At 39.8% G+C, this 288,358-nt stretch overlaps 12 protein-coding genes, 1 long non-coding RNA gene and 1 other non-coding gene across 22 annotated transcripts; 9 read left to right on the plus strand and 5 right to left on the minus strand.

Annotated features, from left to right (window-relative positions):
• Window positions 1-717: 717 nt before the first annotated feature.
• On the plus strand, window positions 718-789 carry trnaa-ugc (transfer RNA alanine (anticodon UGC)). Its single transcript has one exon. It is a non-coding gene; the product is annotated as a tRNA-Ala (tRNA).
• A 443-nt stretch (window positions 790-1,232) lies between these two features.
• On the plus strand, window positions 1,233-46,639 carry ift172 (intraflagellar transport 172). Its single transcript, XM_078274792.1, has 48 exons — window positions 1,233-1,427; window positions 1,960-2,103; window positions 3,405-3,517; window positions 3,621-3,660; window positions 4,538-4,603; window positions 4,902-4,981; window positions 5,094-5,181; window positions 5,281-5,495; window positions 5,618-5,741; window positions 6,000-6,095; window positions 7,341-7,502; window positions 7,882-7,935; window positions 8,918-9,021; window positions 9,740-9,825; window positions 10,995-11,107; window positions 15,299-15,466; window positions 16,975-17,111; window positions 18,725-18,832; window positions 20,051-20,135; window positions 20,715-20,807; window positions 21,181-21,258; window positions 21,915-22,163; window positions 22,816-22,894; window positions 23,704-23,824; window positions 24,328-24,472; window positions 26,644-26,733; window positions 26,978-27,075; window positions 27,366-27,501; window positions 28,226-28,342; window positions 29,909-30,051; window positions 30,476-30,569; window positions 31,836-31,900; window positions 33,005-33,185; window positions 33,419-33,528; window positions 35,734-35,863; window positions 37,826-37,924; window positions 38,988-39,097; window positions 39,243-39,306; window positions 39,839-39,925; window positions 40,717-40,833; window positions 41,996-42,106; window positions 42,270-42,389; window positions 43,149-43,244; window positions 43,650-43,709; window positions 43,871-43,969; window positions 44,465-44,618; window positions 45,242-45,333; window positions 45,646-46,639. The coding sequence occupies exons 1-48, from the start codon at window positions 1,389-1,391 to the stop codon at window positions 45,733-45,735; spliced, it is 5,250 nt and encodes a 1,749-aa protein (XP_078130918.1). The 5' UTR covers window positions 1,233-1,388; the 3' UTR covers window positions 45,736-46,639.
• Window positions 46,640-58,461: 11,822 nt separating this feature from the next.
• On the plus strand, window positions 58,462-103,070 carry msraa (methionine sulfoxide reductase Aa). Of its 2 annotated transcripts, XM_078274978.1 has the most exons (6): window positions 58,463-58,691; window positions 76,864-76,932; window positions 79,598-79,717; window positions 84,954-85,058; window positions 85,563-85,669; window positions 102,232-103,070. In XM_078274978.1, exons 1-6 carry the CDS (start codon window positions 58,556-58,558, stop codon window positions 102,400-102,402), a joined length of 708 nt encoding a protein of 235 aa, XP_078131104.1. In that variant the 5' UTR covers window positions 58,463-58,555; the 3' UTR covers window positions 102,403-103,070. The 2 variants fall into 2 exon arrangements, with proteins under 2 accessions (XP_078131105.1, XP_078131104.1); XM_078274979.1 differs by lacking the exon at window positions 79,598-79,717 and having other exon boundaries at window positions 58,462-58,691.
• A 2,886-nt stretch (window positions 103,071-105,956) lies between these two features.
• LOC144533075 (uncharacterized) lies at window positions 105,957-126,419 on the plus strand. Of its 2 annotated transcripts, XM_078274189.1 has the most exons (5): window positions 105,957-106,002; window positions 107,378-107,739; window positions 109,362-109,458; window positions 113,513-113,594; window positions 126,298-126,419. In XM_078274189.1, the coding sequence occupies exons 2-4, from the start codon at window positions 107,452-107,454 to the stop codon at window positions 113,563-113,565; spliced, it is 438 nt and encodes a 145-aa protein (XP_078130315.1). In that variant the 5' UTR covers window positions 105,957-106,002; window positions 107,378-107,451; the 3' UTR covers window positions 113,566-113,594; window positions 126,298-126,419. The 2 variants fall into 2 exon arrangements, with proteins under 2 accessions (XP_078130315.1, XP_078130314.1); XM_078274188.1 differs by lacking the exon at window positions 126,298-126,419 and having other exon boundaries at window positions 113,513-114,035.
• Window positions 114,788-121,649, minus strand: gpr31 (G protein-coupled receptor 31). Its single transcript, XM_078274187.1, has 2 exons — window positions 120,692-121,649; window positions 114,788-118,263 (listed from the first exon to the last, which is right to left on the minus strand). Exons 1-2 carry the CDS (start codon window positions 121,223-121,225, stop codon window positions 117,811-117,813), a joined length of 987 nt encoding a protein of 328 aa, XP_078130313.1. The 5' UTR covers window positions 121,226-121,649; the 3' UTR covers window positions 114,788-117,810.
• Window positions 126,420-127,458: 1,039 nt separating the features above from the next.
• On the plus strand, window positions 127,459-134,649 carry LOC144533758 (uncharacterized). 2 transcript variants are annotated; one of them, XR_013503466.1, is made up of 4 exons: window positions 127,459-127,527; window positions 129,149-130,611; window positions 132,210-132,342; window positions 134,025-134,649. It is a non-coding gene; the product is annotated as an uncharacterized LOC144533758 (long non-coding RNA). The 2 variants fall into 2 exon arrangements; XR_013503465.1 differs by having other exon boundaries at window positions 132,210-134,649.
• A 45-nt stretch (window positions 134,650-134,694) lies between these two features.
• LOC144533474 (centrosomal P4.1-associated protein) lies at window positions 134,695-142,249 on the plus strand. Of its 2 annotated transcripts, XM_078274848.1 has the most exons (4): window positions 134,695-137,228; window positions 138,075-138,215; window positions 138,338-138,422; window positions 140,797-142,249. In XM_078274848.1, the coding sequence occupies exons 2-4, from the start codon at window positions 138,075-138,077 to the stop codon at window positions 140,919-140,921; spliced, it is 351 nt and encodes a 116-aa protein (XP_078130974.1). In that variant the 5' UTR covers window positions 134,695-137,228; the 3' UTR covers window positions 140,922-142,249. The 2 variants fall into 2 exon arrangements, with proteins under 2 accessions (XP_078130974.1, XP_078130973.1); XM_078274847.1 differs by having other exon boundaries at window positions 134,695-138,215.
• Window positions 140,656-148,353, minus strand: ttll2 (tubulin tyrosine ligase-like family, member 2). Of its 2 annotated transcripts, none has more exons than XM_078274846.1 (4): window positions 148,244-148,353; window positions 146,404-146,638; window positions 144,383-145,743; window positions 140,656-142,414 (listed from the first exon to the last, which is right to left on the minus strand). In XM_078274846.1, the coding sequence occupies exons 2-4, from the start codon at window positions 146,623-146,625 to the stop codon at window positions 142,339-142,341; spliced, it is 1,659 nt and encodes a 552-aa protein (XP_078130972.1). In that variant the 5' UTR covers window positions 146,626-146,638; window positions 148,244-148,353; the 3' UTR covers window positions 140,656-142,338. The 2 variants fall into 2 exon arrangements, with proteins under 2 accessions (XP_078130972.1, XP_078130971.1); XM_078274845.1 differs by having other exon boundaries at window positions 140,656-143,407.
• Window positions 148,354-149,410: 1,057 nt separating this feature from the next.
• LOC144533499 (zinc metalloproteinase nas-14-like) lies at window positions 149,411-151,546 on the minus strand. Of its 3 annotated transcripts, none has more exons than XM_078274877.1 (5): window positions 151,192-151,546; window positions 150,697-150,869; window positions 149,917-149,998; window positions 149,603-149,724; window positions 149,411-149,473 (listed from the first exon to the last, which is right to left on the minus strand). In XM_078274877.1, the coding sequence occupies exons 1-5, from the start codon at window positions 151,362-151,364 to the stop codon at window positions 149,454-149,456; spliced, it is 570 nt and encodes a 189-aa protein (XP_078131003.1). In that variant the 5' UTR covers window positions 151,365-151,546; the 3' UTR covers window positions 149,411-149,453. The 3 variants fall into 3 exon arrangements, with proteins under 3 accessions (XP_078131003.1, XP_078131004.1, XP_078131002.1); XM_078274878.1 differs by lacking the exon at window positions 149,411-149,473 and having other exon boundaries at window positions 149,496-149,724; window positions 151,192-151,306; window positions 151,394-151,546; XM_078274876.1 differs by lacking the exon at window positions 149,411-149,473 and having other exon boundaries at window positions 149,496-149,724.
• Window positions 151,547-155,642: 4,096 nt separating this feature from the next.
• Window positions 155,643-206,861, plus strand: igf2r (insulin-like growth factor 2 receptor). Its single transcript, XM_078275198.1, has 50 exons — window positions 155,643-155,874; window positions 157,282-157,418; window positions 162,692-162,810; window positions 167,077-167,175; window positions 168,419-168,551; window positions 169,724-169,835; window positions 170,117-170,216; window positions 170,358-170,517; window positions 172,545-172,734; window positions 173,230-173,333; window positions 173,564-173,728; window positions 173,845-173,988; window positions 174,174-174,329; window positions 174,948-175,085; window positions 176,062-176,212; window positions 177,543-177,711; window positions 177,833-177,948; window positions 178,159-178,318; window positions 179,128-179,304; window positions 179,403-179,498; window positions 179,664-179,771; window positions 181,288-181,450; window positions 181,586-181,762; window positions 181,882-182,028; window positions 182,840-183,018; window positions 183,750-183,837; window positions 184,088-184,297; window positions 184,386-184,516; window positions 185,476-185,579; window positions 186,311-186,444; window positions 186,612-186,808; window positions 187,033-187,159; window positions 187,405-187,536; window positions 189,590-189,749; window positions 190,116-190,224; window positions 192,324-192,405; window positions 192,556-192,689; window positions 193,955-194,104; window positions 194,228-194,392; window positions 194,921-195,131; window positions 195,996-196,230; window positions 197,779-197,915; window positions 198,333-198,450; window positions 199,139-199,285; window positions 199,453-199,637; window positions 200,556-200,742; window positions 200,839-200,988; window positions 201,103-201,172; window positions 202,238-202,531; window positions 203,432-206,861. The coding sequence occupies exons 1-50, from the start codon at window positions 155,741-155,743 to the stop codon at window positions 203,594-203,596; spliced, it is 7,356 nt and encodes a 2,451-aa protein (XP_078131324.1). The 5' UTR covers window positions 155,643-155,740; the 3' UTR covers window positions 203,597-206,861.
• A 989-nt stretch (window positions 206,862-207,850) lies between these two features.
• LOC144533270 (solute carrier family 22 member 2-like) lies at window positions 207,851-215,523 on the plus strand. Its single transcript, XM_078274523.1, has 11 exons — window positions 207,851-208,267; window positions 209,599-209,702; window positions 209,867-210,021; window positions 210,140-210,308; window positions 210,451-210,565; window positions 211,927-212,027; window positions 212,904-213,118; window positions 213,199-213,307; window positions 214,195-214,307; window positions 214,549-214,648; window positions 215,221-215,523. The coding sequence occupies exons 1-11, from the start codon at window positions 207,866-207,868 to the stop codon at window positions 215,312-215,314; spliced, it is 1,677 nt and encodes a 558-aa protein (XP_078130649.1). The 5' UTR covers window positions 207,851-207,865; the 3' UTR covers window positions 215,315-215,523.
• A 1,527-nt stretch (window positions 215,524-217,050) lies between these two features.
• On the plus strand, window positions 217,051-225,604 carry LOC144533744 (solute carrier family 22 member 2-like). Its single transcript, XM_078275293.1, has 12 exons — window positions 217,051-217,404; window positions 218,414-218,461; window positions 218,668-218,771; window positions 219,074-219,228; window positions 220,273-220,441; window positions 221,023-221,134; window positions 221,285-221,385; window positions 221,473-221,687; window positions 222,205-222,313; window positions 222,427-222,539; window positions 222,760-222,859; window positions 224,039-225,604. The coding sequence occupies exons 1-12, from the start codon at window positions 217,051-217,053 to the stop codon at window positions 224,124-224,126; spliced, it is 1,668 nt and encodes a 555-aa protein (XP_078131419.1). The 3' UTR covers window positions 224,127-225,604.
• On the minus strand, window positions 224,486-234,518 carry plg (plasminogen). Of its 2 annotated transcripts, none has more exons than XM_078275292.1 (19): window positions 234,470-234,518; window positions 233,786-233,921; window positions 233,575-233,681; window positions 232,294-232,408; window positions 232,063-232,202; window positions 230,897-231,017; window positions 230,630-230,748; window positions 229,867-230,029; window positions 229,622-229,746; window positions 229,077-229,236; window positions 228,761-228,954; window positions 228,523-228,671; window positions 228,276-228,369; window positions 227,476-227,590; window positions 226,633-226,707; window positions 226,386-226,526; window positions 225,895-226,001; window positions 225,401-225,546; window positions 224,486-224,647 (listed from the first exon to the last, which is right to left on the minus strand). In XM_078275292.1, the coding sequence occupies exons 1-19, from the start codon at window positions 234,516-234,518 to the stop codon at window positions 224,486-224,488; spliced, it is 2,418 nt and encodes an 805-aa protein (XP_078131418.1). The 2 variants fall into 2 exon arrangements, with proteins under 2 accessions (XP_078131418.1, XP_078131417.1); XM_078275291.1 differs by having other exon boundaries at window positions 233,563-233,681.
• Window positions 234,519-256,681: 22,163 nt separating this feature from the next.
• vgll2a (vestigial-like family member 2a) lies at window positions 256,682-263,301 on the minus strand. Its single transcript, XM_078273957.1, has 4 exons — window positions 263,197-263,301; window positions 261,083-261,329; window positions 258,563-259,060; window positions 256,682-256,731 (listed from the first exon to the last, which is right to left on the minus strand). The coding sequence occupies exons 1-4, from the start codon at window positions 263,272-263,274 to the stop codon at window positions 256,682-256,684; spliced, it is 873 nt and encodes a 290-aa protein (XP_078130083.1). The 5' UTR covers window positions 263,275-263,301.
• Between the last annotated feature and the right edge of the window lie 25,057 nt (window positions 263,302-288,358).

Here is a 288,358-nt window from a genome sequence, read left to right on the forward strand (position 1 = left end):
AAGGACTACTCAGTGTTGGAAATAACAAATTCAAATATATTTTTCTTTTAATGTAGCGCATTCATTTAGAACGGTAAACAGTCATTTTCACCAGAACTCCTTTAGTAGGTGGTCTATATCACTTATTTGTGGACACCCTGCAGCCAATCAAAATTGAGTATTCACCCAGACCATGGTAAAATCTATAATAATACATCAAAATGTATTAGTTGATATTTTGAATTAATAATCTAAAGCTGCAAAGTAACTAGTAACTAATGTTGTCAAATAAATGTAGAACAATAGGCCTTTTGATACTGTTAGTACTTGATGACGTTGATGTACCTTCAATCCCTATGCAATTATTGGTTGAAATATATTACGCATCTATTTTGACACAGTTTGAATAAATGGTACTTTTTTTTCATCACACGTATTGTACTTTGCTACATTTCAAGTCGCATCCGTTACAGAGTAGAAACAAAAGTCCCATGCTATGGTTAGCAGTATTGTACCTCGGCATAGTTAACATAAGGGGTCACTCATATTGTTCCACTGGTGTGTACCTGCCGCAACTAAGTGTCATAATTGTTGTCATAACTATTTTCTTTAGTTGACGAGTGCGCCTATTCATTATTATTATTACGGTAGTCCATTATTGCATCCTTTATTCTAATACATGTGGACAAAAAATAATTCAGCTATTTATTCTTCCCCTTCGGAACTTTAAGCATGGAAGGGGATGTAGCTCAGTGGTAGAGCGCATGCTTTGCATGTATGAGGCCCCGGGTTCAATCCCCGGCATCTCCAGAGAACCTTTTGAGCACTAAGACAAGTTCTGTCCATACGGACGTCTAAAAGAATAACCTACTCACTGACTGTGAAGAAGTCATTACTATAACACACATACATAACATTGCACTGTTGTGTCTGTTATTATATAGCTAGCTTTATAATTTTGACCGAGATCATAGCTTTGGAAACACGGAGCCTATGAAACGCTTGACTGTATTTCAGATTTTGCTCATACACAGATGTTAGTCTTGAATCTACATGCATATTTTGATGTACTCTCTATGATAGCTAATAACAATAACGCATTAATTAAAACTAACTAACAATTACAAACTATTTTTCTGACTAAAATAAATGTGTCGAACCAAAACCATGCAATAGACTAATTTGTAACAGCATCTGACATTTCCCATAGCTTTAAATGCACCATAAGTCCCCGCCCCAGCGGTAACTAAGGAGATCAGGAGGTAACTAAAGAGATCACAGTTATGTTTACTACCAAGATGCGCTCCCTGCTAGCTGCTATCTCGGAAATTGCCATAATCTAAAGATTGCACTCTATCTCAGCACTAATAACGTTCTTCCCCGTACGAGCTTCCTAAAGGCTTCCGAAAATGCAACTGAAGCATCTTAAAACGCTATTAACACCCCAGGTAAGTACAGTGACAAGTTAGCTAATGCTAACGTTAGCTGATGCTGGAGAGCAACATTAATTAAAAAGTGTGACTATGTAACGTTATTTTATAACACGACTCGAAAGCTGTAGCTAACAACATTATTTCCTCTTGTCAATTCGGCATTTGAGTGACTTGACTGATCCATGTTTAAGTTGCTGTTAAATAACGTTAAAGATTTTTACCATTACGTTAACGTTAAGTTACCTTACAGTGTTCGTTAGCAACCGCGGAGCGTTACTTGGTTGAAAAAAGTACTGCTAATACGCACCGAATTAGCTGAAGACTGCGTCTTCATGATAACAACGTTATGTTTTAGCAGTCGACTAATTATATCAGCTTTGACAGTTAAAACAGGTAAATCTTCTATGGCGTTTGGCGCGAGCCCATGTCGTTACAGAACATAATGTGATGTATGGGGTTAGCTAAAACTAGCTAACTAGGGATGCTCGGCTAAGGCATGGGCTCGTTATCACTTCTGACTGTTTGTTTTCTCTGCCTTCCTTCGCAGGAGGGTGCTGCCAAGGTGACATGCATGGCCTGGGCACCGAATAACACCAAGTTCGCTGTTTGCACTGTTGACAGAGTGGTGCTTCTCTATGATGAGCAGGGAGAGAGGAGGGACAAATTCTCCACCAAACCCCTAGACTCCAAGGTGAGACAGGAGTCCAGTTATAGCCTAATGATGTCTAATACATGACGTCAAATGGGTTATATCAATAAACCCCACTGAGATGTATCATCTCAATCTCACTTTCAAGGCGATTCAGTGATAGCATTACGGAAAACACGTCATTTGTTTAAAAAAAAAGAGAATATATTTTTTAAAATAAGCTAAATGAAGCCAGAGAGTCCAATTGTAAGGAGCCCTGAACATAAAAGCCAAAGGGGACCATAAAGAGGAGCGTTTTAGTTGAGTTATTTGAAGTATAGGGGACAAAGAATTGTCATCTTGTATCAAAAGGACATCGGAGTGTATCAAGCATGTGGCATTGCTGCGTAAAACGGGAACAATATGAACCTTGCAGAGCCCATTATATATACATATATATATATACACAGAAGAAGAAGATGGACATAAACCATCTACAGAATCTTATTATGGATAACAATGAAGTAGTATAATGTATTAACATGACACGTGGCGTTTAAATTGGCCTTCTGTTAAAATAAAGTATGCTACAGACACTGTTGTCACATCTAATATGATGGATATAATTTACCATAACATTGATAACTCTTCCACAGGTGGCCGGGTAGATCTTAACCTGAACTGATTATTTCAACACAATTGTGTATTCCACATACGTATGCTTGAATAATCATGTTATAGAACTGATCGATACTGCACTAATTATCAGTAGGAAGTGTTTCATACGAAGTGATTCTAATGAGGCATTTCAGAGTTTGTTGCAGAGACTAAGACAGACTGCAACACTCTTTACAAAACGTATTGCTATTGGAAACATTTGAATCAATGTTACACAGCCACAATATATATATATATCGTACAAAACCATGTTTTCCTTTTCTTTTTACTAATACACTCGATACAGCAGGACCATATCATACATACAACATATCAACAACATCTTAATGTTGGGAGAAACCCTGATTTGGATCATGCAATCTTTTTCTGAACATCCTGCTATCAGTGATGAACTTAAGTGCCGCTTGCTTTGGTGCAACTTTTATTTTGCAAGTGCAACATGGGTGTGTTTTTGGCATTACATTTTCAAATTTAAAGATGAGGACACTTGGCAGATAATATCTCTAATGTAGAATTCAAAAGTGTGGATATTGGCCTTTGAAATTAATAGACCATCAGTGCCCATTTTTTTAATGCCTTTAAGTCCTGTCCCATGGCATCTCCGAGTATACTGTATGTTGTTGAAATGCCTTCCTCTAACAGGAGGTTGTGTGTTAATAATAATCCAATCTGTAATCTTTTGTCAGTATGGAAAACAGAGCTATGTTGTCAATGACATGGCATTTTCACCGGACTCCACCAAAATCGCCATCGGCCAGTCCGACAACATCATCTTTGTCTACAAAATTGGAGAGGATTGGTAATGTCCTGTGGCTGATTTCATCTCCCATATTAATCTGGATTTTGTTATCTATGTTAATGCATGCAAACCGTTTTTTTATCGGTGTTATCATCTCTCCTAGGGGGGACAAGAAAGCCATTTGCAACAAATTTGTGCAGACGGTAAGTAAACGGGAGTAGACGCTTTTGACAGTGAACCGCATGCTTAAAGAGGCAGTTTCTGTGGTGTAAAAAATAAATGGTAGTGACAAGCACTGTATGTATTCCTGATGTTTCTGGACAATAATTTCGCTAATGCAACAGTTAATAGGGGTGTGCAAAAAAATCGATTCACATTCGTATCACGATTCAAGCTCTACTGATTCAAAATCGATTCATAGAATTCCAAAAATCTCATTTTCATATTATTATTTTTTTTTTTGTGTTATGTCTACTGCAATCACATGGGAAAAGCAACTACATTTACATACTGTGAATCGGGTTTTTTTAAGATTATGTTTTGGGGCATTTTCAGCCTTTATTTTGACAGGACAGCTGACGACATGAAAGGGGAGAGAGGGGGGGGGGAATGACATGCAGCAAAGGGCCGCAGGTCGGAGTCGAACCCTGGCCCGCTGCGTCGAGGAGTAAACCTCTATAAATGGGCGCTGCTCTACCAGCTGAGCTATCCGGGCGCCCGTGAATCGTTTTTTTTTTTTTTTAATCGAGAATCGGTTTTTAATCGAATCTTGAGCCTAAAAATCAATTTCGAACAGATGTTTTAGTAGATTGGAGCCATGTAAGGCTGAAGGGGGATCACAAATGTTTCATTACGATTATGTTAAACATGTATAGTTATCGTATAGTTCTAGCTGCTGTTTTAGTGTTCATTGTATGTAATGTAACATCTACGCTTTGGAAGTCATTGGGTTGGGTTTCTTACTTAGAAATTTGACTTAAATGGCTTTTGCATGTCGGAGAGCTTTTTTCCTGGTAGGAAGTTTGAATTTCCAACTTTCTGACATCTTTGTAATGCAGCATTTTATTCACTGTCTTGCAGAACGCTGTGACTTGCTTGCTGTGGCCTGCAGAGCATGCAGTCGTTTATGGATTAGTGGATGGCAAGGTAAGTCAGCAACATGTTTAAATAAATGTTGTTCAGTGTATTATAATTGATAGGAGTATTACAGAAGTACCAGTAGGAAAGCAGACAGCAGTAGTGCTTGAAGTAGTAGTTGAGTTAAAATAATTTGTTGCCATTCTGTTATACAGAAACTTACCTTAACTTAAAATGTTACCGAACAGTTGTTATAACTGCTGTCTGCCTTGTAGCAAAAAATATCAGCATTCAAAAGCTGTTTTAGGTCAAATAATAAATGAAATGTCGTAAATAGGTTTAATTTTCGGACTTTTTTTTTACATAGGTTCGCCTTGCCAACACTCAGACAAACAAGTCATCAACCATCTATGGCACAGAGTCCTGTGTTGTCTCTCTGGCAACCAAGTAAATGCATTATACATATTACATATTTAATCAAAATGCCAACAAATGATATACTTATTTATGTTTCTTCCGTGGTACTCTCATTAAGTGCTATTTGTCTGTTCTGTGTCAGTGTTTCTGGTAAAGGAATCCTGTCTGGACACGCTGATGGGACAGTCGTGCGTTATTTTTTTGATGATGAAGGTTCAGGAGAGTCTCAGGTACTCACATTTACCAGTGGTCGCTGCAACATTTCGGGTATGTATTTTGTTTTCAATGCTTCTATCAGACTAACGAAACACGCTCCCACTTTGACACAGGGTAAGCTGTTTATGCACCCGTGCCCACCTTACGCTCTGGCCTGGGGTGCAAACAGCATCATGGTGGGCGGCTGTGACAAGAAGGTGGTGGCCTACAGCAGGGAAGGTCACATTCTGCAGACCTTTGAGTACAGCCGCGACCGGACAGAGAGGGAGTTCACCGTGGCCACCACCAGCCCCAGCGGGCAGTCGGTTGTGTTTGGCAGTTATGACCGGTCAGTGTATGGTCCCTTCGTCAATATACAGACAGTACTATGATGCCTTTCAGCTGAGTAAAGAATGCCATATACGTTGTATAGTGTCAGCAAGTTGTTTCTATCCCTGATGTTTCTCCTAGGTTGCGGGTGTTTAACTGGGCTCCCAGGAGAGGCGTGTGGGATGAAGCCAAGCCTAAAGAGATTCTAAACCTCTACACCATCACCAGCTTGGCCTGGAAGAAAGATGGATCACGCCTCTGTGCTGTAAATACTTATTTATCACAATATTTTAATCCGGAGTGTGACTTTAACGCCAACTTCTGTTAGTGTGCCTTTTGCTCGTTACTTCTTCAGTGGAGATTTGCAGCAGTGCTCGCATGTACATGCATGCAGAGTTCAATTAAACAGCTTACTATGGCATGGAAATCATGTATCTTTATTCCTCTGTTAAAACACAAACCTAAAACAAATCTGTAATAGGTGTTTAATGTGTTTATTTATTGTGTGTTTGTGTCTTGACAGGGAACACTGTGTGGGGGAGTGGAGCTGTTTGATTGCTGCCTACGGAGAACCATCTATAAGAACAAGTTTGAGATGACCTATGTTGGCCTGAGCCAGGTAGAGACAACCACACAACTGAAGTATCTTTTTTTTAAGATTTTGTGTGTGGCATTTTAGACCTTTATTTGATAGAACAGCTTAGCCAATGACATGCAGCAAAGGGCTGCAGGTCGGAATCGAACCCGCGGCGTCGCACTGAGCCTCTGTATATGGGCGCATGCTCTACCAGGTGAGCTACCCAGGCGCCCAAATATCTTTTAATTGCACGAACAATAGCAAAAACAATGAGTAGGCATCATCAGGACAATATAAGCTTTTCCAGCCCTCACTTTGGTCTCTGCCACTTGCCAATTAATGTGATGTGGATTTGAAAACAGCCAGTTGATTGTGCAATACCAATAATTCAGATTTAATGAATTGAAGTGCAAACCCCCAAGTATCTTTATTGACTAATTAAGAAAGGAACATGAAGGGGTTGGAAACAATCACAGTATCTTTGGATATTCTATTTAATTGATGCATTACATGGACCAGTAATTGACCAAACAACCGAACAAAAATATAAATCTTACAAACATATTAATTAAGGAGGTTTCAAACAACATTTTATGGGATGGTCGTCTGATCACACCAAGTGACAAGTATCTCTTCTGCTGGAAATGCATATCATTTCTTTTTTTTGCATTATTTTAAGCTAGTTATTTGAACAAAATGTAAATATAGGCTTACAGTTATTCCAGAAAACACATGCTGTATTATATTATTTGTGCTATAAACTTTGGAAACTGGGAAAAGAATAACCTGATCTGTGACAATCACTAGTTTGTGACACAGAATAATAACGCTGTAAACCCAACTGATATAAATGTGTAGAAATAGTTTTTAATAAACAAAACAATATCCCAAGTTATTTAATGCATGGATTGATTTTGGTGCTTGTTTGAAAAAACGAGATACAACATTGAAATTGACGAGATTAGGATTGAGAAATTCTTGAGACAAGCTGATGTGTAATTACATTTTCCAGTCAATAGTTCATAAGCAACATTTTCTTTCTTTCCCGTTGTGAGTGTGTCTGCCTCCTGTTACAGCTGGTCGGATTATTATACTCTATCAGAGTGCAGATGGATTTATGTGTGTCATATCTAAATAAACTGATACGTAGACCTTGGTCAGTCCAGTTTTATTAAGCTTATGCATCAAGTCATTGAATATCACCCCTGTTATTTAAAAAAACAAAAACAAATGAAATGTGTTATTTCTTTCTTTATTTGCATTTTTGTCTCTTCCACTTTCTTCTAGGTGATAGTGAGGAACCTCTCTACAGGAACCCGGGTGGTCCTGAAGTCCTATTATGGTTATGAGATAGAAGAAGTCAAAATCATGGGCAAAGATCGCTACCTGGTGGCTCACACCTCCGACACTCTTCTTCTGGGAGACCTGCTGACAAATAAACTGAGCGAGGTAGGACTTAAAGGGTCACTTCACCTAAATCGCACAAATTCAACACATTTATGTACTTCAGCTGATATCTAGCCATGCCTTTGTTTGAGTTTATCTGCTGAGGTTTTAAAATGTCAGCCTCTAAAACTTCTGCCTGCATGCCAATATAATAGAGATGAATTTGAAATGAAATTACATTTGGAAAAATGCTGAAGACACACATGTTGTTGTTGTTGTTGGGACTTTTTCTTCCACTGAAGGCTGTCATTCTTCACTGCTTTTAAACAGCGTGAATGAAATCCATTCACCTCCTCAAGTTTGTGTCATATCATACGTACATATCTTCTCACAATAAATGAAGGTGGACATTTGAGCCTTGACTCTGCTGCTTCTCTTTCAGGTGCCATGGCCTGGTTCTGGGGGAAACGAAAAGTTCTTTTTTGAAAATGAAACGGTGAGTACACACGTGTGTTTTTGGCAGCTTGAAGATTATTATTAAAGGTCCTATGACATGGTGCTTTTTGGATGCTTTTATATAGGCCTTAGTGGTCCCCTAATACTGTATCTGAAGTCTCTTTATATAGACCTTAGTGGTCCCCTAATACTGTATCTGAAGTCTCTTTATATAGACCTTAGTGGTCCCCTAATACTGTATCTGAAGTCTCTTTATATAGACCTTAGTGGTCCCCTAATACTGTATCTGAAGTCTCTTTATATAGACCTTAGTGGTCCCCTAATACTGTATCTGAAGTCTCTTTATATAGGCCTTAGTGGTCCCCTAATACTGTATCTGAAGTCTCTTTTATATAGGCCTTAGTGGTCCCCTCATACTGTATCTGAAGTCTCTTTTATATAGACCTTAGTGGTCCCCTAATACTGTATCTGAAGTCTCTTTTATAGAGGCCTTAGTGGTCCTCTAATACTGTATCTGAAGTCTCTTTTATATAGACCTTAGTGGTCCTCTAATACTGTATCTGAAGTCTCTTTTATATAGGCCTTAGTGGTCCCCTAATACTGTATCTGAAGTCTCTTTTATATAGACCTTAGTGGTCCCCTAATACTGTATCTGAAGTCTCTTTTATATAGACCTTAGTGGTCCCTAATACTGTATCTGAAGTCTCTTTTATAGAGGCCTTAGTGGTCCCCTAATACTGTATCTGAAGTCTCTTTTATATAGACCTTAGTGGTCCTCTAATACTGTATCTGAAGTCTCTTTTATATAGGCCTTAGTGGTCCCCTAATACTGTAATACTGTGTCTCTTTCCCGAAATTCAGCCTTGGTGCAGAATTACAGCCACTAGAGCCAGTCCCACAATGAGCAATACATTGTAAACTATAATTGCAGTACCATTGTGTCATGTGTTGTACCTGTGTGGCTGCCAGGTCCCCTACTACTGCTCCCATTATACCACATGCTACTGTGTTTTATCTTCCAGGTGTGTATGATTTTTAACGCTGGGGAGCTGAGCCTGGTAGAATACAGTAACAATGAGATCCTGGGATCAGTCAGAACAGAATTTATGAACCCTCACCTGATCAGGTAGGTCCAGTTACACAAAACAAACGCACCATGTCAAGTCAACCTCAACAGGTTTGTCCGCTTCCACAGAACAAACACAGATAAGTCAGACAGATATAAATGATTGTAACTGGTTAACTGATAACTGTTAACTGGTATCACGTGTAACTCGGAACTCATTGTTTTGTTGAATATCAGAATCATTTTTTGAGAGTTTCGACTCTAGAATGATTGGGGGGAAAAATTGTTAGATGTATGAAAATGTAAAAGCCCCTTTACCTCTCCATCTGTACAGTAAGCCCCTTTTAACACTAATGTCCATTAATCAGCCCCTGATCATTCCTAATATGCATCTCCAGCTCTGTCCATTAGATGGGTGTATTGAGCTGTGCAGAAATTCCAGGTATCACGCCAGTGAGGCTTCATAAGAGTCAGCGAGCCACAGCCTGCTCGTCAGCACACACCCATGTTAAAATATTCAGCCCTGTCAAAAGTGTCAGGACTGACGTCCCCCGGGTGACTGACTAATGGCCGACGGCGGTTGAGGCAGCAGGTCTCAGGATGCTCTGACTGCTCCTCGCCTCTGGCTGCACACTGTCGCATGACAACATCACGATCAGGGATGTCCTGGGGGTTTGAACGGCAGCTGAAGCCAAGCCAGCAGATGCTGGATTTAACACTCGCATGTCGAATCAGTGTAAATTCAGTCAGGTCACATCGACCAATGTTTGTTTTGCAGTGTCCGACTAAATGAGAGGAAGCAGAGAGGAGTTGAAGACAACAAGAAGCTTGCATATCTGATTGATATAAAGACCATTTGTATTGGTAAGAATGGGTTTGTCACTCTGATGTTGGTATGATCATTTACAGTGGTGGAAAGTAACTAAGTACATTTACTCAAGTATGGTACTAAGATTACCACTTTCTGCTACTTTATACTTGTCCTCAACTAGATTTATTTTATAACTTTAGTTACTTTGCAAATTCAGATTGATAATACAAAATATGATCAACAAATAAATTACAGTATCATGTATTATCATCGGTTAAGATACGACTTTATTGATCTGTGGGGTTCAATCAGGGTTCAATTCACAAGCTACCCAGCAATATATAAAGTAAAAGAATATATATTTTATTATATAAATAAAATTAGCCCCACCTGCAACATTAAAGTGAGGAACACATTAATGCATCAATAATGAGAATTGCATTATATGCATTATTCTGAAATGGGCCACTCTTCAAAATGAGCACCTTTGGGTACTTTAACAATAAGTACCATTTTGAATGCAAGTTTTTACTTGTAACAGAGTATTTCTACACTGTGGTATTGCTAAGTAAAAGATCTGAATATTTCCATGACTGATCATTCATAATTTTTAAATACAATATGCTTTAGCTTTTATTAGCCACGAGCCGACCCAGCTCAGGTCTTCTTCAGGCACGAAAAGCAAACCAACAAAAAACGATGTAGAGAAGCTATTTTTTGGTTATCCAAAGTACTGTATAAGTTTACTATAAGTAATAGTGACTCATCAATTTTCAACACTGTGGGTTTTTAACACTGTTGGATGCTGATGATGCTGCAATTATGATATTTTTCTCCCCATAAATCTTTTAGTATATCTTGGTTTACACATTGAGCCAGAGCTAGTATCAACACATGATTACTCACCATAATATTAAACTGCTGAACTGCTGCAACTACAAAGAACTGCAGTACATCATTAGTTGGAACTGTATAATTTCCATTGAGTGGACCACACTGACTGGAGCATATTGGATTTTAATTAAAAATGTGATGTATCAGCAGACTAATACTGTCAAGGTGATACCAGAGCAGGTACGTTTTTAAAGTAGAGACACGGCTCACTCTGCCTGATAGAATTATAGATACTTATCATCAAATGAGTCCAATTTTAGCCAGACATATTGTCACACTGGCAGTCTGACTGCTGCTCAGTTAACCTGTCCTTTTTCTCTCCCCTCAGTGGACTTAGCCGGGGGCTGCAATCTGGGAACCATCAGCCAACAATCCAAGATTGATTGGCTGGAACTCAATGAAACCGGACGCAAACTGCTGTTCAGGGACAAGAAGCTGCGGGTGAGAATGAAAACCTCAGCAGCCTGAGTGGAAACAATGGGAGGGAGGTCTAAAGGCAGAGAAGGGCAGATTATACATAAGATGATGATAAGTAAAGTAGTGAGTCCAGCCTTGGTTAGGGCATGTCTAAAGTTAGAGCCACGTCCGTCACCCAAATAATGTCTTGTGGCTTTTTGTGGAGCCATTTTGGTCATCCAGGTGATGTGATAGTGTTTCAGAATAAATGTGTCTGCATTTGCCACAGGGGACACCATTAGTCTCATGAGAACTTTACTGTTAAAGGTGCAGTAGGTAAGACTTATAAAACTAACTTTCTGTCATATTTGCTGAAATTGACCCTATGTTCCAGTAGAACTACATGAAGCGGGGAATTTAAAAATCCAGCTCCTCTGGCTCCACCTACAGCCTGTAGTGAGATTTGCAAAAATTCACAGCTCCCTGTTCAGATGCACCAATCAGGGCCAGGGAGGGTGTCTAACTGCGTGTCAATCACTGCTCATGCACACGCATTAATTCTCCCTTGTGGGGGGAGGGGCTTAGGAGACCGTTTTGGGCTTTAGCGGAAAGGGGGGGAGGGACTGAGAAGTTGTCGACGTTCCAATTTTTTGGCTAAGTCCTGGATCTTCGCAATCCTACCTACAGCACCTTTAACCCATCTATGTACAAGTAACCAGTAGTGATGAAATTCCTGTTGAGCCAATGGTGCTGCATTTAACATTGAAGTAGTTCAAACAAGGCAGACAACAAAAGGTGCAAAAAGACAACAAACCAAGAAGTTATGTATGAAGTGTTGTTTACGTATGCCCTGTAGTTCAGGGATTCCCAACCTTTTTGGCTTGTTACCTTTTTAAACAAAGCAGTGTCTACTTTACATCAGAGCTGCAACGATTAGTCAACTAATCGATTAGTCAACAGAAAATGAATCGGCAACTGTTTTGATAATCGATTAATCATTTAAAGTAATTTTTCATGGTTTCTGTTTTCAACTTTTCAAATATGGAGATTTCCTGCTTTTCTCTGTTTTATATCATATTGAATATCTTTGGGTTTTGGACTGAGGAAGCAAGACATTTGAGTGGAGAAACATACATGTTCCTCTTTTCTCGCCTCTATACCAAGAACAAACAACATTTAGAAAAGGTCTCGGGTTTTGTCAGGGCTGAGATTCACAGGATGTGCAGGATGAGAGTGGCAGAGAGCTGCTGTCAGTTGTTGCCCCGGGGTAATGGAGCAGTTTGATGTGTAAGCCCTGGGGCAAAGACATGGACAACTCTGGTAATTGGGAATCCCTCAGTGGCTTCAAACTTTTTGCTCCTCTCTTATTTTTTTCAGGTAAAAATGTACAAATTATTCAGTAAACGAACTTTAGTGGGACAGATTGTGAAATATACATAAGAACTCCGAAGAACGAGAAGTTGAAGGGTAATTAGAACCAGAAAAATCTTTGTAATCTCTCTCTCCCTGTTTTAGACACTGTAAAGGTATGTGGTTGTTATGCAGACAGAAATCTTTAACTTGAACAGTTTCTAGCCAGAATGTTGACGTGAATACTTCGGATTTTAGTGTGTTGTTTCTTTTGCACAGGTTTTTTTTTTTTTTTTTAAACCTTCAATTCAGTACTGATGCTGCATAAAGATTAGATGTGCATGCCATCGGCCTATTAAGTGGATACAAAACCAACTGCCTTTGCTTACCAGATTGAAAAGAATGTATGCTCTTTCACATTTCTTTGGATATTCACATTCACAGCACATATTCAGAGTACTCACCACAAGTAAAAGAAAAAAATGTCAAGATGCATAACAAATGTTTCTTTAATTGGAACCTACTTTCATGTGAACTTATCAACAGGCTGCTGCTCCTCATTGCATTAAAACTTGGCAGGCTGAGCTCCAGGGTGAAACTATAGACGCAGCATTATTAAAAATGGTGGGGGGGAAGATATTAAAGTAGCTGATTACAACAGCGGGGCTGCCTCTCATACCCACACATACATATTAAGTGCTGTGGGAGCCACTGTAGCTTATAGAATCTACATGACCTGCAATCATCAAGAGTATAGCAGAATAAATTTGCAGTGTGAGTACTCAGATGGTGCTGCTGAAAGGTAATCAACTTTGTGTTTATGAGTTAAACTGTTGTTTCATCCAGAAACCTATGGAAACCGGCTCTTACATCTGACTATAGCAAACTAGTTGCCAGGTCTGTCATTGACCTCCAAAGGCTCTTTATTATCTGATGGACATTTTGCAATCGTTAAAGCTACATTGTGTAATAATTTCTCCATCTAGCGGTGAAATTGTATATGACAACCAACTGAATATTACTTTCTAACCCCTCCCATTCCGATCGCGTTTTAACTGCTATGGTGGCCGAACCCGAAATTAGCTCTTAGTATCGCCATCGTTTACACGCAGCTGTTCTAGCCACTCCAATATTAACTTTGGTCTTGCGTCGCGTTGTCGTTTTAATTCTCTTTTTTCGCTTCCCTGGCGAGTAATCTCCCCCTGGCATTCGTCACGGTGTGGGGTGCCACTGAGTGTAAAAGGGCAAAAGGCAGAGGTATGTCCCTCTTTGGCTAATGTATTTTAAAGATGGAGACGCAACATGGCGGCCGTCATTTGAGCGACTCGCTGGTATGTATTTTGAATGATTCTGAATGGCAGATTCTACGTTTACGAGAATACTTTGATTAGTTGGTGGAAGTAATTACACATGAATGAGCACATATTTGTGAAAGAACAAAGGGGTTTTTGCTAAGAATTAACTCAAAAAAATTACACAATGTAGGTTTAAAAGACTAGTTTGACATTTTTGTAAATACCATAGAAATATATTTTTTTTTAAATATATATTTCTATGGTATATCCACTTATTTGCTTTCTTGCCATGAGTTAGAGGAGGAGGTCAATCATATCTGTTAATTCAACACGGAGCTGGCAGAAATGCTAGTTTTTAAGTGTTTTTGTATGTGATTGAGAGCTGTCAGTAGACGTTACACATATAAATGAAAAGTGGGATTGTTTTGTCAGTGGATTGTGCTGCAGGAGGCCTGCAACAAATACTGTCACTACTGCAGCTCCAGTAGCTCGGAAGCATCGATGCAATTAATTGTACCTTTGGGAATTATAGTTATATACTTTAAAAAGTGATATAATACTGACCTACTACCCTACTGACTCTCTCACTGATAATATTTAGCCTGGTATGTATGTGAAAGAGGTATTAAATTGCATTCTGTGTGGTATTATAAAGGTCTTTTTAAAAAAAGTCTTAAATTTAACTCGGTGAAGCCTGCAGAAACTCGACAACATCAGAGTTTTTTTGTACGGATAAAACACACAACGTATAAACATGTTAATTAGTGAACTTAAAGGCCCTGACACACCAACCCGATTATCGGCCATCGGACAGTCTGGCGAGGTCGGTGACTCGAGTCTGTTCGGTGTGTTCCGTTCATTTTGGCCGATTTGACTCGTTGAATGGGCCAGTGGGCAGTCGGACTCAGTGACCAGTTACCGGAAATGACAAGTGGGATGAGCGTGACTAGAGTCTCTCAAAATCTGAAAATCTTTTAAACTGACCTTTGTCGATCTGAAATGAAGACAGATTCAGCAACTGCACGGCCTATTTCTCGCTTAAAATGTGTTCAGAAACACGTTTCGGTGAACTATTTTAGTACCATATGAGATTGTATTCTGAATGATCCGCCATTATGGTCTGGCTTTGAAATTCGGGAGAAGCCAGACCCACGTGACACGTTTGTCCAATCAGCTGCTGGGTTTAATTTTTTGGGTGACAATACAGATTAGCGCCGCCTGCTGTTATGAAGACGTATTACGTCTCGCGCACGCGCAGATCATACACTCAAGTCAGCGTCTCTTCGGTGTGTTCCGAGGCACTTTTTTGACCAACTCAGGGAGACTGATCAGTCCGACTGCATTTTCTGCCGACGGTCGGTCGTTGGGTTGGTGTGTCAGAGCCTTTAGAGGTGCTGATGGGAGGATTTTGTTGAAAAAGTCAGGTTAGCTGTTTCCCTCGGTTTTCAGTCCGTATGCTAAACCAAGCTGTCTACTGGCTTCATATCGAATTGACATATACTGAGAGTGGTATCAACCTTCTCATCTAACTCTCAGCAAGAAATCTATTTCCTCTGATGAATTTCTGTATCTCCCTCTCCTTCCTCTTTAGCTCCATCTGTATGACATAGAGAGCGGCGTTAAGACGACCCTGCTGAGTTTCTGCTCCTACGTCCAGTGGGTGCCTGGCAGTGACGTGGTGGTCGGCCAAAACAGGGGAAACCTCTGCATCTGGTACAGCATCGACAGCCCTGAGAGCGTCACCATGTTCCCGATCAAGGTGAGGCTTTGTTCACTTTGTATGTGTGAGTGCGTATTTGTCTGTTCTCCATCAGGTTACATCTTACATGACTGAAAAGGTTATTAAGTATAGTATAAAACAGCCCTCATCTTGGCCTTTTTCATCTTTTCATTTGACCCTCTCTTCCTGCTAATTTCCCATGTCTTTCAAACTCCACACCGCCAGTTTGTAGTCTCCAAGCCCACGTTGAAATAACCCCAATGACATTACCCTGCCATCATCAGGGTTATTTTGTCAGGCATGATAAAGCGCCTCCTCCAGAACCACAGAAGGCATTACACGATTGTTTTTTTAGGCTGAGTAGTTCTCCTTATGATGAGTAAACCGAGTTCCCCTTTTAAAGAGAGTTTCCACCTCTGACCCATCCGTTGTAGTTGTGCTACTAAGTTTGCAGTTGATAGTTTTATATATTTTCCTGTTTTTATACCAAAACAACTTTATTTGCTTTTGCTTTCCCTCACTGATGTTCTCATTAATTATAAAAACCAGGCAGAGGAAGTGCTTACATGGGTGCAGTTGGACAATTTATTTCATATTTTGCTAAGTGCATCAATTATTACAGCTAGTTAATGGACAAATAATTGCTGTGGTCCATCAAAAAATAAATAAATAAAAAAGTTTTAATATTTGCAGGGACTTCTTTGTAATTACAAAATCGCAATGGTGAAAGAAGTATTCAGATCCTTAAGTTAAAAGTACTAATACCACACTGTGAAGATACTTCATAACATAAGTTAAAGTCCTGCATTCAAACTGTTACTTAAGTAAAAGTGTGTATGTAACATTAGCAAAAATGTGCTTAAAGTATCAAAAGTGAAAGTACTCAATGCAGAAAACAGCTCCTGTGAGTGCTATATATTACTATACATTTGATTATTATTACTGATGCATTAATGTGTAAGTAGCATTTTACTGTGTAGTTAAGCTAGTTGTAACTACTTTATATACTGTTGATTAGTTTAATCTACAAAGGTGCATCAAATTCTGTAAGCTGATCATATGGGGCAGTGGTGACCTAAAGGGTTAAAGAAGCGAGCTTGTGACCTGGAGGTTGCCGGTTCAATCCCCAGACGGACAGGATAAAATTACCAACACTGAGGTGCCCTTTACCCCAACCGCTCCAGTGGAGCTGCTCAGTGGCCAGCAGATCAGACTGTGGTTGTACTGGGCAGCTTCCAGGTATGAATGTGGAACTGTGTGAATGTGACAGGTCGTCGTTGCAAATGAGAATTTGTTCTCAATCGACTTACCTGGATAAATAAAAAAATAAAAAATAAAAAAAATAATTAATACTTTTGTATGTAAAATCTTTATCTGTAAAGTAATTATAGCAGTCAAATAAATGGAGCAGAGTTAAAAAGTACAATATGTCCCTCTGAGTTGTAGAACTATAAAGTAACATGACATGGACATTTTACCTCAAATTTGTAGTTACAGACCACAACTCTCTAATTGAGGTTTAAATTGCTTTCACTTCTCTTTGTCAGGGAGACATTGTGGATCTAGAAAGAGTCGATGGGAAGACAGACGTGATTGTGACGGAGGGCGTCAACACTGTGACGTACACGCTGGACGAAGGCCTCATTGAGTTTGGTACTGCAATTGATGACGGCGATTATGACAGGTAAGTTTAGACTACTTAGATAGATATTAGACTTACATTAAAAAATCAACCCATCGCTGTCATTATTTTTATTTTTTATTGTTATTATTGAGAATCACATGGTATCAGCAGTTTTCACAATCATTTTTGGATTGAAAACCTTTACAGAGTGATCCAAATTTTTCAGATTTTTTAAACAGAATAATATCCGTGCAAACAAAACACGGGGTGTAACTCCACTTGGAGTGTATCGCAGTCGGCCTGTATATAAATAGAAGGGAAAAGAAGGATAAAGAATCGAAATAAAATGGATTAAAAGGAAGATTACTAAGTTACATGAAACCCAGATTTAAACAAAATAAGGGCAGGAAAATGTATGTAGTCCACTTCTCCCAGATTTTTTCAAATTGACTGACTTGGAGTCTTATGTAGAAGGTTTCTTTCTGTCTTTCCATTACAAAGATTTCCTAAACTATGTGATACCATCACTGTTATTATTGTTGTGTTGAACATCCATCCAGCTTCAAACGACTTGTTGCTTTTTTTTGGGTCTGAGTCACAGTAACAGCAGGGCGAGCAGAAGAGGCCAGATGTCCTTTTTATCCAGCAGCTTCCTCAAGCTCTTCTTGAGGGTTTCCTCCGAGCTCCCAGGCCAGCTTGGCGGCATAGTCTCCTTAGTATGTCGTGATTTAAACACCTCCAAAGTGATGCTCTCAGATCGTTGTAACTGACCTTTCTCAGTTTGGAGGAGCAGCAGCTGAACTCTTCACTGTAGCTCTGAACTCAGTCACACAAAGTGAGGACACCAACGTTTAGGATTTTTCTTATTCTTGTGTTTGTCCATCTGGTGAGAAACTGACCACAGATAAAACAGGGTATCTTGAAAGTGTATGCATTGAATTCAGTTTCCTCAAACAAAAAAGGGCCTTAGAACTTAAAAAGTCTTAAATTAAAACCAAAAATTATCCAATATTTCCTCCTGCCTGCTGTAGGCACTGATGTTGATTATAAAATTATTTTTGTATGTGATGGCTGGCTGTAGAGACCGTTTCACACCTATAAACTAAAAGTGGGATTGTTTTGTCAGTGGATTGTGCTGCAGGAGACTGCAGCAAACACAATCACTACTGCGTGCTACAAAAGCTAGGAAGCTCATCAGCTAAGAATGAACAAGTGTCCGTTTTTTGTGAAAACTCCAATAATTTAATCCATTCATCAATTTTCTGCTGCTTCTTTGCTCTTATATATACTACTGGGAAGTCTCATCTCTACTTGTTTTCCATCATACTTTCTATACTTTGGCATGTATGATCGTGAAACGGTTTGCACATTGCATTCTCTGAGGTCCTAAATGTACCTTTCCGCAGAAACCCTGTAAGAGAACGAAGGCTGACAATGCAGGAGCTTTCTCTGTGACTTCACCGCTAGTGTAGTAAAATAGATCATCTCCAATTTTAATAGGGCGCTATTCTTAAGAATTCTTACCGGACAAGGCCAATGCCACAAAAGCAATTCACAGTGACCTACAGGACATGCTGCTGTATGTTTGTGTGGTCGGAGTACAACTGTTCTCATTCTGCATGTCACACTGTGTGTGTGTGTGTGTGTGTGTGTTTGTGTGTGTATATGTGCAGAGCTACAGCGTTCCTTGAGACTCTGGAGATGTCACCAGAGACTGAAGCCATGTGGAAGACTCTCAGCAAGCTGGCTCTGGAGGCTCACCAGCTGCACATCGCAGAAAGGTCAGCAAGACACACACACAACCTTGCAAGCTAATGTCCGTATCTCTGAGCCAATTACATTCTTTATCAGTCTTCATTGTAAGTTAAACTTATCTTAGTAACAGAAGAGAAAGGAGACAACAAGGGCACCCTGGAATAAAAAACACACTTTTGGACATATATATAAGTGTACACACACACACACACACACACACACACACACACACACACACACACACACAGGTTTGTGGCAATATCTTTGTGGGGACCCTTTGACATAATGCATTCCCTAGCACCTTACCCTAACCTTAACCATCACAACTAAATGCCTAACCTTAACCCTTACCCTCACCCTAACCATAACCTAATAAATAAATATCTAAAATAGTCTAAATAGTCTAATATCTAAAAATCTAACCCTAATCCTAAAACCAAGTCTTAACCCTCAAACAGCCCTTTAAACTTGTGGGGTCCAGCATTTTGGCCCCACGAAGCTGTCGGGACCTCACAAGTATACTGGACTCCTGGTTTTTGGACCCCACGAATATAGTTAAACAAGCACACACACACACACACACACACACACACACACACACACCGCAGAATACTGTGTCCCTGTCTGACCTCCCTCTCTAACTTCATTATTAGACATTTTTTAATCATAAGCATTCTCTCTCTCGCTCTCTCTCTCTCTCTCTCTCTCCCTCTCCCTCCCTCCCTCCATCTTTATTTCTCTCTGTTTAGAGAAACTTTCCAATTTGAATTCTCTTTCATAAATAATGCATATGCTGTTCGTTAGGCATCGGCTTGATTTGCATAAATCATGAAATCTGTGGAAGAAACATTTTCGTCTGGAATGGATAATGTTAATGAGGGAGGGAGGAAAGCAAGAGAGTCAGACAGAAGGACTTTTTACTTTTTAAACTTTTTTTTTTTTTTTCTTTCATGACTTGTTCATTAATCTGATGCAACTGTTCAGAGAGAGTTGGTAATAAAGGGGCCAAATGCTTAGATGTGCCTTTTTATTTCTCAGCCCCTTTAGACTGCAGAGTATCTGAAGGCTAATTAGACAAAAGCCCTCATTTATCTCAGTTCATTAAGTGAACAGTTTTTCAAAGCGTTGACCAGCTGATATTCCCCTCTACATTCTCTTCACTGAATGTTTCTTTCTGTGTTTTGTCTTTCTTCCTCTATTACTTACATGCTTGTCCTCTTTTCGTTTTTCTTTATCATTTCTAGGTGTTTTGCTGCGTTGGGAGACGTCTCAACAGTGCGTTTCCTCCACAAAACAAACCAGATCGCTGACAAAGTTTCACAGGAAATGGTAGAGATTACACAGAGAGCACAGATAAAAGACACAATACATCTCCACACTGACCCATTTATACAACAGATACAGAGTTTTGAGGGTAGTATATACATATTTTTGGATCAAGTGATTAAATACCAGTAGAAGAATATATATATTATACCACTGGATTATAAATATTGATGCATTAATCATTGTCACTTTAATCTTGCAGCCGGTAAAGATGGAGCTTATTTCACTTACTTCTGCCCGGTAGCTTCATTTATTAATATTACATTTCTTTTTATTTTGTATTAATAATCTGAATCTGCAATAATCTGAATCTGCAAAGTAACTGTGATTTTTTTTAATTTCTTTTTTCTTTTCTGTTATCTTAAAATAAAAAAATGCACCATTACAAATCTTGAAATTGTCATAAAACTGATTACATTTTGTCAACACAGTACAAACTGAGTGATCACAGGATTGTGTGTGTGTGTGTGTGTGTGTGTGTGTGTGTGTGTGTGTGTGTGTGTGTGTGTGTGTGTGTGTGTGTGTGTGTGTGTGTGTGTGTGTGTGTGTGTGTGTGTGTGTGTGTGTGTGTCTTTTGAGCAGGGAGGAGATGGAACAGAGTTTTTCCAAGTCCAAGCCCACGTGGCCATGCTGGATAAGAACTTTAAACTGGCTGAGATGCACTACGTGGAGCAGGTTGGTGACACGCCCTGTTGTGCCTCATACAACCAAACCTTGTGTACACACTTGCTTACAATATGCATATTTATATATAATATGTAGAATGAATTACTGATGCATTTTACAGTAAACCAAACACTCACACAATAAAAAAAAAAAAAAAAGTAGTATACCATTTATCTTCTGTCTACCGAGTGATTAGTCAGGTAGTTTACCTATTAAGTAGGAGCCCACGCTTGAATTCTCCAGATCAGGAACTCTCAACACACTGTATTAATATCACATATGTTTACGCTTTATTACTTGCAGAAGCCAAAATTGTAATGATGTTGATTATATATTTGCGCAGCACTGAGTCAAATGTCCTAATTGTTTTCTGTGTCTGCAGAATTCCATCGATGAAGCGATAGAAATGTACCAGGAGCTCCACATGTGGGACGACTGCATCGCTGTGGCTGAAGCCAAGGTAATAACCGACAGACTAAATTTATACTTTGCGTTTTACCTGAGGGAGATTTGGTTCTTGCTCTCTGTTGCTGTTGTAACCTCTTCTGTGGTGCAGTAATTTAGCCAGTTCTCTGGGTTTTCATCAGATAAGTCTTGAATACCGTTCTATAGACGTTCTCCTCAGTGCAGACTTGATGCCTGAAAAACTAAAGGACCAAAAGCAAAGCTAAGTGAGCTTGGATCTGTGCACAGTTTGTGATCTGACCCGATAGGTCCCCAACTATAATACTAGATGTCTAAAACTCCACAGGGAACCTTTTAACTGTGACTTACTGTATATAAATATGGCTACAACTAACAATGAATTTGTTGATTACTGGTATATCAGATAATGGCCTATTATATCTTCTCAGAGCCCAAGCTAACATCTTTTTATTGCTTATTTCCAATTAACAGACCAAAATCCAAAGATAATAAATGTACAATCATATTTTTAACAGTGAAAAGCAGCAAACTGCAGTGAACATTTTTGCTAAATAAATGGCTTTGAGATTAAAAGACTTTTAAAGTTTTTGTCAATGTATTTTCTCTCAGTCGACTAATTGTTTCAGCACTAGATTTAAACCTATGTCTAACCTAGAACCAACCCCACTCAACCCAAAATGACTCTCTTAGGGCCACCCGGAGCTGGACAGTCTGCGTGCGAACTATTACCAGTGGTTAACGGAGACGGGTCAGGACGAGAAGGCCGGTGAGGTGAAGGAGAGCGAGGGAGACTTCCAGGGGGCCATCAACCTCTATCTGAAGGCCGGACTGCCGGCTAAAGCCGCCCGACTGGCCATCAGCCATCCGGAGATCACCAACAATAGCGACACTGTCAGCCGCATCGCCGCCAGTCTCATCAAGGGAGAGTTTTATGAGAGAGTGAGTGGACTCTGTCTCCATCTAACTATCTCTGTCTGTCTTGTTTATTGTAGAATTGATCACAGCTGTCTATACTGGGATCCTATTCTTTCACCTCATCTTCCTCTCCTCTCCTAACAAGTGCCAGGAGAGGAGAGGTATCAACAGAGGAACATTTTTTTCTTAGTTTTTTTTCAGCATTGCACTCTATCTCCCTCCATCTGTCTGTTATTTCTGTGTGTCTCTTTTTGTAGCCATTTGTCTGAGAACTCAATTCTCCTCCTCCAGCCATCTGTGTATATGTAACAGGTGGGGAAGAGAGAAGGAAACTTCACAACAAAACGTGTTGCTGTATCCTGATGGTGTAGGGTTTCATTAATTTAATAGTTTGAAGGTCGATTTGGATGCTGGTAATGTGTGATTTAATTTGCAGTAGCCAATATGTCCTGCTGACATTTTGTATATTTCTTGTATCTTGCAAGGTTAGAAAAGTCTCTGAATTAACATTTAAACTTTTGGACAAGAAAACACTCAACTGAAACTAATGAAGCTTGGGTGTCCACATACATTTGTCATATAGTTAACATTCCTAACAATCCCGAATAACCCGGACTCAACCTTACATATCACTTTGTCTTAATAAATTGATGTTCTCTATGTCTCCCCTGACCAGGCAGGAGATCTGTATGAGAAGATCAGAAACAACCAGAGAGCTTTGGAGTGCTACTGCAAAGGTGGTGCATTCAGGAAAGGTAAATCAATGACATATATATATATATATATATATATATATATATATATATATATATATATATATGCATATATAGTTCTATCGACTGCAAGTGTCTTTGCTAGTTTAAGAGCGAGAAATGCACTGCACCCATGCGTTTCATCTGTGCACGCCCCCATGAGCATGCTGGTCTTACAGGGAGGTGTGTTCAAGTGCATTTTTGGCGTATTGCTATCTTGAGGCAGCGGGAAGTGATTGCACCATCGACCAACAAAAATCAGGTCTAAAGTCAATAACGCAGCATTTCATTGTTATTTTAACAGCACATTAGTAAAATGAGCCTAGGCTCATGCACAGCGCGCGCACACACTATGCTTGTTACACACACAGGGACGCGCAGCAGCACACAAACATGCAAAAGATTACAAATAAAAAATATTACGGTGCAAATCCGCCATCATAACAGCAATGCGCCAAGGTACAAACGCGCCTGGCTTTTAAAGGGAATGAGAGATGAAACTCTGATTGGTTTATTGCATGTTACGCCCAAAACACACCTATGAATTAATGAAGACACTAAGTACAACCCTTTTGAACCGTGCGCCCGGCACACTGACCCTTTTTTCCGCCGTCAAACTAGCAAAAGTGGATTTGGACACGCCCTAAACGCACCTGCGCCTGGCGCTTCACGCCGTACGCTTAGATCGTTAAAATAGGGCCCTTAGTCTTGTTTTTACATTTGATATAAGCACAAAAGGTACAGGTAATAGAAGTAAATGTAGGTATATAGTAGATGTAGAGTATATTAAATAAAGTTTCTGCTTCCTGTAGCGGTGGAGCTGGCTCGCCTTGCCTTCCCTGCTGAGGTGGTGAAACTGGAGGAGGCCTGGGGAGATTACCTCGTCCAGCAGAAACAGATGGACGCCGCCATCAACCACTTCATTGAAGCAGGGTATGTAGTGTAGAGTAGTGAAGAGACAAAGATTTGGGCAGATGGAGAGAAGTAGAGATGACACATAAAAAAAACAATCCAACAGAGATGGCCAATAGTGCTTTAAATCATCACCAGGATCATAATAGATATCTTTAAACATGATTATATTCCCCCAAAATACCAAATAAGGACAGGTAATCAGTGCCCAGATCTTTATTCTTTCCAGGTTGAAAAAGCATCTGAAACCAAATTTGAACTGCAGGAAGCTAACGCTCTCCACAGAAACAAAGGATCCTGCCAGTAAAGTTTTAATCTGTGCCTCAGAATGAATACATTTTTTTGGTTTAACTTAAATCCTAACCAAAGTTAATTTACTTTGAATTTGGCTGTGTTAACGGAGCAACAGAATTAGTGTCTACACACATAATCTACATTTCAGAGTTGATGCTTATTTCATAAAACTATATGGATACACCGTACACTAAGAGTCTGTCTGTTGTCTTTCTCCGGTCCGCTCTTAGCTGCTCACTTAAAGCCATCGAGGCGGCCATCGCCGCTCGTCAGTGGAAGAAAGCCGTCCACATCCTGGAGTTACAGGAGGACCCCTCAGCAGGGAAATACTACGTGAAGATAGCTCAGTACTACGCCTCCATGCAGGACTATGAGGTGAGAGAGGAGGGATGAGGTATGAGATATACGGTTGGGTGGGCGGGGGGGGGGGGTGTAAAGTTTTTCTGCTCACCAAGAGGGCAGATGTCTAGGATGAAACTAAATGTTCTCAGCGAGTTGTAAAATGGCCAAAGGGACCAGATATTTGTTGAATTGGAGTTGTTAGGTGGACTCCAAATGAATGCTAATGTTCTGTGTCTGCTGGATGTGTGAGCAGGTCACTGTTTGCAAGGCAAGTACAGTATATAAGATGCTGTATGTACAAGCCTACATGCGGGTACATTTGGCTCTGTGGTTAGGGGAGCACCTGAGCTTAGTTTTGCCCCCTGAACACAACACCGGACAATGAGATGGAAGCAGCCAGAGGGATAAAGTAGACAGTGACATTTTGCCACCGGCAATTTATTTCTGCATCTCTCAGGGTATATATATATATATATATATATATATATATATATATATATATATATATATATATATATATAGTATATATATATATATATATATATATATACACTGTGTATATATACACACACACACACACTACACACAACCTTGTACACATTTCAACCAGAAAGTCAGAGGCCAGGATCCACTTTAGTTCAGTCTCCATGGAGCAGTGTGGGCTGTGTGTGCTCAAGGATGCATTGGCAATAATGACAAGTTAGATGGTTGTTACAATAGTTGTATTAGTTGCCTAAATACCAGACATACTGTTGAAAAGGAGAAGAGAAAGAGAAGTATGTTATAGATGCAAAGAACAGATAAAAGGAAGAGAGATGATGATGATGATGACGATGATGATGGTGATGATGGTGGTGGTGGTGGTGAGGCGCAGTGTGCTCTGCTTGTTCTGATGAGCTCAGCTGAGCCAAACAGCCTCCACAGACTGCCAGCCTCTGAAAATAGCAGGCCATTTCTGTCTGTTTGCTCTATGGGCACATTCACAGAAAGTAATTAAGATAACAAGCTCTTTGCTTTCCAACTTGTGAAAGTTGCAGGAAAGTATAACTCAGTGCAAACTAAAACAATGAAGGAAGCTCACACCTGGGATTTCAATACTTAAAAAAACAATTGACTCAACGGTTTTTAATGAGAACAAACCACCACATACGTACAATTGTCAGTGTTAGAACAGGTACAATAGAAAATACCATTTGCCTTTTATGTAGCAAAAATCTTTTCACATTGAAGTGATGGATGTTTCCATTTTCCTTCTCCCCAATATTTCCTAAATTCTTACATTAACAGTTACACACTATTGCAACACATTACACTATTCTTTATGTTACTGTTGTTGTTTATCAGTACAGGTAGCCGTTCCTATTTGTGTTTTATAAGTGTTCTTCCTGTTTTCCCTGCAGGAATGCCATTTTAGTATAATATGTGGATATGCCAGAAGGTTAAGAGGATTTTTAGCACCCAATAATGTAATGAAATGTGTACTTAACCTGATCGAAGATGTAATAAAAAAACCCAAAACTGATTATGTAATAATTTTAACAGATAATGTAAAAAAAAAAAAGTATGTATTTTTACTTGGAAATGTAACGTGTGCAAGTATTCAAAGTGTAGAATAATAGTACTGAAAACACAAACATTTGACACTGATTTCATGTTTGGAAAGCTTTCAGCTTCATGTTTTTTTATAATTAATTTTATAACAAATGGCATGTGGTACGTTGTTATCAGGCAAAGATGCATTCAACTAAAATCCCTATCAATGGGTATTGAACCTGCCCATACCCTTGCTGTTTGGTTGTTGTGTAAGCATCGTCCATTAGACCGGAGTGGATCTTAGATTAGACACCATCAGAAGACGGCTAACGTTACACAAGCGAGCAATGAAGGCAAAACAGTCGATTCAGTCTCCATAAAATGTACTTTCTTTCACCTGAGTCAACGGTGATTCCTATTGAATTTTTTTTTAGCACAATATCATTCAGGGCATTTTATTACATCATTGGGTTTTATTACATTTTCGATCAGGTAAAGTGCAAATATTATTACATTTTCAGGAAATGATTACATTATTAGAGTGCTACAGGGTTTTTATTTTCAAGTGTGCACCCCAGAATAATGTATATGAGTTTCTATATAAAGATCTTATGATATTTAGATTGTATTTTATATTTTTGGTGTGTATTTTGTGTATTAATGGCCTGTAGGTGGCAGAGCAACTGTTTGTGAAAGGAGGTCAAATCAAAGCTGCTATAGACATGCACACTACAGCAGGACGCTGGGAGGAAGCTCATAAGGTCAGTATGCGCACAAACTACACAAGCAAGTATGTTAAATAAATATGAACAATATGCATGATTGTTGCAAATTTAAAACATTTAAATGAAACGTTCCACTAATAAAGAACTTGTGACTAGGCTAAAATGTATACAGTAGGCGTTTCATTTCATTTGGTGAACAACACTGATTAGATTATCTTTTTATGAAATTGGTCTAGCTATGAAACGGAGAAATTAAATAAAGGCATTTTTGTTCTTTCAGTTGGCAGTGGAGTGTATGACAGAGGAGGAGGTCATGGCTCTGTATCTCAGCAGAGCTCAGGAGCTGGAGAGAGATGGGAAATTCAAGGAGGCTGAGAGGTAAATGGAGATTTATTTATAGTAATTTGTCACATCATTGGCTGCTGGAAGCATGAAAAGGGAGTGAGGCTAAGTAACACGACTATGTTTGAAGTAATTGCAGCAAGAAATAAAATAATGAAAAGAGTGTTTGGCTGTTGGCAGGTGAAAATTTCAGACCCTGTTTTTTTACTGTCCGACCTAATTATGTCTTTACTTAAGTCTTTTGTCACTGACACATTAGAAAAAAAAGAAACAGTTCAGTTACTAATTTGTGTGTGTGTGTGTGTGTGTGTGTGTGCACACGCCAGGCTGTTTGCCACAGTAAAGCAGCCCGACCTCGCCATAACCATGTACAAGAAGAACCGGATGTTTGATGATGTTATTCGCCTGGTGGCCAAACATCACCCTGACTTGCTGACAGAGACCCACCTGCACCTGGCCAAGGTAAATCACTGTAATGTGATGGAGTTCCAAGACCAATCTTGATAGCAACAATTGAAAATTAAAAATATGAGAGAGTTTGTTCTGGCCAGTGTGCGGTGCTTGGTGTTTGCTCAACTTACTCACGACCTTTCTTTATTTTTTTATTTTTTTCCAGCTAAACGGCACACTAAAATATGTTTCTGAAATCATTTGAAGGGAGAAATAGGCAATGCAGTTACAGGATCTTAATTCCTATTTGATCAGTGCTGCCTAGTTTTACAGTTTGACTGCAGTTCACAAGCAGTGATTGACACTGCATGAGAGACTCCTCAGCTGTGATGTTTTTTTACCCTTATATATATATATATATATATATATATATATATATATATATATATATATATATATATATATATATATATATATATATATATAGTTTATGTTTGAGCAAATATGACAAAGTTACCTACCCTCAGTTATATTCCACCACTGACCTTTTAGTTCTGTCTAGATACAATCGCTCTTAAACTTTATATAGTTACAGCAAAGAAGATTCCAAAGAAATCCAATAAAGTTTCATCATTCAGTGGTTTTACTTTGCTTTTGTCGTGGCGGTTTTCCTTATTGCTGTCACAAACTGAAAAAAAGTACAGCTGAAGGGGCATAAATTAGTGTTATTATCATATTCTAACTCTGATTAGTTGTAATGTTATGTTGATATGTGCGCTGTACATGTTTCTTGTAGGAGTTGGAGGCTGAATCCAGGTTCTCAGAGGCAGAGTACCACTTCATGGAGGCTGAAGAGTGGAAAGCTGCTGTCCACATGTACCGAGTCAACGATATGTGGGAGGATGCTTACAGGGTAGATACGGTCACATTTGTTTTGTTGGCTTGCTAGCTGTTAATCGCATGGCATTTGCATATATGTGTAGAGTTTTGTTGACCTGTAATTGTGTGTTTTAAAGCCTAAAACCTCATCCCACACAACAAATGTAGCAGTAGCCATATCACATGCTTTACAGTACTTCTATATCCAGCTTTGACTTGCTGGTGAAAATGAAATAACACCATCGCTCAGGTGCTGGAGTTGCCCCTGAGACTAGTTAAAGTAAGTAAATAAAATGCATATAGATGAAATTGAGATTACACACACAGTTACATGTCAAGGAGTTTATGAAAGATTAAAGACACTAAGTATATAATCATCCGAAGAACATCCAACTTTGATGCCCCCCTTGAGTGGTAGCTTAAAAACAACAATGAGGCATACTGCACATATATTCCGTTATCTTTATTGTGACTATTATTGGCATTGTTCATCACACCCCCAACCGGCACCGTCAGACACCGCCTACCAAGAGCCTGGGTCTGTCCCAGGTTTCTCCCTAAAAGGAGTTTTCCTCACCACTGTCGCACTAAATGCTTGTTCTTGGGGGAATTACTAGAATTGTTGGGTCTTTATAAATTATAGAGTGTGGTCTAGACCGACTCTATCTGTAAAGTGTCTTGAGATAACTCTTGTTATGATTTGATACTATAAATAAAATTGAATTGAATTGAAATTGAATTGAAAACTTAGTAACTTAAATAAAGAACTTAAGACATGAATACAAATGAAAGATATGACATTTTTGATATTGCTATACTATATCTTTTTTTGTAGTCTGTCATTTCACCTGCCAAATTATAAGTCTAAATTTGATTTAACTTGTGTTATAAATATTTAACCTTTGTGGCGCTCCATTTTAATATAGTTTACTGGGTAACATTTTACTTTGACCTGTTATTAAGCATTTATAAACATATAAACATGTAATAAATAGTTTATAAAACACTATAACGTAGGTTTATTATTAATGTATGTAACCCCAACATATAACTTGTGGGCACCTCTAATAGGAGGCTGCTGTGGGCGCACGTACTGAGAGGTTTATGCCTTGACGCAGAGGTCTAGGGTTCAAATCCGACCTGTGACGATTTCCTGCATGTCTTCCCCCTCTTTCTCCCCTTTCTCACCTAGCTGTCCTATCAAAAATTAAAAGAAGAAAAGCCCAAAAAAAGTTGTCTTCTTAGGAGAAGAGACAAATACTGTTAATTAATAAACACTTAAATGTTCTTATAGCTGCATATAATACATTATAGTGTGTTATAAACCATTTATTGATATACGGCTTATGAATGCTAAACAGGAACAAGAGGTCTTAAAGTAACTTGAGATTAGGCTTCATGGACACAGTCATTATTACAAGTGGGTGCGCTTCCCTTTTGACAGTGTTTATTGCCAATGCTGTTTGGGAGCACAGAGCAACTTTATAGCTTCTATCGAATGTTTTCTCTGGGATTATCTGTGTGGTGAGAGAGGTAGGGAGCCACAGGACCCCTATAGTGATTTATGTATATATTCACACGTGTTTTGTACATGTTTCAGGTGGCTAAGAGCCATGGAGGTGCCGGTGCCCAGAAGCAGGTGGCCTACCTGTGGGCCCGGAGCCTGGGAGGCGACGCGGCCGTCAAGCTGCTCAACAAGTTTGGCCTCCTGGAATACGCCATTGAGTTTGCTTCAAATAACTTGTGAGCTGCACCACAACCCATAGACACATATAAACCTACACTGTGAATCATTTTCATTTACTCACAGTCAAATGTGACCAGTTTTAAATCTTTTTAAAAAGATTTTATTAGTTTTACTGTGTGGCAGGGCGATCCCACATATTTAACCCCCACAAATGATTTGGATCTTAAAAATGTCTGAGTCATGATAGTCAGCGTGTCCCTAAATAGAAGTGTGAACTGCTGTGAAAGTTTCTGAGTTAAATACAGTATATCTAGATGGCATTGTAGCCAATATCTGAAGCAGAATGTGCTCCTTCAGGATGTCCACCTGCTGGCTTTAATAAGCTCATACTAGTTACTTTTCAATATGAATATTTAGCCTACAGTCACTGATAGTATTGTGAAACCTGATTTGATTTCTTGCCCTTTATTTACTCCCCAGCTCATTTGACTTTGCCTTTGATTTGGCTCGTCTCGCCTGTAAGGAAAAGATTCCTGAGATCCACCTCAAACATGCCATTTACTTGGAAGATGAGGTAAATCTGTCACCGTCCTGCTGTCTGTACCTTTATATGATGGCATAGTTCTGTCCTTCATTCGTTAAGAAATTGCGGTCAGTATTTCAAAATAAGACCAAGCTCGTAAAAATGTGAATTTTCCTTTAGTGTGCATACATTCTTAGATGTGATGGTCTTCTTTCCACTAAATTCAACATGACCGTTTCATAACAATTTAACAAACAGTCCAACATAATTCTCTTATCAGTCTTGTAAATTTGATCATTCACTAATAATCATTGTACATTGCTCATACTCCCTGTCACTGAGAATGTTCTAGACTACGGGCCCTATCTTGCACCCGGCACAGCGCGGCGCAAAGCAGCACAAAGCCTGACGCAAGTGTCTTTGCTAGTTAAAGTTTAAGACTGACGCAGTTGTCAATTTCCCGTCCAGCACCCACGCCGTTTAAATAGCAAATGCACCTGCGCCCATTTGTGCGTGACCAACAAAACCTGGTCTAAAGTCAATAGTGCAGCATTTCATTGTTATTTTAACAGCAAAGTAGTAAAATGCGCCTAGGCTTATGCACAGCGCACGCACACACTATGCTTGTTACACACACACACACACACACACATAGGGGTGCGCAGCAGCACACAAACATGCAAAAGATTACAAATAAAAATATTACGGTGCAAATCCGCCATCATAACAGCAATGCGCCAAGGTCCAAACGCGCCTGGCTTTTAAAGGGAATGAGAGATGAAACTCTGATTGGTTTATTGCATGTTACGCCCAAAACACACCTATGATTAATCAAGACACTAAGTACAACCCTTTTGAACCATGCGCCCGGCATACAGACCCTTTTTTCCACCGCCAAACTAGCAAAAGTGGATTTGGACACGCCCTGGGCGCACCTGCGCCATGTGCTTCACGCCGTGCAATTAGATCGTTAAAATAGGGCCTTACATGTCAATCAGAATCAGAAAAGGATTTTTTGCCAAGACACCTACAAGGAATTTGCCTTGGTTGTTGGTGCATACATAATTAATATGAAATAAACAAACTACAAAATAAATACAGAAACAAATATGTACATATAACTGTTTAACATTAAAAAAAGAGGCTGTATCGATTAATGCAGGATGTGCAAAAATGTTGAGGGATGCGCAAATGTGATGTATAGAATGTGCAGAGGACAGGTATGTAGTCCAAAATGTAGGATTAAGAGTCAACAGTACAACATCAATACAGTAAATAGTGCTGATCCTGATATTCTGACTCTGTATTTCCTTCCAGGGTAAGTTTCCTGAGGCCGAGATTGAGTTCATCAAAGCAGGAAAACCCAAAGAAGCCGTGTTCATGTGAGTACAGTTAGCTCACTGGAGCTGATTAGGAATTGTCAGAATTAGGGGTACATTTATATCTACCTGCAGAAAGTGTTGGCATGTAACTAAGTACATTTACTTAAAGTGTAACTCTCGCCAAAATGCAACCTAGGGTCTTTTTGTGAAAGCCTTTTGAATGGGAGCGCTAGGGGCACTTTTATGCTAGCCTCAAAATAGCTATTTTTAAAACACTAAGAAGGCTCGACACAACATGAAACTTTGCTTGAAGTATCGCCAGGGGCTCTACACATGAACGCAAGCATTGAGAACATTGTTTGTGTACACAGAGTTTACTAAAAAAAGGTTTTGAGCAACTCACGTTAGCAGTTGTTGTTTACGCTATCCGCCATTTTCCCAGTCCAAAATAGGCGATCTCCGAATGCGAATGAACGGACTCCATAGGAGGAAATGTCATTCCTATATGAGGCTCCTTTTTCAACTACAAGGTCAATATTGTGTTTCACTAACGACAAAACAACGAATAATCCGTGCATTTACATGGAACTAAGCTTTAGGAGCTTTCCATCTTTACTCTCCTCCCTCGACTATTTTTGACTGGCTCAATAGACGGCGACCTGAAGAACAACAGCTACAGTGAGTTGCTCAAAACCTTTCTTTTTAGTAAACTCTGGGTACACAAACAATGTTGTCAATGCTTGCGTTCATGTGTAGAGCCCCTGGCGATACTTTGAGCAAAGTTTCTAGTTGTGTCGAGCCTTCTTAGTGTTTTAAAAATAGCTATTTTGATGCTAGCATAAAAGTGCCCCTAGCACTCCCATTCAAAAGGCCATTTGACCGAAAAACGAGAATATGGTAAATCTTAAAAGTGAAGCTTCCGTCCTAAATATGCTTTTAAACGAAAGTTTGACTCGGGTACATTCCCAAAAAGACCCTAGGTTGCATTTTGGCGAGAGTTACGCTTTAAGTACTGTACTTAGACACAAATTAGGGTTCTTGTTTTTCCATTTTATGTAACTTCACACTACATTTTCTGTGGGGAAATACTGTCACTTTGCATGTTCCATTCCTGCACAGGATTTTAACTCCAGTGTGTGTGTGTGTCTGTGTGAACTGTTCCAGGTATGTCCACAACAAGGACTGGGCCAGTGCGCAGCGGGTGGCTGAGGGCCACGATCCAGAGAGTGTGTCTGAGGTCCTGGTCGGCCAAGCCAAGTTCTGCTTTGAACAGAAAGATTTCCAGAAGGCTGAAGCCTTCCTGCTACGAGCCCAGAGACCCGAACTTGCTGTTAAATATTACAAGGTAACTATAAGAGCCAAACTGACTTCAGAAAAGAAAAACAAGAAAAAGAGTTGCGAAATGTTCAAATAAAATATGATTTCTTTATTTTACTGAAATTTGAAAGATGTTGTTTAAACTACTGTTTAAAACTACTGATCAACAATGCACATTTTCGATTTTTAAATTCAAATCATAGACCTTAAACATCCCCCTTTGAGTTTTTCTTTAATGTATTCAATATTTGTGTTTGTCAGGATGCAGACATGTGGAGTGATGCCATGCGTATCTGTAAGGAGTATCTCCCCAACAAGCTCTCCATGCTCCAAGAGGAGTACGAGAAGGAGACCTCCAAGAAGGGAACCCAGTAAGATTAAAACCACAAAATATAAGAAAAAATCCATTTCTTATAACTTCTTGTAATGGTCATTTAAGGGCCGCCCACACCAACAACGATGACTATAACCATAACTATAACGATGTGAGCATCCACACTGCTGGGCGATAACGTTCTGCAAACCGTGACGTCAAGCTCGCGCTGCACGCTGCAGCTAATAATAATACATAATACAGCAGACGTTGCGTCGTACGATTACAGGAACGTCTGTAGTAATAGCCTACATATTTGTGAATTCAGGTACATTTTATGAACCAAAAAAGTCTACCGGCGGTCCCTGCAGGCGCCGACACCGCTGCCTTCTCCAGGCAACAGCGGGCACACAGAGCTTCAGAGAGCCGGGGATCAGAGCAGGTCTGTGCAGAGCACCGGAAACAAAAACACAGACAGTATGATAATAACATCTAAAACACAAGATTCACTCTCAGTGGTTTCTGTGACATGAGTAATACTTTCAAAGTTCTAATATATATAAAAAATACACAGAGCTGAAGGATCGTAGCCCCACCAAGTGTTAAAGTCACGTCACGCCATTGACCACCTGTGTGCAACAAATCTCTCCGCAGTGTCCAACCCGTTCTCACTCATCCGCATAGGGAGGTTGTTTGGGGTGGTGGATGGGTCAAAAAACACAGGACTTTCACCCAGGAGACCGGGGATCGTGTCCCGTTTGTCACGTTTCCTAAACCCAACTGTCGCTTTCTTCTTTTCCTGAACCCAACTGTCCCACGTGTCATGGAAACGTACCTTTTTATAAGCCCACCCACGACCTTTTCCTTAACCTAACTGCGTCAAAAGTGACGCCAATAGTCCCGACCAAGCGCGTTTAGATATGACGCTAAAGGAGACTTTTAGCGTCAATAACAACGCCAAAGGGTGCGCCTAACCAAGCGTCCGTATTTGACGCGATGGGAGTGAGAATGTGTTGCAGTGTCTCTCTTCGCCGTGTCATGTTGTAAACTCAGATGGATTTTGATTGGCTGTCAGTGTTTCTATCGTTAATCAAATCGCTCTGAAAGTGACCCCGACGATATCGTTCTCCACTGTCGTCATCGTTATAGCTGTGGTGTGGACTCCACCGTCAACTTGAGTTAGGACAATCTTTAAAACTATATATTTACAGTTACCGTTATAGTTATCGTTCTTGGTGTGGACGACCTTTTGTTCATTGCAGTCCAGAGAGCCTTAAAATGGTGATTTAATTTATCTTTATCTGTTTTTTTTGTGCCCACATAACGCAGTAACCTTGTTATAGTTACAACAGTGGCAACAGCAGATGCCAAAAGCCTCGTTAACGTGACTCAGAATTACAGATCAGAGGTTTGGTATTTGTGGGACATTGTTTTAAGACCCGTTATGTGATTAAGAAACCCCTTAAAAGCCAGAGGGAGACCACAGAGCACTATGAACATTTCACAGGCTCTCCCCATTCACCCACAAGTATAATCTATGCGCAAAGAGTCAGTTTGATGCTTTATTAAAACACAGCTCATGTATTATCCCAAATTGAAACTACCAACAAGGAATTGCTCATTAGCCGGCAGACCAGCAGCACACTCTCTCTCTCTCTCTCTCATCCTCCTCCCATCGCTTCTTCCTCTTTAATGAATTGTGGGAGAAAAACATCAATAGTAACCAATGGAAACAAGCGAGGAAGTGAGGGTTAAAGTGAGAAAACACTGAATTATTCCTGCAGCGTTTACAGCCCAGGCTTCAGATAAGTACAAGGCTTCCTATTTATTTTTTCTCCATTTTGCAAATGATCGAATTTTAGTTTGCTACCTTTTCATGAAATATAATTAAAAGTAGAGATCAAGAACAAGAAAGTGATTAAAAGGGTGAACTGTGGACATGATTTCCGTGCTATGATTATTTGAAAAATTGTGGTGTGACCCAGAGAAAGCCATGTATTCGTTTCCCATTCATTGCAGCCCAACAAAAAAATCACATTAACCCCTTTTGAAAGACAGTGTTATGTTAAAACTGGAGTGTGGAACTTTTACATATAAATGAACGTCCGTTACATTCAAACCCTTGCAAAATGAGTTCACACAATGCTGATTAAGCCTATCACCAACAGGGAAAGCACCTTGTATTTCACTCTGTATTATACCAAAATTGTGTGACTCTGATTGTTATGTGACTCTGTGTGTGTGTGTTTGTTTGGTGTTTCAGGGGTGTGGGGGGTCTGCTGGAACAGGCCAAGGAGTGGGAGCAGTCAGGTGAACACTCCCGGGCCGTGGAGTGTTACCTGAAGGTGAAGGACGACTCCAACCTGGCCCTGATGGAGAAGTGCTGGATGAAGGTAAACGATAGCCTCCCTTCTTTATTGCCACACAGGGCTGAGGATTAATCACTGAGTACCTTGATTATCAATTCATCGTTTAAAGGTGCTCTAAGCAATGTTGGGTGACGTCACTTCTTCTTGACGTTCGAAGTATTGTCAAACAAAACAGAGGCTAGCTCGCCCCTCCCTCCTCCTCCTCATCCCGTCCCCTCCCTTCCGCGCACTAACCTCCCAACCCCCACCCCCAAATCCTTCTTGTCGGTAATTGGCTGGAACACTGTTTGTTATGTTTGGTGGTGCACGTTGGCGCAGTTTGTTTTTGTTGCTGTTTGTGGAGCCTGGGCTGTCTACAGAGACTGCATTTTTTTACAGTGTGTTCAGGGGACAGGCAGCTAGCAGATAGTGAGGAGATGTTTGCTGTATGTGACAAAAAATGTTCTAGCCTCACAATGCGTGATCTGAGGGATCGTCAAATAATTTACAGGAGAAAAAAAAAAGACAATTGTATTCGTTTTTTCAGACTGTCGAGTTACTTGATCATTTTCTCTCCTCAGGCCATTAAAGATTATTAATAAAAAAAAAAAGAATCAAGTCATTTTTCAATGTAAAAATGCCAAACTTTTCATAGAAAATCCATAGAAAAGAGGAAAACTCATACATCTTACAGTAATTCTAGAAAACAATACAGTAACATGGTAACATGGCTTTTTGTAATGCCATGTTAAACACGTGCTGTACAAAACTCTTTCTAAGGCCGGCTTCACACTGGCTGCGTGGCGTGAGCGTGGCGTGTCAGTTGCGTTTCAGTTGCGTGGCGGCTGCGTGGCATTTTCTATGTCTTTGCACACCAGAAACGTGTCTGATGTGGTGCTGCTGCTGCTAGCCTTGTCTGTACACACGTATGTTTCCCATTTCCCCTGCACTCAAGCAGTAGTATACTTCATGTTAAACATACATATATACTGATTTGATTACAGCAAAGACAACGTCGGCAGTATTGACGACAAAATAGGCTACAGAATATTTTGTTCTGTATTGACAGGTGCAATATTTGAAAATCGATAATAATTTAGTATTATTTTTTTAAATTACATTTATATCTGCATCTATGTCAAAACCTAGAGACTTTCAAAATGTCATTTATTAATATTGTGAATGTGTGTCAAAATGACATACAAACATCTTTTCCTGTTCTATTTTGCCTGGAAACGCTTCCAGCACGCTTGCGTGTCGCGTGAAAAATAGGCGTCGGTCCTATTTCTAGCATGCACGCGTTTTTCGGGCGGGTCACGCAGGCAGTGTGCAAGCTCTAACCTGTTAACACGGGAGCCGAAATAAAACGAACACGCCACGCAGCTGACACGCTCACACAGCCAGTGTGAAGCTGGCCTAATGCTTGCGGTTAACTTATTTATGTGTTAATTTATTATGATGACATGGCTGTTGCTACATCTAATCTGAAATATACCTAGTATGATTAGGTTTAAATAGTAAACAAAAAATAAAACAAGAAGAACACAGACTGGGCACTAAAACCAAAATGAAAGTGTCCGCAACAGAAACAAAAAAATTCACCAATTAGCGTCTTTCACAGTCAATATTGTAGTGGATGGATGATAGATGTATAGTGGTAGCCAACACAAGGGTGGAGGAAGAGGAAAGGTCACAGTATCACCAACATCAATAGATTTCCCTCCAGGGGTTCACAGTAATTATTGTGTGTTAATGATCGAAGTGCTATGGAGACCAGATCAGTTGGAATTTGAATGATTTGGTCTTGTGGTGTTGCTGAAAAGAAAGGTCTCAGATCAATAGTTGGGAGTTTGATTAGCCACTGTGAGAAAAAGACAGACGGATAGTGTGAGAATTGAACGTTATCCTGGTTGGGTTAAAGGTAAGGGTCGGAGGGTCGACACAATCAATATGTGGCTTCCTGTAAAAAGCCTGAAAGTGTGTTTTTATTTGTTGGTGTGTCTCCAGGCAGCAGAGTTGTCCATTAAGTTCCTCAGTGGTGATCGAGCGGTGGAGGTGGTCCAGGTGGTCGGACCACGACTCACACAGCTGAGGAAGTACAACGCTGTGGGTGAACACACACACACACACACACACACACACACACACACACACACACACACACACACGCCAAGGTTTTCCCTACCATTATAAAGCTTAGGTGAAGCACCCAAGCCGTTTTTTGGTACCACCTAACGGTACAGGTACAATGCTACAATGCGACTTCAACGTGCACGCAAAGCATCCCGGGAAGGCGGCGTTGCATTTGAAAGAATGCTGCGCGTCCAAAAGCTGGCCGATGCCCATCTTTTTGCAAATTAATCCATTGAACGCAACGCAACTATCCAGTAGAAGTAGACGAAAATCTTTCAAACTGACCTTTGTCGATCTGAAATAAAGACAGATTCAGCAACCGTATGGCCTATTTCTCGCTTAAAATGTTTTCAGAAACACGTTTAGGTGAACTATTTTCGTAAAATACTAGATCGTATTCTCAACGAGCCACCATGACACTCTGTTGAAATTCTCGAGAAGCCAAACGCACGACACGCATTCGTCCAATCAGCTGCCGGTCAGGGGCGTGGAGCATCAACCATGGATGTATGACGTCGCGACGCCACGCTTCAGTCATGTCGGACAAATGGATGCGTACCGTAAGCCTAATGTATGTAAAATCAATGTGAGCTTCAAAACTAACTAAATTATTTTTTTTGTAGTTGGTCCCCACTGGACTTATTTAGCAAGTTTTGTCTTTTTTAGTTTTATTTATTTATTTATTTATTGATTTATTTATTTATTTATTTATTATCTGCTCTAGGTTTTCCAATGTTTAAGACAAAGATATGGTAATATTAATGTTCCAAAATGATATGAAATCACACTCTTTTCTTTTTAAATAGAAAAACACACACACACACACACACACACACACACACACACACACACACACACACATGATATCTTGGCACAAAGGAAATCTACACCTTGTTTAAACCTGTTAAATAAAAAGAACCAACTGAGTATTTAATACATTGCCCCAAACATGCTTGTATGAGTCCGTTTCAGCATTTAGGGTTTTTAAGTTTCCCCTCTTTTCTCCTGTTGTGTTGTTTGTCTTCTCATGTTTAAGGCGGCTGAGCTCTACCTAAACATGAATCTCATCAAAGAGGCAATCGATGTCTTTATTGAGGGCGAAGAGTGGAACAAAGCCAAGAGAGTCGCCAAGGAGCTGGAGCCGAGGTTTAAAGACACATTCACAATCAGTGTGATACTACCTCACTTAAACATACTTATAACCTCTTAAAAGTATATGAAAATTCAGAATAGCTGGAGTTACTTTGCCATTTCTTTGCCCTGTATCTCATTACCCCGATCTCTTTGGCAGGTACGAGGACTACGTGGACCAGAAATACAAAGAGCACCTTAAGAACCAAGGCAAAGTTGACTCTGTACGTACAATTACACACTAATACACACTGGATCTAACACATATGATCTTGATCTAATGCACTTGAGCCTGATTAGGACGAAGTCCACTATCGGCAGAATAGGAGGCCTCCTTTACTCACCCATCATATTGCACAGGAAATATACCAATCTGAAATATGTATAAAAGAAACAGAGAAATGTATCTTTCACCCATTTCATCCCTGTAGTAAAATCCCATTTACCACATAGCAAGAAGTGTGTTGTGTACATTTTACTGAGATTACTTTACATCATTTCTGGTTGTTCAAGTCCTCGCAAAGCAAATCATTCTGTTCATTTGGAGCTGCCAGTGTGTGAAAGTTGTAAAGTTTACTTTGCACTTTAAACAAAGCAAGATAGAAAAAGATAAGAAAAATAACTTGAATACTTGAAATGGTCTAATTTCAACTATCATGTTGTCGTTTATGAAACTGAGAAGCTTTTTTTGTTGTGTGTGTGTGTGTGTGTGTGTGTGTGTGTGTGTGTGTGTGTGTGTGTGTGTGTGTGTTATAGCTGGTGGGTGTGGATGTCATGGCAGCTCTGGACATGTACGCAGAGAGAGGCCAGTGGGAGAAATGTCTGGAGACAGCATCTAAACAGGTACTGAACACACAATCAACCTTACTCTAAAAGGTGTGACGTCAAGTTTAGATTACGGACAAAGAATTCAGTTTACAAAAATCTCTACAGCAGAGCAGTTGGGAACTAACCTGACTCCGCCAGATGGATTGCTTCGCATTTGCTCGGCATATCCATCTGGGATCTTTCCGTTGGAGAACTTTTGGGAAGGGGCGAAAATACCGGTTAGCTGATTGGATAAACCATCTGTCTATCACCACCTATGTTGGTGATAGACGGGCCAAATCAAACAATCAGATCAACGATATATCAAACCCTTGCCGAAACCAGTTGGGAGAAGAGCAAAAACATCTTTTCCTCCGAGAAAAGCCTCCAGTGCCGTTTTTTGCTCTTCTTTCAACGAAGGAATACTTTCTAATTTGGATAAAATTTGCGCGATAGCTACGCTCATCTCATCCGTGGAAGCCGCCATGTTGTTTAGACTGAACAGTCACTTCTCGTTGCGTCACACCTAAACCCGCCTCAAAACCAATGCTGATTGGTCGGTCGTTTGGCGAACGCTCCAAATTTTCTCTGTCTCAAGATGCCAGACTGATCTGCGAGTGGAAAACTGGAGCTCGTGAGATCAGGACGGTCTCACGAGGCTAGTTGGGAACATGTGTTTGGGGCAAATTAACAAGTAATGTTCACTGTAACCTAAACTTCCATTAGTAGCTCAGTAAAACTGCATCTATGTGAAGTTTTCCTTGAGTAAAAAAAAAGTAAATGTCATGTTGTCAGTGCTCCTTATCATCCCTGTTGTGTTTTTTAAGAACTTTAAGATCCTCCAGAAGTACATCGCTCTGTACGCTACACACCTCATCAAGGAGGAAGACGCTCCAAAGGCTCTGCAGCTCTACATACAGCACGGAGCACCACCTAACCCTCAGGTACTGTACGCACACACACACACCTTTAACTCCTTATTCACGGGAAACCGCTTCCATTAATTGATTATCATTCACACTCAGTAGATGCCCTGTTAGCAGACCCAAACGGCACAGAATCTGCAGATTTTTTTTTACAGTTTTCAGCGGTGATCCAGAATGAAAATCTGTTTTTCTGCTTGGGGTGGATATGTGTTGACATTCTAAGTTGTATTTAAAAAAAAAAAAAAGAAAGTCTTTCTAATACGTCCTGTTTTGCTGCTAGATCAACCTGAACGCTGTTATGTTCTGGAAACAGAACCTTTAGGGTTTCTCATGAACATATGCTTGAGTACATGTCAGCCTACCTTCATGAAGACCACTAAAGTCATTCAATTTTAAATAGTATGGATAATCTTGTCTTACAGATATCCACAAAAATCCACATCATCATACATAGTGTGTGACGTTAGAATAAAACAAACAAAATATTCTCTCTTTGACAAAATATGGCTAAAAAATACCCAGTTTACTCTGTTTTTGGAAGCAAATCTGCCTTTTCAGGCTTTCACTTGTTAGTTAAAGGTGCTCTAAGCGATGTTGGGTGACGTCATTTCTTGTTGACGTTCGAAGTATTGTCAAACAAAACGGAGGCTAGCTCGCCCCTCCCTCCTCCCTCCTCCTCATCCCGTCCCCTCCCACTCCCTTCCATGCTTCCGCGCACTAACCCCCCAAACCCCCCACCCCCAACTCCTTCTTGTCGGTTATTGGCTGGAACACTGTTTGTTATGTTTGATGGTTCAGGTTGGCGCAGTTTGTTTTTGTTGCTGTTTGTGGAGCCTGGGCTGTCTACAGAGACCATGTTTTTTTTTTTTTACAGTGTGTTCAGGGGACAGGCAGCTAGCAGATAGTGAGGAGATGTTTGCTGTATGTGACAAAAAAATGTTCTAGCCTCAAAACGCGTGACAATCACAGTACCTTTTAATGCTACAACCACACCATAGAATGTCATACATCTCTTGTTTACTGGACTGTTTACTGTCGATTTATTTTATGATACACAAAGCATCTATGGAAGGAGTAGTATTCCTATATTGTGATATTGTTACTTTTACTTAATTACAGGATCTGAGAACTTCTTCCACCACTGGATCCAACTGATAACTTTCACCTTTTTTACTCTCAGAACTTTAACATCTACAAGCGCCTGTTCCTGGACCTGATTAACCTTCCCGCCACTGATGGACCAGAGTCTTACCGGATGTGGGCCGACCTCCGTAATTTCCTGCTGCAGCTGGTAAATCACAACAGCATCTAGTTTAGACCATCTAAGCTGGAAAGAGCTATTTAATGCAAAATTGGTTCACTCCTGTAATTCTCTGATATATGATGCGAATTTCCTGATATTCCCTTAACTTTAATTCCTCTTTTTGTAATGCCTGTGTCGTGTGTGATTTCAGTGTGAGAACATGTCCAGGTCGGCCGAGGCCAACTCTCCCGCTCATGAAGACTTTGAGCAGTTACTGCTGATCGCTCACTACTACGCCACGCGATCCGCAACAAGAGGAGTCCCACAGCTGGTACACAAAACACAGAAACACTCAGGGAGGATCACAGAAGGCTTCACTTTTTGCATTTTACCTGCTTAGTAGGGCTGGGCAATATATCGATATTATATCCATATCGTGATATGAGACTAGATATCGTAATATCGTGATATGACATAAGTGTTGTCTTTTACTGGTTTTAAAGGCTGCATGACAGTAAAGTGATGTACTTTTCTGTTACCAGACTGTTCTAGCTGTTTTATTATTTGCCTTTTCCCCCACTTAGACATTATGTCCACATTACTGATAATTATTTATCTAAAATCTAAGTGTGAAGATATTTTGTTAAAGCACCAATTGTCAACCCTAGAATATCGCCGCAATATCGAGGTATTTGGTCAAGAATATCGTGATATCTGATTTTCTCCCTATTGCCCAGCCCTACTGCCTAGATATTATAAGATAATAGATTTCAGATCGGTTTTTATTCAAATTTGGGGCTAAATTCACATGTGCACGATTACATTTGAAATTAACATTAGAAAGAAAATAAGCTTTCCTTCTTGAATGTGATTTTTTTTTTTGATTTGTTTCCTGTGTACAGCGGCTCACGCATGTTAATGAACCTGCAGGGAACGATGCATGACAAACTTAAACCTTCTGATAGATCTTTTTTTTTTTTTTATACTAGAGGGTAACTCGCTACTTTTTCCTCCACAGTCGGCGGTGGCAGTTTGACAGTTGACTCATTTTAAAATCAAAAGCTTCTTTGCTTCTCCTCTGTATTTTCAGGTCAGTCTCTCAGCCAAGCTGGCGGTGTCTCTGCTGCGTCACACCGAGCTCGTTCCTGCAGACAAGGCTTTCTACGAGGCCGGCCTGGCCTGCAGGGTGAGTCCACCAATGAGAGAGGAAGAAACATTAGTTCTTCCACCTAAGATAGAGTCTCAACATTTTTTTGAAGTGCATCTTAAAAGGTCACGATTCACGTGTATATTCTAGGACTTCCATGACAAAAAGCAAACCTAGAAATCAGTTTTTACGTCGACCCATTGGTTTTGAAAAGCCAAGAATAATATCAAATATATTCTGCATTTCTCTGTGGTCCATTAGTTTGCTTCTCTCTGGAAAGTTGTGTTATGTTTTTAATGGCTTTTAAGGTGGGAATTGGACAGCGTAGGCCTTTTGGGGAGCAACTTCAAAGTATATATGAAACATTTGTTCTAGAAACCATCCCAATTCCTCTGACTGATACATGAAACTGTGTACCTTTTTTTTTTTTTTATAACCTGGCAGGCTGTTGGCTGGGAGAACATGGCCTTCATCTTCCTTAATCACTTTCTGGATCTGTGTGATGTGAGTAATCCTGCACAACTCAACTGTAGGATAAAAACTGCCTACAAAATCTAGCTACCTTTTATCATATGTCCCATGAAGTAAAAGATCCAGTATTTTTATGAATATCAAAACTCCTTTCCAACACCATTAGACTGTATGACCATGATTTCTGTCTCCAGGCGATTGACGAGGGGACGCTGGACGCCCTGGACCACTCCGACTTCCTGGACACCGACATTCCCTTTGAGGTTCCAGTTCCCACCAAACTCTGTGTCACCGTAAGACATCCTTCTACCAAACACACGGCAAAACATCCCACTGGACACGCTGTGGTCAGACTGATAAATGGGGACAATATTGGTGCTGTGTTATAAGTCAGATCTGGGGGAAATTATACTAAATAGAGCTTCAACCATAATATCTAATATAGAAAATAATAATATAGAACAGTGGTAGGTAAGCAGCGGGCCGTGGACCAAATCCATCCCTCTACCAAAAGTGTGTGTGTGTGTGTGTGTGTGTGTGTGTGTGTGTGTGTGTGTGTGTGTGTGTGTGTGTGTGTGTGTGTGTGTGTGTGTGTGTGTGTGTGTGTGTGTGTGTGTGTGTGTGTGTGTGTGTAGACTCTCCAATATCCCCTAGCCAGACATTAGCTACAGGGTTTCATTTATTTCAATTATTCTGTTCATTCAGAGCTGCCAGTATGTAAAAGTTTACTTTGTACTTCAAACAAAGCAAGATAGAAAAAGATAAGTGTGTGTGTGTGTGTTTTACAGGACGCCCAGCGGGAGGAGATCCGTGACTGGGTGCTGATGGTGTCCATGGACAACCGGTTGGAGCAGGTTTTGCCGCGTGACGAGAGGAACTCATATGAAGCCTCGCTGGTGGCCGCCAACACCGGCCTCCGCTCTCTGCCCTGTGTCCTTACTGGTAAGACACACACACACACACACACACACACACACACTCATCAAATCTGGTGAATTCAAAACTGAAAAGAGTTAGGTTTTTTTTGAGAAAAATAACAAAACAAATCTAAGAATAAAACATTCAATCTTTGTGAAAAGAATATGAATCAACGTACAAAAATGTAATCTCTTTGAGAAAATACATGTCCTTCGTTATCTAGAGTTTTCATTGTTTAGCTGTTGATGAATAAAAAGCACTCTCTAATCAGTCTCAGTTGACTTTAAATGAGCAGTAGCGGCATAGTTATTTGCTTGACAAAAACTTCCATTAGGCTAGATATAGTACCCCCCCCCCAACAAGAATGTCTCAAGAAATTGTCTTTTATGGACGTGCTTTGACTTTAAAAATCTTAATCTATGTCTATGTTCACGATTCTTCATTCTTCATCTCATTTTGAATTTGAAATAAATATAAAATGATTTGATATAAAGTATTCCGTCACCAGCAACAACAGATCCCATCACTTGGCTGCTAATGTTGAATTCCCAGTTTTCTGCTTGAATGTAGACACACACACACACACACACACACACACACACACACACAAAGTATACCCGCTCACTCTATGGTGCTCCTGCGTCCAGGCTACCCCGTACTGAGGGATAAGATTGAGTTCTCGCCTGTGGGGAAAGCAGCCAACAAGAAAGACTGGAACCAATTCCTCGTGGCCACAAAGGTGAGACACACAAAAAAAATATCCAGCGGTGGAATATAATTAAGTACATTGACTCAATACTTATGTACAAATTTGAGGTGCTTACTTAAATTACTTTTTATGCCACTCTTGAGTTTCATCATCTCTCTCAACATCAACAGTGATGTTATGTTAAATCAGCAGAGATGACTTATCGCAGCATCACTATCTGCACGTCTACGAGACACACACACACACACACACACACATTTATTTCTTCAGTGTGCAGCAGTGACTGCGTATGTTGAATCTGTTTTGTGATTGGTCGATGTTTGTGTCCATCTTCCCCTGCAGACCACTCACAGTTCAGAGTGTCAGGACGTCCTCAAGTTCATCAGCCAGTGGTGTGGCAGCCTGCCGGCATCTGGGTTCTCCTTCCACTGACACACACACACACACTCTGCTATCTCTCGTTTTGTTACACTCTTCATTTTTGCTGCAAGATTTAAAATACTTCATCTGTCTGTGCTCTTTCACCTCTCTTCTTCTTCTTTCTCTTCTCTGTTGCTCTGTCGTTCATGTATCCAAAAACCCAAAACAGATTGACTAGCCACCAACTGTATATTTATTTATGAAATCCTGTAGAAGATCCCTTTTCTTTTTTTTTCATTGTTTTTTGCTACAAACAAGTCACATTTAAAGCAATTTAAATTGGAAAAACAGCCACAGTCAGCCACATATTTAAATATGAGGAATATTTGTGTAACTGGACAATGTAAACTCCTGCTTAGGACAATACAAACCCACACAAATTTAACAAAGTCATTTCCTAAAACAGCTGGTCACTGGGCTCCAAACAGGAGTAACATGTAAATGTCAGCCAGAGCTCTTTGCTCTATGGCGATGACGGGACACACAAACCTCCCACTGATTCCCTGTGCTCGCACTTTATTTTTGTCCTCTGACTGGTCACTTTATCCTGAGCCATCACCATGGAAACACATTCCTCCACAGTCCCCTGTATCATCTATCTTTTCCTCTCCTCTTTTTTTCTCTCATTAGAAAGACTTTCTCTCAGGATGGCATCGCTGAATAAAAGCCAAAGGTTTCCGTCAGATCTTAAAAAAATGAATAGTTTTTACTCCAGCAGATATTATGACACTGTAAATATGTTCGACTGGACTCTACTGACAGTTTAGGGACTTTTTAATGTGTGCAGTCTGAAACGAGCTGTGTACTCAGAGTATGTTTCAAAAGCTGGAATCTCTGGCAATGCCTTTTATTGTGTGTTTGATATGGAATGTATTTTGTTTAAAAAAGTTCAAATAAAAGCTAGTTTTCAAGCATTCTTTTAATCCATTTTGATTGCTTTGCTTTTGATCATTTTTTTTAATGTTTGTTCACACGGTAACACAGTTGTTCGTATGTTAGGAATAGGGATTGCAGCGGTATACCGGTTTCATACCGTGGTAAGAAAATTGACGGTTATCATACCGTGTACATTTGCTTATCTACGGTATAGAAGAAAATATGTTATTTTTAAAAGAGAGACTTTTTATACATAGTTCCATTATTTAAAAAAAAAATGGTTTCCAGTTTCAATTTTCAAAGTGTATGTTTGACCAAAAAACCCTTTTCATTCCTTTAAAGGTCCAATGTGTAGGAATTTCTCCCATCTAGCGTTGAGATCATATATCGCAATCAACTCTCTCGCGCCACACAGTTCAAAGTTACGTATTACAGCTACGGTAGCCGTTCGGCATCTCTTTCGATCCCCTTTTCCTTCATCAGGTCTTTCCATCTTTGGAAGGCGGCTCCAATGTTCACTCTTTTTTTCTGATGACGCCAGCCTCTTGCTCTTTTCAATATCCTTTTTCTTTTTCTGGGCGAAGAAGAAGACTCCTCTTCCTGAAATTTGGATTTTGAATACGTGTGGTCCTCCATGTTTCCTTCTTCAAACTTCAAAAAGGCCGGGAAGCTACGATACCCGTTAGCAGCATTAGCAGCACCTGTGAGTTTATCATGTGACAGCGAAAACGCGAAAGGCGGAGCAGTATGTCCTGTATGTCCCTTGCCGGCTAACGTATTTCAAGATGACGCATGAATATGGGGCGTCTACCCCAGTTCATGCAAACGCAAATGTAAAATTTCAAGCCAAAAGGAATACTTGGAATTGATGGTGGTGGTAAATATTCAAGAAAAAGGACAAGTTTGTGAACGGGCAACACAGATGTGATAATGACGTTACACACTGGACCTTTAAAGGGTAACTACCATTTTTTTCACTTCACTATTTTCCTATATTTTTGTGTCCAAGTGACTGATGGGAACAACAATCTTTGACATTGGTCCAGTATTAAGCAAGATTACTGCAGCGGCGAAACAAGCTGCAATGTAAGTTAATTGCAATTGTGCAGCTTGTATTTACCTTCACAAAAGTGCTCGTTTTGCCACTGACAGGCTCAGATTAATATTCTAAGTGTCTGACAACATATAGAAAGGATCCCTACATAGACCTTTTAAACCTCTTTAAGACCTTTCTGTTTAACCAGAAACAGCTCTGAAGTTGCTAGCGCTAAACCCACCAGACTCTATTTAAAAAAGCAATAATTTTAGCGTGTATAGAGCCATTAACATATTTTCACATGTAAATCGGTAAACTATGTGTTTATTTCAAACAACACTAGAGTTGTGATGGTTGGAAAAGTGGAAAGACGACCCAAAACGGCTTTTCATAGTTTTATTTTGTTTATCTCGACTTTTTTTACTTTAAATTACTGTTCATTTACATGGTGTCTGGTGGGTTTAGCGAATGCAATTTCGAAAAAGGATCTTACACTTTGAACAGAAATGTCGACCTCCTTAGAAATCCTTTCCATAATGTTGTCAGACACCAGAATATTAATCTGAGGCTGTCAGTGTCAAAAGTTTATCTGTGTTTTTTTTGCCCCCAACGACTCCTTCCAGGCAGCGATACGTGGAAGACACTAGGATTAGGCACTGGTTATGGTTAGGGTCAGGGTTAAGGTTAGGATTAGGTGCCTGAGAGGCAGCGCTGCCTGGAAGGAGCCGTTGGGGGCAAAAAACACCATCGAGCGTGGCAAAACAAGCACTTTTGTGAAGGTAAATACAAGCTGAACAAGCGCCCTATTAACTTACATGCTGACGGCAACGATCTTGCTTAATACTGGATCAATGTCAAAGATTGTTGTTCCCATCAGTCACTTAAGACACAAAACAGGAAAATAGGGTCCAGTATGAAAAAAAACGGTAGTTACCCTTCAAGGGTCAATGTAACTAATAATAATAATTGTGTAATACCATACTGTGATACCATGAAACTGTTGTATTTTGTACCGTAAAACTCTCATGCTGTTGCAACCCTCAGTGAGTGATATTTTAAGTCTAATTCCTTTATATTGAACCCAGTAAGAAAAATATTGATAAATCGTTCCCTCAAATTCCAAATTGTTTCCTGAAATTACTAATCAGTTCACTCAGGAACCTCATTTAATTCCCTCAATCTAGTAACCTATACCGTTGAAGTAAAAATTGTATTTCAAGTTAGGACGCACACAAAAATCCCACAGTAATTATTTTGAGATATTTTTATTAACAAACAACATTGCAGGATATATACAACATGTACAACAAATAAATATATATATATTTATTTATTTTTTGCTTCCCTTATCCCACAAGGACATCACATTCAGTCATGCTAGCAGCTCTGTTAGGCTAAATGCTAACATGCTGATGTTTAGCAGGTCTAATAATACTGTTCACCATCGTAGTTTAGCGTGTTAGCATGCTAACATTTGCTAATTCGCACCAAACACAAAGTACAGAATGTCGTTAGTTTTGCAAACCAAATGTCTAACATGAAGTTCTGCCTCTCAAAATGTGGTTGTACTGTTTCTACTGTACATACATTATAGTATACAGTGTATATATATATATATATATTGCCTCCTTCCCCAGCAGAGGTTACTTGTACATCAGCAAACAATATAAAAGTCTGTGTGTTTGTGGAAAATATATTAGAAGGTGATAATGCTGCTGGCTCCATGTCTCATACTCACCTGCACTGCTCAGCCTCAAATAGACCTTTTACTGAAGTCAGCCCACATGTTTAATATTCACATTAACATTCCTGCAGACATGTTGAGACGTTTGTCACAAGAGAACATACTAAAATACAGGGGGGCTTTTTTAGCAAGAAAGTGATTCCAGGGAATCCTGAGAGGTCAATGTTTTATTCTGTATTCCAAAATATGTGCATTGTACTTGAGACAAGTTCAGGGCAAAAATATGTTTTTAATTCATAAGTATTCATAAGTTTTTATTCTCCGTTAGGAGTATTTGTTGTCTCTCTCTGCATATCAAACCCATAATAATTCATGTGAATTAACAGTTTGGTAAATCATCATCGTCTTGTTTCCCGACCGGGGGAAAAAAAAAGAATACAGAAACAATCGCTGACAATTTATCCTTACTTAAAGCTATAGTGCGTAGTTTCTGTCGCCCCCCCCCCATGAGGAATTCTAAGTAATGACAACAAAACTGTCAGCGCGTCCACATGATACAAGCCTTCCGTGATCACGCTTCACCCCCACCCCTCCTCCACGCAGTTGCTAGTAGCCAAGGAGGACATGGAGGATTAAAAAAACATGATGGACTCTTCAGAAGAGGTCATTATCTTTACTTGAGTTTCTGCACTTGAAAGTCGCTGGGCGACCCAATCTTCTGAACATAGTCATACTGAGACATACAGAGAGAGTTGTGTGGAGCTGATAGTCTTAATTAGCTTTGTAGCAACTCATTTGGCAATGGCTTGAATGGAACAGACGCTCATTAATATCAAAAAGTTAGGCACTAAAGCCTTAATCCTCCTGTTTTTCTAAATAAATGTCGGCTCCTTAGAACAGTCTTCATAATGCATTCTCTTTAATATTTTCCACATTGCCTTTACTCAGCTGTCATTTTGAACATTGTATTTATCTGATTGAATTATTGGTGAGTGTTTTTGAAAGGTCTAGCCATGCTCATACCCTTCTTCTTTTTTTGCTGTACTCAATCATTACTTCTAACTTAACTTTCAATCTAAAAGTTCCGATTAATCAGATGTATCAGAGAGGACGTTCACTCGGCCTGCATGTCAGACAGTCCTGAGAGTCTCGCCTCTTCTGGAGGACTACAAATAAGAGAGGATTTCTTGTGATTTAGGCGAGGAGGGTTGATGCAAGCGAGCAGAAACAAACAACAATGGTGGTGATGGAGAAGAGTGGTGACGGCCGTGAGAATGAAGCAACATTTGATGTTGTTGAGTAGGAGAGATACTTTTATTGCAGTTCCTTGGTGGTAAGAATAGCCTTTGTGTTACTATATGGAGGACCAGAATGATGTTGACTTGATTGCTAAATGGTAACAGCCAGCTACACTGACTTAATGAAACACTTTAGGGATTACAGTAGAAGAGCTTCACATCGCAAATTAAAACAATATTACATAATGTTTTTGTAGGGTTAGTATTAGATATTACTGTCTGAAACTATGTGGAATTGTTTATTTATCTGTCTATCAGCCAACCAGTAATGTTTCTGCAATGTCTTCTGCAATTTCCCTTTGGGATTAAACTCTTGAAAGTAGCAAGTATTAGCAACAAAAAGTACTTAATTCTCAAGTAAAAAATCTCATAGTAATGCTACCGTATTATATAGGCCTACTATCATCCAGTTATTATTACTACAACATTAGGCTACTATTCATTTGAGGAGCTGGTCGAGGTGAAGCTAATTTGCCATGATGTTTTTATGTTACTATTTGGTAGTTCAACCAGTAACAATGTCATTTTAGAAACAAATTATAGGTTCTCTGTAAAACATTTTATAGTATAAAGTACATCAAAATTGTACTTAAAGTACTACAAAAAAATGTCTCTTTAAGACTTCATATCGTCTTAATTGTATTCTCAAAATCTCCAAGACAAGTTAAAAGAAGATCAATTTACTGCCAAGACCCACATTTCGTATATGTGTATTTATGTATTATGTATTTATGTATATGTGTATTTTAAGAGAGAAATTGGGACTTTTTAAAAGGAATGGACACTAGTGATATCATTTTCTGGAGCACCATCTAGTGGTCATTAGTGGTACTGCATCACGCTCCTCCCAGATACTAAACAGCCCAGAAATCTGCCATTTTTTATTAAAGAAAGCCATGTTGGGGATATAGAAATGCACTTATGTCTTTAGTCATTTTAAGCTGAGAGTTGTGTGTCTTCAATGTGTCCACTAGAGGCTGTCTTACAGGGTTCAGTGTTGATTTCCAGGCCACTCTCTTGGCATTCACCGCGTGCCTTAATTGTATGGACATTTAAATCAAGGTCCGCTGTGAACACGAGGAGAGACGACCCATGATCCTCTGCTTTTTATTCCCCCAATTATATGTTTTACAATATCAGTCTCATCTACTTTGTCCAGTTCGGTTCAGTTTTCGTACATTTTGTTCTGCTCCTGTTTGTCTCATTTTTTTTGCCTTCAGCTGATTCCACTCAATCCCATTTCTTCCAGCACTGCTCAATCCCACTTTATCCCTTTATATCCCTCTATGTTCTGCTTCACTTGACTTTGTTCAATTTATCCCACTGTATCCTTCACAATAGTTTTCTCAACCTTCAAGATGTTGTCATGTATTGCATTTTTTTTTGTATTTAACATCAAAAGCATTGAGGGACATTGATTATATATAAAAAGATGAAATGTTTCAAACCTTGTAAATACATTTTTATAAAGAACATAACATATGTTTCACTATATTGAACATCTCTTATGGGCCAATACAGCCTGCATTTACTGACTTTAATAAGTATGCATTTATAATATTGTCACTGTTTGGGCAAAATATATTGACTACTGTTTATACTAATGCTTGCATGGTGTCTATACTGACTACACAGGTTATTCATCATGACTATACTCATAAAATGCACACCAACTATTATAATTAAACAAACATCACGTATACTGAATAAACCAAGGGTTTATTACACTGGCCACTAGCATTTATAATGTCCATCTGTGTTTTTCCAAAAGTCCAAGATGAGCTCAAATTTCTTTTGTCCACAACTTAAATATGTTCAGTTTACTGTCACAGAGGAGAGAAGAAACTAGAACAATATTCACATTTAAGAAGCTGGAATCCCAGAAATTAGACTCAAACCGATTAATCGATTACCAAGATAGGTGCTGATTAATTTTAGTTGAAAACTAATCGATTAATTTTTGCAGCTCTGCAGATGCTCTGGCTCCCCTCTGTGTTTTTTTCTGCAGTGCTCTGTCTCCTCCTGCAGTCCAAAGAGAGTTTAAGATGCTTTAATGGTAACCCTACCCCATATATATATATATATGAGTGTGTGTCCCTGAGATAAACTGTAAAGGATGTCCTGCTGACATCCAGACAGCAGGCTACATGCTGGGACAGCTGCTATTTATCTACTGGTTATGTTGACTATTTTAAGATTAAACTATGACTGCTAACTACAGTGACTTAAAAGGCCCATTTAAAAGGCATTTTGCATGTTTAAATAGCCATGAATGTATTTTTGCATCATCCAGGCAGCCTCTGGTCTCCATTAACTTCTGACTTGCTTAGGAAATTTGCAGGGACTTGAGGCCATGGCTCTCATTTATTTTTTTCATTTTTTTTTTTTTTTTTGGGGGGGGGTTTAAACCCTCAAAAGAGAATAACATCTACTTACAATGCATGTCACAGATTCGAGTCAGGTTGAAGTTGATTTGTGAGTGATTCAACATAACTGTGATTTCACTGTCTTCTCAGGTTGCTGCAGTCATTTCACAAGAACAAAAAGCTTATGTTATTTTGTGTCAAAAAAAATCTATTGTTTTTTTATATCGTCCCTTTAACCGTGTGAGCCCTGTCAGATTTATTCTCGCTCGAGATCGCATTCCCAACACTTCTAACTGCGAGTCATCAAGGATAATGCAATTTCAACTCCAGTAAAAGCAGACATGATGTTTCATTGGAGATGGATTGCCTGATTGCCTCTGCATAGGCGTAATTTACAATAATCAACACTGGCCAGTGCAACCCACCCCAAAAAACCTATTAAAATTTCCATGACATAAATAAAGACATGTGCACCATAAATTGATGCAGAAAAGGCACAAATGGTTGCAGAAAGATTCACCAGAATTCAGAAAATGAAGTGTTTGACTTTGAAATTTGAAATTTTGAGCCCAAAGTTGCGCCCTGGAGTCTCTGTAAAGTGATTTTCATAGTGAAATGCAATAATGGCTTCCTGGAGGAAGAAGAAGAAGAAGAAAACAGAAATAATGCAGCATGCAGAGGATTCAAAGTCATGTAAGAATATACTGTGTTTAAGAATGAAAAAAAAAAAACACCGGCATGGTGCTTTAAGCAGCACTGCGGACCATTAAAGCATACCTTCCATTATCCAGCAGCAGCAGCAGCAGCAGCAGCAGCCATAATGCACGTTCTTATACACCACTGCATTAATGACAGGGGAGGAAGCTGATGCTGCTGCCCATTTTACTCCTCATCCCACATGAGTAGGCTATACACAACCCTGTCAGCTCCAAAAACATCCTCACATGTTTCATTTTTATTTTTTATTTTATTTTGTCGTTTGGTTGCTGCAGATGGAGCAAGCAGTTAGCCTATCGGTGCTGCTCAACGGCTCTCCGGCAGAGGAAGAGAATCCATCTGCAGCCTCATTAACCGCTGAAATGCTAATGACCCAGATAGCTCATGTAGGCTAAAACGCAGAGGGGATGGGGAGGGGAGGAGGGGACATGGCTGCCTTTGTGGGGGTCGGTCGAGCCTGTGTTAAAAATGTCTACTCGAGTAGCCTACACAGAATATCTTCATCTTATTACTCAAACTATAACATCGTTCCCACCGCATGACGCCGTACTGAATTATAATCAATAATCAATTAAAGCTTGTAGTGTTTTAGAGGCTAATTAGAACACCATGACTACCGCGGCAGCTGCACAATAAGTCAAATCCGAGTAAAATGTTGATTATTGATGCATTTTTATGTAGTATATGGGTGTGCATGCTAAGTGTGTGCAGCCTTTCCTTCATATTTCAGGGGGGGAAAGAAGACAGAAATAAGAAGTTCCGCAGAGCTCGACAGCACTGCGGCTGCTGCAGGAGCAGATTGAGCGCAGATGAAAGGAGCTGATGGAGGTTTAAAAAAAACCCACAAGGCCTAAAAACAAATGATTGGGTTGAAATAAATAGGCTACACAATGTAGGCTACATAGCCTATATGTGTGGAAAAACCGAACAACAATACCTTTCAGCGGCAGGATGCAGGATAAATGGCGCAGCTTTTTTTTTGTTTTTAGTTTTTACCATCGGCGGACATTTACTGAAGTCCTACATAAAACACACCGATGCAGGAGGTTCTGTTCGTCCGGGGATGGAACGCTTTAAACCGGCTTGATTTGCGTGCGCCGCCCAGTCCGCGGTGCGCTCCTCTTGAGCTCCGTGCAGGGATGCTGAGGATGCTGAGGATGCGGAGGGATGTTGCGGGGGATGCGGAGATCGGACCGTCCTTCTTCTGCAGCTGAATTGAAAAAAAAAAAAACACACACACACACAACGATTGTTTTTTTCTTTTCTTTTCTCTGCAGAACTCTTCAAGCACAAATAGTCCAAACCCAGAAGAGTGCCGGAGCCAAGCAATATCCTAAGCCCTCAAAAATCTGGTTTTGTTTGTGCTGGGTGCAGTCAGGAGGTGGATACAGTAGCTGAATGGAAGGATGGAGGGAGAGAAGTTGGGTGCAGTCAAAACGGGAGAGAGGAGAAGGGGAGGGGGTGGTCCTCTGAAAGAGAGGGAGTCAGATGAAGCCAGGCTTTTACATCCTCGGCTCCAGCTCTGCTTTCATCCTCTTCTCTGAAGATGGAGGGAGGAAAGAAAGAGTGAGAGCATCTGCCTCACTGAACAAACAGAGTAAAACATCCATCTGACTCTGAACTAAACTGCCATTTATTATGTGATTAAATCTAAATGGCTCCAGGAAACAGCATGTTTTCCGAAGACACCGATAGATCTGAATAAAAACACGCCACATTGCCAAAAGTATGTGGATCCATGAGATGTCATTGTTGAACACCTAATTCCAAAACCATGGGACTTCATCTGCTGCTCTAACAGCCCCTTACCAAAAGTACAAGAAGGTACATAAGAGTGTGCACATATTTTGGCATTGGCAATATGGTTTGGGTCTATGAGATTTGTTAAAATTTCATTGTGTCAAAATGTCAAATAAATGTAGTGGAGTAGAAGTATAAAGTGCATAGACTGGAAATACTCAAGTAAAGTACATGTAGGCCAAAATTCTACTCAATAGCATTACACTACTTGAGTAAATGTACTTAGTTACATTCCACCAAAAATGTCAGACATTAAACTGCATGCAGGCCTACTTCATCTACTCGTGTGCTCTTTGCTGGAATGTGAAATTGTGCACAAACCCTCTGAATTATAGATGATTCTCACCTTCATACAGCAACAATCAGATACTGAAATTCATATTTTTCCAACATGAACAGCGTTTCCTCCTGGGTTCTTCCATATGGCTCGTCATCTGTCCCCTTAAGGAGCCTCATTTTCTTCAGCCAACCACGTACAAGCTTTACGAGATAGAGTCTGAAAGGTGTAACGAAACCCCCAACTCAACATTCAATACGATTCACGATTTTAAGTTCACAATACGATAAGTCAGGGTAAACAGAATGAGCTGCAGACAAATGACTGATTAAAATATTCCTTTATTTAAATAGACTGTGCAAAACAACAGATGTGTCCTTTTATCAAACGCGCAACAGAAATTGTATTTTATCTTAAAGCTTTAGTGCGTACATTTTATTTTAATGAGCGTCCGTAACATTCAAGCCGTTGCCAAATGAGTTGCTACAAAGCTAATTAAGACTATCAGCTCCACACAACTCTCTCTGTATCTTTCGGTATATGATGGTGAAAATTTCACCACCTATACAGTATTTATATCAATTTCATAATTCTACTCTTTCTGTTTTACTGATGTTGTGCTATATTTGATTTACTGTTATGCTCTTATTTGCATTGGTTCTTTTTTTCTACATTATATTACTGTATTTATATTTTACTGCTACACATTTTACCATAAGATGATTTGGTTTCATCTTATTTAATATTAAGTGATGTTTTGTTTTAATATCTGTAAGACAGTTTGAAATGGAAACATCTATGCATATGAATTCCCTGGTTAAAGCCCACATACAAACATACTGCTACATTTAAATCTACATTAATAATTGAAATACTGTGAATAAGCACATTAAGATAATGGAAATGGAACGGATACATGGATTCCCCAGTAACCCGAGTTTTGTTTGATAATCATGGTTAATATCTAGAAGGATGTGTAGTTGCTAAAAGGATGGATGTGGATTGTTGATTTTGAAGAAGGCCTTGAGGGTCGAAACGTCATCAAAAATAAATAGAGAAATGCATATGGAGCCAGAGTGTGCAACAATTTTTCCTTACTTTCAAGTCAAGTTCCAGTGATCGGCAACTCACGACAGCCCTTGGTGTGCGTTACTTTTCTATATATTATAGTTGCTAAAAAGGAAACATCACCATAAAAAGGAAGAAGGAAACAGGAGGAACTTGGTGTTGATTGCGTCAAACATGTTGACAAAATCACAAGTCAGGACATGACCGTACAAAGATTATTTCCCCCATCCACGTTGCTATTTGTGTGTACAGTTCACACCACTTTGCACCACTGTGCACAGTGTGTTTTGGTGTGTTATTATACAACAAGTAGATCCAACCAGGCAATCTGATCTGACCGCATTACTGTCAGGCCAATAATGACGTTATAATATTGTTTAATATTGCTTAAATAAAGTCATACTTGCTTATGAGCCTGATTAAGTTAAAACAACTTAGACTAAAGTCATTTACATAGGTCAGAGCATAGTGTCTCAAATTGATTATTATGAAATCGTTGTGATAGATTGTAGGTCTCTGAGCTATGGGGGGCGGGGTGGGGGGGTACATGTATGTATACAATTGAATAACTTAACCCAGTGTTTCTCAAATGGGGGTACGTGTACCCCTAGGTGTACTTTGGAGGACTGCAGGGGGTACGTGAGCTATTTAACAAAATGTTTAATAGTTACAAGGCTGTTGTTGTCCAGAACATTGTTCCTCTTTATGTAGACTTTTTTTTTTTCCTACCAAAAATGTGACATTTGTGTAGCCTTCTTTGGATCTATTCTTGCCTTCCTCCCTTCTACTGTCCTTCTACTTTTTACAAGTTTCTCGCTTTTTTCGAAGTTATGTCACTGTTTTTGAAGTTTTTAATACTATTTTCTACCTATTTTTCCCTTACTTTAGCGCTGGTCAGGGGGTACTTGGATTAAAGAAACAATTCAAAAGGGGTACATTATTGAAAAAAAGTTTGAAAACCACTGACTTAACCAATATTCCACATGATTACAGGTGAATGGGTAACTGGGTAGTTTACAACAACTGTTTGTTTTTTTTTCTCAAGGAAATAAAAAGAATTTGGATGCATGTCCCAGGTACCAGACTTTCTCCAAGGTTGTAATGTAGGCTAATTGACATTTTGGATAAGGGTTAGCAAAGGACCTGTCTCAATTTAACGGGCAGTCCAATTAAAAAGAGTCACAGGTAGCACTAATGTGACAACAGTGACAGAAACTAAGCTCACGTGTCTATGTTTTCTGTAATACAGTTGGAATAAATGTGTATGAAATTACTTTGAAGCACAGCTGTTGGAATGGTTTACAACGATACCAAACTCCGTTCATAAATCTAACAAATTATGTTTAAACTGTACGTATCAATTAACTGAAGAAATAACGAGTTCGTCCGGTAAATTCGGCGCAGGTGATGTCAATTAAATAATTGGAATAGGTAACAGAGTAAGAAGATAAGAATTTATCTAAATAAACCTACTGCTTGGAGTCAATATTTGTGCAGAAATACAGACTTGTTCTTGAGTGACAAACGCTTTACATCATGTTTTAAGTGTATTTAGGCATGCCGTTTTGTTTATGGTCAGTGTTGAGTAACGTGGACACCTTGGCATTACACAAGCCTTGTTAGATAAGATCGTTGTTATGTAGCTTCGCTAACTGAGCTAACGCTAGCCCTCGGTGTGCAGCAGGAGTGTGTCGGTGCTGCTGTGGATCAATGGTCTCATCCTCCAGGCTCCGTCTGGTTTGGCGTCATTTTATCAACAGTAGGATGGGAGAGATGACCTCTAAAGCCCAGATGACGACTCCAGAGGCAGCACTGCCCGGCCGGACAGACGGCATCAAAGTATCCGGTAAGTTAGCGTTAGCATTTTAGCTTCTTTAGCATAACTTTAGTTTATCACACGCTAACGTCATATAGCGCACCAAAACGATTCTTTTGCTGGTTTCGTTTATGTTCTGGTTATCTCGGGGTAACGTTTGCGGCGTTGCCTTCCGTACACGATGGGGAAAAAATCGGTTATAAAGACGTAATTAAGTGAAGTAGGGTTAACTGTAAATGTAGCCATTAGCACCTGCTGTTACTACTGCGCATGCGCAAGCAGTTTTGACCACTGTATGAATACATTGACACAGATACGCCACATGTGTGTAAATATATGAGAATTATAACCCTGATATTGTGGTGCATACTTGTAAGAACACAACTTGTCGGTGCATATTACCTGTTTTTGAGGTAAATAGGTACTACATTTAAGGCCCTTAATGTTAAGTAAGATACTTTGGTCAGACGTCAACAAGCATATTGATATTTTATTATTGTATAGATTTCATCAGAGTTTTACATTACTTGCAGTACAAATGGTCTAAAGGCTGTTAAAGTGGGGTTTCTGTCCTGATAAGAATCAGACATAATGAGGCAACATAGAAGTTTTGAATTATATTGCTTAAAATATTTGCATTTGTTGTTAGTAGGATATTGGTAAAAATGTCAAAAATCTCAGTGTTGATTATTGCTGTAATTACAAACTTCTGACATGTGAACCGTGCTCAAGTCAACGTTTCAAGTCTTAATAACGACTTTAAAACTAGGATTTTTCTGAGAGCTCCGATAGATCTGAGTTAATAACATGGAAATGCCTGAAAACGATGAAAATACTGATGCCTGATGTCAGCCAATGTCCATTGTTTAATGTAATTAAACCCAAATGAAATAGCGGTCATAGTGTATATTGTCAACGCACAATATCTTTAAAAACATTATGACAGACTCTGCAAACATACAGCCGCCTTGAGTAGTCTGATGTAAATGCTCACAAGGCATAAATATGGACATTTTTCTTCAAACAACTATGGCATGAATGGAAAATATGTGCAAAAACAAGTCAAAGGCAATATTCAAAGCAGTGATGAAATACATAACTGTGTTACACTATTCTGCATTGTATCAGAAAAGTATTTACGCACGCAAAACAAAAATGTTCACTAACTTGTTTTATTATTTTTTATTTTCAATAAAAGATAGATCGTGATATGTGAAGACATTGAATGAGGATATTGGTAATAAATATCAGATATTAGCAACTTCAATTCATGAAAAGCAGTATTGGCTTTTAATAATCCAGACATCCATACATGATTTATTTATTTATTCTAAAACATAATTGTCACTATAACATGAATATGGCTTAAACAAAAGTGTTTGTATGTGTGTGTTGTGTGAGATAGGGAGTTTTTCGTGTGTACAAACCGACCGACAGCAGCACCAAGTTGGCAGTTGGGGCATTTGGCTCCAAGCTGCCCCCTCTTCACTACAAGTGAGGGCGCTCAGTCTTGGCACATGATGAATAGATCTGCACTGGCACTGAACAAAAGACCACTAGACACACACACACACACACACACACACACACACACACACACACACACACACACACACACACACACACACTAACATTAAAAAGAGAAAGATGACAGTAATAATAAGTAGGAAGTGTAAAGGTTGTGTGGAGAAGATATTGATTCAGTGATATTTGGGTTCAGTGTTAAAGAGATGGAGAGAAATGGGAAGATAACAAAGTCAAATGTTTGAGTCTGAGTTTAAATTTGGTTTGGATTGATTTACCCAAAGTGTGTTCAGTATTTTTCAGACTGGAGAGGGTCAGACGGGGGAAGGAGAATGTGGGTTAGGAGGGCGGGGGTCCACCGCGAAAAGGACGATTGGGATGGATGGATGGATGGAAAGGTTCAGACGGAGTGGCAGACATGCTGGAGCGTCGCCAAAGCTTCTCGGGAACACTGCCATAATCGAGAGAGACCAAAAAAGAGCGAGAGAGCAGAGAGGATAGAGAGACTTGGCAGGGCTTCCCCTCCTTTGTCTGTCTGGCTCAGGGCTGCAGCGCCAGAGGAAATCAAGAAATGTCCAGGCGTGGTGGAGGTGGTGGTGAATGGGGACAAGCTCTGCCTCTGCTCCGAAAAAGACGAGAGAAAAACTACTTTCAATCGACTGAAAACTCCTTCTGAAAGGGCTATGGAAACCAAAAACAAAAACAAAAACAAACAATTTTCTTTTTTTTGAACGATATTCGGCGTTGGAGCCATCGGACCCGACCAAGTTTCGGACGCAAAGTGTAGTGTGACCACAATATCCGATAATACGACCTGTCATTTTAGAACAGCAAAGTATTTGTATGTTTTTGAAGAACCAGACGTCTATGAGCCAGACTTGAATGGATGTTTGACCTCGAAGAGTGCACTCGCAGCCAGAGGAAGGCCAACCCCGCGCCAAGAAAGAGGTCTGTGTACGAATGCTTGTTGAATGTCTTTGACCAAATCAACTGGATTACAGTTGGATTAAAGTGTGTTGGGAGAATGGTTTAATGTCAATTTAAGCGTGAAATCTTAATATACGTGTTAAAACGCAGTTGACCCAGAGGATATGAAGCAGGCCAAGCTGGGCCAAAAGCCTTCAGCGAAAGACCAAAGCAGGTGTTTCCATGTTGTTTGACCTCTAGAATATCTTTACACAGTGGATATTAAATCGGAGCGTTTTTTTGGGATTCAGAACTGTGCAAACTGGAAGATAGATGGGACTGAACGTTCATTCTGGATCTTTGAACAGTAGATAAATAGTTTTGGTCAGAAATGAGCTCTGCTGCCCCTGCAACCACGCCCAACAGTGATGTCACAGGCTCCTAGAGTACACCTGTACGTCACTGCAGCCAGGTGAGAAGTGAAACCGCTGGAGGTCAGCAAAAAACAAGATTTTCAGTGAGAGTTAAGTTTCTCTTTGATGAGTTCTCTTCCATTTTGGCTAAAAAGTTGAGATTGAAAGTTCATTTTTGATCTTGGAAACAGCCGTTGACAATATCATCTCACCACAATGTCCGTTTAGTAGCTGTTCCGAAGCTTTTGATTGTAGATCATAGATTGTAGATGGATGATAGATAATAGAGCATAAACAACGGGTTCAAAGTATCAATCTTTATTTGATATTCTTTGCTACTTTAAAATGCTTCATGCAACTTTGTCAACAGTCTGCATATTGTACACAAGTGGTGATAAAAGTCATGCACATGAAATAATTACATATTTTCAAACAGGGCTGCATTTAACAATTATTTGAAGAATATTTTCTCAATCATTAATCATTTGGTCTATAAAATGTCAGGAAATAGTGAAACATGTCCATCACATGTTCCCTTACTCCAATGTGCTTCCTTCAAATTCTTTGTTTTATCCGACCAACAGTCCACAACCCAAACATATTCTGTTTTCTATCATATTTGTATGTGACAAAGAAAAGGCAATCAAACCTCACATTTGAGAAGCTGGAACCTGCAAATGTTTGGCATTTTTTGCTTGAAAAATGTCTGTAACAAGCTATTATCAGAATGGGTTCCATGTAATTTTCTTCCTACCGAATAATTTATTGGAATTGTTTCCGTTCTACTTTTAACCACCTTAATATTCCCAAACTGTCTAAACCTCAACACCAATGAACTGCAAATAAGTGGCTGTTGGTGCTGTTTCTTATATAAGATTGTTAAAGTTTAAATACAAAGTAAGTTATGTCTGAATTAATGCAAATAAAGAGTAGATGTGTATTTACAAGCCTTAGTTGTCTCTAAACAAAAATATTGTAATTACTATGTGTTTTTTCTGCTAAAAAAAAGCCTATCGGTATCAAAAGTAGTATCAAGTCTGATTTATGGAATTTACCCCCTTTTATTGGTTAATTAGTGGTTTACAATCCATTTGAAAATCTAATTCTTTTGTTACTTGCATTCTGATGTTACGTAGACATTACGACCCCTAGTTGACATTTTACCCCTCCCCCTCCACACCGACACACACCGACACACACACACACACACACACACACACGCACAGATGGAAAAAGTGAAAACAAAAGCCTAATGAAGAAGTTAATGTCATCCTCATTACAGCTTAATGCAGATGTGTTCAGACATCGAGCAGCTGGTCTTTTAATTAGCGGGTGTACTTGTGGGTGTAAATCATTATAATCGCTTGCTGTTGTGGAACATGTCATTTTTTACAGGGAGTATTTGACAAATACCAGGAGTGATATTATGCTAATAAGACTCTGATTTCAAGATATCAAGTGTATTTAAAAAACAAAAGTTGTTTCTTCACACTGTGAGCTAAACGCAGTTGAAGCCAAGAAAAACCCCTTTGGCCAGCTGTTTTGATTCTCTCCATATGAACAGCTCACGCTGCAGCCCAAACTAACAGTGTGTTCACCTAGCTTTATCTGGTAAAGATTAATTATTGATGTTACTAATGGAAGTGGACATACCAGGGGTTGATGCATAGACTGTATAAGTGAAGCCAAAACATCTGGATCGCCCCCTGGTGGCTGGCTGCAGTATAGGTCATAAATCCCGCCCCATCCATGTTAGCGGAAAGGACCAAACTAAAAAAATCAAATTACACGTCAAATGTTTATTTTCCCAAGATGGTTTCTGTCAGGTTAGGTAGTTCTGATCACACTGATGTCTGTTCAAGTGTTCAGTTTTATGATAATTTAGTTTTTATGAGTTATTTCATGCTATAAAAACGGGGTGAAACGTCATGATTGACAGCTGGGATTGACTCGCGATTGGTCGGGCGGGTGTAGGGGCGGGACTTTGATACCTCGGCTCCACCATCTGCTCAGTACTGCGCAGACTCTGGCTCCAAAATTACAAGATGGCGGCTAGAGGTCGACCGATATGGGTTTTCTCTGGCCGATGCCGATCTTTAGAAATCAGGGTCAGCCGATGGCCGATAAATGCTGCCGATTTTATTTTGGCCGATATGTGCTTGTTTTTAAACCTCTATTTGAAAGATAAAATGTAACACTAATATACACAGAATTTCTCAACAAAACCATTTGTTGAAGTGTTTTAGCTGTGTTTTGGGGATCCTACTGTTACATGTCCTGTAGCACTCATTAGGATCTTATCTGAGCAGATTTCTGTCATTTAAACAACTCTTAGTTGTAATTTAAAACTCGTCCAGACAATTTAATAAAATTAAGGGTTTTATTCGTGCTCGAGTCCATAGATGCAGTTAATGGATACAGGCACGGAGAACTGAAGGCTCTGTTAGCAACGATTAGCTCCGTTAGTGGTTAGCTCCGTTAGCGGTTAGCTCCAGTTAGCTCCGTCATAAGAGTGGATGAGACTGCCACGGACAGGGGTAACAACCAGACTCTGATAAATGACATTCGGGGAGCTTCCACAGTGTGGCCACACCACGGTGTGGCCGCTGTGTTTTGTACGGTTTTATTAGTACAGTTAATCCCAAGGCAAGAACACCAGCAGCATGCTACTGCTAACGGTAGCGTCTGAGCCTGAAGTGACTGTGCGAGACACACGGCGCAAGAATTCACGAGGGGAGGGGCTGGAGGCAGCTGGTCTGGGTGCGCTGTAAAAAATGTCGCCTATTCATGTTTTTAACACTAGGCTGCCCGTAGATGTGCCTGCCTATTAATCAGCTTGATATACTGGGATATTGGCCGATGCCGATTATGTAAAAAAATGCCAAAAATCGGTCGACCTCTAATGGCGGCGCCCGTATCCGGGATATTTTGGCTTCACCTTTGTACAGTGGGAGGAAGTGGCGACGCGCCGTCCATCTTTATATACACTCTATGGCAGTGGTTCCCACCTGGGATCTGGGCACCCCTCAGGGAGGCAGCAAAGATCACAAGGGGTGCGCAAGTCTTTATCTGGTTTGAGGTTGAGGTGGTAAAAAAACATATTTTCACACATTTAACAAATTATGATAATACACTAGAATATATAATGTAGCTTTTCTTAGACATGAGTAGGGGGGGCGCCAAGGAAAAAAGGTTTGGAACCACTGCTCTATGGGATTGATACTCATTTCAAGTCCTACTCAAGTCCTGGTGTCCACATACTTGTGGCCATGTAGGTTATCAGATACACAGAAGATTAGGGAAATCCAGGCAAAGCCGGTGTTGTAGACCCGTATCGGGCCATCCACCACGCCTCTTGTGTTAAATGTTAAGCGACTGTGCGGCGTTATCAGGTTCAGGTGCTCCTCAATCCATCTTACCCTTGTCGCAGCCGTTACCACGACAACACAGAGGGATACCAGCGAATGAAAGTGTGTTTGTGATTCTATCAGCAGAGCTCTTTGTCGATTACATGGTGGCCTTATAACCTTGACGGGCAAAATGGCGGGCGTTTAAGGGGGAGAATGTGAGAGACATAACAGATGAGGGAGACCTGTAGATCGACATAGAAAGAGGAAGAGAGGTAGAGAAGAAAAGATGGAGGGGAAGAGAAACGAGACAGAGACTGAGCCTGGCAGATTATAACTGTGTTGACACTCAGATATTCAACGACGTTGAATCGTCGGGTGGTTCATGACCTAGCCAAGGTGACATCTAGTACTAGGTTGAAGTCATCTCCCAATATAAGTAACCCACTGTCCAATTTGGGTACTGCCAAAAATAATTTTTCAAAGTCATCAGTCATCGCAGTTAGGGGCATACAAATTCACCAAAATTACAAGGTTGGCGAAGAGCCCTCCAACAACAATAATATATCGCCCATTAGGGTCACTAATCACCTCCTGGGATTGCTTTGTTTATTAATATGGCCGTCCCTCTAGCTTTGGCATTCAATTTGGACCGATAGACCTGGCCGACCCAGTTTCGCCTGAGGCTGGTGATGTTAGCAGTACAAAGGTGGGTTTCTTGTAGGAACGCCACGTCCACCTTAAGTTGTTGCAAATGAGATAACACCCTTTGTCTTTTGACTGTATTGTTAACCCCTTTGACATTCCACGATATAAATTTAGTAGGATTATCAATCACCCCACTGAGCTGCCATGATAGTCTAGGAAAAGAGTGTAAGGAAGATACGGAAAGCAAATTTGGTAGCCAGGAGCCTGTGTTCCATTTCCATACAACACAATAGAGAACGGGCGTGTTGAGTGAATGAAATCCCTTGTTTCTTTCGGCTGTAATTATTTTTGAGTGGGGGTAAGAACATATTATTCTCATGCAACATTAAATATATTATATCTGCACTAATTGGCCAATATCTGATATTTAATCAAAGTCTGTGCTGTGTTTGCAGAAGATAGGAAGTCTGACTTTTAGGAGTCTCTATTTGATTGCAGCTGAGAGTGAAGAATAATTGCTTTAGATCTAATGCAGATCCCTCACACTTTACTTTGAGCCCAACTCCATGTAAACACTGCAGCCTTTTATCACTAAACAGTAAACCCAGCGACGCTAAAGTGCCTTTACTCCACATAGTGTGGCTGTAGTTTTTAGTATTGAACACAGAAGCCAAGAGATGATAATGTACACAGCATGATGAACATATCATAAATGTATTAATGATAATTAAAGCGTGCATGCATGTTGCAGTAAGCAACCTCTCCCTTCATCCATTAAATATAACCAAGCTTGTGTGCCAAATTCCAAATATCTCATGAGCAGACCCAAATGGAATCTGCAGTATTTTTTTTTACCGTTTAATATATAGGTGACGTACAGAGCAATTTTACAGTTTCTGTCTGAAAGGGTCCAATCAGTCCACCATCTTTTAAGTGCAAAGTGCATTAGGTACTATTTTCTGCACCCCACCATCCTACAACACACACACTCTGTCTCAGTACTAATGGTGCTGAGTGATCGATCGAGACACACATGCACACACGAACACACACACACACACACACACACACACACACACACACACACACACACACACACACACACACACACACACACACACACACACACTTATTAACCCCGACCACCACTCTAACATACAGTATATGCCAATTAAGTGTTTCAAAGGTTTAGAGAAGATGGAAAAAAGGAGAACAAAACAGGAAACACATCTTTTTACATTTATAAGGTGAATAAGGTGTTGTTATATTATTACAGCATGTGTACTTTGTGACAAGAAAACGCATGCATCTTCGAGCAGCTGCTTTACATTCGTAAATCTTCAGGGGAAAGAGGAGCTGTGGTAAAACCTTTATTCAATACGTCCTAGGGCTGGGTATCAGTTCTGAAATAACCCAGAAAAATAGTAATCGGAACTTCTCCCGTCAAATAGCACCTTCATTCGATCGTCTTTGTACCCTGATCCAGAAAACATTTACCATTTGTATGGGTTTTGCTTGCAGCCAATCTCCGCAAGTGTTCTTTGATTTACTGCGACGTGTGAAAAGTTTCGACAGTGGGACTTGAGTTTTGACAAATGCATGTTAGCAATCGGGAAAAAAACTAATGTGACATGTGCTTGGCACACTACTGCAGCAGCTACAACCCATACAGTCTGTGGTGGGGTGAAGTCGAGCTCAGTGTATTTGCAGGAGTTGGCAGTTCAGTGTGCCGATGCTTCCATTCACATGATGGGTATCGAATGAAGTAGAAAAAAAGGAATCAAATGAAGTACTCTTTTCGGAATTGGTATCACTTTAAGGGTACTAGTATCGTCATTTTTTAAACGATACCCAGCCCTAAAACTTTCCCAAGATTCTTGTGAAGAACTGTGTAATTTGGTACAAATTAAAGAGAAAAATATAGACAATGTTTAATTGGTACATTTCTGAGTAATTGAATCCAATTCATTTCCCACATAACGTACAGAGTCTTAGTTCACAGTAACAAAAATATCAAATTTTTCTACAAGCGAGCATACAATTTACCATGTACGGACAATAATGATAACGTTTCCGATGATGAATGAATATTGAATAAATTAAGGGTTCAGTTGCAAAAACAGATAAAAGCAATTCTTAAAATGAATGAACCAACACCAGTTTGATATTCCCTGGATTGCACGCACACACACACACACACACACACACACACACACACACACACACAAAATGATTAAGGAAAATAAATAAAAATGGAGATACCTGTTACCCCTGTAGATATTCATTGGGTTTTTAGTGACTTTTAAATACATTAATATTTTTTTCTTTCCAGAAAACCTATTATAAATGATTTATTTTGAAAAAAATATGGATTTGTAAAGTAATGCTTACCAGGTAGGGGTATTTCTGACAGCAAATGCCTTGTCTTTAATGGATGGGGCTGTTTCGGCAGATTTCTACTTCAGGATCTGGCTCAAAAGATGCTTTGTCTGTATTAAAGAAGCATATTGCAACGGCAGGGGATAAAAACAGAGAACATTCATAATTTATTTCTTTAACAATCAGGATGTAAAAGTAAAAACTCAAGGCAAAAGCAGCACTGCCGGTCAAGCATGGTTATTTGGTTAGTTTGAGGTAGAGGTCTTTAGGGACCAAGATTTAAGATCTGATCTAGAATGAAGCCGTGGAAATCTACCCAAACACGATGTCATTGTTTTTCGAAAAAGAGCCCCAAGGGTGCTCAGACCCGGTCCAAACACACCCAGATAGAAAAAAAAACAATGTGTACATGTGTTGTACATACAAGTTAAAGATAAAGTTTTGGATAGATAAACTTGTATTTTAATGTCTGCTTAATGCTTCTGCTAAAAAACTTTCTGGGGAGAACTCTGCCCTCTACAATAGAAATCCATCATGTACAACCTTCATCATTGTTAAGTGTTTCTACCACATTTGTATACAAAGGGAAGCATCTCCTTAACAAAAACCTTGGCTATTGTGTCTAAAGCCCATTGAAGTTTGTTTTTATCAACATAAAACCTTTTAAAATATCCAAGCACGTCTTCCTTGAGATGCGCTGCGTGTTGTGAGACCGGCACAGAAGGTTGTCAGAAGCGGAACAATAAGGATAACACTGATGGTTGTAATGATGGGCAGTAATAAAAACGATGACGGCAATCGGAGTAGCTGATTGGGAGGCTCAGATAGAGGGAGAAGGAAACACTGTAGCGGGGAGGAATAAAGAGAGAGAGAGAGAAAGATGGGTGTAGGAGGGAGTGTAAAGGGAAGCTGATAAGAAAATGGGGGAGCAGGAGGAAGATGAAGAAACCAGGCAATCAGAGAGAGAGACACAGGAGGAGGAGAGGGTGGGGGTAGGTTACTTTGTAGATTTAATTGCAGTGCAGTTGTGTGTGTGTGTGTGTGTGTGTGTGTGTGCGTGTGTGCGTGCATGTGTGTGTGCGTGTGTGTGTGCGTGTGTGTGTGTGTGTGTAGACTCTCCAATATCCCCTAGCCAGACATTAGCTACAGGGTTTCATTTATCACTGTCAGGTCTGGAGCTCCAGGGGGAGGAGACGGGAGAGCCCTGGACGTTTAGGCCAGGTTGTAGCTCCTCTCCAGGCTCAGGGCAGCGTTTTTGAGAAAATCCCTGTGCTGATGTTCACTTATGGTATTGATTGTGAAGATACAGTTAAGACTTATAGCAGGATCTCTTAACACGTCACAGCTGCACCGTATGTCCACTACTTTGGTTTATGACCAAATACCTGCAAAACTAACTGTCATTGTTATTTTGAGAATATTAGCATGCTAATGTTAACATTTATCAGAGGCCCACGGAGCTGCGTATATATATATATATATATATACATACATACATTTTCAGATTAGCACTAAACTCAACTGACTCACATCATATCATTGGGTTTATGATAACATGTCTATGTAGATAATCAGTCAAACACGTCAGCAGATTTTGAAAAAATAATTTGAACTCGAGAGTACACAACGTCAGCCGAATTATAGCCGGACCAAGCAGACGTACCTCAATAGAAGTAAACGGCTCCATTTCTAGTTAATTGCTCACATTATTAGTCAAATAATCAATTAGTTGATCAAATAGATTTGAAAAAAGTGGATACGGTTTGAGCAATCAATTTAAAGATGTCCCTTTGGGAAATTTTAGATGAGACTTTTTGCACATTTTATGATAATTTACAGACTAAATAGTTAATTGATCTGCCAACAGATAACTGAAAATGATCCTTATGGGCATCCTGGTGGCTTAAAGTGTAACTCTCGCCAAAATGCAACCTAGGGTCTTTTTGTGAATGTACCCGAGTCAAACTTTCGTTTAAAAGCATATTTAGGACGGAATCGCCACTTTTAAGATTTACCATATTTTCGTTTTTCGGTCAAATGGCCTTTTGAATGGGAATGCTAGGGGCACTTTTATGCTAGCATCAAAATAGCTATTTTTAAAACACTAAGAAGGCTCGACACAACATGAAACTTTGCTCGAAGTATCGCCAGGGGCTCTACACATGAACGCAAGCATTGAGAACATTGTTTGTGTACACAGAGTTTACTCACGTTACTCACGCAGTTGTTGTTTACGCTATCCGCCATTTTCCCAGTCCAAAATAGGCGATCTCCGAATGCGAATGAACGGACTCCATAGGAGGAAATGTCATTCCTATATGAGGCTCCTTTTTCAACTACAAGGTCAATATTGTGTTTCACTAACGACAAAACAACGAATTATCAGTACATTTACATGGAACTAAGCTTTAGGAGCTTTCCATCTTTACTCTCCTCCCTCGACTCTTTTTGACTGGCTCGATAGACGGCGACCTGAAGAACAACAGCTACAGTGAGTTGCTCAAAACCTTTCTTTTTAGTAAACTCTGTGTACACAAACAATGTTGTCAATGCTTTCGTTAAGGTATAGAGCCCCTGGTCATACTTGGAGCAAAGTTTCATGTTGTGTGGAGCCTTCTTAGTGTTTTAAAAATATTTTTTTTATATTTTTTTTTATTTTGATGCTAGCATAAAAGTGCCCCTAGCACTCCCATTCCGTCCCTAATATGCTTTTAAACGAAAGTTTGACTCGGGTACATTAACAAAAAGACCCATAGGTTGCATTTTGGCGAGAGTTACGCTTTAAGGGACTAACGGTGTGTTTCAGTTGTCCATCTCGAATGCGTCTGATATACAGTTTCACTTTTTTTTTACGCTTTAATTCTATTTTCTTCCATTTTTGCGTAGCTGCAGTGGTTGTGTATTGGTCTCTGAGCGTGGGAGACCTACTCTCAATACTGTGCCTGAACGCCTCCTGCAGATACAGTGTAAGATGCTGATCATGTAATTCCTTGTGTCAAGTCTAGCAAGAGACCTTTGCAGCATCCCTACTCTCTCTCCTCCCATGTTTTAATATTTAATGTTCTCTTAAATCTTTATATGCAAACTCAGTTTGTTCTTACTGCAGCCATAACTCTCAGTCATTATGCTTCTGATGAACGATGGAAGGAAAACACGTTAAGAAAGAAGTTAAAAGACTGACGCAGGAGCCTGACTCAGCATCTCAGTCAGCTCTATGTGCATGATGATGTAATGTGTACTTTGTCTTCTGGTGTATCTTGAATTGGCAAAATGTAGAGAAACTTTCTCCACAGAATAATTTATCCACCGTTCGTAAGTCTTTTGGATGCTCGTAATGATACAGTATATTATATACTGTAGTCATTATACAAAAATAGATTAAATGCTGACCTTTTTATCTTTATCTATTTTTATCGTCTATCTCGTATATTATATCGTTATCTGTGGTTTCAAAAGAGAAAATTAAAAAGTGATGAAGGAGAGATGGAAAGACATGCTGAGCTCTGCCTGCCTTCACACGCATGTAGGCCTGAGCTGAAATAGAGCAGCACTAATTGTGTGTGTGTGTGTGTGTGTGTGTGTGTGTGTGTGTGTGTGTGTCACAGATGTCACCATGGATAAAGGCCTGTTCCGTGATCAGGCTTATTTTTGTGACAGGATTTTGGGAGCGGTAGAAGAGAATGGGAGGCAGGCTGCACACACACACACACACACACACACACACACACACACACACACACACACACACACACACACACACACACACACACACACACACACACACACACACACATTTGTCCCTAAAATGAAGTGGCTAGCTGTTTGATGTGAATTGTCCTGAAGTGCTTTCTAACCTTGTTCACTGCTCTTTACCGCCAAATAAAAGAAAAATGAGTTGCCAGTACAAACCAGTCAGAAACTAGCTTTTATATAGTTGAAAGAAACATCATTCTGGAAACAAAATGTCTATTTTTACATTCACATCCTCAATATTTTTTGTGCTAATGCAAGGTTTGGCAATGCTGTGACAATACAAGAAACTCATAGTCTTGAGTCTCTCACACACACACACACACACACACACACATACTGTTTGCATTTGACCTCACACAAGAATATGAATTCAGTTAATCAACAAGAAGCGTTGTTATCATTCCCAGTGAGATAAAGGCGACCACGAGAACAGGCATTTCAAAGGTGTGCTGCATGGAATAATTACTTTCCAGAAAAATGCTTCCGTATATACAGAGTGAGTGAGTATGAAGATAACTGTAGAATATTAATGGATGTTTTTGAAAAAGGTATTTATTTTCTAACTCTTTCTTTCTTGTCTTTGGGAAATTATTTATCCCCCGTCCCATTTTAATTCTATAGTATGTTTACTTTATTTGACTTTATTTTGTAGCTGCTGCTTTGGTCAATGTAAGACAGGGAGAGCACAGAGATGAATGTTACACCTGTTTGTGTACAGATCAAAACAAACAAGATACAACGTGTTAATCAGTAAACCTCGGATGGGTTGATAAGGTTGATTTTGAACTTTTTACAGAGCCGGGCTAGCTTTTTCCTTCTGCTTCCAGTCTTAATGCTAAGCTAAGCTAATCACCTTCTGGTTCTAGCTCCATCCCTAATACACAGACGTGAGAGAGGTATCGGTCTTCTCATTTATCTCTCGGAAAGAAAGCGAATAATTGTGTTGGACAATTCCGATATCGTCATACATTTATGTTGGGGCTTCATTTGAATTAAATAGTGGAATATTTTAACACCCGCAATGTACATTTTCTGACTTTGTATTATTATCCTGACTGCGTTTTTGCCAATTACCTTTGATCATATCATAAGGTGAAAACTTAACTTTTCCTCCATTTCTCTTTGTGCTCAAATGTGGCACAAAATTCCACAGTGCTGAATGTCATTAGAGGCGCCTTGTCCTGCATGTTAATGTGCTTGCATGCTTGATTTAAAAGCCCAGTGAGATTTATATACCAGCCACGAATAAGATAAGTTCTTTTCCCCTAGCAGCGCCAGGCCAGTAGTTTTCGCACAAATCAAACCCACAAACGAATTGTAAAAATGCTCGCCGTCAAATGGTAGCGTATGCAGAACAAATCCAAACAAAAATGGAACGTTCTTGCTGCATCGGTTCTGTGGGAACGCGTACACAATTTAGTCTTTTTGCAGAACCAAAACCAAACATCAATGTCATGTGCAGGAAAGCCAGAGAGCCAGTTTAACCTAAACAACAGAAACATGTTCTTAATTATCTGTGATTAAATAAGTGCTGCCCACTTAATAACAGTAAATATATATATATAAAAAACATTGTGGTTTCATCGGATCTCATTCTGATCTTTCCAAAAATAACTGTACACTGTGTGCGCGTACACACACACACACACACACACACACACACACACACACACACACACACACACACACACACACACAGAGCTGGTACACTCATTAGTATTATATCTGGACTTATTGTGTTTCTCCACTGACATTTACATTTAAATATTTTATCTGTGTGTGTGTGTGTTTGTGTTTGTTTGTTTGTGTCACCGTGTGTGCGTGTGTCTGTAGACCGTAATGAACATGCCTTCAACGGTCCCAGAAGGCAGCCATTATTAACGCACACAGAAGATAATGTGAGAGGAGGAGGAGGAGGAGGAATATCTGTTCCAGTGTTACTGTTAGTAACAGGATCTTACATTTTCATTTTGAAATCGGGGAGCTATACAAGTTCTTGAAGGGTTCTTACAGTAATTAGCACATGGGTAACATGTCAAAGACCAATGTGCTGTATATAAAGACATACTACTGATGTTATGGTCAACCAATCAAGGAAAACAATTGTAGATAAAAAATTTTAATCAGACACATTATATATGACCAAGAACCAAATACTTTCTCACACATTTATTATTAAAATTGCACAAAGTGATACATGAAAATTATTTAAACATATGCTGTATTTAAAAAATATCTACAACATAATGAATTTGGATTTTATGTGATTTATTATTATCATATGTATTTTTTTAATTAAACATACAACTTATAATAATAGTTTTGTCTTAATGTATCTACTTTTTGCACCTTGTTTCTATTTTATATGAAACGTGCTATAAAAAAATGTTTTGTTAAGTTTCAGTGTAGATTGAGGCTAATTTAATATTTATTTTTAAGCAAATTAATGGTAAGTAGGATTTTGTGTGTGGATCCAAAGCAAATTATGTGTACAACCTGACGGTACTAACAACAGGAGTACTGCATGATGGGAAGCCAAATTACCAGCAGGGACTGTAAAGGCTGGAGGTGAGGAGCTGCTGCACCCAAACAATCAAGATGGGAAAATGGTTGCAGCACTCCAAAACCTTCCTCCCCCAGAATACGGAGGAAGATGAGAATGTGTCTCTGAAGATGTCTGTCAGACAGTCAGACAGTCGCACTGACTGACACTTGCTGTCTTTCAGCTGAATGAAAGGCTGCTCAAGTAATCAGACAAACAAGGACGACTTCAGTTTGTGTGTGTGTGTGTGTGTGTGTGTTTGGAAGGAGGGCTGCTGATTGGTTGGCAGTATCCATCTGGCTGCTTTTGTCTATAGGCATGCTGCCCCACAACAATTATGCTTCCATCCATAAAGTGTGATTGTGTGTGTGTGTGTGTGTGTGTGTGTGTGTGTGTATAGAAAAGGGGGAGGGCGTAAGGAGGGGGGATCCAGATGTTGGGTTTATTGTCATTCTACCCCATCCCATTTATTTTAATCCATCACCCTCCCCCACAGCATTATGCAGCAAGCCATCTGTACACACACACACACGCGCACACACGCACACACGCACCCGCACCCACACACACACACACACAAACACACAGCCTCCGGCATGCTACCGCTAATGCGTGTTAGCTCAGCCAGGTGGCTGCATGGCCTCAAATGGGTCCTCGTGCACCTCTAGCTCTGTGTTAATTGGAGTGAATGCAGCTGGTATGAAGTTATGCAGAGCTGCTCACCACTGTTAAACTGGGTCAGTGTGTGTGTGTGTTGTGTATTTTTTTTAATATTTTTGGGGTTGGAGACACACTTTTTATTTAAAATATGAATTGTGTATATGGCGAGCTGTTTTGAAATCATTTCATGGTGATGTGGGAGAGTAGAGAGAGAAATTAGATCCTGATCAGCTTTACTGCTGTTTCAGAAGCTTCTCCGACCCAGAAAAGAATAATTCTGGTAGGAACGTTTATGCAATTTAAACAATATGAATAGATACTGACACAAACGATTGCAAACGATAGCCTAAGTTAGTATCAGTGAAGCGTGACAACAATCTTGGCTTGTTGCCTTTCTGTCTACTTTCAGTTGTGGGAGGGGTATATTTATTTGAGTGCTATAATTGTAAAAGTACAATTTTAACATACTTGTACTTTTACTGAAGATTTTCCATTTTATGCTACTTTATACTTCTAGTCCACTACATTTCAGGAAGAAATATACTTTTTTATTTATATCTGGTTTCTTGGGTTTTCTCCAGCCAAATTTTTGGCGGTCCAGTCAGCAAACAGAGGGAGTGGCTGAGAACGATGACGTTGAGGCTGTGTGCTAGAGTTGTAGTTCCGTAATGGCGGCGGAGAAAGATGCGAGCGAAGCCATTCGGTCCGTTGCGGCAACACTGCCGAATATCCAGAAGTTAAATCCCGAGCAAGAACAATCTTTGCTGAGTTTTGTTGGTGGCCATGATGTTGTGGCCCCCCTCCCCACGGGGTTCGGGAAAAGTTTGATTTTCCAGCTCGCTCCGTTAGTGGTGAAGGAGTTGGCTAATGCTAGCGATGCTAATGCTAAATATAAGCAGTGTTGCCAACTCTTTTCCAGTGAAAGTAGCTAGCACCAGCTTCAAAAGTCGCTAAATTACGTCATACTCCCATTTGCATATGTATGACGTCATTATGCACTCATTTGCATAAAGCTTAGTGGTTGTGTCAGCAAGGTAGATAGAAAGAAAATAGAAATCTTTAGCCAAATAATCACAAATTCAATACAGCAATTTATTTGACCTTATAATTATTACTTAGGTAGCCTGTCTTTGAAGTAAATAAAAGAAATTCTACAAAGGGAGGGAAAAAGATCGATAAAGAATTCTCAAAGAAGGCTGGCTTGCCCAAGGCCAGGCCAGCTCAGCGGCGTCTTTCTCCCGTCGCGTCTCGCTGTCTCTACACCGGCCCCCGCACCCTGTCTCCCCTCTCCTGCCTGTGCACTGTGCGCAGTGCTGCTGCACATGAAGAGAGAGGGGAGGAGGGGAAATTAGCTCATGTTACTGTATTGTGTGAACAGTTAACTTCATTTAATATTCCATGTGTCGTTTTATTTTGCAGGGTGCAAATGTTCCACCAAAACAAGTTCCTTCCTGACTATTTTGCAGAGCCACCGTCCCTGTGTCCGGAGCTAAGCGCGGCCCAAGACAATTATGATTGGTTTTTAAAAAAGCACTCCACAACACTGTGGCGATAGGTCTGGCAATGCGAGACTATGTAAAAACTAGCTGTAAGTGTGAAGCAAATGGAGTGAAAAGTTAGCCTGGTCCTACCAGACTCTGGTCCATTTCATTTGTACAGAGAGTCTGGCCACTCTCCATTGACAAGTGTTAACTGCCTTGAAGGCGGGTACTCTGTTGAAGTTTAAAACTATTGGATCTGCCCAGAGCCACTCTGGATCTGCCATAACCAATCGCTAACGTTTGGTTGTGACGTATGTCATGCACATGTGCAACAAGAGGGGAAACCGACAAGGCTTATATTCAGTGTTGCCAACTTAGCGACTTTGTCGCTAGATTTGGCATTAATCAAAAAGAAATTACTCTCTCATTCTCCATCCTTCAGTCAGTTTGGACCCATTACTGAAGCTCAGTTGATAATATTTGCCATGTTGATCTAGCCTGTTATTTTACTGTTCATAACATCTTATTCTGTCTCTCCTTCTGTTGCAGCCAAACATGATGTAAACGGCAACAGGACTGTGCCACCTTTTCCAGAGGGGACAGAGATGGCCATATTTGGTGAGTGTTCATTTCACGGTTTGTTTTGCTCAGTGGTATATAGTAGTGGTAGTTTATATTAGCTACTATCGTGCTAGTTTAAGCTCATTTTGATCAAGTCATTATGTATGAATCCAACATGTAGTGTTGCTTCAGGGCCTAATCCAAGTCACAATGCACCTCTTTTTTGTCTACCACTGGCCCCTATAGCCGCTTTCCGACCGAAGGGATTTTTGCAGTTCCTAGAACATAACGTTCCTAGAACCCTTTTTTTCTCATGTTCCGACTGGACCAATTTGGGGATTTTTAAGTCCCTCTGGCCGCAGTTCCTGTAACTCTTTCAGCTCTTACTTCAGGGCAGGTTCCCTTTAGCATATGAACTTAGGTCAACGAGGGTCAGGTTTCCGGTACAGACAGACCAACAACGGGACAATTTTCGCCATCTTATTCATCACTAATTTCACTTCTGACAATGTTTTAGGCAAGAAATTAACTGTTTAGATTTTGAATATAGGCAGTCTTGCGAAAATTTATGCCGAATTGACAATTTGCTTCAAAGTTTTCGGAGTTGAGAAGCTCCATAAAGTGAGGCGACAGCCAGCAGGCGACAGCCAGAGACTGGCTGGAGGTCTCTCAGACCGCTCTCGTAAATAAGTTGCTTTTATTTCGCCGTTGACGGTTCGTTTGTTTAAATATCACATAACACATGTCCGTCATAAGATTAACAGGAACCTGTGGTTAACTGTCTTCTCGGAGTTAAACTCCACAAGCGTGTCCTGCGGCTCGCCAGCCGTCACACACACACAGTCACACACGTCTACAGCGCAGCAGGCAGAGGCGGGGGAGAGAGAGAGATACCCGTTTCTATTCGGGAGACTTGTTTAAATTATGACAAATATGCTATATACATTAGATTTAGTATTTAGTTCATACTTTTCTTGGTGTATTTGTTTTCTGATTTCAACGCTATAAAGACCGTTGCGGTGCTTGCATCACTCCCTTACCCCTCCTACCAGTGAGTCCCTATGGCCACTTGGCCAGTGCGAATGCAATTGGAAAAAACGGTTTTGGGAGAGAGTAGTTAGTAGAACTGTTTAGAAGTGGACTTTTCCTAGAACTACGTTCCTGTAACTACTTGGTCGGAAAGCGGCTAATGTAAATACTCAACCTTCAAATTTGACAATATCTGAACCTTTGTGTGTGTTTGTTTTTCAACAGAGATGCAAGTGATTATTTTCATTATCGATGTATCTGTACATTTTTTTCTTGATTAATTGATTAATCATTTAATTTATGATATAATGAAAAACAATCTCGAGAGGCCAGGGCAATGACTTCAATTTGCCAGTTTATTCTGACTGACAGGCTCAAACTTTAAGATATTAAATTTGCTGACATATATGACAAAAAAAAAGGGCAAATCTTATTTTAGAAGCTGGAACCTGATAAGGTTTCCTTAAAAGGTGACTGAAACAGTTAACCGATTGTTAAAATAGTCGTTCTGTTGCTCCACTAATCGGTTAATTGACTAATGGTTGCAGTCCATTCTCAAGTGAACAAATATAATGTCCGGAACACTGCTTTAAGCTCCCATATTTAATACAAAGGCAACGTTTCAACCCAGTATTTCTCATTTGTCCTGCACCTGTCAGAAGGTGGGATGTGCACACAATTACTTTTATAAATGCAGTCAATACTCACACACGGCAGGGGCAATTGCAGGATTTTTTAAGTGGGGTGGCACAGGGCGGACCAATAATCAATCAGAGGGGGCCCGGGGGATTTTATCAGAATACAGCATAGAAAATCTTGTTTGGAAATATTGGACAAGATACAACATAATGTAATTTTGCTAAATAAAACACATCACATTCATTATTAATTTCACTTGTTTTTATTTTCAACTAATGTGTATCCAGATACAATACACATTTTCTATGGGAGGCAAAAATGTGGATAGTCATCATGGAAACATTAATTGTTCATGTGACCAGGGCTGGGAAGATTTTTCTTCCTCACAGAACCGTATAAAAATAAAGTGCAATACACTTGCAATAAACTTGCCTCAAACTTCAACAAAGAAAACCTTGCTGTACACAGTTTTCAGATGATTGGAAACAGAACAGAAATAAAGTGCAATACCCAATTTCTTTTCTTCTTACAGCAACAAGTGCTCTACAGTAAGTTCAATATGTTTCTATTTCTAAACTGGTATAACAATTTCAACAAAGTACACAGTTGCCATTCAATGTGTGTTTAAAGTATGTATCCATTTACCAAATGGAAAGGCAGCAATTAGCAGAACAGGCAGCAAAGTGATAGTACTCTGATCCAATGGAAATCAAATTTGTCAGATTGACAGCACTCTAGCAATCATATTTCGGGGGTAACACTGCTCACTCAGAGTAACATTAATAAAACTGGTTGTGCTTTTGTATAGGGGTGCGCCAGTCAGATACTCAGGATTGGTATCAATCCAAACTTTAAAATTTAACAAAAAAGGGAAACCTTTTTGCCACAAAATTAACATTTTATAAATAATAAATAAATAAACAAATGACATTGTGTACAGGCTAATATCGAACTAACTAAAATGCAAAGGAATGTAAAGAACAAAGACTTTGCGGGAAATCCTGGATGGGATGTTGAAGGCTGTTCATCAAAGTTTTGGTTTCTTTTCTTGAAGGTATGGGCTGTTTCTGGGGGGCAGAGAAGAAGTTTTGGAGACAAAAAGGGGTTTATTCCACCCAAGTGGGCTACGCGGGAGGATACACACCTAACCCCACCTACAACGAAGTCTGCACAGGTAGCTTCAGCACACCGATACACACTCACACATAGCGTGCTGGACAGTGGGTTGTCAACTGAGAGTCAATAGACGGTGGAAAACAAGACACACATAAACAGAACAGTGAATCGTTTCCCACTGGCCCTATTATACAGGGGCATGGATACGGCTGCTATTGAAGCCTGACCACGCTGAGCAGACTGTGTTTCAGTGTGATGCATGCCCAGACCTCCCAGTGATTCCTCCAGCCAGCCAGTGCAGAGTGAATCCATCATTAGACCTGCATCACCACCTGTCTCTCTTTCTTTCACATAAGCAAATAACTGTCAGACAGTCATATCAATGTAAGGGCTGAATAAATGAGTTGATTAACTGATATTTCCTCTCCTCATAATGCATGTCGGTGCACATATATACAGCAAGGTAACACATTTCCAAAAAAGGTTGAAGATGGGAAAGCAACAGGATGTTTAACTGAAATCAACTGCTGGAAGAAACGAAGGCTGTGTCCGATATCACTCCCTAATTACTATGTAGTGCACTGCATTTACTGTCCGCCGTTTTATTTGAGTGTGTAAATGTATCATTTAAATAATATAGTGACCTCAAAAATGCCATAAGGCAAATCATATTTTATAGATGCAAAAATTGGAGTCAACAGCTGTCAGTGACGACACAAATTGATAATAAGTAAGTGTCAGAAATCAGTTGGGTAAACTAGTGTCTGTGTAGGGCTACCGTAGTGGCTAACTTACCTATAGTAAGTTTATCTTCAATGTTTTTTCACAAATAGGCCAATTTATCTTTGCTATTAAACTTTTGCATTCATATTAAAGTGGCCATATTATGCTCATTTTCAGGTTCATAATTGTATTTTGAGGTTGTACCAGAATAGGTTTACATGGTTTAATTTTCAAAAAACACCATATTTTTGTTGTACTGCACATTGCTGCAGCTCCTCTTTTCACCCTGTGTTCAGGTCTCTGTTTTAGCTACAGAGTGAGACCTCTCACTGCTGTAACATCTTTGTTGGCAGTCGCACATGCGCATTAGCTAGGTAAGATCATATCGTCTAGCTAGCTAGATTCATAATATGGGCACTTTAATGTATATTTTCAGACTTATTAGGGGTCCAAGCCCGAGTCTGGAAGAACCGGCGGTAGCTAAGCTACGCCATTCGCACAGCAGGGCTGTGGAACCCTATTGCTTTCCTAAGGATTATTATTATTTTTCCGTTGATAAAACTGATGCTACAGCCTAAACCGTACATGATGGGGGGGGTGCCGTTTTCAGGACTGGTCCAGATCCCTGCAAGGACCTCGGACAAAAAAATGTGCACCACTAGATGGCGCTATAGCAGAGATACGCGTTTGGCCCTATAACTCCCAAACCGTACATCGCACATAAAAATTACACATATCCATGCATTCCCTGAATTCAGCTGAATCTCCTGACATAGGCCACGGCCATTTCCGCCTAGACTTTTATGTGCGAAAAATCGTGATTTATCGTAAACCTACTTTTTCTAACTACTCCTAGACCGTGCAACCGATCTGCACGAAACTTGGTACGTAGCATCTCCAGACCGACCTGACAAAAAGTTATCAAAAGAATTTTTATTGGATAAAAATTGCGCAAATTACGCATGACCAATTTGTGTAGCTAGCTATGAAAACACAAACTTTGCCATATCTCGGCCAAAATTAAGGCTATCAACCTGAAACTTTAGATTCCTGTTTGCCATGACCCTCTGGGGCTCCCCACCATTATATACGTAAATTGGCCACTAGGGGGGCGCTATTAGTCCCGAAAGTTTATATCTCATTAAAGGCTCATCCAATTTTTACGAAATTTTGAGGGTACCATCTATGGCCACTCCTGAGGCCACGCCTACAGTGGGGTACTGATTTGTCAAAGTGGGCGAGGCCTATGGGACCCAGGTTTGGATTCACCGCTTACACTAATGTAAGCAACTTCAAATTTACAGTGTAGATGTAGAATGGTTCATGGACCTCACATACCAAATATTACACACATGGATCACTAGGTGGCACTATAATGATGTCAAATGTATTTTTGCCTATAACTCCCACATTACACATTGCACATTCGAAAACCTTACATCCACGTGTTCCTTGAATCACGCTGAATCAATGGATATAGGCCACGGCCATTTCCGCTAAGAAGTTATTTCGCAATTTCGTGCAATGTGCAAAACCAACTTTTTCGAACTCCTCCTAGGCCGTGTGACCGATCTCCACGAAACTTTGTACATAACATCTCCAGATGGACCTGATGAAAAGTTAGAAAAAAGATTTTTGCTACGTTAAAGTATGCGCAATTTACAACCAAACAAATTTTTGTAGCTAGTCACAAAACACAAACTTTAGCATATCATGGCCAAATGAATAGGTATCAGATCAAAACTTGGTATCATTGTTTGACATCCCACTCCGAGCCTCTGTACCAAATCTTGTGAAGATGGGCCATTAGGGGGTGCTATAATGAACGTAGACGCGTTTTGGCATATATGTCAATACATTTAAATGGGAAATTTGCAATAGCAATATCTCTGCCGAAGTAAATGCTATCATCACAAAACTTGAGATTATTGTTCTACATGCCACTTCTGCGGCTCTAGACCAGATTTGGTGATGATCTGCCTTTAGGAGGCACTATAATTTAGGTAGAAGCGTTTTGGCCTTTTACTCAATGAATGGGAAATTTGCTATTGCATTTCACTACAGACTTTGGAGCTCGCACTTAGTTAAATTTCCTGACTTTTATCTCGCCGCTGTCGTGCTTTGGGTTCTCCTTTCGCGGGCTCCGCTTTCGTGGGCTCTTAGCGTCGTCAGGGGCGACTTGCACCAGGGGCGACTTGCACCAGGGGGGGACTGGCGCCGGAGAGGCTTGGACCCCATCATAACTGCTTGCAGTTCTAGTTTTAATTTTTTAAATAAGAAACTTTCAAAAAAATATATTTTTTTTAATATAATTTGGCAGCCCACCTGCACTAACTCTGAGGACCCCTAGGGGTCCCGGACCCCCTGTTGAAGATCTCTGAATTATATTAAGCGCTTGGTTGTCAACTATTAAATTGATTGTCAACTATTTTGATAATTGATTAATCGGTTTGAGTCGTTAAAGATTATCTGATTCCACTTGACAAAATGTGAATATTTTCTAGTTTCTTCTCTCCTCTGTGACAGTAAACTGAATATCTTTGAGCTGTGGACAAAACAAGACATTTGAGGACGTCATCTTGGGCTTTGGGACACACTGATCCACATTTTTCACTAATTTATGACATTGTACTGTATAGACCAAACAACTAATCGATTAATCGAGAAAATTATCGTCAGATTAATTGACAAGTAAAATAATTGTGAGTTGCAGCTTCAATGGTTGACTATCAAACACACAGTCAGTTGTTCACATTGAAATAGTCGCATAATGAGAATGTTAGGTAATGTAACAGTAAAATGTCTGTGATCAGGTTCCAGCCACTACTTCATTTTCCCGTCTTGTCCGAGATGATTTTATTCCTGCGAGATTGTCCTGCCGAAGCATTAATTTAATATCGACCGCTGCTTTGTCTCTGTTCCCCTATAGCTACCGTAGGAATCCATAACTCCTGATATTAAAAAAGTAATAAAACAGAGAGAGAGCTGGGAGTGGAGGTAGAATGAGAGACAGGAGGCAGATAAGGTGCAGCATAATAGGTCACACTCATTACTAACACCAGCTGCTGTCTGTCCATCCGTCTGCAGGAGTGATCGTTTGTTATGGTTGAACATTATATAATCAGCTTTGCACTAATATGAGCGTGGATATTACTTGTATTTTGTCTTCATCAGTTGTCAGCTTCATCAGTTCTTGAAACTTTCCATTATTCTTAGCACTTTTAGGACTATTTGATCATTTACGCCTAAAAGTTTAAAATGCCTTACAGTTTAAAATGCCTGACAGTTTATTTTAGACCTTGGAAGCAGCAGTGGACAGAACAGTCTCAATTAAAAGTCGACTTATTCATTTCTTCTGGAGCTTTCAGAGACTTTTTCACTCTCTTTTCAACCAGGAAGTCCCTAGTTGAGAGTCCTAAAAATGAAAAGGTACAACATTTACAGTTTCATCACAATTTACCAAACTCTGCAAATAATGAAGTGTGCATAATAGCTCAGAGGTCTGGAAGAAGCAAGTAAGTTGATCATGAGTTGAGAAGGTTTTGTCAACTGCGAGATGATTCTCCACAAGTTCTCAAAGAGATAGACATACGTTCCTTTATATTCAACCCACAGAATGCTTTAATAGTCATTTTCATACAATGGGGCAGTAAAAATAGTACATATTGCACCTTAATTCAAATGATTACTTCATTAAAACCCACAATAAAAAAAGACAATAGATAGATAGATAGATAGATAGATAGATAGATAGATAGATAGATGGACTTTATTAATCCCAAAATGGATGAATGGATGGATAGATAGATAGATAGATGGATAGATAGATCGATAGATAGATGGACTTTATTAATCCAAAAATAGATAGATAGATAGATAGATAGATAGATAGATAGATAGATGGACTTTATTATTCCCAAGATAGATAGATAGATAGATGGACTTTATTAATCCCAAAATGGATGAATGGATAGATAGATCGATGGATAGATGAATAGATAGATAGATAGATAGATAGATAGATAGATGGACTTTATTAATCCCAGGATAGATAGATAGATAGATAGATAGATAGATAGATAGATAGATAGATGGACTTTATTAATCCCAGGATAGATAGATAGATAGATAGATAGATAGATAGATAGATAGATAGATGGACTTTATTAATCCCAGGATAGATAGATAGATAGATTGACTGACTGACTGACTGACTGACTTTATTAATCCCAGGATGGATGGATGGATGGATGGACTTTATTTATCCCAAACTGGGAAATTACTGTGTTACAGCACTAAGTTACAAGGACATACACACATACTCACTCACACAAATACAAGAAATATGCTAGAAATAATAAATAAGATAACAAAAGATCAAAATACCAGAACACCTACTGAAAAAAATATACTTGGGAATAGGAACTTGAGGAATGAAAATAATGTACAAGTATATACCAATAGAAACATGTTTGTAAGCTGTGAATTGGAAGGGAGCCCAAACATTTGTGGTAAACCCTATGTGAAACCTTGGTTGTCTCTCATGAACTCACAGATGTTGAATTTTGCAGGTAGGACAGGCCACGCCGAGGTGGTGAGAGTTGTCTACCATCCAGAGAAGACCAGCTTCGCCAACTTGCTCACGGTTTTCTGGGAAAGCCACGACCCGACTCAAGGTACAACCTCTCAGCCACAGACTCATTATTCAGATTATTCGGACACTACTCGAATGCAGCGTATCGCGGTAGTATCCTGTCATGAACTGAAATGTGAAATTTTGACCTGTAGGTGGCACGAGATCAAAAGTCATGAGGTCACCAAAGTCATTAGGATTTATACTCTGTAACACAAATATTGCACGTTTGACCAAAGTGTGTGATTGACAGACTGACAGACACACGTTGCTATCTCTAGAGCCGTGTCACTCCAGTGGCTGAAATCTTTGAGCTAATGAGACATTGTGGTTGACAAGCTGACATTGAAATGATGAATGGAATACGTGATGAAATGATCGAAACAAACAGCATTCAGTTGTGCCAAGACAGACAAGTTATATTTTTTGGAAAATGCGGTCAGCTGTTGTTTTCAGATGATCTGATGTTGCCTCAGCCAAGAACTGAGGAGGACGAATGCAGGTCAAGTCAGCTGAAATCTTGATATTCACTTTTTTGTGTGTTTAGGGATGCGACAGGGGAACGATATTGGGACAGCATACCGTTCTGCCATCTACACCGACACAAAGCAGCAGCACGAGGAAGCGTTGGCCTCCAAAGATCAATACCAGAAGGTACACGCATCTATTCACCAATCAGCCTTTTAATAACTCTATCATCGCCACTTCTCCTCTCCTCTCTCTACATTTACAGTTTTCTTCAATTGCTTAAGCACTATTTTGAAAGCAGGGACCGTTTTTTCGATTAGAGTACTGTAAATGAAGTACACAGAGAAAGCGCAAATATACAATAAGTTCACCAAACACTACACAAGACCAATGCTGCAGACTGAGGAAAATATAATTTATTTCTCTCCATATACCCAAATCAGTCAACATGTCAACATGGAGAATCAACAACCAAACATGTCCCAGTTTTCATGCTACTACAGTAGTGTGCATAACACTGTTAGTTCAGCAAACAACAGACAAACATTAAATACGGTATCCAGTACAGGTTACAATTACAGTAAAAAACAACAACAACAAAAAAATCTGAAGATCTGAAGAAGTACAGAAAATACTAGACATTATCTCTTCGCCTAGCTGGATCTGGCCAGAGAATTTCATCAACATCACAGGCGATATCCTCATTGGCAAGACCTGGGGCCTGGGGCCGGAGATCGTAAACCCTCCACCGCCATGCAGAGAAAAACTCTTCGATTGGGTTTAGAAACGGAGAGTATGGTGGATGGAATAGTACTGTAAACTGTGAATGGTGTTGAAACCAGTTCTGGACAAGAGCAGAGCGGTGGAATGACACATTGTCCCAGATGACAATGTATTGCATTTGGTGCATTTGGTTAACTGCTGTGACGATGTTGTGCAGTCGGTCCAAAAATGCGAGAATGTGAGGTGTGCTGTAAGGGCCCATATTGGCATGACGGAGGAGGACCCCATCCTGTGTAATGGCAGCACAAAGCGTGATGTTACCCCCACGTTGCCCTGGGACATTGATTATAGCCCTGTGGCCAATGATATTTCTGCCTCTCCTTCTTGCTTTTGTGAGGTTGAACCCTGCCTCATCTATGTCATCTATGTATTCATGCAGGATTTCTTCAGCATCCATTTGTAAAACTCTCTGAAATACAGTGAAAGAAAAGATTGTGTAATTGTGTAAAGGTCATGTGTGCAGTATGCAACATCACAGTGCTAAAGTGAACAATACATACCTCCACATACTCATGCCGCAGCCGTTTGACACTCTCTGAATTCCGCTGAAAAGGCACTCGATACATTTGTTTCATTTGAACCTGATGTCTTTTCAGGATGCGTGCCAGTGTTGACAGAGACACCTGATGGACATTATTGAAAATGGCATGGTCACCGATAATGTTGGCTTGGATTTCTCTGAGCCTGATAGCATTATTGGCCAAAACCATGTTTATGATCTCTCTCTCTTGTTCTTGCGTAAATATGGGCCCCCTTCCTCCTTGTCGTTCTCGAGCCTCAATCCTATGTAGAAAATAATACATGTAACCTACTGTAAAATGCCACAGGAAGGGGTTTGAAAAGTGCTGATATGGTGCATACAATAAGCAGCTGATTACTGTAACTGTAGACAGATTTTCTTTTACCTGTTTCCTTGTGGAAATGTCCTTATGACAGATGCCACTGTATATCTGCTAAGATTTGGCTGAACTCTTAGTCCAGCCTCCCTCAGCGTCAATCCGTGGTTCACAACATGGTCCACTAGTGTTGCGCGAATTTCGTTTGATAAATTTGGTCCTCTTCTTCTTTGAGCACATTCTCCGGCTCCAGGTCTTCCTCTCCCTCTTCGTCTACCTCCACCTTGGCCTCTACCTCTGGCTTGGACTCCGCCTCTACCTCCTCCTCCTCCTCTGTGGATTCCCCCCTCACTCTCATTCTCCTTCTTCTGACTCCTTCCATTTTGGTTGAAGGCAGGTGAATTTACCTGCTGCATTTTATATAGTGCTTAAACCTGATTGGTGTGTCTACAATTAAGCAATCATGTGTTTGCGCATCTGGTGGATGTGTTTAACCAATTGGTTCATTTGAAAGCCTTTTCTTTGAAATTGCAATGATGAGTGTAAGGTTCAGCCAATTGTGGGAAAGTTTTAATTTTAGTGTGTAAGCAGTTGAAAAAAACTGTAATCTGTCTCTTTTCTACTGTCCTCATTTTCTTCCCTGTCTCTCCTTTCTTTTTTCACCGACTCCATTTCCCAGCATCCCCCTCTGCTGCCCATCCCTCTTTCTTTTCACTATATCTGAGAAACTGTCACAGAGATGCTTTTGGCGTCAGCAGATGAATACTGAAATATAAAGGATGTGTGTGTGTGTGTGTGTGTGTGTGTGTGTGTGTGTGTGTGTAACATCTACACACACACACACACACACACACACACACACACCCTCTGTTGAACTCTCTCCTGCTGAGACTTCTGCATCACTATCCCACCAACAGGGCTTGTTGCCATGGAAACTGATGAGGAGGAGGTTACTCTATTCTTTTCTATTCTAGTGTAGTCTTGTGTCTAGTGTGGTCTTCATTAAAGTCCCTTTTCTCTCTCTTATTCCTCCCCTTGTTCATGTGTCCTTTTCAGTCTTAAAACCCTGCTTCCTTCAGAAGGATTTGTCTCTGACAGTCGGTCTTTGTTTGACTCTTTCTGCCTCCATCGCTGCTGAAGTCCAGCCTCTGAACACATCAGACACTGTATTTATGATCTAATGGAAACATGAGCTGATGTGTTGAGCAAAAACAACCTGGTTCCTGGGTTTAAGCACTTGAATAGTTTTCAACTCGAAAGCATCATTGCAGTTAGTGGGGTCATATGGAGATTTTAATTGCTTTAATCATGCCCCCACTTTTAATTAATAGCTGCCAATAAGTAGAAAAAAATCCATTTGTCATACAGGAATGATGGAGAAACTGAGATGCAAAGACTTTGGATACTTTATTCTAATAAAGTGCTGTTAGAATACTAATATTATACTTGAGTAAAGCCTTTTTCAGACATAGAATACGAAACATTGCTGGCTTCATAAATCTGTGGGACACAGGAGTATTTCTTTACGTTAATGTTCCTTAAAGGGATAGTTCGGATGTTTTAAAGTGTGGTTATATTAGGTAATTATCCCTAGTCGGTGTATTATCTACGGTAGATGGCGGTCGGCACACCCCCAGTTTGGAGAAGCCATATGGTTTGTTACCATATGAAACACACACGTTTCATTTGACTTAGTTCTGTTTGAACCAGTTACACACTGCTGTTGCTAACCTAAAACACTTTTAGCAATTCTACTTCTCAGTGATTAGAGTACTGTAAATGAAGTACACAGAGAAAGCGCAAATATACAATAAGTTCACCAAACACTACACAAGACCAATGCTGCAGACTGAGGAAAATATAATTTATTTCTCTCCATATACCCAAATCAGTCAACATGTCAACATGGAGAATCAACAACCAAACATGTCCCAGTTTTCATGCTACTACAGTAGTGTGCATAACACTGTTAGTTCAGCAAACAACAGACAAACATTAAATACTGTTTCTAGTACAGGTTACAATCACAGAAAAAACAGCCAAACAAAAACAAAGATCTGAAAAAGTACAGAAAATACTAGACATTATCTCTTCGCCTAGCTGGATCTGGCCAGAGAATTTCATCAACATCACAGGTGATACCCTCACTGGCAAGACAACGTGGGAAAAACCATCTTGAATGTCGAATCCATCCTTGCACAGCTGCGGCGTGGACTACATCACAGGCGTCCTCCATGGCCTGAATGAGGGGTACCTGAGCCTGGGGCCGGAGATCGTAAACCCTCCACCGCCATGCAGAGAAAAACTCTTCGAATTGGGTTTAGAAACAGAGAGTATGGTGGAAGGTATAGTGCTGTAAACTGTGGATGGTGTTGAAACCAGTTCTGGACAAGAGCAGAGCAGTGGAATGACACATTGTCCCAGATGACTATGTATTGCATCTGGTGCATTTGGTTAACTGCTGTGACGATGTTGTGCAATCAGTCCAAAAATGCGAGAATGTGAGCTGTGTTGTAAGGGCCCATATTGGCATGATGGAGGAGGACCCCATCCTGTGTAATGGCAGCACAAAGGTTGATGTTACCCCCACGTTGCCCTGGGACATTGATTATAGCCCTGTGGCCAATGATATGTCTGCCTCTCCTTCTTGCTTTTGTGAGGTTGAACCCTGCCTCATCTATGTCATCTATGTATTCATGCAGGATTTCTTCAGCATCCATCTGTAAAACTCTCTGAAATACAGTGAAAGAAAAGATTGTGTAATTGTGTAAAGGTCATGTGTGCAGTATGCAACATCACAGTGCTAAAGTGAACAATACATAGCTCCACATACCCATGCCGCAGCCTTTGACACTCTCTGAATTCCGCTGAAAAGGCACTCGATACATTTAGTTTCATTTGAACCTGATGTCTTTTCAGGATGCGTGCCAGTGTTGACAGAGAGACCTGATGGACATTATTGAAAATGGCATGGTCACCGATAAGCAGGCAGGAGTACCGACACAGAAGCTAAGCAGAGTACCGCTGTGGACGGGAGCAGCAGCTAAACACATTTTAGCTCCCTAAAAAAATCAATAATAATTTAAGTTTTTGCTATATTTAGAATATTTTCACCACTTTACCTTGCAGTCAGACTGGGGACGGGGAACTGAAGCCGTTCTATGCTCTCTGTAAGTCGAAACTACCTGTGAGCTTCTCCTGTACTGTATGGTAATTTGTCTACTATGCGACAGAAAGTCAATTGTTAGCCTATTTTTTACAAAAACGGCTGCTATAGAGCCATAACGTGAGATAGAAGGTAATGGAGCCTTTTATACATTGTCGTGTTTCTTTAGAAATCAACAATGGACAAATAGAGTCTTTAAACGCTTCAGATGTAAAGTTATTCACTGTCAAAGTGGCGCCAAAATGAATGGCAGTCAATGGAATGCTAAGGGGAGGTGATGGCTTGTTAGCATCAAAATGGCTCCATGGGAGGTACGCTTTGTGGAGGCTCGCTTACCCCCTTGGTCTTAAACAGAAGCTACTCTTCATTAAAGGAACACGCCGACTTATTGGGACTTTAGCATATTTACCGTATCCCTCAGAGTTAGATAAGTCCATACATACCCTTCTCATCTCCATGCTCAACATTTTCCTATTTACATGTTGTGATTTGTATAGTCACAGCGTGTACAAATAACAAGGTCACATGAGACACAGCCATCTTCCAACCGTATACATACCGGGAACTATTCTCCACAGAAGGGGAAGCACTGCTACTTGGGCGGAGTGATTAGCGCAACACCTGAAAAGCACCGTTGTTCCTCTCTGCTCCTCACCACGGGGCTTCTCAGGTGCTGCGAGCAAATCACTCCGCCCAAGTAGCAGAAGTAGCAGTGCTTCGTCTTCTGAGAATATAGTTCCCAGTATGTATACAGTTAGAAGACGGCTGTGTCTCATGTGACCTTGTTATTTGTACACGCTGTGACTATACAAATCACAACATGTAAATAGGAACATGTTGGCGTTATTTTGTCACTTATTGGGAGCAGTAGGCTAGATGGAGCCGGTTACCTCCAGGATCTGTGCTAAACTAGGCTAACGGCGGGTGCGTCAGACAGAGTTATGACGCACGGAGACGAGAAGGGTATGTATGGACTTATCTAACTCTGGGGGTTACGGTGAATAAGACAGTCCCAATAAGTCGGCATGTTACTTTTTAAGTTATAAAACGTCATGATAGCATGGAAGAAGAACAGTTTTTTGTCCTTTCACAGACTACTTCACTGATGGATTAAAAAACCTAATTTGTCATCTGTCTTAATTTATGACTTTCGTGAATCCACTAATACATTTCCAAATCAATTAACATTTAATCCAGCTGTCTGTTTTATTATGTCCAACATGCACAATCATTGAAATAACAGGACGTTAAGTTGGGACCCTCGTTTTAATTCTTAATATGCTCACAGGTCTGATTATTACTGTGGTTATAAGATAGTTTCAATCACCTCAACAACTTCAAATTTGTCTCTTTCACACAGTTGTGTAGTTTGCTGATTTGTGCGTAATAGATGGTGATTGGGATATTGAATGTATAACAGTGATTTAACCTTGTGTTTAACCTTGTGCTGCTGGGATCTTTATGTTAATCTGGCAGCCTTAAATTCAGACTTGTTCCATGTTGACGGTGATACTGAAATGTTCCAGGTCCGACCGAGTAAGATTGCCATCGTGACTTTTATGAAAAAGTAGTCTCGCTTGATATAGACTAATAAAAAAGTGACCAGGGTGCTTATTCAGATATGAGGCAGACATGTTAAACCGCCATCAGATTAATGTAAAGGTGTGCATTGCCAAAAGGGGCTTAGAATTCTCATACAATTGCGTAAAACCCAGTCAATCTCATAGCCTATATATCAGAGTATCTTTTCACTGATTTCCCAAGGCTCTAAAGACCAGCAGCTTGTTTTCCCAAAAGTATCTTAATGTTGAGATAATTGTCAAATTAATTTCATGCAGCTTGTTATAAGTGCAGGTTGTTTTAGGTCCCAGTAAACCCATTTAGTGGTAATAAACTGGAGAAGTAGCTGACGTGTGCAAGTGTGCTTTTGTTCCCTCTTGCGTTGAGTTGAACTATGATGCACTGTGTTATGTCACGTTAGCTGTGCGCTGTCTTAAGAGGATGTCATGGGGAAACAAAAATGCAATGCAACAAATCACAATGCTGAAGGAAAGTAATTAATCAAAATGAGCTTGAGCACTAAGACAAAAGGTATCTGGGAAATACTCTGTACACAAGAAATGTCAAGATCCAAACAGCATTTTGCCAAGAAATTCACTGAGCGCATTCATGCTGCGAAGAGAATTGACATTTACTAGATTACAAACAAGATATCACAGATTTAAATCTTGTTTTTCCTTCATGCTGTGGATTTCTTTGGTCTACAGAGGTGAATCCCAGTCGTTTCGTTGACCTTCTAGCACCAACATCAGGATCCACATCAAAATCTATCAGGCAGATTACTGTGAAATTGACAGATTTGGGCTATTTTTACTTTAACTGTGTTCAGACAGAACAAGGTCAATGTAAAGACGCAATAAAACATGAATTTGCCTAGAGCTGCACGAATTGACGCAAAGCTGTGCCCACACGAGTTGAAGATGTTTCAACTTGAGCCAAAAAATGTGCAGGCATCCTGGTGTTTTATGAATCTGGTGAGTTCAGTCAGAGGCTGAACGGAACACAAACACACTGATTTTCACTGTTCATTCCTTGCCAGCTATCATATAGGCATAGCTAACGTACATTTGGTACAACCAGGGCTTGATGCATAGACTGTATTGCCCCCCTGGTGGCTGGCTGCAGTATAGGTCATAAATCCCACCCCTCCTTGTTAGCGTATGAGACAAGGGCCAAACTAAAAAGAACAAAAGTACAATTCAAATACATTTTTCCCGAAGTTGGTTTGCGGCAGTTAAGGTATATTACGCTGATCATGCTGTTTGTTCGTGTTCTGATTAGTTTGGTTTCAATTAGTTATTTTAAGAAGAAACAAAACGGGTTGAAACATTATGATTGACAGCTATGATTGACTCGCAATTAATACGATACCGCAGCTCCACCGCCCGATCAGACTCTGGCTATTATTAATATTATTAGTAGTATTTTGGCTTCACTTTTGTACAGTGGGCGAAAGTAGAGACGCGGCGTCCATCTTTATATACACTCTATGGGAACAACTGCATTGGCTGTTTGCAGCAAAAGAAAACATGAACGGTTCAGCAGTGAATTGTGCGCAAATGATGCACGGTGAAAAATAGGCTTCGCTGTCTGTCTCAACACACATTTACACCAACATTTCCACTTTCACACAAGATATATAATAATGTAACATTTACTGAACACTGCTCCTCAGAGGATTAACCCTTTTAAATGCGTGGACACATTGTGTCATTGTTACATAGTGTCATCCTTTGGTCAATATTTTCATTTTTAGCTGGCAGAAAGAGAGAATAGCACTTTTTGCGTTCAATTTTAGGAGGTGTAGTGAACGAAGCTTTGATCTATAATGGCCATAGATGGATGGATGGATAGAAGATTGATAGATTGATTGATTGATTGATTGATTGATTCCTGGCTTCATCTAACCACTACACCTCTTTATCCATTTTTCTGGGTTTTGTTTCCTCATTCTTTTCTCACCAGATTGCCTCCCCCACCTTTTTCCATCTGTGTGTGTGTGTGTGTGTGTGTGTGTGTGTGTGTGTTTGTTTGTTTGTGAGCAGTTGGCCTACAGCAAACACACTTCATGCCAAACCATCTGGGCCTTAAATCTGTCCAACACAAAAAACGCTTTAGTTGCAAAACACACACACACACACACACACACACACACACACACACACACACACACACACACACACATATGCATACACTGATGGTTGGAGTTAATTCCGATTATGTTTTGACTCCTTTTTTATTTTATTAATAGTCTGTAACTATATATGTCATCTTAAGTCTTCTGTATCTGATGTTTTGCACAAAGCTTCCACACATTTGTGCCAAAAAAGATGAGGACATTTCAATAATTGAGGGTTTTTTTTCTCTGTTGAGAGTAGATGCAGCATTCACTTCCGTACATTGACTTTGCATGCATTCTCACAGCGCCATCTTTAAAATATTAATGAATCTGTGCTCCCAAAAACATCTCGGGTGGAGTCCTCCTCCTTCCTGTTGATGAAGTCTTTGTAGGTGGCTTTCTTTCTCTTTGTCCCTACCACACTTCTTTTCTCCTCATTCCAAACAAAATGAACATGTAAAATGCATCACAGCACAGAGGATTTTCCCAGGACACGCCTCACAGACACTCACTGAATTTTTATTAATATCCACTCCGATTCCCAGAGTCAAATAATGTCTTCTTCTTTTCCAGCTGCATTTTCACACATGCAAACATAGATGATGGAAGTGTGAAAAAGGCATGTACAGTTGGAAGAAGAGAGAAGGTTTAGGCCATGAGTGGTGATAAAGAGAGAGAATAGTCTGGTTAATTTGGTGTCAGGGTATTGACTATATTCTCTGTGCCGCCTGGCTTGGTTGTATTGTTCACACAGAGTGATTGGGGAATTGTATGTGTGTGTATGTTTCTGTGTGTGTGAAGTACAACAGCACTGCAGAAAATTACCTTGCAGGCTCCTGGCGGTTTTCTGCAGCATGAAAGGAGCCTCCCTTTTCTTGTCTTGCCTCCTACCCGTCATTAGGGTGTGCACTGCGTCTAAAATGGCAGGTGTAAGTGGTAACTGTGTGTGTGTACTTGCATGCTTGCTTTATGTAATAATGTGTGCTTGCTCGCTGGGTGCTAAAGCAGTGTGTACTCATTGTTCTGGCATCGCGTTCCCTCTTGATACACCTCTCCGGCAACATTTTCTTTTCATAAACACTCATATAGCTTCTTCTAAACACAAAACAGCTGCTCTTTTCCCCTCTTTTCTTTTCTTTCTATTTCCTCTTTGTCTATGAAATCCCTCTCTAGCGCATTTAACATGCCAGCTTCACCTTTTTTTAATTCCTCTCTCTGTCTCGTGGGTGCTTATCAGTATCGTTCACGTTTTCCCTGCTTTACCAGAGCAGTCAAGGTATTTGCATTTCAAATGAGAAATGTACTTGTCTGACATGCAAATTAATGGATGTGAATCATGCATATATAGCAGGCTGCTAACATAGCAGCAAGACCTGCCCGCACTGAAACACTGAAAAGGCAGGGAGGATGTTTGAGGATTCCACTAGACCATTATCATGGTAAATGCAGCCATTTTGGGTATCACAGGTAGTGTTGGATGATGTCAGTACCCATTTTATTTTATTTTAGCTTTAAGCTGCCATTTGCCAATATTTTGTGCTTATTCATTATCTTAACTGAATAGTCCACCAAAGTCCCCCCCCCCATTGGCTCTGAAAAGGTTGCTTTTATAAAGAAAAGGCATCTGCTGTCAAATTTTCAGTGGCGACCCAGAAAAAGAACGTGTCACAACACATCAAAATAAGAATACATTTGTCAAATCACTCCTGCCGCATAAATTAGCCTACTTGTCATTCATCTTGTCTTCAAGTTCCAAACAATTGTTTTTGCTAGAAAATGACTGTACAGCGTACGCTACTGAGGTTGTCCTGCAGACAAGATTTTTAAAATCTGACAAATCTGACAAAAGTCTCAGGGTTGGAACACGCTCCCCCTGACGCACGTAACTGAACAGGCACGCGGCCATTCGGAGATGTTCGTGTGGCTTTCTTTAAACTTTTTTATTGGCTTCTGCTACTCTGTAGATCCTGTGCGACTAAAGCATGATTTATGCTTCTGCGGAGGCTCCACACAGAGCTTTTGCTGTAGCCTACGTAAGTTTATACTTTATGCGTTGGTGTGTGCGTTGATGTCTTTAAGAGAATAGCAGGGCCGGCATGTGTGTGTGTGGGGAGTGTGTGATAGAGCTAGTGAGAGAGTGAAGCAAGTAGTGACTCTAGAGGCCTAGTGAGAGAAACAAAGTGTCCCCTGCAGAGGCCTTAAAGTGTATCTTCAGAGAACCTTAATTCAAGACTAATCAGACATACAGAAATGTGTGGCTTAAACTTATTTTAGACTTAGCCCAAATCATCATTGACTCCCATTTAAAAAAAGAAAAAAAAAAAAAAAGTATAGTATAATGTACTAGTATAATGGAAAGTATAATTGTGTCCTTTTTTCACAATTGGCAAATCACGGCTAAACAAAATGGCATGTTGATTTTAAATTTCAAGTGAAATTTAGTCACTGCTGAATAGAGCTGTCAGTCTTCCTCTATAATACCATTCACATTTCATTTGTTATTTTTTTGCTCAAATGCAGGCTGTTATTAATATGTACTACACTACTCAGGCTTATGTATTGTCAATGCCACTATAAGCATGTGGTTGTTGTTACACGTTCTGTCCACTAGATAGACTTCCAACATTAGCCTGGCCTTAAGAGTAACAGAGAACTCTGCAATCAAACATTATCTAACATGTCTAGTGAAGCGGCTCTGTTGTAAAGACTAACAGTGCTCGGTTAGCCCAATGACATCATGTTAGACAGCACAGCCGAAACGATTTGTCATAAAGTAAAGTAACAATAGTGTTAGCTACGATGCTAACGGCATTAATAACTAAGCCAAACGGTGCTGTCACTACTATATTGGTGATTTATAAGCAACCTTTTTCTTGCAGATTGTCACGTTACTGAGAATCCAGCTGTTAGAAGGTAATATATGAAGCCAAAGCTAACTCTGACAGCTGTAGGGCAGCTAACATAAACTTCAGCTGTCTCCATGAAGCTCCCAGCTAAGCTCCTATAAATCACGACGCAGTTAGGAAACAAGAATGAGCTAACTAATGTTAGCATAAGCACTTTGGCTTGGTGGATGTCGATTTTAAAGTCATGTTAAAACTATTTCCCGTCCTTCTTCCGATTTCCAGCAGCAGCCTGTCACTCCCCCTGTACTAACGTTACTTGATACGTAACGTTAGCTCCGTGATGTTGTACTAACGTTACTCGGTACGTAACGTTAGCTTAGACTCCAATGCTTAGACCTCACAATGCCTTGTGTTTCTCACTCCCGCTTACTTATTGTTCATAAGACGTGACATGTGTGACACATGTGAGTAGGCTAAGGCGAGAAGAGGGAGATTAGCTAACGTTAGCCAACATATTTATAAAAAAAAAAGTCACATTCGAATAATGATTTCAGCATTTGTATAGTATTGATTTTTTTACTGTTAAAATTATATTCGACTCTCAGTATTCGTTCCAGTAGCCCTACTGCTGAATGCTTTAAAGCTTTAGTGCGCAACTTTTTATATGAATGAATGTCCGTTACGTTCAAGCCATTGCCAAATGAGTTGCTACAAAGCTAATTGAGGCTATCAACTCCAACCAACTCTCTCTGTATTTCTCAGTATGGCTATGTTCAGAAGATTGTGTCGTCTGGTGACTTTCGTGCGCAGGAAATCCAGCGACGATTATTACCTCGTCTGAAGTGTCCATCATGTTTTTTTAATTCTCCGTGTCCTCCTTGGCTACTAGCAACTGTATGGAGGAGGGGTGGGGGTGGTACACGATCACAGAAGGCTTGTATCATGTGGATATGCCGACAGTTTTGTTGTTATTGCTTATAATTCTTCATGGGGGCGACAGAGACTACGCACTATAGCTTTAACTTGCAGTTTGCAGTGCGTTCTGGCTGCAAATGTCTGCACAAAAAAAATCTAACTTGATTTTAAAGCACTAAATGATTTGGAGACAAAATACAGCTCTGATCTGCTTCTGTGTTACAAACTCTCCAGACCTCTTAGGCCATCAGGCCCTAGCTTGATTTCTGTTCAGAGGGTTAATAGTGAATCAAACTTTAGTTTCTGCAATTTACATATCTGAAATAAACTTACAGAACAGATGAGGTCTCAAGGCTACCTTAGTATAACTTTATTTTAGGGCTGTCAGCATTAATGCGTTAATCGCGATGCGATTAAGGGCCGAGCATAACGCGTTCATTTTTTGTTAATCGCATTAATTGCATGCCGCCATTTATTAATTTATTTTACACTTCACTCGGCTTTGCGTCGTGCCTAACAGGCTACTATTTTTACCCTTTGCCGCACCTTTACTTATCATCAAGCTGCCATACTTCCTCGTAACACATCCTACTGCTGCAGGCATGATGGAGAAAGACAGCAGCAATGAAATCCTGAATGGCGCTTTTTATTTTCCAAAACTCCTGGACAGCTCATTAAACAAGTCGAAAGCCATATGCACATTGTGTAAAGCCAAATTCAGATATCACCGAAGCACGTCAAGCTTGAGCTACCACCTACGAGCTACAGTTAACGTGACTCAGGTTGATGCTAGCGGGCTCAGGCAAAGCACTATTTTGGAGAGTGCTACTCGCCGACCTGTTGATGAAACCAAATCCCAAAAAATTACGACCGCTCTTGCGAAACGGGTGGCAACTAACTGCAGACCTGTCAGCATCGTAGAAGACTCTGGTCTTAAAGACGTACTACGGTTGGCATGTTCTGACCCGTCTTATACATTGCTGTCGAGGGGGACAGTAGTTTCACGCATACACAAGAATTGCTTTCCACTGTTAATATGTACTTAAAAACAGCGAGTAATCGCGATTAAAAAAATAATCGTTTGACAGCCCTACTTTATTTATTTGCCTACCATTATTTTTTTTTTAAATTTGATTTAGGTCTATTTTCATTTTCCTGTTAAATGTTTTTTTTCCTCTTTCCAGTCTCAATCATAAAGTGTAGCTGCAACAGAGAAGAGAGTCCCATTCGGATTAACTGCCCCCACCCTACTTACCCAAATTAAATTGTGGTGTCAGTACAGGAAGTGATGAATCAAACACTCTGTCCATTAAAAAGCTAAACTCGCCAACGTTGGATCTTTTATCTCTTTGGTATTTTCTGTTCTAGCAACATCACAGACCCTCTGGGTTTGTTTGCTGACATCTTCTTTAACAACTTCTGAGCGCTGACGTCAATGAAGTTAAAATGGTTGTCAAACAATTACCTCTCAATAACTATTAGAGGCACCAATGTGTGAAATTACCCAGCACCACTTTAAGTCTGATTGTTTCTTTCTACTAAAAATAAACAGAGAACTTTTTAGTATTTCCCCCGGGGGTTTATTCCTCTCAGCCTGAAGATGCATTCAAAACAAGGATTTGTACCAATTAACATTAAGCTTGTCTTCAAAATGATGCCATCACACTTTTTGCCACGTTTACATTCTGCTTTTATACTGCTGTTCTTTGCTCGGTCTGTCTGTGTTGCACTGAATGGATACATTTGTAAAGTAATTGACAGTCATACAGTCGAAGTCCGTTTTTAAGATGAATATACAATAAACACACTTTCAGTAATGGTTGAAGGTTGAAAACAGGAGTTGGACTTTGAGGTTTGTCCTGGAAGCAATTGTCAAACTCTAAAAAGAGAACTGGATAAAACACAACAAATTCAATCATAGTGATTAGAAAAAGATGAGTTAGACCAAATGTTGAAGTCTGACCTAAATGCTAATGTCAACATGCTAACATGTTGATGTTTAGCAGGTACAATGCTCAACCTTAGTTTAGTGCAGGAGTCTTCAACGTTTTTTAAGCCACGGACACGTTAACTAAGAGATAGAGGGAGCAGGGATCCCCTACTACATATTTTCTGTGAAATCAAGTTGCATTTTAATCTGGGCCTACAATAAAGTGTGGGCAGCCTTAACCTAAATACATATATTTGTAATGCATGGAATACCTAGCTATTAAAATAATAATTGTTGGCATGATTTTATAAATTATCATTTTAATGTTAAACATACATGTGGCGCAGTGAATCCTTAGGATTACCTGTATCTGTGGATGGCTGTCTTAGGGCTCCTTCACACTGCCTGCGTGGCGTGAGCGTGTCAGCTGCGTGGCGTGTCCGTTTTTTTATTTTGGTTCCCATGTTAACAGGTTAGAGCTTGCACACTGCCTGCGTGCTACGCACATCTCAAGCCGCGGCGAAAACGCGTGTATGCTAGAAATAGGACCAACGCCTATTTTTGGCGCGACACGTGAAATACATTTAATAAATTACATTTTGATGTTTGAAAGTCTCTAGGTTTTGACATAAATGTAATTAAAAAAAATAATAATAATAATTGTACATTTTCAAATATTGCACCTGCCAATACAGAACGAAATATCAAAATATGTGCAAGCAAATGTACAAACACAAAAATATTGACAAAATAAAGTTGAAGAACACGCTATTATTTCATTTTATCAATGGGAAACGTGTACAGACAAGGGCTAGCAGCAGCAGCGCCATGTCAGACACGTTTCTGGTAGGCAAAGACATGGAAAACGCCACGCAGCCGCCGCGCAACTGACACGCAACAGAAACGCCACGCTCACGCCACGCAGCCAGTGTGCAGGAGCCCTTAGTGACGACCTTACCTTTTTGCTAATAATGTGTGGGATTCATGTTAAGACAAAAAAACCTTTGAAAAATAACTTGCTGGCCCCCTGCAGTAACACTGAGGACCCCCTGTTGAAGATCTCTGGTTTAGTGCGTAAGCATACTAACATTTGCTACGTAGCACTAAACTCAAAGTGCAGCTGAGGATGATGGGAATAGTTTTGCAGGTATTTGCTTATAAACACGATGACATAATTTCACATAACAGTAGCTCACATTTATTTTTTAACAACTGGCAATCACCTTTAAGCCACATGGATCCCTGCATTAGTATCAAGATAATGTTGCTTCAGTTGTGAATCGGTTTTAAGATTGTTGCAGTATATTAACCATTTCTGTTAATTAGCGAGTCGACACTGCTCCATAATCACAAGAAATGGAACATATAATTAGGCAGTGAATTATTGTGATTGTGATTATGTGATTGTAATGCAGCTGAATACACAAAATTAAATGAAGTGCCCAGTTATTAAATATGTCTCCTGAATATTCAGCCAGCAAATGAAGCATTCACATAAAACTTTAATCAAAGAAACATGGAACAACTCTTTGACTGAGTCTTCATCATCATGCTTGGATCCTAATTTGAGCTACAAAAAGTTCCTGTTAGGTACACTCATCATAATGTTTAAACGCCTGGAGAATAGTTCTGTTTTATTATTATGATTCAGGGACGTCCAACAGGATAATTACCATAAACCTGGTGCAGTCGCTTCATGGGGTTTTGGGGCGGAAGAACAGCAGCTTTTTTAGAGAAAAGGCTAAACATGTAAATGTCGAAACAAATTAAGCTCTTCCATCACTCATAGTATGATCAAGCTGTGTTGTAAACGTGCCTGAACACTTTCTAAAAACATAGCATACACCCCTCCAAAAGGAATTAATTGTGTGTGTGTGTGTGTGTGTGTGTGTGTGTGTGTGTGTGTGTGTGTGTGTGTGTGTATATATGTGTCTTTTCATGCTTGCAGTTCATCTCTTTGTCTTTTAATTTACCCACATGCCATCTGGTTGAGTTATTTATATCACAAGGAGGAGAAGGTGTCATTACCAACTGATTCTACTGTGAATATCTGTGTGTGTGTGTGTGTGTGTGTGGGTGTGTGTGTGTGTCGTAGGTTTTTCCTAAACACATTAGACACATTTCTTGATAAGATTTGTTCAGATGAAAAGTCAAGTGATTCTTGTGGAGAAATGTGTTCAATGTAGACAAACAACAGAAAAATATGATACAATAAGTTACAAGTGCATAAAAAATGTTGGTTACTGAAACAAAAAGTAGGATTTCTGCATTAGTTTTTACACACAATCCATAATGTCAGGGCCTTTCAAATGGAAACACACTACTTTTTAGGTTTCCAATTCCAACATTGTAGAGATTAAATAGAACTTAATTTTCCATCATACACTATACTCTTTCTGTATTGTCCTTGGCACATTCCTGCTATGTTCTCCGTTGTTGCTGTAAAAACTGATTCCCACAGAGATCACTGAAGTTTTAACGTTATCGTCTCGCTATTCTTCCATTGTTTCTATTCCAATGACTTCATTTGTTTAAGTCAGTTTATGTCCTTGTAAATCTATAAATGTTCTGTCTTTGTTGCTGCTTCTTTCAGGTATTAACTGAGGAAGGATTTGGTGCGATTACAACAGAAATAGCCGAAGCCAAGCCATTTTACTACGCCGAGGATTACCACCAGCAGTACCTGAGTAAAAACCCTGATGGATACTGTGGTCTGGGAGGGACTGGAGTCTCCTGTCCAATAGGAATCAAGACCAAGGCCTAGAGAGCCAATGACAGCCAAGAACCATCACCTTCACTAAGTATGCAACAGTGCTTTAAAAATGCTTACAGAATCAAAAAGCTTTGCATTTTAAATATATAAACATCAGGTTTTTGAATGCATGAAGGAACAGGAAGTCTATTATTTATACTGTCTTACACCTGTGAACCTAATGATGTCGGCATTTCTCAGATTTAAGACCAGAGCTCTCTGAAAATAAACTGTGATTGTCAAAGCATAATAACACTGCTGGATGTAACCCAGTGACTCAGCTCTTTGCTTTTAGTAAAAATACCAGTGCCTCAAAATGTATGAAAATGACATGTATTGTAAAAGTGATATAGCATGTTACTTTTGCGAAAGGCTTAACACAAAATATACTCCTTGACATATGCAGTACTATTGCATATGTTAGATATATGAAAGTTTATATAATCAAATGAAATCTAGTGAACAAAGTGGTAAATTCCAACAAAGTCTCAGTACAAAATGTATTCATAAAGGCATCAAATGTAGTGTATTTGAGTCCACATTTCACTGTTGTTCATACATGAAAGATTAGATGTTGCGCTTGTGACTGTTTTTAAATACAACTGCAGATAAACTGCAGATTTTTATGCTCAGGGTACTTTAAGAAGTCTGTAGAGGAATTAAAGTTTCTGAAATCCAAAGTCTAAATTGTCTTTTCTGTTTCCTGAGCGCTGTTTAAATCCGTACACATTTGATAATAGATTAAGAAAAAGCACAGTCAATGACTTCCAGGAATATGTTATCGACTCACAGATCACTTAATGCAGTATGTTAGACCTCTGACGGCATTTTCACCACCTCTCACACCATACGAGAGGTGGAGAAAATGGCAACACGGCAGCTTATTGTCATGGGTTTGCTAAGATGCAGATCAAAAGATTCTCTCTTTGCTACCTTACCAACATGTATGCTTTAAACTATATATTATTTTTTCATTTTTTCTGACTGAATTTGCAGCAAACTAGGTGAACAGAAGATTTGTTGTATCGTTAAAAATGAATTCATATATTCGGGTTTGCCCTTTTGTGGTGTGTGTGTGTGTGTGTGTGTGTGTGTGTGTGTGTGTGTGTGTGTGTTGTGTGTTTTGGGGCACGATTTTGGATGACCTCCTTCCTCTGATCTTTGCCTGAAGTAATGTTCCAGCCCGTGACTCTGTCATCGCTGTTAATCTGCATGCATGTTTTGTGTTTTTGTGCAGTATTTGTGTGTTTTGATGGTACAGCACACACACACACACACACACACACACACACACACACACACACACACACACAGCAGGAGGAGGAGAGTGTGTTTGGTGCCAGGCCCTCCAAAGCTTGGCATCAGCATCACAGAGCCGGAAAACAGGCAAGAGAAGGAAAAGATCGGTCTCTTTCGAAATGGCAGAGTGCCATGTTGGCTCTCTGCTGTGTTGGATCGCCTCCATGATGCACACTGGAGGAACAGGACCCGACCAGCTATACAAAGCCAAATCTGACCACCAATTTTGGAATTGAGCTGATGAAAGCTGAGAATTTGTGCAAATATTCAATATATTTCAATCTCTGCCTTTTTGTTTCAAGTGAAATATAAAACAACATTTTACATGTGCTCCTTTAATCCTTTGTCAAGTTAAGAAAGCCTCAGAATATTCAGCGGATGACACCAGCTGGACTGGATCCCATTTTTATTAAAGGGAAATATTGGCTCAATATACATCAGTGTGACCCCACACGCCCTTCCTTTCAGTGTTTGTGGTTTTAAACAGAACAATAGAAATTCAGAGAGCCCTATGATTGGTTAGAATAAAAGTTGGTAAACATTTTAAAAAACTCAAAGTGGATCTATAACACTTTTCCTTTAACACGTGCCAGCCTTCTCTTCTGAAAGTGTATCACATTTGCTTGAACAAAACAAACAAACTGTTACTTCAGCAACTATCGACTTCTATAATTTATCATAATTCTGAGAAATGACTCAATACTTTAGATATACTTTGTACATGTTTTGACAACATTAACATAATGATCTGTAAGATGTGGTGAGTGATAATAAATCTGATGATATAATGATGATTTTTTTTTATAGGTTTTACACAATTATTTAACCTATATTGGTCTTGGTTTGAGATCATGAGGCTGTGTCCTCCTTGAAGTAATATTTGTTGACTATTTTGAGGCAAATATAGTAGTCTCCACATATTTCCACTATACTAAAATCAGTCATTTTTTGGTACCATCAAACATTTGTCCGTTGCAAAGTACTGAAACCTGACATCAATATCTTGTTCATTCATTCTTTATCAAAATGTTCGTGTTTAATGAACATTTATCATTGGAGAAGTTTAGCTTCTTTTATTAAAAGATAAGAATGTTTTTTGTAGAAACAATTGTTTGTATTCCTCAAAGTGTGATATCAAAGTATTGTTATCTGTGCCAACACTCAGGTATTAAAGGACGCTTTGTGTTCGCAAGAAATGAAGCTGCTACCAGAATTTAACTAGGCAAGTGAAGAAAACTGCTCTATGTTCTTATAGGGCCAGAGGAATCTGGCAAATGTTGGTACATCTTTGGTCAACTACTGACTGATTGTGATCGTCAATCCAATGGACTAAAATGTGTTCCTGAAAAAACCGAATTGTACAGGAAATAGTTGTTTATTTTGAGAAAGAAAGGCTCTAAATATCATACTATACACATAGAACGTATGGCCAACATCATTGCTGTCTGTCTTTCACTTTATTGAAACATCATTTGTTCAATTTGCCCCCGTTTTCACACTAGGTCTGTCCCTGAATGATTATGCTGCCATCATGTGGTAGCCTACGTTTAAGGTATGAGCACATGGCTCAATGAGGTAACATAAACCAAGGTTTCCTTGGATCCAGAAAGGTATCAGTTCATACAAAAACAGTTAGATGTCATAAGAATGATGTAATGTACTACCTACATACATTGGTCTGTGTTGCCATAATAACATCACCTTAAGTCCACGTAGATCTAAAGTCATTACATTTAACAAAATGCAATCAAACTAAAGTTTTTCCTGGTATACGTGCAGTTTAGTGTCCCAAATTATATTCCAAAAACTGAGTGTCCCAAATGATGAGGGTCTTATTTGAGACAGGTTGCCCTAACCCTCACCCTAACCCTAACCCAAACACCTGTTAAACAGGTGGTTTAGCAGGTTCATAATTAAGGACATTGTATGGGGAATTTGGGACACTAAACGGCACGTATACCGTTTTTCCTAATTAAAACAAGTTTAAAACCATAGATAGACTGTTAAAATAAAACGCGTTATAATGGTTTATTTTGAAGGATCATACCGGAAGTTAGTTGTATCGCCACCTGTACGTTCTCTTAATACATCCATGCACATGTACACCTACTGTGCGTTAAAACTAAATGTTTGTGCTCTAGTTAGTATAAACTACATTGTTGTTTTTCGGGAGAGTTGTCTGCATTTAGCGTTAGTTGAGTTGTTTCATTGTGACGCAAAACACGTGTTGTGACGGAAGTGATGATGTTGATAATGCTCAGTAACTGCAGCAACAGTAAACTTCCCTCAACTCAGCTTGACCCAAGACGGCAGGTAACGTTAACTAGCTGTCTACATGTATGCTACTGTAGCTTAAAAGACAAACGCCCATCTGTCACTTAACATACCCGAGGGGAGACATTACGAGTTTGTGTGTTTGTTCGTTATTCATTTGAAACAGTCAGTTGAAAGTTGCAGGGTTCATTCATTTTGAGCAAGTTCACAGTACGCTACATTTCTGTAGGCTACTGTAACGTTAATTAAATGTAGTTTTGTGTTCAATTGAACTTTCAGTGGTAGGGCAGGAAAAAAAATGGCGGTCGGTCACTTTCCAGATTCCTCAAAGCCTTCTGTATTATATTCATTTAATATATAATTAAATTGTGTGGGTTCATAATACAACTTTTTCAACACGTTACTAAGGCTTTCTGTTCATATTCTAGCTATAAAGATACAATTATTTTTTTGTTAGCATTTAACAAAATAATTCACATTGGCACTTTGTTTAACCTCGTGGGAGTTGTAGGGGAAAACACTATAACACTAAAACATGCCAATTTGATAGCAGCTGAACTTGTATATTGGATGTTGACTGAAAGACTAAAGAAAGAAAGAACCCTATATGAGATAAGACTAAATCAGAGATCTTCAACAGGGGTCTGGGGCCCCTAGAGTTACTGCAGGGGGGCCACAAAATTGTTAATTATTATTTTTTTTTTTAAGATTATTTTTTGGGCATTTTTAGGCCTTTATTGACAGGACAGCTGAAAAAAATGAAAGGGGAGAGAGAGGGGGAATGACATGCAGCAAAGGGCTGCAGGTCGGAGTCGAACCCATCCTAAGGATTCACTGTGCCACATGTATTTTTAACATTAAAACATGATATATATAAAATCATGCCAACAAATATTTTAATAGCTTATAATTCTGCACTAAAAAGGTATGTATAAAGGCTCTAGGTCGCCCTACACTTTATTATAGGCCCAGTTAAATATGCAACTTCATTTTATACAATATGTAGTAGGGGTCCCTGATCCGTCTCTCTCAGTTAAGGGGTCCTTGGCTTAAAAAATGTTGAAGACCCCTGGACTAAATCATTGAGTTAAAGAAAAGGCTAGCGAGGAAGAGGTTTGACTGTAGTTCTCAAATGTATAGCTTAATTTCAAGTATACACAAAAGACAGTTTAGCTTATGAATGTCAGACACATTAAGTTATCAATTACAGAAAGTGTCTGTAATGACTTTCAGTCTATTTATTCCCAGTTCCAATTGCTTTGTCCCACTTTTGAGAGTGATAGTGCAGATAGAAATGCAGATACACATTATTTCAGGGCAGGGGAAAGTCATTTTTCCTAGTAAAGTTAAAGTATTTTAGTTAATTATCATTGCATTGTGGTCTTTTGATGTTTTTCTTTTAAATATTTTGCAGCTGTTGAGGTTCAGATGAAGACAAGCTTGGTATAATGCGGTTGTCAAAACAAACCGAGTGAGTATCGTGCAACGATGTCTGCTGAAATACCCATGGAGAGAACGTACCAGAGGACATGCACAGACTCAAATCAGTCAGTTCAGACTCCTGCACCTATCCCAGCCACTCCTGGAGTCAGTGGGGTGGAGCACCAAGGGGACAGCCTGGGCCCGCTGGCCTTTCAGTGTGAACCAATGGTGGGCAAGACTCACTCTGACCTCTCCTCTCTCCTGAGCCCTGATGATTCTATCCCCATTGGACCATACCAGCCAACTGCTGCCAACCTGGATGCCTTTCAGACTGTAAATCAGACTAGGCAACAAGTAAGTATTACTATTCTGAATTACACAAAAGCTTACCGATTAAAGGAAACATCCACCACAAAATACTTCCATATTGTTCAACAATAAGGGTTGCCCGATGGCCTGGGGCAAATAAAACTGCACGTTAAGCAGGTATACAACAACCGACTTGCCTGAATGGGTTAAAAAAAAAAAGTGTCAGTCATTTTTTCCGATCGTTATCGTATAATATAAATTATGTTATCATTCTCTTGCCGCCCTCCCCTTGCCCATGTCAGAGAATGCTTGTTGAATGATTTGATTTGAATGTGTTGTTGTCCAATCAAGAATTAGGTTGGCGCTATTCACGCGTGGCCGTCTTGTTAGAAGAAGAAGATGGCTGCGTATGAGCTAAAGCTGAAGAGTGTTTCAAGCGTCCTGGAAGAAGGAGATTTTTGGGTGGCAGTAGAGGATGTTGATGAAACAACTACCACTAATAAAATAACAATTTGTTTAGGGACAGTAAAAATTGACTTTGGCAACTAGATTTTTTTTTTCACTTGCCCTACCAGGTGCTGATGATGTACCTTGCAAGCTTTATATATATATATATATATATTTATTATTTATATAGCATGTTCTTATTTCTTTATATATTTACAGTATACTTACAATGCAGTTTGGCTGTTAGTTTCTCAGTAGAAAAAAAGTATTTGCAGAAGAAGCAACATCAGCCTCAGTAAACTACATTAATCCTGCCAAAATGTGTTTTAATTAAGGATACTTAAAAGTATAGGACAAATAAAATGCCGCACAAATTCCCATGTTTATTTTGCTGTCGGCATGCGTGGATTCACATATTATCACAGCGGCTTCTTTTGTGCAGATTGTGGTTACTGTGTGTAAACAGGCTCATGCTTTCTCTTTGTACATGTGCATCATTTGCAAATCTGCAGGAGTCCATTGAACGTCATACCTTTAGGACCTTTTTATATATATTTTTATAATAATGATATTTGTAGAGATAGAAGATCTCAGGGTGGAATTTTGATGTCCCCGGGAACCTATAAAATACTGTAACTTTTTACAAAATGTTATGCAATGTTGCTCTGTTTCTCTCTCAGTAAAGGGGTCCTTGGCCTAAAAAAAGAAGACCCCTTGAAGACCCCTGCTGTAAGGATTCATTTATACAATACTGTAGGGATGCAACTAACGATTATTTTAATTATCGATTAATATGTTGATTATTTTCTAGATTAATTGATTAGTTGTTTGGTCTATAAGATTTCAGAGGAGTGAAGAAAGAAAATGTTCAGATTGAAGAAGCTGGAATCATATAATTACTTTTACTTAATTACTAATTATACTTTTTTTCATAAAGAATTACTCAATCCGATTAATCGATTATCAAAATATTTGGCGAAATAATATTTAATAGTTGACAACTTATCGATTGAATTGATTCATCGTTGCTGCTCCACAATACTGTTCCATGTAATCGGGCACGTCCACTTTTAGTTCAGTTCTTCTGCTTGCCACTAGAAAGCAGTAGAACATCAGATTATTGTTTGTCCTGTGAAGCCTCTGAAACTGCCTACCACAGTCTCTGGATCATGTTCTAATCCCTTCTATTAATTATGTCCCTAATGTTTGTCTGTTGGCAGGTTCCAGATCATCCATATGAGGTGCTTCAGCAACAAATTGAGCAGATCCACAAGGTTCTACAGGAGCAGAGTAGACTGCTGACTCTACTAGGAACAGGTCAGTGTTGAACAGCACCGCGGTTACTTTTTGTACGTGGTATCAAGACCTACTCCTGTCACTACATCCAGTGCAAAAATCTGTTTTTCAGTGTTGTAATTAAGCATGTTTAACAACAAGACAACACAGAGCATAATCAGTTTAGGAGATAATGAAGATGGCAACATTTGATTTAAAAATTACAACGTGTGTAGGCCCTTTTTACAGCAGCCATTTTGACATTTGCCTGCTATGACATGTCTAAATGGCTGGTGTGAAAAGGGCCCGTTTGTCTCCAACTCAACCCATCACACGTCACTTATCTTAATGAGCTAAATTCCTTAAAACAGCATTCAGTCAATGGCTGAGACATTAAGCCATTGAAGGCTTTAAAAAAGCAGACAGGGCGTGGAGCCAGTCTGCAAAAAAGGTGGCAACAATACAGTTAACACTGATGTTCAGCGTTTGTCTCGGTTTAGGGTTTGTTTGTCTTCATTTTCATACTTTCTTTCTCTGTTGTTGCTGCTGCTGCTGTTGTTGCTGTAATATTTCTGGTCTGAGGCTGCTAGCCTCAACTTGCACCAGCTCTCCTGTTGCAACACCCGTACAACCTGCCCAGAGTAAAGTGTACATACCTCAAAATTGGGAGAACATGAAAATGAGGGGCTAATGCATCTGTACACAGGATCTCAGTGAGACACAAGTAAGCTAGAAAATGGATAGACAACAATACGTGGGGGGTGTGCTGTTTTTGACCACATACACAATCTGAAAAACCTGTAGCACGTTCCTGCAAAGGGCTGGAAAATGGAGCCTGAAGAGGCTGATCAGCAACATCAACATTTGGACATTGCTGAGATGTAGGAGGGTACAACAGGGATATGGAAGTTTTGCTTTTGTACTTGTTTGGGATAACGTTACACCTTTTTAGAAAAAGAGGAAGGTGGTGTCACAGTAATAGCTTTGCATTGCAAAGAGCTGTATTCTGTTTATTTACAGCAGCAGTATACAAAGATCTTCAGTTTTACAGTGTGAATGAGGACATTTTAAATTAGCCTTGCAGGGTTCTGCAGTCCACTCAGGTTTGACATTTCTTCACATAATTTAGAAACTTAGACAGGCCAGTTTACTCTGATTATAAAAAAGGCAACAACATGAATCATTTTTTTACACATTCGTTATAAATGTGATGTGTAAATGCAACCACAGAAATAAATTAATTCCAAAAGGAGCAATTGTGAGATATTGAAATGTCTACGTACATACTTGACATTTTGGGTTTCTTCTAGAACATGTTTACGTACTTCATTGTTCAAAAACACATTTTTTTCATACTGTCTGTCTGACTATACCTGTATTCACTCTGAAATGCTCCGTTTAGCCCTCTTTAAACCCTCCTGAGCATATCTGGGACTTTTGCCTCTGCACTTTTGGCATCTCTGCACCGTCATTGCAGCCGGGGAATGTCTGTAACGGCACTGTAGCGACACTTATTACCTTTTTATATAGTATAGTTGTGATATCACAACCGCATGGAAATCCTGACGGCTCTTTTTTTTTTTTTTTTTTTTACAATATAGGATCTTTAACAAGTTTCTTTACAGCATGTTTGGTCTATACTACTATACTGCTGAGTACTTTGTAGTTATTGCATATGCCGTAAAATGCAATCACAAGGGAAATGCTGTACCATCCTAGCTCCTTAACACCTGGTCTGAAATCCTAATAAATTAAAATCCTTACTATATTAAAGGTGCAGTAGGTAAGCCTTATAAAACTAACTTTCTGTCATATTGCTGAAACTGACCCTATGTTCCAGTAGAACTACATGAAGCAGGTCATTTAAAAAAAAAAAACATTTCTGGCACCACCTGCAACAGCCTATATTTGCAAAAATCCACCACTCCCTGTTCAGATGCACCAATCAGGGCCAGGGGGGGGTGTCTAACTGTGTGTCAATCACTGCTCATGCACACACATTCATTCTCCCTTAGGAGATCGTTTTGGGCTTTAGCGGAAAGGGGGGAGGGACTGAGAAGTTGATGAGATGAGTGGACAAGTCAGACAGTATCTCAATGCTATACACAAGCCTGTTAATTCTCCCTGTACACCCACACCAGTGTTTACAGTTTCACTGGACTGTATGTACAGACTGTGCTTGACTGACACCTCCCTGACTACTTCTTCGCTAAATACTCTATTCCGTTACACCTATTCTTTGGTGATTTATTTACAGTGAACAATTAAAAGCAGTAAACATTAACTAATACGTTTCTTATGACACATTATTGGGCATATATATCAGTATAGAATTTACAGTGAAAAAGTGCAGATTAAAGTAAAAACTATATCCCTCCTTATATTTCTAACAAGGCTATTGATTTTCTTATGGTATTACACTGTATGGTTAAACCAAAGATTTAACCAATAATGAAACTTTAGCCACAAGCTCTTTTGAGACGTATTTAAACAAATATGGTATTATACTGTAGGGTTAGGGGTTTATGTATTTGTCTTACACATATAAACAAGTTTAATTTATTGCTTTGAACATCAGTTTAATTATTTTGTGAGTTATTCTTTTTTTTTTTTTTTTCATACTATACATTCTTTCGTATTGTCATATAAATCGATGTTGTGAATTTCCCATGATCATATTTGAACCATTTTGACATTTTAACAATGTTGCCCAGCCTTACTGATGGAAAAACTCCAGTTTTCTGTTTTTTGTCTTGCTTTACAACAGCATTATGTAAGTTAAACGGACAGCCAACAACCGTCAGTAACACTAAATGATCACATATAGAACTGTACACCAGTCCACTGATGACGTAAAAGCAGGCTTCTCTATTTGGTTGTCATTTCTAATGCGACCCATGTTGCTAAGTCTGCTTACTTTGCTTTCACACTAAAGTCTGACGATAGCCGCTTTCCGACCAAGTAGTTACAGGAACGTAGTTCTAGGAAAAGTCCACTTCTAAACAGATCTACTAACTACTCTCCTCCAAAACCGTTTTTTCCAATTGCATTCGCACTGGTGAAGTGGCCATAGGGACTCACTGGTAGGAGGGGTAAAGGGAGTGATGCAAGCACCGCAACGGTCTTTCTAGTGTTAAAATCAGAAAACAAATACACCAAAAAAAGTATGAACTAAATACTATCTAATGTATGTAGCATATTTGTCATAATTAAGTCTCCCGAAGAGAAACGGGTATCCCTCTCTCCCCCGCCTCTGCGTGTGTGTGTGTGTGTGTGTGTGTGTGATGGCCGGCGAGCCGCAGGACACGCTTGTGGAGTTTAACTCCGAAAAGATTTTATGATGAACATGTGTTGTGATATTTAAACAAATGGACCGTCAACGGCGAAATAAAAGCCTCTTATTTACGAGAGCGGTCTGAGAGACCTCCAGCTCACAGCGGGGTCTCTGAGCATGACTGGCCCAGCGACGAGCTAGCGGCCGGGGCAGGCGCCTGCTGGCTGACGCCTCACTTCTCAACTCCGAAAACTTTGAAGCAAAATGTCAATTCGGCATCAATTATTCGCAAGACTGCCTCTGTTTGAAATCTAAACAGTTAATTTCTCGCCTAAAACGTTGTCAGAAGTGAAATTAGTGATGAATAAGATGGCAAATTTTGCCATCTTATTCATCACTAATTTCACTCCAGAACAAACTGGAGATATTAGGGAAAACACTTAATAAACTTGGATAATGGAAAACATATGTTATGCATGCTGGATCAGCTAACATGCATTTTTTTGTGTATTTGTCATCTGATCTAGTTTTGAAAATGCATCATGGTTTATACTGCAGTAGAAGGTCATACTTTATCCATTTATATGTGGAATACCTTTGAGGTGATTCAGAGAGCTCCTCCTGACATGATGGGATTTATGTTGAAAAACCTGCCATTTATACTTTAAAGAGGGTTAGGGTTAAGAGTTGTGCAAAGTTCCTAAATATTGGCCTAAAACAGTGCTTATCAACAGCGTCTTCATTATCTCTTCTTTTTCCCCTCACATGCTTCCTCTCATTCTCATCCCTTTCCATGTCTTGGGTTTGTGTGCGGCCCCACAGCTCCCAGTTTTCAACGTGTCATCTCCTCCTCCATCAGATGGAAGGAGGCCTGAGGATCCTGTCTTCACATGTCTTAGCCAGGGTAAGAACTAGCTACTGCCTCCCGAAATCATATGCATCCTAGTTACACAGACGAAACGACTGATCTTATCTGACTCAGATTTCATATTAACATGTAGAGTCCTGTTATGTGTAGCAGTGGAAAAGTTCTAACTTTGGTGCCTTGAAAAAGACTCAAACTGGCAAACTGAGATGAACGGGCAGAAAGCAAATAGATTTAACCAACAAAAATAATTAACATTTAAACACGCTTATAACCATGCGCAATTCTACACGTTGGTGCTTTAAAGTCCCAGAGACAGTTTCAAGACAAATGTAAATTCTGATAAGCTTCATGACCAGAAGTGGTTTTACTTTGAGCCACTTTAAAAGTTTTTTTTTTTTGCATTTTGCCATAAAGATCCAGTGTGAATTTGTATGTGTATGTATGCGTTGAATTATGAAATAAAAATCATCAAAGCTGGCATTTTTCAACTGAAATCACTACACTGCATTACAATTTTACATCCAGTGTGTTGTTTAAGTTCAATAATTAAATATATATTTTTCACACCAACTACATGTATGACTGTAGTTTGGTCTTTTATTCCAGATCAATTTGTACAAGCAGAAAGAAACACACTACAGTGACATAACAACAGGTAGTTGTAAAGATTAGGCTAATAATTATGCGTAAATGCACTAATGTTAGATCTTTCTTTATCCTCTGTTATCCTTTGCGTTTGATCATCTGGCCAACCTGCTGTCATTTGCAGTTTACTGAAGTCACCTTACTGATTGTATGGCCACTAAAATGCATGTGTTTCAAACATGTACCTCTTTCTCATCATTTGGAGTGACACATGTACGAGAGCTTTGTAGCTTTTAAGATTTAAGATTTAGCTACTTGTTTCTGGTACTGTTTTTTTTTTTTTTCTTTACTGCTTAGTTTTTTTTCAGATACAATAGAGCCAGTAATCAAAACCACTCCCACTCTTTTCCCTGGACAAAAGTTTCAAGATGGCTTAAATGCATGTTAACTCATACCTGAAATTCACGTATATGTGTGTGTGTGTGTGTTTGACAGCCGCACTATAATCAGCTGAGGTGTGTCCCTGGATATCAAGCTTCAAATACATTCATCAAGAGATCGAACCGTTCAGTTAATTTAAGATATTTAGAGTTTTATATCAATGTTATTTGAAGGAAAGAATATGGAGGATCAGTCAGCAGAAATGTTCTCAAAGATAAAAAATATATATTTATACATTCACACAATACAGCAGTAGGAAAAAACACATACAATACAAGACAAGTATTTGCACAATACCACCTGTAAATGAGTTATAAAAGGTGTCAGTCTCTGAATGTGATCCCTGCTCTGTTAAACATTTCTGTTACAAAAATGAAACATTTCCACAAACATTTCCACTGACAGCTTCACTCAACTGAGTGATGGTTAAGGGCAATATATTTAAAGCATTTATTGGGACACTTATAATAAATATCAACTGTTGGGACAAATATTAGGACCATAGTTATAGGAACACATTCTGTAAATGTCTTATATATCTACAACTCATAACAATTCAGAAGATGTTTGCATCCATAATCCCTTCTATTTAACTGTTTTATGGGGTCATAAACCCTGAAATTATTATAACTCCTTTTTAGTAGCATATAGTAGCCATATAATAACAAACGTTACCTATTTCTATTTGAAACAAAACACCATTTAGCATTTAAAGGGACCATATCATGCTCATTTTGTTTGTTTACATGTTCAAAAAAACATTATTTTTCTCATACTGTCTGTCTGAATATACCTGTATACAGGGGGACTCTGTTTGAAAAACGCTCCATTTTAGCCTGTCTCTTTAAGCCCCCCTCCCAAAAAAGTCCAGTCTGCTCTGATTGGTCAGCGTTTCTGGGTCTTGTGCATCTGTGCTCTCTGCACCGTCATTGCAGCCGGGGAATGACTGTAACGGCACTGTAGCGGCTTTCTATGTATGTATATGTATATATATATATATATATATATATATATATTACGGTTGTGATATCTGAACTGTACGGAAGTCCTGACGGCTCGTTTAAAGGCACAGTTTCTGAATACAGGTTGTGTGGATTTCTCTGTGGATTGAGCATTTTGATACTTTCACAGTATTTATATAGCACCTTGACCTGCTTTTTAAATTAAAAAACACATCTCACATTTTAGAATATGGGACCTTTTAAGGTGGATACAAAAGTAAAAACAAGAATGAAGCATATGTGTTGAATGAACAGTGAAGTCACAGACAAACAAATAAAATACACTGTGAACATACAGCTCTGCTCAGGTCAAATCTCTACAACTGAATGACAAAGTAGTATGTCATACTATATGTGACCTTAAGACACGTGTTGCTGTCTTTACTTTGTCTTTGTATTTGCAGTGTTTTCATACTTGTAGACACACATTGTCTGTTGTACAGATGTGACATTTGCAGAGCCAGATTGGTTGTGTATACAGTATATCAGTATGCATCAGTCTTGATAATCTATAATACCCGACGAGGGTTTTCCTCAGATGTGTTCCCAATTTGATTCATGATAGATACAACTCGACAAGGAAGTTGCATAATATTCCACAGAACAAATTCAAAGTAAATTCATTGTATTGTTGTTGTGACTCACCATTTACCATTCAAACAATGCTGTGACAAATACAAGGCAGTGACTTATTTTATGAATCAGCACACAATGTTGCATCTTTAACACACAGATGAGTCAAATTTACACAAAATTAAACCTACAATCACCAGACCCCAGCTAGTTGATTACTTAAAATTAGTAAGCCCTGTATTTATAGCCAGACAGTGACCAAGAGACATACTCACTGCATCATTACCTCGATTGATATCATCAAGGTGAGTGAGAGCATGCAGGTAAGTTATTCATGCACAGTGGAATTTCTGTGATTAAGTCTGAGTAAAGTATCGTTTAGTCTGGTTAAAAAAATGATTCATTCAACATGATTCATTTTCAATTTTACATTAGAGAGAGAGAGAGAGAGAGAGAGAGAGAGAGACCTATGTGTATTAATGAGTTCAACTTGACCTATTTTCATTTATATATTTGATTACAATGTTACACAGCTCTTACACTTGATGCTAGTAGATCATTTAAAAAAAAATATTTCACAATTGCTTTGGCAATGCAAATGTCTGTTTCCCATGCCAATAGAGCCCATTTAAATTGATTTGACCTTTTGAGAGAGAGAGAGAGAGAGAGATGCGCAACAATCAGCTGTTTTTAAGGGATAGTCAACGATACAGTAAGATTCGTCTGAAAAATAGGAAGCCGGCTCCTTAGATCAAATTGTGTTCACCACTATGTATTTTCTTGCGTTTTGTTGTTTTTGGTGTGGTTTCATCGTCTGCTTTACATTTACCCGGGAGTCCTTTCACAAACTTGTCCATGCTTTCCTAGCAGTGTATTAGAACCATGCATTATTTATTGATATTTTGCGTCACCCCGCCTCCCCTCATAACTCTGTGCCCCCCGAAGTTTGGGAACCACTGCTCCACATACAGTATAAACAGTTATACAATTCAATAATCAATCAACATTAAGGATCAGCTTCATGGGCTTTTAGGATTGAGTTTTGACTGACCATAGCCTAATATGTGTCTGTTTTGGAGTCAGTTACATGCACATATTTGATACCTCTTCCTTTTTAGTTCCCTTAGTTTGAAATGTATTACCGTTTACGGCTTCATGACAACTGTATTTGACAAGATTTAAACACTTTCGGGGGTGACATGGTTATAGTTTCTGATGGCATTAAACACTAATGCTTGTTTAACCGTGGAAGTTGAGATAAAGGTTGTGTGAGAGTTGTAGGATTTGACAAATAAGATTCCTGTTCTTTTATCGCTTTAAAGGAATTTTTCATGGTCATAAATACTTGCTGTCCAAGACAAACAGAAAAACAGATGTGCATACTTTGGCTGAGGGGCATTCCCCTTAAAAAAACAAAACATTAATAGTATAGACTATTAGGAGTCGATACTACTGTACAGTATATATACACAATGCTGATGAACACACAAACCAGATCTTCCTATTTACATATGTGCCTCTAAATAATTTCTATTGAAGAATCAATTGAAACTGAAATAATTGCTAGACGTCTTGTCTTCAAGGCACACTTGACCCTTTCATTAAGTAAATCATTTTTTAGGACACACTGTCAGCCTCTTTTTCCATTCATTTCAAATAACATCGTTGCGCGGACGTTGTATTGTGCTTACCCTTAAGCTTTGCAATGGCGCTTTTTTTAAAAGGAATGGGAAATAAGTATCGAGATAAAGACCTTTAAACTTGGTGCTAGAGAAGCAGTAGACCGGCGGATCCAGCAAACAGTTTATGTAGGAGAGGACCATGAGGCCGTCAAAGGCCACAGCAGCTTTGTCCTCTTGGGGTCTGGACCAATTGTTGACCTGGGCAATCAGCATAACCATCCTGGCTATGGTGCAAGGGAGGAAGCTGAAGGAGAAGACCACCATGACGCATGTTACCAGAAAGACTGCTCTCTTCAGCTTGGTTGTATCCCCGATTGTTTGTTTCCTCAGCTTGTTGACGATACGCACTGTGCAGTACGCCAGGATGACAAAGGGGATGACAATCTTGGTAAAGAAGATGAATTCTCGTATAATGTTGACTTCCTTAAATCAGAAGAAAGGATCAACTTAATTGTCACATACAGTATATCAACAACAAATTTCTTGATTGTTTGGCCATTCTATTCCTACAAATTGTATATTGGGAAAGCTCCAGACAGCTGTTTAAACCACTTTTCAAAATATATTTCGTTATTTTGTTCATGTAAAATCTTAAACTGTAAAGTAACTAATAATCACAACTGAAATCCATACTGGAGAAAAAAAGTTCAATAATTCCACCTGAAAGGTTTTGGAGTAGAAATGTAGTAAAATAAAATGGGAATATGCTTGTATGCTCCAAATAGTATTCAAATACAGTACTAAGGGACTGTTCGTTATTTATTTAAGGGGCCACCGGAAGAGTTTTGGGACCTTTTAGCCAAAAAAGACATGACCCTCCCCTCGCCAGTAAAAAAAAAATTCTATGACCCTCCAAAACGATTTGGAAGAAAGGCCTGACCCTCCCCCAACAATTTATCAATACGTTCTGTACTGGTTTGCGTTTGGCAAATGTATACAGATTTCCATTGTTTGTTTGTTTGTTTTGTTTTTTTTGTTTTTTTTTTACAGCTATGACATATGAGACTAAACCTCTGCATTCTGATCTTACACATCCCACTCCTCTGTTATGGTGTGGTGGCCATTTCAGTAGATTTACTCCCTAACATTGTTGTGGAAAGACAATAAGCATGGAAACTAAATGCACAATTCCTGCATTACTTCAAATACTAAGTTACTCCTCTAGTAAACTAGTATTCACATGAAATAAAACAATAAAATATTGAGACCATTCAGCAAGGCACTCTGGGTAATATTCAACACACAAACTGGTTGCTCTGGACTCGTCACTAGGCTTTCTCCACTTCGCCGTTTAAACAAAGTGGAATAAACATATAAAAGTCTACACAAAACCCGCAATCAATTAGTAAGCTGACATCAAATGTGACATTTAGGAAACCTTTATTGCAACAGTCATTTTCGTTTTTTGCGTCCTGCTGCTCCCATCGTCAGCCAGGTAATATTTTTTTTTACTAAAGCAGTATATGAAATCTGATGTATTACCTTCCACCACTTAGTTGTTTTGTGTTATTTAAGATATTTATAAAATATCTGATCATGCCAGAATTATTCCACTCATTTTTTAAACAATGCAATTATCTGTTTCAGCCACCAGGGGGGCAGCTCCCCTTGCCCCATATGTCTATGCCCTGCCCCACAGCAAACTCATGGGTCAGACCCATCTGGTAGCGAAGGAGGGCAGAGACTGAGAGAGCTACATGGAGCTACATGGAAAAATATGCACCAAACAAGCCACTTAGAAATTTTGCTGTTTCATGAATACAAAAGTTGGGTGACCCCCCCCCCGGACTGAAAAATGTTGGATGACCCTCCCTTCACCAAAGAATAAAAAGACACGACCCTACCCTATTTTCCTCCGGTGGTCCATTCCATACATACCGAACGGTCCCTAAGTAAATCTGCTTACTTTTCAACTGTAGCCAACACAGTATTAGCAGAATTGCATATCCTCGTTTTTTTGACAATACGTTTATTTCAGCATGCACACATCATTTTCTATATGTGGCTCTGTCATTTGTGATGCAGTTTGATACATCTCAAGTTTAGCAATGCTGTGTGCTGTGTCGAAACCAGCTCTATCTAAGTGGAGCTTTTGAATGAGATAAACCCCCAGTGCTCTGTCCTCTCTGGAAGGACGCCATAGAGATACATCCTTTATGATCAGGCCTCTCATCCCCTTGATCACATAAATTATAGTATCCTCTTGGTTACTTGCTGACTTACTTGGCTGATGCTACGTTTACACATGGCCGGCTATATTCATAAACGGACATTTCAATCTCTCCGTTTTCAAAAATAACATCGTGCACAGCTGTCAGTTTTCAGAAAGGTGTTGGTTTACACGTACCCGTGTATATATGCCGTCAAGAGCATGCCAAACCTGTAGATGGCAGTGTAACGAGAACCTCAAGCCCACGTTAGCCAATCAGAATCCCGAAAATAGCAACAACAGCAACGAATCACTTCCTCTCTCTTCTCTTTCCTCACTTCCACGGCTGCCTGAACCTCCGTTTGTCTCAGTTTACATGCAGACAAAGTTTTCCAAAATCTCCACTCTGGCCGGAGTTTTTACAAAGAATCGTTTTCAGAGGTGAATTCTCCGTTTGCGTGTAAACCAAGGGAAATGTCTCCGTTTTTCAAAATAACCATGTACGTGTGAACGGGGCCTGAGTACCTGTTTTCACAAAATAAATCTCCATTCTGTGTGAACTGTGTATTACATTAATGGTGCAGCTTTGCAATAAAGTGTATCGTATTAGACCAGCTTTTTGGGACTCGCTGAAAACCTGTCAATAACAAATGTTAGGGTTAGGGGGTGGGGCAAATTGCATATTCAGCATGGAAACATTACCTTAATTGTCTTGTCTTCATTTGGGATGTGGCAGCAATCAAAATTCCTGAGCATGGTGGGGATGGTGAGAGGCACAAGAAACAGCCAGATGAGGATCGAGATCAGAGCCGATTTCTTGAGAACTTTTAGGAGATTCCTTCGGCCAACGTGTACCACGTGACGATATCGATCAATGGAAATCACGGTCAGAAAGGCAATGCTTCCCCCTCGGTTTAAAAACAACATGAAGTGCATGGCTTTGCAAACAGCATCATTCTCAATCCTCCTCTCTCCTTGGATGTAGTTGTATGCCTTTATGGGCAAACAGAAGATCAGGAGAATGTCAGCCAACACCAGGTTGAAAAGGAAGACATTATTGGAGTTGGATTTCCAGAATTTCAGCTTGAATATGAAGAGGTGGAGGACAGATGCATTCAGAGGCAACGCCAGGATGAAAATCACAATCGTAACAGCTGCATAGAATTTATACAGTGTCGTGTTTGAGGCCACGCAGTCGTCAATAAGTTGGTAGTTAGATTCATTAGCGTTTTCCATTTGAACAGTCAAATACACTTGCCAGGTAAATAGCAAATAAGTACTGTATTTCTAAACAGACAAGGAAATCACTTCACACATAAAGTCTCACCCAATAAAAACAGAAGAAAAAAAAACCCTTTTCAATGTCTTCAGTTTAAATCCTCATGTGTGTTTCTTTTTTCCAAAGTCATTCAGGTTGGAATTTCCTGTTTTGAGAGAGTCTGTATCAGGTGTGGCAGTGATTCTCTCAGTGTGCAGAGTAAATGGTTCACGGCTTCTTTGAGTTTGTCAGGTCAGCCCACTGCTCTTAGCTCCACCTTTTATAGACTGAGGAAATGATTCTCCTTGGAGTACGCAGATATGGATCCCTATGGAATTAATGGCAGATGTACGTGTAGGCGTACAAGGAGATGGACGTAGTGTTGCTGTCAATGTTTTCTACTATGAAGGAAAAGTGAAATGTGGTTGCATTGAATGTTGCATTCTAAGGGAGGAGACAAGGGCTTAACCTTAGGCCTCACACTCAACTCTGCATGCTTCAAACTGCTTCTCTGCTCCAGCTGCAAGTCCAGACAACTCCTAAGAGTCAGACATGTTTTAGAGACATGGAGAGGACATGACCCTTTTTCAGATCTGATTCATGATCTGATTTTAAAAGCTGCCTTTTAAACAAGAAGAGAACGAAACATCAAAGTCATGTGTCTATGCTGTTGGCTAAACATTTCTCTCATATCATTGAATGATTTTACCTCTTTATTGCTTGAAATGATTCATGCATTAGTTATCTTTGATCTGGTGGTTTTACTGAGTTACGATAACGCTTGATTCATTCTTTACCTTGTCAGAGAAGTACCATTTTCCGTTTTTTTTTTTTTTTCTTTTCAAACCAATAAAAAAAAAGAACAGAGACGGATAAGAAAAAAAAACAGCTGGAGGGCTGCCAGAGCATCAGAGTGCAAGATCAAAGTTTGCTTAGATTAAGGGCATAGCAACAAACACACAAATCAGACATTTAAGTCTCATCATACAATATAAAAAGTGGTTTCCACACCTTCCAGAAATATTTTTGAGAATTCCATTTGTTAAAACAAATCTGTTCCATCTTAGCCATAAAACACATTTCATCCGTGGTTCTTTTTTTAAACTGATCCTCTCCCTCCTGTGCTCCCTCCTCACACAATGCTTTAATTTATATCGCTTTTTAAATTTATAATTATAACTTTATTTATACAGGTAATCTCATTGAGACAAAGGGTCTCATTCTCAAGAGAGACCTGTTTGGGACAATACACAACATCAGTTACAGACAGACAAACAGATTACAATAGTATACACAAGATTTACTATATACAATATTTGAACGAAAGTGCCAGGTAGACTTAAAGGTCCAGTGTGTAACGTGTTCAGTTATTTATTATCAAATCTGTGTTGCCCTGTGTTGCCCAGAAAAAGAAAAAGGATATTGGAAAAAAGCAAAAGACCGGCTTTTTGAAGCATGAAGGCTACCGTAGCAATACGTAATACGTAACTTTGAACTGCGTGGTGCGAGAGAGTTGATTGCGATATATGATCTCAACGCTAGATGGCAGAAATTCCTACACATTGGACCTTTTAAAACAGTAAAGTACCAAAAAAAAAGAACAAGATTCCATACATGTTTTCTCCAGTGCCCTTAAAAGGAGTTTAAAAAACCCAAGTGGGATCAAGCTGGACAGTTTTAGGTCCTGCTGCAGTGTATTCCAGGTTGAGGGGGCAGAAAAAGAGAGAGCCATTTAGCCATGCTCTGTACGAACTAATGGAACGTTAAAGGTTACGAAGGCCTGGGAGCGTAGGCTGTGACTGCAGTGCTTGCGTGACATGTAAATGGATAAATATGTAGGCAGCAACCCAACGATGGATCATCTATGGTGGCCGACAAACGCACTGCAACTTCTGAAAACACGTGCAAATTGACAAAACACAAGGAGATTAAGAAAACATCTTCATCAATTTGACAACCCATGTGTTGAAGTCATTTCTATGGAAGTAATAATATTTTGAGTTTATTTTGTAAGACCTGAGAAAACCTGTGTTGCAAAATGGAACGTAGCAATTGGAATGTAAACAGTTGACCAGTGATCTAGAATAATGTAATTTGATTGGCTGTTAGATTAAGTTTGAAAGAAATTGAACCCTGCGAAACAGCCAGAAGCCACTGGACTTTGGAGCAACACAGTCTTTTGACCTACACGGAACCACAGTTACTTTGTAAGAAAAGTAAAGATCCTAAGTTTTAATATTTTATGTTTTGAAGTAAACAGTCAAACGAAGAACTTTTGATTCAAGACTTTTATTTACGGACGTTTTGTGTTGAGTACAAAAGAACTTTGAGGTCCGAGGCTAGTGAGTCAGCTTCCTGCACTCACACCATGCGCAGCATTTAGCAAACGCGCTGCACGTACACAAACGATGCAAAATGAAACGCACACAAACTCCGAAAACAAATGCAACAGAAAAACGCTGCATCCAGTTCACACAACGGAAGGCAAGGTTATGTCAGAGAGAGTGGCTTTTAGTTATTTTTTTTTAAATTTGATTTCTAATAAGTGTTCTTGTAGACGTCTGTAACACGGTAGCTACGTAAACCTGTTTCTCTCCTGTAATACTGTAAAAGACTAGGGCCAAACGTAAACATGAATATGCACCTTTTTATGTCGCCTCTTTACTACACTTTTCTTCCCGCTTACAAAACAAACCTCATCTGCTCTCGCTCTTTCTCTCTCCGTGGGGTCGAAAATCAAGCTGCTCAACTTAGAGCTCCCCCTAGAGGCCTGTAGAACTTCGGTTGTGTAAACTGGTCGTGGCGTTTTTCTGCTGCATTTGTTTTTCGGGCTTTGTGTGTTTTTGCATTTTGCATCGTTTCAGTGCGTTTGCCCCCGTCGGCCACCGTATGTACTAGGGTTGCACGATATTGACATGTGATATTGCGATCTGGATTATGAATATTGCGATATCGATATTCATTTCAATATTTTGAAACGTATGTAAAATTACAAAAGTTACGGAAAAATGTATCAAAATAGATTCATAACAAATTAAACAAGTTTTCTAACAATACAAGGTTTATTTCAACTGACTGTCATATTGAACTGGTCCAACATGAATAAATACATAAGGACCATGTCTACAGAACAGGACATGTTTTACTGGTTGGACAGTATAAAATATATAAATAAAGAGAACAGGACACAACTTTTCTTTCGCTTCTCTGATTCGTTCTGTTTTGTTGTCTCTATCTATTTCGTCACTTACACTGTCACTCTGTTGCTATATGGACACACGTGGTACGCTACATAGTTTGTCACGTAGTGGACCCGTGCGCTGACGTGTACTAACGTGGAAGTGGCACGGTAACTGGCCAATGAAACGTGATCATTACAGCGTTTCGAGCGAGCTCTAAATCAAACACAACTAAGCCACACAGCCAACTGACGGGACGCAGCGCTCCACAAAATAAGCAAAATATGACATACTTATTGCGACACTTTCGATATAATATTGCGCGACGTGATATTGCGATAACGATATGGAGTCGATATATCTTGCACCCCTAGTATGTACCAGTGCAAAAGTCTACGTATTGATAATGATGGCCAATTGAGCAGAGAGTACAGAGTGCAATGATGGGTGAGGGGTTTACAACCAGTAATGAATCTTAGTGCTCCGTGATAGACAGCACTTATATTTGGTTACTCAGTCAGCAAGACTTTAGTTACCTGGAGGATTAGTTTTATGATTGGATTGATAGGGCAATTTCATATCGTATTCTACCACTCTCACCCCCCACACATTTAGTAGCGATTCATTTTACAGTTACCTCTCTTATTATGTGAAGCATGGATATTTTTCTATGGATAATATGATTATTTTATTGTGTCAACAAAGTGTATCCACGTTACAGCACAGCAATAATTTAAATTCTAGGTTGCAAGTTTAGCAAAACACGGCTCATTCTCATTTATATTTAATAAAACTTGTGGTTTCTGTCTTTGTTTTACTGCCCCTCTGTTTTTTTGTGCTTTTAGAATTCAATTGGCAAAGTTGGCATGTAACACGTAAAGTACCAAGATGATTACTTTCATGTTGCTGCATGAATTGGTGTCTGCAGACGCCGTTCCAAATTCTTCAATCTGTTAATAAACAGCACACAGATAAGATGTTGGGTTTTTTTAAGAAGAAAACAAAAACAGATTATTTATGTTCTATTAAAATGATAAACATTGCATTTTGTCCAACTAGGGCTGCAACTAACGATTACTTTCATTTGTCGATTAATCTGTTGATTATTTTCTCGATTAATCGAATAGTTGTTTGGTCTATAAAATGTCAGAAAATGGTGAAAAATCAGTGTTTCCCAAACGCCCAAGATGACGTCCTCAAATGTCTTGTTTTGTCCACAACTCAAAGATATTCAGTTTACTGTCAAAGAGTGGTGAAGAAACTAGAAAATATTCACATTTAACAAGCTGGAATCAAAGAATTTTTACTTTTGTCTTAAAAAAAATTACTCAAACCGACTAATCGATTATCAAAATAGTTGGCGATTAATTTAAAAGTTGACAAGTAATCGATTAATCGTTGCAGCTCTATGTCCAACTAGCTTAACTAAAATGTAATATTTCATAGGTTAGTTTTTTTAGATAAACAAACCGTGATTATTAAACTAAAGGAACATGATCATGGCTTCTTTAGTGTGAGTGTTTGAATCCAGCAGGACTCTGAGACGTGTAGCTTTGCAGCATCAGAGGGAATTGTGTCCGACAGATTAAGAATCAGACTACTGTTCTCAGACTGTCAAGCCAACCAGCGACTCCAGTAACACTTACTGTAAAGTTGTACCTGCTGCTATAACTCACAGTGGTGCTGAGTTTTCTCACTGTCATTCATACTATCTTATAGGAGGCTGAGATGTTTGGCACTCATCCAGTCACATGCTTTTGGCTTCCAGCGTGCACACAGTGAAGCTCCCTTTACCTCCTATCCTGCAGAGTCACTTCTTTCTGATCCATCGCCATTAATATACTGTTTGTAAAACTTTTTCTTCCATTCAGGTGCATTTAGATCCAAAAAAGAGACCGCAGAGCAGAGAGACTTACCACCACAGGGACTGACCACCACAGAGATGTGCCAGACCAGGACCTAGTCAGCCCCTCTGGAGTGAGAAACATCCCGCCTGCCAACTCTGAAGACAGGTACTCAAGACAGCTGGCTTCTAACTCTACCTATATGGCAGAACATGTGTGCCACTTCTTTGTTAGCTTAAGGCGATAGTTCGGATTTTTGAAGAGGGGTTGTATGAGGTAATTATCCACAGACAGTGTATTAGCTACAGTAGATGGCAGTCGGCACACCCCCAGTTTGGAGAAGCAGGCAGGAGTACCGACACTGAAGTACTGCGTGTGGACGGGGGCAGCAGCTAAATGTTTTTTTAGACACCTAAAAAAATCAATATCACTTTAAATGTACACTATATTTAGAATATTGCTGACAGGGAACTGAAGCCGTTATCTATGCTCTCTTCAAAGCCACCAGACTCCTTGGAAAAAAAACTTTACCTCGCAGAACACGGGAGTTGCTGGTCTACCGCTGCCTCGATCGGTTAGTTAGTTTGTCTTATTGTGTAACCTTGTTGATTCTGAACTAACCCTTAAAACCAAACCGATCGCAGCAGCGGTAGACCAGCAACTCCCATGTTCTGCGAGGAAAAATGTTTTTGTTAAAGGAGTCTGGAGGCTTTAAAGAGAGCATATATGGGCGCCCAGATAGCTCAGTTGGTAAAGAGCGCACCCATATTTAGAGATTTACTCCTCAACTCAGCGGGCCCGGGTCAACTCCGACCTGCGGCCCTTTGCTGCATGTCATACCCCCCTTTCTCTCCCCTTTCATGTGTTCTGTTGTCCTTTCAAAATAAAGGCTGAAAATGCCCACAAAATTATCTTAAAAAAAAAGAGAGCATAGATTACGGCTTCTCCAAACTGGGGGCCTGTCGACCTATATCTACTGTAGGTAATACACTGACTATGGATAAGTACCTCACCCACTTAAAAAAAATCTGGAATACTCCTTTAACTGTACTGTCCATGCCTTGCTTACAGGAATATTTAACAACTTTTAACTAATCTTCTTTGCTATTATTTGCTATTTTATTTTCCTTCCTTTTCCAAATATAATGTGTGGCACCAATGCTGATCAGATCTGCTGTGAGGGAGGAAGAGACCTTCGGGGAGTGTGTAGAGGAGCAGCTGAAAGTGCATGAAATCTCTGAGCCAAAACAGCTGCAGGTATACCACATAATAGTATAGTATATATACTGTGGCATTGTGTCTCTTAGTACCGTAGGACATTTGGCGCCTCTATCCACGACTTTCCACTTCCGGGATTGCTCCGTTGCCGCCGGAAATTCCGCCGGATGTCCTTCTTTTCCGCCGGATGTCCGTTTCCTGACGCTTTCTTTGTGTTGGAATTTTAAACTCCGGTTGATTCATAAGGGCTATGGTTGACTGCTCCTCAGATCTCTGCAGGGTAAATCCAGGCAGCTAGCTAGACTATCTGTCCAATCTGAGTTTTCTGTTGCACGACCAAAACAAGTTCCTTCCTGAGGTTATTTTGCAGCGGCACTGGGGCTCCGTGCGGCGCCCAAGACGATTGTGATTGATTTAAAGAAATGCCAATAAACCAGAGAATGTTTTTCTCCCATCCCAGAATGCTGTGTGGACTAGCCAGACCCTCCTCTGCGGCGCTGTGGAGGAAGGTCTGGCAATGTGAGACTAGTCTGCACCTAGATTACCTTAAGGTACATAAAGAAATAATAACAAAAAAACTAGGGCTGTCAGCATTAACACGTTAATCGCGATGCGATTAAGGGCCGAGCATAACGCATACATCGCATTAATCGCATGCCGCCAGGCATGATGGAGAAAGACAGCAGCAACACAGTTCTGAATGGCGCTTTTTATTTTCCAAAACTCCTGGACAGCTCATTAAACAAGTCAAAAGCCAAATGCACATTGTGTAAAGCCAAATTCAAATATCACCGAAGCACGTCAAGCTTGAGCTACCACCTACGAGCTACAGTTAACGTGACTCAGGTTGATGCTAGCAGGCTCAGGCAAAGCACTATTTTGGAGAGTGCTACTCGCCGACCTGTTAATGAAACCAAATCCCAAAAAATTACTAGGTTACAACTCTTGCAAAATGGGTGGCAACTAACTGCAGACCTGTCAGCATCGTAGAAGACTCTGGTCTTAAAGACGTACTACGGTTGGCATGTTCTGAGTTGTGCAATAATGACAGATTCACACATTTTTCTTTTGTTTACAGTAAATAAATAATAAACAAATACAAATCTTAAAGTCAAGTTCATGAAGCAACTTTCTTTGCATTCATTTGAGTCCCAATCAAGATACACTGGTAAGAATTGCTTTCCATTGTTAATATGTACTTAAAAACTGTTCTGAAATGCAAAATAATAGAATTTTAATAATGTGATAAAACATGCGATTAATCGCGATTAAGAAAAAATTAATCATTTGACAGCCCTACAAAAAACATATCAAATCACCAAACCTCAATAAACACAAAGAATGACGTGTATCACAGGATACATGCACATTTGCATCGCTGTTCTTTTAATGAGTGGGATACAATTCTTTTGGGTAACATTATATAAAACATAAAAAAGTTTTCCATCAGGTTTCAGATTTTACAGGGCTTTCATCACAGAGCTACTGTAGCTGTAGCTTAATTTTGCATCGGCAAAACAACACCCAAATTATCACAAGTTTCCCAAAACCATTTTTCCCGTCCAATCAAATAAAATCGCTGGAGGAATGCATCCTATTAAATGTCAATATGAACATCTACATGTGACTCAATTCATTTTCGTCAATCTTTATTTTTCAGACCCTCAGTGGGAAGACGAGGTTGACAGAGAGACATTACTTCTTGCGGGAGGGAGAGGGCATTTCCAGGGTAGACAGAAATTCAAGTTCACTGATCAGCAGGATGTCCAAAGAAGGGCTTCCCTCAGCCCGCAGCAGCCCAGCAGGAAGTTAACCCCTGGAATTCAGAGGCGCTCCTCTGCCCCATCTTCAGTCTTTAAAGACGAAGAAACACAGCTTGAAAACTTCCTTGAGACATTTAAGCCTGAGCATAGCCTTGAGTTCGGGACTTTACAAGACTTTTGCTCAGCTTCATATACTCCTCAGACACCTGAGGACAGCCAGAGGAAGACCCAAACAGAGATCCAGGCTCAGGCTCACGTCCGCGGCCTAGAACAAAGTTATTTCAACACTCCTCTCGTGTCCCAACCTGAAACTCTGCCTCACCAAGTAAAACGGATCACTAATATTCCCGCAACAACAGACAGAGAGGAGAAAGTTGGCCAATTCCAAGAAAGAAACTCCAAAGATTCGGGAAAAAAAGACTCATTTCTTTCTGTTTCTCTCATTCAAGAGAAACAGAATGCAGAATTAATGAATTACGCTCTGAGCCGGCACCCTCAGATAGTAAGTCCTTTAGAGAGAAAAGGGTGAGGCACCATGATGTAGAAAAGATGGGTGAAACTGGCGACAAAATAGATGACGAGGTGGAAGGTCAGTTTGGAGTCACAGCACCTCGTAGAAAAATGACGGTGAGCTCATCTGTTGCCACCTCAGAGGACCTATGGGAACAACCCCTGCAGCAGAACAACACACCTGTCCGGACACCCAAACATCCCCTAGTTGGGTATGAATCAAACTTAGTGCAACATTTGAACATTTCCCTCCCTTTGAGGGACAACAGAGTTTCCCCCGGGCCTGGGGAAATCAGGAAGTTATTGTTAGTGTTAAGACCATTCGCGACCACATGGAGAGAGTCCCAAGCTTTAACATTGAAACTCTATCCACCGGCTGTGATGAAACAAAAACACATTTTCATCTCCGCCAGTGGAGCACGTCAAGACCAGGAAGCAGCAAAGGCTCAAACGGGGACAAGGGTCAAAAACAAACTACAACAACCGCAGCAGCAGCGTTTTGTCTTTGTGCGCCAAACTACACAAGTGAAGTCCCAACACCTCTGAAACGCACTACATTTCCCACACATTCCACTTCAGAAAGCGCGACTGGCGGTGGTAGTGGCCGTGACGATGAATATTACCCACTCTCCCAGTGTCACCAGTTTCCCAAGCCCCCATCCCCTCCTCCCTGCCTCGGCCTCCACGATTCCCACTTTCGGAGGATGATAATGCCAGCGAGGCTGAGGAGAGATGGATGTTCCCAGGGTTCCAGAAACGGGAACAGAGTCTTGGATCTGGACCAAGGCCTCAGCACCTCCCTCTTCCTCCGGCTCCAACAGAGACAATAAAGCTTGGGCTGATTCCAATGGTAATTCTGACATATATTTTACATATATTCAGGTCTGGTTTTCATATTTGCGATTGATTTTGAATCTTTCATAATTGTAATGTTTTTAGTGTTCCCTCCAGGATTCAGTTCTTTTTACCAAATACTGTTTCATGCAGATTATTGACGTTTGTGTGCACCATGCCCCATGTTTCGGGGTCAGGCTAAGCGCATTTTCGGTCATTTTGTGACCTGATGCACTTGGATAAAGGGTGGGACCAGAAAGAATACTTTGTCATACAGTACATTATAGGTGGGTGTGATAGATGCTCATTTTCTGCAAAGAAAACTTGTGGTTTGGGAAATGCAGAGTTTTGATAACGAATATGAATGTTTGCCCTTTTGATGTGGATGATGGCAGGAGACTTAACTCCACAGTCCTCGTATTGTGCAAAAACGTATTCAAAAGTTTATCTTAAGCTAAAAGAGACATAAAATAGCGTGGGGTTTCAAATATATATACATATGTATAGAAGCATAAAGACAAATGTGCATAGGTAGATAATAAAACATGATTAAAAATAGCCGGCACAGCCAACATGGCCTGGTGGGCAAATCTGAGGGGTCTGGTGGTGCTGTAAGGAGTGAGAAGTTCTGATATACAGTATATGTTGCGGCGAGATCATGGAGAAGAATTTGAAGTTTATCCTGAAATGAGCGGGGAGCCAGTGTAAGGATGCAAGGACAGGGGTGATGTGGTCTTGTGCGGTGTAGTTGTAAGTGGGAAATTGTAGCCTGAGAAACAGTGTCAGAAACAGGGAGTTACAGTAATCCAGCCTGGATGGTAGGCAGTGGTGGCCCAAAGGTTAGAGACGCGAGCTTGTGACCGGGAGGTCGTCGGTTCAATCCCCAGACCGACAGGATAAAATCTGGGTAGTGTGTCAGACTGTGGATGTACTGGGCAGCTTCCAGGTATGAATGTGTGCAGCTGTGTGAATATGATCAGGGCGTTCCTGCAAAAGAGAAGGCTCCCTCTCCGTGAACCTTCCCTGAATACTTCCCTGTTAGTGCATGAATGATTCTTTGATGATCAGATGCCTAATATGGAGATGGTTTAACAGAATTAACACTTAGATTGCCTTCAAATATAACACCCCGGTTCTTGGCATATGGTCTGATGTAGGTGAAATGTGAATGTGGTGGTACAGTGTGGGGGGTTTTCCCAATTAGCTTAATTCAGAGTCATAGTATCAACCAAACAGTTTTACTAGATTGTTATGACAGCAATAATGGGGGATAAAGTTATCTTGAGACTGTAGTCCTTGAAAGACCCTGTTTAACTATTAAATGATATTTGGTACAGACATTCATGTTGCCTCATGATGAATTGTTGATCCCCTGACCTTTTTATTTAATGCCATCGTCAGCTCAAATGTTTAATTTGTCCAATACTTTATGACCTATCTTCAAATCTAATATTGTTCCCATCAGCCTCGGATATACTTTGGGTTCAGGGCAAGTAAGCTAATGTTGTCATGCTAAATTAAGATGGCGAACATGATAAACTGTGGACTCTTTGTCTTGCTTCATTGTTTCTAATATGTTTGCATTATTTCCTAAGTTGCTCTGTTTATATGCAGAGAAAGACTGGATCAGACGGATGAGCTGAAGAGAGGCTGCAAAGGAAATGACATCCTCTCTGACAGAACAGAGATACTTCAGGACATGAGAAACCAACACAGTCTGCACAAACTGGAAACCAGGGCAGTCCAGGTCAGTTATTGGTGGGAGAAAATGTGGCTTTAGATAGCCATGGATTAGATGTTGGAGAACTGGTACCATCAGTGTTGCAAGTTATATTGCATTTGGCAGATAACAAGCTATTTAATAGCATTTCAGTCTTTCAAAACAAGGATTTCTTTTTTTTAAACCTTTATCCAGGTAAGTCGATTGAGAGCAAATTCTCTTATGCAACGACGACCTGTCATATTCACACAGTTCCACATTCATACCTGGAAGCTGCCCAGTACAACCACAGTCTGATCTGCTGGCCACTGAGCAGCTCCACTGGAGCTGGTTGGGGTTAAGGGCCTTGCTCAAGGACACCTCAGTGGTTGTGCTCAAGGGCACCTCACCGGTGGTGATGACGGTGTCATGAATGTAAGGCAGGGTGCTACTGGGAAATGACCTGATATGACATGATAATAATGTCATTATTTGACTAAGGTTGAATATACCTGAATAACTAAAAAAGAATGTTGATGATTCGTACTCTGTGACACACTATTTTATTTTCCCTATTAATTACATTGTGGTTCTGGAACAGGCTGGGACAAGTTGCTGCCTGTTTTTCTCTGATGCCGCTCACCTGCTTGTCATACTGGAAACAATTACCGTTGCCGCTTTGACCGTTAATGTCAGGAGGCGTGGGAAAAACAGCTCTTAGAAATTGAACATACCGACGGAGTACTGTGCAAACAGTGTTTATGTGTAGGACACGTGAAACAAGGCTGTACAGTAGGTGTCGGTTGTTTTTGAAGCACCTTTAGTTGCATGGTGCCTGAAAAGAGAAATGGAAAATCTTACCTTATAGTATATTCGCTGACATAATTCAATGTCAGCTTTATTATCTCCTCTTTTACACACCGAATGATGTTTTAGAGTTTACAAAACAACAGCTGCTGGCAATAGACTGAGTTATTTGATATCACGAGGTCTTGGGAAAAGTCTGAGTTAGCTTTTATTCTTGTCAGATCAGAAATATGTGCCACTTTTCTGTGCTGAGGTAACCAACTTACCAAAAAAATAAGTTCATATGTCTCTTAGCATAGCTAAACTAGACCACCACATACACTATGTTGCCAGTTTTTTAGGTACACCTTGCTAAAACGAATGCAGTCCTGCAAAAAATCCTCCTTTCATGAAGGTTATAGTATTCAGTTTTTGTAACTTGTTGATTCATTATGAATATTTTTTAGGCTGCAGTTTGTTGTACTGTTGAACTGTACTGCATGATACTGACTGAGGTGTGTCTATTAGTTTGTCAACCCAAATTTATATCAATGAGGGTATGCTGAATAACAGCAACATCTCTCTATAGAAAAGTTGTAAGAATAAAGTTGAAGAAACACCTCTTAATGTTAAGAACAACGATTTAATCATGGTGACTAAATCAATCCAATATAAACTTACACAAAAAGTAAGGAAATTTGTGTTTGGTAGAATATTTCTTTGTGGCAACAGTTTTTTTGGCAATAAATCTTATACCGTTGGAAAGCTTGTTTAGTTCCCTTACAAATGGTGCCCCATTTGTAAGGAACATGCATTTGTGGAATGAGCAATGCCAAACAGCTTATTCTGCCATTGACTCGTTTGGTGTTTGGTGGATTGGATGATTGAAGTTTGAAGAAACAAGACATATTGGCAATTGAACAATTTATTCATTTCACAAACAGGAGCCTCAGTAGCATGTGGAAGAACCATACACAGCCACAACAGCCTGGCACCTCCTCCTCATGCTGGTCACCAGCCTGGTCACACACTGCTGTGGGATGGCATCCCATTCTTCAACCAGCAGTCCTGACCTCAACCCCATTCCATTGAACACTTGTGGGATCAGCTTGGGTGTGCTGTTCGTGCCAGAGTGACCAACACAAACACATTGGCTGACTTGCGACAAATGCTGATTGAAGAATGGGATGCCATCCCACCTAACAACAAGGGCGTCAATCCCAGGGGGGGTCGGGGGGGTCAGATGTACATTTTCTCAACATATAACATAATGATGTATACTTAAAATATCTGTGTAAGCAGAAAAACAATACAAACCCCCAAAAAATGCTTTTTAAGTTTAGAAACATTTTGAGTCCCCCCTCCCTTGCCTCACAGTGGTTTGGTCCACTGCATGCTGTAGGATCTGCGCTAGACTCCCAGTCACATCGGGTAGTGACAGGAATGTAGTAAGTAGGCGGTTCAAGGCTGTTTTATTCACATTAAACATCAGATGAAGTTTTTCTTTTCTCAAATAGAAATGATGCTGAGTAATTAATGAATTAGTCATGACAAAAAAGTTTGCTATGTTAGTGTAATATAATGTAACGTTACCTAGCTTGTTGGATAGAAATGCACCCACTACAACTAACATTACCACGGCGATAAGCCTAACGTTATGTGTGTGAACTGATATTAGGGTTAATATTGAAGATCTACAGTTGTGTTTTGCTCAATATGAAGTTAAGTGGCTGATCAGTTAAATATATATCCTCTGTCCCAGAAGAAACCTAATATTTATGTGGAGGACGCAAGATCATTTTATAATTATGACTGCATGGTGAACCTATGAACCAAACTCATATTTAGACATCTGACGTTAAAGATTTGTGTTGTTGTTAAAAATGACAGAGAAAAGAAAAACAGACATAAGATCCTTTTTCAGTAGGCTTACACCAAAACGCCAAGTAAGTACAATAAGTCCTCATATCAAGACAATTTGGTAACATCTTTATAAGAATGGGTGCTTATGGAAATACTAACGTCACTATGTCACAGGCAATGTGTTGAGCTCAGTTCATATTTTTGGATGTGTGTGTCTGTCAGGGTTAGCAGATGAGCTTTACCAGTAGCTCACTAATTTACATTATGATCAGCTAATTTAACAACTGTACAAAAGTATTGTATTTCTTTTATATGGGGACACTTTTTCAAAATAAGTCATGTTTTAAGGTATTTTTGTGGCTTGATTATAAACAACTTAAAAATAAATACATGATTTTAAAGAAGAATATTTCGTTCAATTTAGTCAGCTTTTTTATTGAATCAAGAGAAACACTGAAAAGAAGGATAATGGTACAGTCTCCATGCTACACTAATGATGGTATAAAGGCTTTCCTCTGTGAACACATGTCCTCTACGAGTATAATTGTGACTGTATTATTTGTGTCCTCTTCAAAAATTGCTCTTCAGAAATTTTATGTTTATTGTCCCCCCTTACTGTTAGATCAGATTTACGCCCATGCCTAACAATTGATCAACAGTACCTCGCCATTGCCAGGCTTCAAACAGGATGTTCTCAGACGGTGACGGTTCTCAGAAGTGGCCACTGAGCTTAGAGTGTCACAGAGTGACAACAGCAGGTTGCAACAGAGATACAGAAAGACTGGAAGAGTCACAGAAAGGCATAGAAGTGGACGCCCATTGGCCACATCCCACACTGATGACAGCTTCATTGTGAACAGTGCCCTGCGGAACCGGATGATGAATGCCACTCAACTCCAGGCACATTTAAGGGAGGTGAGAGGCACCCAAGTGTCACGTCAGACCATTCAAAACCGTTTACATCAGCATGGTCTGCGTGCTAGACGACCTGCAAGGGTACCTGGCATAGGCGTCATCTTCTTGCTGGATGAGGGACCAGTGGGCCTCAGTGCTGTTCTCTGATGAAAGTCGATTCACGTTAAGAAGAAATTATGGCCGCCAACGATGTTGGAGACGTCAAGGAGAGCGCTATGCATCAGCCACTGTTGTTACCAGATGACCCTTTGGTGGTGGTGGTGTCACAGTGTGGGCAGGTGTGTCTAGTCAATACAGAACTGCCCTACACTTTCTGAATGGTACAGTGACAAGCCCATACTACCTGAATAACATCATTAATCCAGTATTTGTGCCCCTGCATGAACAACACAGGCCTAATTTCATCTTCATGGGCGACAATGCTCCAGCTCGTCGAGGTTGCATCATTAGGGAACGGCTGCTGGAGACTGGGGTACCTCAAAAGGAGTGGCCTGGGCTTTCTCCAGACCTGAATCCTATAGAAAACCTATGGGATCAGCTGAGTCGCCGTGTTGAGGCCCGTAATGCTGTACCCCAGAACCTCAATGACCTGAGGGCCGCCCTTCAAGAAGAGTGGGATGCCATGCTCGACTTGTGGACAGCATGAGACGTCGTTGTCAAGCTGTAATTGATGCTCAAGGGCACATGACAAGTTATTGAGACATTGACATTTTTTGTTGTGGTATACGCACCACTGTCGTTGGCTTTTGTTTCAATACATTTTTTGAGATGAGGAAATCACCATTGCATGCTTCTACTTAAATGCCCTAATTTCATGATATAACACCACTGTAGCTTGAACTTTTTACATTTTCCATAAATTTCACCCGAAAGCCAGATATCCCTAACTTTTTGTGAGTAGTGTATATATCATGATTATGTTTCAGCTGAAAAATGAAAATAGTTTAAGTAAGTAGTTCTGGGAACGTTAGTTTATCAGTACCGGGGCAGTTTTGGAATAACACACCATAGCTGTCACTTTCGATTTGACGTCATTTAGCTTGAAACTATTTGCTGTTTTTCCTGATTGAGACTCTTGTCATCAGGTGTGATGCAGAGCGGTTAAACACAGCATGGCGTAAATCTGTACAAACATTTGCAAACACACGCCCACTTCTTTAAGTCAACACATAAGTCATACAGAGCTATGTCTACAGGTGTGTGTGTGTGTGTGTGTGTGTGTGTGTGTGTGTGCGTGTGTGCGCTGCTCTGGAGGAGGTGATCACAGAAACCTCTGAGCTGAGGAAGAACCTTAGTTACTCCACAGTGCTGCCCAGTGGCCGGCCGATGCACTGCACAAACACAAACTACACCAGGAGGGTCAGACAGAGGTAAAATATAGGCCTACTTCATGGTCTTTATATCATATTCTTTCTTTATATCAACATGGAATCTTCCCTATTTTATCCATTTTTTTTCTGCATGATTTACCCTGAATTATTCTTCCCTTTCAATATAGTTTATCCAAAGCAGACATCATTTTATTGTAAAGAAGTACAGTCAATGCATCAAGCTCCATGTAACAAAAGTCTTCGCTTAATACCGTCTTAATATTTTTTGTTAATACAAAAAAAATGTTCTGCAAAACATGTCCTCAAACTCTCAAAGCTACTGGCCCATTAATCCATTTCATTTCTACTGCTGTGTAAATGTTGTTGGTATCAAATTGTTCAAGCATACAATACACTGTTAAGTGGTTTTTAAGCACCCCAGGCCATAATTTATGAGGACAGACAATAGATGGTGTCAAAGCACTGACTGAGCTCATTACATGTTCATGCAGTGCAAGTCGATATGCTCCCTGTGCCAGTCATTGCCCAAACTTGATTTTACCTTCCCAACCTAAAGGGTTACGTTGAGTTGTCAATAGAATATGTAAAAAAAAAAGAAAAGAAAAAGACATTGAAATTTAAATAAATCAAGTGTTAGGTCTTTCAGGGATTCATATTATTAATATTTGATTTAAATAATCATAATAATAATAAACTTAATTTCCTATTAAAGATGTACATTTTCTCAACATAATTCAGAAACGAGAAATCAAACGCACGATTACCTGCAGAAGTATCTTGTAGAAATGACTCTAAATCACTGAAATCTTTCATTTCAAAACTGGATGACACTCAACCCCCCATGTTGACAACTTTGTACTGACGAAGATCTCTATATCTCCCGAGATGGAGCAGCTTCTCTCTAACGGGTGCAGCCTGGTGACTTTCACTGACGGGACAAGGAAAGTAACTTCTGCAGACCAGAAGCCCAAAACGGTCACATTCTTCAATGGAGACATCAAACACATTTTGGATGATGGGAAAGTGGTGAGCTGTGTGGCTGGTTGCCTTTTTGCGCCGCGTTGACCTGATCAAAACTTGTCAAATGATGATGTTAATAGTCATGTCTTTATTTTTCATGTGGATCACTTGTGCGTGGCGTGTTGCAGGTGTATTACTATGCTGGTTCACAGACAACGCACACCACCCACCCAAATGGTCTGGAGGTCCTTCACTTCCACAACAAGCAGATTGGTAAGATAGTGACTGACAAATCTACATCTGTTGGAAGACTGTTATGTCTTCTGGAACTCCTCTGAGGGAGAGGGAATGACATGCAGCAAAGGGCCGCAGGTCGGAGTCGAACCCACGGCCGCTGAATTGAGGCGTAAACCCCTACATATGTGCGCCCGCTCCACCAACCAAACCAACCCGGCCACGTCTTTTTATATTCTATATATTCTATATTCCTCATCTTCAAAGCGACTATATTGATGGATTATATTTTGATTTATTGATTCTTTATTTCCGTGTCATGCACACAAAGTGCCCAACCCTCATGTGTTTATAAGACACCAACATTTCAGTTGCAATGTACAAACATTACAAAAACATTTCCCCATTACATTATACAAAATTATAAGTTATGTAAAAGCTCGTTCTTTAACAAAGTGTTCTTTCTTCTCTCCCAAGCTTGGCAAAAAAAATCTGCTTCAAAAAAGGCTCCTTTCTTAAAGCACAACTCAAATGTTTCATAATCATCCAACCAGAGGAAATGATCACAAAGATAAGTCATTTTAGTTAAAGGTACATACCCTTATGTCCCTGTAAACGGGACAATAAAACAAAAAATTGACCTTGTTTTGTTTAACAACAAACAAAACGCTGAGTGAACATTACTAGCTACATTTTGCATGTTGGTTTTGAGCGGTATGCACCCCCACTAACCTGGAAAACGGTTTTAAATCAGTAACGTTACTACAGCGTGTCGGAGGAATACACACAGACTCCTGCAGCGGCGAGTCAGAGGCAGAGGGGCCATCACAGCAGCGTGGCTAACATTAGCTTCTTGTCTCATCTGGGGTCTGATAAACAGAAAATGTATCAACTTCAGTGTCCACAATGCTATTTTCCAATAAACTGTAGCCGTCATATTTCACGGGTGTGAGTGCGGATTTCATGTCGCGGCTTTCGTCGCTGTTAATCACTTATTGAGTGAAGTAGTACTCGCCCTGTTGTTTATTTGGTTGCCATAACTTTGCGAGTGATGACGTCCTGTCACTGTTCCAGTTGCTCTGCTCACCCTAGGGGGAGAGAGAGCGGATGACAGTTGCTTGAGTTCAGTAGAGCAGACGGCGCGACGAGTTTATGACTTTTCATAAACAGCTGAAGGAGCGGTGGTGCGCGGTGTACATAGCGGAAACCCTGTTGTGCGTCTGCCCTATTTCTGATACCGTGGCGCTGGAAATTTTACCGTGGCGGACCGCCACTATGCTATCGAACGCTCGTACACGCACTGTATAGTGAGGGGATGGAGCGGGGTCACTAAAGAGGCGTTTTCATCCGAGAGACGCTGTGATTGGTGGATAGGATATGGAGCAGGGGACTGACAGCGACATAACCAATCACACTATGACAGACGCTCTACTTGCACCAACTGCAATGTTTATTTTTAAAACGTATGTAGCCTACTGGCAGTCTGGCACACGTGGGTGCTCGGTATTCTCCGTGGGTGCTCGAGCCCCGGCACACCCACGGTATCGGCGCCTATGCTCAGTACAATGTGTCAAATGACTGTGAAAAGAACGTGTAACCAACAGAGAATTATCTCTCAAATCTGCAGCTCTCCTGGGCTTTACAGAGCTTTTATAGTTTGAGCTCATACATTGTTCACCTGTCCTGCCCACAATTTAACTGTCTTGGTTCACTCTCACCGCTCTCATAGCGTCATTTGTAGCCGCAGCAGATAGCTGTTGTCAGCCAAAAAGCTTCGAAAACCACGCTACCTGCTCAGCAGCAGACGGACGTGGTCAGAGACTAGCTGGCGAACGTAGTGGAGCATTTAGCAGTTAAAGAGACCGATATTTCCCTCAGGAGTTGGTACAGATGAAAAACGGGGCTAAAAGTGAGAGAATATCGGACATAACTGCTGAATGTGTAACTGTTTGCCATATAAACTTTAAAGGTGATGATGTATCAATGTTTTGTTCACAACTTGTTGCCGCTGCCCTAAGTGGCCAAAAAAATCTGTTATTGCAGGTTTAAATGGACTGTTTTCAAGATATGCTAGAGGAAGAATATTTATGAACATTTTAATTCATACTTGAGTTAAATCTCATTATAAACCTCATTGTATTCATTTCAGGTGAACATTTTGAAGTACTGTTGATTGACTCTGCAAGAGAAAACATCAAAACAAATCTACCTAATCTTTATTATATATATTAGATGTATTAGGATTTATTGACAAACTGACAACAGACTGAACCAATTTAAACTTATTTTATTACTGTTGGTTAACAGCTCTTAAAGAAAATGGAAAAAAGTTTGTGATATGTAATATATACTTGTGAAAATATGACTACAGCTCATAGTCTTTCATTTATAAAAATGTCCCCTTCTGTAACAGAGAAGCGACACCCTGGGGGGAGGAGAGAGATCTTATTTCCAGACCAGACCATCAAGTATTTGGAGACTGACGGCAGCGAGAGGACAATCTTCCCCGATGGCACCATCGTTCACCTCTCACTGTAAGACTGAAGTCACTGCTTTATTTCAGAGTTAGCTTCAGGGTGTCTGCAGGCTCACGAAGTCAGTGGAACCCAGGAGGACTAGCTGTCATTACAGTGGCAAGTAGCAGGTTTCTTCATAAATTAACAATGTCAGTGCACCATGAGGTAATCAGAAAGAACTTGACTTTAAAGGTGCTCTAAGCGATGTTGGGTGACGTTACTTCGTGTTGACGTTCGAACGTTCGAAAGAAGCTCGCTCTTCATCCCGTCCCCTCCCCCTCCTAAAAAACGCATCATATCACTTAGAGCACCTTTAAACCTTTAACATATGATGGAACAATCATCTTACTCCACACTATCTGACAGTAAAATGTTCTGTATTCCATAAGCTATATGATTTTTACACTAAGTGAAATATCCAAACCTCAAGTCTCTGTGTTTTTTTATGGCTTCACCATTCCATAAATTGTCTTGTGCATCATTTTATACACACATTTTACCAGAATTCCTCCTTCCATATATGGAATGTTTGGAAACTTTGGGCTCTCCGCTACAATTTAAAATAAGTCTCTGGGTTTGAACAAAGTTTGGCTACATTGTATGAGAGTGTAATGAATTACCCCCACCCTCTCTGGCCCATGAAAAAATTGCATCTTTTTATTGGGAAAAGTTCTCTGTCTGACAGGTTGGGCCCCACTCAAGCAAAATTGAGAGAAGGAGTCATTTAGTTTAATAGCTGCGGGCTACAACTCGAGCCCTGTTTTTAAAGACTGTATTTGTTTAGATTTTTCAAATAGGCACCATTAAAAGTATGCCAAATTAGCTTTTAGCAGTTCCTATTACACCTGAGTACTCATGGATGTACAGACAACTATCACTTTGATTCTGCAGAGAAATGATGGAAGTGAAAGAGATGATTGTCTGGTAAGTTCTGGAGTTTCAGGAGCATCGTTTTTCAATGATTTCTTAGCAGACGTTTATGTCATGGACCTTTATTCACAATGAACCTTAGAGATAATATATCCTCGGAAAGTGTAAGTCACACTGAATCTGAAAATGTGTGTGTCATGTCATTTGCAGCAATCAGGTTAACAGGTGTGCCAGCCACTGCTGCAGCTCTAGCTGCTGACGGTGTTGGTGAGCGGGCCAAATCAACTGGCCGAACTCCTGTTGTTTTTTAAAAAATCGATATAAACCTCAAGCTTTTACCTCACGCTATATCTATGTAATAGTTTCTCATGTTTCTCCCTGCATGCCCCCCACCCCCCTTCAGTAAAATGAACATTATCATCAATTAATATCAATGTTTTAACGTTATTTTACTGAAGCATTAAAAAGCACTTGCTAAAATGTTGTGGTTATGTTATTCAAGAAAAGGTTGTACTGAGCCTAAAAGGAGCCTTTCTGGATCTGCTTTCTGGATCATCATCTCTTCCAGGTTAAGTGAGAAGATGGTTGATTTCCCCAACGGTCAGACAGAAATCCACACTTCCCAGTTCAAGAGGAGGGAGTATCCTGATGGGACAGTTAAGACTATCAGGAAACCAAGTACGCGTCAGGCAGAGTACGCACCAAGGGAAAGGACAAAGTTATCATCTGACATTTTAAATTAATGTATGTGTTCATATGTGTGAATGTAAGACGGAGAGGTGTGTGTGTGTGTGTGTGTGTGGGTGTGTGTGTGTTGCTGTGAGGAAATACTTCTGGTGGATTAGAGATATTCTCCCATTGTAGATTTAAAGGTGCCGTAAGTAGGATTGCGAAGATTCAGGACTTATCCAAAAAATTTGAACGTCGACAACTTCTTAGTACCCCCCCTCCCCCCTAAAGCCCAAAACGGTCTCCTAAGCCCCTCCCCCCACAAGGGAGAATTAATGCGTGCATGAGCAGTGATTGACACGCAGTTAGCCCCCCCCCTCGGCCCTGATTGGTGCATCTGAACAGGGAGCTGTGGATTTTTGCAAATCTCATTACAGGCTGTAGGCGGTACCAGAGGAGCTGGATTTTTTTTTTTTTTTGATCGAGATTTGACGCTATATAAATAAAAAGATGCACAATCCTTTTGTGAATTGTCCTGGGAAAATATGTTGGCATACAGAAGAGATTAGATAAATTTGTAACAGAATCTGAAAAAATAATCTAAGGAAAAACGTCAGGGCTTAGCAACAAATCCAGAAAGAAAGAAAAATGCCACTCTAAGTGGGTTTGAAGAATTGACTGAGCAATGGAGGTTCCTTTGGCCCCCACAACAATGAATCAAAGTCTTCTTCGCCATCTTTCTTCAACTCCTCCTCTTCTCTCCTCAACTTCCTGCCTGATGTAGCCAACTGAGCAGTGACCCTGTGGAGCTCCTGTATGACTATCTTGACATCCAGTTCATGCTGCGAGGCCCTCAGAGTGGCTGTATTAAATGGGAAAGTCCGTATAAAGTCTCCAACTCTGAGCGGAGGAATATGTTGTCTGTTTAGTGCTGTTGTTCTCTCCATCTTTACTGGTCGGTGACTCCCACTGTGAAACATTCACAACATTTGTTTATGCTATATGAATGATTGGAATTGGGTGGTATTTTTGCTCAATCATTTTTTTTACCACTTTCAAGTCCTGAAATGTAGTTTTTAAACATAATGCACAAACCTTTGTCTTTGGCCAAGCTTCCAAATTGCATGAAAATTTCACTTTATGAGGTTTTTTTAAATTAATATGCGTTCCCCCAGCCTGCCTATGGTCCCCCAGTGGCTAGAAATGGTGATAGGTGTAAACCGAGCTCTGGGTATCCTGCTCTGCCTTTGAGAAAATGAAAGCTCAGATGGGCCGATCTGGAATCTCCTCCTTATGACGTCATAAGGAGGAAGGTTACCTCCCCTTTCTCTGCTTTGCCCGCTCAGAGAATTTGGCCCGCCCATGAGAGAGAGAGAGAGAGAAATCATGGCTTTCAAACGAGCAAAGTGGCAGTTGGTCAAGGCCACACCCCCACCTTCCACCTTGCCTCCCCCTCTCTCCTCCTCAATAGCATTTAAAGCTACAGACACAGAAATGGCACATCCTAAGGAAAGCTCATTGTGGGACTGGCTCTAGTGGCTGTAATTCTGCACCAAGGCTGAATTTCAGGAAAGAGACTTCAGATACAGTATTAGGGGACCACTAAGGTCTATATAAAAGAGACTTCAGATACAGTATTAGGGGACCACTAAGGCCTATATAAAAGAGACTTCAGATACAGTATTGGGGGACCACTAAGGCCTATATAAAAGCATCCAAAGAGCACCATGTCATGGGACCTTTAAGTCAAGAAAAACTAAAAGTTGTCACTGAAACGAAGAATGATGTAATAATAATGATGATTTTAATACATTAATGCATACTTGATTGAAATGTCTCCTAAATTCAGGTGACAATCTTCCCTGTAGACAAGCATTAGTAATGCTACATGTTGCATTCAAACAACAATACATCTAAATTACAATTGTCTAGTACTGTACATACCTGTAAATGTTCGGAAGCTTTGACCGTCTGAATCCCAGCCCCCTGTGTGGGATATCACGTATCGAAGAGGAAACGTCTGTCTCTCTTGCGAGCTCCATCTCAGCTTCTATTTCAGTGTCGTCATGGTCTGTAACCCCAGACACGTGAGGACTCCTGTTGTCCGCCAGCCACGGTGCAAGAGCTGGACACGTCTGTCTGTTTACCACTGACACTTTTGTCCTTGAATGTGGGCTGAGTATCAGGTTTAGGGTCTTCCTGTCGGTGCGGGTTTTGTTGGCTGTGGTGTCAACTATTCTGCCCCTGGATGCATGTGTCTCGTCTAAGTCGACAGGGGGGAGGTGCCTTTGGTAGTCGGCTACAAAAGCATGTTGTCTCGACTGCCTTTGGTTCATCTTTTCAAGCGTTTTTATCAAAGGGAGTGTCTGTGGGGATGGGCTACCAGTTCTTCGCTTCTGAAATTTGGTTTCTTTAAACTTTGACAACACAGGTATTGAAACATGTGAGGGGTGGTTAGCATGGAAACAAGGCTGCGTGTACCCTCGTCTCTGATAGGCCTTCTCTCTCAAGCTGTCAATCAACGTATAGTTCATCAAATCAATCAGATCGCCGATTAGCCCTTTCTTCACTGTAATATCTGCTTGGCAGTCTAGAGTCAACGCAGGGCTGTAGTTAACCTCCAGAAGCCAAGGTTTGAACTTGACGTCAATCAGGATGTCAAAGCCAAACAGCTCCACACAGTTTGGACAGGAGGGGACGGAGGGAGCGATGGTGAGCAGGGTCAGAGTGACGATGCTGTTGATCCTCTGCCACAAAAGAAGCTCGTTGATGTCTTGGCTGTGGAGAAAATGCCTGAACTTGCTCATGGTCCACTTGCATCCTTGGCCTACTCTCTCCTTTTCGGTTTTGTAGAAGGGACCAAACTTATTGATGCTGGTGTTGGTGAGATGAGCGTACAGGTTATGCAGCGATGACAGGTTGTACTTCTCGGTGGCGAAACGCACCAGGCCTTCTTGATGAACGTAAACAGTCAGTGGATGGAAGCTCTTCACACACGCGTAGATCCTCAGGTCAAACTTGTAGCCGGAGATCAGCAGAGGGTTACTGACGTACTTCTGTACGATCACAGAGCAGTCGTAGACCAAGTCCTTAATGTCCTCAAAGATGAAGATCCCTCTGCCTCTGGAGAGATCCACAGGCTTACATATCCAGTAGGCCGACAGCCCTCTGGTCAGACGCAGTTTGTTGTATTCAGACAGGAAGCGGGTGTAGTCGTTGGGGAGGATGAAGGCGGTGGGACTAAAGTCGTAGAGAGCTGAACCAAACGTGGCTCTCATTCTCCTCAAGTTACGTGCCAAGCAGTCCTTCCAAAATAAATACAAAATCATTCTTTTAGATTGATTATTTCAACTGAAAAGAACAATCCCTTTCCTAGCCGATTTCTGTTTGGCAACTTTCTAGGTTTTGAACGAGACAAAACAGAACGAGAAAAGTACATAGAAAAGTGAAAGACTTTGCACAGCAGCATTATTTAGTCGAGTGACAGATTAATAAATGAAAAAAAAGGGCTAGCTGCACACCGGTCAACAGTCAGCCCTAGACCTACTTTTTACATTTATATAGAAAGAAAAAAACTTTTTTTTGTGTGTTTTTGCAAATGTGCTTTGATAAACACTGTAAAAATCTTTTCTTATGCAGTACTTCAAATGGTGACATGCATGTAATCTAGAGCGGAGTTTTAGGTATACACACTTTTCAAATTTTTGATTATAAAACAGATTGACTTTCAACAGAAGGATATTTATATATCAGTTTAGATTAATGCAATAACAAATCGTAGCCACAGTGTATTCATAAAACAGATTCTTCTTTTGGCAATACTTCCTTAGTAATTTATCCTTTATTAAGTCTTGACACCTCGTAATAGAAAGTACAAACACACAGATTATTCTGGTGTCGATCATCACCGAAAACTCTTAGCATTTCTTTTACACACAAAGTTAAATATGTCAGACCATCATCACCTTGCGTGTGATGCCAACAGTTTTGGGATGGTGGTTGAGCCGCTGCCATGGCAACAGGTTGTGATATTCTGAGTTGCGAAATGCAGAGCCCCGCCAGTAGAGGTTCCAGTCTTCCTCCTCGCACTTTTCTTGGTCGTATTCCTTCCATCCTCGCTCCAGAAGCACCTCCCTCACCACCTCTGGACCTCTGTCATGCAGCCTGAACACCAGTGACGCAGCCATGCAGCATCGTAAACTGTAGATGCAGCAGAGATATCGAAGAGAAACGTGGACCGTCGATCACTGATAAGCTTTCAAAAGGTACTGCATGAGATGAATTTGAGTAAAAAAAATCACACTCCTTCTCGGAATCATAACTCAGTCAAATCTCACCACCCAGACATGAAAACACATATCGATATCATTCAGTGTGACTTACATTTCCAGAGGATGTCAATATCTCCAATACACGAATAAACGTTCGTAGAAATCATCATATAAAAAAGATGCTTCAGAACTTGCCTGAGGATCATCATATGTTTACGTTTTCTTCAGTATCATACCTTGCTAGTTCAACTGGTAGAGCATGCACCCCATCTACCAAGGCTCAGTCCTTACCGGAGCGGCCCGGGGTTCAATTCCAACTCGTGGCCCTTTGCTGCATGTCCCCCCCCCCCCTCCTACTTTCCTGTCTTAATCTGTCCTATCCAATAAAGGCAATACAAACCCAAAAATAATCTTAAACAAATATGCACTACCGGTCAAAGGTTTGGGGTCACTTAGAAATTTCCATTCCACTCCATTCCAGACAGAATACCAGCTGAGATCAGTTGCATTGTTTGTTTTTTTAATCAGGGCAGCAGTTTTCAGATGACATTATGTGCTTACGTACTGTAATTGCAAAAGGCTTCTCGGGTTCTGTTGTAGAAAGAAGTGGATGATCTTTAACGCAAAATCTATGTTGCCCATTATCAGCAACCATTCATCCAATGTTCCAAAGGCACATTCTGTTTACTAATCTGATATCATTTTAAAAGGCTGAGAAAACATTGGAGAACCCTTTTGCAATTATGTAAGCACATAATGTAATCTGAAAACTGCTGCCCTGGTTAAAAAAACAGGAGGGTCAACTGATCTCAGCTGGTATTCTGTCTATAATGGAGTGGAATGGAAATTTCTAAGTGACCCCAAACTTTTGACCAGTAGTGTATGCTCCAAAAACTGGGCTCAAAGGAGAATACCAGTACCTTCCAGCACAGGGTTAAAATCACCCCACGTCTCCCCCGAGAGAAAATAAATCCCGTCCGAATGGGGCTAATGGCAGTAATGTTGAGCTACTTTTTTCAAATATACAGTTCAACAGTTCATCTCCTCGCTGGTCTTACAGAACCTTGTTTGTGTGTGAGCTAACGTGGTAAATCAGAGAAGCCCAAAATAAACCTGACACTTTGTCTACCACCTGCACAGACAGAGCGATCACACTCAAGCTTCAGTGTGTCAGTTCACTAATAGACAAATGGAATGTGTGAACTTCTGTAACTTCATTATCTTAACACATTTAGAAGGGAAGAAAAAGTGCTGCATTTAAGATTTAGATTAACACACACACACACACACACACGCACAATAATGATACAAACGCAAAAACTTCCTAAGTTTGCAATAAAAAGTCCAAATGCAAGTAATAGATGGTTTACACATTATTTCAGAGCTTTTTTACACTGAAAATGATTCATTTATCAATGAAACACTAAAACATACAATAGTACAGTACTAGAATATGTTAGTCAGGAACTTCCCATTCCTTAAAATGTCAATAATACTCAAATTAGTTGTTGTTGAAGAATGTGAATTGTATTACCTTTGAATGCTGATAGCATTAGCTAGTGTATAGTAGTCTATAATAGTCTTATGTCCTTTCTGCCAGGTAAATGAAAGGTAGAGTGGGCGAGACTCTTTCACAGTGTACAGTCTGTTTGTGGCTCCTCCTACAGACAAAACAAACCGACCCACTGCTGCTACGGTCAACCAGGTTTGTGCTGCCGCTTATTGTACAGAACAATGGTTGTTATATGCCTGCGGTTATTGTAGAGAGAAACTGTTGTACTCATTTAATTCTGAGGAATGTTATACAGTCCCGTCTTCAAAGTAATAGACTATGAATGTGAATTCAAAAAGGATAAGAAAAAAAAAAAGTCATTGTATTTTAGCTTTGGATATTACCTGCTTGGGTTCAGATACATTTAGTGGCTGCTACACTAATCAGCCCGAATGTATGCAACCACTTCCAAGTTCAGCGTCTGTCAAGAGTCAAAAATTTGTTTTACAAAAAGTATGGAAGCCCTGAGAGGCAGGAGGAGAAAAAAAATTAAATGTATCCATTTTCTAAACCTCATCTAAATTATTTTACTTTTAACAGGTGAAAGTTTTTGCCAGACTTATTTTTCTAAGCCCCCCCCCCCCCACAGACCAGTCTTAGCATTTGTTGTAATACTGATTTCAGCCACAAGAGGCTAAAGTGCACCATTGCCCCATGCTCTAAATGACTAAACTCATGGTTTACTTCCAGGTGAGTTTTCATTTGTCCATGCATTCTAAACCAGGGTACCTTTGCATGTTATACAATATTACTGTCATGACTTTTTCAAAGATTTTTTAAATCAGTGCTAGAACACGTGTAAATGAGCCTAAAAGAAACAAAGCACCTTTTTTTCACCATTTTAAGTCAAATCAATAGCAAACAAAAATAGCTCCGACTTAAGTCACCAGAATTTTTTCTCTTGCTGCTCCGGGCTCTCATCTAGAGGCATTTTGATATTAAAAAAAACAAAAAAAAAAACCCAAAGAGTTAAGACATGTAACGAGATAGAACAAATAACGTTAAACTTTGGTGCAGACCTGCCACTGTTGCTCAGCTTCTGTGAAGAGAGCAGACCATTTCTATCATTGGGTGTTCCACACATAGGGTTTAATTTGATGTACTTAGGCAAACAGGTATGTTTAAAGAAAGAACAAACCGAGCAGGATTTTTTAATATTTTTATTAAATCATAGCAAATGCAGTCAGCCAGCCTACTCATGTTTCCCCTCTTCTGCAAAAAGAAATATGTCTTAGTGTTATTGGAATACGTTGCTTAAATTGAAACATGCAGTTTGAGCCGTTTACATTGTTAGAACGTACAGTACTTATGAGATGACAAATGTAGTGAGGAAATGGTTACCACAGTTGTAGAGTTTGTTGAGTTTCAGTATATCCAGGTTGGAGAGATGTGTTCTCTGACCTATGACCACCTCCGTCTGCTTTGACAACACCGTCGGACTTCCATTTACACTGAAAAAATACCTGCAGCAACAGAATACTCGCTAAATATGTGCGTGTGTAATTGAGTCACACACAGCACTTCCAAGTCATTATTTAACTAAGCAGTTACAGATGAAAGCTGTCCAGGATTAGCCACTGAGGACAAAAATCAATTCAAACATTTAAAACCATTTTTCTTTATGTAGGAGAAAGAAATTATGGGTTAGGACTTACTTTCCATAGTGCATTATGGATTCGAGGTCATAAGGCAGGTTCTGAGTGTCTCCATTTTTCAGCATGAAGTTTTTTTCTCTCCCTTTAAATAAAAATCAGATGATTTATCATGCTTTGGCCTTTTATAGCCATGCAGAAAATACAGTTTGTCCAAATGTTTCATACCAATCTTTAAAATCTAAAGCACATCTGGGTTTAATTTGTGTGTCTTTGAAAGTTAATAAGCCATCTAAAAAAAGAACATTAACTTGCATAGTAGCCTTAACCTAAAAACAGTGTGTCAGTACTGAGTGTGCTGTCCCAAAAAAATAAATAAATAGCAGTTTTAAGTAGATATAGTCAGATACCTGAACTTTAATTATCGGCCGGTACCGAAGACCGATCCGATCCCAGTGTGTCATATTTTTACAGCTGTATATTACTATCCCTGTAAGGGTGTGCTATGATTGCTATCATCATTGTACGGCCTGCTCAGGTTGAACTCTTATAAAACATACAAATATGGCGTAGAACTTTTTATTATCCAGTTTGACAGTCAGCCATAACGGGGAAAAAAAAAAAAAAAAAAAAAAACTTAAGTAGATTTTCTTTGGGTCTACATTGCATGGTAAACTTGAGTACTCCCAGATACCAGCATTTTAGGCAGTATCGGAGGCTTTTCCCGATACTGGTATCAGAACAGCTCTAGTTTTAAGTCTGCAGAATGTACAAACAACTTGGTGACAGATTTTTTTTTCTTCTTCAAACAGGGAATTACGATTGAAAAAGTAAAGCGTTTACCTGGGATGATGCTCTCCCACTGCACACTGACGTATTGATCCCGGTCCTCGCGGGTGTGTTCATGATGCAGCCCCAGAGCATGAAGGATCTCATGGCAGAGATTGCCCAGGCTACATGACTTGCCATAATACAGCGTCTGGACACCTCCCTGACAACCAACATAGGACGAACAGCTAGAGAGACAAACAGAAGATCTTAGTAAATGTTATAAGCTTATCTTGATTTTACTTGAATTCTCTTATTATTATTTTATATTACAGGAGTTGGTTTTATTATACAATCAAAAAAAAAAGTGATTGGTGTTAATTAGCTTCCCTATGTGAAACACTAGTAATTTGGATTTTAAAAAGTGCTCCATGAAGAAAGTACTTCCTCGAAATTGTGATTTCGAAGAAATACAAAGTTATAAATCAAAAAAGGTTCTGCATGGCTAGATACCTCAAGAGAAAATGTGCAATTTGGTTGAACTGATTGTTTCACAGAAACATTTCTCACCCACTGCCACTTTTGAACAGGAGGGAGTTTGACTCTGTGGTGTGTCGTATGAAGCGAATGCAGGTGACCTTTGATATCATCTTGAAGGCGGGGAGGATTTTCAACTCTTGATGAGCTGTTGGGAGTGAAAACACAGAAACCGTTTCGTCATCATAATAGCAGCAGTCACGCATTTGATCTGGTTACAACCATAACAACTCACCCAGCTCATTGCTGATGGTGTAAGGTACGATGGCGTCCAACCAGATGCTCTCCACAGCATTCCTGTCTTCCTGTCAGTTTAGACAGTCACAACATGTAGGGGTTATTACCAGTTGGACACAAACTCAGACATTTAAAGTCCACCTCCAGACATGTTTTAAAAGTATGTAGAAATACTGGGCTGTGATTAATATTTTTCCTTTAACATGGTTTTCCCCACATTAAGTGTGCATCAAGATGACTAGAACTAGATTAAGCCATACATGGAGCTTCATGGCGGGTTCAGACCGGAGGCGCTTGTGATCCGTCCTGAACCCGTCGTCAGTCAGACCCTAGTCTCGCACTGCCAGGCCTACCTCCACGAGTGGAAGAAGGTCTGGTTACACCACACAAACATTTCAGGTTAGTTTTGTTTTTCCTCACACACACACACTCTATCATCTTTTGTGCTGCTAAGCTCCAGACGCAGTGACTGTGGCTCTGCAAAATAGGAAGGAACTTTTGCACCCCGCAAAATAAAACGCCACATACAATATTAAATGAGTTAACTGTTCACACAATACAGTAACGATAATTATTTAAATTAGCTGGATTAATGGCTAAACGCAATTTGCTCTTACCAGTGTATCGCCACGTGTACTTCGTCTAAAGCAATCCCGCCAATCGGTCCCAAAACATCCCAGTTAGAGGTAGTGAATTCCGTAAAACATATTCTTTGTAAATCTTTACAATCATTCACCTAAGAAACCAAGCAGAACCTGCCTTTTTCTACCATCCAAATTGACCTCAGAAGTTGACAGTTTCAGCTGTTTGAGACCAGCAACGCACAGACAGCCGGCGCGTGGCTCAATGTCAGGCTTTAGCCTGCATAGCACTTCGTTGATCTAGATCCAGACTCCGATAAGGAGTCCGGCAAATAGCAGACGTTATCAGAATGGTAAGTCTAGCTACCATCTTTTATTTGTTAGTTAGCTTGTAACTGGCAGTGGCTGACAGCAACGATGACAGGTTTGCTTTCTGAGTATGAAAACCGCTCGAGTAACAAATTTTGCACCGATACAAGTCAGTATAGCCAAGGTCAGACATTTTAGGGGACATAATTATAGGGAACACATTTGAGTGGAGGGGACTTAGGTTATAAACGCTACATTTCTACATACACCGCATTTCTAGGCCTTTAGTGCCAACATTTAGAAAACATTCTAGTTTAACATAAACCATACAAGCCAAATTGTTCACATTTCTTTATTCCACCCCCCCTACGTTGGAAATATTTCTTCAGGTCTTAAAAAAAAAAAAAAAACTCAAGTTAAGCAGCTTTCTTCCAGCCATGTGGAGAGAAAAGAAAATTAAAAAAAATAAAAAAAGTCCTCCCTTCTTACCGACATCAAAATGTCTCCCTCATAGACAGCCATGTCTCCTTGAAGCTCTATTGACAGGATACAAAAATATATAAACAGTTGTTGTACATTGTATCCATTCAATTATTGTTATGATGTATAACATTTTAAGTTTACCTTCTAAGGTTTCTGCACCGTGTTGCTGTGGCCCCAGCATTACAACAACCACACCTACAGAAATCTAGTAAGTTAATCACATGGTTTTATACACAAAATTAAACGTAAAGTCTTAAAAACGGATAAGCACCAACCTGTTGCAGCACTACCGGTAGTCACATGGGTGTTATTTGAGGGGACGACACTAACTGAAAAAGAGAAATCCAGTGAAATTTCTTTAGTAACAAAGTTCATTATTGTTGCATGTTCAGATTGTATTAAACAGTCTACCTTTTAAAGCTTCTGTAGTGGATGGCTTTGACACACCAAGCATAGAAGCAACAGTGCCATTATCTACGGAAATCAGAGAATTCCTCATCAATAATTTGTATATTTTAGCAAATGTAAAAAGAAAAAAAGAATCAATCCAGTAAACACCAACCTGGAGCGTGACTGGTGGCCTCCTGGGTTGGATGTATGGGAACACCACCAACAACTACACAAAAAGAAAAGAGTTAAATAATCATTTGTTTTTAGAAGAATATATAGTTTCAATGCTTAAGTTTGTACCTGTCATCACACCGACGACGATCAGAAGCCACATAACGCAACACAACACAGTCTCAACAAAGAAAGAAGCTGGGAACCCAAACGCCTCTGCTGGCTTTCTAACAGAGATCAACAGCTGGGATCACTTCACAGTAATTAGGACCTTTCAGATTCACTCTGACAGATCATATTCTTTCTCTATACACTTTCCACCCTCTTCCCTTTTAAACACTGTACATGTTTAAACACTGTACAAAAAGTTAGATTGTTTTTATTGTTTATAAATGTGTCTCATACATTCAGAAATGTTCAAAACTGTTTTCTGATAGTCTTGTTGTGAGAGAACAGTGAGCTGCAAAAGCCATATTGGTCTCACAATGCTCAAAAAATAGATGTTTAGGAGGGAAATGTTGGTGGTCTAGGGCAGTAGTTTCTCAAAGTGGAGTCCAGGGTCCCCTAGGGGTCTTTGAGGGGGTTCCAGGGATCCCCAGCAAAACATCTAAAAGCAAAAGCCCTATCAGATGGGGGGACCCAGGGACGAAAACGTACCAAATGGGGGTCTAAGGGGTCTTTGACATGAAAAAGTTTGGGAACAACTGGCTCACGGGCTCTAAGATTCCGACCGTGCAATTGCACTATCCCTGAGTTTAGACGGAGACCTCAAATAGAAAGAAAGAAAATACTTCAAAAAGGACCCTGACAGCTCTTGAGGAGCTTTTTAAGTAGAAATTTAGGAAATGAATGAATGTAAAAAAGGGTGTTTGGAAAGCAAACATGTCTTGAAAAAATGAACAGTAAAAGCTTTTTCAGCAACAGAGAAAATTCCTCAAAAAGCCAGCACTGTTTAGACAGCTGGCCCTGAACATGCAGTCTTCTCAGTGATGGGTGAGAGTTTTGTGGTGGTTCAACATGGCCTCTAGAGGGCGCAATAGGACAACTTGGCTCTCAATTTGTGTATTTTTCGCCTTTTGACCTGACGTGTACCTTTCAGGAACAGCTTTCTCCCAGACAGAGGACTGACTCTTAAAAAACTCTACCTATTAAATTATAACTAAATGATCAGGGTTGTGGTTACACGGTCTGAATGAGGCAGCATTCGAACAGGATCGACACAACTCAGGGTTATGTGCCATATAGAATACTGTGTACAGGTACCACTGAACATACAGTCATTCATATGATGCTAGATCAATGCTAGAAAAACTGCATTCTTGTTCTTTTATTTGGTGGACAGTCTGGACACCTGCTGCCACTGAGGTGAATGACGCTCTGTTCTTTTCATCAGGAATGCTGCATTCAGGTGCCATATAGACAGTAGACATTTTCTAATAGACAATGTTGTGCATGTAATCTTTTAGGTGAGGTGCTAGTTACTATTATTTGTGCCAGTAGTTCCCCCAGGGGTCCTTCATGACGTTCCAGGGAATCCTCAGCAAAAAAGAGAATAATTTATGTACACGATAATTCCATCTATAAGTAACACAATGACAGAATGTGTGACTATTTTGGTCATGGGTTTCATATACTATACTGACTATAGGCCTACTAATACTGAAAAACAAAATCTATATTTTTCTACATTTATTATTATTATTATTATTATTTATCAATGGTCTAATTTGTGTCAGTTTAGGGGTCTTTCACGTGGAAAAAGTTTCTGAACCACTGCTCAATGTGACAGCTCTTTCAGATGTCTTCTGATTCTAACTTGAACTGACATCACTAATATATCAGAAACGTGTATTTCAAAGAGGACAAAATAACATACATATGGAGATGCAGCCACAACTGTACGTCACAACAACTGAAAGGGATAAGAGAATTTGGTCTTGCCCCGGGACACTTCGACTAAAGGATTGAACTGCAAATCATGTGATCCTGTGTGACAGCCACCTCCACTCCAGTGAATTAGCACTGCACTTCCATAATGTTTAGGGACTCATAACAGATAGATATTTATAAAGAATAGTCAACAAATTTGGACCAGAGGCTGAAATATCTTGACTTTTGGTGTTATGTCCAGGTCAATTCCATAAGCTACATTTCCTTAAAGTACTCAATAGTGTTGTTCGTTAGATTACCCTGTCTTCCCTCTATCCCTCCTATCTTGCCATAAAGCTGTTTGAGATAACCAGGATTCCCACAGACATGAAGGCGGCATCAGTCAGCATCATGAGAGTCATATGATGTCCTGTCATGTGGTGCATTCACTTCCTACTGATTCGCTCCACCGCAGATGGTAGACTCTGCCGTATCATGTCGTCTTAGTTAGGCTCCACAGACAACTATCTACCACATTAAACATGTTATTTCAGTGTAAAGCTAATCGTTGCTCGCCTCTGAAGCTGGTTCTTTGGTTTGTGGCGTATCTGGGTTGTTTGTCGGTCCGGTCCGGAGCGGAGGAGGACAGCAGCCCGTGGTACCAGGACCTCTGCAGGTAACGTCAACGTTATAGCTAACAAACACACCTCCGGCTGAAACACTGCAGCTTGGAACAGAACAAATTACAAAGTTCCATCCTCGTATATTAACGTCACACAGATCGTCAAGCTAACGTTAACCCTTATGTTCAGAAATATGTTAGTTGGTGATTTAGCTATTTGCTTATTATAGACATGCTTCGGTTTTACACGAGCTCTTGATATAATATGAATGTCTCCTGTTAAATGTGGCTTATAAACAAACAGTCAGCTCTTTGTTTCAGTAAAAATAATAGTTGCCTTGTTTGTAAAAACGTGCTGCTTGATACGTTTTAACCAGCTAACGTACTGTTAAATTACAAGAGATTCAAATTGCCTCCAAATTGTTTCGAGTCAAAGCAGTTGTGAAGGGTTATATATTGTTGTTTCTATCAAGCTAAAATGTCGCTGACGATAGGTGCTAACGTTAGCTTGTTAGGTGACAGTTCTCATGTACGTCAGAACTGTCAACTAACAAGCTAACAACTAACAAGCTAACGCTAAATGTTAGCAGCGTTAAATGACCAGAGAAGGAACATGTTTCTTCATAAAGCAGCCATAAAAGAGACAGCAACACCGTGTAACTTATGTCATAGCTAAAATAAAGATTACAAGCTGTTGTCTGACCTCCAGGTACTGGAGTTATGTTCAGGCAGCTGCTGTTTAGCTAAATATTGACACAGCAATAAGGCAGAAATGATAACCAGTAACCTGTAAATTCAGGCTTGCAGCATGTTATTTCTTTGGAAACTTCGTAGAAAATAATTCATGGGTGACGAGACAAAGCATAAACAATTAACAAAGAACACATAAAAGACAAAAATGCAAGACACAAGGGATCAAACTATCAAGTATGGTCGTCATTGATCAAACAATGAATCGTTTGATCTATAAATTGTCAGAAAATAATGAAAAATGCACATCCCAGTTGACTAAAACACAAGGAGACATATGTCAATTAATTATTTTGTCAATTAACTATTTTTTCAGCAAAATGACACAGCTACAGCTTATTGCATTTTTTTCTTTATTATATTTTTGTAAATTGAATATTTTGGGGGGTTTTGTTGGAAAAAAAACAAACAATTGAAGAATATTGTGATGTGCATCATTCTCTATTTTCAGAAATTGTAAGACTAAACATTTAATTTATTGATCAGATATGATGTAATACTCATAGATAGGTTCCTCACCATCGATACCATTGTAGACAGCTCTGCAAATCAACTAAAAGGAAAAGATCGGGACTGAAATTGATCCGAGGCTGCAGGGCTGAGACCTAATGTGCGTCTCATATAGTCCAACTGTGTGCACCGCCTAAATGTTTTTCTTTAATTTTTACTCTTCCTTCTTTACTTAATCTCTTTTTATTTCTTGTGTTGCAGTTATAAATGGGAGGCCATAGACCAGGATAATAAAGTGAGCTACACGCTAAAGCTCTGTGAGTCTTCACCACCAACCAGCTGTGGCCCCGCCACCGCTGTCTGCGCCCGGAACCTCACCAAAGCAGACCAGTCTGTCGGTGAGTACAGCCCACTGGTGTACACTGGCACACAGTTAAGGTTTCGCAGTTACATAAGACATCTCTTATCAGCCAGGTGTGATGGCATCATCACAGTCTGCTGAAGAGATAATGAATAATCATCATACAAAAGCAACAAATGGAAATGGGTTGATTGTTTGGAAAACGTATTGTGGTAGGAACGATTTTGATTTCAAGGGTGAAGGTGAACACACAGCTTAGACACCTTTTTAAGCCTGAGCCATTCAGCTGCCTTTGCTATGAAAAAGAATTATACCTGTGGTTGGCCAAGAGTTAAAGGCAAGAGGTGTCAATTGTTTCTTCTAGTTCGGGAGTTATTCGTCTAAATGAGAGGCTGGTTCAGAGCTACCAGCACAGTAAGCTGTTTTGCAGTTTGGGTATAAAGCCAGTTAACCTTGTGTCGTCTTCCTACTGAGGAATGTCACAATAGTTTTACTCTTTGCCAGCTTGCGTCTGGCACACTTTCCAAGATTTCCACAACAACTCTGCCATCTTTGCTGCACTTTGAACATCATTTCAGTTGCCTCTTGTAGCTCCACGGGGCAGCAAACTGTGTAAAGTTGCACATAGTAGCTTTAAATATGATTTTGCAAGAATCACCTTTGTCCCCACCAGGAGACAAACTCTGCGTAATAAAAGGACGTAGAATAATAACCTGTTGTAGCCTTGTATCCGGCAGTGTTGTTGTGCTGGATAAATTATGTGTGCTGTATGTTTAGAGCAGGTGCAGGCCAGAATTCAACATGCTGCAGTCCATTATACTGCTCTGTTAAAAATGTTTTTGCGTAGCAGTGTGTGAGCTGGTCTTTGATTCTGGTGCGTCCCATGTGTCTTATGACCACCACACGGCAGAACATTTCACGGCTCTTTGGTGACACTGCAGGAAAAAAAGTGGTGGTTATATAGCTGTGCTGCTTTTTGGTGTTGTGTTGGTCATTTTTTGCCACAAACACTCCATGGCACACTTTCTGTGTGAAACATGAAATAAGTTTTGAATTATCTGGCTTAATGTTGGTAGCAGGTCTGCTGTGATCATGTTTTCCATTTCTATACCTTTTCCCTTGACTGCTTAGAAGTAAATGTGTGCCTTCTTTCTAAGAATTGATGCATTGCGTAAAGGATCCCATCAAATAAGTGGCCATGTAGGCAAAACAAAAGAAAAGTATTGATCTTGTTGATAGTTGTCTTGAGTCTCAACCATAACAAACATGTATGTTTACAGAAAAATAAGATGCGTATGTGCTGAGATTTTTCAGGTGAAATATGTTTTTTATGCCGTTTTCTTTCATTACAACTTCTAAAAAATAACTTTTGGTAAAGTATGTATTGCATCGGATACAAAAAATAATATATATATATATTCTTAAAGCTGCACTTTCATATGACTCTTTGTAGTTTTGCTTATTTAAAGCTAATGTACTTGCACTTACTTCTTGTTGTCTGGAGTTTGCACCTTCAAGGTTGAAAGCACTTAATTGGAAGTCGCTTTGGATGAAAGTGTCAGCTAAATGACATGTAATGTAATGCATCGGTGGCTGCCATGCCCTCTGTTTGGAAGTGGAAAAACAATCATGCCCCTAACACCCCCATAAACCAATTTAAATGTAATAATATTGGAGAAATTAGTAGTCAATGAGTTAATTAATTGATGATTTATTAATCATTTCAGTTGTTTTATCAACTGAAAATGCCAAATATTTGCTGCTTCTTAAATGTAAGATATCACTATTTTAGACTGTTGGTTGGTCCAAACAAGCACTTTGAAGACGTCGCTTTGGGGTCTGGGAAATTGTGACGGCCTTTTTCTTCCACTATTTTGCAAATGATTTGACACAAATGCACAGGCTGGCTCACTGATCTATTCAACAGTGAACCTCAGAGTTGGGCTTCATTTCTTGACTTCAGGTTTGACTGGTTTTAGTCTTTAGGGCTAGAGGCGCCACGCAAGGTTGAGATTGGTTTAAAGAAATGCCAATAAACTACAGCCCATTTTTCTCCCAATCTTGGAATGCTGTGTGGACTAGCCAGACCCTCCTGTTGTGGAGGAAGGTCTGGCAATGCGAAACTAAACTGGTTTAACCTTTTCTTGATTTGTCTTTTTTTCTCTTCCTTGTCAAAAATATCTCTGTCTTTCCTCGTTTTTGCTGTCAGAATAAAACCCGATAACTTCCCTCGCTAGCGTGAACGCTAGAAAAGACTCTTTGCCGAATGAATTAACGTATGGAGACATATGTAAAACATTGTTTCCTTTTTCTGATCTGTTCTTATTTATATCTGTTGGAGCTCATAGCATGCCTCCCCAAGTATCATTTTACTGAATGTTTCTTTACATGTGGTTTTTTGAATCTGAAACTGTGCTTTCCCAGTGGTCATAATCAGTGCTGTTGTAGCAGAAATGGCGTCAAAATCATACAGTTCATGGCCTCTGTATTACTATATCATATTTTAAATTAGGCACACCAAGTCTTTATGTAGCTCCATATAATTTGTGAATAGAAGGAGTAAGGGGGAGATAGGCAAACCAGCTTCAATTTCAATACTCAAACAAATGTATTATCCATTTTGTCTGTCTTGCAATGTATATTCCACCTCTCAGTCTTAGTACAAAAGTTTTTTTTCCCAATTATTATTGTTTTACTGAATTTCCTTTTCATGTGGTTTTAAATCTGAAATCTTCCCAATGGTCCGAATCAGTGTACATAATCTCATAGTTCATGCTGTGTAATTCCATTAGACCATATAACAGATGCCACATTTGCTACGTTAATAGCAAACATGCATACATTCTACCTAAAGATCACTTGGAGTTTGAAACAGGTTTACTGTGAGTATTTGGGGCTGTTTCTCAATTTTAGTTACGTCACTGTCTTTTGATTTTGCCCGTGACCTTTTCTTAAGACGACAGGCTGCCAGACAGAGTTATTCCAGAGTCCCACAACAACTTGTCCTGCAGTCTGAGGCCGTGAACTTCCCCTGGTGACGAATTGGTGTTTGGTGGCTCTCAGCGTGTCATCGACTCAGATTTCTGAGTGTGACAAAGGGCTGAAGACTGCAGACTCATGTTGTTGGTGTTGCAGGGTATATTTCCCAGCTGATTTTATTAGGATGTCCTCTCTAGATTTTTAATTTTTTTTTTTTTTTTTTTTTTAAAGAGGAAGATCACATTTGGAAAGTGGAAGAATAGCAACAGTAAGCAGTGTGGTCCGATGACTTGCAGTTTAATCATGCTAGCTGACTTATCACATGACACAGGAACACATCATCAAGCACAAACGCTCTCAACCACAAATAACCACAAATAGACACATGTTATGCTCTGCTCGCTCGCTCACTCACCAGCTCCTCCCGTCTCTGTCTATGTCTGTACTGCTTGCTTTCATGCCATCTTGACTCTGTCCTGCAACCACAGATTCCATCCTCACACTTTGACATTCATGTCTTTTGTGCTTCCTCAAATCAAAATCTTTGGAGTACCTGTACTGCCTGTAAAAAGTTTGTTGTTTGCCCTTTCATGAAGATCAGTGGGCTGTAATCAGCTTTGATTCATGTCATTTACGATGGATCACATTTATTTTGTTCCACATTTTCATTACAAAAGAGTATTGAAATTAGGGCTACACATAATGATTTTGTATTATCCATTAAAGGTGCCGTAAGCGATGTCACGCGTTTTTTTTTTTTTTTAGGCTACAACATTTTTTGTCACATACAGCAAACATCTCCTCACTATCCGCTAGTTGCCTGTCCCCTGAACACACTGTAAAAGGCCCAGGCTCCACAAACGGCAACAAAAACAAACTACTTGGTGGTGCCAACCTGCACCACCAAACATAACAAACAATGTTCCAGCCAATAACCGACAAGAAGGATTTGGGGGTGGGGGTTGGGGGGTTAGTGCACGGAAGGGAGGGGACGGGATGAGGAGGAGGGGTGAATTTGTTTTAAGTGTTGAGTTCAAATATCAACAATCTGTCTCCAGAATCGCACCAAAAAAAGTCCAAAGTGACGTCTTCAAATTGCTTGATATGTCCGACCATGCATGCTGCATAATCCACCTTGTTGCTCTTTATCTGTCTTAATAGTAAATAGCCTTAATACTGCCAAAACATGTCCCATGTGAAGTGTAACTGAGTATTACAGGACTTGCAAGACGAGGCAGTGCAACAGGCTGAGATGTGAGCTGTGCTTCGGTCCTGCCTACAGTAGTTTTTGGTGTTAGTAGGTCACACTGTTGTTACATTCATTTACGATCCGTTTGTGATAGCAGTCCAGCAGCCATATCAGAGGCAGCAGAGCGCACACACACACACACACACACGCACACACACACCCTTTTCAAGGGCTCATGAAAATCTCTTTGACTGACTGACTGAAAAGATTTATAAAAGACATGAGAACTTTAGTATTTCTTCGTTTTGACTTTAACGGAGATGCTGAAATACAAACGAGGACTAGAATGAGGTCATCAATTAGCCACAGACAGATACACAAGTACAGTTAATCACACAAGGGGATTTGTAGTTGTAATGCTTCACTGAATCCACATTTTTTTCTATTCAGGCTAAATGTCTGCTTAATGAGCTATTCAGGTCTATAAATGTCTGCTTAAACAGCTTTACATTTGGGAACACTTTTACAGACCTCACAGTAGTTGAATCTGGCTGACCTGCTGTGAGTTTATTTAACTGCCCCAGTCTTAATGTTCTTCTCATGCAGAACATTTCCCACTGCTGTTTCTATTCATGTCATAAATTATGACTGTGTACTGACAGCAGGGGGTGTGGGTGTGGGTGGGTGGGTGGGTTGGTTGGTTAAGACATTATTTAGCTGGATTGTCTGATACAGTAACATACAGGGATACCAACTCAGAGAATGTGTTTTTCCTTTTTTGATACTTAACTTACTTTGAAACTTAGCTACAGAAAGTCTTTATGTAGCTCTAAATAATAATATGTGTATGATTATCAATGGCTGGTAAAGCATACAACAAAAAGACAAGGGTGGAAAGCTATTAATGTCTTTATTCAAATGAATGCATTATCCATTATGTTTCCTCACAGCCTTAGTCTTTTCACCTTTTGGAGTTGTAATAATTGAGAAGAACATTCATTGAATTGATTGTGTGCATATTGAATGCTAGTCATTATTGTCAACATGTTTAACATGAGTGAAATTCTACATATCTATTAATCAAACTAAAAGTGTAACGGTCTGTAATTGACTGACTGTTTTCTCTCGTCTTGAATGTGCAGGTGAGCTGTCCCTGCAGAGGCTCTCTGGCACGGTGCTGGATTACAACAGCACAGAAAAATGTCCGGGAAGCAACAACAACATTCAGACCAGCATCAGCTTCCAGTGTGGGAAAACCATGGTAAGAATCAAAACACACAAAGAAGTGTTTTTAGAACGGATGATTTGTGCTTTTCCAGGAGCTGTGTTTAGACCAGTACGTGGGAGGACCCGGCAGGATAAATCTGAGTTGCTCATTGCCAACACCGAGGTGCCCTTGAGCAGGGCCCTCAACCCCACACTCGGCAGCAATTATTTGTATTTAATATGAGTTGCTTTTGTTCCGATGTGTCAGCTAACACCAGGTCTACATTGACTGTTCTGTCAGAACAGTCAACAGAACAGTGCTGCTTTGTTTTAAGATCTTACAACCTAATACATTGCAGGGCTCAATAGTAACGGTTGCCCGGTTGCCCTTGGCAACCAGATTGAGTCAATTGGCAACCGTTTCGGTTGTCTCCGTAAAGTTTAAACACTACGTTTGTGCGCAACGCAACATTTCAGCTGTTGTGCGACCGCTTTCCACACACGCGCGTTTCCCTCGAAAAGATACAGGCAATGCAATTTTCTGTTCACGTTAACGGTGCATGTTAAAATGCCTGGTATTGTTGTGTATTTCTGAGGAAGGAGAGGCTTGGGTCCAATGAAGATTTAACAAGATGCTTCTCCCTTGTGGAGTCACATTCAACAGTCCTTTTCCGACTCTCTGCTTGTCCACTATATTCTCCTGGACATGTGGGTGGTTCCTTTTCCCCACGTGGATTTAAACCCATCTCGTTGGCCTGTCGTTGCCCATAATAAGGCGTCACTTCCAACTCCATGTGTCCTGAGGTTACTTCCGGTCGATGAAAGGTCCTACAATGTGGGTGTCAATCCTTTTTAAGCTGCAGGAATACACATTATTTTGTTCTTATCTAGTCTGCGCCAGCAGGGTTGGCTTCCAGACTGATTAGACAAAGGAGCTTCCTCCTGTATGCTAAGTGACAGACTTGACCTAATCAACACAACAGGCTGTAGAGTACATCTGTGAATACATCAAAACATAAAAGTGCATTGATATCAAATATCAGCATTGTTTTACCTTTTTTAAACTCAACAGTATCAACCGGACGGAATAGCAACGCAGATTTCGGTGCCTCATTACGGTGCCACCTAAATGTCTGTGCTTCTCTCTGATGCTCCAAAACAGACGTTAGAGGCAACAGAAGCATCGCTGCAAAGAGATGCTAGTTAACACTAATAACAGGTTAACACTTGGCAGCAGGTAACGTTAGCCTACCATTAGCTACAGTAGTAACTGGATTAAACACGGTTAAAATGCTGACAGCTAGCTAAACGGTGTAAAAGTGTGACTGTATTTCACTGTAGAGGATTCCAACAGCAGGACGTACAACCATCTGCCACTAAAGCTAAGAGCTGAGAAACTAGCACTGGTCACTGCTGTTGTCGGAGAAACACCACAGACGGTACAAAATGATGTGTTTACTGATAAACTGGTAAACCTCGTGGTGCATTCAAAGTGATTGTAAAATACCCTTTTCTCATCTGTTTTAGTCTTTTAACAGCAATTTACTGGTGACAGAAGTAATTATTGTTAAAAAGTTATTATTACGTTTTTCATTATCATTTAAATTCCCCCCTTTTTTTGTGCTGATCAGAAAATTGATCCGATCCGTGACTGTTAACCGTGATCCGTGAGTTTTGTGATCCGTTGCACCCCTATTTGAGAGGGATGGGAAATTATATTGCAACATTATTAAAATGTGTGGTGTAGTTGCATAACAAATGAATTGCTCCAAATACAGGCAGTTTAAAACATGGCAACCGTATTGTCAATTTCGGCAACCCGAAGCTGATGGCCTGGTTGCCAAGCCGGCAACCACTTTAAAAAGTTAGCGTTGAGCCCTGCATTGTGTGGCATATAAACATGTATGTTGAAAATAAATATACTATATTGCAGCCTTTGTTTAGTTTTTATATGTATGTAATGTGCCTGTTTTGAAAGTCTCTTGCTGCTAAATATGTAAAGCACTTTCTGACGTCTGCTCAAAACGCTCTACTTATTTGCATGCATGAGGCCCGATTAAAGAGTCTGGCATTATCTGGCCAATGTAGGGCATTGACTAAGTTCTGTAATTCTATTTAGTTTGATTGCTATTAAATGCAAATGTGGACATGTGGCAGTGGCACTGTGAGAGTACAGTCTCTGTAATAGGAGAAAACATTTTGTGCTGTGTGTTTCTCTGAATTTTAGCTGTGGATACCAAGTGAATTGATAAGTTAGCTTTTAAATTAGTCACAGGATGATCTGTGCAATCCCAAATGGACTCATCCTGGAGTCAGAAACCTGGTTAGTGATATAATGTGTCCAAGTAATCAGGTTTCATCTGCAAGAGTCAGTTGTTTTGAGTTGTACTGTAGATGCAGTTTATTGTCATCACTGATACTTTGAACATGCTGCAAAGGTGCAGAATAAAAACTTTGCTTGTGTGGAAAGTTACACGATGAACATGCACTTACACTGTTGTGCAATATTGAGGAAATGTTAATGTGCTTTTCTGTTTTTAGTCAGTTATTTGTATTCAGCACGTTATGACTTGCAAAAAAAATTGGATAGATGCCTAACTGACTGAAACGAACTTTAAACCCTTGCTGATGTTTTTGAGCTTACATTTGACTCATATTTCAAGGAGTTGAAATTCAAATTGGTGTTTTCTTTCTCTGAAACAAATCTAAAAAAGCTAAAATGACATTTGTTGGATACCAGAAGCTGCTCTCGGCTGCAATGAATGGAAGTGAATCTGTGAAGAGAAATAATGTAGGACAAAGATTGTCACCTGCTATGTATTTCTGCTCTTTTGAGTCAATAGTGTGTGTGTGTGTGTCTGCAGTTTCGGGGGTGGCTGAGCGGAGGGTTGACAATAATGTGTGTCATTTCCTGTCAAGTCACAAAGAGCAGATGATCGGTGCTCGATTTTCAGTTTACAAAGGGTGAAATGGAGAAATGAAAGTGACTTTTATGAAACTTATTACCAAGTCATCTAATGCTGAAAGGAAGAAGTGACGAGAGCCAAATGCAGATCATCTGCAATGATAATTAGCCTCAGCAGAACGAGAGTGGACAGTTAATGTTATTTTCAGCGGATTACAGATATAATTTATTTTTTTGCCTCTACCATTTAAAAAGCGTGTGTTTAGGTCCTCTGTGTAGAATATTTTCTAAAATATATCTTTCTCAAATTGACTTTGATAGTGTAGCACAGTGGCTGTGGTATATTCTTTGGCTCTTGCTCAGTGCAACTCTTTGTCTCCGGTAAGATTTGGTGGGCTAAATATGAATTCTTTTAACATTATGTATAACTTTGACTTTATTTTAGCAGTGACATTTTTTTTTTGACATCATAAAGTGTCTCATTGTGTGTATTATTGACATCTAACAAACATGTTGAATACATTTCCTTGCTTGTAAAACTTTTGCAAAGTAGATTTTTCAAGTTTGAAATCTGCATTGTTTACATCCATGTTTATGTGCTTGCAGTCTTCTTCACTGCCTTTGTTGCTGCATTTCCTGGAGCATTATGTAGAACCACCTGTAGATCAGAGGGATGGAGTGAAACCATTGGCAGAAATGTGTATCACATCACCCTTGTTTTGCATCTGCACAAACAAAATGGGGACATGTAAATCCATAGCGATACTAGCGTCAAAATATTTAATATGCAGTATTACCTTCCTTCTTTTTAGTTTTGACAGTGCTGAGTAAATAAACTGAATCAGGTAGCTCATCATTTTGTCATAAATAACACCTTTTGTGTCAGCAGAAAAGTTCTCATACAACAACCCAAATCCCTTAACTACTGTAAAGGGTTCGACTCCGACCTGCGGCCCTTTGCTGCATGTCATTCACCCTCTCTCTCCCCTTTCAAGTCTAAGTTGTCCTATCAAATAAAGGCCTAAAATGCCAAAAAAAATAAACTTTGAAAAAAAAAGTAAAAGAAGTTGACCTGTAACAGGCCAGGTTTTGTCTCTCTCTCTATCCAAGAGACATCTTCAGGATGAGAGACGAAACGTCTTCAAAGCACCTTAACCAAGTCCAGTTGCCCTTGATTTGAACCCTTTCTTAGGTAACTATGACCTGAATGACTGTTAAACTTTACAGACATCGAGCTGTAAAATTGTGGATGAAGAGTGGGAATGAAAACCTTCTCCTCTCTCAACAATTGTTCTTGAAGAAGCCCTTGAGCAAGCACTGAACCTTCAACCACGCCAGCAGCAGCATTAATCTGTACACTTCAGCATTTATAAAAACTATCTGTCTTACTCATGTTCCTGTGTTTGTGTGCCGCAGGGGACCCCGGAGTTTGTCGCCGTGTCTCAGTGTGTGCATTACTTTGAGTGGAGGACCTTCACTGCCTGCAAGAAAAATAAATTCAAACCACACAAAGAGGTATGTGGTCGAACATCTGACTCACTGACAGGAAGGTTTTCATGTGTAAGAAAGAAAGCCACTGCTGCCGTCTCTGTTAAGGTGTGATATGTGAGAAACAATGAGCCAGAGAGGGGTTTAAGATGACACGGAAAGTTGTCTTCCCACTCTTGTGAGGGCGTTTAATGCAGCATGTATTTATCAGTGCAGAGGGCATGTTGTCACCATGAAGCAGTTTATGTGAGTTCAACGTGGAATAATTCAAAGAATGTATGAAATAAATTAAACTTGCTTTTTAATGCCAGACACGGCAGGCAAAAACACTGTTTTGTCATGCACTGGTCAATTTAAAGATTTTTGGCTATTTTTTTGATTCCATAGCAAGTCTTCTTTTAGACCAGTGTGAAGAAAACCACCAAAATACACATCAGGTGCTTATTTGTAGCGGTTTCCAATGAAGAATTATGAAATGTTACAATTTATCTTCATTTATCAACATACAGTGGCACTCATAAGTTTATGAACCCATGCTAAAGTTGACTAAAAAGAGGAATAAAAAAAATCATCTTTTGGAAAGTGATCTTAATGCCTTAATTAAAAAAAAATGAGGAAAAATCCAACCTTTTAAGGACACCAATTTTCTTTGTGAATGAATAATGTATCGTAAATAAATAAATGTTCTTCCTTAAAATACAGGGGGCATAAGTAAGTACACCCCTATGTTAAATTCCCATAGAGGCAGGCAGATTTTTATTTTGAAAGGCCAGTTATTTCATGGATCCAGGATACTATGATCCTGATAAAGTTTCCTTGGCCTTTGGAATTAAAATAGCCCCCCCACATCATCACATACCCTTCACCACTTACTTTCCATAAAATCATCTCTCAATGCAAATCAAACCAGCTATCAGGCTAACTGAAATAAAACCATGCCAATCTCTAGGTATGGTGAAGGGTATGTGATGATGTGAGGCTATTTTAATTCCAAAGGCCAAGGGAACTTTATCAGGATGCATAGTATCCTGGATCCATGAAATAACTGGCCTTTTTAAAAAAAAAAAAAAAAAAAATCTGCCTGCCTATATGAACCATGATGTCATTTAAACAGCCGCACAAAGATCTGATTTATATCTATTTTACAAGTAGTATCTTTAATAGCCTTTTCTAAATGACTTCCACCATTTTTCTCTATGAATTGTTCTTCAAGTGATTATGGAAAGATGTGAGTACTGCAGAATAAAGTTACCTCTTCTTCTGTGTCCAGGTACCCTGCTATGTGTTTGACTCGGACGGTAAGAAGCACGACCTCAACCCTCTGATCAAAGTGAACGATGGCTATCTGGTGGACGACGGTGACGACACCATCGCTTTCTACATCAACATCTGCCGGAGTCTCAGTCAGTACCTGAGGGAGGGTGGAGAGACCAATGGATGAATAAAAGACTTAGGGTCCTATCTTGCACCCGGCGCAGCGTAAAGCCCGACGCAAGTGTCTTTTCTAGTTTAAGACCGACGCAGTTGTCAATTTCCCGTCCAGCGCCCACGTCGTTTAAATAGCAAATGCACTTGCGCCCATGGGTCTACAGGGAGGTGTGTTCAGGTGCATTATTGGCGTATTGCTATCTTGAGGCAGCGGAAAGTGATCGCGCCATTGACCAACAAAAACCTGGTCTAAAGTCAATAACGAACGCATTCACTTCACGCACGAGCAGATCGGTTTCTTCTCCTGAAAATCTCTCCTTCCTGCTTAGCAAATCCGCCATCATAATAGCAATTCGTCAAGGTACAAACGCGCCTGGCTTTTAAAGGGAATGGGAGATGACACTCTGGTTTATGGCATCTTACTCCCAAAACACACCTATGATTAATTAAGACACTAAGTATAACCCTTTTGAACCATGTGCCTGCCGCACAGACCCTTTTTTCCGCTGTTGAAATAGCAAAAGTGGATTTGGACACGCCCTAAACGCACCTGCGCCTGGATCTTCACGCCATGCGCTTAGATCGTTAAAATAGGGCCCTTAGTATTTAGTAATACTTAAGTAAATTGTGTCGTTTTTTTAGTTGTGAGTAGAAAAAGTCACCACAGAATAAGAGAAGAAAACTTTTACTATTGCCACGGTCACCTGCAATTGAAATATCTCTTTTTACACATCACTCTCTATTAAAATAGTCCTTTTATTCTTAATAATTGCTGCATTTATTCATGCATTTAAGAATGTCTTCATAAAAAAAGCCTCTCTGACGAAGAAGAGCTTGTTTTGTAGACAGGTGTTTTCCAGACAGTTCCTTTTTAAAAGAGCACTTTCTTTGATATTTTTTATAAATGTTTGCAGGAAAGATACCTGCTGCCATTCTTGATCTTTCATAATTTAAGCATCAAGCTCTTGAGCTCTGCTGTGATAAATGTAATGTAATGCCTATGCACCAATCACTGTAATCAGGGAGCTGCTGCAGTACTGTATCTTGAGCATTACTGATAGCAGCAGCTATATACAGTATTTTTCCTAATCTATACAAACTTAATTTGTTTTCCCATCATCTCATAGCCATCCTCTTTTTCTCTCAGACCAACCAAACACATCGTGTCCAGTGGACTCTGCAGCCTGCCTGGTCACCAGTCAGGGCTCCTACAACATGGGCTCTCCTACCAGACAGCTGGAGCTGCTGTCCAACGACAGGTATGTGCTTGATGAATGCCAGCCATCTGTCAACTGACTCTCCATCAGTTTGAGTTAGAGTAGGGAATGCTTTGCAGCGGTCTGTCAGGACAAATCTTCTATTCTGTCGCTTAGTTTATATGATTGGTGGTACGTCCAGAATTTGCTCTGGTATTAAAGACGGGTGTGTTTTTGTTTAGTCCGTGTTGAGCTTCTATATCACAGATGTCTGGAGAGTAACTTTTATTGGACAGTAAGATTAACTTTAAAATGTTTTCACTTGTGTCTTGTCTCCTTTCAAGACTGAGGTTACAGTACGAAGGTTCGTCTCCTCCAGGCATCTGTAATGGACACGATCCTGCCGTCACCATCACTTTCGTCTGTCCATCGAGCAGGCATTCTGTAGGTTACACGTACTTATTTCGACACACAGCAAACTTGTATCTTTTTGTTTTATTTTAATCTGGCTTCCATGCTGTTCTACTGTACTTGCAAAAATTGAACTAATTCCTGCTTTACTAAAAGTGTCCGTTGGTTTCACAGGGCAGCCCTCCTAAAATGACAGCAGAGTCGAACTGTCGTTACGAGGTGGAGTGGGTGACTGAATACGCATGTCACAGAGACTATCTGGAGAGCCATAACTGCAAGCTGACCAGCGAACAGCACGACATCGCCATCGACCTAACGCCTCTCACATTGAGCCGTGAGTAAACCCGGGATCTCAAACTACCCACACAGGGCCCTCAGACAATTTCACAGAACCCCCTACCTGTTTAAGAATTTTTTGTTACATCCAGCCCACAAATTTATTTATATATACTTTTTTTTAGGTTTTCCTTTTTTCTTTTCTTTTAAAGTCTTAAATGGAGAATAAAAATGACTTAATTTTATATTTTACAAAGCAAGCTGTACTGTACAGCTCAACTTGTCAACATAAACACTTTTGGCCAACAGCATGCTGATTTACTGTGGTGGACATCAACATTTTATTTTTTTTCATGTCACTGCTTACTGTCTCAGCGAAGGGAGAAAGCTGCTGTTCAGGAATACAATCTCAAGCGGCGTTACTGTGCTAAACTTGGGGAGTAGTATGGAGGGAGAGGAGGGGGAAAGATGAGTTGTTTAGAGTGAACATAGTTAAAATGTATTGTTTTCAATTAAATGATGTTGAATGTGAGACCTATGCTCTAACCTAACATTGTTATACCATAATTAAACCCGTGAAAGGGATAGTTTTGATCTTTTGAAGTATGGTTAGATGAGCTACTGTACTTCTCCATAGTCAGTGTGTTTGCTACAGTAGATGGCGGTCGGCACACCCCCAGTTTGGAGAAGCAGACCGGAGTGCCGACACCAAAGCTAAGCAATGTACTGCAGCTAAATTTATTTTAGCCACCAATATAGGTAATACACCGACTATGGAGAAGTAAGTCATGCAACCCCACTTTAAAAGATCCAAACTATCCCTTCAAGAAAGTGACAAGCAGCCAAAATGCATGCCTTTTAATTGTAATCATGTCCTTATTCCTTAATCTGGTTCTTACAACCTACAAGAGTGAACACACACAAGCACAGGCATGATATTAACAAACTGGAAACCCCAACAGCTAGTGATTTTTGAATGAATGAATGAATGAATAAATAAATAAATAAATAAATAAAGCTCAAACATGATTACACATTTAACCTGCAAGAATTATTGGCTCATAGTGCTGTTTTTTTTTATTCCAGTTCAAGGAAGTAGCTTTATGAGTAAACTAGACTGACCTTCCCGTTTTTTGTCAGCTCATTGTTGTCACAGTTAATGCACAACCTGTGTGTGCCATGATGTATGCCACAGTTTACTATATAACTAGAATCACTATCTTTTGGAGGTAATACAAGTAGTTGTACACATTATTGTTTAAAGTTGGATACTGAAGCTGATTGCTGTCAGTGACTTTGCCCATATTCATTTTTTTTAAGAATAGTTCCATATTTTGAGAAATACTCTTTTTAGCCTTTTTGCCAAGATGAAGCAGCCTGACGTCGTCATACTCAGATTCTAGTCAGAATATGAGTCTGATACTGCTCCACTGGGCTGTGATTATGGGACGTGTTTCAACCGAACCAGGAAGGAAAATGCCTCTGCACTCAATTGGATAGACCTCCAACCAATCAGAGCAACGGAGACAGACTTCACAGAAGTCAAAAGCAGGCTTCGACAGAGCAAAGGCAGAGGTGGCCGTTTCCGTGTCGTGCGGACGAGTGTGGCAATGTGTATACATACGTGATCGCAATTCTCTGTTCCTCTTTTAAAATCAATGCGCTGTCGATATCTTCTATAACGGACACAATGGACAATCGGACACATCTCACTTCTCCAGCAGCAGCCATCTTTGTTGTAAACCCAAGCGCTCTTTGGTGACGTGGTTGATTACGTTACTGTTGATCATCTGTCCATCGTCATATAAACCCCGCCCTGACAATTTGATTGGTCCGAACAGCTCCGGTTCGAGCATAGTTGCTCCACAACGGATCATGTCCAGACCGAACTTCCTGACCTCAAACATTGTGGGTGGGGCTAGAAATGTTGAATCTGTAAAAGTTTTTTTTACAATATTCTGAAAGCTGTCCTTAGTAGTAGTGATTATATTTACAGTAAACAGTCATAGTTCATCTAACGTCCATTTAGACAATGAGATGATGATGATGAGATAAATATGTCCATTTCTTTGTTTGTGTGTGTAGCTACAGACCAGCCGTACTATGCACACTCTGGGCCCAGTGATGGGGATGACAGCTACACCTACTACCTGAACGTGTGTGGAAAGATCACTACGGATGAATGTCGCGGTGAAGAGTTTATATCGTCCTGCCAGGTGAAGAAGACTGGAGACGTGAAGAAGGTGGCTGGACAATTTAAGAACCAGACACTACGGTAATGTTTGATTGTGTTTATGTGTCAGTCAGCTGGTCGGTGCTTCAAATCAGTTTGCCCATGTTTTAGGCTCATCAGCCAGGAAGTCAGTCAGTATCAATGCTCCCTTTTGATTGTGGTGATCCAATCACTGTGAGTAGAAAAAGTTACAGTTTAACAAATACTATGTAAAAAGAGAAGCGAGTCTTGCTTTAATGCAAGGAAACCTTGGAGAGCTTTGTTTTCGTGTTAGTTGTTAAGACTAGATTTTAATAATGCAATTTAATTGGTGTATGCTGTAAGTAAAGTAAAATTGATTTATATAGAAATATCTCCACACAGCCGACTCTTTGGCTCGCTCCATGTAGCTCCAGAAAAGTAGAGACATACGACAGATATAGCATGTCAGTCCCAGAAATGATCCATGAACACTTCATGTAGAACTTCTTAAACATTGCCAGTAAATCAACATGTTCATAATTCTTACACCTTCCAACCCCTTTTTTTCATCTTTAGTTATTCAGACGGGGATCTGACTCTAATCTACCCAGATGGCACCAGATGCTCTACCGGCTTCCAGAGAATGACCATCATCAACTTTGAATGCAACAAGAATGCATGTAAGACAGAGAAGTTTCAAAAGAAGATGATTCATTTAATCTCTTTGTTCTTGAGCATAAAGAATGCTTCATTTAACAAGTTAAATTGACTAAATGATTTGTGCATTTAAACTGTTACCTTATTTAGGTGCCAGATTGTCCCATTTATTTATTCAAAATCTGACAGGTGGACTAATTTTTGCTTCATCTTAATTCATTCTTAATTCACAGTTTGCCTTATTTTTCTGCAGCTATCAGTGGGCGTGGGACTCCAGTTTTTGCGGGGGAGACAGACTGCACTTACTACTTTGACTGGGAGACGGCATTCGCCTGCGTCAAGGAGAAGGAGGATCTACTGTGTCGAGTCAGAGATAACCACAAACATTACGACCTTTCACCCCTCACAAGATACCCCGGTGAGTTTAAATGTCAACATTTGTCTCTGAAAAAGCAATTTTCCATTCTGTCTGTTGTGACTAAACATTTGTTGCTGAAACATGACCTTCCTCTGTGCCTCTGTATGTTGCTCCAGGGTCAGATGTCGGTGGGAACTGGGAGGTGGTGGATGCTAAATCTCCAAAGCCGGACTCCCGTTTTTACCTAAATGTCTGTCACAAAGTCCTCCAGACAGGAGCTGCTGCCGGCTGCCCACTTAATGCCTCCATCTGTGCCGTGGGTGAGTCTCAACGAGGACGGGGGGGTGGGGGGGGTTCTAAAGACTAATGAAATATGAGACTATTTCAGAAGATAGTGGTAGAAGGGTGTAGGGAAATTAAGGAGTTGTAAAAACTTTGCCAAATTCATGAGATTGTCAGGGATAGTTGTAGTCTTTAGTTTATTGATTGTGTCTCTCTGCTACAGACAAGGATCATGGGCCTATCAGTCTGGGCAGCTTCCTGTCATCTCCCCACATGACTAAAATAGGAAATGACATCAGACTGATGTATACTGATGGAAGTTTTTGCATCAATAAAAAGACAAGGATCCAAACTATCCTGACCCTCAAGTGCAAACCAGGTAGGTTAAACAGAGATATGAGTTGTCATTAAAGGTCCAGTGTGTAACGTGTTTAGTTCATTATCAAAATCTGTGTTGCCCGTTCACAAACTTTATTTATTTTCCACCACCATCAATTCAAAGTATTCCTTTTGGCTTGAAATTTTACATTTGCGTTTGCATGAACTGGGCTAGACGCTCCATATTAATGCTCCATCCTGAAATACGTTAGCCGGTAAGGGACATACAGGACATGCTGCTCCGCCTTTCACGTTTTCGCTGTCACATGATAAACTCGAGGTGCTGCTAATGGATAATGTCGCTTCCCGGCCCCGGCAAATTTGAAGAAGGAAACATGGAGGACCACACGTATTCAAAATCCAAATTTCTTCTTCATCCAGAAAAAGGAAAAGGATATTGAAAAGAGCAAGAGAACGGCGTCATCAGAAAAAAGCGTGAAGGCTACCGTAGCTGTAATACGTACTTTGAACTGCGCGAGAGAGTTGATTGCGATATATGATCTCAACGCTAGATGGGAGAAATTCCCACACATTGGACCTTCATAAATATATATTTTTTTCTCTAGTTTCTGTTTGGTTTTGATGTTGTTCACTTTTCTTCTTCTTGCCTTCTTTGAAGGAGATCTGGAGAGCCCTCCTGTCCTTCGTAGCGTTTCGTCTGACGGGTGTGTTTACGAGATGGAGTGGTACACGGCTGCCGCCTGCGTCCTCTCGAAGATTCAGGGAGACGACTGCAAGGTGGAGGATCCTCAGGCTGGTACGACGCGCATAAACACAAGTTTGATCAACGTGGTTTAAGACTGGTCAATATTTTACTTTAAGATGAGAAAGAAGCAACGGGATTAATGGGGAATATGTTTCAGCACAAAATAAATCTCTACTCTCTGCCAGTTCAGTCTTAAGAGCACACAGGGAGAGGTTCCTTTTATTTAAGGCTACAGCTAACGATTATTATAATTTAGATAATAGATTTTTTTTTTCCCCCCTAAAGCTGAAGGTGACATCAACTGTCTGGTGTAATCCGACCAGCAGTCCAAAACCCAAATGTATTGAATTTACTATCATATAAAACAGAGAAAATCAGAAAACCTTGAGCTGAGTAGCCAGTTAATTTTCTGTTGATGGATTAATGAAGTTATTGTTTCAGCTTTACTTCTATTAACACTTTTTGGTAACCAAACGTCAACAGGACACACTCACGTCTGGCTAATTACCTCATATCATTTTGACAGTTGAAAAGCTCATAGACCACAGTGGGAGTAGCCTGGTGTTACTTTGCCTCTGACTCTGACAGGTCAAATTCAACCTGAATGTGCTCTACTCTCTAACAGAGTTTACCTTTGGGGGATACAAAGTGCCAAAACATGTGCCCCTTTGTTTGCTCAAATCTATAATTCCTATTGTGGTTTTAAAAACTTGCATTATAGTCTATGAAATGGCTACTGTAAGTCAACTGAACTTGCTATGAGGATGTTTCACCACTCAACTCCACCACCTGGTGGTGAGTTCCAGGCATTTTAATCTCTCTAGGTCACACCTTTATGTCACATGAGAGTTGTTGCACGTGAATCATTAAAGAGGCTACTTGTGCTGCCATCTAGCAGTTGTTGCATGATCTGTCCCATTTTGTTTCCAGTTCTGTACTGTTTGACAGAGCCATCGTCCCACCAGACCAAACACTGATCAGAGTTTCCTTCTTTGACCGTCTCTTACTGGCCTCTGTTGCTCAACAGGGTTCTCTTTCGACTTGTCGCCTCTCTCCAAAGCCGAAGGTGGCTTCTACAATCTGACCAGCGACCACTATAACTACTACATCAACGTCTGTGGTGCCGTCAAAACTGCCAGCTGTCCTGAAAAGTCCGGAGCATGCCAGGTGGAAAAGAGGTAAGAAGGAAGGCATGAAGCAAGCAGGGCTGCACAGTCACAACAACCATATTATTAAAAGTGTCATCACAGAATATCACCAGTCAGTAGATTCTCTCCAGAAGTATTCATAATGTACATGGAAAAAAAAACCCGGTTGTAATTGCCACGGGTAGCCATTTTGGTTTGTTTCTATGTTTTTCTAGGATTTAAAAAGCATTAAGTGCATCAGTGAACCTTTTTATGTGTTCTTAGTTATGGAAAAGCCAACTTTGTCTAAATCCCATTGTAGTGAATCTGTTGTTAATTTTTCATTGGAAATATGAAAAGATGTACCACGTTTTGTGTGAATCATCGTTTCTATATATGACTTTTTGATGGCTTAAAATTTGTACTTAGGCTATGTTTAAACGGAAACGATCTGAAGAGAAAAGGCAGGCGTTGCGTTCTCACTTTTTATTCCGCATTTAGACGAGCATTTTGGGGGTGAAATCTGCGTGCATATTATAATAATAATAATAATAAATTGAATTTATATAGCGCTTTTCACGAACACAAAGTCGCTTAATATGGTAACGCAAAAGTGTGTGAAATTCGATGTAGTATGCACACCAGGTGGCTAGGTGGTAGTGTGAAGCACTGCCACACAACACCACCTTCCTTCTACTCCTCTCCCTAGTAGCGCGAAGCCAACAAACAACAAAAGCTGACAAGTTTGTCTGGACAGACGAGGAGGTGGAGTTATTGCTCCAAACAATGCGCACACACACACACACACACACACACACACACACACACACACACACACTCACAGTGTGTTTTTACCCTTTAGATGGGGTTTATGATTTCCACTCTGGAGGGTGGTTTCACTTTTTTGCGTTTTTCAGCCCCTAAAACGCAGTCGGCGTCTAAACGAAAGGCACATCTGATAAAATATTTTTAGGTTTTCACCCGCGAGCGTATTTGTGTAAACAGGGCCTTCATTTCTTACCCCCACAATCAGGTTTACCGTGGTTGGGTTTATTGAAGAGCACTTGCGGAGGAATATTCACTTTTATGCCAAATGTATCTGTAATCTGTATTAGGCTTTGTCTCATTGAAATTGGAGACATTGAGCGGATGAGAGAAAGGAAGGATTAAATAACCCAAAACCCAAGGATTTCAGGCCTGAGATCTTTGAACCAGGAGGTCTAAAAGTTGGAACCTTATGAGCACCATGTCAAATGAATGAAATATACTGTATGAATATGAACATAAATATATACTGTAAAATGAGTAAAGGTAAATGTGAAGTTAATTGACCCCATAACTGCATTCATGATATGATGACTTCGCCCGTCTGTGACTTCAGTTCGTGGAGTCTTGGGAAAGCAAACTCCCGTCTGTCGTACTACGACGGCCTGATCCAGCTGACCTACAGTAACGGCTCCCAGTACAACAACAAAGAACACACTCTCAGATCCACACTCATCTCCTTCCTGTGTGACCCAGAAGCCGGAGCCGGAAAACCTGAATTCCAGGTACGGTATTTGTTTTTATTTTGTACAAAATATGTCTGACATTTTCTTTATGGTCTTCTGTTGGCTTTTTTTGTCACCAGTTTGACCTGTAATTTTAATCTTGTCTTAATTTTGAATCCAGGTCGAGGACAATTACACTTACAACTTCCGCTGGTATACATCCTACGCATGTCCCGAACGGCCTCATGAGTGTTTGGTGACAGATCCCGACACACTTGAGCAGTACGACTTATCCAGGTAATGCATGGATGCATATTGTGTTCATTCGCCAAGCAACCACAATGGGGTTTTTTCATTAAACAACATAACACAAAATCACAATTGAAAAAAATAGATTCACAAATTCAGGAGAAAAAGAAACAAACAAGAAGGCACAGATTCCTTCCAGCATGTCACATTACTGTTACCAACCTCCTCACCTTCTTATTGACCTTCTTTTGCCTTCAGCTTGTCACGCTCCACCTCCGGTAGCAACTGGCAGGCCATGGATTTGTCTGACACCTTGAACCTGAAGAAGTACTACATCAACATATGTAGGCCTGTCAACGCTGTACCAGGCTGCGACCGCCATGCGTCCATCTGCCAGATGAAGTACATATCTGAGCAGGTCTGTAACGGATAGAAGCACAACGTGAAAACAGAATTGTAACTGAAAACCTCATAAAACTTTATTTTTTGCTGTTAGTGCACTTTTCAAAATGGCAAAGTTACAGGAGCCCTGAGAGGCAAATGAGAAGAAAATAAATCTGGTGGTCCTTTGTCTATTCCTTAAAAACAGTTGATAAAAAAAAAAAAAAAAAAATGGTTTGCCAGGATGATCTTTCTTCTTACAGAATCGTTTTCTTTTTCTGTGGAAAAATGTTTTTGTCAGAATTTTTCTTTTTGTTGTTGTAATACTCATTTTGGCCACAAGAGGCTAAAGTGCACCACAAATCCATCCATCCATCCATCTAAATAGGGCTACAATCATTCATGTTTTCTTCTAAAACACAATGTACATATATTGTGTGTTAGGAAGTTATATAACATTATTGTCATGTCTTTCTTTTGGTTGAAAGAAAGAGAGTAGTGGTGCACAAATGATTGTTACAGCAACAAACGCACCAGAAGAATTATCCTGACAAACCAACAAAAATTTCACTTGCCCGAACTTTTTTTGATGAAAAATAGAAAGTATAAATGAATTGTAAAAATATTCCTGCCATTTCAACCCTTGTCACCTGCTCTTAAGTCTTAAACACAGGAGAGAAAACTATAGATCGATCCGACTTTTCTCACTTGCCTCTCAGGGCTTCTGTACAAAGTTTCATGCGTCCGCCAAACTCATTATTGACGGGCAACAAATGTAATAGCCGGTCAATGATACATAACACTTGAGATGAGTTTTAGAAGCCCTTTCCTCGCCTCTGTCCTCAGGGCTCTCCGAAGGAGGTTGTATCAGTCAGCAACATGGGTATTTCCAAGCGAGGGCCGATCATTGAGGAGCGAGGCCGTCTGCTGCTGGAGTTCACAGACGGCTCTGTCTGCATGTCAGACGGCCAGAAGCTCACATACACAACACGCATCCACCTGGTCTGCTCCAAAGGAACTTTGGTGAGTCGGTGCAGTTCATATAGTAAATTGGAGCGTGGCTTGTTAACGCTTTGCGTGTGTCCGACATGTGACTCTGTTTTGTGTTCCACACTGTGCAGTCAATGGGGCCGCGGTTCCTGATATACCAGAACTGTACTGCCAACTTCATGTGGGAGACCAGGGCAGCCTGTGCCATCAAAACCACAGAGAACAATGTGAGTTCAGCTATATTACAACATATTCATATCCTGTGTTTAATGTATGTATTCACACTGATAAGACAACAATTAGAAAAGATGTTACGCGGAAAGATGTATATGATTATGATAATACAAAATGAGTTTGTAAAGATAATAAACATGTTGAAAATTTCTTTTTAGTCTCAGAGCTGTTCTGTGGTGGACCCCAACACTGGCTTTGAGTTCAACCTTCAGCTTTTGGCTTCTAAGACTGGGTACAAGACAAATGCGAACGGCAAGGACTTCCTGGTAAGACGGACACAGTGACAGCACTGCCACCGCAAGGCCAACCATTAATAATGTCCATCAAATGTAGCTCTCATGCGTTGTTTGAATGTACCTAAAGGATTATTAGGAACACCTGTTAGATTTCTCGTTCTCTAATCAACCAATCACATGGCAGCTGCTTCAATGCATTCAGGGGTGTGGTCCTGGTCAAGACAATCTCCTGAACTCCAAACTGAATGTCAGAATGGGAAAGAAAGGTGATCTAAGCAACTTTGAGCGTGGCATGGTTGTTGGTGCCAGACGGGCTGGTCTGAGTATTTCACAATCTGCTCAGTTACTGGGATTTTCACGCACAACCATTTCTAGGGTTTACAAAGAATGATCTGAAAAAGGAAAAAACATCCAGTATGCAGCAGTCCTGGGGGGAGAAAATGCCTTGTTGATGCCAGAGGTCAGAGGAGAATGGGCCGAGTGATTCAAGCTGATAGAAGATCAACTTTGACTCAAATAACCACTCGTTACAAACCGAGGTATGCAGCAAAGCATTTGTGAAGCTACAACACGTACAACCTTGAGGCGGATGGGCTACACCAGCAGAAGACCCCACCGGGTACCACTCATCTCCACTAAAAATAGGAAAATTAGGCTACAATTTGCACAAGCTCACCAAAATTGGACAGTTGAAGACTGGAAAAATGTTGCCTGGTCTGATGAGTCCCGATTTCTGTTGAGACATTCAGATGGTAGAGTCAGTATTTGGCGTAAACAGAATGAGAACATGGATTGTCACCACTGGGCAGGCTGGTGGTGTAATGGTGTGAGGGATGCTATCCTATCAATAAGGGCCAACATTTCTAAAGAATGCTTCCAGCACCTTGTTGAATCAATGACACAAAGAATTAAGGCAGTTCTGAAGGCAAAAGGGGGTCAAACACAGTATTAGTATGGTGTTCCTAATAATCCTTTAGGTGAGTGTATTTGTATTTGTGTGGTGTAGCCAACGATGCGTTCATGTTCACGCGTGCAGCTTTTTATACAGCTCTGATATAGTCTGTGTTGCAGCCAAATGTACTCGCACCAGTGTGGGATTTAATTTAGACTTTTTAATATTTTATAAATACAAATTGTGTGTATAATAATGATATGTAAAAACCAACCAACAATTATTAGAATTATACATTCATCTTTCGATTATTTGTTTCATCTATAAAATGTTTTAGAATAGTCAAACATTCTCATCACAGTTTGCCGCTGCGTCGTGAAATTGGTCGCTTTAAGTAATGTTTACTATAATGTAAGACGAGGCATAGATATTTACATTTCAGGAAATGTTTTCCGTTTGACTTGAAAAATGACTTTTACAATTAATCAATTATCAACATAGTTGCTGATGAATATACTTTAGATCAACAAATAGTTTATTTGACTCATGATCTAATCCTTCCTCCTATGATTTAAGCAAGGATTATGTCTTTTTCAAATCATGATATTTCAGAATTTAAGAAAATCATAATCTCTTCAATTCACCACCCTGTAGGTGAACATCTGCTCAGATGTGGCGGAATGCGGTCAGGGCATGGCTGGCTGTGAGCTGGAAGAAGGGCATCCCTCCAGCCCAGTGGGGGTGGAGAAGACCCTCCAGTACTCCACCGATGGACTTCTCACACTAACGTATAAGGGAACCCTGGACGAGCCCACAGGTACTTCTTTACAGTAACTGAGAATGTCATGATTTTATGTTCACTTAACTCTGATCAGCTGTACCGTATTCACAGTAAATTTACAGTTTAAATTTTCTTGACACTGCACTTTATATCCTTTTCCCTCTGTATCAGCAACTCGGGACACCTTCACCATTAATTTTGTGTGTGATCCAAACTCTCACCCTGGCTCATTAAAACTGCTTCGTGAGGACTTGAGTTCTTTACCTCACCACGTGGTCCACAACGTCTTCTTTGAGTTCTCCACTGCTCTGGCCTGCATGCCTGCTCCAGTTGACTGCCAGATCATTGGTATGGACACACACAAACAGAATTAAACCTACAGTAAATATCAATGTACTGGCTTAACTCAAGAACGTTATACACTTCTCCTCCTTGTTCGTCTAAATATACTTTTCTGTTACCTCTAGATTCCCATGGTAATGAGTACGACCTGAGTCACCTGATCCGGGATGGAGAGGACAGCCCCTGGATCGCCATAGATACAGATGCTGTCAAATCACGCAGCTTTTACATCAATGTCTGCAAACCTCTTCCTCCTCTGAACAACTGTCCAGGTCAGTATGCTCGTCCATATTGACCACCCAATCCACCTACACATACAGTAAATAAGAGGTTTAGACTGATGTGGGTGTTTTGATAAAATAAATATGATAAAATATTAAACCGAGAGGGAGTAAGAGTTTTGGGCCGTAAATCCTCGCACAACAAAAACAGAACTCCGAAATCTGTTTTGACTCAAATTGAATAAACTTCACTTTACAAAATATTGTTGTTAAGGTTATTGATTCCAAGCATTTTATTTAGTTTTACGCATGTAGAGCTGTAATGGTCAGTCAAATTGAAATAAAATAAATCAACAGATATTTTGGGAATGAATTCGTCTTTTTTTCAAGCAACAATGCCAAACATTTGTTTCTCAAATATGAGGTATTTCTGCTTGATTTTATCATATGAGATAAAACTAGGAATTTTATCACTTTGGGCCACGGGAAGTCATAATGGCCAATTGAACACTTAATCAAGACAACAATTGGAAGATGAATCAAAAGATGCAGCTCTATACACATTTGTAGAGCTTTGGCTTATGTAAAGGATACCAATGGAACCATTTACTGCTGCACTAAGCATCAGTTTTATCATTTTATTGGTGATTTTGCATACTCTTTCCATATTCTGAAATGTCAGCCCTAACCTTTACTATTGCAATCCAATATAATGTTTCAAGGCTCCTAAGATTAGGACTCCTAGTAGGTTTTAACGATTTTAACACTTTGCAATAAAAAAATTACAAAGTCAGATGGCAATTAAAAATCGAAGGGAATTCCTCCTGTCAGACTGTAGTTAAATATTGTTTCTTCTCTCCAGTGGGTCCTTTGGGTGCTTGTGGCGTGATTGATGGGAAGAGTTACAACCTGGGTTACGTCCAGTCCAGACCGCAGGTGGCGGAGGATGGCTCCATCAGCATCGTGTACCAGAACGGAGACCAGTGTGGTTCCGAATCACACTACTCAACGCGCATCATCTTGCAGTGTGATGACAACCCAGTGAGTATTAAGGCCACTTTATGCTTTTGCATTAAATCAACGCCATGGGTGCGTACGTAGGTACATGTAGGTACAGACCCTACACCGTAGCCTGACGTGCGCCTCTCAAAAAATGTAACTACACATCGCGCCGACGCAGACCGCAACAACTGTGGCTGGTCCGCTTGGCCGGGGATAGGTTGCGTTGCATTTCCCCCGACTCATTTCCTGGGTCTCCTTCTCCATAAACAACATGAAATCAAGGAGAGGGTTAGTTTTTCCTGCTACAGCTTTCTGACTGTGGTCAGAAACCACAACATGTTTTCTCTCACTACCACACACTCCCCACGCGCACACACACATGCCGGCCCTGCTATTCTGTTAAAGAGATTGACGCACACACACCAATGTTCAAGTATAAACTTCAGGCCACTTACATAGGCTACTGTGTAAGCTCTGCTTGGACCCTCTGCAGAAGCATACATCACGCTTTTGAGCTCCCACTGTGACCACCCACTTCTAATGTTTGTACTGTGACTGCTGCACAACAATTTTCATGCGGCTGAATACATTTCTATCTTGTCTTATGTTATTACCTTAATTTTCAAATTCAACTCTAATTTTACCCACATTTAGTTACATTTTCTCTTAAATGTACTATTTGCATGAAGAACAAGACATGCAACTAACCTGTGTAATCATTGATTATCTGTCGCTTTAATTTGTTTGTATGTGTGTCTGTCTATATCTAGGGCTCCCCCATGTTTGACCGTAGAGATGGTTGTGAATATGTCTTTATCTGGAGGACATCTGAGGCCTGCCCCATCAGCAAGTCCCAAGGTAAAAAAAAAAACGCACAAAAAACGCAGTGATGAGAATTGTGAATTCCAATATTTTAAGATTGAAACTGCTGCTTTTGGATCATTTGTGCTGACAACAAACACTGATATTTGAATTTGAAATGTGACAAGTTTGTAATCTCCTCAAACAGCAGTGGTCATATCACATCATCCATCATATCAGAGGCCATAATAAAGTTTTAATAGGAGGACAGTGTTATTATGCCATGCCTCTTTGCTCCTCCTCCCAGGTGATAACTGCCGTGTTCGTGACCCCAAGAGTGGCTTTGAGTTTAACCTGAGCTCTCTGAAGGGTCAAGATTACCCCGTCCACAGTGATGCCTATATCTACCACTTGTCGGTGTGCGGGGGGCTCAAGAGAGGCATCTGCACCCACAAAGAAACAGGCAATGAATCTGTCTCCTCCTGCCAGGTGAAGGGAGAAACCCACAAGATTGCAGGTAAGGAAGACCAACCAAAACCAGCTTGAATATTCTGATATTTGTATTGTCTGTATTAATTTGTGTCATTATTCTTGTGAGCGTGCAGGAATGGCAAGCCAGGTTCTGAGTTACGTGGGAGACCAGCTCATCCTGAACTACACTAACGGAGAGGTCTGTCACAAGATATACCAAAGATCCACCGAGATCTACTTCTCCTGCCACCCTGACAGGGATCCTGTGAGTTTCACACAATCACACAAATACAGAAAACCAGCTGATCCCACAGCTCTTATCGGGTTTTAATGAGTTGTACTTACTAAAAAAATGAAACATGACAATGCAATAAATTCTGCCAATGTCGATTGGTGACTTAGACTTCTAGAGAAATTTGCTCATAGGGCTATATACTGAAACGTTTTTGATTGACAAACATGAGTGTTTGCTTTGAAATTGTAAAAATTATTTTAAAATAAAATACACATTCCAGCAGATCCATGTAGCTTTCTGAGCATTTATGCCCTGGAGATGTTGGATGTGTTTATTGGTGATAACTAACCAGACAAAACAATAATAATAATAATACATTTTATTTATGGGCACCTTTCATAGCACTCAAGGACACCTTACAGTTAAAACAAGCAAAAATACAGTTCAAAAGGCAAATATAATTAAATTAAAACAAACACATATAAAAGATTGAGCTAGAAAATTAAAAGAAAGCAATCTATCCATGATTTTGATGGCGAGTGGAGTCACGTGGGGTAGGCCTTTCAGAATAGGTGGGTTTTGAGGAGGTTTTAAAGGTGGGTAGAGACTCTATGGTACGGATGGATAGTGGGAGGGAGTTCCATAGGCGAGGGGCAGAATGGGTGAAGGCTGTAAACCACATTGTGGACAGGCGGGCAGAAGGAGTGGAAAGCAGTGAGGAAGAGGAGGATCTGAGAGTTCGGGGTGGAGCGTAGGGCTGAAGGAGTTCAGAGAGGTATGGAGGAGCGAGATTATGGAGGGCTTTGAAGGTGAGAAGAAGAATCTTAAAGTCAATACGGTATTGGACAGGGAGCCAATGCAGTTGTTTGAGGAGTGGAGTAATGTGTTCAGTGGCTGGGGGTTCTGGACATGTAAACAAGACAGCTTCAGGGAAATGGGGAGTCTGCTATGGTGACTAATTGTGTGTGTTGGTTGACTCACTTGTTAAGGGAACGCCAGAGTTCATCAAGGAGACTCCAGACTGTACCTACCTGTTCAGATGGCCCACTGCTCTGGCCTGCATCCCAGTCAAAACCAGCAGCTGCTCCTACAAGTAACAACCCACTACTACCCCCACATGTCACCTTCCTTTTTTTCCTTTTTCCTTCCTCTCTTTTTTTATGCTCACCTCTCATCCAGGTGTTTCTTATTTCCTTGAACTCTTTTCCTTTTAAGTGTACTTCAGATTTTTACTTAGAGCTATATACTAGGTAATTGGTCTGAACTAGTAAGCTAGCATTACGCAGAATAGCTCAATTGTATTACCTAAATCAATCAGGTAATTTTTAAACCACTGGGTTGAAGACAGGTTGCCAGCAGCAACAATTGATTTGTTATTATTAATATGTCTTTGGTATCGGGGCTGACATCATAATTAAATCTAATTTGCTATGTGGGCAATTCATTGGTTAATTAAATTGTTTTGTTTTTATATTTTAGTCACAGATACGCTGTTTCTTTTTAAATGTGGAAATAACTACAGCATACAAAATCAATTAATAGGTTTTAATCAGAGGCCACAGATCTCCCCATCTTTTTACATGCATGTGTAAAGGGAAGTTTTTAATCTTTTCCATCCACTAAAGAAAGAAATCCTGGAGCAAAGATGTTTGACAGTGTTCATGTTAAAATAAACGATTCCTAGAGTTAATTCTGCTCATCTCCTCAAGTGAGAAAGAGAAAGTGTTTTGTTACACATTAACAGAAACAGTTCAGGTATAACTATAGCACAGATTTTGAACAGATATGACACGGTATGTTCACCCTCTGTATGTCTGTCCTCAGTGATGATCAGGGCCACTCGTACGACCTCTCCCCTCTGGCTATGAACTCTCGAAACTGGGAAGTGGAGCACTCTACGGGGGACACGAAGACACGTTTTTACATCAACGTCTGCAGGTCACTGGTGCAGCAGGGAGGTCAGTGTGCATGCTCGTGCACTTGTGTTCTTCATTCAGTAATACTGTAGCGTCCAACTCTGGTTTGTTATCAGAATTCAAGTTGCAAGAGAGCGTTTTGAAACTTGGAAAATCTAAAACTGTCCTTTACATACTTGACAACAAATCCTCTGCTCACCTTGTGACAGGTTCATGGAAGTGTCCCTCCAGTGCGGCGTCCTGTGTGAAGGTTGGAGATGACTATGTGAGTCTGGGGCAGGTGGAGTCTGGTCCTACATGGGACAGACATGTTCTGAAGCTTCAGTACACCAGCGGCCAGGCGTGTCCCGATGGAAGACGCAACAGGAGCAGCATCATCCGCTTCAAGTGTGACAAAGACAAAGTGGTGAGGGATGCACTCTACAAATGATCCAGTATATATGTTCGTGTTGGACTGATACACATATCATACAGTCTGAACAGTTGTATGTCAACATCTTGCCAGTACAGGACTCAGTTGTAAATGAACCTATAAGTGAGCATATGCACTGTTTTTGAGGTTTTCTTGTGTTAAGAACACCAGGGCGATATTAGACAAATGATAAACGTGTGTTTCTATCTCCCATCCAGGACTCCCGGCCTACTCTGATCTCAGCCATTGAGGACTGTGTGTACACCTTCCTCTGGTTAACAGCTGCGGCCTGCCCTCTAAACAGCACCCAACACAACAACTGCAGGGTCACCAACCCTGCTACAGGTCAGGCATTCAAAATAAATCAGCAGTTCTGTACACATTGTACATGTAAATATGTACTTACATGTTAATAGTATGTTCTTATCACGTTACTGTCTGGTGACAATAGAAACTGGATCAAAAAATGTAGAGTAGTGTAAAATGGCATGACAGACTTTTCTGGCAAACTTCTCATGCAATGTACAAAAAAAAAAAAATAGAGCGATACATTTGTATTTTTTTATAAACTGCGACCCTCTCCTCCCCAGGTCATTTGTTTGATCTCAACACCCTGACAAAGGAAGGAGGTTACACTGTGTACAATCATGAGGAACACAGGAAGATGTTCCGAATGAACATCTGTGGAAGCGTTCCCAATGCTGGATGCAGCCCTGAAACCGGTACGTATTTCCAGTGACTTATAATTTATCATGTTTCAATTAACTGAAACGGAAAATGTGCATGACTCTGTTGTGTGTACTTTTATATCCTCCTCGATAAAATGTGAGAAATATCTTGACAAAGGCATCGTTGCCGGGACAGGATAGACTTGCAAAGTCAGCAGCCAAATTTCTCTTCAGTCACTCAGAGGCCCAAAGGTCATTTGCTTACATTTAAGCATTTTCAGTGTGCACACACACAAACCAGTCAGAGCTGATGTGACATTACTATCTTAACCCCCTGTTCACTGGTTGGTGCAGCTTCCAGCTCAATTCTTTTTCAGAGTCACTTTAGGTTATTTGATCTGAATACAGAGGTTAAAAAATATGTACATTTATATAGATAGATATAAATAATCCAACGGACATTTTCTTTGAACATGAAGAGGATATTTACATTGGGACATTTTTAATGTAAAATGTGTAATCCTTACAATCAACAAAGTTATGATGCCAAACAAAATAACATTCTAACCGGAGAAAAAACTGCCTGAAAGAACGTGGAGCCTCAGAAGACTTCAGCTTTTGTATCTCCTACAGACGCCAATTCTTTGTGAAAAAGACACTTTATGCTGTATTTCCTCATAAAAATAAGCTTTGCGGATTCCAATAAGTGGAGATTTACAGCAAAAGAGGAGAGGGATCCATTAAAAATTCATTTATTTCTCTCCTGGTTGCTGTTTGTTCTAGCTTACATATTTGTGTGGTTTATGTAACACTGAGGACATGCGTCACCACTGTTAACCGTTAAATGTTATGTAGGAGGCCGACTGTTGACTGCTCTTTACCCGGACTGTAGTAGGTATTGCACAGGAAACTGGAAGGCACTAAGGAGCACCACAGCTTCCAAGGTTATTCAGCTTTTGGGGTCCCTTTCTTCAGCTGTACAGTCCAAACTGAGAAATCTTAGTGTTATATTTGATCATAACATGTATTTTGATCAACATATCAAATCACTGACCTGCACGACCAGGTCCAGCCGGATGTTGCACATCACTCCTATTTTATATTCATTACATTGGCCTCCGATCAAGTTCAGGATCCAATTTAAAGTTCTTGTTCTGACTTATAAAGCTTTGCATGGTCAGGCACCTGTTTATATCTCTGACCTGCTCCATCCGTACACTACTAACAGGTCCCTCTGGTCTTCTAACCAGGGATTACTGGTGGTCCCACGCACTCGCTTAAAAACTCTCCAAACCTGTGGAACGCCCTTCCTATTGTCTTACGTTCTGCAGTCTCTGTTGTGGCTTTTAAAAAGCAGCTGAAGACGCACTTGTTTAAATTTGCTTTTGACTCATGTTTGTAACTTTGGGTTTTAGGTTTTAATCTTTTAAATGATTTTCATTGGTCTTTCAATTATTTTCTCCTTGCTTTTTTTTCTTTTGGATCTTACTGTATTTTTACAAATTTATCATGTGAAACACTTTGTGACTTCTGTGGCTGTAAAAGGTGCTATATCAAACATAATTTTTTTTATTACAGTACTTATTATTATTATTATATATATATATATATATATATGGGGAAAACATAACGCGGCCAAGGCTGCAAAATATGTCTGAATTTGTAAATTATAAGAATGTTTAACCTTCATCAAAATTTTAGTTGATAGACAAATATGGGATGCTTGTGCCAGATTTCTTTTTTATTAAAGTGATTGCAGCAGATGAAGAGAAAATGGAAAAAATGTATAACATTTGGATTTTCTTTTTTTTTTTGCAGTTGAAAAATTATATATATATATATTAAAAAAAAATCCAGTATTCTCAGTTGAATGTGAATCTAATCACTTGCTCATTGCCGAACCTATTGCAGAATTCTGTGAGACATAATAACTAACAAACGGACAAAGAAAAAGGGCCAAAAATACAACCTTATTTGTATTTAAATGTCTAGAAAGGCATCTTAAAATACTGTGATCTATCTAAAAGAACATAATTAATGTATATTTTTAAATACAACTATATTTGTGCAGTTAAGAATTCTAAAATATATGCATATTGTGTTGTAGCTGTGTGTATTAAGGATGCCACGACTGCGGTGAGCGGCGGGCAGGTGAGCAGCAAACTCTCATACAAGGATCATGTTCTGGAGCTGACATATGAAGGAGGAAGTTCCTGCCCAGCAAACCCCAACCTTAAACACAACACCATCATCAACTTCATCTGCAGGTACTGCCAACTTCTGCTGTGCCCTTTTCTTTGTATAACCGTTTTCCTTTTTGGCCTCTGGCAGTAAGAGTAATCACACAAACACTATCCATGTGCTTCAGAAAAGCAGCGCGATCACAGAAGGCTTGTATCATGTGGATCATTTACGCTGACAGCTTTGCTGTCATTACTTAGAATTCCTCATGGGGGAGACAGAAACTGCGCACTAAAGCTTTAATGGTTACATTTTATTTTGTTAATGTATTTATTATTTTCAGCTGCTTGAAATGTTTGATGATCCTTTTTGCAAAACACTCGTAATGTATTTGTCATGTTAACACTGAAATATCTAGCTGTGTTCTGAGTATTTACATTGTGTTTGTACAGGCCACCTGGCATGGGCTCGGCCCCTTCAGAGCCTGTTCTCATCGACACCGACGATAAGACTTGCACACACTTCTTCTCTTTCCACACACACCTGGTCTGCGAACAGCCAGTAAGTATGTCTGTGTACATTATGATGAGTCGGAATATGCTCGGCCTGTTTCATAAAGTAAACCAAATTCAAATGTTGGGAAACTTTTGGATAGAGAAGGTCGTTCCATCCAACACAGCGAAGAAATAACAAAAGCAATGTGCTTTTGTTGGTAATTTAAATCAGATGTGTGTTACGTGATGCATGTGTTTGCAAGTGTGTCCTGTGCTGTAACTACCTTAACATCACAAGATAACAGCCTCAATGTTTTTGTCAAAACATGTCTGCATAGTCAGAAAAGATGAATGCGTGCAACGTGTATCTGAACCAAGGTTATAATCGTTAACGAAAACGAACGAAATAACAAAAACTAGGTGGGAAAAAACATTGTCGTTAACTGAAATAAAAATAAAAACGAGGCGTTACAAAAAAACGATAACTAAACTAAAACTGTAATGTCTGTTTGCAAAACTAACTAAAATAAAATGAACAAGTAAATGTCCTTAGTTTTCGTCTTTGTCGATCTTTCATAGAGCAAATAACGCTATATCTCTCCGAGCATGACATTTCCCGTAGACATGTATAGTTTCCGACTGGGAACCCAGAAATTCCGACATTCCACGTCAAATTGAACACAACATGTCCGTGGCTCCGTGCTTCTCGCCTGGCGTCATAGCGGTACCGAAAGTCGGAAGAAAGCGGCAGTCCTATTTGATTATGACTGTCAGATAAAAGTGCCTTGCAGTGGAAGGTGGTAAAATATGTCGTCAATTTATTAAAGGAAAAAATCCCACAAGCTAGGAGGCTAACCTAGCTTACCTTAACAAGGTGAAGGAGAACGCAAAGCCCCCTTTCCCCGAAACAGAAGCTAACCCCGGTAACGTTACGGGCATGGATGTATGGATACAGGGCCAGGCAGCATGACAGAGACAACAGCAGGACAGAGAACACTATAGGAGGGCTTTCACCAGCGACCTGACAGCTGCTGGTTAGTAAATACGCAGGAACACCAAAAGCGGGAGGTAGCTTGGGTTAATATGTGGACTGATACTGGGATGTCTACACAACTGTGTGACTTGATTGACTTCAAAAAGTTCGCCACTTTACTCGAACCAAAGTTCAAAACACCTGTTCATGTCTTCTTTAGTCTGTTGGCTATTTAGGTTTCTTTCCTGGAACACGTCACTTACACATTTTGCACATACTGCGTCTTGTGTAGACTGTTTACATATTTATGACCATATGTAGGCTACATTTTATGTACTGGTGTTATTGTTTAATACATTGTGAATATTCTAAAATTGTATGATGTTTTTATTGAGTTATTACACAATACTTTTTCTGACCTTTTTGAATCCCCCGACAAATAACCCATATTACAAAAAAAGACTAAAACTAATAAAAACTAAAACTAAGCATTTAAAAAAAATAAAAACTAAACTAGCAAACCCGCTTTAAAAACTAAACTGAATTTGAAAACAAAAAGTCAAAACGAAATAAAAATAAAAACTAATGAAAAATGCAAAACTACGATAACCTTGATCTGAACAAAGTCATACCGTTATCTCCACTTTTGTTGTGGTGATATTGACTTTTCACAACAGAAATGGGATACTGTAAAGAACTTTTATATTTTGAAGTTATTCCCACATAGTGAAGTGAAAAATATGGAGCATTCCTTTGCAAATTAGCACCAAATTGGCCATTTCAAAGAGCAAATTGAATTCCAGTTGAGTGTACTCTGCTGGTTAACCATAATCAAAGGAGACAAGAATGTAGCATTTATTTATGTGGTGCTTTAGGAAGCACCGGATTGTCTCGGACTCGGATAATTCCTACAACAAATTCCTAAAACTCAAGAGGATCAAAAGAAGTAAATATTCAAAGAAAGGTTCCAAAGCCATTGCGTGTATGTATGTATGTATGTATGTGTGTGTGTATGTGTATGTGTGTATATATATAATATATTATATATATATATATATATATATAAAAATGGTTGAATGCTTCGACTTTGGCTTTCTAGCTTTGCCCATCTATTGTTACTGTTCATTCATAAAACGCTACAAGGATGTACCACTGACATTTATTTTTGTCCTTTTTATTTAATTACTTTTCAGGTAAAGTGTTCAGTCCAGAACGGCTCTGCTCTTATTGACTTGACTCCTCTGATTCATGTCAGTGGATACTACACAGCAACAGGTCAGTGGGCCGAGGTTTCATAAACACTCAGATACAGATATCAGACTTCTTGAGATTTTTGCATGCAAATGAAGTACAATATGCATTTATCGGGCTCAACATTCATCCAGATTCACTGTTTCGATGTTCCTGTGTCTACCCTCTTTTCAGACGAGACAGTGGACCTAAGTGACGGATCTCCAGACTTCTACATCAACATCTGTCAGCCTCTAAACCCCATCCCCGGGGTCACCTGCCCCGCTGGAGCTGCCGTCTGTATAGATCCTGATAATGGACCTCCTGTGGTAAGACACTCACAAGCACAGACTAACGCACATTCTCCTTCACCCTCTTTCCATACAAGGTAAATAAAGGACAATTTACTTTGACTTTACTTTTCATGTGATTTGATGCCGTTTATTATCAAAAACCAGAGCACTGACTTTGGACTGACAGCATGTTAAAAGGTCCGATTGCAACAGGACAACAGACACGGCTATTATAGTGACTAGTTTTTGGTTGACATCTTGATGTTGTCCATCCATCCATCCATCTTCATCCGCTTATCCGGGGTCGGGTCGCGGGGGTAGCAGCTCCAGCAGGGGACCCCAAACTTCCCTTTCCCGGGCCACATTAACCAGCTCCGACTGGGGGATCCCGAGGCGTTCCCAGGCCAGGTTAGAGATATAATCCCTCCACCTAGTCCTGGGTCTCCCCCGAGGCCTCCTCCCAGCTGGACGTGCCTGGAACACCTCCCTAGGGAGGTGCCCAGGGGGCATCCTTACCAGATGCCCGAACCACCTCAACTGGCTCCTTTCGACGCAAAGGAGCAGCGGCTCTACTCCGAGCTCCTCACGGATAACTGAGCTTCTCACCCTATCTCTAAGGGAGACGCCAGCTACCCTCCTGAGGAAACCCATTTCGGCCGCTTGTACCCTGGATCTTGTTCTTTCGGTCATGACCCAGCCTTCATGACCATAGGTGAGGGTAGGAACAAAAACTGACCGGTAGATTGAGAGCTTTGCCTTCTGGCTCAGCTCTCTTTTCGTCACAACGGTGCGATAAATTATCTTGATGTTGTGCCAGGTATTATTATCACACAGGAAATATGTTTTGGTTGCTCAAAATAATGTGTTGAAAATGCACACTGGGGTATTCTTTTTTTGTACCACAGAATACATTTAATGCCACGACATAAACAAAATGACAAAAAAAAATAATAATTTAAGTCCAAGAGCTTAACCAACTAAATGTTTAATGCACTTTATGATATCATCCACATAGCATCCATGTTGCGCCCCAAAATACACTTAATACCTTTTATTATATTCCTTCAAAGTCTTCACGACATATATTATGAGTCTGGACAGACATCAATGTAAACGGCAACTTGACTGATTGGCGGAGGCATACTAACGCAAGGCCGTACTTCTGTTTTTTTTGTATGATTATGATGATCCTTTTTGTCCTGTCTCTTAATTTGGATCTGTTCTTACTGTCTATTTTCAATAGTTTTGCCTCTACCATTTTCTCCCTTTTAATTCTCTTGTATTCTTCTTGTCACTTAAAGGACATTGGGCGAACTACCAGCGGCCCTGAGATCAATAACGCAACAGGGGAAGTGTCCATCACTTACAGCAGCTCCACCATGTGTGCGGCAGATCCCGCACAGAACTACACTTCGACCATCATCTTTACCTGCCAGAGAGGCCTGGAGCTGGTCAGTCAGCACTTTCATGTTTGACTTTTATGATACGGATACTTACACATGCACTGTGACTTTACTTCTCTGAGGATTTTGTTCACCCTTTGAAAGCAGTGATCTTTTTATATCTTTATCCAGGGCTCTCCACAAATGCTGAAGCTGCAGGAATGTGTGTATTTGTTTGAGTGGGCGACCCCTATAGTCTGTTCAGATGCCACCCACACAAACACCAGCAGTTGCCAGCTCACAGACTCCCAGCTCCAGTTCACCTTTGACTTGTCCACCCTCTCTGGTAACGTCCAGGTGAGCTCATAGGCTTGTTGTCTGTCCACCAAGATTTTTTTATTTTTATTTAACCAGGTAAGCCGATTGAGAACAAATTCTCATTTGCAACAACGATCTGTCAAATGTACACAGTTACACATTCATACCTGGAACCTGCCTAGTACAACCACAGTCTGATCTGCTGGCCACTGAGCAGCTCCACTGGAGCTAAGGGCCTTGCTCAAGGGCACCTCAGTGGTGGTAATGAGGGAGGGACAAGCGCTGCTTTTTCCCCCCCCCCCAGATTTATCCTGTCGGTCTGGGGATTGAACCTCCCGGTCACAAGCTCGCTTCTCTAACCTTTAGGCCACCACTGCGGTGTACACGAAAGTTCCCTTCATCTTGTTAATATTGTTTTGTTTTATATGGTTTGTTTTACATTTCACTATAGCTGTAATATTCTTTTCTGTGAAGGTATTCAGTTGTTAGGTTATTTACTTCATAGTGCTGCAGACTCTGGGTTATACCAGTTAAAAATTGTAATAACGTTAATACTCTGTATGTCAGGTACCGGTGGGCTCCAGCATCTACCACATCAACGTCTGTGGCTCAGTGGCAGAGCCGGCCTGTAAAAAGAGCACAGTTTGCCGGGTGTCTGGTTCTGGTTCAGACAAGTCAGCCTCATCATTTGGCATCAGCAAGGCCATGACGATGGACTTCAAACATGACGAGCAGGCCGTACTGATGCAGTACGGTGGAGGAGATGCATGTCCACCAGGTAGGTCTGTTAAACTTACCTTGTGTATGACCCCTTCAAAAGGCCCAGAATCGGGCTTTGGACCTTAGGTCTTTCTTTACGAAGATAAAGGTAGAAATCAGATTCTACATTTTTAAAAGCTTTACTAATATTTCAGTCTGCTGATATTTGTAGGTTAGTATAGATCAGATCACTTTCTTACACTGTACATTGTACTCCCAGGAGCAAAATGGATCATACTAATTCGATAAGATGATACTTTTTTTTTTTTGTGGCCAGGTTGCCTCAGTGGTAGAGCAGGCGCACATATACTGAGAGGTTTATGCCTCGATGCAGAGGTCCAGGGTTCGAGTCCGACCTATGACGATTTCCTGCATGTCTTCCCCCCCTCTCTCTCTCTCCCCTTTCTCACCTAGCTGTCCTATCAATTAAAGGCGGAAAAGCCCCAAAAATAATCTTAATAAAATAAATTATATATATATATATATATATATATAATTTATAAGAGAGAGGATGCACATAAAAACACTGAAAGGAGATGGAAAGACCACAAAGGCATCGCTGTGAACTCCATTATTACACCAACTATTACTTGTGCTTTGAAAAGTTTATGTAAGAGATTTAGAACTTCAAAAATAGAGCAGGCAGACAGGAAAGTAGAGTGTTAACAAATCAATGAGCAAAGTTGAAAAATGTCCACAGTAGTTAACATAAAATGCCTAATCTCTCACCATTCCAAAGCACCTGTGTGCATTTCTTTACACTAAAAAGCTTTTTCTCATTTGTTTAAATGTTCCAAAATGCTTTTGTCTTTTTGCATTTCATCACCTTTTCATTAATTCTCTCTTTACTGAAAACCGTGCTGCCGTGCTGTCTTTCTTCCAGTTTCTGGTAAGCGTCAGTCCTCCATATTGTTTACCTGCGACCAGTCTGCAGGCCACGGCTTGCCACAGCTGCTCTCGGAGACGGAGGATTGTTCAGCCACTTTTCAGTGGCGCACCAGTGCTGTTTGTCCACCGGTGAAGATGGAGTGTAAGCTGGTCAGCCAGCATCAGACCTTCGACCTCCGAACCCTGTCCTCCCTCACTGAGCCATGGAAGTTTAGCCACCGAGGAGATTCGTAAGTCTGGCTTCAGTCATGGTTGGGCACTGTTTCCACGTCTAATGTGTAGGGGTGTGACGAGACACTCTGCTCACGAGTTGAGGCGAGACATGAGATTGGGTTCAGGAGAACGAGACCAGATGCGATTTTAACACTATTTTAAAGAAAACTTCAATTAAGAAATATGACTGGAAAAAGTCTTTTATTCACTCGAAAGTCACAAAATGAAAAACGACTGCACTGTGAAAGGTTTTGCCAAACTCAAATGACTGGCTTCATTCCTTTATAACTAACCTCTTTAGACCCAATAACTGCAGCGTGAGCTTCTAACTTCTAATTGAAGTTGTGTGTGACCTTCTAACTGAACTGAACACTGTTTTTAGTCTTATTTTTAAAGTGCAAACCATAATCAAAGTAGTACTTTCAATAATCAAAGCGTTAACAGAGACTGACCAATTTATTTCTTTAAGCATGATACGCCACAATGCCTAACATATGGTTTTTCAGGAATAGGAGCATGTCCACGTTCTCTATCATACGTCATTCCATATGTACGGTGGAGAGATTTCTCTTCTCTCAGAGAACTATGGTTACGTTTCATTGCAGGCTGCTCTTGTATTGATTTATGACCATTTTAAGACGAGGGGAGAACATTTCTCTGTGTAATGTCATTAAACTTAAAGTTAGGTTTTGCTTTCTGCTTCCGACTCAGCGATCTGCGCGAGTGCTGCGCCACACTGAACTGCACGCTGCAGGAGGGAGAGAGAGAGAGAGAGAGAGAGAGAGAGAGAGAGAGAGAGAGAGAGAGAGAGAGCTAACGCTTGGTTCTACAGGCAGCTTTTTTACAATTGCAACTCGCTACTGCTCTGCAAAACTGAACTCGGTATAAACTTTGGAGAAAGGGCAGGGGATCTTCTATGCTAATGTAGAGGTCCAAGCCAGACTCCTCTTCAAAGCCAGATGTATTATAAGACCAACCAGGTCAGACACCATCTACTGGCTGCTGCTCACTGCTTTAAATGACCGATATGACGAGACGAGAAATCTTGTGGGACGAGATCTCATCACACCTCTACTAATGTGTCCTTTTTAAAATTTTCATATTCATTTATGTATGTTATCATCTTTTATCCTAAATCCAGATAGGACAGGGAAGTCTATAAGATGTTATAGGATTTAGATGAATACAATTGTTAAATGCTTTTTGCTGTTTCTATGCAAATTGTTAGAAATGTGAGGATTCATGAGGATTTTATCTGTAGGTGTTCTTAATTTATTCAGCATGACAGCTCCACCTTCATAGTAGTTGCAGAATTGAGGGGACTGACTAGTCTTTGCACCTAAATCTAAAATACAGGATAAAATGAAATAAATACAACAAATATATCGCCAAAAATGACTTTCCCTGCTTCACAATAGATGCTAGAAAAAGAAGAAATATTGCTGAAATCATGCATATAGGTGAAAAGAATATGAATATTTCTGGCCACCTAAAGCTCTTTAGCCTTGGCTTCCTGAGTCCTGACTTTATTCAAATGACATTCTTTCCTCTTGTTGTGTCCTCAGGTATTATATCAACCTGTGTCAGGGTATCCACGGTGGGTTGCCAGGTTGTCCAGAAGGAGCAACTGTATGCCGACGCTCAGCAGCAGGAGTGACCCAGACCCTGGGCCGAGTTTATACTCAGAAAATGAGCTACAGTGGTGGGTATTCAAGTCATGTATACGTTTCAGTGTGTCTGATGTTGGACTTTTTGATGACCAATAATGATATTTGCTTGAAGTTTCTAATATCCTAGGGTCACCTTTTGTGTGTATTTTACCGGTTGTTGCCAGTACAATTGAACAAAAGCTATGGCAATGCATTTTATTTTTTACTTCTATTGTTCCACAACAATTAAACTGAAAACTGCCTCAGAATTAAAGAGCAAACAGTTCAGGCTGTAAGGTAAAGAATCCGATGATAATGAATGAATTTTTGAATTTATGAATTACATGGAATTGATTATGTTTTAGCACTCATTTGAGCTCTTGTTTTTGTCACTAGTGACTCTCACAGCTGTGTTGTGATTCTGTGCATTAGAAAAGTTCACGATCCCGGTTCTCAAACTCCTTTTGCAGATAAAAAGATCTCTGTCAGTTACTCAGCGGAGGAAGATGTCTGTGGTAACGGCGTGAAGGTCAAGACTGTGATCCAGCTGAGCTGTGGCTCCACTGTTGGACATCCAGCGCTCATCCGGTAACACTCCACCTCAATGAAATCAGCTGGTTGTATGAAAAAGCTCTCCTTTTAAGATTTTAGCCAGAGATGACATTTTTAGAAAACAACTTTAAGATATGATTTTATGAAACTGAATAATAATTTAAATGTCTAAATAAAAATGAGGACAGTAAAGTGTATGTGGGTAAAGAAAATGATTTTACATGTTCAAAGTCTGTGCCATTCGCACCCACAACTATACGTGACGTGGATTTCTAACTGCCAGTTAATGACAAATCAGAGTTAATTTTTAAAGTTAAACTGTCACTGGTTAAAGCATTTAAGCACATTTCTTAGCAGACTTGATGTTATTCACAGTCACGACTAAGTCAGTTTGTCCGCTTTCAATATAAATGTTATAAGTGTTGAACAGTCTTTCTTCAGCTCTCTTTTGTAAAATGTTCTTTGTTATGCGTCTCTATTACGATTAATAAAAAATAAACCAGTTTCTATAAAATATATATTTTTAAGTTTATTTACATAACATTACATGCTTTAATTTGTCCCTTAATGTCTAAAACTGCCAGTTTACCAACATTTCATAGCTTAAATTTAATTTACTCTGCTAGTTTAATTGGTCTTAGAAGTCTTAAATGTTGCTTTCTAAAATATTAAATGTGACGCCATGCTAAGAGTGTCTCATTTCTATCTCTTTCTGTGTGAACAGTGTTGATGAGCCTTCATGCGAGTTTGTGATTGGCTGGGAGACTCGCTCGGCATGTGCGGTGAAGCAGCGTGAGGTGGTGATGGTGAATGGGACGATACGGATTCCTGACACTGGAGCCAGCCTCAGTCTGGGAGCGCTCTACTTCAGGTAACACAAGCGCACACTCTACCTGTCCATCTGTGTCTTAATCCTGCTCCCAGCACACTCTTTTTCACGTAACTGACAAATATCTAACTATGTTGCATAATTGAGAACTTCTACATTTTATTTTCAACCTGCGTTGGTCTCTTTACCCTGGTTTTTACTCTTCTCAGCCAGCATCAGGCGTCCGGCGACATCCGTCCAAACGGCGACCGCTACATTTACCACATTCAGTTGTCCGGCATCACCAACAACTCCCTGCCCACCTGTCTCGGTGCCAACATCTGCCAGGTCAAACTCGACGCGTCATACAGACGCAGGATTGGCTCCTCCAGCAAGGCCAAGTACTACATTAAAGGTAATGTATTGCTTAGTTTAGTGGAATCAGAGATTGAAATCAGAGGTCCATCCATCCATCTTCATCCGCTTATCCGGGGTCGGGTCGCGGGGGTAGCAGCTCCAGCAGGGGACCCCAAACTTCCCTTTCCCAGAGGTGTTAAAAATAATTCCATTTCTTCCATTTTCCAGTAGTTGAATTGGTTTGTCAGTCACCAACACTTTGGTCCGAATCTCCACAACTACTGAATGGATTGCCATGAAACTCAAGGTTTACTGAAGATAAATCCAATTAACTTTTTTTATCTACCGCCACCAGCGAGTCAAAAGTTCCACATCTAAAACATTTAACTCATTTGAAAAATAAAATTCCAATAATAGGTAAATATTTACTTATTCTGTCGCCCCCATGAGGAATTTTAAGTAATGACAACAAAACTGTCGGCGCGTCCACGTGATCCATCCTTCCGTGACCGCGCACCACCCCCACGCCTCCTCTACACAGCTGCTAGTAGCCAAGGAGGACATGGAGGATTAAAAAAACATGATGGACTCTTCAGAAGAGGTCATTATCTTCACTTGAGTTTCTGCTCGGGAAAGTCACCAGACGACCCAATCTTCTGAACACAGCCATACTGAGACATACAGAGAGAGTTGTGTGGAGATCATAGTCTTAATTAGCTTTGTAGCAACTCATTTGGCAACGGCTTGAATGTTACGGACGTTTATTAAAATCAAAAAGTTACGCACTAAAGCTTTAAAGCGAATTCCTCTAAAAATCAACAACTGCTTTACATTTTAGTATAGCTTAGCTATAATTAAAAGTCAAATAACTGTTTGTTTTTATAATTCTTACCAAATGACTTCTTTTAACAATATTATTCTTTAACATCCATGTAACATTAACGGCATGTCAACAAAGTCTCTGCTTTCCCATCAGGAGGAAACCTAGATGTGATGGTGCCCTCTGAGTCGAAGTGTGGGCGAGAGAAAGCCAAAATGGTGTCATCCACCATCATGTTCCACTGTAACCCCTCGGCAGGCGTCGGCATCCCAGAGTTTATGCTGGAGACGGATGAATGCCAGTATCTGTTTGTGTGGCACACCGACGCTGTATGTGGTCTCACGTGAGTACAAACCTTTACACTGGAATATAGTTTTACTCCACAAAAGTAGATTCATGAATATGTAACTTTTTTTGTCGTAATTTTTTTTTTTTGCAGAACTGTTAACGCACAGACAGATGACGGCGACAGCGGCGAGACTCCAGTTGTGGCCAGGCGAAGCAAGGCGGCGGGGGTGATGCTGTGCCTCCTGTTGGTGGGTCTGTGCGTCTGTCTGCTGGGGCTTTTACTCCACAAGAGAGAGAGGAGGTGAGACCAAGATCATACAACAAATGTAGATATGAAAGATGGAAGCAGATTTAAAGTACGTTGTACACATTTTAACAAATGCCGGTCTGTCTGCTCATCTTTGTCTTCTAACAGAGAGCTGGTGATCCAGAAGGTTGCTGGCTGCTGCAGGAGAGGAAACCAAGTCTCCTATAAATATTCAAAGGTGTGTTGATCTAATGAATTAATCAATTCTGAATTTGTTTACGCACTTTCCAGTGTGAACGCACTCTTCCAGCCAATAACAGTTCTTGCTTTTAGAGAATGCTGCATCTAAAAACTCTCCTCTTCCTGTGGCCTTTTATGACTCTCTGTATCATTTCATCCAATCATAGACAGTGCCACACATTATCAAAATAAAGGTTTGGTTACACTTTACTTGAAGGTATCTACATAAGAGTGACATGACACTGTCATGAATGTGTCATAGACATTATAAACAAGTCCTAAACGTTTATGACATAACGCTTCTTTTAATAAGTGTCATTCGGTTTTTGTCATGACAAGTTAGGGTTAGGGTTGCTCGATGGTGTTTTAAGCCCTCAACTGCTCCTTCCAGGCAGCGCTAGAGACCGCTGCCTCCAAGGCACCTAACCATAACCTTAACCCTAACCATAACCATTGCCTAATTGACTTCAAGGTAGCACTGCGACCGCTGACTTCAAGGCACCTAACCCTAACCTTAACCATAACCAGTGCCTAATCCTAGTGCCTTCCAGGCCTGGAAGGAGCCGTTGGTGGCAAAAAAACACCGATAAACGTTAGGGTTAGGGTTCATGTGTCATGACTGTGTCATGTGTTCATGACAGTGTCATGTCACTCTTATGTAGATACCGTCAAGTAAAGTGTTACCAAAGGTTTCACTCCAGAAGTGTTTGCCAGGTTACCTGGTAGCTGTTCAGTTCATGTTGTCAGCCGCATTGTTCTTGCCCCGTGTTTTTTTACATTCTCTCCCCTGCAACTGCAAACCTTTGTAATTACGTAATGCAGATGACTCGCCGACCGAAAATTGAGTGGCCACACCGATCACGTCCCCTTCCGCTATCACACCAGCACCTACATAGCCAGCGTATTTTTGAAGACAATTTTATATGCAACAACAGTCTTTGAGGTCACTCAATTCTCAGCTAGTGGTAAAGTTTGAGTGAAGAGGACGCTCCTTTCAAACAGGTGATTTTATTTTCATCCCACGTGATTTGACTCCCTTTTGGTACGAACTTGAAATCCTTAGGTCAACATGGACGAAGAAGGGGGTGAAGAAGAGATGGAGTGGCTGATGGAGGAGCTCGAAGCCCCTCCCACGTCCTCTTCCTCATCTACCCACCGAGGGAAGAGTAACCACGGCAACGGTCACATCAAGACCAAGCCGGTGAACACGGACGGTCTGCGTTCGTTCACGCTGGACGAGCAGGACGAGGACGACGACAGCGAGGACGAGGTGCTGAGCGTCCCGGGGGTGCGAGTGGTCAAATCCTCCTCCGGACTCTCCAGGCACTCTTCAGCCCATCGCAGCCCCTTCCTTCAGGTCAGTATCGTCCCAACATCTGTTCTTTCTACTTGGTGCTCAGAACTTCATTATTTTTATTTAGTCTTTGTCCTGTGACAGATTTCCTTGTTAGTTTTTATTCAGTCAACATCTTTGTTTTTTTTTAAGTCAAGTTTGTGTTAGTAGACTTAAAGTCTTATTTTAGGCAAAGAAAACTGTAACTATTTTAATTTTAGTCAATTTAAACGGTTGACATCTTAGTCTTGTTTTAGTCATCAGGTTAAATTGAACATTTCATTTTATTAAAAGCTTATTTTGCATAAGATTTTTCTTGAATGAAAAACACAGGTAGAATGATTTAAGAATGCAGCTTTGCAGAATATGTCTGGTTTAGTGGTCTGGTGGTACGAATTTAAGGAATACTTCCAATGGTACATTTGCATATTTATTTTGAACCAACACGAACACTGGCCTGGGACCCAAGTTCTGATAAAACAAAGCATTTAGTTTTTGTTTTTTTTCTCAGCCCTTTGTAACAAAAATGGGCCTAAATTATCACCTTGTTTCTTTCTCCCAACTCCTGCTGTTGTAATTGTTAACTTTAGTTAAATAAGTTACTCCGAGTCCTGACTTGTGATGCTGGTGTAGTCTTGAAATGTCGGTGCAGCAGACAACAGAACAGCTGCATTTAAGAAATTTTATTTTATTTTTGTCAACGGAAAGTTTGTATTTTTTAATCTACATTTTTGTCTTCTATCATCAACAATATTGCATGTTCACATAGTCCCAGTTAGTGTTAGATGATGTCAGTGCCGTTTCGTCATCATTTTGTCTTCGTCATATTAAAAAAAGGTTGTGGACGAACATATTCATGCATGTCATAGTTTTTGCTAACGAAACCAACGCTGCTCAAAGCCTCACAGAAGTCCTTCATTTCAGGAGGAGAGTGATGAGGACCTGGTCGGCCTCCTGGACGAGTCGGAGAGGAAGAGGAAGAGCAAGAGCAGCAAACCTCGCTCCTCAGGCCTTAATCACGGTAATGACACAGCAGGCAATAGGAAACGGGACGAGGATGACAGTGACGAGGACCTCCTCAGGGTGTGATGTCCCTTCCTCCATCCCTCTCCTCCCCACAACCAATCTGAACTCTTCTCTCTCAGTGAATGTCTCCATAACAGCAACAGTGAAATACAAACAACATAGAAAGCAGAAAACCTTTCCTCTCTTACGGGATTTTTGTTTTGTTGGACTGCACCTTCACACGGCCTCAGACTCTCTCCAGTCCACTGTCTACGGACTGTCGATGTTGGCACATGGTTTCTAATTTATTGATAGCTGATTATTTGTGTAAGTGTTCTGCAGGCTGTTTTGGACCTGTACCCTATTTTCTTATATTTTATGTCACCATTCTGAAATGAAATAGTAAGTTGCTTTTCTATAGTTACTTCAGTCTTAACCATGATTCTCTAATATAGACTCTAAAAATGAACCCCAGAGGCACAATAAGCTTTCTGAACGTGTTGACTCTGCAATGAGGCATGTCAGTGAAAAGATGTCAATTAAATATTTTTCCTTTCTTCTAGAGTTTTCTGAAATGAAGTTGTGCCATTGCTTTAGCACTTTATTGTAGCATTGATTAACTGACGATAATGCTGTCGACACTGAAAAGAAAACTTGGGCTACATTTGGAGTTGATTTTTGGTTTAGATTTGTAATGTCCAGGACTGTATTTCATAACTGTGGTGAGATGTACAGTTAAGTAGCTCAATAGTGAAACAATTCAGCAGATTTTGGGATTAAAAACAACAGCTATCAAAGAAACGAGAAGGGGGGGAAATGGGTTCAGTTCCCTGGACGGCGGCAGTGAAGGTGTCTGCTTGTGTTGTTTCAAAAAGGGAATGAAGACACCCGTTGGTCTTTTCTTGCTGTTTACAGTTGCTATAATAGCAGATGTTTCCTCTTTCTTTCCCCTCGAAAAGAAAGTGCAATGCCTTCCTGATGATGAACTTACTTTGCATTTTCATCGATGAATCTTGTCCGATGACAAATAGATTTTTTTTGTCTTGCTTTGATCAGAGACATTGTACATAGAGGATAATGTTCAATAATATGGACGTTTTGTTTATCTTCACCACTGAATTGCTCACACATTTGTTTTTATGATTATTTAAATTGTTGTCTGATCCGTCCGAGTCTGTTCTGTTTCAAAAAATAGAGATGGCCTTAAGTGTGAATGGATGGTCGACGAGGACAGAGGTTGAAAGTGAAACTTGAGATGTTAGTTTAGGTTGTGTGTCGTACCCCCCCCCCCCCCCCCACCCCCACCCCCACCAAAGCCATATTTCTCCTGCCACCGCTGGCACTAATGTATGGAAGTTGGGAATTATGTTTTCCGCTTGCACGCTCTCGCACATTAAAGTCTCAGTTTTGGTATTCAGGTCCGTGATTGTGGATGTTGCTGCATAAAAAGTGAGATTTTAACTCGGTAAAGCCAAGTTTTTGCAGTGCTGAAATCAGCCATTTTTAGCCAAATGCATGTGATGATAAGACAAAAGACAGAAGTAAAGCATTAATGTATCAAGAATGCAGGCAGTTTACTTACATTTCAGACATTTTCTGCTTAATAATCAAACTAGTAGTTTTACAAAAGATGTCTGTAATGATGGGAGATGCAAGTCCGAGATAGTTTGGTATAGTACCGGTAAATCAAACTGACTGTGTGTTGCCACATAAGAGTGATGTAAGCCTACACAGTATAAACACAGAGTATTTGTGTGTCGTCCCACTTGCAAGTTCTTCTCTTTGGTCCCAAACAAAGAAGTTGTTGTGAAGTTGGTGTCTTTTAAGTTTACACAATTAGGAAGCAGACTTGGTGAATTTACAAACTCACAAATAGCTAATTAAAATATTCTTTAGTTGCAAACTATCCATCTTCTTATATCAGTAAACATGGAATGGGACTTTTAGTAAATGCACAACCCTGGGAGAACACCTATTGATTTTTGTATTGATTTGCAATCAAACGTAGAGTGCTCACACAGACTAAATATGTATTGGATTATGTCCATCGGTTACATTGTGTACACTATAAAGGGGAATGACAGTAAATTCACTTAGGGTTTTTTTCTGAGTATTCAATCCACTGAAACTAAAGTTATTTATTTAGTTTTTAATTAGTTATGAATTACTATTGCTAAAATCTCGTATCAATCAATAAAGAACGGTCACCATTCAGGGTATTTTTAAAGCTTTCTAGACATGTTTTTGTAGGATTCCACTTGTCCAAAAAATGACAAAAGGATAAAAAAAAAAACTCTTGAAATTGGAAACCGTATTTTATATGGATAAATTTGGGATGCGCCATAATATTTAACAAATGGAGAACATCATCATGCTCCTGTCCTTGTGCTGTGGGTGTTCAATAACTTGTTTTACTGTGTTATTATCTCTGTGATCACAAACTAAAATGGAACTTTTCAGAAGCAATGTTTTGGCTAAAATTGTCAGACTCCAGAAAGGTCAAGAAGAACTAAAGCTTTGTTCACGTTATCTTATCATGTAATCTGTTAATTTGTAAAGGTCTGTTGTAGCCATATCATTAAACAACTCATCTGAAATTGTGTTTTACTCAAAGTGAAATCTACCATTGAGAGCATAAACAACGAGGTGCAGGTTTCCAAACAGTTCAATTAGTGCAGTTACAAGTGAAATGTCAACTATCCATATTTATTATTACATTAACCTTTAAAAGTCTACCAAGAGTTGAAATGAAATCAAGCTTATTGTTGGCTGACTTTAATTTTAAACATTTATTCAGCATGTGGACCTCAGCAGGTTTTTACTTGCTGTCCCTGTTAGAAGGAGCTTTGAACTACATCTACCTGTGTTTGGCACTTTGTATTCAACTCATGTCTCCAGAGGAGACGTCGTAGCACTCCTCATTACAGAGAAGCAGATGGTACTGTTTAGTATGTGAAGTCCTTTTTTTTTTTTTTTTTGCCATCGTTGCATAAAGTCTGTATCTGCTGTATTTAGCAACCAAAGTTAGTGCGGCTCATCTGCATGGTACTGTACTGAACCTTCTCATTCCTATGGAGATATTAATGGACATTCTTGTGCTTTTTTTGTCTACGACCTGCTTTGGGTTACGTGAAACTAATTCAGAGTTTAATCCAGACAAACAAGCTTGGAGAATGTAGTGAAAATGTTCTGTGATGATTCAGTACTGTGGGAGATCATTCTTATGTTTTAGTTGGTGTAAGTTATATTGTCTGATACATTTTCTCAGCTTTTCTGCTTGTTTTCCTATTTAAAGAAACATTGATGTAAAAAATATTGCATTATTTGAATAAATAAGATCCGCTGTTTATCACTGCTGTGGTTTAATCACACAATACTCTGACTAATAATAGGACGCAGTCCCACCGGCTGACATAACTTGGACCGTTTTGGATTACTTGTAAATTGGTTTGATTTAGTTGGAATAACTTGAGACTTGATTTACATTTTTCTGGAGTGACTCGAGACTTTGACTTGTCTGGAATTACTTAAGACTAGACTTTGGCTTATCTCAAAGAAGTTGAGACTTGACTTGGTCCTGTCTCACTTGACTTTTACCTGTTTTTCGAAGGACCAAAGACTTGAATGCAACTCGTCTCGAAGAACTTCAGATTGCACTTGTTTTGAAGGACTCGTGACTTGTCTTAGACAAGTCTGGGAACATTCGGGAGGACTTGAAATTTGACTTGTACTCATCTTAATGGACTTAACACTTGATTTAGACCAAATTTGACTTGGACTTGTCTTGAATTTGTCTAATTTATCCAACTTTTTCAAGACATGACCCTAGACTTAAAGAAACCCTGGCCTTTGCCCGAATAGGCGTAATACAAGCACCAATCCTTAGGATCCCCCCCCCCTTTAAACAGTGACATAGACATGATCCTTTTAATGGCTTTCCAGCTGCAAAGCCTGCCAGACAGATCTCAGATCTTCATGTCTAACAGACTACATTTTAAATGTTGACTGATTAACATTACTGACTGTGTGCGTACATGCTTAAGATGCATGCAGAGACCGGCTGCACAAGGAGGCCAATGTTTATGCATTTATGTTAACCCCAAAGGACACTTGGTCTGATGTCTGTGATAGCAAACTTGTTTTAATGATCCACTGCACTCCCTGTAAAGCGATTGCGTCTTTTCGGGGGACCTTTGCTCCTGCTTGTCCTGTTTAAAAACTCCAAAACGGACATGTCAGTGGTCACTGCAGAGGGAGGGTTAGAATACACATTGACAAGCTGTAGGCACTTGGACACATTAGTCTAGAGTTTTTGGTTAATTTAAAGAGAGAGGAAAAAACACCTTTGCAGCCATGACCACCTTTGACGAGATCTTGGAAGAAGCGGGGAAGTTCGGTCCCTATCAGAAGCGTATCTTTGTCATGCTGTGCATGTCGTCCATTCCCTTTGCTGGTGTGTATGTTGGCATCGTCTTCCAGGGTTTCACCCCGGATCACTGGTGTCGGGACTCTGCGGTGGTGGAGATGAGGCAGACGTGCAGCTGGAGCTTGGCGGACAGTCGCAGGCTGACGTTACCTCTGGTCAACAGCTCTGGAGGGCTGCAGCAGAGCAGCTGTGAGCAGTACGAGGTGGACTGGAACACCACGACACTCAGCTGTGACACACAGGAACTGGACCTCAGCATAACTCCTACAACTGCCTGCAAAGATGGCTGGGAGTATGACTATAAGGGCAGAAGGTCTTTCGTTACCGAGGTTAGTAACAATGCAGTGCAATATGTTGTAGCTTGGAAAAATATAGCATCTGTGTGCAAGTGTAGCATTTTTCTAATTATTCTGATGGCCAAATGTTTAAGGAAAACAGTTAGTCCACTCCTAAGTGTCACTGTATATGAATAGTTAAACATTTTGGAATTTGCTTTTGATAGAAGATAAATACCTCTCTGTCTGTCTATGTGTGTGTGCATTAAAGGCAGCTACACACCGGGCCGATAATCGGCCGTCAGACAGTCTGGCGAGGTCGGTGACTCGAGTCTGTACGGTGTGTTCCGTGCCGTCGTCCGTTGGAGGAGCCGTCGGCCTTCATTTTGGCCGACCTGACATGCTCAGTCGGAGACAGGGCAGTCGGGACTCACCCGGAAATGGCAAGCGGGATGACCGTGACTAGAGTCTCTCAAAATCTGACGAAAATCTTTTAAACTGACCTTTGTCGATCTGAAATGAAGACAGATTCAGCAACTGCACGGCCTATTTCTCGCTTAAAATGTTTTCAGAAACACGTTTCGGTGAACTATTTTAGTACAATATGAGATCGTATTCTGAATGAGTCGCCATTAATGGCCGGTTGAGAAATCCAAAATCCAGAAGCAGCAGCCAGAGCCACGTGATAAGCTTCGTCCAATCAGCTGCCGGTTTTAATATTTTGGGCGACAATGCAGATTAGCGCCGCCTGCTGTTATGGAGACGTATCACGTCTCGTCGCTTTGGTGTGTTCCGAGGCACTTTTTTGACTTTGCCTTTTCTGCCGAGGGTCGGACGTCAGATTGGTCTGTAATGGCCTTTAAGTATGAAGCTAGAGTCAGGAGGTGATTAGCTTAGCTTAGCATAATGAGTGGAAGTAGGGGGAAACGGCTAGCCTGGCAATAGCTGAAGTTCAAAAACTCACTCGCCAACACCTCTAAAATTCACTAGTTAACATGTTTTATCTCGTTTGTTTAATCCAAAAATGTCAAAACGACAAAATATGGTTACAGGTGGAACAGGGACATATAATAATAAGATAAGATAATCATGCGAAAATAACAAATGGTGTGCATGTTTGTGACTTTTCGTTGTTTTTTTTTTAATCTCCTTAATTCCTCTTAAGGATCTTATCTAATGTTGTCCCGCCTGTTCAACATAAGCTCCTTGTAGAGGTAATCGGGAGATCGGAAAATCAAAATCACAAACATGCACACTATTTCTAACTTTTCCACTTCAGGAAAGTTTTTTAAATGACTTTTTTGTCGTTTAAAGAGTTTTCACGAAAAATATAAAAAGAGAAATAAATATTATGATTGACCTTTTTTGTTTGTGTGTTGTCCCAGTTTGACCTGGTGTGTTCAGATGCATGGTTGGTGGATATGTACCAGGCTACTCTCAATGTGGGCTACCTGGTTGGGAGCATCACCATTGGCTACCTGGCCGACAGGTAAGGTTAGGATTGGAAACGCTACTGTGTCTGTCATCTGTCTACCGGGTTTCATTTTGATGTGGTTAATGAGGAACACGTACGACTGGAGATGGGTTCTATATCATTTGAAAGTGATGCCTGAAGCAATAGTTATGTCATTTGTTTGTGTCTTTGCCTTTCAGGTTTGGCAGGAAAATGAGCTTCCTGATGTCCAACCTGATGAATGGGATCGCAGGAATCCTGGTGGCCGTGGCTCCAAACTACGTGTCTTTACTGGTTTTCAGAACACTCTACGGGTTCGGAGTGAAAGGAGGTTGGATGTCCGGATACGTGCTGAGTAAGAACAACATTTAACCTTACAGCTGGGATTTATTTATTTTTCAGTTGTGACTCCAACAAAGTTAAAGAAACTACAAACACATCTTGAGCATGGTTCTTTTTCTTCCTCCTTTCAGTCACAGAGATCGTGGGGGTGGAGTACAGACGCACAGTGGGAGTCCTTTACCAGATGTTCTTCAGTGTCGGCATCCTCCTCCTCCCTCTGCTCGCCTACTTTATCACCGACTGGCGCTGGCTGCAGGTCGTCATCACCGTCCCCTACATCCTCTTCCTGTCATACTACTGGTAAGAAACTCTTGTTATGCTTTAATTTCATGCATTACACAGAAAGTGAAGTCTTAAACCAAGATTTAAAAAAGAAAGGAAAAAAAAAAACAGTTTAAAAGACATCAAGCCCAAAAAACTAATTAAATGTTTGTATTTGCAGGTTCATCCCAGAATCTCCAAGATGGCTTCTCTCTCAGAAGAAAAAGTCCAAAGCTGTGGAGATCACTGAGGCCATGGCCAAAGGAAACAAGATGACCCTGTCCAAGAACATCAAGGTAGCTGCTGGTGCCAACTGTGTCCAGTTCCCTAAAACAGCTACAGACAGACAAAATACATGCATCTGTAAAAATAAAGTTTAGGATAAGACTAGGCATGGGCCGTTATACGAGTCTGACGGTATGATAACCTGCAAAAATATCACAGTTTCACGGTATTGCAGGACTGCAATTACGTAAGGGCCCTGTTCATGTATCACAGACATATTAATTGCATTTTGTGTCTGTTAAGAGGCACAAAGGCACTCTAAAACTTGCCCCGACAACTGCCGTTTTAGCTCAGTGGAAGCTCGTAGACGTAGCTGCAGCTACTCCGTGTTGACCGCACCGATTCCGCTCGTTTTTTTTTGTTTTTTTTAATCGACTGTACTCGCATATTTATAGCGATCAAGATTAACGTAAATCATTTTTTTAAATGTCTGGGTAAAAAAACTACTCCCCCCCCCCATTGAACACAATGTATTTTATTTTTAAACACACTACACACTGGCAGGGAGACAGATTACTGAACTGCAGTGTCTCTCCTTGACCACTCAAAAAACAGCTCATACCTCAGGAACGGTATGACAGAAAATATTAGTGGTTTTGAAAACTTTTTCAAACCGTGCTATACCTTGAAACCTGTAAACGGCCCATGCCTAGATAAGACACACACTTTGGTATTGCTTCAAATGAAATAACTTTTTCATGCTTTAACACTGCTTCCTGTAGATTTAATATATTACATTGTCCGGTTCATTAGAACTACAGATCCGCTACTCGATCTGGCAAACTTGCATAATGTAATGTAATGGACAATTCAGCTTCCAACCTGTAGGGGGACCGAAGCGGGAAAAGTTACATAGTGTTGCTTTAATAGATACATTTTTGTAGTTAATTATTTATTACAGCTTACAGCTTCCTTTCCTCCCAACTTTATTTGTGACCTCTTTATTTTGTATACAGTAGATGCACACTATACTCTATGTAGTGTAGTTTTATTTAGGACATGTATTTATACTATTAATATGTTGTCACACTTAAGCTGCTGTGACACTTCAATTTCCCTGTGTTGGATCCAAAAAATGTATCTTATTTATTTAAAACGTATTGGTAAAATATCCCCCCCCCAAAACAAATCAGTAAAATATCCGGTAAAAAAATGTGTTAAATAGAAGTGCATTGTTTGTGAAATATCTGAGGGGGGGAATCTGTAATATCGGAAAATTATTAGTAGAATATATATATATAAAACAAATTTTACAGTTTTTTACGTACACCGGTTACTTATAATGTAATTAAAAGAGGAAAACAGTTGATCTTTTATTTCAGCAGCATAACTCAACATAACTTGAAAATGTTTAAATTGTTTGATCCTGCAGACTTTGAGAGATGATAACGCAGAGTCCTGCACTGCCTCCTTCATGGATCTGATCAGAACTCCAAAAATGAGAAAACACACTTTGATCCTCAGCTACAACTGGTGAGCATGTTTTTTTTGTTTTTTTTTGTTTGTTTTTTTAAAGATAATTTTATTGGGCATTTTCAGCCTTTATTTTGATAGGACAGCTGAAGACATGAGGGGGGAGAGAGGGGGGGAATGACATGCAGCAAAGGGAGTCAAACCTGGACCCGCTGCGTCGAGGAGTAAACCTCTATATATGGGCGCCCGCTCTACCAACTGAGCTATCCGGGCGCCCACATGTTTTTTTTCTAAGTTAGAAGTGACCATTTATGTGTGATGTGGGTTGTTTTTCTTTCAAACATTGGTCTTTGTAATGCTTAAAGTGCTCATATTATGCTCATTTTCAGGTTCATAATTGTATTTAGAGGTTATATCAGAATAGGTTTACATGGTTTAATTTTCAAAAAACACCATATTTTTGTTGTACTGCACGTTGCTGCAGCTCCTTTTTTCACCCTGTGTGTTGAGCTCTCTGTTTTAGCTACAGAGTGAGACATCTCACTTCTGTTCCTTCTTTGTTGGGAGTCGCACATGTGCAGTAGCTAGGTAAGGACTACTAGCCAGTCAGAAGCAGAGTATGAGGGCGTGCCATGCTAGCAGCTAGGCGAGCATTATAACATGTGTTACAAAGTGACCACGTTTGTCTCTGAAGTGAAGGCTGGACTACAATAGAGCTGTTTGGAGCAGTTTGTGAACAGTGTTTTCTGTTGGAGATGGTAAGTCCCTTTGGGGTGGACTTTGGGCTTTTTCACTTTGTAAACCTATAACGTGCACAAAAAAGATATATAACACAATAAAGGAAAGGGAAAAAGCCAAAAAGCATAATATGAGCACAAGTATAGCATTGGAAGTAAACTCTCACTATAATTACAATTCTCCCTCCGTCCATGCCAGGTTCACCAGTGCTGTGGTCTACCAGGGTTTGATCATGAGGCTGGGTATTCTGGGAGGAAACGTCTACATCGACTTCCTCATCTCTGGCCTGGTGGAGTTCCCTGCTGCGCTCCTCATCCTCTTCACCATCGAACGATTCGGCAGACGCATTCCCTTCGCATCCGCCAACATCGTAGCTGGAGCCGCCTGCTTCATCACCGCCTTGATCCCTGACAGTGAGTATTTGGCGACAGCTGGAGATGGGGAACAAGACATTCAGATGTCATCAGATTAACATTCCTGTCTGTCCTTGCAGGTATGTTCTGGTTTAAGATGGCGGTGGCCTGCATCGGTCGGCTGGGGATCACTATGGCCTTTGAGATGGTGGTGTTTGTCAACACTGAACTCTATCCAACGTTTGTCAGGTAAAATATACAAACTGTACACGCTCTCAGTTGTTTTTTTGGGGGGGATGCACTCCCAATTTGAAAAAAAGTCATCTAGCTCTTATTTCTACCAAGGTTGACACATTTATTATGAGTTCCTTATGAATAAAGTGCCAACTAAATACTTAAAAAGATACTCCAGCTACTCCATCCTGCTCCGATTTATTCAGACCAACAAATATACTATTTTGTGTAATTTTAATATTGAGTTATTTATTGATTCGGACGTGTTGACTGCTGCATGCGTTTTCAGCTTCCGCTACTTGTTAATTGTACTTGTTCATGTGCTGACAACACAGCATGCAAAAATGCTAACATAGTAAGAGTCTGTTAGCATGTTATAATGCTAACCATTCATGCTAAAGGTTAACAGGTTAAAAAGCTAAATGTGCACGTCTTAAGATGCTGTTATGGTATGTTGTTAACATCCAGACGTGATTACATCCCATGTTAACAGCCTGAGTAATATAGCATGCAGAAATTAGATCATCAGTATGCAAATGTTGGCATTTAGTCTGACTGATGAAAGATGGGCCAAGTGAGATGTCCTTACATGGCCACTAAACAGAGGATGAACCCTTTAATTTAGGTAACAGTGTGCCATTTCCAATGGTGTTCCCTAACGCCAAACGTTAAACGTTTTTCTGCACTAGAATATGAAAACTGTAATGTTTCAAGTTACCATCAGGAAATGTTTGTTTTGTGTGTACTGAGCTACAGCCTCATGGGGCTGCCATGAAAAATTCATCTCTTAATTGTCAGAAGAGCTACCTAACACAGTATTTGAAAAGTAAATATACTATATGTGCAAATGTGCATGTTATCACCAACTAAACTAAACTATTCAGTTGTTGTTTTGTCTGTAGGAACCTGGGAGTGTCAGTTTGTTCCACTCTGTGTGATGTTGGAGGCATCGTAGCTCCCTTCCTGCTCTACAGACTGGCTGTCATCTGGCTGGAGCTGCCACTCATCATCTTTGGTGTGCTTTACATCATTATGTATATAAGATATCCATCCTGAGAACACACTTTTTTTTGGAAATGTTAAACAAAGACAGCTACAGCTAGTAGATTAGGATGTTCTTTAAAAGCTGGTGTTTTATACGTAATCTGCTTGGATATCAGATCTCATAACCTTTGTAAAACCTTCATACTGTCAGAGTCAGTGGGACATTTTGAATTGTTGGTGACACTGTTTCTAAAATCGTACGTGTTGTGCAGGCTTTTTGGCCTTCGTGGCCGGTGGTTTGGTGCTGCTGCTTCCTGAGACCAAGGGTGTGCCGCTGCCCGACACCATCGATGACATCGAGTTCCCAGAAGCGTAAGTTTCCACAAAGCAAGAAAAGAATGAGGTTCTGTATTAGACACATTTTGGCGCAATCCATAGTGGGCATATGGCTTTGTGTCTTTGTACGTAGTTTATGCGTACATGTGTATATCCGTATTCTGCATGAGGTTTCTCACATATTATGTCACATATTATTTTCTAAATAATATACTGTACGTATATTAGATCAGGGCTGCAACAAAGCCTTTTTTATTAATATTGATTAATCTGCAGATTATTTTCTCGATTATTTTCTTTATTTACAAAATGTAATAACAAAAGTGTGAAATGCTTGTTGTAATTTCCCACAGCCCAAAGTGACGTCTTCAGATTTCTAACAGTGTAGAACTCAGACGTTCAGTTTACTATATCACGTATGACAAAGAAAAGCAGCAAATACTCACATTTGACAAGTTGAAACCAGCAGCTGTTTTCTATTTTTTGTGACTAAAACGATGACGACAAAATAGTTGGCAATCAATTTCCGGTTGATCGATTAATCGTTGCAGCTCTACATTAGATACACGTTTGTCTTTAATGTACATTATGTCATTTTGTGTGTTCAGAGTGAAGGAGAAAGCTGCACTGAGGAGCCAGCAGTTGGCAGACCTGCTGCCCAACAACAGCATATCCACCAACAAAGAACCAGCAGCTGTTTAATCTCCTTCTGTGACCAAAGTATTTATTTATGTTATCTTATCCTTGAAGAATTTAGGGTTTAGACTAAACTGCTGTAAAGTTTCTTTGTTAAGCCTCGGTGACGAGTGATGACTTATTCAAATATTTGTAAAGAGATGCATGAACTCACATTATTATGATGTTAGATTTATTATATAAATATATTATTAAAGAGCTTTCTTTTAACATAATTTGGGCTCCAAGTGTTTTAAATAAAACATTTAGTGAACATTTTCCCTGACTTAAAGTTGTAACCCTGTTAAGGTTTCAGTTGATTGGTTGATTTGTCCAAAGCAAATGCTTGTCAAGCTGCTACTTTGTCAGAAAGAGCAGCGCTAACCGCAGTGACATATAAATTGAGTTTTTTTTTGTGACTTCTTCACAATAAAAGCCAGAACCAGAAGTGCAGAAAGCAGTAAAGCGCATAGTAATATACAGAACAAATACTAATAGAATAAATATAGAAAGAAAGAACATTAAGGGGTAGATATGAATATGCTACGACATATACAATATAACCATTCTGACCCTATGCATCAGTTACAGTCAGGCAGAATATATAGTGCAGGTATCAGTACAATAATGGCAATAATCAGCTGGGTGTCTAATATTAATATGGCGTATACACTATGAATCGGATAGATAGTAGTGTAAATATGAATACACTATAGGTCAGATAATCACAGTGTGAAAAGTCATTTAACCAGACTCCTGTTTACCCAATATTTAGAGATATATATGTATATATATATATATATATGTATATGTATATATATATATATATAGAAAGATATTATTCTTAATCCAAAGACATAAAGTGGGAAGAGAAACACCCGAAGGCACTTTGGGGTGAAACTAACTGGGGCAGATAATGGAGCTAAGAGGTAGACAGTGGGTGAAGACGTATTCAGATCTTTTACTTAGTAAACGTAGCAATACTAAAGTGTAAAAAAAATCCCTGCATTCAAAATCTTTCCTAATTAAATTACAAAACTATTATCATCAAAATATACTTAAAATACCAAAAGTAAAAGTACTCGTGCAGAATCTTCCACTAATATCTCATGTTCATCCTATTGATGCCTTTATGTGTTCATTATTTATATGTTGCAGCTGGTAAAGGGGGAGCTAATTAAGTACTTTTTTAAACTGCTGTGTAGCTTAACTATAATAATGTATAATCATTTATTATCGTATCATTGATTTATATTTTGTATTAATAATCAAAATCTGAAAAGAAACTAAAGCTATGAAATAAATGTAGTGGAGTAAAAATACAATATTTGCCTTAAAACTTTTAGTGGAGTAGAAGTATAAAGTAGCACAAAATGGAACTACTCAAGTAAAGTACAAGTACCTTTAGAATTGTACATAAGGGCAGTTCTTGAGTAAATGTAGTTCCATCTCTGACGGTAGACAATGTGACGTGCATAAATTTGTGTTGTGCAACCCTGGATGCACACTGTACGCATACTAACAGAATTTGCTTTAGCTCGTGCTTGGTTCAGGTTCATTCAATGATTGCGTAACTCTCCGTCTATTATCTGTTTAAACTCCATTAAACAGTAACATGTTTTCAACACCACTGCAGCTTGAACTATTGTAGACAGGCCTTTTTTTTTTGGACTTCAGCTCCACATCGACAAGAGGGGAGTGGGAAGCAGACTTCTGACATTTTACTCTGATCCAGGGTGTGCTGAACAGTGCACACTTTCGCCATGGCGACCTTTGATGACCTCCTGGAAGAGGCTGGGAGTTTCGGCCGCTGTCAGAGGCGTATCTTTGCCCTGCTCTGTCTGTTGTCAATACCTTATTCGGGTGTGTATGTCGGTACAGTTTTTCAGAGTTTCACGCCGGATCACTGGTGTCGGGACTCTGCGGTGGTGGAGAGGAGGCAGGCGTGCGGCTGGAGCCTGGCGGACAGTCGCAGGCTGACGGTGCCTCTGGTCAATGTCTCTGGAGTGCTGCAGCAGAGCAGCTGTGAGCAGTACGAGGTGGACTGGAACACCACGACACTCAGCTGTGACACACAGGAACTGAACCTCAGTGAGGTCCCACTTACAACATGCAAGGTGAGACCTCTTAGATGATTTAATAAGATGTTTTGGATTATTTGGTTCTCTAATAGAATTCCCAGAAAGCTTTCGTGGTTTTTTTTGTGGATGTTTTGGTGAGATAACAAAGTTTTTTTGTGGGCTGATTAGATCAGAAACATGGGATTCAACAGGCCATTCATATGTGGCTCCCCTTCCTATGTCAAATGCAGGCTCATTAGAAAATACTGCCCCCCCCATAGGAGTATCACCACCCACAGCTTCAGAAGTACCTTTGTAAAGGTGCACCAAAAAAGTATGGACAGTATGAGAAGAATAATGTTGAACATTAAAGCATTTAAACATGTTCTAGTAATAACCCAAAATACAAGCATGAATCTGGAAATGAGCACAATATGTCTCCGTTTAGGGATTGGAAACAGTTAAAGGAATAGTATGACATTTTGGAAAATACTTATTTGTTTTCTTGCAGAGAGTTAGATGAGTAGTTTACTCTCATGTCTGTAAATATTAAGCTACAGCCAGTTCACTTAGCACAAAAACTGCTAGTCTGGCCCTGTCCAAAGGTAACATTAATAACACATTATAGTATCTTGTTGCTTTGGGCTTTGTTCCGTTTGTTTGTGTTGTTCGTTTTAAATCTTTTTTGTGTTTGTGTTTTTATCGTTTTATGGCATTTTTTGCTGTATGCATCTTCCTCTACATCTTCCAGTCAAATGCTGGTAGAATGCGCAAGTGGCTGGTAGAACATTGACTCTCCATTTAGCTGATGGACAAAAAAAAAAGCTTTCTGCTTTCATGTGTTAAAATGTAGTACTTTGTTCTACTTTGACTACAGAACTCTTTGGCAGTTGTCTGCACATTTTCTCAGCAGGTCAACGGGTTTGCAGAGTTCATACCGACATCCACAGCTAGTCATTCTAGCATCTTTTTGGACCCTCCTCACATGAGGGCCCTCGGTACTCAATCTCCTTTCCACCCCCCAGTCTGACACCCCAGAATGCAACATTTTGTTTTTGTCTTTAAGGATGGCTGGGAGTATCAGTATGAAGGCAGGAAGTCCTTTGTCACAGAGGTGAGAAGAGAAATGTAATGCATGTGTGCTTCAAAAAAACTAAATGACACAATCCATAATTAAATCAACAATTGTGCAAATGTTGTAGGTCAAATCACAGTTGAGCATCTTATGAATTGCAACCAAAAGTACATTATTTAATATTTAACTGTACGGACATAAAGACATCCTGTACAGAGACATAACATTTTTCCTTTTGGTCCCAGTTTAACCTGGTGTGTTCAGATGGATGGTTTGTGGACATGTACCAGTCCACTCTCAATTTGGGCTTCCTTGTTAGCAGCTTTGCTTTTGGTTTCTTTGCTGACAGGTGAGGCAAATTGGCCACAATAACACATTCATTAGTAGTAACTTTAGCTGTATTTTGCAGAAAGCTTAGGGGCAAGTTGGTCTAGATTTATTTCTGATAGAATCCTAAGTGGGTGGATGGATGGATGGATGGATGATACTGTTTTGTATGTTAAAGCTTTCCATCATATTATTAAACAAATTCAACACAAAATGTAGTGAACAGGAACCACATGTATAATAATGTGACAAGATATAGATTTATAGATTTAAAGCTTCTCTTATTTTGAAATAAATTCTCGCCTAATGTCTTTCTTTCTGCAGGTTTGGCAGGAAGATCAGTTTCCTGGTGTCCAACATACTGAATGTGATCTCAGGGATTGCACTGGCTGTGGCTCCAAACTACATCTCCATCCTGGTGTTGAGGTCCATCTTCGGCTTCGGAGTCAAAGGAGGCTGGATGTCCTCATATGTGCTGCGTAAAGATGACTTTTGATGTTCACTTTCACACACCTGGACAAATATGGTTTATCGGTGTTTTAAGCCCCCAACGTCTCCTTACAGGCAGCACAGGCACTAGGATTAGGCTATGGTTAGGGTTAGGTGACTTGAAGTCAACGGTCGCAGCGCTGCCTGGAAGGAGACGTTGGGGGCTTAAAACACCATCAAGCACAAATATGCCACATATGTTAGTTGGCCAACCTTAGGCTAACATTAACCAGACTTAAAGGAGATTTTTTTAAGTGGGCTTGTATAAGTTACCTATCCATAGTCAGTTTGGAGAAGCAGGCAGGAGTACCAGCACGGAAGCTAAGCAAAGTACAGCTGTGGACCGAAATGAAATGTTCTTCAGCCACCTAAAAAAGGACCACCTAAAAAAAGGCAATAAGTGTACGCAATATTCAGAATATTTTCACCGCTTTATCTCGCTGTCAGACAGCTCTGGGGAACTCAAGCCGTTGTCTCTCGCCGAAAGCCACCAGACTCCTTTGACAAAAGTAATTTTAGCTCGCAGAACACGCGAGTTGCTGGTGAAGCTGTGAAAATATTGTAAAAATAGTGTACACTGAAACAGAGGCTGTTTTTTTTTTTTTTTTAGGTGGTCCCTTTTTTAGGTGTCTAAAATGTGTTAAGATGCTGCCCGTCTGTCCACAGCAGTACATTGCTTAGCTCTGGTTTCGGTACTCCTGCCTGCTTCTCCTAACTGGGGGCGTGCCGACTATACTGTATCTATTGGAGCTAATACACTGACTGTGGAGAAGTACCTCACTTCATAAGATCCAATGTATTTATTTAAGTATCTATATGTGTACAATAAAAGAAAACTAACGGAAAAATGTACAGGATACATTTGGAAAACATTACATCAATGTGACGTGGAATTTCTGCTACTCATTGTAGTAAAGGTTGTCAGTAAAGATGATGTATTTCTTTATGACCTTTTTCCAGAGATCTATGTCCACTTTGTGATTGTTTTCTTTTTAAAATACACTCACTTTGGATGTTTCCTGTCTTTCTGTCAGTCACCGAGATTGTTGGAGTGGAGTACAGACAGACTGTGGGCATTTTGTACCAGATGTTCTTCAGTGTTGGTGTCCTCATCCTCCCTCTGCTCGCCTACTTCATCACTGACTGGCGGTGGCTGCAGGTCGTCATCACTGCACCCTTCATCTTCTTCTTGTCCTACTACTGGTAACATTCTTTCAAGAATCATACTGTCCTGGCTGTAGATTTGGGTGCAGTCATCGTCATGTCCCTCTTTAATGTCTGTTTAAGTACTTTGTTTAAAAAAAAAAGGAAGAGCACATGCTTACGTTTTTTATTTCCAATATATTGCAATGAACAAGACCCTTGCCATTTGTTCAAACATTATGAGGCCAACATCCTTGGTTTTGCTGTCAGTAATGATTTGGGAGATTCTGTTCTTTGTTATCCCATACCCACTCCCAAAGAAAATATAAATGTTGAATATATCCTCCAATATCAGAGATTTTCTGGCTGCCGTTGGCATTTAATATGGATAGCTGCTCATTATTAAACAGGCTTCCTGGTCACACTTGTGTCTCTGAAGCACTGCCAGCCACAGAACGAAAATGTCGAAAAGTATTTTGTCTGCCACGCCTGGTGGCCTAGAGGTTATGGGGTTAACAATAAACTACAATGTCCCCTGTCTAAAGAAATGCATTAGAAGAGGAATGAGACCAAGATCGTCCATTACAAGATGTGTTGGGGAACATTTGATTTTTGCATCTGTAAAAAATTGTGTGTCTCAGGTTTATCCCAGAGTCTCCGAGGTGGCTCATCTCCCAGAACAAGTCTGCGAAAGCTTTAAAGATCACCGAAGCTATGGCTAAGGAGAACAAGAGGAAGCTCAAGAACTCTGGGGTAAATTGATTAACCTTAAATCTCAATTCTCCTGAAAGGAAACACAACTACTTCTTTTTGGTACCATTTCATGCCATTTCATGAGCTAATGTGTCAAATCACTAAGATCCTAACTTAATGTCACAACTGGATCACGATTACTTGATTCAGACTCTGACTGATGAGGAGGGTGGTTCCTCCTCTGCCTCTTTGCTGGACCTGTTCAGAACTCCAAATATGAGAAAACACACTTTTATTCTCATGTTCAACTGGTGAGACACATTTTTTATCTAAAATCACAGATTCGTAGGCCAGAAGAAATGCACACATATTGAATCTTCTTGTTTCCATCTGTTTAGGTTCACTAGTGCTGTGGTTTATCAAGGCCTCATTATGCGAGTGGGGATCACGGGAGGTAACATCTACATTGACTTTCTCATTGCTGGCCTTGTGGAGTTCCCTGCTGCCTTCCTCATCCTCCTCACTATTGAACGCATCGGCAGACGTATTCCCTTCGCCTCCGCCAATATTGTAGCTGGAGTCTCCTGCTTGATCACCGCCTTCATCCCTGACAGTGAGTCTTATTCTTAGTCCATGTCACTTAGATCTTTTTTTTGCTTCACCTTGCCAGCAAACCTTCAACATCCCACCTCGAAGGGCCAACAGCTCGGCATACTTTGCCGTCTTGCTGATATAGCATCTGTTATGATTTGATATAGTATACGTGACCTGTACTGTCTTTATAAACTATCTTTTTAATAAACTGTCTGTACACTACAAAGTTCTCAATGCTTCGGTTTACATGTAGGGACCCTCATCATGCTACCGTTGAAGTGTGGTGCTGTTTCGAGCCTTGTTAGTGGTATAAAATAGCGATTTCTTTTTACTTTACACGTGCCCGGACGACTAGTGTTGTAAGCTAATTAGCGGTTTGCGCTAAAACTGGTTACATTCAGTTAGCATGAAAACAAATCCCAGAGAACGGTGAACTCGGTACACATGTGTTATTAACCCCTAGGTTCATTTTGCGCCGTATTTGTCCTTTAACGCTCCTTAAGTTCTGTAAATGCACTTTTGTCTCCATCCCTCAGGTATGTTCTGGTTTAGGACGGTGTTGGCCTGCATCGGTCGGTTGGGCATCACCATGACCTTTGAGATGGTGGTGTTTGTTAACACTGAGCTCTATCCCACATATGTCAGGTGAGGTCAGACTGATCCACTCGAGTTTCACATTCATGACACAGTAGCTCTGGGAATATACTGGTTAATTGCTACATTTTGGTTGGATTATTAAGTGGATTATCTGGATACAGGAACCTGGGAGTGTCAGTTTGTTCCACTCTGTGTGATATTGGAGGCATGGTAGCTCCCTTCCTGCTCTACAGACTGGCTGCCATCTGGCTGGAGCTGCCACTCATCATCTTCGGTAGGTTGTGACCCAGCCACAAATGTGAGACGATGGGTACGTATATAAATAACATGGCTGCAAAAAGTGGAGATGAGACACTCTTACCTGTTGCAGTGCTACATATTGAGATAAATCCACAAAATCTTGTAGCCATAATATTGATTTACAAAGCCAGCAGTTTGTAGATGTATTTTTTTTTAATCTGACACTGATTCAGTCAGGGTTTTATATCAAACAGGTGTGGTTGCGCTCGTAGCTGGAGGTTTAGTGTTGTTGCTGCCTGAAACCAGAGGAGTTCCTCTCCCTGAGACCATTGATGATATTGAGTTTCCTGATAGGTGAGAAACTTCAAAACTCTCCCAAAACGTTGAATGAATTCTTTACTCTACACCATGAGAGTGTTAGATTATTATATGTATTATGCTGTTGGATTATTGTTAATGTTGCATAAAGTTATGCTTAAAATTAGCATAAAGTGGAACTAATTTGAACTAGTTTAGTGTTGGGTAGTTACAATTTACCGGCCACTTTATAAGATACACCTTGTGAGTACCGGGTTGAACCACTTTTTGCCTTCAGAACTGGCTCAGTTCTCCGTGGCATAGATTCAACAAGGTGCAGGAAACATTCCTCCGAGATTTTGGTCCATATTGCCATGATAGCATCAGGCAGTTCATGCAGAGCCATGATGTGAATCTTCCATTCCACCACATCCCAAAGGTGCTCTCTCTCTCTCTCTCTCAAATCTATATATATATATATATATATATAAACGTTGCATAGGCACAAAAGAAGGCAAATGCCACTTTCTAAGCAAACTTTGGGATTTACAAAAAACTAACTTGACAGGAATGTGCCTACTTCCACACTAACTCTGACCCATGCGTACGCACATTAACTGGAGACATGACCTTTGAGACTCTAAAGGCAGAAGGATGAAACTCGGGAAAACTGTGTGAAATGATTGCAAAAATACTTGCAGTATACAGCCACGTGAATGGCTGATTGATTAGATATCTTCGTTAACGAGCAGTTGAACAGGTGTACCTAATAAAGTGGCTGGTAAGTATAGCAATTTTCATATTAGCTGATGAACAAAGTTGGCCTGGTTGACACCAGACCCTTCTCAGTTGTAACTGAGCGTTTGTCAGGGTTTTCCCAGGCTAGAACAAAGTAGCAGAACATAGAAATACAGTACATAAGTACCTCCAAATTGTATTGAATGGCGTGTGCTAATGAAAGAAGTTACTTTCTACCACTACCATAACATGTTTATTGTAGTTGTCATTTAATAAAGCAATTGATGCCTAAATTTAAAGGAAAATTGTAAATGAATTACAATGAATTCAACTTAGGTTTACCAATACGTGTGAGAAAGATTTTCTGAATATAATAGAATCTTAATGAGAGATTTACCTGTTTAAAATGAATTTCAATGTTTAATGTGATCTGTAGGAATCAAGGCAGTGTTATTTTTTTCTATTCACTGGTAAAAGAATTTGTGCTTTTGTTCCCAGGAAAACGGAGGGTGTAGTGGAGAACCAACAAATGAAGACACTTTTAAAGTCAGACCTGACAAACAACAAGGAAACAACAACTGTGTGACTGTCTTTGTGTGCATGCATGTGTGTGTAGACTTACTCACTGTGATACAACATGTTGCTAAAAAACAAGGATGTTTTTATACATTTTCTATAAAGCATGACTTCCTAATTTCTTTTGTATTAAGTTTTATTTTTCAGCTCTTAAAGAAAACACACCTTTACAAACCAGGAACATGATCTGCTTCTTGTGTTTCCACCACATGAAATATAACACCTGTTGACATCAGATAATACCAGACTACAAACTAAAGTAGATGTGTTGGAGCAGAACAGTACACACATGTCAAAATACTTTTAAAAACCACTCCAGTTACTTAATGTGACTGGAGCTGTTGTGTATTTGTTCAAGGGGGATAGTTTTCAATTGGTTTTGATGGCTTGGTTGATCCAGTCGACAAACTTGGAGACTCTAGCGTAGACGCCAGGTTTCATGGCATTGGCGCATCCCAGACCCCATGATGTCACCCCCTGCAGGATGTACGTGTTCTGGGAATAACACACCAGAGGGCCGCCGCTGTCACCCTGCAGAGAGAAAAAATGTTATGGCTTTCAGTTCAACTGTTACCTAAAAACATCATTGTCTTCTAGCTACAGTAGTTGTCCCTGTAGCCTGGACGACATCAGGAAGTGCAAATTCAACCAAAACTGGCTATTTAATCAAGATGTCGCGGCATTGCTGTAATTGATATAAAGGTTATGCATACGAGGCTCAGTGTACGTATACAGAAGGTTTTTCAAACTCCACACAATAGGAAAGAAAGCAGCAATGTTGTAGTACTCGAGATCAGTCTTGGTCTCAAGACAAATTTTTTAAGGTCTTGTCTCGGAATCGACAGCAGAGGACTCTGGATTTTATTTCAAGACTGGTCAGTACCACAACTGCAGGGATTTCGTTAAATTGCCTGTGCATTGTCTGATTGATGCCTCTGTGTTTAACTTGCAAATGCAACAAATAACTTGAAATTTGAAATTTGTTACCGTAAACCCCCCTCTCCCTGCCCCCTTTACACACACTCCCAAGAAAGTGAATGTGGGAGACAGGAGACGATGCTCTGGCTGTCTAATAAAAATCTGGTCTTGGTCTTGACTGGGTCTCGCCCTGCCTTAGTCTTGGTCTTGACTTGGTCTCAAACCCTCAAAGTCTCGGTCTTGTCTTGGTCTCGATACACTCTGGTCGTGGTGATGGTGGTCTTGTTGAGAAACACAAAATCGCCAGTCTGGTAAACAGCAATGCACAATGCTTTACGTTTTCATAGCTTTTGGGGTTTTTCATACCTGGCAGCTGTCTGTTCCTCCCTCAATGTTTCCAGCACACATCTCGTGGTCTTTGACTCTGCCGTTCAGGTACGATGGACGATTGCAGATCTTGTTCTCAATCACAGGGAAACCAGTTTCCTTCAGGACGCCATCACCTCCCGTACCTTTAACACACCTCCACAAAGTTACCCTGTTTACAGTTTTCTACAATATTTAGTGTATCTTAATTTGAAAGAGCAACACATGTAATAAAATATTGGCTAATTATTTTTCTTCTGTCTGTTTTTAACCTTAAAACCAAGTCTTAAACCTCAAACAACCTTTAATGAAGTGAGGACAGCCCAGAATGTCCCCACTTTTAAAAAATGACCTCACACTCAAACTGGTCCTTACAAAGATAGCAGTACAAGAACACACACACACACACACACACACACACACACACACACACACACACACACACACACACACACACACACACACACACACACACACAACATACTGTGACATACCTTGAGTTTCACCCCATCCGGTAACATAACACTCGGTTCCACTGGGAACAATGTAGTCCTTATCTGGCAGACAGACTGGCATGACTTTGTCATTTATTAGTGCAGGGCTGAAAACACACAAAACAACAGTGGTGGAAGAAGTACTTAAAAAAATAGCAATACCACAGTGTAGAAATACTCTGTTACAAGTTAAAGTATTGTTACTTGAATAAAAGCACAAAAATATTAGCATCAAACTTTATTTGAAGTACTTAGAGAATTGCCCATTTCCAATTAATGTAGTGTTTTTATTGGGTTACAATTACTCACTCAAGTAATTTATACAAGTACCTTAAAATTGTACTTAAGTATAGTGCTTGATTAAATGTACTTTGCTTAATTCCACTGCTGCGTGCAATAGTGAGTAAAGGAAGGATAGTTCTTCTTATCAATATTATTATTAGTAGTAGTACTTGAACTAGTATTAGTGGTAATAGGATGATGAGACTCACCTCTCCAGTTTGAGCAGAGCGATGTCAGCGCCGTTGGGTTCCAGTATCAGTTTTTCCAGGTTCTTTTCTTGTTTCGACGGCTCATTGGCTCTCTCTGTGTTAACACCCATGATAACCTTGTAGGCTCCTGGCCGTTTGGACCTACAGTACACACCACATTTATAAAAACACACACTAGTTATCCAGTGGTTGTCTTATTAGAGGATTTAGTCTTTAGATGTTTAATGTTTTTAATCGTCTCTCTGACCTCTCCAGGCAGTGAGCTGCAGTAAGGACCCACTGGGGATGAATCAGAGATCCTCCACAGAAATGAGTTCCTGTACTGGTAGAAAGAGACGCACAGAAATATATTTAAGTAGGTCAGATATATCATGACCTTTGTATATATCATTTTACCTAAATAGTTACAGATAAACACTGAGATGCAGCATCTTGTTTTCAAGAAAACATGGAAAACAATTAATATAAAATACTGTAACATATCAGTCAGAGACCACGCACGCTTTATTAAGGCGCATGGACGTATTAAGTATTACGCACTCACGCTTTACTAAAGCAAATGCATGCTTTAAATAGGTTTCACACACACTTTAGTGCTGGAGACGCTGTCCCTCTGCCCAATGGCATTTCAGTGGTCAAGCCAGCCGCCTTTTGGATTTTGAAGAACGAAATAAGATTTGCATTTCAGCAATCATTTCTCACATTATATTACACATCAAAAATCAAATAAGTCTTGTTGAATATGTGATGTCAGCTGTGCTAATACATAAGAGGCACAAACTGAAGCTAGGTTATTGTTTGCATCAATAATTAAAAAGTTAAACCCAGCATCACTTAAAGTTTTATTATTTTTTGCAAATGTTGTAGGGCCATTGGAATAATTTCTTTTTTTGGGGGGGCTTTTTCCTTTTATTAGACAGTGACAGTGGATAGACAGGAAAGTGGGGGGAGAGAGAGAGGAGATGACACGCAGCAAAAGGATTCAAACCCGGGCCGCTGCAAAGGACTCAGCCTACATGGGACGCACGCTCTACTGGGTGAGCTAGAGGCCGCCCCCATTGGAATCATATTTAAGTATTGTTCTACTCACTTGGTCCGGAGGCTGATTTGCCAGGGCCACGAGTAAGGTTTTGACACGCAACCTCCCACAATCCGACCAAAACAGCGCTTTGGTTTGGTGGCTGGTGTCCCGCATTTCAATCCAGCTGCAAAGAAAGTTCACAGTCATGAATGGCAGACAAAAATCTAATTTCTTCAAATTGGTATCAGTTAACAAGTCTTAATGTTTACATGTGAGGCTTCTAGTGCTCACGGTCAAACGATCAAACAAAATTGTTGGATGCACAAAAATTGGATTATATTAGGCTATTAGATTCTTAATATTAGTTGGGAAGGCACTGGGTGGCTGGAGTACTGTCAATTTGTTGTCAAACCCATACAAAACCGTTTCAATTCAATACAAAACTATTTTCAGGTTCTTGTGCATGTTGTGCATGCACTTTTCATGTAAAACCACTTGTATTAGGTTTTACATGAACCACAGCCTGGAAAGTTTACCCAGTTTTTTACCTAGGCAATTTTCAAAGCTGTATTTATTTCTAACAGAATCTGAACTGATGCAATCATTTGTTTTAAAGGGATTAAAAATGTTTTAGTGGCAACTAAACTAAACATGATAAATCAAGGGGATTGCCAAAATCAGTAGGATTCATTCTCTGGGTATCGCATCGTTATTGTTTGCACCAAATTTAATGGCAATCCATGCCATTTTTTTCATATATCACTATGGACATATTTCATATCCTGTATTGCCATTCCTCAAGCCACATAGCTAGAGTGATTAGAAATACCAATAATTGTCATGTCCTACACAAAAAAGGGTTTACATACCACAGTCGGGGATCTGACAGTAGTCCCATTTCTTGTTCCTGTCTGTAGTGTAGCACCAAGGACCATTCACATCGCCATCTGGGTTTCTGCAGCTCTGATGGGGACACACAAAGAGAGAATCAATGATTTAGGAACAAATATGATTTGCCAGCTTTTAACATGACTGTGTTCATCAAATCCGGAGCAAAATGTTATCACTCCAAAAGTCTACAGCTCAAAAATGGTTCATACAGGAACACATACTTACATTGCCCTCCAGACCTTTGTCGGGGTGAGTTTGTGGGGTGAAACTGTTGTGTTGGTGAGGGGTCTGGGCACTCCAGGCCTGGCAGGTCACGCCCAAAATGGTGATGGAGGTTGGACCCCGGTATGTATCTCCATTTCCAGTCTTACAGTCTAACGCAGCAACAGAGACAAATAAGTGGGTGAATAAAGGATGAAACGAGCTAAAAATCTGACACAAAGTTAGAAAGTTAAAGAATTACCAATCTCTGGTGGGGTCTCTGTGGCAGTGGCGGAGGCCTCAGGAGTTGAAGGTTTGCCTGTGGGTGTACCGCTCGCAGGTTTAGTGGGGCATTTCTCCAAGTTGCAGTACTCCCAGCGGACTCGAGGCTCTGTAGTGTAACACCAAGGAGCTTTGTCTCCATCTGGATTCCTGCACAGATTCCTCCTGAGGTCCCTGTTGAAAGAGAAAACCTGGAACTTCAGGACAGCAGGAGGCATGTAGTAACTTTATTTAAAAAAGTGTAAATCTGTATTTTTAAAGATGAAATTTATCAGTAGACACTCTTTCATGCTCACGCGTTGGGGAAGTTCTGTGGAGTTTTTTGGTGGGTGTGTGGACTCATGGAGCTCCAGCTTTGACATCTCTTTCCACTGATGGTCTCTGATGTTACACCACGGTAACTTGTCCCGTCACCCTCATAACAATCTTCCTCCTCTGTGGGGATCAATGGCTCATCTGCAGCAAGAGACAGGAAATCAGGCTGATTTATTGATGCATTTGTGGAGTTCTATAACTCAGTGGGTCCCAAAGAGGGATGATACAATGACAGAATGTATGACTATTTTGTTCAGGGGTTTCATACACTTTCTGTAATAAAAGAAATACTCTTGACAAAGGTCCAGAGGGACTGAAATGTCGACAATAAATGATGATGCTGTAGCAAGAGCAGACGGCAGGATTTTTAATTGTTCAAGTGTGTAATTAAACATGTAAAAGCAAGACAGGGGCCCGTAGGATGAAATCTTATCAAACGCAGGTGTGTGGTGTAATTTGTGTCAGTTTAGGGGTCCTTGACATGAAAAGGTTTAGGAATCACTGCTATTAGTCATCACTGTTGTACCTGGTGCGGCTGCATTCCCACAGCTTGGCACCTTACAGTACTCCCAGCGAGTTTCAGGGTCAGTGGTGTAACACCAGGGCATCCTTTCATTGTCTGGGTTACGACAGTAGTTGCTATCCAGGCCTCTGACAAACAACAGACAGTAACAATGAATGAACACAGGTAAAACCCAACAAAAAAAGGCAGAAGTCCCTCTTTTTTTTTTTTTTTTTTAAAGTAAAGTTTTCTGTTTCAATAGCTCTTACTTGCAGGGGTAGTTTTCTGGCGAGCGGTTGTGTTTCTGTGGTGTCTGAGACGACCAGCTCTGGCACGTTTTCCCAGATTCCGTCACAGCAATCGTGCCTCGATACGCTTTCCCTTCACCGGTGGCACAGGTCAGCTCTGGGACAATGGCGGGAGGCTCGGATGCTGAGCATAGAAGATGAGACTGATTGGTTGTAGAACTCCAAAAAAACAAGCAGTAAGTGGCAGTGTATTAAACAATGTCAAAGTACGATGAAACTGATAAACATAACTGTAAAAATAGGAATGACTAAAAAGTTATATGATTGTGAATAATTAGGGAATGTATCTGTGTAGTTCTGTTATTTTAAAAGTCTTTAAGGTGCGGCTAGAGCAACTTTTACCATCATTTAGGACCTCTGTGCTGTAATTACAATGGTTTTCTATATACTACTAGATACAACTATTACATTTTAATTTTGTGAAATAATCATCAATTAATATATGTAGTAATATAAGTAAGTATAAGTAGTAGTAATAGTATTTTCTTTTGGTCATCAGGTTGCGGTGCAGGGTCAGTTTGCCAGTTTGTTGGTCCTGAAGCAGGAAGTGCTCAAGGGTACCTCGTCAGGTTAAAGGGTTTATGTACTTATTTATCTACAGTTCTTAAAAGCTGCAATTATACTGGGCATGCTGCTTGTAAATGGGTTAAGACATACATTTTAGGTGTTACCATTGTGAAATATGGCAGAAGTAAAGTAAACATATTGAAGTAGGAGGACGTACTGCAGCGGGGTATGGAGCAGAAGTCCCATCGTTTGGACCCGCTGGTGGTGAAGCACCACGGTCGGGGGTCTCCATCAGGGTTTCTGCAGTAGTTCTCCTCAAGATACTTCTCTGGAAGACTAAAGAAAGCATAAATGGAATGGTAAAATAAATTCATAGGACAAAAAAAACAAATCATTTGTTTAATTTCCAGAATATGTATGTTAAATACGAACAAATCCTGCTTGTGGTTGATTGATAGCTTGATGTGCTGTTATGTGTTCTTACGCGCTGGGGCTGTAGCCATGGTTGTGAGGTTTCTGGGAGTCCCATCGTTGGCAGGTGAAGCCTTTTTCTGTGGTGGAGATTTTCCCCCTGTAGTCCTCACCGCTGCAGTGTATACACTCCTCTGTAAAGTAACATGCACACTAGGGCTTCAACTAACTATTAGTTTCATTGTCGATTAATCTGTTGATTATTTTCCTTAAGCCTTATAAAACTAACTTTCTGTCATATTTGCTGAAACTGACCCTATGTTCCAGTAGAACTACATGAAGCAGGTCATTTAAAAAAAAAAAAAATCCAGCTCCTCTGGCACCACCTACAGCCTGTAGTGAGATTTGCAAAAATCCACAGCTCCCTGTTCAGATGCACCAATCAGGGCCAGGGGGGAGGGTGTCTAACTGCGTGTCAATCACTGCTCAGGCACACGCATTTCATCGCGTCCTCCCCTCCCCCTCACCCTCCCCCGCGCATGAGCTGCAGATAGGTTTCCTCCCCCTCCCCCCTCTTCACACGCGCTCTATCGTGCACAGCTCTCCCTTTTGGGGGGAGGGGCTTAGGAGACCGTTTTGTTCTTTAGTGGAAAGAGGGGAGGGACTGAGAAGTTGTTGATGTTCAAATGTTTTGGCTAAGTCCTGGATCTTCACAATCCTACCTACAGCACCTTTAACCAATTAGCTTTTGGTCAATAAAATGTCAGAAAATGGTGAAAAATGTCGATCAGTTTTTCCCAAAGCCTAAGATGACGTCCTCAAATGTCTCATTTTGTCCACAACTCAAAGATGTTCAGTTTACTGTCATGGAAGAGTGAAGAAATGTAAACAAAAATATTCACATTTAAGAAACTGGAATCAGAGAATTTTTACTTATGGTTGACAACTAATTGATTTATATTTGCAGCTCCAATGCGCACACACATCGCGCTACCCCTCTGCTATATTGGTCTACTATGAAAACTTTTGATCACTACAGTGCATTTTACAATTGACTAATTTGGACACTCAAAAGACATGGTGGGCACAGTTGGCAATCATGAGAATAGGGATTAATTTATGAAACCAATATTTTTTGTGTATTGGCATCATTGACATCAATACATTACATTACATTACACACATTACATTACATCAGACACAAACACACACAAAAACATGAAATAAATACAGGTTTACCGGTGCAGCTGGGTATACCGCAGTGTTCCCAGCGGGTGTTGATGTCGGTGGTGTAACACCAGGGTCCCCCGCCGTCTCCATCAGGGTTTCTACAGAAGTTAGACTCCAGGTCCGCTAGAGGATTGGCTTCTGGTGTGAAGCTACAGCAGAAACATTGACATTTTTTTATGTAAAGATATAAAAGCATATGATGGGATACGTAAAGTAACATGAATATACTTGACTATATACTTGGGCCTGTGCGGGTATTTGGCACCCCAATTCTGACAATTCGTTCCTGTTTTTGTTTTGCTCTTTGTTCCTCTGTAATCTGATCCTACTCCATTTACACACTCCAGGAGGTAGACTAGACAAGACAAAAAAACAAAACAATAAACACCAAAAGACATTATCAGCATTGCATGTTTGCTCATTCAATAAAATCAATAAAAACTATTTAGATGAAATGCGGGTTGACACATTCACTGTATAGTGCACTGCAGAGTACAGTAATCTCATTTGTCTCTAGTGTACACATTTATCAGATGATTCTTGGAGTGAATCGTTTATCTAATCCCACTAAAGTGATGTTTCATCCCCAAAATCGGAGTCACAGTAGTGTTCAACGTGAGTCACTTCTTTACTGTGTTTGCAGACACAGTCCAAACATCACCGATCACGCAACATAAGCTAAACATTAACCACAATGTAATAGAGGTTAATGTAAAAGTCCTGCATTCAAAACCTTACTTAAGTAAAAGTATGTATCAGCAAAATGTACTTAAAGTATCAAAAGTAAAAGTATTCATTGTGCAGTAAACTGTTCACTGTCAGTGTTTTCCTTTTATAGCTGGATTAATTTTTCTGCTGCATTAAGGTGTATGTTGCATTTTACTGCTGTAGATGTTTATGGTTGTGCTCATTTTAACTCCTTTATATACTGTTGGGTAGTTTGATCTGCAGCAATGCATCATATTCTGTAAGATCATCATGTGTTTGTAGCGTCACTGTCCTGTGAGAACCACATATCTCTAAAAGGTTTTCATGGTGTCAGAAAAACAGCCCTGTTTTCAGCTTTGTGACGATGCATTTTCTAGCTGATCCAAGAGGCTTTTTAAAGACTTCATTTAGCTGAAGAAGTAGGAGGGTTTTTTTCAACAAATAAAGAAAGACTTCAGTTTATCACAAACATTCAACATCAACAAATCTGGAGATACATGATTTTCACTGGATAGGAAGGGGATGAAAAAGTGAAAAGTAACTAAAGCTGTCAGACAAATGTAGTGGAGTAAAAAGTTAAATATTTCCCTCTGAGGTGAAGTGGAGCAGAAGTAAAATGTTGCATAAAAGAAAAATACCTTAAGTAAAGTAAAAGCACCTTGAATTTGTACAGGAATTGAGTAGATGTACTTAGTTACATTTCACCACTGTGTGCACTCTTGCAGACCTTTCAATGTTAAAATTCATAAGAGACAAAAAAAATATTTACAATTAAAAAAAAACATATATGACTGAAAAGACAAAAGGACTTGCCTTCTTTTTCATACAATACTGTGCTGCTTCTGCGCAGGATATTCTCTGTTTTAGTGTTTGCTGCTGCTGTCCAACACTCTTGGTCCTTTTCATGGTATATGAAAGACCTGTGAAAACACAGCAGGTGTCAGGTTGGGATGCTGAGCCTTAAATGTAAAAGTTATAATGTTAGTATAAATGTAAAAGTTGTATTTTTAAAGTGTGAACTTACCTGCATGTGAATGATGCTTCAGCATTACATTTGGAGGCACAGTCAGCCACAGTGTTTGCTGAGTACTGTCTTCTCCGCAGTGAGAGGATCCATGCTCCTTCAGTTTTGGCGTATCCTTCCACCTCAGTACCACTCACTTAAATCAGATATACAGCCCATTAGTTATCATTAATATCAGCTGAGCTCAAATCTGGTTTTCGGGTTTTATGTATGAGGTGAAACAGCAGTAGACGTTGCAAGTCATGATCTTTCATATTAAAGACTGGTGTGTAAAATGAAGGATAAATTGTTAAAAAAGAAAATGTACTTAGTTACATTCCACCACTGTCAGGTATTAAGTGCTCTCTGAGATGTAATATAAACATAATATTTAAATTTGTGTCACTCCTTTATATTATTTTCAACTTGTCCTCTGCTTTCCATCGTTTGGGGCTGCCTCTAAACTGTGTACACTAAGTGTGAACACATCAAAGTGAACAAAATCTGTCTGTTTACACATCCTGGCTTGATCGAATGATGCAAATAGTATTAAAGGAACATGTTTGATCAGCTTGGAGAGGGTTTATCCTGATGAGGTACTTTCACAGTGAAGCAAAGCATTGTCCATCTTACTTTTTTAAAATATTTTATTTCATTAAATCATTGTAGAACCAGTCATGATTATCATTCAAAGATATATCTTACCGGTGCAGACCAGGGCTCCCAAGAGGAAAGCTACTTTGTACAGGTCCATGGCGAGGCCGTTACACTAGCAGCTCATAGTCGACAAAGTCACCGAGGTACCTCCTGGTATGTGATTGGGCTCCTTTTAGTATTTTAGGAATCTAAATGGGACTGCTGAATTATTAGTCAATCATTGGCCTGACAAGGACGGCAAAAGAGCCACAAGTCAAAAACGTTGTATATGGAACATTTTGAAGCACTAAATGTTGCATCGCAGTGTCACAGGGTTTCATCCTCTCAGTTAAATGTTATATATAGTTGTAAATACTGTTTATTTCTTACCTTGTTCTGGTTATGAAAATGCACCCACAGGGCTCTGGAGCTGATATGTTGCTTTTCTGTAGCTGCAATACATTTAAGAGAGCCTGCTCATGAGCTTTGACCTCTTTTGATAGCTTGTGTGCTTTTGTTTATTATCAGCAATTCTTTCTCTTAATCACATCACTGGAATTTGGGTCAATCCTGAGAGCGCTTGTCCTGTGTGGCGTTAAAACTTTCCTTATGACATAAGTAATCGGTTGCATGTTCTTTAATGGTAATGTGTGTGTTAAAATATTATAATGTTATACAGACTTGATTCTCATTCTATTGGTAAATACTATGCACTCTAGATCAATATGTGTAGTTAATCTTCAGCTAAAAAGGGGACCAATGTCCTCAACTGCAAACATGTGGTTACAAAACAACATACTTTATACAGTTCAGTGTTTTAGTGCCAAATAACTATTGTTCAACTCTGGAAAATTCTGCCCTCGGCCAGCCATTTTAAGTCAAAATCCTGACTAAGTTATTGAGTTTTCTGTCTATATACGCTCCTGAAGGAGGCTCTTTGATTGATGTGTCTGCATAATAAGAACTTTTTATTTTGGTACCTTAGTACTAGATTTTAGCTGATGATCGCTTATTTTTATTTTTTTTTAATTGCAAGACATTAACATGTAACGGAGTATGTCTGCTTTTTGGTATTCATATTTCTACTCAAGGAAAGGAGCTGGATACTTTTTCCACCAAGAAAGATGATCAAACATGACCAAGTAATGTAATATATATGATATAAATAAGTAAGTTTATAAAAAGTCACAGTTGTCACTGGTATCACACCCATGTATATTATGCTTCACATTTAGTGTACAGTTGTACAATCCAAATTAAATCAGCAACAACTACAGGTATCCCCCCCCCCTCCCCCCCCCCCTCTCTCTCTCTCTCTCTCTCTCTCTCTCTCTCTCTCTCTCTCTCTCTCTCTCTCTCTCTCTCTCTCTCTCTCTCTCTCTCTCTCTTTCTCTTATCATTCTCTATTTAAGCAGACAGTTTTTTCTCAGTTAGGTAGCTGGTGGGTTGTTCTTGAGGTGATGGAGGCTTTACTTGTCCAGACTGGAAGGTGAAGGGGGTGGCTGCTTAGTCCTTATTGGTAAATTTGCAACAACAAAACAACATTAGAAGGGCACTCGGACAGCGCAGACATGTTCTGTGATGTCTCTATCACATGTCAGGCTACAGGCCCCATGTTAGGCTTTTTCTTGCTTCAACAATTATAAAAAAAACTACAGTGCTCGCATATGGGTTTCCTTAAATTCAATCTGAACAAATGACAACCCATGTAATACCTCGTCATGGGCTGCAGAGGGTGCTGTTGATGACCGACCCCTCATTGTTCCTGCATGTGAAAGGAAAGTGAGGACAAATGGATGAATGGGTGAAGTCGATTATGTGTCAAGGATGGGAAGTATAATAGAGCTATTGATGATTATATTCACAATTTCAATCAGCTGTTCAATGTTGGTTTATGATTTGTGCTCAATAGGCCACTGTACTGAATGACTATCGCACGGCATGATGACATCTGATGGGTCAGATGGTTCAAGGGACTCAGGTGTACCTCTACAATTTTCAATGTTATTATTGTGAAAGAAAAACAATGTTTTTTCTCACATTTATTCTGCCTTTGTCAACATGCAGGTACTAAAATTTAATCTATTCAAAGTTCACACAAAAAGAAGAAGACCAAAAAAAACCCCTGATTTGTAGCTTGACATTGGCCTATTTTATTTAAACCAGGAGCAGGGACAGTACAGGCTGACAACACATCTCATACATTTGACTCTTTGCTTAGCTCAATTAAAACTATAAACTATAGTTTTTATGTTCTAAAAGTACATTTGACCTCAAAACCAAGGTGAAAGGAGACCAAACCATGGATTATTTAATGTTAATACATTTTTGGCATAGTGTATGGTTGGCAGTGAGAGACATAGTCAAGGTAATGTTACAAAATGATTGTATGTAGGTCTACAGTATTTGTGTGCAAATTCACTTAGCTTGAATCTGTGGCCCTACTTTGTTCAAAATTGTTCTGCGAATAGAGATTTAGTTCAAAAGGGTCTTTAAACTCTTAGACAATTTTACTGAATGCAAGCTCCTTTCAACAGACTTTAAATGGACTCTTCAGTAACATTTTAAAGTAATAATTCCATTCCTTTGTCCTTTTTCTAAACAAAAGCAGAGGGGATGTTCTGAGAAACATTCCGTGATGTTCCTATTTTCAGCTTTAATAACACATCTAATTGTTTCTGTGAGAGACTCTGTGTATTGTCTTTGTTCTATGTTCCTGCGAGTTGAAGGTCAGTCTGCTCAATAAAGTGGGACCACAACAATACTTCACACAGGAGATGGTAAGCAAGAGGTGTTCCGCCATGGGGTGTCCAAGGTTCGCTGCTCAATCAATATCCCACTGTCAGACTGCAATTCACAGATGTTCCTCTCTCCTTAAGAAGGAAAGAATGGCTGCTTTCTGCAGCTGCATCACTCACAATTCCATGGCCTTTTTCTTTGTGCGATCATTTTTTCTTAATTCATGTACATAGTATACAGCTGGATGTTTTGAACTGTCTTTTGTATTTCTCGTCTTTTTTTTCTTTTTTTTTAAACTCTTTGAACCTTTATAACTTGTTAATTATGCTGCCATTTTAGCCAGAATTCCCTTGAGAAACACATTTTGATTTCCGGAAAGGTCAAACAAAAACTCAACATCCACTCAATGTATTATTAGTTGTAGTTATACAGACTGCAGATTGACAAGAGAAACTGGTGACCACTTATAAATATTGTACTCTACTAAGTTTTATTCATCAGAGCATTAATGAATATTTTTTTAAGCGCTAGCTTTTCTGTCCTGCTCATTGGCAGAGATGGAAAAGAAGAAGTAAAAAAATCTGTCAATAAATCAATCAAAGAGATTTATGTTGGAAAAACAATGCAGAAAACAAGTAAATAATAGCTGTTAAACGCTAAAGAAACCAGAGCAGAATGAAACCTTTGAATTTAAAAAGAAGTGGCTCAATAACAGAAAACAAATTGTTAAAACCAAGGCCACCAATTGTCCTCTGAAATCACAATAAGTCTTAGCTGCAATTGAAATAAAAATGTGAAAACTGTACGATCTCAAGACAACTCTCTATCTCTACAGTACAGCAACTAACATTTTACATTCTTCAAATTTTATTGAGTTTTAATTTTTACAGCAAACAAACAGAGGCAAAATTAAAATACACAACTGTATTGTATTGATAATGAAATATCAGTAAGGGCACTAAAATAAGATAATAAGGATAGAATTATACTTTAAAAAAAAACAAATAAATAAATATAAAAAAAGAGAATAAAAAATAAATAAATAAAATAGAATAGACAGTCCATGACGAGAAAAATTTGACCATGCACGACATGTCAAGCAGTCTTTCTAGGAGACTACCAAAACACTGCTGCGTATCCATTCATTGTCCAATGTGAGGTTGAGGTAGTCCAATAAACAGACCCCTGTATTGCACCCAGACCTCTTCCACCCCCAATTCCACGATAGCTCCGCGGGAACAGGCCACAATGATCAGAGTGTATACACATACCTTCTAGCTACCATGTAATGAATACAATCTTAAGAACATTCCTCATTTCTCATTATATTTATCAATGTCGTTTATTATACTAAAGGATATTCTTTCAAAAGCCGCTACTTTGCCTAGCTCTGTAAGCCAGTCATGAAACTAACATTTTTTTTTAAGAGAACTCAAGTTTAATATATAGCTCCATAGTGCACAGCATGTTTAACGACAATGTCACAATGCACATACACGCATAAAACACAAATCATACAAACATACACTATTGCAGCCAGTCAAGTGCAGACGGTAGCTGGAGACGCTGTCAAGCAATAGTTCTCAACAGGGGCGTAGCATAAAATTCTGGGCCCTGTAGAAAGACCTTCTCTATGGGCCCCTCCCCACATCCACAGCTATTCATCCTAGCATCTTTTTGGGCCCTCCTCAAATGAGTGTCCTGGGTACTCAGTCCCCTTTCCCCCTCAAGTCCAACACCCCTTGTTCTCAACAGCAAGCAACTGTAACAAAGATATGAAAATAAAAAAATGTAGGCCCCAAGAAATAAGTTTTAGAGACAAGAATTGTATTTGAGTTTTGCTCCTATTTTAAATAAAATTTCACTTTTTTTTATCACTCAATGTATCTGACATTTTATTTTATTTTTTTTGGGACAAGCCACAAGAAAAAGAACATCAAAATCAACAAATGTGAGTACCTGAGTGTTAGAACTTTACAGTGTCCTGTATAGTGACTCATTTTAGAAAAAGAAGACATGACATACATTTGTGCATAAACATGCTTTAATTCACGTGTTAAGTGTGAGACAGAAGTTCTTTAAAATAATAAAATACAATAGTTTCAAATAATAAAACAAGGTATAATCAAACCACATAATAAATATCTTTTCCTAATTGACTCGGCTCAATCAAATCAACTTGAATAATTGACAGATGGACGCAGAATGATGGTACATTAGAGCCGACTATGATAAATTGTGCAACACATTTTTTAAAACATTGTTCCTTAAATTGAATGCATTTCTCCTTTGATTTAAAGCATCGCTTAAATCACTTGCCCTTGACTGGACCATTGTACAGCACTGTGGTTTTGAAGGATGTGTGATTAAACACATGCCTCTAAAACTACACACAGTACAGGTATTTTATCCTCTGTGTACACATGGATTTTTACAACTGTTGCACAAGGATGTGAAAAATAGAGTGAAACTGTGCTTTCAACCCTTCACATCCCACAACTGGTTCTCGTCTTCATTGCTTTGTCTGCTGGATAAAACAGTGAAATGAATAATTGAAAATGCTAAGCAGGTTAGCATCGTTGTGTCAAACCCACTCTTGTTATTAAGAGAGCCACCCCTTAATTTTCTTGACTGGGAAGGAAAATATTTTCACTTTGGCCGAGTGCTTGTTATAGAAAGCATTTTGTTCACCTTCAGCCGTGTTTTGGACTTCATGTCAGAGAAATAAGAGACAGAATTACATTTAAAAGGGAGCAGATCAGTTTAAACTAAGGTTTTAGGTGAGGCAAGTTTATTTTAATACCACATTTCAACAGTGCTTTACATAAGACAGAAATACATTAAGAAAATATATAAAATAAACAGAAGTAATATTAAAAGACGTAAAAAAAGAAAAAGAAGTTAAAATAGAATAAGACAAATCAAACAGTTGAATCCAAATTTCAGTGCAGCTACAGTTGGTGCAACATTATAAAATGCAGTGGCAAACAAACATGTTAAGCTCTCAGAATTGATTTCAAGTTTTCTAGGGTTTCTACGTTTTTTCCAGATATGTGCTGTATAAAAACTGAATTCTGCATTTCCATGTTTAGTTTTGACTCTTGTGACAGTAGGCAGATCTGAACCAGGGCTGCAGTCAAATAGTCTTAGAGTGAAATAACCGGGAAGTATCTAAGTAGCAACCATGATGGTCAAACAACTGGTGAAGTTCTCTAAATGTTAAGGAAAGGTTCCTTTCTTGTCTCCTTTAGCATATGTTACACTGGACTGTCCTTTAACAAAGGAAAGGAGATAATGCTGTACACAAGGACAAGTTTTTAGGAAACTATTTGACTGCAGACCTGGTCATCAGAGAGGTCTAGACCGTTCATAACAGAGAAACAGATCAGAAATGTAAAAAAGTGCTTCATAAACCAACAGTAGTATTTTTTAAATAAATTCTCTGACACAGGAAGCCAGTGCAACTATTTAAGAACTGTAATGATATGCTCCACTCTGCTGGTCTTAGTGAGGACTACAACCGCACTGCTATGAATAAGATGCTGCTGCATCATGGTAAGAAATGTTGTTGTTGTTTTCCATAATCTGCGTTAGTAAAAGGTGGGATCATGTATTGTAGATGGTAAACAGAAGAGGCCCGAGGATGGAGCTTTGGGGAACTCCACTTCATTTCCGTATGCTCAGATGTGTAAATAACAATCAACTATGTTGAATGCAGCACAGAGATGTAAGAATACCAAGACTGAAACGTGTCCAATGTCTGTGTTGTTGCTTATCTTCTGTTGTTTCAGGAAGAACACAATACATCTCCCTATAGACAAGCACATAGATGGTGCTGAACAAATATGCACACATGCACACACAGAGTCCAGTGTACAGAGTCCAGCTGTCTCTGTCCCTGTCATTGCTGTAAGAGAATACCCCCAGCCAGCGCTCTAACCCACTCCATCAATCTCTCTCTGTTTGACAGAAACTATGCCCACCTGTTCTCCCACAGTCCACACGCAGAGACTCAGAGGCTAAAGCTCAACGCACTACTTCTGGCTTCAGGTTTGGGTTGATGGAGACAGAATGTGGTCAGTGTACTGTGTTTACGTACATGGCAAATAACTGTCGAAATGTCTTTAGTGATTAAAACATTGACTGCAGGGTTTAAAGTCTTTCTTAATTGATTTAAGATGCTGTGTTTGTCTGTACTGTTGACCAGTGTTTCTCAAATACACATACCCCCAGGGGTACTTTGGAGTACTGCAGGGGGTACATGAGGTTTAAAATAAATGTTAATTTAAAAAACATCAGCATTATTCCTAAAACAATTATACTAAAATAATGAATGAATGTAGCTTTTTAACATTTTAAATGTTGCATGTTTTTCACTTACAAGGTTAGTAAATCAGACACTGATAATGTAGCGCTGTATTGTACCTCTTTTTTTGGCTTCTTTTTCTTTTATGGGGGTACTTGGCTGAAGAAATCTTTCAAAGGGGGTACATTATTAAAAAAGTTTGAGTAGACTGTACCTAAATAGAGCACTACTTTACATGTTTTTTTTCCAATTGGATGGACTTTATATTACTTCTTACTACTCCTTCACTACATTTCTGGAGGACAATATAGTACCTTTACTACTCTACATTTGACAGCTGTAGGTACTAGTTAGATTTTTAGAAAGATTATAATTAATGTAACCAATACTTTAAATTTAGAATGTGATTAAGATAGTTGTTGAGGTAGAAATCTTTCTTCTCCAAATATCAACTTTTCAGGGGCTCTGAAAAAACTCTTGTTTGAGCTTGGTGATAGGTTACAATTAATTGTAGACATGTCTTAGAAACTCTTAATGAGCATATAATAAAAATGCACCACTAAAGACAAAAAAGCATCTATATGTGCATTGATTTTTTTTCTCGTTTTAGCTTCCTGTACCTGAGAAGCACTGCATGAACCTCCAGTCTGGCTGATGCGATAAAACCCAAACTAGTGCACCTTAAACATGTAGCATTTCCACAGCTTTAATTTCTTTAAAGATTAGGTTTTTTAATTCCTAACTCAAACATTCCTCGCAGATTGTGGGATTTGCAGGATTTCAACTGACGATCCTCTGATCTCTAACCTTTAGGCTAATGCTGCCCCCCCCGTCCAAGTTAAAAATGCTTCAGACAAAAGACAGATCAAATCCTTTTAAACTCTTTATTTTACTGAACGTTTTTTTTCCTTTTCTCCTTTTCGTGGCCAAAGATCACCTGTCCAACCAGATTTGCCTGTCTTCACACCTCGCAATCATTCTTCATCCCCCTCTCCTTCCTCTTTCTACCTGTTTGGTCCTTAGCTCCACCAAGAACGCACACACACACACACACACACACACACACACACACACACACACACGCACACACACACCCTGAGGCCCCATGGTGGTGCTTGCTAATGCTTGTTGGACTCAGGCAGGAAATGGTGTGGTGTTGGTGGGGGAGGAGAGTTATGGAGGAAGGGGGTTCAAGGTGGGTCTCCTCTCAGGTTACCTATCCAGGTAAGTCTGTGTTTGTTTAGTGTTACCTCCCAGTAGTCCGGAGGTCCAAGCTGAGACATCGAGAGCTCTCTGTTCAAGTGCGTGCAGGATTTTATTGTGTGAGGCACTGTTGACGTTTGAAAGAGGTGATACTTAATCCGACTATTGTGGGACACTCTGTAGATTCTCTCTCTCTCTCTCTCTCTCACTCACTCACTCACTCACTCACTCACTCACTCACACACTCACTCACACACACACATGCACACAGCAGCAGCAGCAGCAGCAGTGTGCCTTGTATCTGTTATATACCTTCAGCTCAGAAAATAACCTGGCAGTCAGGCAGCACAGCAGACAGGACGTCTCTCTTCGTAAAAATAAAATTATAGCAATTGATGGGATTCATCTATCGTCCCAGATAAGACTTGTCAATGTAATGTTGGCCGAGGTTCAGGCGCAGCAGAGGCCGAGCTTTCACTGCCTCTGAGAAACATACAGACAGCTGAGCTCGGAGATGACTGGCTGGATGCGTTTCTGTGGAGATGAATTTGAAAAGACTTGGGAGAAAAACACTTTCAGTCTGTTTGGCTACTGTCGAACATTCAGCAAAGAACGTCTTTATATTTGCTCTTTTTAGCATTTATTGTGTTAGATTGATCTTAGGTTGCACCCAAAATGAGCGTTATGTTTTAATAAACAGAATAACATGAAGGTTAGCGATAGACACTATGAATGACAAGACTCAAAAATAAAGTACCATCTACAAAACAATCTTCTCAAAAAAATTATCTAACAAACATTAAAAAACCCAGTAATGGCATCACAGTACAGGGCTCATTGCTTGATTGACTTGTTAAAGGATCATACCAGTGGTTTTACATGTTTAAGCTAAATTACTACTATCTGCTTAAATTAAATTGTTTTTTTATCTGTTTTAACCATAGACTGTTTAAAAGAAGTGGACTTAGCTACCGTGACGTCACCCATTCGTTTGTGGTATACCGGTTTGAAGTCTTGAGTTTGGCATTTTGGCTGTCGCCATCTTGTTTTTTTGGAGCCAGAAGTGACCATATTTGGACGAGAGGATGGAGTTGGGGAGGAGTGAGGGGTGGATCTGACGGAGAAGAACCCAAGGACACTGCCGTGGTAGCGACTAGTCCATCACAAGGTAACCACGCCCTAAAGCATCCCCTGCTTTTTGTCTATTTTGCTTTAAAGGCCTGTCTCCTAAGGACCATATTTCCTAAATGAACAGTATGCTGTATTGAAGAAGACTTGAAACTAGACAAATTAGGGTAACTTTTGTATCTAGATCTCAGGGGACCCACAACAGGTTCGTAATAGTCTGATGGACTGTTACAGTTTCCACTTCTCCTCCAGTTGAAATCGATGGAAATCAAGCATGTGGGAGGTAAACAAACCTCAAAAGTCAGTCAGTGTGTGTCCAGCACTAAGATTTGTTTTACCCCACAGCTGACAGTTCTGGCAGTGAGAGCCTGGATAACAAGAATCACAGCTGTGTTTCCACTTTGACTCCGGCTGCTTCACTTAAACGGCGAACACATTCGTTTGGTTGATTGTGGGCTCCATGACAAACATAACAGCCATTTAAAATGAATTTTTAATGCAGCACATCACTGTGTTTGTTGATGCAAGGTGTTCGTTTTGTCATCTGACATCCTGAGACTGAAAAAGACAAACTGAATGTCACTGACATTTGGTTAGTTTTTCTCCATAATGGCATTCCAACATGCACACAATCAAAACATATGAATGCTGGTGTTGGACTCATATATTTGATGTTTGAAGGCTGATATTGTTTGGCTTGAAGCTGCTGATGAATGAAGTTTTGTAACTTTTAGAGGAGTGTTTTCCACAGAATTTTTCTCTGACTTAATTTAATTGGGAATATATCTGAAACTATGTGTAGATCCTAAAGCCTGTGAGGTTAGAATGTATCTATACAGTAATATATCATCAAATGATTCAGTTTATTTTTAAAAGTCAGTGTCAACCTAATTAATCAAGTCAGAAAGTTAACTGCTGTTCCTGCAATATCAGATTTAAAAAAGAACGTCTGTTGCCATCTGGTTGAATTTAATGTAAGCTCATAGTGCAGGCATACTGTACACCGTAGCTGCTACTGGGGATTATCCACATAGTGTGTGAGAATACAGTGAAGGATGTATTTAATAATGATTAGCTACTCTGTGTGAGTTGGAAGACCAGTAGTCTCTTTTAACATAAGATGAATCTGTGTGTGTTTATTCACACACAGATTTATTTATTTATTATAATACTTTGTTTGTTGTCTAAAGCCAATAAAATGAACCAGTCACTAAAAAGACTTATATGAAATGATAATCCTCTTGCCATGTGACACTGTCACACTTTAGCTAGTCTCGCTTTGCCAGACCATCCACACGCTGCGGAGCGGAGGAGGGTCTGGCTAGTCCACACAGCATTCCGGGATGGGAGAAAAACGTGCTCTGGTTTATTGGCATTTCTTCAAACCAATCACAATCGTCATAGGCGGTGCTAAGGTCCGCATGGAGCCACAGTAAAATAGATGTGCGAGAGAAACCTCAGATTGGACAGATAGTCTAGCTAGCTGTCTGGATTTACCCTGCAGAGATCTGAGGAGCAGTTAACCATAGTCCTCAGAAATCCACAGTTTAGAATGCCAACAAAAAAGAAAGCGGAAGGAAATGGAAATCGGCGAAAATACATGCATCCAGCGGAATTTCCTGTGGCACCAGAGCAATCCCAGAAGTGGAACGTCAAGGATATAGACTACACTTTAGCTAATTAGGAATTAGCTAAAAAAGTCTATCCATCCAACCCAAACCTTTCCTACTTTCTGCAGCATTATGCAGCAGCATACAATGTCACACTACGGCCTACTGTGGCACTTCATTTTAAACAATAATGTTTAAAGCTGTTTGAACAAACTAACAATGCTGCCGTTTGTCGTATGACCACAATACCTTTTGGAAAAGTTAACCATGTGTAATTGTAATGGTTTGAACGTTATTTGTTTCCTAGTAACTGATCGCATCCCACAAGTGGCTGCACAGCAAGAAAAATGAGCCTGATCTCACAGAAATACATGACAACAACCTCTTTATGTGGTTAACCATAACCCTAACGATAACCATTGCCTAAGGCATTAGTGCCTTCCAGGCAGCGCTGCCTGGAAGGAGACGTTGGGGGCTTAAAACACCAATAAACGTCAAAGTCCAGAGGAAGACGGGGTGGATGGATGGGTCAAATAAACACTGCTGTCCCGTATGAAACCAAAAGTAAATTATTATTATTTGAACCCAAAACATAATCTTTTCCTAAACCTAACCAAGGAGTTGTTAAATACAATCTAAATTGTATGTCTGGAGCTGGAACATAATTTTAATACATTACATGCCACCACCACGTAATGTGGTGTTCAGAGGTAGTGGTTACTTCAGGTATTTCTGTGTGATCAGGTTGGGGAAAATGCTGATATTCGGATCACTCATTCATGTCTTATGCAACCTTGCCAATTCCAAAAGGTCTATAAAGCAGCTGTAATTGATATTTTTTATAATAACAATGACAATGTGAAAGAGAATTATGACCTGAATCTGCTCCCCTCAGCTTTACAGAGCCTTACAATGAGTTTCAGCTCATTGTTTAGCTGTCTGGTTCACAACTTTACTGTTTTGGTTCACTCCCGACGCTCTGATAGCACCGTTTTCGACTGCAGCATGCTGCTGTTTTCAGTAAGAAAAAAAGCTAAAAAAAACAACACTGTACACTACCTGTTCAGCAGCAAATGGATTTAAATTTACAGGTGGCCAGAAACCACCTCTAAATGAATGATAATGTTGCTCCGTAACTGCTTGAAGTGTAAATAAGAAGCTGCTTGCGAACAAGGCAATGAATGTGTCAATGTTGTGTTCACAACTTGTTTGGGCTGTCGCCAAGTGGCCAAAAAAAGATTCTGAGATCTGCGGCTAACTTGGCTAAAAGCTATTACTTATTGACTGATTCATCTAACTTGCAACTTAGTTAGAAACATAGTTTAAGTTTTACAGTTGTGCTTGTCAAAGGCTTAATGGCGTGATTTTTTTTGTTCTCAGCTTCTCTTTCATTGTGTCATTCTCTCTTTCTCCGTCTTTTCACGACTTGTTTGCAACAAGATATCCATCATTCTTTCCCTCTGTCCCTTGTGTCTTTCTTTATGCCACAAGAACTGTAGCAAAAAAACGAGGTAGAAATGTGGGGAATGTAGCAGAACAGAGCAGGAGGATTCACTCTGCATTGTTAAAGGGCTGTTCCGCTCCATCTCTCCTGTAAACATTCGTGAAGGGAGGAGAAACCCGATAGCTTCACTTAGCTCTGATCTGCTCTAACGACAGAGATCATAGACTGAAGGATGGAGGGATGGAGGGCAAGTGGGATAGAGGTACAGGGTTAGACTGAAAAGTAGAAGTAGATGATTTTCTTTTGCCTTGAAATATGTATTTCATGTTGTCAAAAATGAATGTCAGGCACATAGCAGACGTCATATAGTAGACAACATCAACGTTAAGTGCTCTGGAAGCATTACTTCTACTGTACTTACACAAACGCCCATATTTTTTAAAACGTTTCCAACTTATGTCATTATCTTGAATAAAACAAAGATATTGGTAGAGAAAGAGAGTGGAGTGGATGTAAGCCCAAAATATTCTATTAACATCACAGCTTTTTAGTGAGATGAATAAATGACTTTCATTAAATCCTTTAAAACTCTTGTTTAATGTATTTCTATGACGCACATTGACACTTGAAATATTGCTCTGAAGTATTTAGACGTAATGATTACGTCTGATAAAGTTAGTTGTTTTTCCCTCTACCAGCAGGGAACTTGGATTCTTGAAATATTTAATATCAGGCAGTGATGATCAGTGACATTTAGAAGAATGTTGTGATAAAATGTTGTAATTTGATTTTTATTTTTTGGTATCCACTTTCCCTCCCTCCTCTATAACAACCGCTGAACAAGCCTGAACTTGTCGCATCGATTCACTGATTTTAGGGCGAGAAGGAGAGTTGTTGCTGAAAACAGCTGCCTGCGGCTGCTGGAAACATGGTTCAAGAGAGTGACGAGACCGATTCATAAGGTCAATGTGGCGTAAAACCCAAACAGTCAGCTGAAAGAAGCTTAAAAAGTAAGAGCTGCAGGGTCGGTAAATATTCTTTGTTTTTCTTGTCACTACAAGTGACCCCTTTCATGATGCATGTCATTTTATTGATCTTTAATATAAAGATATTGATTCATGACTCTTTAAAATCCCAGAATTCCAACTAATATAATGTAGATTAAGTCAGGCATCATGTTAATTTGCATAATTCCTATAAATGTTTTCTAGGTGTGAGAACTGATGTTGCTCAAAAGCCCTGATACCTCAGCTTGTTAAAGCAGGTCAGACGTTGTGCAGTTTAAGATTGTAACCCTGAATTGGTCGTCCCAGATTTATTTTAGAATCTGGCTAACCGATCTGTCTCTCGGACAAAAATTAGGTTCACTGTCTTGCAGTCCGCGCAGTGCCACGGTCCGTGGTTACCCACGTCTTCTGTCAAACCTGTGAGCTTATATCCTTTTATACATGACCTTAGTCAATACATTCTCACTCCCATCGCGCCAAAAAGCAATGCTTGGTCAGGTGCCTTTGGCGTTTGTTATTGACGTAAAAAGTCTCCTTTAGCGTCATATTTAGACGCACTTGGTCAGGACTCTTTTCGTCACTTTTTGACGCTCTGGGTCAGGTCTCTTGGCGTCACTTTTTGACGCTCTCAGGACTCTAGCTAGCCCTTTGGCGTCACTTTTTGACGTACGTTTAACCGACATGCAGCATGAGAACGGGACAGTTAGGTTTAGGAAAATATTGTGGTTGGGGTTACAAAATGTATGTCTCAGTGACCAGTGTCGGGAAGGATACTTTCAAAACGTATTCCGTTACAGAGTACAGAATACATGCCCAAAAATGTATTTTGTAACGTATTCCGTTACGTTACTCAATCTGAGTAACATATTCTGAATACTTGGATTACTTCCACATTGAATTGCATTTTATAAGTAGGAATGCGGCCATCACATACAGCTTACTAAACAGGCCTATTCTGGTGTGTTCTTCTGTTCCAACTGGCTGAATGTGTTCCGGCTCCATCTTTACCTCTATCAGTGATCACGAAAATAGCAAATTTTTTCGTTTTCATATTGGGGCTTCTGGAAAATGCATGGAGTTGCGAGAGTGAATAAACCCATGAAACAGAGAAGTATCATCATGTAATCCATTGATTTCAACAATGTAACTGTATTCTAAATACCAACTATTTAAATTGTAACTGTAACGGAATACAGTTACTCATAATTTGTATTCTGAATACGTAACACCGGTACATGTATTCCGTTACTCCTCAACACTGTCAGTGACACACGGGACAAGAACGGGAGAGCCACTGACCAAGCGTCAGTATTTTACAAGTTGGAAGTGAGAACGGGTTGCCTTAGTGCATTTTGTACAGCACTTTGGTCAGCTTAAGCTGTGTTTAAATGTGCTCTAGAAACAGACTTTACTTACTTACTTGCTTACTTACTTACTTACTTACTTATCATTACTGGAGTAGTATTTTACATGTTGTGGCTAAAACTGTAGTCTTGACTGAAATTCAGACTGCTGTGTATAAAACTGAATCTCTTTGCAAAACAGACCTTCTGCATATTCCCAGCCATATGCATGTCCATGTTCTTCTTTTTTTCCTTCTTCCTTTCTCTTTTTGACAAATGTTTTGAGGATGTTGTTATCTTCTTTGAATATACAGTATTATTTGAACATACACTTATTCCTGATTCCTATAAGTAAATACATCAAAATGCACTTCAAATATTCAGGTATAACAAATATTCAGGTATAGCAGTTTATTTCAGTAAGAACATAATGAAATAAACTGATGACTCAATGCACTACTCCCCTCTCTGTGCTTTGACTAAAGGGCAGCACTTGTCCTTAACCTCAGCCTTGTGTTTAACACAATCAACACAGCTCCAAACTGTCCTATCCTGCTGGACAGCTGAATTAACTCTTACGTCTTTGTGAAAAAAAGCCTTTTTTGTTATCCCTTCAGAGAGCTAAAAAAGAAAAGATTAGAAAAAAAACAGAAGAGTGTGGGTTTCTGAGTATTGACAGCTATAAAGAGAGACAAGACCTCTCCACCTTTCTCATGTCTGTCAACGCTCAAGTCAGAAGTCGATATTAATCCACAGCTGTCTCGCTCTTAGCTGAAACAAATTCAAACACACGCCTTCAGCTTCTGAGAAACAGAACATATGGCTGAAATTGAATTGATTGTCTTTTGTTTGATTGCATCTCAAACAAAACCCTCTTAACACCTTCTTTCCTCGCTCTTTCTTTCTATCTACTAATATTAAAGAAACATGGTTGACCATTGAAGCCTCATATTAGCTTTAGATAGCAATCAACACCTGTTTCAGTGTTCATGTCCAGGTAAAACTAATTTCGTTAACGGTGGCTCAGTTCCATCAAGTGTCCCAGTAAGACACGATAGTGTGCCAGCATGCACAATAGGCAGGGACATGTTTAGCTCCGACAAAATCTAGCAAAACGTTTATTTAAACGTTGAACACCACAACACAAAAAAGCGAAATGTTTTCCGTCAAGTGTCACAGATAATAAATCAGCAAAAAAAGGTATTTATTTACTGCTGCATAAATATTCAGTCCTGGTGTACAGGTTTTTATTACAACCCACACAATCATTTAAAGTCTGTCAGTTAACAAACAGCATTAATGTAAGTGGAATTCCCAGACTGTATTTGCCTTATGTAAGGAGAATGATAAAAAGACCGCAAGGATAAAAACTGACAATCTCAACCGGTAATATGGCAGGTAGATGACCAATCACTCAAAAGCCAAAGTGTCATGACATCAAACATGGACAAAAATCATCTGCCAAATACAGGTCATGTGGATGGTGTGTATGAATTAAGGAGAAACTACAGTTTCACAAAGCATTAAAAACATTGGTGACCTCTAATGGCTACTGAATGGCTTTTATCCACAGGGTCAAAAGCTGTCTGATGTCCATGGGTAGACCTGTATTATGAGGAATATGAATCTGACTCATGAACTATTTAATGCAAGCTCTCAAAAGTCCAGCAAGAAGTTCCATTCATCTGTCTGAAACTGTTTTTTATGTAAAAAAAACAAACAATTTCAGGAGAGTTAGGGCAAAGGCCTTTTTCCAGTCATGATCGCGTAAAATGCTACATTGTTGTATTTTTATACTGCCATGCCACGCAAGCTCTGGTCTGCTCATCAGGAGCAATAACATGGACAACAGCCCATTTTTCAGTCTAAGCAACACCACTTTTTGCACTCATATTGGAAAAAAACGTCACCAATTTGTGCACACGGCAATACTCAATGGTCAGTGGTAGAATGCAACCAAGTACATTTATTCAAGCGCTGTTTTTCAATATGACAGAACAAAAGCTGTATCAGCAAAGACAATATATTATAACAAGATTATTTATTAGTTTTGGTTCAGGCTACGTTCAGACTGCAGGCCTTAATACTCAATTCCGATTTATTGCCAGATCCGATTTGTTTGACTGACTGACATTATTTTTTTTTTTTAAATGTGGCCCGCATTAGACTCAAGTATGAACTGGGCACAGCCTGAAAGTGAGTCGCATGCGCAAAAGAGTAATACAGCGAGTAATACAGCGAGTAATACAGTGTGACACGCAGCACCCTGTTGGAATGCTTATCAAAATAAACCCCTGGATGCATTAAGAGAACCAAGGAGATGTAATTATTATCTCGTGCTACTACCAACCACAAACTACTAGCTGATAGCTGGCAGTTTGGGAACAGAGATGTTAATAACGTTACATCAAGGTTACAGGATTTACAGCATACAGCTCTTGGATGTATTATAAGATAACACAAATGATGAATTACAGCCATTATATCCATATGAGCCTTCAGTGCAGGGCGGCTCAGCCAGGCACAGTCTTGTGGGTCTGCTATGTGTTCATTATGCACGTTCATTATACCTGGTTAAATAGCTCTGGATTCGGCTATTAGTGCATGTTACAACTTTTAAAACATAATTATTTAAATAAGCACTATTTAAAGTGGCTATATGTAACTTTCAGTTTGTGTTGATTTCAGCGGCCCCTTTGAACAAAAGTGGTAGTGTTTTTACCACACCTGCTGTCGTAAAGGTCTAGGAGTTAGCATTACGGGGAGGTCATATAGTTGTGTTGTTGTAGCTGTGTTTTGCTCAGACAGATAATCATTCATTTTTACAATAAGAGAGTACAATACAGATGCATCGTTGCATTTCAAGAGTTGCATACTGAATTTAGCCTACTTTGGATGTCTCGTGAGCTAAACCGGGTATCCCTGTTACTGTGTCACGGGCCAAACCAATAAGAGATTGTTGTAGCAACCAACGTAATAATAACTTAGATTATTATAGCGCATTTCATGAAACCCATGGACGTTTTACACAGGTAGAGGGGGGAAAGTGAAAAGAAAATAGTAGGCCAACACAAACACGGACTAAAAGGAATAAAACGTCCGTGCTTAATGGAAGGGGGACGTACTTTAATGTTGGCCACTGACTTACAACCACATTGCGCAATTTAAAGTTATTTTATGAATGAAATAGACTTATTACATACCTGATGGCCAATTCGGGATGGTTTTTGAATCATTTACAATCCCGTAATTGTCTCCATCTGTTGAAAGCCCGACCGAGTGTGACTCGGATTTCGCCAGTCGTCTTTCACTTTCCCTTTTAGCTTGTAGTTGTTCTTCCTTTAATTTCCTTCTTTTCTGGGATATTCCTGTCCCATTATCAGCCATAACTACAACAGATAACTTCTAAAATAAAATTTCAATACAATTAGGCCTACATAGAGACATCTACTGCTACCTTTTACCTGCATACTCACTAACACAGGCTTTTCCGAAATCTGTGACCCTTCAGAATGTGTGCTCTGTAGCACCGCCTACCTGCCCTAAATCATTTTGTGACTTTGTGGAAAAAAATCGGTCCCGGACAGAGGCATTAAAAGTGCTGTAGGTAGGATTGTGAAGATCCAGGACTTAGCCAAAGAATTTGAACATTGACAACTTCTCAGTCCCTCCCCCCTTTCTGCTAAAGCCCAAATGGTCTCCTAAGCCCCTCCCCCCACAAGGGAGAATGAATGTGTGCATGAGCAGTGATTGACACAAAGTTAGACACCCCCCCCTTGCTATGATTGGAGCATCTGAACAGGGAGCGTGGATTTTTGCAAATTGTCCTACGTAGGTGGTGCCAGAGGAGCCGGATTTATTTTTTAAATGACCTGCTTCATGTAGTTCTACTGGAACATAGGGTCAGTTTCAGCAAATATGACAGAAAGTTAGTTTTATAAGTCTTACCTACTGCACCTTTAATAAAAACTATATAAAAAATAGCGTTCTTTTCACTGTTAGTCTCGTTTGCTGTTACAGGTCAGATGGAACATTACACAGTTTCAGAAACATTTAAAAGTGACATATAGTCACTTTAAGTGTTGGGACTGGTAAGTTGATTTACCTCAAAAAAATATCACTGATACATAAACGTATCTTTTGCCATGTAAAGTCTATGGGAAAGCGCAGAATTGTGAAGATGGTCGCTCTAGAGTAACGTCAGAGTCGCATGAATTCCGATCTGACTGTCCAGACTATATTGTTAATCTAACTTATTCTTACATACAGGAATTACATTTATGCTTAGAGTAACTATTTTAGGCAAATCTCTCGTAGTTTGTGACCAAATAATAATGGATGAAAACACAATTTTGCACATTGAAGTCGCATTGCTTTACTTAGTGATAAAAACTTATCCAGTGTAAATGTTCGTATCCATGATCCTAGGCAGTTGGTGAAATTACTAACAAAAGCAGTTTTTAATTCTTTACTAGCTTTTGCCTTTTTTGATCTTTCATTCTGTGCAGAATGTCTAGAATGGCAGCTGCATCAACATTGCATTAAGATGTCCTAAACTCAGTTCTTAGTAGTAAACAGTGACAGAAATCCAAAGTACTTTTTTTTTTTTTACTTTCCAATTTTTTGCATGTTTGCTCTTAAATGCTGTATGGCTCAGATTCTATTCTATTTTTCAATATGTAAATATACAGTATAAATGTTAAGCTTACTGAACTTGCCAAACAATGTATTTAATCTTAATGGTATTAGGCGTTAAAGTGACGTGAAAAATTTAAAAAAAAAAATGTTTTTAATGTAGTAGATCAAAAATATAACATATTCTAAATGTGTGAAACTGAATGTTATGTAGCTTTACTGACATTCTACCATTCTAGCCACCGTTGGCACGCGGTAGCTCAACCAATGGCAAACTAGCAATAAGTGTGCAAGAGAGTCTTTTGGAAATGTTCCAATCCGCATGCCAAATTGCCTCTTTAACAGCCATAGGCAGGAGCACAGTCTGTTATTTACGGTAGTTTGATTTACTTTTTCCCCATCTGCATTCCGCAAAGACCCGCCCTACTCTGCCTCTGATTGGCTAGTACTCACTGCCTTCTACACAGACTGTGGTGCGAAGGAAAAAAACAACACTGCGGGCCTGGTAGATGATGGCAGGCTTAATGACGATATGGCCCACTGATTAACAATAACATTTTAAAATGGCACTTCATATTCAAAAGGTTGCTGACCCCTGATCTACAGTATATCTATAAGTGATAATAGTTTCTTCATAGAACAATGTATAAAGTCCATTTGATCAATTCAGGTTTTAACAGATTGAAATTTTAATCCTATAAAATGCAAATAATGTCACACAAATGTGCTTACAACTATTTCACTAGCAGTGGAAAAAAAACTGTTTGGTTTTTGTAACATTCTAGCTCGTGAAAGTGGTGGTCCTCACAAAGAACTAAGAGATTGTGTCCACACTATGTACTAAAGATCCACAGTGTGTGGGTGTGTGGGTGTGTGTGTGTGTGTGTGTGTGTGTGTGTGTGTGTGTTCACTGAGTTGAAGAGCAGTTGTCGTTGACAGCTGCATGGGAGCAGGGAGAGAAAGAGTCAAGTGACTTCAAATAGCCGTCATTCTCCTCATTCATCAGAGGAACCCCTCCCCTCTTTCTCTCTCTCGGCAGCCATTGGTGTGAAGTTTACATTTGTTTTGTTTTGTTCTTCAGTCTAAGTGATTTTTTTTTGTGATGATCTCTGCTTTTGGCATAAAATAACATTTCATAATTCTCCAGAACAAAGAGATTAGCACAGTCCAATCTGCAGGTAAGTGAAGAGGTGTAATGGTGGTTGCTCCAGTAAGCATTATTCTCATTAAAAATCACCATCCTCATTGTTATCTGTGGTAGCTTAAAGGCTTTGTTTAGTTGAAGTTGATGACACTCAACATGGACCAGGAAATCATTATTCAGCTGCTGCAGTGTTTTTTAAATGTGCATTTAAAAATGTTTTCCAACCACATGGAAAGTTCCTAAATTAGGGCTGCAATGTCACTGTCACTGTCATTATTTTCAATCCATTACTTTCAAAACAAAGGGTAAACATGGCATCATAATTTCCCAGAGCCCAAGGTGACATCTTGGAATTGCTTGTTTTGTATGACCAACAGTGCAAAAGTATTCAGTCATATAAAATGGCTTTAAGCAGCAAATGTTAGGTGCCTGATAAATGACTTAAATTATTAACTGATAATCAAAATAGTTTTCTATTAATTTTCTTGTTATTTGACTTGCAAATCACTAAATGTGCTGACTCTCCAGTCATTGTAACATCCTACTGAGAAAAGTATGTCCCAATTCCATACTACATGTAAACAGTATCCATATGGTGAACTTTACTGTATATGCAAATTCTAATATGGGAACTTAGCATGCCAGAAATCACTATACTCAAAGGTACTAACAGGAGCTGAAGAAGTAGGGTGGTGATGGTGCAGTGGATATGACACATGCCTTTGGTGTGGGAGATCTGGGTTAAATTCTCACTGCGATACATCAACCAATGTGTCCCTGAGCAAGACACTTCAGAGGCGTGTTACCTCTGACATATATAGCAATTGTAAGTCTTTGGATAAAAGCGTCATGATGCTAAATGTCATGTAATGCAAAAATGTAAGTGCCAGTCAAACTGTGACTTTGCCACTGCCAATTAAAATTCAAAAAGAGAAAAAATATTAATGTGTTAATTAATTAATAATTATTTTCTGTTTTCTAAAATATCCTCGAGCTGTTTCACCTGTGTATATATTTTTGCAGCTGTCTGCAGCCCCTCCATTTGTTTTGTGCTTTGCATTGCGGGACAATGGCGAACATCAACTGCACACTTATAAATCAAGAGTTTCATATATAATTTCATATGCTTACTGACTTTTTTAAGGACACTTTGTCTTGTTTCAATATACTCAAAACCTGCTTCCACACGGTATGGAATTGGGACACAGCTGTAAAGTTGTTGCAGCTGTTACTTGAAACACTTAGAAAATCAAAATCATTACTTAAATATCTTTTGTTATCAGTCAGAACTGTTTAATTTAACTTGTACAGTGCCATAAAATACTGACAGTGTTTTTTTCAGTTAACATTGAACCAATACTACATGTAAACCAAAGTGTTTGGACTCCTCCTGCCTTCACAGTCTGCCAAATTCTTGCTGTGCGGCCTCCTCAACACCAGCACAGCCTTTCCTCCAGCCACAACACTCCCAGTGTCTGTTGCCCAGTTGTCCCAGTGAGGCAAGTCCTGCCAAGTCCTTCAAGCGCTTGTCTTTGGAGTTTGACAGCACATGTCTCTGTCCGTCTGTCCCCAGACTTTTTCAAGTTTAGGAATGTTGTCCCTGCCTGTTACAGAAGCACAAAGAGTCTTGTCTTTGTCCACATCCGTCAAGGCCAGATTCTCTGTCTCCTCCGTGAGTTCACTTTTGTTTCCATGCTCGTTTTGTATCCACACTGTCAGCTTTCAGCTTAGCAGGGCTGTACTGCTGCTGCAAAGTCCTCCGTAACAACGAGCTGCAAGTAGACCAGAAGCAGTTACAGCACAAAACTGCCGTCTGACTGATTTTCAGTTTCTCTCTCAGTCATCCCATAACAGCAGCAGAGCAACAGAGAAGAGCAGGAGTATAGGGAAGAGGCTACAGTTGAAGTAGGAGTGAAGCTGGGGGCAAGAGTCTCAGCAGTGTCTAAAACCAATACAAATCCTTGCTCTTATCCTGTGCCTGCAGACCTGAGAGAGGAGAAAAGAAAGGAGGAAAAGAAAAGGCAGTGGAAGAAAAGAAAAGCAAGAAAAGGGAGATTAGAAAGAGAAGCGCAAATGTCTTGTTGATAAAAGCAGAAGGAATTGCCTGAGGCAGAGAGGGGATGAAAGCAAGACAGCAACAGAAAAGGAAGTTGACAGCTGGTGTTAAGGTACTGATTGACAGTCAGTTTGTTGGTTTAAACCACTTGTGGTAAGTTGATCTGGGCCAGGGAAAAATCATTTAAATCTGTTTTTCATGCTTTCATGTTGATACTTTGGCACTCAATGTCTTCAATGCTGCTTTCATTTAAACACTTCCAACAATAAGAAATTAGTTCTCAGAATGGTTGTGCATTAAACAGACAGGTGTTAGCCAAAACAAGCAGGACACTTGTCAATATAGAAGAGTGAAAAAGCATCTAAATCTACCTGTTATCAAGGATGACAGATGTCAGCTTGACCTTAATGTTGCTATTTGCTTTTGCTTTTTTTCACTGGTTGTTTTCACATGGGTTGAAGAAGAAATGACCGCACACTAAGCTCCAATCATTTTATGTTCCGACCACACTCTGTCGTTCTACCAAGAATGTAAAAACGTTGGTTATACTGTAAAATCATTAAAGCTTTGTGTGAGGTCATTTTGTCCTCAATAAATGTAATTGCCAGGATCAAAATTATTTAAATTTACTTCCCCGGTAAAAGGGAACCGGTGCCTGTAAGCACACAAAATCTCAAGATTTTTGTCCAAATTTTTGTACTGCTTGTTCACCGGTTTTGTCAGCAGATGGAAGTCAAAGCAAATCTAGTTCCAATGCCTGACACTGGATAGATATTCTCCATATTGTAATTTACCAACATCAGTTACCAGTATTGGCGAATCCCAATCAGAAGCACATTGGATAAACATCGGAACGAGAAAGATCGGATAATTAAGACTGTAATTCAGTTTCTTGTGTTATTCTAGACTTTTCAAGCTAAATAAACTGCTGCAATTGGTAATTAATGTCCATCAATCTAAAAAAAATCTCTCTTACCGACCAGCTAGCATGTCATTGCTGGTACCAATGGATTTCCGTACGTCATCTATATATATATGATACCAATGTCTTCAATCTAGCCTTACAAATGAGCACGCTACAGCCTCTGAAAGACAGAATGTCGGTGGGTCGTCAGATCGTTATGAGGTAAACTGACCCCTCATGTCGCCAGGCCGGGTGAGTACTGTATTCAACTTTTTTACGGCTATGTTTAGGCACTAACAGCACTGTAGTGTTTGATTAGACTGGATTCTTGGCTCACAGAAAACCACCAAGTTGTTTGTCCTAAGTTTGAATGATGACAGATGATGTCATTCTTTTTCTCCATATTGTACAACAATTATACTACTGTCATATCTGTCTACTTTGTACATCTATTGCACATCTGTCCAACCTGGAAGAGGGATCTCTCCACTGCTAATATTCCTGAGGTTTCTTTCTTTTTTTTACTCTTTTTTTAATTGAGTTTCTCCTTATTTGAAGGATAGAAGATGTTGTCTTGTGCACAGATTGCGACTTTCTGTCAATTTCATTTTGGGTTACGTTTAATGTGAAAAATTGGCAATACCTGTGTCCATGTTGAGTCCGATCTCTGCTCCGGCTCCAGTGAAGGCGCCACTCCAGGCCGAACCTGTCCCTGAATCCCCTTTCCCTCCCAGGTCACAGGGCGAGGCGCTGGGTCCCGGTACCGAGCTGCCGGACGTCAGACGGTGATGAGGCCTCACTGATGGCACCAACAGAGAACCGTAACGTGGGTCAAACGCCGTGCCGTACATCTCGTGAACCCCTGGACGTGGGTATGCTGAGCCCTGGCTGCCTATAGCGCCCCCTAGTGAGTATGGGTGGTGGTGGTGATGATGGTGGTGATGGGATGGGTGCCAGGAGTCAGGGCTGGGCTGGTGGAGGTGGCTGTGCAGGGAGGCAGAGGAGTACGGCTCCCCAGGGAAGGGGAGCTCTGTGTGAGGAGCTGACAGAGCGCTGCCGAGCGTAGAGGAGACTGACGGCTGATAGGAGCTGTTCCAGAAAGACGGAGGGAAACTTCTCTGGCTCATCGGGAATGATCCATCTGGAAAAAAAGAAATCCACACAGGTACGTTATAAAGAAAGCTTGTTTACTGAGGCTGAAGGTTCATTCTTGATCTCGGAAATAGTTTGATAAGAAATTCTTATCACAAGGTCCACATACTTGTTTTTCAGAAACTTTCAGTCATATATTGTGGCGATAATACCTAATTTTCAAACTGTTCCTCTTTAAATATGTCTTTTGAGAATATTTTATTTATCTCTCATTTTGCTGAACTTATTACAGTTGAATTGATTGGCAAAAAAAATAAGAAAATGAATTGGCAACTATTATGATAATCGATTCCTCATGTGTCACTTTTCAAATGTGAAATATTTGTTATACATAATTGTAAAATGATTATTATTTGGGTATTTGGACTCTTTGCAATTTGAAGATGTCGAGAATTGTTTGGGCAGTTCTCACAATTTTTCGAACATTTTACAAACAAAACAATTTATTGATTGAGAATATAATCCACACATTAATGGATTATGAAAATAACCATTAGTTACAGCCCTAGGAATAATCAACACAACATGAAAGTTGTATTTAAAAAATACAGAGATGTCTAGTAAAGAGTAGGCATACTGTATATCACCCACACAGAGTAATATTAATACTGGGTTGGCTTGAGAAAAGGGGTTTTTAAACTTCACCTTCACACCTATTTGAGCAATTGTTGACCAAAAACTATGTAAATCCCTGCAAAAAATGTGTGGTCATTTTTTTGCCGTATTTGTTTCTTATTGGATTCAAAAGTCGCTAGATTACACAATGCTGCTGGAGTTGAGAAATAGCCGTGAGAGGAGATGAGAGGAGATGAAATATAAAGCAGGTCGGCTGTTAACTAAGGAATACTGACTTGTTTTTGATTCGCCAAAAGATTGGGAAAAAAATATTTTAATCCTTCTGTATTAGTTTTTATCATCCATTTATATGTATTGAAACTGCTAAGTTTAAACATTGGTATACAATTTTATCTGAGTATCCTGTTACATCTGTAGCTGATAGACATCAATAATAAAAGAATCACCAGTTAACGTGAGCGACAGTGGGATGTCTCGACGCAATGGCACTAAAAGGAATATGAAAAAAATCTTTTGTATCTCGACATAACACACAATGTTGGTTTCTCAACATATTGTTATTATATATTTGCTGTGTGTTATTTACACCCACTCCCTGTTTGGTTTGACTTTATATTTCCATCAAACATGAAGTCAAAGGGGAAACAAACTGCCAGCTGAGTAACAATAAACAAAAGCTGCGGCTTGCAAAATGCTATTATTCTCCAGCTGTTATGATAGCCACATATTTATAGATATAATGTAATATATATGTAATATATGATTCAGCCAATGTCACCCAACACTATGGAAATTAATTGATGATGCATGTTGTAAAAGAGATCGTTATTCTAGTGGTTTATGCGAAAACCTTAAGTTCACTTTATTAGATTTCACACAAATAGTTTTATACAGAATTGCTCTGGTTACAGGGGAGAGTTTTAGTATCCCAAAATATTCTTTACGCATTTCTTTTGAGGTCAAATTAAAAGACACTGAATAGGAGAGCAAAATTGGAAATCAGCAGCTTCAGATCAAACCGCCATCAAAAACCAACATCAGTGCAACTCTACTGCAAATAGTGACAGATTTTGTACTTCAGATCGTAACTCTGAATTCTGAAGTAACTGGAGTGAGTAAAGAAAAACAACACCGGTTGTTGCAATTGAAGAATGTTACCTGGTGGAAATCTATTAAAGACCAAGACAAAGTTACTGAATCAGGGGGAAATGATATTAGCTTTTAACAGCCTCAGTCCCACAATATCAAAACCAGAAATAAAACAGACAACAGAAGGAACCAAAATTACATGAATTTACAGCACAACCAGAATTTCCCAAAACTGGTGAAATGTAGTGTCCCGATGATGGTGCAAAAAGGTCTTTCAGTGGCTTTTCAACGCTGACAGACAAACACAGACAAACACACACAAAGACACACACACACACACACACACCTCTGACGGCCTTGTGGCTGCTTGAGGCAGGGTACGCGGTTGTGTGGCTGAGGGCTCGGCTGAAGTGTTCGTCCACCACAGCGCTGATGTCTCCCTGGAAGTAAGTGAAGAGGACGCAGCGGGAGCTCAGGTACTCGGCTCCCGGCGGCAGCTCCTTGTCCTCCTCTTTGATAGATGGGGGGCCTGGGGGTCCGAGCCGGTTGCCGCTGTCCTGTGGGTCTTGCATTTTGGTATACAAGGCCAGTTTCTAAGAAGGACATGCAGATATACAGTATATGTGTGTTATGAAACTGTGTGTTTATCTAGTGTCCCATTAGTACACCGCATTTTGCATTGATGCATTTTGGGTGATTTTAGATACTAGAAAGACTTAAACCAAAATGTGACATTTGACCTCCAAACCCTCATAAAGATTTGTTTGGGTTTTTTTTTAGGACACAGCAGGTGTGTAGCAGGAGATAAATCCACCTAAACACTTTGTCATCTATTTATGTACAAACTGACATCAATGATGACAAACTGATGTGTTAACCCGAGTGTGTGGCTTTTATTTAAGCATTTAAAAAATAATGCTTTGAACACAATACATTAATGCTGATATTGGTGGCTTTTAATGAGCGACAATTAAACCTAGTTCACCTGTCTTTTCATTTACCACTGGATCACGATAGAAATCACAGTACACAGTCATGTAGAGTACTATGGTTGTTTTAACATATTACAACTTTGCATTTCATTACTGCTGCACACAATGACTAAAAAACTGTCACTTTTATTACTTTTTTTTACTTAGGCCTATATGATAAATAGATTATGGTGCAAAAACTATATTTATATGAGATTATTTTAAGTTACTGTTAAAGACATGGGAATTTCAAGTTTTTTAACTTCTGTACCATAAGTATTATTATATGGCAAATGTTATAGAAAAACCATACAAAATAACAGATCATAAAAAAAACTGTAATGTACTATATATATATATATATATATATATATATATATATATATATATATATATATATATATATATAAAAACAAACAGTGGTGTGTAGCATGGGAAGACTGATCCTGAGTCTGTTTAGGTGAGTTTCGGCACTATGTGAAATATGCCTGGATGTTGACTGAGAGGTTTTAAGAGAGTGAAAAAAAGACCTTTAACAGAATTAGAAAGGCCTCACAAAATCCTGCTGCACTCAAAGTGTTCACAGTCATGAAGTCTATGCACAGACACAAATGTGACATGAAGTGAAATGAATGAGTCCATGATATTTGTTTAGGCAACTAGGCTACTGCAGCAATTATGCTGTAAAAAATGGTATCAACGCGCAAAACATGATGACACATAATTGACTGTAATCGTAAATGATGGGCTTTACTCATTTAACATTAAGAAGGAAATGATAAGGAGACTTTTGGCAGATTACACCTGTTAGTCATTTGTTGTGTTGGACTATATGGCCACAAACCAAGAGTCAAGTTCTGCAAAAAAAATAAATAAAATCCTTTATGTAAAAACCCTAAAAAACACTCTTAAAAAAAACTTTAATACAAAGTAAAAGAACTATATGATGCATAATATCTGTCAGTTTCGACTTGGATAAAGCTCATCTGCGAGTGTTATTAAAAAAACAACTTTTCTTTCTATCTAAAGACAAGGTCCACGGTCGTGTGAAGACTCAGAAATTAGAATAATATCGATATAAGTGCAAACAAAGTGAATAGTGACCCAAAAAAAAGTTTTACACTCGCTTCAAATAAAACTTTACGCACTCGATCTTATCTGCAAGTAGCGCATAGCCTTTACACCATGCCTCCATTCACAGCATGCGTTTTATGGTGTAGACGGTGTTAAGGACCGTAGGAGTGGAATAATTAAGTTGTATAAAGAAAGTACACCCATAGCTAATGACTGAATGTGTAATAGTAGCTGCTTAATCTCTATGTAATAAAGTTTCAATTGGCGTTTTAATTTAATACAACCTAAATATTAGTACTAGTAAGTTTTCCGTAGCCTACATTTAAACCGATATAAAGTCCACAGTGCAGAGAAAAGTAGTGCATGAGCTCTTGGAAAAAAAACAGTTGATAAAGAATATGTGGTCTATATATACCTGGTGGTGATAGGGGCTGTAGGAGCTGAAATAAGGCTGAGGACCGAACACTTGGTACATCACATCCAGGCAGCTCATGGCGAAGAAATCACGGAGAAGAACCAAGCTTCATTTAGAGCGCAGGTCTGTTCAGACTGAGAGAAAACGGTAATCCCGGCGGTGACGGACACAGTAGGCAGTAGAGAGTCTCTCTGCTGCGCTGCGCTGCTCTGCTCTGCACTCTTTACGCACTGGACTGCGGTCGGGCGCACTGAGGGGAACCCCTCCACACACACAGTCTGACGCCTCCCTCCCGCCAATCAGAGGCCAGAGCTCCACTCCTCTGCCTCAATGAGCTTTTAATTACAGGAAATCACAACATCAACAAAGCTATTAACTCAAAGATTAAATAATGGTTGCTTTAGTAGCCTAAAACATTTTTAATGATGCAACACATTTTATAGTTCTGCATGAATGTTGCTGCATTCATCGTTCTGTATGTTTTATTGTGCACCTTAACACAGATGTTATCCATGTATTTCCATTCACATTTCTGCTTATTTCAACCAAATAAGTTTTTTTTGCTGATAATGTATTTTTATTGGAGGTGTTGGTCATGTTACAATTGACTCATCAAAGCATTCGAGCTTAATCTAGAACACGGAAGTTCATTCTTGACCTTGGTAACAGTGTGGCAAAAATAATCTTCACCCAAAGATCTAATACTATCTTATCCTGAGCTTTTAATCACATCTACAGTAAGATTATTTTGCCACACAAGCCTAGGGTAACAAACGAACATCTGATGCGGCTCCGCCGGCACAGTTTGTGATTTTGCTCCTTGGGAAAGTAAATTCAATCCTTCATTCGTTTTCTTTGTATCGTGTTCCTTTGCAAGGTCATTAGATGCTTTGAGAAATCTTGGACTGACAAATAGACTCGGAGAGGAAACACATCAGAGCTATCAGAAATTTAGGTTTTCCATTTTTTTGGAGCTTTATTTTTGAAAGTTGGGAATTTGTGCTGTAGATTGGGATAGAAAAAGGGGGCTGTTTTTGATGTAGTTCTATACTAACCAGCAGTACCAACCATCATCTTCCAAATGTGTGTGTTTTTAAAAAAATAGATTCTAAACTGGATGTTATTTAACACTTGTTTATAGAAATGTGGATAGTGTTATAATAACGTTATGTAGTATTCCTGAAACTGTGTGATGGCTTCTCTTTTTTCATAGTCAGATTTAGTCAAGTTCGCATTCATACTGACGCAACTTGATGAGAGGCAGAAGCTGGATTAATGTTACTTCTTATCTGCCGCAGTGCAATTTTTCATAATCACAAATAAACCCATTACCCACAGATATAAGGTCAATTAGAGAGCATCGTGATTATGAAATCACTAATATGGAAAAAAAAATAAGATGGAAAAGTCAGAAAATCGTCAATGCTTGTAGTTTAAAAAAAAAAAAGGCAAATCCTCATGTAACTGACATCTATTTCATCAATTTGCTTTCATCAGCCAAAGATCATGAAGTTATCAGTGAGCATGGCAAGCAGTCAGGAAGTTCAAGAAATAAATGTTTACGTTAAAATGTACAACTGATTTAAAACTGTGATCATTGTCTTTATTATTTCTTGTGGCTGACAATCAGAGAATGCACAGTTGAAGTTTTTTCTGGCGTTTGAAGCCACATTTAAGAATGCAACAGTCTATATCCACGATGTTCCACTTCCGGGATTGCTCCGTTGCCGTTGGATATTCCGCCGCTCCTCAGATCTCTGCAGGGTAAATCCAGACAGCTAGCTAGACTACCTGTCCAATCTGAGTTTTCTGTTGCACGACTAAAACAACTTTTGAACGTACACATGTACACAAAACAAGTTCCTTCCAGAGGCTGTTTTGCAGAGGCACCGTGGCTCTGCCCGGTGCTTAGCACCGCCCATGACGATTGTGATTGGTTTAAAGAAATGCCAATAAACCAGAGCACGTTTTTCTCCCATCCCAGAATGCTGTGCGGACTAGCCAGACCTTCTTTCGCAGCGCTGTGGAGGAAGGTCTGGCAAAGCGAGACTAAGAATGTAGCAACTGGCACTTACTGCTAATTGAAATGAGTAAACAATCAAACCGACCAATGAGTGGAATGTAATGCTATGAAGTCCCACAATCCCTCAGTGGCCTCCCAAATTCTGGAGGTCAAAGGTCAAATAGTTTGCTCCCAGTTTGGTGTTATTACTAGAGGTCAGAGGTCCCCTGCAACTTACCCAACAATTATCAAGCTACAGCAGAGGCAGTGGTGGAAAGTAACTAATAGTACAGTAATACGTTGTAACTTTGTGAGAGTGTAACCTGTTATAAATAAACATTTAAAAAATAAAAAAAGGAAATTTGCTCCTTAATATAACTGTTATGTTATCAATATGGATTTTGTCCTTGTTTTAATAATCTGTTGTAGTGATTTTTGTGTCCTTTTGGCACTTGACTGTTGTTTTGGCTGACCCCTCCACCAACCAGCACACCTGTTCCCCGTCACAAGTGGTGCAGGGAAGCTATTAAAAAACCAAAATATCTCCCATTGAGATGGAGCTCAGGCACTATTCAACCAGTGATCTGTGTGTATTATGGACCTCGAAACGCAAAGGTTCAATGAGGAATGTTTGGCATCCTCTCTGCTGTCACTTAAAGGTTTAATGGATTTTAGAGAAGGTTGCTGCAAGGATCAGTTGTTTCAATGCTCTTTGTAGTCAATAACTTCCCAACAGCAGCAACAAACAAAAGAGGGGCAGGGATATTCAGAGCAAGTCCAAGTTAAGTCATAAGTCTTTAAAACAAAGTCAGTTGGGAGCAGTGGCTGTTTCTCTCACAGGCCAAAGGAAGCCTGGCCTCCCCATACTCATATTCTAATGAAGAAAACAAAATAGGCGCTTTTACTGGGTGAGCTAGAGGGCACGCCGGGTGATGCTAATTTCTGGACGCTGCGACGGTGGCTCTGCAAAATAGTCTCGGCAAGGAACTTGTTTTGGTGGAACATTTGCATCCCACAAAAGAAAACGCCACATACAATATGAAATGAAGTTAACTGTTCACACAATACAGTATTGTGAGCTATTCACATTAGCTGAATACATGGTTAAACCTCTTACCAGTGTATCGCCGTGTGCAGGGGCGTAGCACAAAATTCTGGGCCCTGTAGAAATGCATTTTCTATGAGCCCCTCCCCGCATCCACAGCTATTCATTCTAGCATCTTTTTGGGCCATCCTCACATGAGGGCCCTGGGTACTCAGTCCATTTCCACCCCCCCCCCAGTCTGACGCCCCTGGCCATGTGTACTTTGTCCACAGAAATCCCGCCAATCAGTCCCAAAATGTCCCAGTTAGAGAGTAAATGCCATATTCACATATTTTTTGTAAATTTTACAGTCATTCTCCAAAAGAACCAAGCAGGCCTGCCTTATTGCGCTGGATATCAGGCATTTATCCTTAAAATGTATTTCCGTTGGTCCAGACTAATTCATGGTTCAAAAAAGGAAGGCCAGTTTGAACCTGGCTTCTGACTAACTGCACTGATCTCCAACCAACTAGTGCAACTGCAACACATTTAAAAAGCTATAATATATTTATTAATTTTGGACTTGCCATTCCCTCAAAGGTCAACATTGCTAAGACGGTTTGCTATTGGTCGACAGCACAAATTTGCAGGTAAAATCTATCAAAGCTGAACTTGTCTCCTGCTTCACAGTCTTCGGAGTAGAAGTTACATAAACAAACAAAAAAAATATAATTTTGCGACTAAGTCTTTATGTCAAATGATGCATTTCATTATTTTTATTAGTCACCAGTCAATAAATGTTGCCATTTATATACATTCACAGATGATTTCCAAGCTTCAGAGGCGAGTGCTGGTCCAACAACAATAGACCCGATGTTTGAAGATAGTGAATAGTGGAAGAAAGATGCTTCGCTAATGCATCAGGTGGACATCGGCCCGCAGTCTACAATGGAAACAGAAACACATCCAGTGGATGTTTGGGGTAAAGTAAGTAATGTCGCAAAGCTGTCAAGTCCAAGTCAATTACAGCTCTGGTGTACTGTAACAGTGGTTAATGATAATTCCTTACTGAAGCGCTAAGATGAGATATTTAAAGGTCCCATGACATGGTGCTCTTTGGATGCTTTTATATAGACTTTAGTGGTTTCCTAATACTGTATCTGAAGTCTCTTTCCCGAAATTCAGCCATGGTGCAGAATTACAGCCACTAGAGAAAGGGGAGGTAACCTTCCTCCTCATGACATCATAAGGAGGAGATTCCAGATCGGCCCATCTGAGCTTTCATTTTCTCAAAGGCAGAGCAGGATACCCAGGGCTCGGTTTACACCTATCGCCATTTCTAGCCACAAGGGGACCAAAGGCAGGCTGGGGGAACTCATATTGATGTTAAAAACCTCATAAAGTGAAATTTTCATGCCATGGGACCTTTAAGTTTCAGATATTCATTGTTGTTGCGTTTCATCTTAAATACAAGGTGCTCAAATGTTACTTTCTACTACAGTAGAAGATACAAATTTAGATAACAAGTTGGACAGAAAACCTTACTAACCTAACTATACAGAAAGATTGACGACTCAAAGAAGAGACACTTTTTGCACCCAAATGAACCTCACTGGCTGTGAACATACTGTACATGATTACAAGCATGTCCTGCACACACACTGAAACATCAGTGCTCTTTAGCACACAATTAACAGCTCGAGCATGAGTGGAAAACTGACTCTGGTGTGCCCAGGACTTAACAAATGTGCAAACACACACACACACACACACACATGCAGAGGTCATATTGGAATGTGTCCAGAGCCACATGCTTGTGGTTGATCCTCGTGTTATGTCTACCCAAAGAAAGACAGAGTACTGTTTCATTTTCCTCAACACCAGAGAGGAAACGCTACTATGAAAAATTTAAATATCTTAGGATTCCCAGTGTTCCACCATGAGTTTGTCCTGGACCCCCTTTCTGTACAACAAAGAATTATTTTAACAACACTAAACGTCTAAAGCCATTCTAAGAGCCCCGTGAGGCTGTAATGCTCTTTAAAAACCAGAGATATCTTTCTGATGGATGGAAAATGGACATTGAACTTCTTAGACAAAAATGTAAAGTTTGCCTTTGGGGGCACAAAAAAAAAAGGCCATATCAGCTTGTCAGGCTCAGCTCTACACGGTCAGACTAAAAGCCAACCCCAGGTTCACTTTTGTGGAGTTAATCTGGGAACGAGCTTTGTCCAGTTGGCGTTGTGGCTCTAGATTTGCGTTTTTCCAGCACCGTGTCCGCCATTTTCGTAGCTTCCTCTTGGAATGCGTGATTCGATCTGGCCACTGGTCGCTACATTTTTTTCAGAGTTCGACGCCCAGAAACGTCCCAAACACAACAACATGAAAACAGAAAAAAGAAAATACAGGCAGAGGCTCAGACACGCTACAGACACCGCCACACACTTCTAGTGAGTCATAAGTGATGATTGAGAGGGATTACTTTTGTATTAGTCTATACATTGTTTTTAAGGAAAATCCTACTTGTATGTAGCTTTTGTGCTACATACCTGTTTGAACAAAATGTAGATCCTTCAGTTTGTAGGAGTCCATCACTTTTTTATTAGATTCCATTCTCTTTTGCACGTGTATGCTTATTATTTTAAAAGTAATAAATGTATTATATAGGTTTTGGTTGTAACTAATGAAACACAGTCCATAAAAGATCAGATAATAGTAAAAGCCCGAGGTGATATCTTAAGATGTCTTGTTTTGTCAGATCAGCAGTCCAAAATAGAAGAAATTAAATTTATGATGATAATAAAAACTTCTGCTTTAAAATGACTTAAACTATTATCAAATTTGATGTTCATTAATTATCGACTGATTGTTTCAGCTCTAATACAATATACAGTCTAAATATTTACATTACTGGAGGCATACATGCTGGAGAGCCTGAGCAGGTATGTGTTGTTGTTAGAGTGCAACCTGTTCAGGCTCATTCACTGTTCACCGCTTTCTTGCAGGTGCAGAGCGTGCAGGTTTTGTTCGGTTGCATGATGAGAAAGACCTGAACATGACCCTCCATTTCCTACCAGTCTAACCAATGTCCCACCAAGGACAGTGCTCTCTGTGTGTGTGTGTGTGTGTGTGTGTGTGTGTGTGTGTGTGTGTGTGTGTGTGCATGTGTGCGTGCGTGCGTGCGTGCATGCACTTGAGAGCATGTCTCGTACCTGTTGACATAACTGGTGTGTGGGTGGTCTATTTTACAGTGTGTAATTTGTCCAGTGTTAATTATTACTGTAAACACATTATTTTTCTGGTCACTGTGCGTAGTTTAAGACTCAACAAACATATGGGGATGCATAACAAATAGGTTGCCTCTGATTACTATTCAGATGAGGAGTTCAAAGTTTAACTAGCAATAGAATAAACTATGTTTTTTTTTTTTTTTTTTTTTTTGAGAAATTCTAAATGAAACCTGCAGTTTAGTCCAGTACCACAGCAGAGAACATCTGAACTGTACAATACTGAACTTTAACACACCAACAGCTCTGAAACACAACTGGTGTGACACACACACCTGTCACTTACATCAAGAAACAATGAAGTGTGTGTGTGTGTGTGTGTGTGTGCGTGTGCGTGCGTGTGCGTGTGTGTGTGTGTGTGTGTGTGCGTGTGTGTGTGTGTGTGTGTGTGTGTGTTCTTGTTTAACTATATTCGTGGGGTCCAAAAACCGGGAATACAGTATACTTGTGGGGTCCGGACAGCTGGACCCCACAACTTTAAATAGCTGTTTGAGGGTTAAGACTTGGTTTTAGGATTAGGGTTAGAATTAGGTTATGGTTAGGGTGAGGGTAAGGGTTAAGGTTAGGCATTTAGTTGTGATGGTTAAGGTTAGGGTAAGGGGCTAGAGAATGCATTATGTCAATGACGGGTCCCCACAAAGATAGTGAAACGCACTTTTGTGTGTGTGTGTGTGTGTGTGTGTGTGTGTGTGTGTGTGTGTGTGTGTGCATGAGGTGTGTTGCTGAGAGGATAAAGCTGAAATCTTACTGTAACAGTGGAACAAGTCTTTAACTCCACATGGGTCGCAGCTTGTCTCTGTCAGCTGTGTGTGTGTGTGTGTGTGTGTGTGTGTGTGTGTGTGTGTGTGTGTGTGTGTGTGTGTGTGTGTGTGTGTGTGTGTGCACTTCCTACTTCTTCCTTACACTACTCCATTCATTCAACCTGTCAGCTCTTTGGACACGCTTGACATCCAACTCACAGGATTTATTGGAAAATACAAACCAACATAAGTACATGTATATTCAGTGCTGTGCTGAGTGTGTTGTTTTTTTGTTTGTGGATATGTGCTTCTCTATTTCATAAATTTAAAATAGTGTTTAAAAAGTGTAGCCCTTTAGAAACCTTAATACTTATTAATAAATTGATATTTTTGTTATAATGTAGCAGTTATGAAATACCTCAAAATACATATCCTTCTCCCTATATCTTTACACTACATGATAATTTGGATTCATCCTAATTAAGTAAGTAATTAAGTAAGTAAGTAAGTTAAGAAAACAATACAATAGTTGACCATGTCTTGAAAAAGTTGATACACTGATGATAAATAGAAGTACATACTTGCAGTAGGGAGCTTTCACACCTATAGTTCAGTAGACTTGGTGTGAATTTTGTGCATTTTTCATTCGGTTCAGTTTGCGTTTGTTTACACTGCACTTTGCCAAGAGCGCCAAACATTGTAACCAAATGCCATGCGGTCATCTTGGTTTTTCTGGTTTAGCAAGTTGTCGAGCATTTTGTTCTTCGAATGTAACGAGTGAGACCGTACCAAAGGAGAAGGCGGGACCTGTTGAGAGAGAGAGAGAGAGAGATTATGATATGCTATCTTATTTTTTGGTTCACTTCCTATATTTGGATCAGGCCCTCTTCACGCAGACCTGACTTTGTTTGTGTGGTCAGCACCAAAGTTTAAATGACAAGAACAACACTTTGCGACGAAACCCTCAAGGGTTCGGTTAAAACAGACCAAACTGCTAAGGTGGGTAAAGCACCATTTAACTCACACTGACATTGTTCTTTATAAACTCCAAAATGTGTCAGTTGACAACATCGTCCATTCAAGTTTTGCACGGTTTTGTGATTTCTTTTTTAAAGATTATTTCTCGGGGCATTTTTAGGCCTTTATTTCCATAGGACAGATGAAGACATGAAAGGGGAGAGAGAAGGGGAATGACAGGCAGCAAAGGGCCGCAGGTCAGAGTCAAACCTGCGGCTGCTGCGTCGAGGAGTAAACCTCTATATGTGTGCGCCTGCTCTACCAACTGTGCTAACCCGGCCAAGGTTTTGTGCTTTCTTGTGAAAAGGCAACATTTTGTTAAAAGACAATTCACTTTCAATTCGATTTTATTCAATTCAATTTTCATTTTATTTATGGTGTCAAATCATAACGGAAGTTATCTCAGGATACTTTACAGAAAGAGTAGGTCTAGACCACACTATAATTTACAGAGACCCAACAATTCCCCCCCAAGAGCAAGGATTTGGTGTGACAGTGGTGAGGAAAAAACTTTATTTTAACAGGCAGAAACCTCCGGCAGACCCTGGCTCTTGGTGGGCGGCCACCTGCCTCGACTGGTTGAGAGAGAGAGAGAGAGAGAGAGAGAGAGAGAGAGAGATAGATAGATAGATAGTGTGTTTGTTTGTTTGCTTTTGTCTTTGTTTTCTTTCTTACATTTGGTGCTAGCGGTTTCACTGTATATTGATATACCAACAGTATATCAATATACAGTGAAACCGCTAGTAGTGCTTTCATGTTTTTGTTTTTAAACGTATAATATTTTAGTTTACTCAGTGAATTGTATGTATGTATTTCTTCTCACATTATTATCCTTGATGCTTTGGCAATATTGTTATTTCTGACATTCATGCCAATGAAGCAAATTGAATTGAGAGAGAGAGAGAGAGAGAGAGAGAGAGAGAGAGAGAGAGAGAGAGATAGACACAGAAATGTATATTGTCATATCATAGCAGACTTTATCTTAGGACACTTTACAGAGTAGGTATAGCCCACACTATAATTTGTTATTAAGTGAAGAATAGACTTTGACACAGCTGTCCACCCTTTGTTTCCTGTTTCCTACCGACAGACAGCGTTGGTTCCTTGCTAAGAAATAGATGAACAAAGAAGAACAAGAGGAAGACGAACACAAACAAAAAGGATATCAAGAAGAAATCATGTCCAGTTATTTTAAACAAATGACCCAAGAGTTTCACTGCAGTCCTCCCTCTCCTCTCTGTCTCTCTTCTCCTTTTTTCACTGTTGGCATTTCATGTCTAAAAAAATGGCACTCCATTTCAAAGAAAGTCTGGACCCAAAGATAAAGAACAAACAAAAATGTTACTCTGATTAATATGTCTGATTGCTTCATCTGACACAAAAATAAAACATTTGCAGCACCTTACAAATAGTCTATTTGTTTCATTTGAGGACTATACAAAAGACAAAATCAATGGGTAAATATTTTTCACCTTTTCGCAATTTTGAATTCATTTAAATGTATTATTACACCTGGTATAGCAAGGGCAGTGTTTGAAAGGGTGACTAAATATATATTTGCTGGGATTCATTATGTGGTGGTTTTGAAAGAATAACTTCTGTGATGGCCTTCCAACAGAAAACCTTGAAGGTTCAGGGACTGCTTGTTGGTGGGATCGGACTTTTGTGCGAGTTTGTCATGGGGACAAAAATCCACTGGCTGAGGATATATTTAAGGTAAGTGCAGGGAATACTATTTTAACATCCCATTGAGCAGGAATATAGAGATCTTTTTCTAGCCATCTACTTGTCTATATCCAAGACGTTCCACTTCCAGGATTGCTCCGGTGCCACCGGAAATTCCACCGGATGTCACTGCAGATGGTGGGTTAGATCCCGACAGCTAGCTGGACAATCTATTGAATCTGAGTTTTCTGTTGCACGACTAAAACAACCTTTGAACGTACACATGTTCCACCAAAACAAGTTCCTTCCAGAGGCTATTTTGCAGCAGCACCGTTGCTCAGTCCGGCACTTAGCACCACTCAAGAAGATTGTGATTGGTTTAAAGAAATGCCAATAAACCAGATCACGTTTTTCTCCCATTCCGGAATGCTGTGTGCACTAGACAGACCCTCCTCTGCAGCGCTGTGGAAGAAGGTCTGGCAAAGCGAGACTAGCTATCTACTAATTCAATACATCATATTTTAGTTTTTTGCAAGAAAGTTAATAAAATTGTTATTTTATCAAAGAAAGATGATGATATGTATCCACATATATTTCTGGGAGAGAATCAGCCTTATTTAATGTTTCAGGAGTGATCTTTGGTTCCATTTAACACATTTCACAAGTATGTTTTGAAGCGTTTTTGCATGTTTTTAAGCCCATTTACTACATTTACAACGTATGCTTGACATTGTAATCCAGCCAAACGTTTTGAAAAATCTGACATAGTATGTTAGATTTTTCAATGTTTTTCTATTCATTAGGTACTATTGGCTTTTGATTCATGACTGTAAAGTATAAAAAACAAAGTTGTAGAAACTTGAAACTTGCTTATGATGCCACAAATTAAAAGTACTACAACCACATTACCATGATGCAGCAATGCAACTTAGGGTTAATGAGAAAAATCATTGATTACCCCTGGATATGTCATATTAAGTGTAGTCTCGCATTGCCAGACCTACCTCCACAGCGCTGTGGAGTAAGGTCTGGCTACACAGCAGAGACATTCCAGGATAGGATAAATAAGCACTCTGGGTTGTTTGCATTTCTTTAAATCAATCACAATCGCCTCAGGTGGCACTAAGCTCCGGACACAGTGACGGTGACTCTGCAAAATAGTCTCGGGAAGGAACTTGTTTCAATGGAACCCAACCCAACCCAATTGACCTGTCTCATTTAATTTTGGTCCAGCGGAGGTTACAATATCCACAAAATGTACCTGTATCGCATCATTGCAGAGGGGGTCGAGTTCAGTGATAGGTTAGGGCACTTGGGCTGACCAGAGAGTCCGTTTTTTGCATGTAATTGGCTTTTTGCTCAGCCTGCACCTTGCATCACACATTCCAGTGGATGCTCATTCAATTGGATATTAATCTCAGAATAGCAAACCGCCTGTACAATTACTACTCATTCTTCATCTACTGTATATACTGAAGCACTAAAGCAAGGTCCAACAAGCTCAAAAAGCGAATCAAGACACATCCTCCACAATTATGTCATCACAATGGAATGTGCCTCCCCAATCTAAAAGTAAAATGAAATACATGTTGGTCCACATAGCAATGTATAGAGTAGTAATAAAATAGAGCAAAGATAAACAATATTAATTATTGCTAGAGCAATCAAGAAGTTTACTACTTTATACTTCTACTCCACTACAATTCAGAGGTAAACATAATTGTACTTTTTACTGCACTGCATTTATTTGACAGCTTTAGTTACTTTACAGATTATGATTTGACATGAAATAATGAAATGCAGTATATTGCTAAAGATTAAAACTAGGGTTTCCAACCTCCTTATCTTTGCTTGTGAGCCCTGACAAAAACATCAACATGTGCGAACCCCTGTCTCCCCTTTAAACTTCGCACTTGGAGTCATTTAAATAACTGTTTGAGGGTCAAAGAGGTGAAGAAATCAAAGAATAGAGAAATGTTCAAAAAATGAATCAGAACTTTCATTTGTACCTTTTTAACAATAATCAACTTGCGACCCCTCCGATTTATCTTGTGACCCTTTGGAGGGGCCCTGACCCCTAGGTTGGTAACCACTACTAAACTAGCTCCACCTCCGCTTCGAGCAGCTACAACAGGTGATTTTCAGCAAAATGAGTACTTTTACTTTTAATACTTTGAAGTACATTTAGCTGATAATACTTCTGAACTTATACTTTTGCATGATTTTGAATGCAGGACTTTAGTATTTTTAAATGAATGTATTGGTAGTTTTACATAAGTACAGGATCTGAGTACTTGAGTACACTGTTTATAGAAACACCAAAAACTTGCATTATTCTCCATTTATATTCTATTTTCTGCTGTATTTCTCTTCAAGACTTAAAGTAAAATGTATTGATTCCTCACAGAGATCAATACAGCTCATCTTATCTTCCCCCCTCGCTACATGTCTCCACATGCTGAGGGTCAGTCTGCTCCCTCGCCTTCTTGTCGGGACCCAGGGTGCTTGCTGCTCCTGTTCTGGGTGCTGACAGGCCCAGCTGTCTGTGTTTTTTGCCCTTGGCTGTCGCTCATTAATTTCCACCAAAGGCCCCTAAGCGACAGCTCTGCTTCATACTGACCATACTTGGAAAAGAGGTACTCAGCGAACAAACAGACACACATACCAAACACAAGTGTACACACACAAACACACAAGGAAAATAAGGGCACATGTAAGTCATACTGTGGGACACAAGGCTGGGCTTTAGTACACACATGTCAAAAATGAAATAAAGTGTACTGCAGTTTAAGTACCTTAGTAATATCTCGTAAATCTATTTTTTAATTTTCTGTTGCTATAATAAACATAAAAGCATACATTTAAAAAAAATGTTTGGCTACCTGATGCAGGTTATACAGGCATAAAATGCCTGAACCCTGCACCTACAGCACTGTAATTCACTGCAGTACAAGAACTGCCTGGGTGCATACATGGAGTACAGATTGTAAATGTACAGGTCAAAGTGTGCAGCTGTAAATTCCAAATATAATGTTGTTAAGCTATCTGTATCTGTATATTGTGCTCGCAGTTACAACCGTCCACAAACTCTTGAGGTCAGCAACAGAAAACAAGAGTATTGAATCTTAACAATTTATCGTTTCAAACTACTGTAGTGTGTGTGTGTGTGTGTGTGTGTGTGTGTGTGTGTGTGTGGGTGTTGGTGTTAATCACAGACCCTCGGCCCAGCCACGCGTCCCCACACTGCAATGTAAATTGGATCTGTTAATGAATGTTTTCTTTCATCACATACAAGTGCAAAGTAACTATGCTATCTATGCCCACCTTGCCTCTCCGTTTACTGCCCCAGTGTGCCAAGCATTCAGACTAAATGAAAATATACACAGGCACAACCATGCCTGGCATCCCGTCTTAACAAGCTGCAGAAACACTGCAAAGCACGGCTGCTATGCTGCAGGGAATCTTGAGAATCTTCATGCTTAGACCGGCGAGCTCTTCTCCCAGCTTTCACTGTTATCGCACTGATCACTGCGTTAGAGAGCTGTGTTTCCAGCAGCGATTTAAGTAAAATGTCAAAAAATTCAGGAATAAAAACAATTAAGTTTAAAAACAAATAAGATTTCCTTTTCAGCTAACTTTCAGCTTCATGAACATCAAAAGACACAAGTTGAGGCAATTTGTCAGCTAATGTTGGCTCATGATGAAAAAAATGATGGCCATTCAAATGCCACAAATAAAGACTTACAGTGAAATTATATTTCAAATTATACTAAATATGTATGAATTGTTGCTTAGTTACAGTCGTCACCATCATATCAAGCTTCCCTCAATGTTTATTCCATAAATCCTATTTTTTGCTTCACTACTTTCCTTTTTGCAGATTGCAAATAGCCATTTCATGCAATATTACATGAATTTTATAATTACAACCCAAAGTTTAAATCCCAGCTAGTAAGTATTAGAAGAGTTGATACCCAGCCAATGGAAACACAACTGTTTTAGATTCAAGAAGCTTTACAGTAAGAGAGAAGAGAAGAAGGTGAGAGAAACAAACCTCCCTGATGAAGACACAGTGCATGTTTATTGATTAATACAATGGCAACTGGACCGAAAAAATACACTAGAGGAGCATAGTGTTTAAAAAAAGTGCATTAAGGCCGCACATTGAGCACGATTGTCAATAAAACACAAGGTGCTGAATTACACTCATTAGTTGTCATATTTAAGCTTGCTGGTGTAAGCCGTCTCTCCCTCAGTCTTACAGTTACACAGTCCATATAACTGACATGGTAACAGCTTAACATTGACTTAACAGCAGTTGGTGTAAACTGTATGCAACAGAATGCAGACGAGAGTGGAGACAGGCTGGCCGATCAGCCCAGAAACCTTAGCAGCAGTGTTAAAACTGTGCCACATTCGTCGGATTGTGTTCTGCGTGGCATGGATTCCTGACACAAATCCTCCATTGGTGTCTCCATAAAAAGTGAACAGCGCAGTCTGCAAACGAGGAATTCTGCTGTTGCAGCGGGCGGGAGGAATTCACGGCTTGTCACAGTTCATTTCTGCATGTGAACATGAGCCACTGAATCCTCCACGCTCACTTGTTCCAGATCAGGTTGATTGTGTGGAGAGATTCAGCAATTCTGTGGAAATATTCTCCCTTGTACATGTATTCATGTCCATAAGTTGCCACACATACCGATAGGCCTACTTAACATGCATGAAATCTGTGAGAATATTTGTATAACCTTACTATTGTCAAGGCTACATCTTATTTTATTATTTTACCGCTTATTTAATACTGTAATATATGCTTATATTTGTCATTATATTTAAATCAAATCATTTGAATAAGATACAAGATAAACTACTGAAGCCATGAAAGGAAATTTAAGTGTCACAGTTACAAAAAGTAGGCTAGTCAAATACTTTAGTTCAGAGAATATCACAAACATGAGGTAGCCTACTATATACAATTCTACTGCATATTGTGTAATAGGTACTGTATATATAATATACACATAGTGAATACAAAAGGTGTTCAGTAATGTATAAAACAGCTTGAGTTGAGTTAACTCAAAGCCAGAAGTACAGATGCATTTGGCCACAATAGCTAATATTGGGGGCTACTTTTATTTAAGTTAGTTATTTTGAGTTAAGTTAAATCGAGTCAGGTTAAAGGACAATTCTGGCGCAAAACAAACCTAGGGGTTATTAATAGATGTGTACCCACTCTGTCGCTCTCTGGGACATGTTTTCATGCTAATCGAATGAGTTTTTAGCTTGAAAGAAGCTAGCGCGGACAGCTGATTAGCTTACAATGCTAGTATTCGGGGCACAGGGAAAGTAAAAACAAATCACTATTTATACCACTAAAAAGGCTCAAAATATCACCAAACTTCAACGGTAGCATAATGAGGGTCCCTAAATGTTAACTGAAGCATTGAGAACATTGTAAGTTTACAGACAGTTTATTGAACGAAGAGCTGCGGGAGCTCCGTGAAAGGGCTACGAGAGAGAGAGAGCTAACAGTAGTCAATGCCGCAACACAGCCTTGTACTTCGGGAAACTGGTGGTGTACCTGCGGACATTGTGAAGCTATGGCCACCGAACAGGAGTGTCTGTGTTGCAAGTGGGACCTGTTGCGTCGCAACACCCAAGAGACGCAGTGTTTTGTACAGTCTGAAGATTTCCCCTCTCTGATAAACAGGGCTGTACTTGAAACTTTTTTCTATGTCACGAAAATAAATTGGAGACGGCGACCCAGACCGGAGGGACCAGATGGACAGTTATCCACTGAGTAAGTACACTAGACAAGTTATGCACAGTGTGATTATTTCAGATATATTGAGCAAATTGCTTTTGATTTTAGTTTGCATCGCCAGCTGTAAGTCATGACTGGTTTTCAAGATGGCGGCGGCATGTAAACATGAACGTGTCTTTATAAACTATCTTTTCAATTAACTGTCTGTACACTTACAAAGTTGTCAATGCGTCGGTTAACATTTAGGGACCCTCATTATGCTACCGTTGAAGTTTGGTGATATTTTGAGCCTTTTTAGTGGGACAAAATAGCGATTTGTTTTTACTTTCCCTGTGCCCCAAATACTAGCGTTGTAAGCTAATCAGCAGTCCGCGCTAGCTTCTTTCAAGCTACAAACACATTCGATTAGCATGAAAACATGTCCCAGAGAACGACAGAGAACGACAGAGACACATCTGTTAATAACCCCTAGGTTCGTTTTGCGCCGGAATTGTCCTTTAAGTAAGTTAGGTTAAATAAAAATAATTAAGGTAAACAAAATTGTTAAATAATCAGTTAAGCTAAGTTATGTTTATTTAACCTCTTAATGATCCGACGGCCTGGCTACATGCTGTCTTCCAGAGGCATATTTACATTGAGTTTGATTTAAGCTAAGTTTAGTTTGATTTATTTAAGATAAGATAAGTTTAGTTAAATGTATTCATTTATTTACGTTTAGTTAAGAGATTCATTTACTTTAAGTTGGGTAAGGTTTATTTACGCTAAATTGAGTTAGGTTTATTAGTTCATTTTATGTTAGATGTTAGATTTATTCACGCTTTACATAAGGCACAAAATACATTAAAACACAATAATAATAATAATAATAATAATAATAATAATAATAATTATTATTATTATTATTATTATTTAAAAAAAATCAATTAAAGTTAAGGATTTCATGTCATGCAGGGACCATCTTTTCTTTGGGGGTCACTTGTTTCTAAACTGAGGGCTGCAGGATCTCTACTGCTCCTTCTATTATTACCAACAGCCTCATTCGTTTTGGTAACCCCAACTCCAGCTCATCACGACCAACAGCTTGTAAATAATCTTCTCAACCACATAATCCCTTAGAGTAAACACGGAGACACTATCCCTCTAATGCTCTTGCTGCAAACTAAAAGCACAACAATGTATTATTTTTGTATCTTTCATTTGTTTGTTACTTGTATTCCTTATTTAATTATTTCTGGTGTTAAGTGCAAATTGAATGTCTCCAAGCTGTGACATTTTTTTTTTGTTCAGCTTTGAAAGCCGCTGCAACTCAAACAGCTTGATTTTTCTTGCCATTTACCAGATATATAAATATACAAATATAAGGGTTTTCATATACGTCAAATAACTGCAGTTTTTTTCTGTTATCTGGCAATTGATTGAATCCTTTCGATCTCTGTGTGTCACAGCACCTTTGGGCGCCAGTGAGTAAATGGTGGCAACAGAGAAAACAGAGAAGGCATCTATCAGCAGGACAAGTCATAACTTTTAATATGATATTGTAGCTTCGCCAGGTTGATCAGGTTTCAACTCACTAAAGCTAAGGTCCTGTGACTGGCAACAAGACTCTTCTGCCAGCCATTCGACCACCATCTTGCAGTGTTTAGGGATGAGGTCAGACTCCAATTGTGTGTGTGCATGTGTGTGTGTTTGTGTGAGAGAGAGAGACAGAGCGAGAGAGACACCTGCCTCCAGTGTGACAGCTCTATGAGCGTCCTCATGAATCACGAGTCATGTGGCTGCCCTCGTCTCATGTACCCAAGTTAGAAATGTCCCTGAAATCTGGCCCTCTGTGTGTGTGTGTGTGTGTGTAAGCAGGACTGAATCCTTAGTAGGGCAGCAGAGGAACATGAGAGGAACAAGGAAATGGAGGTTGGAGTGGAGTTTGGTTTTTATAGATCATTTTTGGGGCATTTTTAGGCCTTCATTTGACAGGACAGCTGAAGACATGAAAGGAGAGATGGGGGAATGATATGCAGCAAAGGGCCGCAGGTCGGAATCGAACCCTGGCCCGCTGCGTCGAGGAGTAAACCTCTATAAATAGGCGCCCGTTCTACCAACTGAGCTATCCAGTCGCCTGTAAGAGAGTTGTTTGTGTGCATTCATGTGTCTTGTCTTTGCGTGTGTGTGTGTGTGTTAGTCTTAAAGAGAGAAAGAGAGAGGTCATGTGGAAGATGGCTGACTCATATGGGGTCACTACAAAGAGTCAAGACAGAACGACAGTGAAGTTTAGCTTTGGTACAATTTAATTCCCATTAAAGGGATTATTCTGATTTTTCAAGTGGGGTTGTATGAGGTATTTATCCATGGTCAGTGTATTACTGATGGCGGTCCGCATGCCCCAGTTTGGAGAAGCAGTTCCGAGGACTGGCACGGAAGCTGAGCAATGTTCTGCTGTGGATAGGGGAAACAGCTAAACATATTTTGACCACTTAAAAAAAAGGCCCACGTAACAAAATCTAAATTAGTGTATTAAGTGTACACTATATTTAGAATATTTTCAATGCCTTACTTTGCCGTCAGACAGCCCTGGGGGGGGGGGGGAACTGAAGCCGGTTTATCCATCTATGCTCTCTTCAAAGCCAAGAGACTCTTTTGACAAAAACAGTAATTTCTATCAGTCGAGACAGCGGTAGACGGTCTTGATTGATAGAAATTACTGATTGGTTAGTTTGTTTGTCGATTATCAGAATAGTTGTCAATCGATAAATTGTTGCTTCTCGAAACGAAACACATAATTAGTTGGATTGCGGTAAGGCTACTGACTTGGCCAGAGAAGAACATTGCATTGTGTTCGGGCCATAAAACCCTCCTTGATTGTTTAGGATTATTGTCCTGCTGCATCGTCCTAAAAACACATGTTCACCTAATATGGATGTGAATGCCTTCAAACACACTTTAACATGAAAGTCTGCAAACCTCACAGTCATTGCTTCATTTCAAATATAATGTGCTGGAGTACAGAACCACAACAATGAAAAATGTGTCTCTGTTATAAAACGTATTAATGTTTTGTTCTTTATCTCTTTTATTTTACGATTTTAGCTTCAATTTGACTTTTAATGCTTTGCTTTTGTCCAAAGAATCGCTATAATCTTATCTTGTAGCATCTATATAACTATAACTTTGTACTGCAAGACTGAAACCAGATAAGACAATCTACATGAATATGTTAACCAAACAGGCTAATTAGGATGCTCTTTCTTTTTTTGTAGATTCCTGATTACAGCTATTTTAATTATCCATTCTGCTCTACAGTACATCTCTTCAGCCAGCCACTGTCTGTTTATGCTTTCATATCTCTCTATCTAACCAGGCTTGATTAGCTGAATGGGCCTCAGGGATAAAGGCAGAAGGAGCAGCAGCTACATTCTTGTTACCAGGTGTCAGGCTCTGGCGCTTCGCAGGAGAAGAAACGGGCACACACACTTGTTGGGGAAATATATTCCATCACCCAGGAGTCTGGCTCTGGCAGCCGTCGCTAAGAAGTCATCCAAACCATTCAAACGGCACAAAACTGGTAATTATGCAAAGCAAAAGAAAAGCATTTCATGAAGATTTCTCACATTTCAGCTTTGCTGCTTTCTGCAGTTTTGGATGCTAAACTGAAAACATTTTTTTTTTGTTTCTTCAGAGTCTCGCTTCTCACCATCACCTCGTCACCTTGCAGGATGCTCTTAATTAGAACCGCATTGTCAGCTAGATCTTCCCCGCTCCTTAATTAAGAGGAATCAACCTTACCCTCTTCACATTGTCCAGCTTTGAAAAAAAGGAGCGTTGCCTTTCTTGTCATTTACTCTTTTTTTTCTTTATGATAAGGACATGCTTTTTTTCTGTTGAAGGTTTTCTTTGAATTGACAGATAAAGAGGGAAAGGAAAAGAAGGAGAGGCTGGGTAATGAAAAGACCCACGTTCACCAAGGACCTAGGAGCCACCTGATAAATTGGCTTGTTAAGAGGAGAAAGATCACTATGTGACATATTCCTCCTATTCACTCTCAGCAACACAGGTGCAAAACAGACAACAGACAAATGGGAATCAATCAAATCACGCTATAGCTGGTGATTGTATTGGTGTACAAATGCTGACGGTCACTCAGCTGGGGGGGTTGATCAATTCAATTTTTAGTTGTTTAGACTCAATTTAAGTGATTGTTGCATGTGCATAAACACATGTATGTTTGACAGGGCAAACAGGTTCTACCACACATCCATCCCAAGGCCAATGTCTCACACCATGTGAATGAGAGAGTGGGGACAATGAAAAGCTGTGAATAAAGGGGTGTGTGTGCGTGCACCCTATTACCCAGACACCACCAATATTGTGTGGGAGGATGACTCGGTGCTGTGAATAGAGGACAGTGAGAGCATGTTTGATATCTAAAGGGAGAGACAGAAACAAAGACATGAGGGTGTAGAGGGTTTGCAAAATGGAGGTAAATAGGGGGATGGATGGATGGAGGAGGGGGTGGAGAAAAGTATATAAAGGGTATTTTCTGTCAGTCTCCGAGCAACTCACAATAGAAGGTCAGAGAAGAAGGAAAGAAGGGAGACGACAATACGGAAATACAGAATCTTCCTTTATTTAACCACAGACAGACAGATACAGATACACAGGCATGCACAACAAACACACACATACACAAAGTGCGTGTTAGACCCAGGCCTGGGTAACAGAAAGTTACATGAAATATCTCGGAGTAGAAATATACATCCGTGATGTGTAATTGGGATTTTTTTTTCTTCTCCATGAACATTTCACAAGACTGATACTAACAGTAATGATCTGAAGATGGGGTTAAACTAATTTACAAAACGTTCAGTGATCCAAGAAAATATGAGAAAAAGAATAAAGTTCTGTCAACCACATAATTAAAAGTACCAAACAACATTTTCAGCCAAGTATGCAACATAAATAAGACTTACTTTTCATAGTATCAAAGTTGAAGTCAACGTGAAGTATTTCATTTACATTGCTCCTGCAGATAAATCCACTGATTGTGATCCAATTGAAATTAGTTGTTTTACTGCTTAAGCCAAAAAATGCTTAAAAAAAACCCTAAATCAAGTGAAAACAAGCAGGAAATGACAATTACAGGATACGTTCAGGATCTTAAACTATAATGAGCTTTAAAATCCAACAGTTAAGTTCAACTATTATTATTTTCCGCACACTTATCCATCTGTTTCAGAGATCTGTAGCAAACACTGATACATATTGAAAAATAAATTATAATTGAAACAACAAAGGGCCTTGGACTATTCTTTGGGGAACACCAAAATAATTATTGTTGCCCAAACTATTTTCTATCAAAATATATTTAATTTGAAGTCAATCAGCCCAAAGTCAATCTCTGATTGATTAAAAAAAATGCATGAATGTGTCACGCTCCTTAATAAACTAAGATCGAGCCGTTTCATTTGTTAGCAGCTATCAGGAAGTCTTTAGTCAGCTTGAGCAAAGCAGTCTCGCTACTGGGTGAGCCTTACATTTTCTTCCAAAAGAAGTTGAAATTCATAAATGACTTTCATTAAAATGTAAAAGTTCTTCTCAGGGACTTTAGCACAGGAGGGCACTTTGGAAAAAGGTATGTAATTATGGCGACTGAGGAAACTTTAGCTTCTTTGAAAGAGCCTAAATAATAGTGTTTGTAAAAATCTGGAAAGAGCATATGGTACTATGTATTCAAACATACATTTACGTAGTAATATGGATTGACTTCATGCACTGTTTACTTCAAAATACATGTCAATTTATTGTTATTTTATTTTTTCAAGAATGTATGGCAAATAACTAATGAACCCCTACCCAACAAAGTAATTGAAAAAGTCATGTTCTTCGCAAAATCAGAAGTGTACATCACCACGGACTGGACCATATTTAAATTTTTTTGTTATCAGCTTGATTTTCTTTTTAATCAAAATGATAGATTTATAATATTATACACTCGCCACCACTCTAGAAAGCATCAGAAAACATTCAGTTGTAGGCAAGCTCATCGTTTTCAGATGGTTCTTCACTGCAACTCAAAGGTGATGCTTCTTCCTTTGAGTGTCTGGCAACAAGTGCCCTCTCCTCTCCTCAGAGACGTGAGGAAAAAATGACTGTTGTTTGCTCAAGGATAAATAATGAAGTAAATAATCATACTTTCCCCCTACTTGAGTGAGTTGTGTAAATGGGAATCCTTTCTATGAGGCATAGGTTTTTGAAAAAGTTGCATTTTTATAATTTTCCTATCACCAGTCTGCCGGTTCAATGTCCATTAGCAGGGCAGGCTGAAATGTATTTCTGATGCATTAAGTGACATTCAGCAATGGAAACAATTAACTTAATGTTCAAGGGTCAAGGTTTCACAAAAAGGATTGTCTGCCATTCATGTAAAAGTTCAGTAAACAACAGGGCTCTCTGTGGCCTTGAACGGAATATTCACTTAAGTGAATTCTCTTTCATTTTTCATTAATTTCTTGCATTCATATGATAATAATGCTGTTTAGTAGAACTGTCAAATCAATCCTTACCTAGTTACTTGTAGCTTTAGTGGTGGATCATTTGAAAAAAAATACTGTGAATTTTCAAAAACCAGCCCACACAACCTACCTGTTAGGTGATGAAAGGAAAGAGACTCCAAATTTCAAGTGGATTATAAAGTGGTTAGATGTATTTTATTAATTTCATGACAAAGATGTGAAACTCATTTCAACGTATCACATCACCTGTGACCACATTATCTTATCAAGAGACTGAGAAAATGAATAGCTGTGTTCATTTTGCTGTTTTTTTGGGGGTTTTTTTTAAAAGTCTGTATATCTGTATACATTTCTTCAGCTGTGTCTCCAAGAAATGTTGTTTATATGCTACTAATCTGTAACAAAAAATATATTTTTGGAGAAATGTAATATGCCCCAGATTATGTCTTTTATCAACATAATTACGAAACATTTTAACAAACGTGCTAGCTGCCAAGTCGCAAAATGTTGACACTGAACTGCAAAATGATCCCTGACAATGTATTTGATTCTTTTTTTATATATATCCTGAAACTGAATTATAATTACATTTTTGGGGTATGTTTAGGCACCCAAAGCACTTGGTTGAGGTTAGAGATTTTTTTTCTTGGTTAAATATGAAAAGTTGACTTGAAATTGATTTATTAAGATTCAACCCCAAACCCTAATCTTTCCTGAACCAGACTGCTTTTGTTCAAGAGCCCCAAAAGCTCACGATCTGCAGCGATAGTTCCTGCCTGAATCTGGTGTCAGTCAGACCCAGAGTCAGGGAGCTTTTACACCTGAAAGTCCGAACCAAGGTCGGGACCAAAAGAGGTAGGTGTGAAAGCCCCCTCAGATGAGGAGTCTGTTGTGCACTAAAATCGGCAACTAGCAGATGTATCAGAATGGTAAGTGTAGTTAGCATCTTTTATTTGTTTATCTTATTTGTTAGCTTGTTAGCTTGTAACTGGCAGTGGCTAACGGCTACACAATGACAGTGTGTTTTTGCTCTCTGTACTGGCAATCCGCTCTTTGCTGGCTTTTGCGTATTAAACAGTGTTTAGTTTACCAATTTGTTTAAGTAACGTACCTGCACAGACATCTCCCCCTTCAGGAGAGGAATGTGAAAACATCTTTCTAGTGACAAAACCAGAGACGGTTTAGAACAGAGATGCCCCAATTCAGAGTCATTTCCTGTGTCACATTGGTTTTTCCAGTGCCACGGCTCTCTAAGACAATGTTTCCAAAGCCGGTCTACGGAAAGCCGTTCCACTCCCTATTCAGCCCCATTGTACCAAATTTGGTTGCAGTTCCACCAGAGTTCCACTGGGGGTGATCACGGTCCAGTGCTAAATGAATGGGACTCTACGGAGCTAGACGGCTACATTTGTCTCTTTCGCCTGATTGTCGTTGAGAAATCTCAGATTTGATTGTAGTTTTTGCAAGTTCAACATGGATTATAGGTCAAAAGTTGAATGAATGAGTTCTTATGTCCTTTTGATTTCTTACAGGTTGAGTCGTTAGCATTCTGCTAATGAATGCTGATTGGTCAGTGAAGGACTAATTACGATCGGAGACCCCGCTTTTTAGAACAAAAAAGCCACTTTAAAAAAATCTAACACCCAGCAGTGTGTATTTTCTTAGCCTCCCCTTTCAAATGCAACATTCAAATTACTAGACAAAAAATGATATCCTGAGAAAAGTGGATTTTGAGGGGTATAGCTCCATAGAGTCCCATTCATTCTGCACTGGCCTGTGAGCGCCTCCTATATGGAACTCTGGTGGAACTGCAACCAGTTCAGAAGCCGGAAGTAACGAGAGAGTGGAACTTCTTCCCTCATTAGAAATTCTTTGGTGTTTCTCAAATGGGGGTACGTGTACCCCTAGGGGTACTTTGGAGGACTGCAGGGGGTACGTTTTTCAGTTACAAGCCTGTTGTTACTTCTACTGTCTTTTTTTTCTTCAGGTTTGTCGCTTTTTTTTAAGTTTGTCCCCTTTTTTTGAAGGTTTTCTCGCTTATTTTGACCTATTCTTGCCTTTCTTCCTTATTTTTTTCTACTGTGTCTTTTTCTTCAAAGTTTTTGTCTCTTTTTGTCAAAGTTTTTGTCACTTTTTTCGAAGTTTGTCGCTTATTTGAATTTTTTTGTCACTTTTGTCGCCCTAATGTTGTCTTCCTTCTTTTACAGGCGCGCGGGAACCTATTTTTGACCAGGGGGGCTGAATAACAAAATAATGGATGTGTGTCGATTTCTCCCCCCAGGAAATGTTTCGGATTTTGACAGCTAAATACGTCATTTTAGCGCAGTGTATGGGTGAGAGTGAGACATTTTAGAAAAGTCCTGGGCAGCCACAAATTCCACTGTTCCACAATTATGCGACAGCACTCGCCACTCCGACTCCACTGCGAGCACCCTAACATCACAGAAGCGCACTTGACATCATTAGCCTGTTTCAGTATATAGCTAAGGTAAATTACTTTTCTGATCGTCAAAACCACACCAGAGATGTTTGGCTTGAAAATATATGCTAATAATCGAGCCTCAGCCTGCTCGCTTCTCAGCGAGTCACATCACTTGACTCACTGTCACTTTGACCTCTATAGCAGCTATAACAGTTCATTTTTAGTAGGCTGTATTCGAACCTATCCATAACTCTTTTTTGCTATATGCATCATTATTTGATATACAAAAATATAAATAACGTCAGACAGAAAAGTGTGTCAACTTTTTTGTATTCTTTTTGTGACTGATCTCATCTATTTTTTTTTTTGTCGTGTTGTAGTAATTAGTAATTAGTAATTATTTAAAAAATAATTATTTAAAAAATAAAAATTATAAAATCCAGCTCCTGCCAGCAGGGGGTGCTGCAGCACCCTCAGCACCCCCCTTCCCGCGCCCTTGTGCTTTTACTGTTTTTTTTTCTACGTTTTTATTACTATTTTCGACCTATTCTTGCCTTACTTCCTTCTTTCTACCGTCTTTTTCCAAAGTTTTGTCGGGTTTTTAAAAAAAGTTTTTGTCACCTTTTTCATTCAGCTTTTAAATGTTTTCCAGGTACAAGGCTGTTGTTTAGTAAATCTAGCGCTGACATCCCTGTATTGTTCCTCTTTATATAGACTCTTTTTTTCTTTAGTTATAGA

Source organism: Sander vitreus, chromosome 18 (genome assembly GCF_031162955.1).
Source record: "Sander vitreus isolate 19-12246 chromosome 18, sanVit1, whole genome shotgun sequence".
Lineage (NCBI taxonomy): Eukaryota > Metazoa > Chordata > Actinopteri > Perciformes > Percidae > Sander > Sander vitreus.

Coding starts and splice junctions, on each gene's coding strand:
- ift172 (XM_078274792.1), top strand. CDS start 1,389: ATGCAACTGAAGCATCTTAAAACGCTATTAACACCCCAG. Junction 11,108..15,298: donor TCAGGGACAAGAAGCTGCGG/GTGAGAATGAAA, acceptor CTTCCTCTTTAG/CTCCATCTGTATGACATAGA. Junction 30,570..31,835: donor CCATTTACTTGGAAGATGAG/GTAAATCTGTCA, acceptor ATTTCCTTCCAG/GGTAAGTTTCCTGAGGCCGA.
- plg (XM_078275291.1), bottom strand. CDS start 234,518: ATGGACCTGTACAAAGTAGCTTTCCTCTTGGGAGCCCTGGTCTGCACC. Junction 230,749..230,896: donor CATGGCTACAGCCCCAGCGC/GTAAGAACACAT, acceptor TGCTTTCTTTAG/TCTTCCAGAGAAGTATCTTG. Junction 228,672..228,760: donor AGAGACCCCACCAGAGATTG/GTAATTCTTTAA, acceptor TTGCTGCGTTAG/ACTGTAAGACTGGAAATGGA.
- LOC144533474 (XM_078274847.1), top strand. CDS start 138,075: ATGGAGCAGCTTCTCTCTAACGGGTGCAGCCTGGTGACTTTCACTGAC. Junction 138,216..138,337: donor TTTTGGATGATGGGAAAGTG/GTGAGCTGTGTG, acceptor GGCGTGTTGCAG/GTGTATTACTATGCTGGTTC. Junction 138,423..140,796: donor CTTCCACAACAAGCAGATTG/GTAAGATAGTGA, acceptor CTTCTGTAACAG/AGAAGCGACACCCTGGGGGG.
- ttll2 (XM_078274845.1), bottom strand. CDS start 146,625: ATGGCTGCGTCACTGGTGTTCAGGCTGCATGACAGAGGTCCAGAGGTG. Junction 145,744..146,403: donor CTGTTGGCATCACACGCAAG/GTGATGATGGTC, acceptor TTATTTTGGAAG/GACTGCTTGGCACGTAACTT. Junction 143,408..144,382: donor AAGCTTCCGAACATTTACAG/GTATGTACAGTA, acceptor AATGTTTCACAG/TGGGAGTCACCGACCAGTAA.
- vgll2a (XM_078273957.1), bottom strand. CDS start 263,274: ATGAGCTGCCTGGATGTGATGTACCAAGTGTTCGGTCCTCAGCCTTAT. Junction 259,061..261,082: donor CAGCCACAAGGCCGTCAGAG/GTGTGTGTGTGT, acceptor CTTTTTTTCCAG/ATGGATCATTCCCGATGAGC. Junction 256,732..258,562: donor CGGACTCAACATGGACACAG/GTATTGCCAATT, acceptor GTCTACTTGCAG/CTCGTTGTTACGGAGGACTT.
- LOC144533744 (XM_078275293.1), top strand. CDS start 217,051: ATGGCGACCTTTGATGACCTCCTGGAAGAGGCTGGGAGTTTCGGCCGC. Junction 220,442..221,022: donor TTCTTCTTGTCCTACTACTG/GTAACATTCTTT, acceptor TGTGTGTCTCAG/GTTTATCCCAGAGTCTCCGA. Junction 222,314..222,426: donor CTCTATCCCACATATGTCAG/GTGAGGTCAGAC, acceptor ATCTGGATACAG/GAACCTGGGAGTGTCAGTTT.
- msraa (XM_078274978.1), top strand. CDS start 58,556: ATGGTCTCATCCTCCAGGCTCCGTCTGGTTTGGCGTCATTTTATCAAC. Junction 76,933..79,597: donor GACAGAGATGGCCATATTTG/GTGAGTGTTCAT, acceptor CTTTTCTTGAAG/GTATGGGCTGTTTCTGGGGG. Junction 85,670..102,231: donor CCAAAGATCAATACCAGAAG/GTACACGCATCT, acceptor TGCTTCTTTCAG/GTATTAACTGAGGAAGGATT.
- LOC144533075 (XM_078274189.1), top strand. CDS start 107,452: ATGTCTGCTGAAATACCCATGGAGAGAACGTACCAGAGGACATGCACA. Junction 107,740..109,361: donor TAAATCAGACTAGGCAACAA/GTAAGTATTACT, acceptor GTCTGTTGGCAG/GTTCCAGATCATCCATATGA. Junction 109,459..113,512: donor GCTGACTCTACTAGGAACAG/GTCAGTGTTGAA, acceptor GCGGCCCCACAG/CTCCCAGTTTTCAACGTGTC.
- igf2r (XM_078275198.1), top strand. CDS start 155,741: ATGTTATTTCAGTGTAAAGCTAATCGTTGCTCGCCTCTGAAGCTGGTT. Junction 179,499..179,663: donor TCAAAACCACAGAGAACAAT/GTGAGTTCAGCT, acceptor ATTTCTTTTTAG/TCTCAGAGCTGTTCTGTGGT. Junction 185,580..186,310: donor ACCAGCAGCTGCTCCTACAA/GTAACAACCCAC, acceptor GTCTGTCCTCAG/TGATGATCAGGGCCACTCGT.
- LOC144533499 (XM_078274876.1), bottom strand. CDS start 151,364: ATGCGTGACTGCTGCTATTATGATGACGAAACGGTTTCTGTGTTTTCA. Junction 150,870..151,191: donor CTGTTCAAAAGTGGCAGTGG/GTGAGAAATGTT, acceptor TTGTCTCTCTAG/CTGTTCGTCCTATGTTGGTT. Junction 149,725..149,916: donor TCCATAATGCACTATGGAAA/GTAAGTCCTAAC, acceptor CTGTTGCTGCAG/GTATTTTTTCAGTGTAAATG.
- LOC144533270 (XM_078274523.1), top strand. CDS start 207,866: ATGACCACCTTTGACGAGATCTTGGAAGAAGCGGGGAAGTTCGGTCCC. Junction 210,022..210,139: donor GATGTCCGGATACGTGCTGA/GTAAGAACAACA, acceptor TCCTCCTTTCAG/TCACAGAGATCGTGGGGGTG. Junction 214,308..214,548: donor GCTGCCACTCATCATCTTTG/GTGTGCTTTACA, acceptor CGTGTTGTGCAG/GCTTTTTGGCCTTCGTGGCC.
- gpr31 (XM_078274187.1), bottom strand. CDS start 121,225: ATGGAAAACGCTAATGAATCTAACTACCAACTTATTGACGACTGCGTG. Junction 118,264..120,691: donor ATGAAGACAAGACAATTAAG/GTAATGTTTCCA, acceptor TTCTGATTTAAG/GAAGTCAACATTATACGAGA.